Source organism: Streptopelia decaocto, assembly GCF_964273445.1.
Source record: "Streptopelia decaocto genome assembly, chromosome: 6".
Taxonomy (NCBI): domain Eukaryota; kingdom Metazoa; phylum Chordata; class Aves; order Columbiformes; family Columbidae; genus Streptopelia; species Streptopelia decaocto.
In genome coordinates this window covers 38,390,381-38,678,738 of record NC_138660.1, presented here as the reverse complement: position 1 = coordinate 38,678,738, position 288,358 = coordinate 38,390,381, and the positions used below count along the sequence as shown (strand labels likewise).

The 288,358-nt window shown below is 38.1% G+C and overlaps 1 protein-coding gene across 1 annotated transcript; it reads right to left on the bottom strand.

The window, feature by feature from the left end:
- Nucleotides 1–85,326: 85,326 nt before the first annotated feature.
- On the bottom strand, nt 85,327–234,850 carry ZNF804A (zinc finger protein 804A; the record flags this gene model as incomplete). Its single annotated transcript, XM_082055673.1, has 4 exons — nt 234,411–234,850; nt 124,905–125,048; nt 91,010–91,140; nt 85,327–88,612 (listed from the first exon to the last, which is right to left on the bottom strand). Exons 1-4 carry the CDS (start codon nt 234,519–234,521, stop codon nt 85,327–85,329), a joined length of 3,672 nt encoding a protein of 1,223 aa, XP_081911799.1. The 5' UTR covers nt 234,522–234,850.
- Between the last annotated feature and the right edge of the window lie 53,508 nt (nt 234,851–288,358).

Below are 288,358 nucleotides of genomic sequence, written 5' to 3'. Positions count from 1 at the left end.
AAAGAATGCATTACTCAAATAATTAAAATAACAGCCCAAAACCATTTTTTCATGCAAATTTATTACCCCACACAGACCTTCATGATTAACAGAGACAAGAGCTCATGTCAGCAAAATACTACTTGTCCAAAAGACCAAAGAGGTGCTTTTTACTTGCAGAGTACACTTTTAACATCTCTCTCTAAAAATCCCTTGAGATAATTAGTGGAGAAATAGCCATGGTTCACTTGCACTTAATATTCCTTTCATTTTTTTTAGTCCTCTCCTATTGTTTCAAACTTATTTTTATCTGTAAGTGGAAAACTGAGCAGTAATTAGGTTTCTCTATTTATAAAAGTTTGAAAGTCATACTGGTGGAAGCATTTAGGTGCTACAATGATTCTGTACAGTCTTTTTTTGCAATCTGGGAAGAATTAAGGATATGATACAGTGTATTAATTATGTGATTGCTTCTTGAGGGGATGGAATTTTAATTCCTTTAAAAAGCAGCAGACTTCTCTTATTGAAAGATGCTGCAACGATCTCCTTGGGCCAGATGAACTCTCCCTGCAGTATCAGAAAGGCTTGAGTACAAGCCTGGGTTGCCTGTAGATCTTTCTGACATGCTCGATGTCAGAGAGGTTGTTTGGGGAAGCTGCTTGTTTGCTTTCTTTTCCAAGGTAAGCAGTGGGTAAATCCTTTCATGGGGTATGTGTATACATGTGCACATACATGTATATATAAATGCACATATAGGTTTGTCTACAGGGAGTGATAGGAATATAAACCAGTTTATAGATGCATTGACATCTTCAGCAGGCTGTTAATATAAAATGATTTTTGAAGCGTAGCAACATCAATTTTAGTAAGATAGGAGCTGGTATCCTACTTTGACCAGATACAGCTTTGTAACATATGGGAAGAACAGACATTTGTAGATACCAGTCTTCATCTGTAGCTAAATAAATGTTAACCCAAATACAAAACTTGAATACATTACACAGCATGAAGAAAGAGAAATAAGTATGTTTTATTGTTAATGTGAGTAGCATAAACAGAGCTAGAGGCAATATATGTCCTAGCTGCTTAGTCGAAAATTAGAACTGTAGCCCCGCTAAGGCCATTAACCTAACCAGTTAGCTATTGTCTTACATTTAATACATAATATGTTTGAGATTATAACCTTAGACTGAGTGGTGGCACAGGTATAGGTACAGGTATACGACCATTTTGTTCAGCTGATTGTACTGCTAAGCCTTTCCTCTGTGTTCTTAGCCTTTTTTTTTGCTTGCTTTTATTCCTATTTATACCTCAAAGGCCTACTAAAGATGTTATTTTCAGCAATATTTATCTTTTCTTACTGTTTAATTCTTCTAAATATTTATAGATGGCTGTATTCTCACTCAGTAGGCATTTGGCTAATCTATAGAAATTTATCTCCTTTTGTAATTTATTCCCTCCAGCCCCTTGCCCAGTTACACATAACTTAATGCAAATTAAACATGCTTCAAACCTTATCCATCAGCAAACCAAGAACAACAATTCATCTTATTAAAGTGTGGTGGCTTAAGCCAAAAGAATGGAAACCTGAGGTTTTCAAGAGGAATCAGGAGAGGATTTGGCAAAGCAGAACAGTCGCCCATTCCTGCACTGATCAGCCAGAGCTCACTGCTGCTCGTTTGCCCACATTTGAGTTCTGTTTGAGGCCTGACCACTAAATTGAACACAGGTCACACAGATGGACTGTCCTGTGGTGACCGGTAGCATGTTAAGCATAAGATGCCCCTGACCCCACAAAACAGTAGATCAGGGGCCCCAAAAACCCTGTGTGGAAGCAAATGTATAACACAGAGATGCATTCAATGACCGTTGCTTATGTGAATAATCTTAGAGAGCCGATGGTGCGCTTGGGGGAAACCTGGAAGCTTTCTAATGATTGAGAGCCTTTAGATTTAAACAAAACAAAACTCATTGCAATGTGAATACAAGTACAGAATTCAAAAGCTTTCTGGAATATTTTATTTATACTCTATTTTGTTTCTTTATCATCAGCAACAGCAAAAATAACTGTGAAAGGTATTTGAGCTTTATGAAATATTTTGTTGTTTGTTTGTGTGTTGTTTTTTCATTTGATCGTTTGGTTGGGATTGTTTCGGGTTTGGTTTTTTTGTTTTGTGTTTTTTTTTTACGTGGAAAGCTTTGACATATACACGTGGATTTTAAAAGCCCGAACGTTTTCTCATTTAAACAGATTTCCTGAAGGGAGGAAAAGAATAATTCACTGGTTTTTGCTTGCAAATATCCCGTGCAGGAGGATATACATAACAGAATGATTCATGCTTAATTATTAATACGTAGTGGCTATCAAGCTTACTTCTTGAGATTATCCCTTCTTAGAGTATTTGGGCTTGCTTTGAGTCGGTATCAGTTAACTATGCTATAAGTAAAAGAAAAGTTAAGCTGCTTCTTGATATTTAGCAGCAATGGAGTAATGTCAATGGTGTAGAAATAACATCTGTGTGCAAAATCCCTGAAATCAACAGGAATATTCCAGAAAGCTTTTGTGGCTTTGGATCAAACCTGTATAAGTTCGTGAGAAAATTTGCATTCACATCCATTTGCCCATGCAGATGTCTGTTCTGTATTCAGAATAAACAATTGCACACATCAGCAACTGTTTTCACTTGCAAATACGAATACTGTACATATGGATTTTATAGGAGCTTTATGGAAATAGTCCCTTTAATAACATAGCCAGTAGCACCTCCTGTTTCAGTGGTGTCATTCTAGAATGATCGTTGCTGCCACAGTTGCCCAACAGTTGTGAAATCTTATTTCTGAAATTGCATGTTTGTAGGTTACCTTAAGTCAGCTTTGGAATGGAGCAAGACAAAGAAATAGTGGTTCAGTGATGAACACAATGTATGAGGTTAAAATCTTAATGTTTTGTTAGGTTTAATAACTCTTGGGTTTAGCCATCTGAAAAGGGTCACTTAGTCACTCTCAAGTCAACCAAATACATAAGGTGTCCCCAGAAAGACTTTATTGACAGTGGTCTAAGACAGGCCCATAAGACATCTGGTGGGTCATAATTCCTTTCAGAGCTATTTATCCTCCTCTAATTATCTAGAGGACCCAAGGGACATAAATGCTGCCTTTCATCTGGGGATGAACCTAATAATATTAATTTCCTCTGATGTACTTATTTGTATAAAATGTTTTTCTAAGGTCAGCTGGAATAGACCGAGTAAGAAGGAGCTCAAGAGAGACCTTACTTTGGCGTGGCCTTTTGTGATCTTTCGTTGCGATATAGGAAGCTGAGCCTTGCAAAGTTTATAATTGTACTTTTTTTTGGCATTGTCACTTGAAAACAAATTTTGCCTTTTAGACATGGCAATAGAGAAATCGTACACCGCTGGGAGATCATCAGAAAGAGACAGCCATTCTCTTGAATGAGCCTTCTCACCGTATCCCCCCGTCAATCCGGGGAATTTGCAATTTGCTGCTGGCCGGTGCCAGGGAGCAGCTCGGACGCCTTTGTGCACCTGGGTCACTGATTGGGCCGGGCGAGCAGGGAATCGCTGCCGCTCTGAGGCTCTGGCACCAGCGTGCCCAGACCAAGCGCTCTTGTTGCTTGCGCTAGTGGCTGGAGGCCAAGTGACAACTGAGCCCCTGTTGTTTATAAATATGTTTAGCTTAGATTCAAATCCATAAATATAAAATAGTGGTTTTTTCTATATCAGCTCGCAGCTGCCACGGTTGAAATCCCCGATCAGCATGCAGAGGTTATATTTTAGTTTGTCTGTGTAACGCCTTCTATCCACAAATCAGAACAAAGAGGGGCTTTATTTATCATTTACTCTCTCTGCTTGCTGGAAGCACAGAGACTGCACTGCATTTGTCACAGAGGCTGACAGAAAGCACACAGATCTAGGTATTCCTTGTTGCAGGCAGACGTGTGCTGCTTGACAGCACCTGAGAAAAATCTCCAGGCTGCTCCAATTTTTCATACTAGCCGTGTTCAGCGTTCAGTGGCACAATTGCAGCAATTTGGTTTTGTTATGCAGAATACACAAGGATGTTTAATTTCATAACGCTTGGAATGCCTGATTATTTATATGTAACTGTCGCAGAAACACCCCTAAAGCCAATTTTAGATGGACAATGAGTTCCAAAACAGATTTTATTCTAGCCAGAAAAGTGTAGCCAATAAACTGACGAGGGACAGGGTTTATGCAATTATTTAGCACTCTGACAACATAAAATACAGATTCGGATATCAGTTGAGGAGACTATTGGGGTAAAACAACATAATAATAATGAGGATCCACAACGTGCATGCATTCACAATAAACAAAACCAGAGGCCTCTCACTCAAGGGTACCCAGAAGAAATAATCACTTGCCTGGGTTAGGCGAGGGCTCACTCCAGGATATATCCAGCAAACAACCGCTCACCACAGGAGGAGGTGAGGCGCTCTCAGTCCCGCAAAGTCTCCTTAAACATTTTCCCAGTCTAAGGGGAGGGCTCCAGGTCACAGACCTGATGGTCCGAGCAGACCACTCCAAGGGGGCCTTTGGCGGGGACCCTGTTTTACAGCCTGGTCAGATCTGGCTGTGGGCATTACAACGTAGTCCAGAAGCTCCTCAGCTTCTCTAGGCATCTCCTTTGTTGAGGACCCTGTCAATTGACCAAGGGTCCCACTCCTCCTGCCCCCCAGCCATAGGTAGGTGAAGTCACCGTGCCCTGGGGTGGGGGAGGATGTGACTGTCAGCACTTTGGCCCACTCTAGATATGGATGTTGGGACAGGTAACAGGTACAGTGGGGCACAAAAGGTGCTAAAAGAGCCATCAACTGCCCTGTTGAAGGCTCCAGATCTCAGGGGGATGTACAACTGCCACAGTAACATCTTGAGGACTGACTGGAAACCTTTTTATTCACCAGGTCTAGCCTAAAATTTATGGAAAACTAGTAGGTGTTCTTCAGTGCAAAAGCAACCTGAGCAATTACGTTGTTTCTTTTATACAAGGGGCTCTCAAATGACATATGTTATGCAGTCTTTTATCTCACCAGTCTTCTCTGATAATAGAGGGTGTTAAGGGGGGAGAGGTGGGGAATCTCTGCTGCCCTCCATTATCACTTTCTGCAGTGGGTCCTGCTGTTATTTTTAGTTTTGAAAAAATTGGCAGCTGTTGGTAGAAAGTTACTTGGTTTTCTCATTCTGTTATATCTGCCTATACCTGTCACTTCCTGAAAAGTTGAAAGTTGGTTAAAAAAGCACCAGGGAGACCAGATGTAGAAATTACCACAGATGTGAACACTGAGCATCAGATCGCTTCAGATGGAGGGTTTGGTTTGACACTGGTTGAGAATGAGTAGGCATTGCTAGGCTCGTGTTCTTATGGTGTTTAGTAAATGCTGTGTTAATCTTCTAATCTTCGGGTAATTTTTATTTTTCAGCTTCTTTTTGCTGATGATAGTAATCATAAGAATACTGTAAGTGTTTAGGTCAGATTTCCTTTAATTCTAAACACACTCAGAACTCAGATAAACTTTCCACAGGTCAGTTGCGTACTCAATTCAAATAAATGGATTATCACCTTATTGCAGTCTTCTGTCTCTCTAATACTTTTTCATTCTCAAATCTATCAATAAGTAAGTCTGAAATACATGTCACTGTTGTCTTACTCTGAAAATACTTTGCAAGACCACCTATAGTTCTCGTCTCTCTTTGCTAGAGATGTTGATAATGGAAGCACTGAAGGGTACAATATTTAAGAATGCAAAAACACTTTAGCAATTCCATTGTGACATTAATTCAAAATTGCCAGTAGCTCAATGGATATGGGGATAAGAGGGACCTTGATCTCCAAGATACATCTCTGTGTAAGGCTAGGAGTGATGCTCTGAGCTTTTCTAGACTGATTGTAATAACATGCTGAACGCTTCCTAATAGAAATTTGACCAAACTATTTTTTTTTTCCTCCCCTAGAAAATGCTCTCTGATTGTATCTGCAAACGTCCTGTACCAGATGGGAAGCCCACAACAAGAAGTGAAGAGCCATTTTCCTGCATACCCTGTACATTATCTGCCTCTTGAGCGGAACTGAAAAGAATAGGTAAGGAACTCCAGCAATGAAAACTGCAAAACAAACTTTGGAAATAGTTACTCTTGTTAGTGGTTCCCACTGATGTAGGAAATCACATTAAGGACTGTCAGAAACATCAGTGTCAAGGAAAAAACCTTGCCATTCTTCTTCTACATTTCATTCCATCCTGTAAAGTTCAGGTGAGGCTTTTTTCCCTTCTTTTTTCCCTTCAGTTTTCTACACCATTCTGAGCATTTCAGCTTGTGATCATTTTTCCCGCTTGTGTATTCTTCTGTGTATGCTTTAAAGAAAAAAGATGACGCCTGATTGAAAGCGTAAGCCTGTTATTAATTACAATACCATATGAACTCAGGGTTTATTTAAGGATGTTCTCTATTAAATTTGAGAATGTTGATGTTTTTTTTTAATACCATTTGAACAGCTTAGTTCAAGTAGTGTGCAGGATTGCCATATGTATTCAGTTTGTTTTCAGTATGAATTGATACTTATTTTAAGGTAAAAGTTTTTGGATTGATTTCTGTTGTCTCAAGTAGTAGCTGATGGCAATATTATAGGAGTGCCTATATATAGTGACATTAAATTTTCAGGTGTTTCACTGTGTCCCTTTCTGACTTTATGAAATACTGCAGTATCTATTACTTTTATGTGATACGTTAAACTTGGCAAAAGAAATAATATCAAAGTGTTGTTTTTTTCATATATGTGCTAGTTTTTAAAACCATAAGCTTTTAAAAATCTATTGGAAAAAAATCTTTGAAATCCCTGTGCATTCAGAGGTGATGTTTTAATATACAGTACAAATTCTGTTGCTCAGTTTTGCATCCAAACCCCAGAGATAAGTAGGAATTAGATATTCGTACATGAAAAATAGTTTTACCTATGTTTGTTGTCATCGTTGACAGCTCGGATTGGTATTTTAATTTTAGACACTCTATTTCAGTCTTTGGAAAAATGAAAAACACAGAGCAAGCCCACATTTGTAATTCTGTTTCTTTAGCTTTTAGGGATTGTTTTCCTTTGTCTTCTAGGCTGCTTACACCTTATTAAAACTTAAGGCAGTGGTAGTGTCTAATATCATACAGTAATGTAGAAACGTAAAGTTACAGAATTTTTTGGAGTCTTTGTCTTGCAGTCTACGAATTATTGTCACGTAGCAGCATTATTTCCTTTTGAAGTTACTCGTTTTTCCTTAAAAATATTAAGAAACATCAATTTTGAAAGTATAATAAAGAGAAATTATTATAGGTTAGAAGTTTAGATACTCATAAATACAGTCAAGTGTTCTGTAAGAACTCTAGACTTACCACTTAATTCTGGAGACATGAAATTATTCAGTGCAGGTCAACGGTGTTTAACAGTATCACTGAGGTAGATTCACACAATAATTTAGAGGATGATCACTAATGAAAATTCCAACACAAAAAGTCATCATTAGTTGTTTGTGGGTAAGATACACATTCATTTTTTTTATTAGTTCAAATATGGTGATGATCTTTAAGTGTAGCAATGGTCAGGGTAGTTGTTTGTTGCTAAAGAAAGACTCCCTACATTCTTAATGGATAATTTGTATATAGTGTGGTGTTTGTATCCAGTCAAAGATCATTGCTTTCCTGAGCCTAAAAACTGTGTAAGTGTGCAGCAAAAGGATAACACCTGTGGCAAAGAGTTTACAGTTTAAATATCTGAGCAGAAATGCAGTACGTTTGCTGCTGTATAAACACAAGATGACACAAAGATCATGCAGTGGCTTTTAGTATTTATATATTATTATATAGCATTATAGCATTTTAATAGGTCTTCTCAACGTGTATATTGTGAAATCACCAAGCTTTCCTTTTGAGGTGAATCTCTGCAATGTAAAACTTTTAGGTCCATCTGCTGTTTGACTTTGTTTGCTTACAATTCTTGTTTAAAACTCAAAGGCAGAAGCACAATAGGGGATCTTAAAAGGAAATATTTGGGGTGTAATACTGTTTAAAATATTTATTAGTGATTTGGGAAAATCCTCTGTGCATGGGAAATTTTCAACTGATGCTATAAAACAGAAGTCGAGGCTGTGTCTGTTTATAAACAGAGAACCAAATGCCTTTCAAGTGGTATAACAAAAGTAATATTAACTTAAATTAACTGAGTATGATACTAATATCACAAGATGTTTTTTAGAAAGTCATGTCCTCAGGCACTGCTAACAAGAACTTCTGTAGGTCATCACATGGATGTGAAAGAAGATCAGGAAGAGCTACTGCAATCAGTCACCTTTATTGGTTTTCTGTTTATGGAAGGGACAGTGTATGTGTCGAGAAGTGGAAAAGATCTGGAAACTTTTCTAGGCTTGTTTAGATTAGCCAAATGTAAGGTGAGTAGCTACAGGAATATCTTACAATTACATCAGTGTAGAAAATATCAAGATTATTTTTGTTTAAAATACTGGTACAGAATTGAATGGATATAGATTGACTTTGAATAAATTTAAACTTCGTATAAGGAAAACGTTTTTGACTACTCAAAGAGTAAATGACATTGGTAATGCCTTCAGATCTATACTGCATTGGTGGTTTTTTGTTGTATACTGTGGCTTCATTTCCAGTGCTTTGTTTATTATATTTCAAGCCTGGTCTAGATAACAGTATTGAGGCTAGAGCGTTATACTTGGCAAACCACACATTGTTGCATGTATCGTGTGCTGCTTTGTGGCATCTTTGGGCGCAGAAAGTAATGTCTACATCTGTATGTGGCCTTGTAAGGACTCCAGGACAAGGACATCTGAAAAAAGGTCAGTGGCAGCAACTCCAGGAGATGGTCTGGATTCCTCCACTGAGAACAGCAAAGGAAAGGAAGAACAATAGCAGTTTTGTTTTTTTCAGATGTGTACTAGCTTTTAAAATGGTAAGCTTTAAAAAAAAAAAAAAAAGAAATCTCTTTTATCAAGAAACGTAGTAGAAAAACACTTTTAATATCTGTGTGTTTGGAGGTGATGTTTTAATATAACTACAGTTTCAGTAGCTGCCCTGTGTCATGATAAATTTTTTTGCTGGCCTGAATGTTCCTTTTTTCTTACAGCTTTTTTTCTTTTTTTTTTTAGAAGAACTAGTAGCACAGAGGCAGGCAGTCTCGCAGTGGACTTTAGTTACACTTGAAAAACACGTGCCAAGTTCCGTACAGGCAAAACAGAAGAAACGAAGATTACCTTCAGCTGCCCGTAAGTACTTGTGCTTTGCTATGTTCTATCTCTGGAGAGTCTGTATAAAGCAACATACATACATTCAATTTGTACAAATCCAGACGTTTCTCCCAAATGTATGGATACATTTATGTGGTAGCATCTAGATGCTTTTTAGTTAGCAGCTTTTCATTTTGTCGTTAGCTCTGACAGACATTTCTAGCAATTTGACTGTGATTATGTCCGCCATGTGTACATTTATCAGGTGGCCCATTTTTTTTTTAGTGAAACAGAAAGATTTAAAAGCATTCTAAGAGTCAGTGGCTTACTTGAAATGCTTTGAGTATATTGGTTTCACAAGAGTCCAACCAATCTGTTGATTGTGGATGAATCGCCCTTCAAAAGCGACAGCACTGCTTGCCAGGACAGAATGCAGCAGCGATGCGGCTCGTGCTCCTGATCTACCTTCCAAGGAGCTCGCTGTAAAGAGAAATCTGAAGAAGCTGTCTGGCCTGTGAAAACACCTCAGGGGATCTTGTTCTTCTGTGAAGGAGCGTGATTGATGTACTTCATAGGATGAACATACTGGACATGGTATGTGTTGTCTGATTTGTCAGTAAATCTTCAGATGTTGAGCTGCTGTAGGGTCAGACTGTGAGCCCCAGTTATATCAGAGTTATCATAAAGGCCTTCAGGCAATTTTATTTTCAGGGAACTGTTTGTTAGAAATTATACTGTATGATTCATCACAGGGAATACAAATACCACAATTACACAATTATCTGGTCATTTTAAAATTGGAGGCATTATACCAATAAGATGCATTTAATCAGGCATGGAAATAGGAACCCTCGTAGGCTTGTGCCTACATTAGCAGCACCAGCTGTAGTGCGTGCTGTGTTTTATGATGGGGTCACATTTCTCCGGTCAGAAAAAGACTAGGATTGCCCATGAATTGTCGTTCTGAAATAAATGCTTAAATGGTGCATAAAGACCAATCATCCACCAAAGTTGAACTTTATACTTCATTTCTGCAAACGTGTCTGTCTCATTATTCATACCCAGAGATAGGTTTAATTTAAACATTGAACTTGAAAAAAAATGCAGGATTTGGCTTCCATGTCTTACAGATGCCAAAGAATGCAGTAGCTTATGATCTTACTGGATTTTTTTTTTTTTCCTCCCATCATTTTACGTGTGTTGACGTGTTTTGTGAAGTGAAGTGTCTCCCACCTCAGTTTCCTCTAATAAATGAGATGATACCTTATAAAAGATACCACTGTCCTTCTCAGAAAGTTAATGCAAATCGTTCTGTGTGGCTCCTCTATTCCAGGTAATGATTGCTTTAGAAGTCAGGTTGGCTGCAGGTACGCACCAGATGACACGCACTGCATTATGCACTGGCAATATACACAGCAACGTGGCAATACAATGAGCCAGAATCAAACTCCACCATGCTATCGTTTGGACTAATCAATGCATATGTAAGTACTGAACCTAATTACAGCTTTGGTGCAGGAACTGGAAATGTCAGTGATGAATTGACAGAGAGAGAGGAAGAGAGCAAGTGAGGAAGAGAGAAAGAGAAAGAGGAGTGAATATGACTGCAAGACTACTTGCATGTAAAGATCAGTTCAATACACACACCACCTTTAACGGAATCCTTACATCATTTTACTTTGACTTTATTTGCATCATCGTATAATTAACTTCTATACATTAATATTTACATAATTTCAATATTCCCAGCATTTGTATTATATTAAGATACATTCAAATACATTACATATTCATATGGTTTCAATTTAAATGCATTGCAAATTCATACTATTTAAATATCCTACTCATAATTCATAGTTGTAACTTTTTATAATGCTTTTAGTGTTATGTTTGCTTACATATTGTATTTATTACATAATAAATTATATATACTTATATCTTTTATATATATTCCATATATATTACTTATATACAAATATAGATATGTAAATATAAATTATAGTATATATTTATAAATATATAGACATATTGTTATGTAAATTATAAAAGTATATATAAACTACCTATCTTAAGTGATAATAAATATATAATTATATAGATGTTAACAAATTATCGTTACATAATTAAAAATCATATACATTAACTACATAATATTAAATAAATTACATAAATTATTACATTAATTAAAATATTATTATTTTCTGATACATATTTAAATATTATTTAAATAATAAACTTATTTGATGAAATAGCCGACAATTCTTTCACAATGGCTCATAATCCATATGTGGGTTTTAGCACTACTGTCAGGGTGATAGAGTATTTAGTTGTGTCTTGGCATGTGAGGCTCTAGTGCATCGCAGAGGAAGCACAGACTTAGTTCTTCACGTGCAGTGTCCTACAACATTCTTTTAGGATTTGACATAGTTCCTTTCAAGACTGTAGGGTGTACAAATGGTGCTGCATTGCGTTTTACATTATCATAATGCAATCCACAACTCTAATTATCAGTGTTCCCCAAGTTCACAGTATTGTGCTTACTGCCTCACTGCCAGCTTTCTTGAGTGCCCACTCTGGTTTCCTTCACTGGTTTCATAATCTCAGCTTCCAGGTCATGCAGCTGACATGCTGTGGTGCCTTTTCCATCTCCTCTGGTGCCATCATCTTTGCTCCCTGAAGGAAGGATTGAAACAAACAAAGAAGAAAGAGAAAAGCCTCCTACTCACATCACCATAACTGAATAAAAATTAAACAGGTGAGATTATTTTTTCTTACAGACATACTCTCAGCATGAAAATATGTTTATGCCCTTTGCTCCTAATAGACACAGTTGCTCAGTTGCACCAAGACACTTCACCACCTAAAGTCAACAAGTACCAGTGCCTGGTACGTACTTAAACTTTCTATGAGGCTGCGAACAAAGACATGTACATCTTTAAATATTCATATTTAACCTATTAAGTTGTTCAAAAAAACATGGCAAAGTACATACCAAATTATTACTGGATAAAATTTACAGTATTCTGTTACTATCTCTGGACTTCATCTGAGCATAAGTCTACACTTATAAAATAGTATTGCATAAGTTACTTTTTCATGTTTGAGAAGTACTTTGATACTATAGTGATGAGTGCTGCAGAGCAGGGGAAGCACGAGATCGTTAACAGCTCTGCCTTCAGAGAAAATTTCAATAGTGTACAGGAAATGAAGCCTGGAATCACTCAGGGAGCACCCTTCCATGCTTATGTACGAAGAAGGGACTAAATTAAGAATACAGAGAATCATAATTGTGCTTTTTCCAACCTCAATAATCTGTCATTTTTAACAGTATTTGGTTATGTTTTCCTCTATGTAAAGATACACACCTGTATTTTCTATATAGTTTATGTCACAATTCCAGTTAATAAAGCATATATTTTTCAAATTCAACACGGTACTTTATGGGTTGTGTCTCTCTGATTTGCGGTACTTTGAGGTTGATAGTTTCATTAATTGCTCTGGATGTTAACGGTCATTTAATCGTATGCTGTGTAATCCAGCAAGCGCTATTTTGTAAAGGTTAATTAAGCCTTTAGGCAATTACGATCTTTACAAAATTCCCCGACCTTTGTATAATAGCTTGTTCCTCTCAAAATTGCTATTGACAGTAAGTGTTTCACCAAGGGAGGAAAAAAACCCTCTGCCTTTGTAACTGTTGAGAGCAGAGATGGGGGCAGACAGCAGAAGAGACTGAAGTAAAAGGCATCATTAAGCTTTTCACAATATATAAGCAGAAAGAGCTATCATTACTTCTTTAAAACTGTCATTTTGAACATATTAAATCCATTTGGAAAATAACAACAATATACAATAATAATATATTCATTTCAAACTTTGCTAAATGGAAGCTGGATAGCATTGATAGCTGCGTAGCAATCTATTTTTTTCTAGTCCAAAGTTCTTGATGTTTGCATTTCTATTCTGCAATACGATCATAAAATTTATTTACTGCTGCAGCTTCCTGAGTGGTGTTACAGGTGTATGGGACCTCTGTGAAAATATTGTCACAAAATACACTACTAGTTAAAGGAGAGAGTAGTGACTATGGTTTGGTTGCTTAACAGACACTGCTATGAAATGGCTCTTCTTCAGTTAAGAAAATGCCTTTGTGGTGTAATTATCTCCTACCTCACTGGTGTTTCCCAGCTCTGTCAGTCTGCCAGAAAACCGGTTTCCTGTAAAAGCACTTGGAGACCTTTTCATTCTAAACAGCCTTGGGAGCAGCTCAAGTTGGAGTTGGAAGACACTGTATGACAGGAATTCCACTTGGTTAAGGTTTTTTTAGTTTACAGCTGCAAACGAGAAAGAAGAGCGTAAAACAGCCTGCCAAAAAGTTCCTAGTAAAAATTCTTCATTAGAATATACTGATTTGACAAAACTATTCAAACACAGGCTATTGAGAAACACGTTATTCCCTCCATTTCCCCCGCCATGCTACTTGGGACAGCAAATGTTTCAAAAATTGGTGATTCTACGCCAGAAAGCAGTGTAACACACAGAAGTTTCTGTGAAAAGGGAAGCCTGAGTCCATCACCCTGTGACACGTGGTGAGGCCGCACAGCTCTGGCTGCCTGGGGAGCTGGATGTCCAACAGCTTCATACCTTGTGAGCAAGCAACCTGGATTTTCATATCCTTATCTCTGTTTGCAAGGCAGAGAAGCTCCGAGTTGGAAACGTGACCTCTCTGGACACTCGTCAGCTGGTCAGACACCATGAAAAGGATTTCAGATCCTAAAGCCTTCAGCTCTGTGCTGATTGCAGAGTTATTTCTGGGGAGATTAGTGTGTGAGCTGCAAGAAACAAGAGACTCTCACCCTCTGTAATTTAGGGTTCTGCTCACTGCAGAACAATGTTAAGATTTCTTAAAGAGAATTGCGACTTAAACCAGTTTGGTGGGGGGTTCACTGTTATTTACTGCATGGGGGAAATATGCCCAGCCAAACACTGCTTACCTTCTCTCCAGGAGCCTGTACCCATTCACAAAGCAAACTTTCAGGTGTCTTCCCTCCCTGATAGCCGTTTGCTCTGGCGTCTATGTTTAAAGCTCCAGCGGCAAACTTTCAGGAGAGGCCTGATAACCGTATGCAGAGCATACTCTCAGGAAGCAAAATTCTCGGGAAAAAAAAATGAAATTTTAATGGAGTGGAGTAGAGTAGCAGGAGGTCTGGCTCAAGCTGGGTACCTGTGCAGAGGTTCAGCCCAAGCATAGGAAATCATGGGCTCATCCAGGCTGTTGTATTTAAAGTGGTTGACTTGTAGTCAATTGCATACAGTAGGAAGAGTATGCATGAGACTCCCTGCGCCCACAAGTTACTGGTGTTTAGTGTCTGTTCTGCTTACCTGTGAGTCTCCTGAAAGGAGTTCTTGGCCTGGCTGCGGCTCAGGCCCTTCCCTCCTCTGGAGCCTGGACCAAACCGCTGCTGGTTTGGCTGGGGGACGTCGAGTGCATCCGCCATACCCTCTATGCTTTATACCTGGAGCAAACATTTTCAAATGACGTCACTATTTTTTTATTATTAAAAAAGACAACTTGTGAATTTTTCCAATAAAACTTATTTCATACACATGGTGAAATATAACCTTAGAAGCTGAAAACATGCAGTTTAATTTCACCATGCAGCTTTTTTGGTAAGATTTTTTTTTCTTCAGGAAAAAAGGTAACCTCAGGTTGAAGAGACATTTCATAAATATGTACGGCTGAAAACCTTAAAGCCTTACACCTTTAAAAGTATTATTTTTGCCTGACACACTAATCTGCCTCTGGAGAGCTAATCCTGATCTTGGCATGGTCACACATGCATAAGCCGTTAGTTTTTTTTTCTTGAGGAGCACAAGTGAGGAGTGGCAGCTTCACTTTAACGGGAGAGCCCAGAGTACAGAAGAAACCGGATTCAGAGCTCTGCAGTAAAGATAAGACGACATCCGCTACTGCTCTGTCTTCTTTTTCTGACTTACTGAAAAGTGGCCCTACCTGTGCACTTTTTAAACCACTCTCTCAAAAGATTTCTTGCTGTATTTTGCATTTCTCACGTACCCATGATAATAAAGGCTTGGCTGCAGTGAACAGGACACGGTACCTTCACTTGCCATTTCACAATCGCCAAGAAGCTGTCAATGTGGAGCTCACCTTGCTTCAGTGCCCGGTGCCTCTGAAAGAATGGAGATTCCTCAGCTGAGAACTGTTTAATGTAGTATTTATTTGGTAGAAAAAGATCTGAAGTCTGTTTCTCCTTAAAACTTAATTCCACTATGAAAAACAAAATCCACTTTCAGAATGGCTAGGAAATTGTAGCTTTTATAGCCTGCTACTCCACAGAATTTTCATCTGTTTGCCTTGTGTCTTCTGTTACGCTGATTTGTTTTAATCATTACATAATAACTGATATTTTCTTTGGAGCAGGTGATATTTTTCTTCTCTCTGGGAGACAAGTTTGTGAAGGGAGTCAATATCTGTTATTAAAGAAACTGACAAAAGTAGGACCAAAAAAGCTTTCAGGCATACAAGCTGGCAGCAGGAACATTTTTCTTGCATGTGCTTTTATAGAGAAAGCCTAAAACTTGAATAGAACCTCAGGAAAGTACTATAAAAATCGATAGAACTATAAACTGTGCATGATTCAAATAACATCTTATATCTAGACTGCCACTCAAGAGTCTCCTTAGACTATGGATCCTTTTAAGGCAAAGAAACCTACTTGGCACCGATCACCACTTCATGATAACAAGAAATTTACTGCAAGACAGTATCTTATAATGACATTAGTAAAACAATAACATTTTTCATCTAACTAACGGAGCAGAAATGTTCAGAGACCTCACAATTTTATTAATGTATGAGTGCACATGTATGTTACAATTTAGAAGAAGTGTTTTAAGGTAGTTTGTGATACTTTACTAGCTTTACTGGATGCCAAAAGTTAAAAAAAAACCCTGGTGATATGCAGACTAGTGCCACAGAAAGCTAAGCAATCATACCAAACAGTTAATTGATTGTTAAAGAGGATGAAAGAGTGCTACATCTAAGTTAAAGGAGTATTTTTCTTATTGTTGTATAGGACTTTAGCAGATTAAGATATGGTACATAAAAGGCCAAGTTACCTCCTCTAAAAAAAAAAGAGTCAAAGCGCTCTCAAATAAACCAATAATGTAACATAAAAATCCCAATGAATTGCAAGATGATGTACTCGAATAGCAACTAAAGCAAGAGTTGTGTTCAGGTTACTGCCAATCCAGAGGCTGCACCTGTGAGAATAGAGGCCATAATTGAGCAGGCAGCAGAACAGGTGAAAGAGTGAGGGGGTCAAAAGAAATATTGCATAGCCATAAGCCAAATAAGAAGATTGCAGTTTTTTGCAGCACTGTGTTAAAAATGCCATCGCCACTTCTCTCTAATGCTTCTGTACTCGCAAATGTCAACATCAAAACCAGACCACTCAAGTGTCTGACTGTGATCTCTGACTTTCCGTGCTCCTTCCGTTTCAAAGCCCTGTGGATTTTGGTTTGTTTGATCCAGTCACAGAGCAAGCAAATGGAAGCATCGAAGATTTTGGCTTATCTCAGAAAGTAAGAACAAGCAAAAAGAAAAATGATTGATAAATTAATAGCTAATATAAAGGAGAGTATGATAAAGATGTATATGATTTGAAGATTTTAGGGCTTACTTGTTGTTGCAAAACTTACAGATCACCACCTGCCATGACTAACACTATCATCTTAATAATCCATTGCTAGAACTATCACATCATCATTATTGAACAAACTATAAATATCCATTTGTAACAAGTGCTGTTGATTTGTACCTGCACGGAGAGTTCATTGTCCAAAGGACTGTATTAAAGTTTGCAAAGCAGTGCTGCCTCTTTATTGCCATCGATCAAAGACGAAAAGGGAGAGCTGTAGAAAAGAAATAGTTTGAATAAAGAGACCTACACAAATGGCAAAACCAGATTTTTTTTTTTTTTTTTCCCGAGAGAGTATTACAGATAAACTGAAGGAACAGGAGAAATACACAGTTTATAATACTACACTTCAAGTTTATCTCATGCTGTGTTGCTCTCAGTCTCTGTCACCACCTTTTCCCTTAGCCTTCCACTTTCTTCTGCCTAAAAATAATTTCAAAGTGAATGCTATAGCAGAAGACTTTTTCCTCCTCCCTACAGCTATTACAGTTGTTCTGGCCCATGTTAACACAAACTGTGAAAGCCAAGTTCACCAGTTAATGCTAAGTATTAACAGCACTTTCATATCTGAGTTTTAATTTTTTTCCTTTTATGTGGGACATTGGCTTGATCCCATGAAATGACGTGGCTAAATGACAAATGACTGATCGCTTCTTTACCACTTTACCTTGAGCTACAAGTAATAAAAGCAATTTATGGACCCGGAGAATTCCTAGGATAAATCTGATACTTTTACAAAGTACCACACATAGTTTCTCAAGAGACAGCTTTTTTTTTTTTTCTGATATAGCACTAGCATTTATGCTTACCTTTATGAAACAGTCAAATGGTCTTACCTGTTACCTATGTGACGTTTGCAGTACAAGGAGCTCCAAGTTGGTAGCAACTCTCAAGAGTTTAGTCATCCCATTCATTCCTATTTTAAAGTCTTAATGGAGTTGGTCTTTTTGTTTATTATAGTTTATCTAATGTCAAATACTAACATTAAAACTTTCTAAATGAGGTTCATATGCTTGACACTTATACTTGCGCATCTGAAGAGTGATCCAAGCTTCTGCCGTGCTGAAAGAAGATGCTTCAGTCCTTCTCTGTAAGCCCCGGTGAATTAATTGCTCTTTCTGCTGTCCCTGCTATTTTTCAGGTGCATGTATTATAGCAAGCCTCCTTCCAGTATGCTGGTCCTGTTACTAATACTAAAGTCTGCTTCCAGAAAATCAGTTCCATGGGGAATTTTGGTAAAAGATCTTGTACTCCATGTTTCTGTGGTGATTTATTCTCCAAGACTGATCAGATTTTGTATCAATTCTCAGGGCATCACAAATGCTTTCTGAATTTTTGGATAACCTTGAAAAGGCTGTTTTCTTTCATCATTAGTAGCAATACTCTTATGCCACCAGAGCCATGCATTTTTCCTGGGCGCCTAAATGTACATTATGCTTTGTCCGCTTTACAGAGAAACATGAGAAACAAGAAAGCAATGGCTACACTTAGTGGATGAGGAACCTAAGTTCACTGGAATCCAAAGAAATGTATTTATTAAACTTGGTAGGATGCAGATCACACCCAGACTGATCAATGGAGTAAGTGTGATCACACTAGAAATATTTGCTAAAGATAAAATCTGAAATCAAATTTCTAGAATGCTAGTCTGTTACTTAGCACAACTTCTATTTAACAGTCACATGAAGTCTGATCGCACCAGTTTGCCTCCCCAGTTCATAAGAATTAGGAAATAAGTGGACAGGAAGGGTCACCTCTCCAGGCGCAGTCAGAGGTATAAGAAAACTGTGGCATAAAAACCAACCAATGTAACAAGATCTGAATAGGCTGCAAACTACTGTGTATAACTTCTGTTATACTGTATCAAATCCCAGGATCAACAGGGAAAAGACAAAAAAAAAAAAAAAAAATCGTCAACACTGAAATAGTTCAATAATACTGAAAGGGTAAGTGGAACGTGGTTATTTTTGTCTTACAAAAGCACTATAGCTGAAAATGATAACTACAATAATGCCAAGAACAGGAGTAACTCTCACAGAGGTGATTGTGGCAATCTCTCCCAATTACAGGTCAGCTATTCCGTTCAGCCCATCTCCACAGAAGATTAAAACCGAAGGCTGGAAGGTAGAAGTAAGAAATCAGACTTCAAATCTCAAAAGTGCATCGCTAACCACCAGTCATACCAGCCTGACTTTGGAAACAGACTTTGACATATTACTTGAAAAATCTGAGTCTCCTACAGCACAAAGGGAGGTTCTTTTAATGCTTTGTTTCAAGCGGATATGTACGAGCTTTAGATCTGGGGTCCAAAATTGCTTGTTTGTTTGTTTAGAAATATAATTTGATCACAAAAAATAATGAGAGATGTTTGAACTGAACACAGCCATAGAGCAGCCCCTGGGCAGAGAAATAGTTTCTGTAGCACTATATAATTTGCTCACCAAAAAACCACCATCCACAGCAGTTAGCATAGCACTTTAAAACTGCCATTACATCAGTCATACCTGAAGAACCAGTTCTTTACCTGAAGGACACTGTGTAGCTTCATTCAAGATCTCGTTCCATTTATGGCATTTTACAATCAGTTGTGGCCTCTGAACAGTTCAAACCTGTAAGGCAAAAGTACAGACCAGCCAGTCAGACACAGATTTCACACTCCTAAAATGACCACAGAGAGCTACATGCTCCTGGACCTGTGTATTACCAGTTCTGATAGCGATTAACAGTGATGGCACGTACAGAATCTCCTTGCTGAGCTAAAGCTGGAGGGGCTGTTTGAATACCTTCCCCCAGCTCCCCACCACTTGCCTAAACGTGCGCTTCCTCTGGAACCCAAGAGGAAAGGGAAGAGGGAAGGAGGATTTTCTTGTAAAACAAACCTGTTGGCAAGATGGGGAACAAGATGATTGCGAGCATCATCTTTGCTGTAAATCAGTCCCACTTTTGGAGCCTCTCATGAGAACAGCCGTAAAAGTAAATTCAGGAAAAAAAAAAAAGTATCACAATATGCCTGTCTAGATTAATTTCAGTTGAAACAGACATATTACATTTAGAAATAACTCCAGCTTCTTAAATAGTAATATAATTCACTACAACTTTTCTGGTATGTGTTTGTACACTTCAGGAGTCTCATTTCACTTTAGGTTTTACTGAACAGAAGGTATTTTAGTTAGACTTTATTTAACCAGTACTTTAATAACACACACTATTTTTCTACAGAATACAAATCCTTTTTTGTGACCACACAATCTGTCTTCACTCCCATCCTCCAAAATCCCACTCAGTGCCTCAGGAGAAAATTCATATGGGATTACGGAGCTGTGTGGAGATGCCACCCTGGCTGCTGTCACAGGAACGGCAGCAGTACAGTCCCATCCATGGGGCTCTTCCCTAGCAGTGGCTGTCCATGCTGTCCAGCTCGTACTGTGGTTCTGTCCTATGGCAACTACTGCGCACATCAAGGGATGTCCTGAGTTGGTAAAGGCTGGCAGAACACCTGTCTTTGGAATGCAAGTGATAGCTTCTGCTATTAGAGAGTCACAAAAGGAATCATGGCCATTTAAATGCACCAAGTGAGTTTTAACTGCAGAATTTTTTTCCCTTACTATTTGGATGGACATAAATATTCCAACCACCGCAAATGCACTAGGTTTGACTTTAGCTCTATTTCCAGAGTGATGAACAATGTTGTATAAATAAGTCCTCCAAATGCTGGAAGAGAGAACACCACAAAGGCACTACCCCACACACAAATTAGAGACATTTCAAGACAGCATTCACAGCTCCTAGTTCCCTTGTAGTGAATCAGCAAAGATAAAGCAGAGTAAACAGATAGACTGAAAGCAAAGTGCTCTTCCAGCTCCCTTTCAAGACAATATTGCCTGGCTGAATCTCTCTTGCCATGCTAGATTTCCACCACAGATCAGTACTTTGTCATTTTGTCATCATTTGAAACATTGTCATTTTAAAGTATACCATAGTCACAAAGAAAGTACCTGATACGTCCAAATGATGAAACACCAACTCCTGCCAGAAACAGTAAAGTGGCAACGCTTATTTTCTGCATCATTTCTGTATTACAGAAGACTTACTTGTAGCTGAAAAATGTCATGTTAGCAGCCCAGAAACATTTGCAATCTTTAAATCCTCCCTTTTCCCGCTCCCCTCCCTGTGCTCTCTCTTGCTCAACCAGGTTTAAAATCTGATGGGAGCGGAAACTGCTGGAAGTTTTATTCTCTGTATTTTTTTCCAGAATTTCTTCCAAGTCATTTGTGACTATTTAGCACATACCTCAAAGAATTATGTAGTGCACCAGCTGCAAAAGCAGTACAGATTATACAGGCTGTGAAAACAAACAGGTGTTTGTCTCATCATCCCACTGAACATTTGAGGGATGTCTGGAACAACAGCAGCCCATCATCTGTGGGGAAAAAAATACACCTCGTTGCAGACAGACTTGGCACCAGTGGCACTTTAAAGTGAGCAACAGGGAACGTGTGCTCTAAGCATAAAACGAGAGCATGATTTTATCCCAGAGCATAAGATCAAATAAGCATGCTATTGGGTGACAGAAAACAATCAAATAAAAACAAACATGAATATTCAAATGTTTGTGAGCATAAGTACAAATGGAAGCGAAACACTTGGTAGTGCCAAAGGATTGTGTAGGTACTAATGCAGGATTTTGTTTCACCCGGGAGGCTTTTTTTTTTCAGTTGTCTGAACTTGCTAGCTTAATGGTTGGACTCGATCTTAAAAGTCTTTTCCAACCTAAATGATTCTATGCACCGAAGTTATTTCAACTGGTTCTTAAAAATGTTGGTAAAAGGCTTTTATTTGTTTACTACGCACTTACAAACCACCCAACACCAAATAACTAGAGATCTGCTATGTGCATTGCAGGAGGTTATTTTTTGCAAATTCCTAAATGTTTACATTTTTAAAAAACTTTGTGAGGTCTGTGAAAAATTTTAAGCATTTGTATGACATTACATATATATATATATATATATATATATATATGCAGTTTGGTTCCAAAAGACATCAAACAAGACCTAGTTTAAAAGCATATGCTCAACTTACACTTCCCTCACAAGGTTGCTACTTAGCTCTTAAAAATATATTTTCTGCCTTAAAAAAAAAAAATTCTCCTTTGTTAACAGGAACATCCCTCTAGTTATTCAAAGGTGAACATGGCATTTCCCCACTTACCAGCTTAACAAGGTGACAGGCTGGTTACAGACAACACTGAGACCACAGAGGCCTCATCTGTCAGGTCACAGTCTGTCCTTAGAGAGAATAAAACTGTGCAGGAGGTTCCTGACTGAATTCAGATTTCAGGCCATCATCTCTGGATTATAGTATAATAAATTCCTCAGCAAAAGGGAAAAGTAGTGCCAAACCAGGGCTGTAATACTCTGCAAGTAGTTTTGCGGCTGGATAGTTTTCTGCGGTAATTTTTGAGAAGTATTGCTACAATGGACATTTGAATATTAGTGAGTGTTCCTTTGTTTTGCTTTTATGTCCCCACCAATCACAGTGATACAGAATAGCCCCTTTAATGGAAAACTACGAAGGGTTTTGTACTCATCAACGTTGTTTTATTTGATTTAGCAGACCCAGAACTAAAGCTATTTGATAAAGACCTCTGTTTTATCACACGCTTTGGAATAGCTTGTATGCAGTCAGCACAGATAGTGTTTTTAGAAAACACTAAAGCAAGCTATAGAGCAAACCTGTGCTTTGATTTCTGGGTGACATGAAGCCACCAAAGAGACCATCAAGAAAAACATTCTGTATTTCTGAAGAGAACTCATGATGTGAAGCAAGTATTTTGCTTTTTAACAACCATTGCTAGGTAGCAACAGCAGAATTTCTCATTTCCCAGGCTGCAAAGAGGCTTTTTTGACATCTGCTATTTGTTGAATTCAACTCACAAAAGTATCTCCTTTAAGAGATACTAGATCAGGACACTAAACCTTTTTTACTCAGCATTACTCTCATCATGGTTTTCACTACAGTTACCAAGAGGTCGAAAATGTGGACGTCAAAGCAGGAGTTACCATTTCAGTATCAAGAGTGTTAAGACATGCATTGATATTAGTTTTTGCCATCCCTCATACATAGCAGAAAGAATGAATACTGCAACAGGTCCAGAAAGAAAATTCCAAGGCTGATTAAGCAGCGGTAAAGCATCACAGAAGCATGTACAGTATTATATATTTAAGGCTCATGTGAATTGCATTTTTAGTGTTGTTTATCTACCTTTCTCACTTATCATCTTTGCTTTAGTTTATGTATCAGAGATCTGCATTCTGAAACACTTGGTCTGGATTGCTAATTTGTACTATTAATAGTTACTTTTAAGAAAAAAAGTGATAAGCATAGTGAAATTTAAGTTTCAAATTCTAATTCAGTGCTTGCCACACAGTCCATTAACATTTGCAAACCTGACAAGGTACTTCCACTTCCACAGAACACTAAGGATTGATTTAAAACTCTGCTGACTGAGCAGCTAGTGCTCAAATCCATTCCAGAGATAGAACTGGCATGTTAGATTTAGTATCTTCAGATAAAAACACAGAGTAAATGGTTTTATTGTTGGTATAACCATCACACTACTGACATTTTTATTACAACCTTACGTACTTAGCTGAGGAGAAGAACTGACAGAGGAAGAGGATAATTGAATTCTTGCTTATGACCAAGTAGTCTTGGTTTTAAAGCATTAATATATCTCTACTAAAAAAAAAAAAAAACCAAAAAAAAAACCCAACAAAAAAAAACCCACACAACCAACCACTCTAAAACAGAAGTGTCCTCAGTTTTTGTAATGCCTTTGGAACCAGAACATCACAGATATTAAAAAGCTATAAATACGAAGACATTTTAAAAGCCTCAGAAGTAACCAGGGATACCAGTTTAGAGCACTTAGGGTTGGACAGTCATTGCTGGAGGGTCAGCACAGCAGTACAAACTGCTCTTCCCACCCGCTTCTTAAACTGCATGGCAAGTCCTTTCTTGCTATAAATTGTCAGTAGGTGTTTACCAGCCATTAACTTAAAAGTGGCTATAATTTCTCAGCGTGTAATTAGCGGTGGTGACTAAACCTGAGCAGGCGTCATCCTGTCAGCTGTCTCAGATCACGGATGCAAGGCACCTTTCCCTCTCTCCCAGTCATGACAATTCATTAGTTCTGCTGCTGGAGAGCAGCTGTACCATTTGAGATTTAATTTATTCGGATTCCCTCAAAATTATTGCTGAAACGTGGGAAGATAAGTGATTTGATGAGGCTATGTATTTACTGTCAGATAACATTATAGGTTGGATGTGTGGCCAGAAGTGATAGAAGATTATGTGTCATGAGAAATATTGCCCTTTTTAAGGTAAAAGATGAAGTTAGATGAGGCAGAAGACAAAATGCTTTAACACGTCAATTATGTCTCATATTGTAATTCATAAAACACGCCTAAAAAGTAAACTGTGAAGAACATTAAAATTTTACCTGTCCCTGTTCATGTATTTAAAAAAAATCTGATTTAGTCAAACAAAGCTGTTCAAAGGATAAGAACATATAAAATGCTCTGCTTGTTTCATAAGTAGAGTGGAACAAGTAAAATCCAAATAGACTTAAATGCCAAGCTAAAACCAATGAATCAAGAATTTAGGGATTTAGCTTGTGCTCTGAGAAAAACATCAATATGTATCTTCTGAACAGACCTGGTACAAACCTGAAATACTTAGAAAACTCAACCATGTAACTTGTGTCTGTTTTTTTAACCCCAGTGACAACACCCACTCCTGTATATGGCACCATAAAGCCATCTCAGGGCGGAAGAGCAGACTGTGGGGTACTAAGCAGCTCAGTCCCCTGAATTTTCATTTTCTTATTTCATTTTTATAATATACGAGAAGACTGGCCACATTGAGCTAGACCCAAAGTCCAGCTTTTAATTTCAGTAACTGCATGTCTGGGTTCTGTTCTGTTTCTTTTACAATATATACATTCAGACTTCCTTCTGGCCCCCAGGACAGACTGTAACTGAGGATGATACTCAATTCCTTATAATGATAAATTTTCCTACGGATGTGACTTAGTCTTCCACCCATCTTCAGCATTCAAATATATACAGATACTGAGTACGCTGATATTTTTCCAGCAATGAAATGTCATAAACATTGACAACCTCTTCATGGTCTTAAATCCAGCATTCTGTAGCCTGACTTCTGGAGTTTAATTTGCTGTCCCAGTGCACAGTAATTTCTGGTTATCTATGTCTTAGTCTTAAGCGCATCTCAAGATGAAATTTTGGCAGGTTGTCATGTTTGTTAAGAACAGGTGCTCTGACTTTTCTTGTGGTTGTTTTTTTTTCTATCTGCTCTTTAAAACTGGGCACTCCTTGTGAATGTATAATCTCTGGCCATCTGAATATGTAGATCTTTTTATCCCGATTTTTATATATACATGCACAGACATTAATTTTAATCAGGTAAAGCTAAGATGAAATACCAATAAAAGCACAGTTGTTAGGCATGACATTTCATTTATGGATAGAGCTGAGAAGATTAATGTCTGAGCCAGCAGCCTGTCCATTACTACCTTCAGCTCCTGGGGAATGAAACGTCATGTATGACAACTGGTTCCTCACTGCTCATGAGAAATTCTTGCTGCCATTTCATTCTATCGCCCTCTATTTATCTATACAATAGCATTAATTAAACCATGAAATCCAGATAATTTTAAAGAAGAAATTCTGCATGATCCCTTTTCAGGGTACATTTGTATGTGTGCATTTGCATATTTGCTTTACATTAATATTTTAAATGTCTTTAATGTGTAACTTACAGGAAGGAAGGTTAGCTCCTCAGGACTCCGCTTATTGAAAAACTTCAAAGCAAATGAATGTACCTGTAACCTGGATTCAACTAAAAAACTGAACTAATTCATTCCCTTTGAGTACTTTATGTGGCAAGGCGTGTTTTTATGTTTGGTTCACAAACAACTAGACGCATTTACTGCTGGAGTTTTTCCTTCGTATTATGGTAAGCTACCTTTGGCTGGATACACCGGATTTATCAACAGAAACAGTAAGGTGGTACTTCTCGTTAGTTCACCTGGCCCAGTTAATAAGAACAGAAGGGAGAAGCAAATACTAACAGAGTCAGAACAAAGTGAAGATTAAGTAACTGAAAATACTGAATGGATAGCTTTGATAATATATGCTTTTATAAATAAGGCAGAGAATTTATACATTGTCTAAAAAGAGTTTAGAATAACAGTAACAGCTTCGATTGGAATCTATCATGATTAAAATACCTCCTTTTGTGGCAGCTCTCTTCTTTTGAAACCCATTCTGGAAACTGAGTTAGGATGGATCTGGCCAGAGAGCCCACTGGTTCCAGTTAAAAACAAGTGCAGCAATGACATCATTCCTTCTCCCTCCAGGTAGGCCCCACAATTTCAGCACAGTATTATCTCCATAACACAGTGATGTTATTCCATTCCACCCTGCCTCCAAACAGCCAAACTGCTCTATGTTCAATCAAAGTAGTTATTAAAAAATAGTTTTTTACATGGTCTTTTTGAAAGTTCAGTGCTGCAAAACATGACGTTCTGAACATGCAGCCAATGAACACTGAGCCATCGTGGTTTGTCTGCAATTTTGGATGTCAACAGTAACAAGAAGATTACCCATGTGACAGAGAAAGCTTTCATGAAAAAACAAAAAAACCCCAATCTAACCTAGTAGACTGGTTAGAGAACAACTCTATTGCTCTCCCCACCTCCAAGCACCTAAAAATAAACATATTTGGGCAGTGTAGGGAGAGAAGCAGAAGAATTAGAGGAAACAAAAGAGAAGGGAGAATATGGGTGAAAGTAAAGGTGAATTTATTTGCAGACATCAATGCCAGAATGATTCTTCTACTACTGAGTTGCGAACTGATTCTAAGTGTCTCAGGTCACTTTTTATTTTCAAATCTCTCTGTTCACACTGTTAAATTAATTTCTTGCTATTAGTATAAAATGAGTAAATATACTTTTTAGAGAAAAAAAAAAGTATATATATACACACACATATATATATATGAAGTACAACACCTAGAAAGGAAGAAAAATCCATTTTAATGCCTGTTTAAACAGGACAATGTCTTTCCATTTTACCTCAGCTGAGTATTTAACTGATTAAAAAAATGCATTGCTTTAACTTACCTGGCACATAGGGATATTCCTAAGAAGAATATTTATTTGCACAACAGATTAGAAGGAAAACAAAACCTAGGCAAGTTTGTTTGGGACAAAAGTAGAATATAGACATGAAGTAAAATTATTACATGATACCTGAGATACATGATACCAGAGGTGCTGGGTGTTTTGAATCATTGTCCAGGACTGCATCCCTTATTTGTAGCTATTGTCCAACCAACAGTGACAAAATCCAGCTTGTTCAAAATATATATACTCATTTGCACTATACAGCAATAGGAAAAATATCATCCCTGCCTTTATCAAATGTTATTTCTAGCAATGTTTTGTATATTTTACCTGAATAGATCACCAAACACTTTCCTGCTGTCTAGCATGCATTAATATCATAAGACAACTTGACATTTTTTAGGTTTTTCAGAATGGGGAGCTTCACATGAGACTGGCTAGACTTTGGAAAGTGTTATTATAGACAATCACTGCAGAATGATTTGTTTACAGTGAGAATGGGCTTTGATCTTTCCTCTTTCAGGAGATGCAGTGGCTTCTACCACCAGGTATTTTAGCACACAGTTTTTTTTCCACTCAAGCACATTCTTCCTGCAATGCCGCAATGGAAGACACTTGGCAGACACTTCACATTTGCTTCATTTCTTGTTACTGGAATTGTCTTTGGTAACAAAAGAGAAACTCAATGCCAATTTTTCCACTAGGAGTATTTGTTAACTCCTTGGACTTCATGTTCTATGGATTTGGAAAATTCAGGGTAAAGTGTCTGTCTGACATACAGGCATTTCACCATAAAAATCTCATCATTTGCAATTCTTGTCACCTTGAGCAAATAATGAGGTGGTTGTGCTGAAATGGTATGTGGTATGTATTTTGGTGTGTATAGAAGTCAACACATATAACATCTCCCTGGAGAATTAAAGAGAGAAGGAAAATGATAACTCTAGGGAAAAGCTATTAACACAGGGAAATCATAAAACAGCATGTTGAAGAAACTTTTCATTTTATTTTTTTTTTAAATAAATTGATGCACTACTTGAATTAAAGAGAGCAAGAAGTCTCTGCTTCCCCCCTCACGTCTGCACATCAGAATGAGAATTTGCAGAGGTGGGGTGACTGTGCTGGCAGCCTTCCGGTCACAAACGTCAGCACGTACATTCACCATTAAGTTTTCTACTTTTCAGTTAATGTGGCAAAAGCACATGACACAGTGACTCTCTTTAATATCCAGTTTTACTGTATAGGGAACACTGTAGAGACAGACCAACGCATTTACAAAAATAAGTCAGACTACCAACAACATGTGACATATCAGATTTTTTTTTTCCTTTTAAAGAAATACCTGGAAATTAAATGCAAAAAGTCAGCTAAATAAGGTAAATAAAGGTGGGGTTTTTTTAGTATTTTTTGTTAGAGCTATCATTGAAGGTTGAAGGTTCCTTCCTATAGTTGTAGCACTGCAGCAGTATTTCCAGCTTTTTGCTTCTCCTACTGAAATGCCAAGCCTCAAGAGGGCACATGCAAGTGAAGCAGCTCTGCTTCTCCTCCTGAACAGCAGTGAAAGAGAGACCAGTAGTACGCAAGACAGCTCTTTGCAAAATTGCATGGTTAATGCAATTCCTCTTCCTATCCCCTTGCTCCAAATAACTTTTTCTAACAGCATAATTATCTGTACTTAATATATATGTTCACTGTATGATGACTGTGAATACCACTATTCTGCCAAATACTACACAAACATATAGCTGAGCTTTAAGGATTACGGGGGGTAGGGGGAAATAGACACATGCAACAAGATTCTCTCTGGTTGCCCCATTATTAGTATTTTTTGGCCAGGCAGGCTGTGTATGTAGCAGTTCCCCATGAAGTTCCAAGTCCAGGACTGTCTCAATGCCCAAGCCCCCAGCAAGAAAACAGTCAGGATGATAGAAAGGGGGGCAAAACCAAGCTCCTGTGACTCTGAGCTACGTCTTCCCATAAGAGAGATGGATGAGCACAGTCACAGCCTAGATAAACCATCCCACCTCCAGCCAGATGACTGGTGTGCACCTAATTCCAAGACATTTCTGGTCCCACTATTCCAATGGCATCAATCTTAGCATTCCTGCTGCTGCTCAGCCAGCACTTCTTCATAGAAGTATCACCCACCTCACCAGCCTAACAGCTGGTGCTGAGCCCACTGCCATCGCTGCTGATATTATCTACTGCTATACTTCAACACTGGAAACTTAAAGCCTATTAAGAGTCCTCAGGAATTTGTACTGTTTGTGAAGAAATATATTTAAAAAAAAAAAAAATAATCAAAGCACATGTCACTGATCCCCACAACAATACACTTTTACCTATGCCCATCCACTAGACCAGGGGTGTGAAACTCACTTTCACCGGGGCCCACATCAGCCTCGCAGTTGCCTTCAAAGGGACAAATGTAATTTTAGGACTAAAATTACATTTATACAGTCCTGTTTTAAAAGGTCTATATAAACTAAATCAAATAGATTTAAGTCTTGCATTTTTGAATGCTACATTTGGGTTTAATTAGCAAAAGCAAATATTTGTAATAATCTACTAGATGTGAAACTGGTTTTGAGAGCAATAGGAAAGTAAAAGGCTTTCAGAATAGAATCAGAAATGGTGTGTGGCTTCTTTCCACTCTATGGGAACACAATAGCACTAGTTTCACCAGTTTCAGTAACACTAGTGGAAACTCAGTAGTTTCCACTCAATAACTGCAATTACATATTAACTAAAAGGGGATAAAACATTCTGATACTCTTATGCAGCCTTTAGCTTTTTTGATACTTCTCTCCTTTCTCACCCTCCAAACTGTTACACATGAACACCTCTTCTCACCAGAAATACCACAGAAATTACAGCATACTACTCCTCCACACTTTGCTTGAGCAACTTGAAATATTCCTGTTAGCAAAAGCAGAAGAGGGAAATGCTGGCATCATGTAATAATGCAATATAAAGCTAGTAAAATTATAAATACCTTCCATAAAACCAAACAGAACAAAGATATTTTAAAAACTATGCTCTGCTCTCTTCTGCAAGGTGCTTTTGTTCTGTGTACAGAGAAATCCCAAAAGGTGTTTTCTCTAACCATAACTTCATTGTAATAACTAGACAGTTAGTGTGGTGCTGTGAGAAGAGTCACTATGCTAGTGTTTTTAAAGAAATCTGGAAGTTATAAAACTGTCAACTTACTGTTTCTCAAAACCATTGCATCAAGACACCCTCACCAAAAACAAACCCACAATTTCTTAGTATTTTTTGGGGTACCCGCTTCCCAGTTGCACAGGACAACCTGCTTGCAAATCTGAGACACTGTTTGTATCACCCTGCAAATGTCTCCTCTCTCTTTCCCAAGCCTGCAATGAGTCACCATTCCAGTTTTATCCCTGACCCAAGGTAAGATGCTTTTAAACTTACCTAACTACGAACATTATTATTTCTAAAGCTTCTTTCATGAAATGGGATTTTTTTTGTTGTTAATCAGGCCATCAGGTCTCAGAAGATGCAAGTGTCACTCTCATTCCTGCTGTACGTTTTCTGAGAAATTGTAGGGAAATTATTTGTGTTTGTGCTTTTGTTCTTTATTCATTAAAGTGAGATAATAGCACTTCCTTTCTCTGACCTTTTGCGCATTTCCTCTGAAGTCTGTTGCAAGTTATACAGTGCACATACTGTCTCTTATTATGTGTAAATTCAGTAGCTATTGAAACCTTTCTTTCAGTTGGGACCTCAAACAACAACTGCAGAAGTGATGATAACCTACAGACGGTTCATGTGGAAAAAATATGTATTTTTAAATACAACATGCTTCAGCTGTGAATTTTTAAGATAAATGACAGTATAAAACAGGTATTTGAATTTGGTGCTTTGCAATGCCACATCATCTTGCAGGCACCCAGGATTAAATTTGGAAATCTCCCAGAATATAACATTATTTCTAGCAACCGAAGTGGCATTGATTAACTCATGCATTCTGCTTAAGTCCTTAAAATTTTTATAGGCTAGGCACATTATTTTTAAGATATAATCTTGAAGGAAGGGACTTTTAATGTATGAATAGCACCAGTCCTCTAAAACAAAGCTCATAGACAACAAATATTTAACATGTGACCTACAATTATATCAGGGTTGATTTGCTAGGAAAGAAAAAAAAAGAAAATGAAGAAGCCCACAGGCAGGAGTATCCTCGACTTAATCCAGAGGCATTAAAAAAAACCAAAACAAACATAAATCATAGGACATATTAGAAATGAAAGCAAAGACTCTTCTGAGAGATGCACAGGACCATTTCAGAGAAAAGGTGATTTTCAAGGATAGGCTGTTAGAGCTAATTTCCTGATTTCTTCCCTCACCAAGTATTTGAGTGCAAATGTTAAGTACTAGCATTTCCTAGGATCAGCTGGAGTATTCTCTCAATAGACGGATTTTAACCAGGGAACAACATTTAATATACATCAAGGAATAAACAAGAGTGGTGGTAAACCCTAGATTAACCCCTTGTCTTTAAGCACTTAGATTTACTCTACTTTAGACCTAGTGTTGTTATACAGAAGGCCACTGGAAAGCTACATGCCCATGAGCATGAACTCTGACAGATTAAATGTTCTTTAGCATTGTCTTGTACTACTGAAGAAATAAAGACAGTCTGTTAGGGAACAGACTGTCTTAGCTTATTGAATAAAAGTGATGTGGTCATAACTTCACCAGTAAGCAGACTAGGAGAAGTCACTGTTTCTGAAGGCAGTCCTTTGCTGCCTTACACTGATAAGCTAAATAAGGAAAACCATTTTTTCCCCTCTCCTCATAAAACAGACTCATCATTTCCTTTTTCTTTGTTGTTCTTGCTTTCACCTTTGCCTGGATTCAGTCTCTTTAGACAAGAAAGGCATTTCAGAAGCATCCATAGTAGTCTGCAGTGTTCTGCTAGTATAGTGCAAAAACAGCTGCGGTAAACTGATTTTAATATTATCACGTTTTTATTGTTTAATAAGGTAAGTGATTATTTCTTCTGGATACCCATGAACAAGAGGCCTCTTGTGAGTGGATGCACGCACAATGTGGATCCTCATTATTCTTATGTTGTCATACCCCAATAATCTCCTCAACTGATATCCGAACCTGTATTTTATGTTGTCAGAGTGCTAAATAATTGTATAAACCCTGTTCCTAGCTTTTGCTAAATGTGAATCCCAGCTTCTAAAGGTTCCACTACCCAGTGCCTTTACTGTAGTTTTCAACAAACCATTGTACCTTTCAATTTTCCCAGAGGCTGGTGCATGATATAGAATATGATATACCCACTCAATACCATGTTTTTTGGCCCAATTGTCTATAATACTGTTTTTGAAATGAGTACCGTTGTCTGACTCAATTCTTTCTGGCATGCCATGTCACCAAAGGACTGTCTTTTCAAGGCCCAAGATAGTATTTCGAGCTGTAGCATGGGGTACAGCGTATGTTTCCAACCATCCGGTGGTTGCTTCCACCATTGTAAGTACATAGTGCTTACCTTGACGCATTTGTGGAAGTATAATCAATCTGTCAAGCCTCTCCATACTTGAACCATCGCCCACCATACCATACAGGCTTTAACCGTTTAGCTTGTTTGATTTTGGCGCAAGTTTCACTTTCATTAATAACCTGTGAAATAGTGTCCATAGTTAAGTCCACCCCTCGATCGCGAGCCCATTTATATGTTGCATCTCTGCCTTGATGCCCTGAAGCATCATGGGCCCACCGAGCTAGGAAAAGTTCACCTTTATGTTGCCAGTCCAAGTCCACCTCACCCTCTTCAATCTTAGCAGCTTGATCAGCTTGCTGGTTGTTCAGATGTTCCTTGGTGGCTCAACTTTTAGGCACATGAGCATCTACATGACGAACTTTTACAGGCAGGCTCTCTAGCTGAGCAGCCATGTCTTGCCACAGTGTGGCAGCCCAAATGGGTTTACTCCTGCATTGCCAGCCCCACAAGGCATTTGCTACCATCCATGAGTCAGTACAGAGACAAAGTATTGGCCGCTTTTTTTGTTCAGCAATGTCCAAAGCCAGCTGGATGGCTTTCACTTCTGCAAATTGACTAGATTCACCTTCTGTAACTTGTTGTTGCATTTAATTTCAGCCATAATTTCTTCCCTGTAAAATCACTATAACTAATAATGTATATTTCTAAAAAAAAAAAAACCCTGTAAGTAATAATATACTATGTATACTTAAATACATATATGTATATGTGTATATGTATGCGTGTGTATTTATATGTGTAAAATTTGACTTGACACTCAAACAACAGTCCTCAACATCTTTCCGTTGGCTTACAGATTTGAAACAGAACCCTGAGAAACTGTAACAGCCAATGACAATTCCAACTGCAAATGTAGTGTTTGTCGGAACACCCTTGAGGAAGTATAGGAAGTTTCCATTAATTCCCACAGAGGGTACACAGCCAATTTAGCTGATTCACAAGTGTGTCTGTAGAAAGAAGGCTTCAGGCAACCTGGGTTGCAGCAGTGCATCCTTCTTCATGAATATTAAATTGTTTCAGGTAGATGTTTAGATTTCACTGGACTATGAGGAAGTTTTTGTGATTCACTGTGAGACATAAGAAATCCATTTGTAAAGCTAAAATGGTATCAGATGACAATCTTATTTGTAATGATGGCTGTAGTATCATGTCAACATTAAGTAACTAATTTCTCACTCTATTTCCCTCTGAAATTTTTTGAGATTTAACTGATAACTCCCTAGCTGTAATTTTCAGCTTCACTGGACTGTTATGGATGTTCCATTTAAAAAAGAAAAAAAAGGAAGCGTAAACTGAAGTCTTTCTACTGCAGCTGAATCGTGCGACTGATTACATTCAAACCTTACGAGCAGTCCTCAAATGGTGATCTATCATCTTTGTTGGATAAAGCAACATTAAAAAGCCACCATCATGAGCAGAAAGAATCTGTGTATATGTATATTAATATATGTTTGTATATATTTACATTTTATGTTATACTGCTGTGTCTGCATAATTTGCATTTTAGATATTCATCCTTTGAATCACATTCTTGGGTGAATGTAATTAAGAACTTAGAATCTGGGAGGAGAAATAACATCTAGTCTTACCTGCTGGAACTGCTTTGTAATCTTACGTAGATGTTTCTTTTTCTGTCCACTTTTCTTAAAAGCTTAGAACAAGCTTAAGTTTGAGATCATTCAAAGTAGGTAGCTACAAAGATCCAAGCTACATCATAAATCACTGTTGATTATTGGTTTTTATATCCCAACCAGTAAATTGAGTTTAGTTACTTGTGAGCAGGATACTGTTAGAACCAACTCACACCAAATTGCTCATTTAAAAAATACCATTGCAAATTGATAAGGCTAAGGTTAGAAGAAACAAAATTGTTCTGCAGTGGCAATTAACATGTTTTTGTACTAAAAACTAACTTTTATCTACCTGTATTAATGTTATTTGGCTTTTGTATAAGACTGTTCAAATATCACCTTAGAAATATACTTAGGAAGTATTTCTATGATTATCAGAATAATTTTTAAAGTTATAATTTTAAACACTTGTAACAAAGCCATACTAATTCCATTAGCTGTATCCCATATTTCTCCAACATCAGCTATTTGTGCCTCTGTTAATTAAATGAATAAACTGTTCAGTTCTGAGGCCCTTTTCATTACATAGGATTCATTACATTACAGTTTTTAGATGAATGAAACAGCAGCAGAAAGGAAGGGAATTCTACATATCCTTGCTTATGGTGTACTGTAGAGATTTAGATATTGTGCAACTATCCAAAGCTTCAGCCAATATTTTTTTCTAAGCAGAAATACCTCCAAGTACTAATATACCAAATTAATCTACCATTGTTTAAAACAATTACTGTTGCTTTTTAGCCCAAGAAAAAACAATGGATGAAACAAAAGCAGTGTAACAGTACAGGATATAATAGAATAATAGTGACAGAATGAGAGGTTTGCAGAAAGGTGAGGAATATTTAGCTAAGATACAGAAAAGATTACACATAGACATATATTAATTCCTCTGTGGAACTGTAATAACTTCCAATGTGTAGTTTGGCATTTTTTCCCCTACGAAGTTATATGTTGCTTTTCAAGGTCAGATAGCTGTATTTCTTAAAATACTATTAAAAAATGCCTATATGGTTTATAGCTAACTGGTTCTGGAAAATTAGCAACATTTTAAGCATACCTGGCATGTTCCGCTTACTCTCAGCAGAAGGCCTACTACATTTTACATTCCTTCAACATTATAAGTTAATTACTGTGGAAACTCTACATACACAGGCTGCATTTGTTAATAAATATAAATCTAAATGTCTAATGTAAATTACTGATATGCTATATTATCTCAGCTTTCCTGTAGAGGTCCTCAGAAAAATTAGTTTAGTTTTGACAGTCAAACTTCCAGGTTTTTATATCATAGCTCTCAGTTGGACACAATCAGGCATATATATGTTAAGCTTTAAACAAATTTTCCTTAAGCAAATATAATCTCTTTGAAACCAACCCATGCATGTCCATATTTTGATGGCTATATGTTAAATTGCAATTATGTTGCCCATTTTCTTGCAGTGAAAAGGCTAAAGATGTTCACCATTAAAATATCCGAATTTACAAAATAACTTATTCTTTAAGCAAACCTATTAATATACCTCTCAGAACTAACCCACTTTGTCGCACACCCTCCACTACCAGTCACACACTTGTTCGAAAACCACATACGTTTAAATCTCACTAACGTCTAGGTACGATACGCTGCAGCAAAGTCAGAGTTAGATGCACAGCGGTTGATGTACGTACCACAGCATGGCAATATACGTACATTTATATATGCACACCACAATGATGGTGCATGCATATGAGCTTTGAGATACTACACACTTTCCTGCCAGTTGCCTGTACTAAGAATTTCATATTCCTAAAGACACCAGGTCCATCATCCTGAAAATTGAGGTCTTAGATGCCCAACATACACATTCCAGTTATTTTTATTTTTTTAAACAGTAGTTTCAAGTAATTACAGCATCTATCTAAGCAGTTCACATCCCAGATTAAGTTAGCTAAACATATCTGTCAAAGATATTTATGTGCCATCAGTAGTACCCAGTCATTATAATACCTAGCCATTATAGAGAAACAATTACTAGAAAGAATCTAAATCACTATTAGAGCAATCTCAAAGTACAATGTTGTAATTACAATTTGAATCTCAAATACAGAATACAGGGAGTTATATGGCTCTTTGGGACAACTTTTGCTAGTCTTAATGCCTTCAATTTTTGTGGGTTTTTTATTAGAAAATAGTGTTTTCCGATATTTCTTTACCACATTGACACGCTGCAAATGCATTTCTACAGGCTTAATATACAATGCTATGAATATATTTTCACTTATATCTACATATTTACACTTATCTACATATCTACACTTTTATCTACATATTTAAAGAGGAAAGCCCTGGATATAATCACATGAAAGTTATTTCTAAGCTGGCACCTTTTTGCATTTTATCTGTGCATTCCACTGGAGCCAAAAATCAGCAGAGAAATAAACCATCAACACTTTTTGACTACATCTTCAGGCTCTGTCAGTTTGCTTGAAATATATTAGATCATCCTTATTGACAAGAAATAGTCTATCAAAAGACCTGTTAACCCTCCTGTCATGTTTCCCTTCCCTCCATTTGGTACAGCTAAGCTTAATTTTGTCTGCACTTTTCCAAAAACCCTCACATATAAACTTAATTGTTGACACACTGAAGGCTACTCAGAACTGTGGATCATTACTTTGATATAACAAAACAAATATTAAGTACACCAATCTTTGTTGTCTTCTAGAAATATTATATTTTAACTGGTGTTTTATAGTATAAATATCATTGATTCAAATGAGAGATTAACTACTGGTGCACAGATAACAAGGGTTTGATGAAATACCGAGAAATACCCTCTTTATGCCCTGCTCTCCAGGCTGCAGGTTTTAATTTGCTAAAGATAAAATCGATCCTTCTCTGGCTGTCTGGGTAAGAAGCCCTGTGGAAATGTTCTTTATACCAGGTCAGGCTGATGGGGGCAGAGGGACGAGTTATCCTCCAGCAACCAAACAACTAGAGCAGATATTCTACTAGAGTAGAAGAAGGGGTTTGGGGACTTCCCTGTTTTACCACTAACCTTTGGTTTTGGTGGGCTGAATGTTAGTTAAATTAAAGAGAGTTTTGATGTAGGCTCTTAGCCAAGATGATTTTTAACTCTAGCTCTTAAAACAGATTGGTGTCCTTTCCTCTCAAATTAAAATTTGTATGAAATAAAAGTACTTGTGGCCAGGAAAAGTTAATATCTGGCTATAACAAAGAATGCTGCTGTAAAACAAAAAAACAAACAAAAAACAAACCAAACAAACAACAAAAAAAGAAGTGTATTTTTCAGCGCATTATTGATAATCTGTTATTTCCTGACTGTTATACAGAAGTACCAAATACAATGGCTACTTTGACGATTAAAACATTTCTTCAGAATCTCAACCTTGCACAGGAGTATTTATTTGGGAAAAGTGACTGGTAATCCTCATGACAGGTTTATTATTCACATTTCAATCTTCTCACAGCAACATACCAGCCTTCCTAATTAACAAACGAGCAAGCAATTCAATTTCTCCAGTTTAAAACACAGATGTTACCAAGATCTGTTGGGAAACTTCCAAGCATGCTTTGTTCTGCCAGTTTTCCTAAGTTCTTTCCCTAATTTTAAAGGCGTTCCAGTTTTCTCATTGTTTGGTGGGTTTTTTATTGTTTGGTTGGTTTTTTGTTCCTGTTGTTTTGTTGTTTTTTTTTTACGCACGATCAATTGACTGTTCTCTGACCAGCTATATTTACATTTATTTCTTTCATTCTCTTCAAAGAAACTAAAAAAACCCAACAGGTTTGGCTTTTTTTCTACCCATGTATGAACGGATATTCTTTATTTCTGATATATCTGATTTGTCATGAATTAAACTCTGGGGATACTTCCTGACGCTTCCCTCCCATCATTCACCTTACCATACAGTTAATACTGAAGAACATTCTAGCAGTTTCCAAAATTCATTAGAATCAGCTCTAGTATCTTCTAATGACAATACTGCTAATGCTGCTTATTATTCCAGCTATTCTCTTTGAAACAAATTCCACACACAGATGTGGTGAAGGAAACAATAACTTAGTTTTCATTAACATCAAGTGCAGCACATACATTCCTGCACACTCTCAGTAACCCACTCAGAGCTTCAATAGGGAGTTAGTAACTGTGTAATCTATAGCTGTTGAATCCGGTATCCGATCTTTTACAAGTGTTCTGTAGTCAAACCATACCTGCAGCATGTCTAAGAGATTCAACACAGACTGTTCATGCTTTGCATAGTCAAAATGTGTGCACATTAAGTCCAAATCATCCAACACACAGTGCAGCAGGCGCAGGCTCAATTTCTGATTTATTTGACATTCGCTGTACATTACACATCAAGGTATTTTTGATCGACAACTAATCAATCCTTGCAGCAGTTAAGTCACTTAGGGTCAGTATCCTTCAGATTTGTATAATTTCTATTAGAAAATACTTTATGGAGCAACAGTGGGAAATACTACATCATTTAGTATTTATGGGTTTATCTCCAAAAACCTTGCAATAAAATAAAATTATCTCTTTCAGAAAATCTGGCTACTGGAGAGAGATTTTTAGTGTAATTTACAAGAAAGTTGCACATTTCTGAAAATCTTGTCCTAGCAATTAAATTGTTAAAGATGCAAGCAGGGAAGTCACAAGAGGAATTTTGTAGCAAAAGCTAAGCATATAAATAATAAACATTTTGGCAGCTACAGAACATTAAAAAAGGAAAAAAAATCCCACACAACTTCTGAGGCTGGCTTGTCCCCTTCCTTTCATTAACAAGGGTGAAAAATATGCTACCTAATTGGAGAATTGTGTGATACATGACAGCCTCACGGCATGTGTTGGAATGAATGTGAGCAAGATAGTCTGGGCTCGTTGGAAGGACAATTGACAAGGCTGCACACATAAGTAACTGATACACACTGACCACAAATAAAGCATGGTATATAAAGTATATTAGTTTCCTTGTAGCTGTACTAGCAGTTGTCACTTTGTGTGGATTTGGAAAGACAATCAGGAAGTGTATGTCAGACACAAATGGCACTTTTGAAATTGAAGCAGTAATAAACTTTGGTATTTGTCACTGTCTTATTCATAAGCACGCAAGACAGATCAATTCTTATAAGTCTACCAAGCTACGAGTTGGGAACAATTAGTTTTCTGATGTTATTATTATGTAATATTATTATGTAATATACCCTAGTACCACTGTACAATTAAATATCAACCTAGCCCAGAAAACCTTAAGCAGTACATTAAAGCACAAGAGGCTTTGAAGTATATTTTCTCACACGGAACAGTATTTCTCAATTCCAAATTTTTTTCTATTCTCAATGATCCTATGGCACACTACTTTCACCCATTTTTTCACAGAAACTCTAGAAATAACAATTTTTCCAGCAATATAGTGAAGATATAATATATGCAAAGTCTTGTGAGACCTTATGTAATTTGAGAAACTATATAAAGGAAAAAAAAAATGTATCCTAGAAAAGTCTGATTTTACATTTGCTTATTAAAAAAAACCAAACACAACACTTTACAGCTATTTAGTACATCTATTATATTTATGGCACTTGAAGTTAATGTTCCAAAAAATACATTTGTACTTTCCCCTGAAAGTGGTTAGTATTGTTCCTGACATTTGCTATGAGAAAAATTAATTTTAAAACATCAGAAAGCTATTGAAGTTCTTATTTAAACATCCAGTCTAAGATATTTGGACTTTGATAAAAAGACATATGAATCTTACCCCAGTTCCCAGAAGCTAGACAAGGAGGACTATAGGTTGATGAAGGAAGTTTCAGTCACTTAAATGCAGAGTTATGGAATCTCTGAAGGAAGAAGAGAGGCTGTCTTCAAGAGGATACAAGCCTGTCTACATGGGTGCAATGGATCCTGAGATCTAGCCATTATGACCTTAACTTGTGCATTTCTAGTTTATGGTACACATACATAAACAGTTGTTCTTCTGGACTGAACAACACCTGTGATTGTCACATTTCCTGTTATTTTCTCTTTCCATCAATATCCTAACAGTAGAGAACAATTTTCCTTAAAGATCAGTTCAGTTGAAACATGTTTCCTTCACTTGAAAGACTATATTTCTTATTTTTTCTATTATTTAGCAGGCATATCCCTTCAAATATTTTTTCCTAATATTCCAGTTTAATGCCTTGCAATGTTCAGTATATTTTCTTCCATTTACTACATGATGTGCATCATTTCCATAGGACTACAATAATTCAGGAGGAGCAAAAAAAACCCCACACAACCCCAAAAACCCAAGCATAACCTTAAACAAACCCCCTTAAAGCCCTTCAGAAATACCCTGAATTTTGTACTATATGCAATAAACTTTACCTGGTATTAAGGAATGTCAATAAAGCAGGACAAATTAAAAACAAAATGGAAAATGGTAGTTTAAAACTTAAAGGCAGACAATTCTAATGCTTTGAGCTTCAAATAAGCTGTTTACATTTCTTGACCCTACAACCCTTGGTCTTCCACATACCAAAGTGCCTTATTGAAGCTGTTTCATTTATCATTCCTGTGTCCACATGTCTGACCTTATTCCCAACAGTCAGACACAAAACAGCAATCCTTGCCCCCTCTAAAATCATTAGAGGTTTGAGTTTAATTATTGCTTGAATAGCTTATCAAGTGTCAAAGACTTCATTACTGTGGAGCACAGGCACTGAGGAGACAACAAGCTACAGTCATATTACCAAGCCCAGTCCCAACTACTTGTTGTGAAAGACTGAACTACAAGCCTTGACAACTTCAGCTTGACATGAAATCTGTGTAACAGCCAAGTTTGTCATTCATTGAACATCTTTCACAGAATAAAAGGACTGTGATTGTCTTGGTTGTTCCAGAGGCCTGAGAAACCATGGCTGTTTGTACTTGCTTCTACTATTATGAGTTTGAGAAGTGTATGTGGAATACTCTTTACCTCTAAGTTAATCCCTTCCAGAAACCAATGCTTCAATCCTTTCCACGCTCTGCCAGAAGTTTAGTTTAGCAAGTCTAGACATAGCCTATACCATTTTTGAGCAGGAATGGTTCTGTGCCAGCCTTGGGACAGCAAAATGCCAGTTTGCTAATAGCTGAAAAGCCTTAAGCTGAATCAATATAATTTATTCAGACCAGTATAATTTATTCATTACTCAGGAATATGTGATTTTGTGAGTTTGCAAGCCAAAGGAACCCAGGGACGCAATACATATTCAATTGCTGCCCTTCCTTGTCTTTTGTGTTGCACGAGAGCAAGCCTATCTAAACTACTTGAGGGCACCTCTTAGTGCTTGTGAATAGGTTGATAGGAGAGCATGAATGTGTAGATGCAATTTGCTTAGAAAGTTAAATCAAAAACATCTTCCATGCAGTCTCTAGGAGAATTCTGTTGTCTTAATCATGGCATATAGAACAGACCACTAGAGAACTACTTGCCACTCCCACCTTTCCCAAACCCCACCAGCTTACAACTTTTCCCTTATGTGTTTTAACCTCTTCCTGACTGGTGACAGAGCGGATGCTGGTAAGCATGCATCTATCTATACAGAAGTTACAATGGCAATAAATATGGGCCATAGGTCTTTAACTATACTCAAAGTCTCCAAGACCTGGTATAAAGTAAGCCATACCCCTTAACCTTATAAGCCAAGGTTTTAGAAACAAAGTGCCAACACCAGACCTATGGGTTTAGTATCAAAATACATAAAACACTTTGCAGCCCTCAGTTATCCTCAGTACATCATGATTGCACATACCTGCACAGGTGATGTATTTTTTTTCTTCTACTGTACCTACATTTAATCTCTTTCACTAAAAATCTGTATAAGGAGATCACCTCGGGAACTACATCCACTGGCTACCCAATACTTCATTGCAAAGAAAGTTGAAGTTAACACTAGTCGTCTATAGAAATTTTAGTAATGTTCTTAAACATCCCTGCAGATTTAACCAGTTTTATTGCATTTCTGGACAGAACTGCTTTGTCATATTAGTGACAGTTTGGGGAATAAACCTGGATGCAAGTTTAAATTTCATTTGGTTCTTTAAACACTAGTTGTAAATATAGATGTCATTACATTTTACATCATGGCATAACAGGTAGATAAAATATATTTAAAAAGCTATGTCTCAAAACCACAACAGAGTAACCAAAGGAACATCAATAAAGCTCCTCAGAAGTAGATTTTTTCCATGTGGGATCTTTGTACCAACTTTGTTTATACAGCAAAACATTCAAGCACACTAATGCAAGCTAAACAACCAGGTAGGACAGTGGCTCTTTCTCTGAGGGAAAGCCAGCCTGGTTAGAAAGGAACTTTCTTCACAGGGCACAACAGTTACCTGTGATTTGAAGTGTAAACAGCCTTCAGCAGAAATAAGTAAGCATTTACCAGCTTTCAAGATTAACACAATTTCTGTATCTGCATTTTAGAGTTTATTTGCATGTGTGCATGTTCCTAGAATCCTATTGCTAGCCCTCTTTCTGAGCACCCCTTTGCCCCTGAATAACAGTTGAGGTGTACCTGTGGAGACCAAAATATTCATTCTCTTGTACAGGTGGCTGTAAGGCAACACCTCACTGCAAGAAGCGTTACTGCTGTCCTGCCACCTCCTAGAGCATCCAGAACTAACAACGAGCATCTAACACCATCCTGACACTCAGAGTTTTACAATAAACACAAGTCATCATCTGGAAAATTTATGCGCAGTTTAGTTTCCAAGCAAAAAGCCACACAGTATTTGATAGCACAGTCTGTGCATTTAAAAGCTTTCACTGAAGACTCTGCTCCTCCTTAAGAAAAACCACACATGTCCTACTCATTCAGAAATACAAGAATTGCAGCCTCCCAACATTTCATACTCAAACAGCACTCTGAAGAAAAAGCTCATATACTTTCCTACTGAATCAGATTCATTTCAGTGGGTGGGAATTGAACCTGCATATGCAAGGCTTAAAAGTGCTTCAGGAGGGAAAACATTGTGTAACATATCAGATCTTTTGATTTTTCCTATACAAACACAAATTATTTTGAAACACTAAGCCATTAAACCCCTTCCACAGTAATACATTACTTAACCACACTTCATTTGAATTCACTACAGGATTCCAAATAATTCATATTTCACCTAAGAAAGTGAGCTGTATTACAGAACTTACTGAATTGCCACCAACCATTATCAAGTAAACATCCTGAATTCCAAGTGGAGGTTTAAAGTCTAATCACTTTGGTAGAGGCAACACATGTTTGTCTTGGTTAGTGCTCAGGAAAACCACAGTATATTAGGTCACCCCATTGCTCTGTTCTTAAAAATAGAGGCACTAACCTCACAGTTGGAGCTCCTGATCCAGGCGAGAAGCATGGTGATGACGACAGCAACGAGACCCATCAAAAGTCCAGTGATCCTCAGCAAAGGCAGGGTTACAAGCCAGACCCAAAGTCAGTCCAGAAAATCCAAACAATAAGTCTAGAACAGGAATGGAAACAGATATACCTAAAACAATGCAGTCTAAGTCTGAGCCTTCAGGCTGAAGCATGAAGGAGCTCCTGGGCTCACGGGCAGCAGGTGTGGGTTGAGGACCAGGTGAAGCTGATCAGGGCAATAACTGCCTAGTGCTGCCCTAAGGGCAGGCAACAAATCACTCCTGATTTTGTCTGACTCCCTTTTGAACCTGCTGATTCTTTCCCCCTTCAGCCCCTGAATTTGTTCAGCGTAAAAAGGCCTGTGCAGGGCTGGACAGACTACTGGTCTTGCCATATGTAGTTCTTTTCAAGGTGAGTTTGCTTTTCATAGCTCTGTGTGTTGTTTGCATTTGCTCTGTGCCAATTTAAGTACAGAAGTAAATGCACAAGCACATACTGGGCTCATACTCCACTTGCACCTACACATAACTGCTTCTTAAATTGCCACTAATGTACAATGTCACCCTCCTACTGCATGCAGGGCAATCATCTGCAGCAATAATGCACAGGCAAGACTTTTGCACCATGTTTATGACTACAGCTCTGTTATTCATGTCCTTGAAAGCAAAAATTGATGAAAAATACTAGAGCAAACATATTTCAATTCAGAATCCAGAGTGAGACCTGAATTTCACACCCACTCTCTAGAAAGTAACTTGTGTATCTAGGCAAACTGATGTCCCAAAATAGCTTGGAAGTTCACTTTTTGAAACTCAATTACAACACTACTGTAGCATCTAATAAAAAGAGGTGTAGTAAAATACTCAGCTGTAGAAACCAGAGGGATAAAATACAATTATATTGCATGCAGTGAAACAAATAACTTTAACGTTTTGACTAACACAAAAGATCATATTTCTGTCACACATCTGGGAATTATTATTAAAGAAAGGATCTAATATACACATGTACATTCCCCTACAGAAAAATAAAAATTACCATAAAAAGAATTAAGCCATTATATTCCTTCTGCTCCACCTCAAATGTGTCTAAACAGGAAAAAACTAAATTTGTTCTTTGCCTTAAAAAATAATGAAGAGAGAAAGCAAGTTTTTACTCTGTTGAAAGAAAATAAGCTTTTACAAGGTTTCCTTTTAAGCAGACAGTATTTCAGAAGAGAGAAGGTGTATCACTTCCTTTTGTTGTTATACATGAATATATTCTGCAGCCTATCAAACATCTAAAGCACAAGCTAGATTTCTTAAAACCCTACAAGGTTTACTGATTTTGAAAATTCTTACAGATATTTTTTTCTGAAGAGATGAAATTGTGAAAACATGCATCAGAGAAAATAGATCAGCCAGTTTTCCAAATGAAACAGTCATAAGCCATGTGAGTGAAAGGATGAAATAGTATCAAACTTCACTATGGCAATGTTGAAATTCCCATGGTCTTTAAACACGGAGAAATTGGAGACACCTTCCAGACCACACAGTTTGGCCTACCACATGTGAAGAATGGAAAATACCTCTAACAAAAATAGCCAAATCATATTATTGGTATTTTAAATTTGTGATGCATGTTTTTCAGTGTACATTTAGTTCCAGAATTATGTAATTTAAATATTCAGCTTTAATAACATGTCTGCACCTGCCTCAGTGAACTTCAGATCACATCTTCTGCTTACTAGGGAAGTCTAACAAGTGCTCTCTGTTCATTGACCGAAGGGTTTCCTTTGAGTGTGCGCATGACAGTGTGAGACAGATATCAATTAAATCAGATATGATTCTTGCCAAGCATTGACATAAGTTAGTGATAAAACTGACTTTAATTCCCTTAAAACTATATAAAGGATGCAATCCAATCGTTTTAGTGAATCATTTTTATCTTCCCTGAAGAAAATATTATATTATCAAACATGTTATGCATTTATGTGATGACTTGATGCTTTTTAGAATGGACTCTATTCATCAGTAACATCTAACTTCCAAGGGTTTTATATCCTATTGCACATACTGTAAGTACTGAAAACATTTCTAAAAGCTGCCTGTGTGCTGTACATCAAGCTACAGTCATGACTACTTAAATTGTTTTATTAAGCTGTCATGTTTTAACCGAAGCTAGCAATACAACCACAATAGCCACTCACTCTTGCCCTCCCCCCCACAATAGGGGAGAGAATCGAAAGGGAAGGGAGAAACTTGGATTGAGATAAACACAGTTTAATAAAATAACAAATTACTAATACACCACTAGTAAATATATAAATATGTAAATATATATATATAATAGAAATAGAATATAAAATCAAATATATGCTCAATGCAATTCCTCATGAACTCTGTCCACAACGAGCAGCCAGTCCCAGGAAGCAGCACCCTGGTCCTGAACAGCTGATTGTGAAGAGAGAAAAAAGTAAAAAGAGCAGAAAGGCCCAGAGTCCTCTGCAAAATGGCAAACGGCTGAACTAAATGTCCCAAACCTAACCTCCCCAGCTCCAACAAAAAGAGCGAATAAAGAACGCTTGAGAGAGACTGGAAGATCCCAAATCTCCTTAAATGTGCAGCATGACACTAATGGGATGGAATACTCTTTTGGTCAGCCTTCCTGGCTGCCTCACACCTGTGGGCAGAGCACTCAGAATGTCCTTGGCTCTCAGACCAGAGCAATTAAAAACATTGACTCTGTGCTGGGGTGTTATCTGCTTGTTCTCAAACTAAATCCAAATAATGTCTGTGCTAGCTATGAAAAAGAAAGGTTTCTAACTGCACGAGGAAAATTAACTCATTTTCAGTCAAACCAGCACATAAGCACACCACATACGTTAATTAAAAAACAAACAAACTGAAAAAAAGAGCTGCCAAATCAAATGTTTCTATATTTATGTGTTTTCCTGTGTGCACCCTTTGCACATTTGTGTATAGAAAATGTATGTCTGAAAACGTTGCCTGTGTCATTTTTGGCCATAGCATGGCACATTGGCAATCAGTATGGTCTGCTACATGCTTCATTCACTTATATATGGTGTCTTTGCATATTCCAAAGAAAAGTGCTACAGCAAAGATTCCTGTAACTAATCAGTGTTACCAAGACAGTGTGAGAGGCAAAACCACAAACCTCAACTCTTGCTTCGTTGTACATTGTCCTTAAGACATCAGACTAAAGCACTTACCTTGTGTTGGTTCTGAAGCAGCTATAACACTTGGGATGATATTTCTGTCATCTGTTCATCAGTTAAGACAAACTAGCTGATTTTAAAAGTGCTCCTGCTCTATTTCCATAGAAACAGCAAACAATACATTTGATTCATTGCTGAAATTTTTGAGGGAGTACGTGGGTAAATCACGACTTCAGAAGTGCGAATGAACAGTTTTAGGAAGACAGTCCAATAGCATTTTGGGTTATGCTTATTATGATATTTTATCACTAAAGCTGTGTAAGGAAGGCTTTTTGTTTTTTTTTTTCAACTATTGAATTAAAAATAGACTTGCTTGAGAGGAGAAAGAGTTGAACTAGTGCGGCTTTCTTTACTCTGATGAAATAATACAAATTTTGTTCAGTTCAATCAGTGAGATGTTTAGCAAAGCTTCTAGCTCTCAGGCTCATGGAAGAAAAGCGGTGAAGGGCAGAAAGTGGATTTTAACCTTGCATTGAGCTCTACTTCCCCACTAGACTGTACATCCCTGCGAATGGGTATCCTGCTTTGTTCACATCACATAAAAAGTCACAGAGGACAAGGGACTGAGACCAACTTTCCAGTACAATACCCAGTGCAATTCAAATGGCTTCTCTGATAACTTGCTCCATACCTTTCAGAGGGACTGAGGTGAGGCTAACTGGCTGGTAGCTCTCCAGATTCTCCTTCCTTCCCTTTTTGAAGGCAGATGTTATATTTGGGGTTTTTAGTCTTTGTGAAGTACCTGCAGTTGCCACAACCTTTCCAACACCGGAGAGCAGCTTTGCTGTGATGTTTCTGTCCTGCATCACCTTCAGATGCACCCCATCTCATCTCCTGGGCTTATATAGGTGCAACTTACTGAAAGAGTAACAGTAGTGAATGATGTTGCCAATTCTGGATATTTTATAATGGGAAGCACATAAAGTGATTCTCACTGTCTGGAAACAGGTTGTCTTCTCAAACACAACCAGCTACTGGAACTTTTCCAACAGGCGCAGAAATGGAATAGCATCTTTTTTTTTTTCTTTTTTTTTTTTTTTTTTTTTGTTATTAGTTAAATTGCAGCACTTAAAAAGTCTCATGATTTGGAAGAAATTTTTAAGGATGAAACCAAAAAAATTAAATAAACATGCACTTTGATGCAACATGCTGGGCATTATAGATTGCCAAGCTTTACCATATCCCACACAGATATTACCACCCACTGTGGTAATTTCTGGTTATGGAATCTCATTTCTGAGGTTCTGAATCATCAGGTAAATATGAGTCAGAAAAATATTGCTGTTTTAATAGACACAATCCACAAGAGGGTGGGGAGCAGAGGAGGAAACCTTTTATTGTTACAAGTAACATCATTCTTCATAACTACCGAGATTTATTTGGGAAAAAAAAAAAAAAAAAAAGAAAATAGTTTTCTTTACTGAGTGAATTTATCAGCAATTTGTGTGTAGCTATGGCAACTTTCACAAAGTATGAAGAGGAAAAATGGATAAAGCAGAAAAATAAATTTGCTGGGAGATTTGGAACAAATAAAACTGAAATTTTCCAAAATCAAATACATTTGCATTTAAAAATGATCCCTCTCAACAGGAAATTAATGCTCTCCCAACGTCCTGGTTTTTAGCCTACAGTCTGTTTTTATAACTGGAAACCTGTCAAAGAAAAGTCAGTCTATTTTCTACAGCAAGAGAGAAAGAAGAGCTTCAATAAGATTTTTCAGTGCTTACAAAACCAGGCTTTAGCTGCAGATTTAATCCTATAATCACACACAGGATGCAGACAGAAAATGTTACAGTGTTTACTTGTCGTTGAACTGACTGAGAAAAGTGTTACTGTTAGGCACCTGCCTTATCTTAAGAAGCATTAAATCTACTAGATGTGATGAAATCTATTCCAAAGTCTTTATCAAACACTGTGAAAATCAGCAAGATTAGTAACATGGCAATGTCACCATTTCTCTAGTCAAGGGTAAAAGGTTCTTGGAAATGGGATAAGCAGAGAATATTTACTTCAATGAGTAACCTCAGAAAACTTTGACACATTCTGCTGGACAAGCCTGGAATGAAGATGCTGTTCCTACAGCACAATTATTTTGAATACACTATCTAAAACTTTGCATGGCTTTCAGCGCGCTTTGGCCGGAGTCCCAGATGGTGCAGTCATTCGCAGGGCTTATGCTTTGAAACTACTGCCCTAAAGAGGAGCTCAGTCTCACACCATGGTGGGTGCCAGCTAAGGGAGGAGGGAACACCTGCTCACCTGCTGACACATAGAGTGGGGACAGGGTGCGCTCCTCCAGCACGGGTAGCTGATGGGAGTGGAAAGAGGTGAAAGTCATCTTGTCACCAGCACAGACACATGAGTGGCACTCAGTCACTATGGAGAACTTGATGGGTTCTTCATGTGCATCATTATGTGTTGTAGCTGAGTCAGAGATACTTGGCGGTCCAACCTCCCCACCACCACCACTCAGTGTTCTCTCATGTTCCAGCATCATGCAGTGTGCTCCACAGAGATTGCTATTTTCTGCAGCTCATTATTCCCCATTTCCATGCTATACCAGCATAGCCGCTTCTAGGTATAGGTAGTTTGTTTGGGAGTTTGTGTTGGAAACCTACTATGTCTTTTATAACTCCGAAGCAATTTAAGCCAAAACATACATCAAAAAAGCCCAGCTTTTTGTCTTCCTGTTTGGGAGGCAGTGGTGGCATTATACAGTCACCAACATGTTCACGTTAGAAGTCAGGGATCTAGCAAAAGAGGAAAATTCTGAAAGCACATAAGGTAGATGTGTTTAAAAACAAAAACAACAACAAAAAAAAAAACACCACAAGCTAACAGAGATAAAAATAGTTACATGTAAGATGTAACTAGGTTTGTCAGGGGAAAAGGTAAGGTAACAGACCTTTGACAGAAAGACTTAATGTGATTTTTTTTTAAATAAGGAAGGATTGAGCAGGAACAGTATGTAAAATAGAACTCATCTGTAGTTTAAAAAAAACCAAACAAAAATAAAGGCACTTCAAAAATGAAACACTGCTTTTTGACAAAGAGAAAATTCATGTCCAATGTTACTATGTGTCAGACTAGGGGCCTTTTAAAAGCATATTGCATCTGTCTTGCAATGAGCGTATGTCTTCAGAAATCTGTAATGTTAGACATTAACCTTAAAAGCCTAGGCTTTTTAGTGGATACTTCATATTTTCATTCCTTCCAGCCATTGTGTGCTTGTGGAAAATGAGCCAGAAGAATTAAATAAAATTTCCCTTCTTAATAGCAGCTCGAGCAGTAATTATTTCATTAAACAGAGCCCTCCAGGGCTGCTGAAAACACGATGCTGGTTTCAGTTTGAAAAGGCACGGCTGTTTCTCCCCTGCCGGCCCCACTGCGATGGGGGCACTGTACCCCTCTGCTCCTCACAGATCACTCCCGAGAGCAACGCGCCGCGTTGTGCTGTGTGGGATTGATAGCGAAGCAGGCAGCGCAGCCCCCTGCGAAGCGAGAGCTGAGCTGTCATCATGGCTCATTGCCAAGCAGTCTAGTAATGGATAGTGCATCTCCGGCATCTCCCAGTATGGCACAGCGCATCAGCGTGCCTTAGATCTGCACTTCACAGGGCTTCAGAGGAATGGAGTTGTGAAGCAGATTGGTAAACTTCTTTTAAACTAATCACAGAGTCTGGCTGTAATCTAATAGCACCCACGAGTAACCTTGCTGGATAATATTCTATGCTGTGGAATGCAAATGGAGTTGGTATCAAATAGCAAGGCCAGATGAGGAGATTTATCAATATCTTTCAAGAGACAGAGATATTGTCTGTGTTCACAGAGCACCATTTGTAGCATGCAGTCTTCATAGAAGATGTAGGAAACACACTGTTTTGAATCTGTGGGGATTTAATACTACATAAAATCATTCCTCAACTGACTTCAATAGTAATAGCAGTGATGCAATGATTGCACTTCTGGCTAAAAGTGATACCTGCACTTTTGCTTCTTTTAGGTATAACATTACTGGACTTTTTTTTTTTTTTTTTTTTTTAAAAGCTCTTAAGAAAAACTGAAGAAGTGAATCAAGTTAAAAATCAGTATATTGAAAATCTAATGAAATTATAATCACAATTTTTTTTTTCTAAAGTGGAATAATTTTGATGTTAAATGTAGAACAAAAACATAAGTAAAATCCACAGCATACGAATAAAATTCCTTACAGCTGCATTGCCTTCTAGCTGTGCAGATCTCTCCACTTCTGTGCCACTGTTGATATTTTTTTTTTAAAGACTGCTGCATCCATATCCAATATTCATGTAATTAGGTCTTTTGACTGACTTCTCCTATCCTGGAATTGAATGAACAATTTTATGTCATAAATTCCAGCTGATTCTGTGGGTGGTGAAAAAGCAACGATTTTTTTCCTATTCATCTAGAAAGCTCAGGAGATGACTCTCCTAAAGATATTTGGATTGTCCAATGTTGTATTTTGAGTTCGAGGTACCCACTGCACTACATCTTGGCAGGTACAAGGTCCCCCAAAAGCTGTTTTATTTGCCTCTGTTCCTTTACTTTGACATGTGAGTAGCAACAAATGTCAGCAAACTGAGGATGTTTGTGATGCTATTGCAGTCATGCCGAATGAGGGCTCCTAATAAAAAATACAGCGCATGTTGAGACATACAGTCTGCTCTTTTCAAGCTATTGCTTCTTGGCACCCATGAAGTCCTAGTGAACTACTCCAACCAACCCAGGAACAGGAATGAGCCATCCAAACAGATGGCTGCAACTGCAGGCAGCCAAGAGACCACATTTTCTTTTTTTTTTTTTCATGACATGTAAGTGTTGACAGCATTTCTAGACATAAATCCAAATGGCTGTCAGTTCTGAGCTTCTTGTCTAAAGGGGATATGTCAGCGTTAATCTACCTCTGAGACAGATTACCCTTCACAATAGAAAATCTTCCCCTTATTTATAATTGGTTTACTCTTAACACTGGCAGATCTCTCCTTTCCTGAGCTCTTATGTAGTGGGGTTTTGGATGCCTCTAGCTACAGTTCACCTCTGAGGTAGGTGGATCTCAAGAATGAAACACTAATTTGTATCTGATTTGGGGCTTTGATGTTTTGCCTAATACATAGGGCTAATCACTAGCTAGTATACAGGCAGGGGTATTAAAAAAGTTTTTTGGCTTTATGCATGTTTACACACAAAATAAAATACAGACACATATACTTCTTCTGTGATTACAATGAATCATTTCACATTTGGTGTACCACTGTTACATACCATCAATGTTGTGTAAGGTACTTACGATGAGGAAGATTCTTCATTCTCAACCAGGTCACAATAGCATTGATACACTGTTTTTTCAAAGATGATGCTGATATGTATAATAGGAGCACATGACCTGTTCAAGATTTAGTGATGAACTGTCAACATCAGCAAAGTAAGGCTTAAGGCATAGCCAGTCTACATAGAACATGTGGAAGCTTTCCAACAACACTTAATTAAATAGAGTGGTGAACCAAGTTTTAAAAAGCTGATTTCAGCTAAATCCACATACCGATAGCTGCTCTGGCATTGCCCAATACAAATAAAAGTATTAAGAAAATTAAAGAATGCATGGAGGGAATGGTAGAGGACTATTCCTAGTCTACCTCAATACACAAATACAGTTGGAGGGTGTTTGCAATAAATCAGGGACAGAATGTTTCCATCAGCTTTACTTTGCACTTACCTTCTCTATTAGCTCACATCAGACTTTAAATAGCCTTTGTTCATGCATTACGTCCTGTGGTACAGTAAATTGCCACAGCCTTCAGCATCTCAGACCTCAGATGAACCCTTGACAAGGCATGGTCATTCCAGAGAAACAGTTCAGCATTAATTAGAGAAATGTGCATTAAAACTCTCAGTACAGTTAGTTCCATCAGATGAAATGAGCTTTCTTTGGATCGCAGGCCAATGGCAGCCCACAACAAAGCATGTTATAAAGCTATCTTAAGATCGATTAAATGAAGATAAAAATCTATACATTGCATGCTGATTTTCTTTTCAACAAAGGACAGGTTGATTTGAGAAGGCCTAAAATGCTTTTATCCCTGTTCCCCATGTGGCTTCCTTCATCCACAGAAATACTTGAATATTGTTACAGAGACAGAAGGGCAAAGCCTTCTAAAAATTCATGTTGCGTTTCTTCCTCAGCTCCGTTCCCTGTTAGTGAAGCCTTTCGAACCTCTTGGGGATGACTAAAGGCTGAGATACTTTAGCTTGAGGTACTATGAAGCATGGAGATGGTGCTTTGGTGTCTTCCTTCATTCCCAGGTAAGCTCATGCACACACAAATAATTCATGTACCTTCCTCTACTCAGGACTGAAGTTATCCCTCTGTTCATTTGCCATATTATCACAGTACTTAAAAAGCTTTATGAGTGTATTTACAGAAAAGACAATCATTAATAAGAGGCCTCCTGGGTTCTCCTTTGGAAAACACTTCTGTTGAGAACCCAGCAGATGTTTTGGCCTGTCTGAAGGACAAGGACTACATGGATTCATTTCCTCATCTCCAGGAGCCCACCTAAGAGCTGTGCTTCTGGCAGAAAAAGCCTTCACCTGCCCAGAGGCACCACATTTTGAAGTGCCATATTGGTTTCATAAGCTTGCCATGGACGATTATATTTTCTCCTGTGGGTCCTGGAAGCTAAGCGCATGGTCTGCAAATTCAACATGAAAAAAGAAGTATCTCACATAGGTTATCAGCAGCTGCACGTGAGGTACTCATTTGAAATTCTCCCATAATTGTAAAGGGCCCCTTGAGAAGAACAAATAAGCCCTGCCACGTTTCCTAATCTTGCTACACTAGTTACAAAGAGAAATGTTCACTCCTAATGATGACACAAAAGCTGCTGTAAGCTTTTCTCCTGCAACGCTGCTGCTTATATCAGCTATTATTCAGTTATTCCATCCAACAGCGGAGAATCATTTTTGTGCTTTTCATTCTTCCTCCCAGAGGGCAACAGATGTAATAACTTATTCCCTGTCTGGCACATTAAGGCTTGAAAAATTAATGCAGTGCTGCTGAGATTTCCACCAAAGCTTGGAATTTCAGTGAAAAAAATATTAAGTAATAAAAAGCTTATTTTAAGTTTGTTAATGTACTTGTCTGTTTTAATAGCTTCCTGAGGTTTCCACAAAATAAGAATTCCAGTGACTAATCTTTTAATTTGCTTCTAAACTATTACTCTGCGGTCTCATTGAGACCTCTCTCATTTCACAATTATGATATACCAACTAAAATTTAAACACTATTATCAGCTGTATTATATTAAAAAATAATCAATTAAGAATATCAAATGAATGTAGATATGCTAACTTTCAATGTTTTATCAGGCCTCTCACAAAAAGTCCCTGGTCACATCCCCCGACAACTTAATCAGTCACATATTGCTCAGTACAGGTAGCTTATACTTTATAACCAGGCATATCTATTCCTTCAAAAATGTTGTCCAGTTACAAAGCTTTTGCAAAATAGCATAGTTAAAACCAAATTTCACCTGTGTTTTATTGCTTTTTGCTCAAACTGGCCCTTTGGAAGCAGTGTGAAAAGCAAAAATGGCACTTACTCCATGAAGCTCACCTGAGGTTTTGATAACCATGACACAAGGCTTGCAGCATAAAATCAGAGCCCATCTACTTGAAGATTTCATCACAGAATGTCCAGGGGATGTTGCAAAGAAAAATGCCTCACATAATCCTTTGGAGAAGTACAGGAAATGGACTTACGTAAGTAAATGCGTTTCCCTCTAAATTAGCACTATCTAATCATTCATATCATACACCTTCAACAGGCTACATTTGCAAATAACAAACAGACCAGTATGAGGTAATTACAGAGAAAGAAAAAGGCAAAGAGTAGTAGAGTATTAGTTTAAGAAGGCTGAGAATGAAATCAGAGCCGTGAACTACTTCTCCCCCAAAACTAATGCAAGTTTTTTTCCTGCCCTCTCCCAGATCTTCACAGTAAAAGAGATGAAAGAAAACCTTGATTTAGACTTTATCTGTGCAGAAGTCAGAATTTTTACCCAGAGTGGAAAGCCTCAAATTAAATATACAGGTTCAAAATCTATTAACAGTTACAGGAAGAGAAAGTCCCCGGCATTTTCCCTAGCACAGTAGAGCATTTGCTAATGCTATTACTTCATGTTTTCTAAGTCTGCAAGCATGGGAACTGGCATTAACTACACATCATATCAGGCTGTCCTTTCACTCCTACATCCAGCCACTTAGCTCCCTTTACCTCCTTGGATAGAAATCCTCACGTAATTTCTGCTTTGTCCTCCAGGTTGCTGGCTAGTGTTAAAGAGCGCGAATTCATATTTCCAGTCCCTGACAACACATGTTCCTTTATTCCACAGAGAGGGATCTCTGTTTCCTTAAAAGCTTTGCTGATTCAGGCTTCCTCATCTCGGCAGATTTCAGTTCCGAGTTTGATCTATCAGCATCAAAGCCATCCTTTTGTTCAGGCCATGCCTCAGCGATCAGACAATAAGCAGCAGTAAAGTTGCAAAAGAGGCTAGTGGTTCCCCAGGAGACCAAAGGCAATTAATAACATGTTTTTCTGCAAGGAGCAGAGCTAATGAAGCCTGATTTCCTACACATCTGAGCTATTCATCTTCTACCCTGTCTCTAAATTTTTAACTCAGTTACGACTGTAAACTGAGCTCCTCTGCCTCATGTCCTGCCTGTCTCACCTGCTGATCCCCCCTTCACCCAATTCTTCCTGTGGCAAACAGTCCTCTTTGACAGACATCCACTTTCCTCTTGTTCCTACCAGAACCTCCACACAGTCCCCAGCTTCCCCTGTGCACATTTATTCAGTTCATCACCTGCAAGACGACACACACTGTGGCTAGTCCAGAGCTGCATGGGTACTCAGGGGCCAGCAAACTGCTGCCAGGCAGAATGAGTAATGTTTGCACCTTCAGCAAAAGGTGCATTGAAGCATATGCCAAACTAGCAATTTTAATGAAAACCATAGGCACTTCACAGCTACGAGACCTCAGTTCAGCCAGAGTTGCCAAGTTTGGCTAAAATAGGCAAATAAATGCAGGAATTATCAGGAAGCATTACACAAGCGAGACAGAAGGAGCAAGAAGAAACAATGTGAGGCATATAATTTCTGCAAAGGGTCTAAAATATACATCCTTATTTTCCATAATCTTCTCAGGCATGCCACATTTACTAAACAGGACTATGGCTATCCTGTTAATTTCTGCTTTTTGTGATCAACTAAAAATGAGTAAATAGATATTGCCATTCTGATCAGATCATTTCCACCTTTGTATTTAGTCCTCTAAGTATAAGAATTATGGAATTGCATCTTTCTCTGAGGGGAGAAAACTTCCAGCATGCTCACCATGTAAGACCTTTTGTTCACACCATTTAGGAGATCTCCTTAGACCCTAATTATTTAACTTATATTATTCTTTTAACTTGCTATTAAAAAGATGATAATGCCTTAGATTTAAACTAGCTGATTCCAGGACCTGCAGATCGCTCTGTTTCTTGAAGATGAATGGAAATACCATTAAAGGGAAAACAGTTTGTTTATTTCAAACTGTGAACTAGTTCTAAACTGAGGGGCAGAAAAAAGATACATCAAATGGCTTCACTAATAAGGAATTCAACAGTAACTTGGACAAAGAATCAAAAGAAAAACAAGGTGACAGAAGAAAAGAAAGCAAATATTAAATCATTATTTAGTTTATCTCAGTCATATCCTAAATTGACCTCAATCTAGTGCAAAATTGCACTACATTAGTCATTGACTGGTAGCTCTTGTATTAGTAGAAAGTAAATGCCTGAGAAGAGAGAGATTATTTAATTTTCAAGACAGAGAGTTCCTGCAAATGAATTTGTTAAACATCTGCAAAGCGAAGGAGAAATATTTCACAGCAGCAGTGATGGAAAAGCTCTGACTGAGGATTTACAAACCATGTGTGAAACTATTTCAGACAGTTCTTAATCACTAGCTTAAAAATCAGCAGGCTCTCTGAATGTCACTGGTATCAAGGTGAATGTCACACATACTGCAAAGGATTTTTTTTTAATTGGCAGTGCTTACAGTGGATATGAGAGATTTTGCAAGCTATCAGAAAGGTGCAGAAAATGTAGAAGTAATAGAGTGCCAATGTTGCACTCATTGCAGATGTACCTTTCACAAAGCATTTATTGAAACACTGGAAGATCTGCAGAACATTTTGCTTTAACTGAAGGGAGGGAAAAAAAATATATACTTTCAGAGTCAACCCTCTCCAAATGTGAAGAAAACAAGTCTGCAAAAATGGAGAGGGAAGAGATGACAAAAAGATGAAAAGGAAAAAGGAGATAAAAGCAATTTACAGTGTTCTAAGACAACACAGTGGAGCTGTGTGTGACAGACTCCAAGCAACCTCCTTGCTCAGGCAGGTCCGCCCAGAGCAGATCTCACAGGATCGCGTCCAGGCGAGGTTTGAACATCTCCAGCGACCAGCATGAGGAGTTTCTGTTACAAGGAGTTGCCATTACAACAAGTTGCCGTTACTCCATGTTTAAATCTCCCGCCATTGCCCTGGCAACGCCCAAGGCCCACAACGCCCCCCAACACAATGCCTCCTTCTGACTAAGAATCTCAGCACCCAAACGTTTCCATAAACCTAAATCAAGCATGGCCACTTCTGTGCAACACCAGAATATCCCTTAAAACACTCCCGGACCTGGTTTGCTCTGGTTAACCCCCCACGGAGCACAGCGGGTTACAGAGACCCAGCTCGGTTCCTACATCCAACAGCGCTCAGGACCAGCCACTGGAATGAATACCTGTTCAACACAGACTGGCTTTGAAATGAAACCAACGCTGGTTGCTTTTGAAATGGCACCAGCTTGTTTCAAGGACTTCTTACCAAAAATAATAATAATTAAAAACAAAACAAAACCCCCAAAACAACAAACAAACGAGAAAATATTAACTGCCATTTCAGTTGTTAGGATAAGGCGACTGCAGTTTTCACCTTCTTTTCCTCTCTGGAATACATAAACCACAAAATCTTTAATAACGTCTGTTTTCACAATGCAAAACACAAAAATGTTGCCTCAAATACCAAAACAGATATGATTCCCACTTAACATATTTCAGAGGAGACTAAAAGTCTTTGGAAAGAGTAACTAGTTGTACGACCAATCATTTGCAATGTGCAGAGCATTAGGATATAATTTATGTTTATTAGACTTTGTAGGGTGCAATAAATCATTGTTTTCATTTGTAGAGCATTATTACAGGAGTGATTTAGCTGAAAAAAATCTTCCTCATGGCCTATAGGAGTGAAAGGTTAATGGCATAATGAATTCATATAAAACAAATAGTAGACTTTCACCATCCTTCAGCCAGCAGGTGGTAAATTAGCAGGTAATAAAGTGTGTATGCAATCTGCATTCACAGGCCAATAAATAATATTCAGGGGCTAGTTTTACCTGCTCTGGTTGATGGTGCATTAGTGGGACCATATAGCTCCATAGCATCTAGGAAGAGTACAGAGAGCAAAAGTGAGCTGATTTTGCAATAGCCTTATACCACTGATATATGTCATATATTACCAGAGAGGCATATGTAGAATATTAAAGCAATGCTCATAAATTCCACATTGCACTGTAATAAAGTACTGCTTCTATATGTGGCAAATACACACTCCTGTGGTCCCTTCAGCTTGTGACATTTAGTCTGCTACCCTATTAATATTGGTGGCATTTCATTTTGATAATGGAATAGCTAAGGGGAAAAAACAAAACAAAACAAAACAATTTAATATGCCGCACCACTCCAAAGGCCAAAATAACCCCTGCCTAAAATAATATGCTAGTTCTCACAGTTATGCTAGTTATACATATTATCAATGTATTTCTATGAATGGGCATTGATTTTCCATTCGGTCTACAAGGCTTGTGTAGTGTGTTGATGCTCTCCAGCTACAAGAAATAATGGTACATTGCAAAACAATTAAATCAAAGGGTTGTTTGTTTGTTTGTTTGTTTTCAGCTGTGATTGTATTATTTGATCTAAACACTCTCAGCTTTCCCTTTCCAGTATGGGAGGAGAACAGGCCCACAGTTAATTCCTTGTTGTTGTCATTGATGGTTCTGTACTATACATATCAAGATGCAAGACTTGTGTAAGGGGTATTGCAGTGAATCCCAATGCTGAAACTAATTTAAACAGCATTGTTAGAGTTTGTTTTTCTTCTCTATTTCCCGGGGAAAGAAGCATTTTCTGATAGGTAGCTGGAGGTTTGGGATATTTGAAATCCTTTCACCCTAAAGATAAGAAGACCAGTCAGATGTCTTTGGCTACTAGGATGTTGCTCTCTTTGGCCTGAACAGATCATATGGTGACTTTTGATAACTGCATTCTGAATTCCATGTACCTTCTAACGTAATCAGCCTCAGAGGTTTGTTTATACTGTAAAATGGAACTGCTAAATTAAGCCAAGTGGCATCAACCAAACAAGACCCTGGGTCTCCTCAGGGCCCCAGTGGTCCCAAAATATAATTACTGTTTGCATTTGATATTTTTTCCTGAAAACTACCTGTAGGATGAAGCCTGCACAGCAGGCAAAGTGCTGTTTTTCTAGCAGGTGGAGGTGGCAGAGGAAACTAAGGCTGTTGGGACAGAGCTGGGACGAGTGGAAAGAACCCTCACCACTGCCAGGCTTCCTGAGGGCACCCCAAATCGCTCCCCAGAGTTATTGCAGAGACTGATACCAGACATGAGTCAAAATTACACTATAATTGCAGAGATTCCTCTTAAGCCCATATGTTTATGCTTAATTTTACTAATTTTAGTAACTGATTTTATTACATTCAGGGCAGTTACTTCTGTGTTATTTAAGTTTATAGATATCTCCTGAGAGAGGAAAAATTAATATTTAAGCTCTTACCATTATCTCAAATAGCATTCTCATTTGTAAGCTGATGAAAAGAAACAAAAAAGCAAATAAACCAATCAAAAATAATATAAATCAGGCCCCAAGTATGTTATTTCTAGCTTGCATGAAAACTTTGTGTGAATAAAACTTAGCAAACCCGCAACATTACTATTATCCTACTTATTATGGTACTTGAGTGAGGGTATGAAAAAAAAAATTTCTTGAAGTGACAGCACAACACAAAAGCAAATAATGCCACTATAGTATTATTGATGTCATTAAATTGCTGTTTCAGTGGGCATAATACCTGCCCTGTGCAACAACTATAGGCAGATCAAGGAATACCATGAGTTAGACCACACCTTGTTTGTTTTCTTTTGATTTTAGTTTGATTTTTCCATCACTCCAGCCTCAGTGTAACATTAAGCTTATGCTTACAACAGTTTCAGTAAACAAAATGGCTGTATCCAGAGTATGTGGTACCTGTAAATTGGTGATGCTTTTTGTAAAGCAATATTTACCCAAGGAAGTCAGGAGGAATTGTTATCTTTCACTCTCTGGCCTTATTGTTGAATGGGTGTCTCATTGCTTCCATACCCAGATCAGTGCAGGTGCTGCAATGAATAGTGGCATTAGAAAGAGTATTTATCACTTTCAAATGGACAACATATGACTCAGCATGGGAGTTCAGGGCTTTTATCTGGTGATAAAAAGGGACATTCAGGAGCCCTGCTGGGGCACAGACATGGCAACCAGCTTCACAAAATGCTTTGCTCCTGTTCTGCTTTAAAAGCACATAACTGTTGTGACTGGTGTAAAAACCAGATAAGTAATTGCAGATTGCAGTGTTGCTTCAATTTTGGACAATGACTTTTCTACTAAGGCCATGCAATACATTTTGGGTGGATATTTTTGCATGTATTTTGAAATGGTTATAACAACCTTCCCTCTTGCATTTACCTTATGATTTTTTCACACCTGTTTCATGCAGTTACTAATTTTTCTTGCTATTGAATAGTTTCTACCTGTGTGCAATGTTGGAAAACCATTTTGCAGAAAACAAAAACCCAAAACATTGAACGGAGCACATTCGTTATGGCATCATACAGATATTAAGATCACATTTCTGTTAGTCCATTGGTTGCAATTCTAAGACCCTCCTGCATATTGCTTTTTGAAACTATGCCTGACATCTTAAAATCAATCACAGAGCCTTTCAAACTAGAGCTGAGGCCAGGGAGGCATTTTGATGCTGCTGGCTGGACACCCTGCCCGCAGACACGTGCACCCACTTGGACAAGGCTTCCCGAATGTCTCCCTGCACTCAGCTCCATCTGCTGCGATGGCAAAGTGCCCGCTCGCCCAGGATGGCGCCAGTTTTGCTCAGTGCCAAGCAAAATGAGTTTAGATGGGCAGTTTGCGAGCGGTATCTCTTCTGTAGAAAGTCCCTCCTCTGTGAGGGCACTGACACACAGGTGCCAAATGCCGCTTTATACTTGATTGCATCTGCTGGTATTTCCATGCCAAGAGCAGAGCACCTAAATGGAGATGGTAGCAAAGAGAGGAATCTATTTTTATGCTTGCCAAAAGACTGCCTGTGCTCAAACATAAAGCCATTAGAACAACATAGGATATCAAACTCAGTGTTAAACTAGACCACAACCTCAGAAGAGCCTGTTAAGGCTAATTCACAACTGATGATGGCATCAGGACACAAAAAAACATGAGGGAGAAAAGGTCCAAAACAGTTTTGCACCTGCCTGAAGAGCTATAAAGCACCTGCAACTGTATTACATTTCTGTGTTCTTTGATATGTTTATGGTGGAAGAATTAAAGATGTTTTGTTAAGTTGAAACCAATTCAAATGAAAAGGCGCATAGAAAAAAAAGAAATCAACAGAAGCCTCACTAGAAATTCCTTAATCTGTTCTCCATTTACCTGCTTCATTCTCTTAATGGGCCAACATGTTAAATAGTTGGCTATTCCAGACCTCATAAGCAGAAAAATGTAACTTTGCTTTCCTTATAAGGCACAAGATTACAAATATTTAAAAAATTGTCTTCAAAATACAATAGGTGTTTACTGATATTTTTTTCCTGCAGCTTCCCCCTTGTCTGACCTCACTAACTGATAAGCTTCCAGCAACCATTTTTTCCCCTCAGAGTCTATAAATCATAATGGATTAAAAGTGTTACTTCATTGTAGTTTTTGTACCGCAAAAAGAGGTTTCTGTTGCATTAGGAACTGTGCACACAGGCAGAGAAACAAGTTCTCTAATACAGAGCAAACAGTCCTGCCTAGACAAGGCTCAGAAAGGTGTCCTAGGTGCTACTCATCAGCTCTCTATTCCCACCACCTGAGATGGGTAAAAAGACTAAAACAGAGAAATATGTTGCCTCTAGCTTGCTACTTACTTAAAAGGTTGTAAGTTGAGGAAATTCTACTAGTGTTTGTATAAGAACAATACACAAGCATTTAATTATTACACTCTAGACCAGCTAATCTCTTTGGGATGGTCTGATTGCAATACTCAATAAACTCTTCCCAGTTCTTTCTCTCTCTCCCCTTCTTGTCCATTTCAAGAGGATGGCCATACTGAGTCATGGCAAAGGCTCACTCAGCCCTTGTCTCTCTCCTCTGGCAGGGGGCCCAGGGGACTGTTTCAATAAACAGAGATCAAGATGCTTCCTATAGTGCCCTATTGGTGATCATATATCTAAGTATTTTTTTAGTGGTGGTGGTGTTGTCCTTGTTGTCAAGCTTTTCAGTCTAATTTGTCTTTAGCTAAGGTTTTCACAAATGATTTTTCACAGCAACTCTTTTTTAACTGAGGAAGCATATTATTTTGTTAACACTCCATATTTCAAGAAGAAACCTTAATAACATATCTTATTTTATTCTAGGTGTCTGTAATATATTTAAAATGTTTACATCTTGTCTGAAAAAAGTATTATCCTATTCATAGATTAGGTGGCAAGAATGTACAGAGGTAGCCAGAGCACAGCACTCACAATTTTCTCACCTAAGCTGCTTATAAAAGTTGCGTCTCAAGGAGTAAGACCACATCTCATGATGTTACTGCCAGGACACACCAGGAGCTCCCCAGGCTGAACATCAATAGACCCCCTTGGCAGATGAGGCCATTCAGGTTCATGAGTGTCTCTCCTGGACTACTTCTGGCTGTGCTTTCTGCTCTGCTCATACTGAATGGCATTAGTTGTTCATTCAGGGAAAATGTTTCTGTCATTTACTGAGACTTCTGTAGTTTCATTGTCTCTTTCAAGAATTGTCCCTGGCTTTTTCCTGTGCTGATCCTGCAAATATGTAAACAATTTTTGCATATCCAAGACATTCCCCTGACTCCTAATAAAGTTCTCATTCTTCTTCACTCTGTAATTAGATATTTTTTTACGCTCTCAGCCTCAGATACACCCAACCTGTCTCCAAAACAGCTTTGATCCAGTCCAGTTTTAAAATCTGTTTCTACAACCACATCACATCTGACTCAACTGCTATTCAACTCAATGGGAATATTTAAAAAGATCTTACTGGTTTTACCAAGAACTGAATCAAGCATATGATCTTGTAACTGCTGAAACTCCTGTTGCAAACAGAAAACACATCAGTGCCTGGCAGCCCAGCCATATTTAAGAAACGGTCAAATATTATTTACATTTAAAAAGGTATAGCAGTCCTATTGCTCTCAGAAAGACTTTATCACATACTTAAGTTTGAGGATAAGATGAAATATTTTCCTGAGTCACTTATACATATTACAGCTGCTTCTAATTACAATAATTTGTAAATATGGCTTTTTACTGTGTACTATTTGTTACAAACGTTGGATTGCCAATAGCTACCAGCATTTTTCTGCTTTCAGTATGCTGCTTATTTCATCAGGACAGACTGTGCTGCTGTTTTTATTCTCCAAAACAGCCTGATTTTATAATTCTATTCATTTCACACCTTGCAACACAGAAAATGCAGAGGTAATAGAGGGGAAATCCTTTAGCAATCAGTAAAATGACTGGAACTGAAGTGGTGTGTGTTATTTTCTCAAGCAGCAATAAAGCGCACATGATTTTTTGAGGGAGCTACAAGTCACTGTTTGCTACAGTGACATGCCAGCATATGCTCACGTTATCATTTAATAATATGGAAGACAGCCCTCACCATAGCCATCACAGAGCAAAATACCAGGGAGACAGGTGTTACAGTACAAAGTAATTCAATGCAAAATATGTGTAACACACACTGTTGATGTTAGAAAGAGATTTTATGCAGACATACACAAACGCTCATGAATGTACATACACGTACAAACACACAGTCTTCAGAAGAGTGAAAAAGCACGTGGTGTACTTTTACCTGGAACATGATGGAAAGTTTAGACTCTGAAAAATAATTCCAGTAATGATTTTGTAGAATCTCATCTTTGTGGTTTCATGATGTTTACTTGGTCACAATGTCTACTACCTCAGTATTCACTGGTGGTGACACCAAGAACCACCTGTCATGAATCCTGATACAACCCATCTTCCTCATCTGTGCATGGCAGAGAAGATAAGGAACTAAAGAATGAACAATGCTTGAGTTCTCCAAACTGAATCCAAGATATCCAGAAGAAAATACCAGAAAAAACATCTGAAACGTGCAGTGGGAGAGAGTTCAGGTCTAGGTAAATTCCTGAGTCTTAAACAGCTAGCTGAAAACATACAAGGAAAAAATTCCCCAAGACAGAAAATACAGAGCAAGAAGAGCATCATGATGGAGAAGGCAAAAGCAACCAAGACTTGGAAACTCTACTCCAAAACTGACCTCATTTTAAATTCCTGACCTTATTTTAAATTATTTTGCTGAACTTTTTTTTCAAATAAATTCCTCTTCATGTTGCACCATAAAAAAATATTTCAAAAAATTCCTGGAGAACTTATATAGCTTATAAAAAATCATGTAATTTTCCTATGCAAGCTAACTTTCTCAATGTTTCATTTACTGCTTCAATAAATGCTGAGACTGCAATGGAACAAGAGTTTTTAGAGTAAAATACATGCTAAGGAACTGGTTTACAGTTAGTATAGGAAGTGTCTCAGTAAAATAATATATAAAGAAAGGATGAAGATTAATTGTTTAATAAAGCATAAATGATTAATAAACATTTAATAAATTCAATCATTAAACTAATTATGTTGGCATAAATATTTAATACATGTTTGTTAAGATTTAATAAACATTTATTATTTAAATTTATAGCATTAAATAAATTGATTCCTAAAAGCTCCAAAATGGTCATACAGCAAACACGCAAGAATGCAAAACTTTTGGCAGAAAACCTTGTTATTTTAGCAGTATTTTGTAAATAACCATTATCCCATTTTTTCTGGTAAAGGCTCTTGCTTTAAAAACGTCCAAAAATGTCATATGTAGAGAGAAAAAAAGCATATACTCTAATGACTTTGTGCCTTATTTTTTCAGGGAAGGGCAAACGCCTGTAGGGGCCTTAGGGAAGGCAGGAAACAAATGGCATCTTTCTTTTCATATAATTGTATACCCATGTGCTTTATGTAATCAAAATGAATACTTCAATTTGCTACATATTTAGCTGGAGGAATAGAAGGCATATGGAAAAAAAAAGCCCCAGGGGCAAATGATCTCACTCACCTGGAAAACAATGTGTGTTAATAGAGTAATTTGTTAATTAAAGATTCTAAGATGTCCACCAAAGCCATTTATTTCTGAATTACCACTTCCTAGAGTTAAACAAGATCCTGGGTAAAATGTAATTAGAAACTTTATTTTTTCCTCTGTCTCGGTTGTTTCTGAGTGCAATCAATTTGACAAGTATCCCAAGAGTTACCTCAGCAGCAGATGGTCTACGTACCAGCCCAATCAGCACAGCACACCAAGAACAAAAAAGATAAAACAATTTCACGCCTGCCGCTAGAGCTCTAAGATACAGTGTTGTATTGAATTATCTTCAAATTAAGCTCCTTACTGGCAGTAGAACACAAAACAGGGATGACTGCAGAAGACAAATAAATACTCATTTATAAGACTCCAAGCACAGTGAAATTTGTTTTGGGGGGAATGCTTAAAACATAGGTGGTGTTTTTTCAGCTCACTGAAGCAAATGTGAGAACATGGCCATAAAGATTTATCCAGATGCAGGCTCCTCTGATACCTGGAAATAATTTCCATTTCAACTATGTGGCAGCTCAGCACAAAACTGATAGCCGATTTAAAAAACAAAACAAAACAAAGAACCCAAACAAACCACACCAAACCAAAGAATTACTGTGTTCCTCGTTGAGAACACTAGTAACTGTGTTGTTTGGTCTTGTTTCTTGAAAAGGAACAAATACAAACCACTACCTTGCACTTGCAGCAGTAATACCAAACAATTGCATAAGTAACCTACAGATGTGTGTTATTCAGGAAAGTCCTAATTTCCAAGGCTTTCCAGAGGGCTTTATAGGCTGCTCTGGCAGGAACAGGGAAGAATTGTTCTGGTAGGAAGCAGCCCATTTGGCTCTGACTCAGGTTGCTGCTGTTGGCTGTGCTCCCCAGTTTAGCCCCCTGCGTGGTACTTGGTTCTTCGTCCTCCCTGATGGATGAACGAAACTTGTACTGCAGAGTGCCTGGGGGTGATTTCCAAAAGTCCACTTCCAGGGGTAAAATGGAATAGATTATTTCAGTCAGAAGGGACCTATGACAAACATCTAGTGCAACTGCAATGTTGTAGGAAGAAGGAGCTAATAGGCTGCTAAGACAGTGGGGAACGGCATATTGCATGGTACGGTTACTCCTATCCTTAATGGAGGAATTTGGCCAAAAATCTTGGAAGACAATGTTTGAATTATAAGTAATTACAGCAGAGCTTCCTTTTGGCAAGTTGCTAAGAGACGAATTTAAGATTTCAAAAGCTCCATTGTCTGGTCCCCAGGAAAAAAAGGAAAATGTATACCAAAGAAAACACACTATGTGTATTGTAATTAGTCTTAGGGATTTCTCAGACAAATGCATCAACGACAAGCTATTCTTATTTATGGACTCAAAAATGGTGTAAATATTGTTTATCATGTGTACTCTCTTACAGCAGGTGTTGGTCAGTGGTTCTTCACCAGTTTGTTTACAAGGGATTGTTCCTTTAATTAATTAAAGGTTGTTCCTTTAATTAAACTCACAAATTAAATGTTATCAAATTTTACAGTTGTTTTTAAGAACAAAATATTATCTTTGCATTAATATGCTCTTTACTATATATTTATAAAAGCATATTTGTCTTTAGTGATTAAATCATATAAATACACATTTTTAAACAGAAAAACCTAATCTGCCATTTTAAATTTTTGAATCAAATGCCTGTCATGCATCAGTCAGAGAATGTACTATGAACGTGAATCTTCATCAGCACTAATCCACTGAAAAAACATTTTGCTGTAGTAAGCATTTAAAAGCAGAGTAATGGAAGTTGACCTGTAAATAACAACAGGAAGGTTAGTACTCTAGATGCAGCATGTAAGACTTTATAGTCCAGGAAGACATGTGCTATATAATGCTGTTCTGTATGCCAGATAATCAGTATTTCTGAACAAAAATGACAAAAGCCTCAGCGTTTTGGTAGCAAAATGCTTAATATATGGGGTTGATAGTTCATATTCCTTCTGCTACTGATACAGAGGCTTTATCTTTCTGTGTTGGCCATTGTGTCTGAAAGCTCAGCAATTCTGATATTCCCCCTCTCTTTCTGTAGAGCAGCTACCTTTACTTTTGTCATTTGGCCTGTTCAGCCATGGGGAACTTTTAATACTGGTTCACTTTGTAGCCCTGAAAAGTGTGGGTTTTTTGCAGAGGAGAGCTTTATTTTTCCTAAACTTCCTGGATATTTTATCATACCTTTCTTGACTTCAAAGAAAAAAATCCACAATACACATCCAAGCCTCATTTTTCTACACCAGCAGTCAGATACGGAAGTGATTCAAGAATTCACCAAACCCACCAGCTTCTCTATATCAAAACTGCCAAAGTTATTCTCTTTCTTTTCTTGCACTCTGCCAAGGTGGCTGCCCTAATGCCCATTTTGCTTCTGACCTAGGCTAAACAGAAACTCTTCACCTGTCAATCCCACCACCTCTTTTAACTAGGACAATTTTTCTTAAGCCTGCTGTGGCCAGAGAGAATATATTTAGTGCATAACTGACACATCAAAATAACATGCTGAAGGTTTCAGAGTTTCTTTCCAGAAGGCAGACCAATATGCAAAGAGGAAATATTTTATTTTAATATCTTTCTCTGAATCTTCACAAGGCATTGTCAGCTCATTAAATGCTACAAAATAAATAATTAGGAAATGTGCTTCTGAAAGGTTTTGTGAGTCTGTTTATGTATATGTCCCTGTCCCAAGCAAAGACTTGTCTAAAACAGTGATAAAATATATTTTGTCCATTTCTGGGGTTCTTAGAGAAGACTAGAGATATTGATTATATATTGATGAGGTGAGAACACAAATTCACTATTTTTATTGCTCAGCAAAGACCTTGTGGAAGTCCTTGCATTTCAGTTTTTGTTTTGGGAATAAACCCACCATCTGCTGCATTATTTCCTCCCTACAATTGCCAGCTCATGACAAAGTAAATTAATTATTTAGTTTGTATCACCATCAGTGTCTCCCCCTGATACAGATTGCAACCCTCCCTGTCCACAAAGTAGTGAAGAGTTTGCTATAACATGGAGCTGACCAAAAGCTCTGCTGTTATGGGAAGAATAAAAGATTGGAGAAGTGTTCTCATGCTTATAGAAATATTCTGTCACTTTGTCAGAACAGGAACAAAGGGCAAACTGCTCTAGGAAACAGAGGAGGGCAGAGTTAATGGATTTTCTAGTAATCTGCACATTTCCTTGATAAGGAGTTGCAGGGCCCATTGCTGCAGAGATCTACAGAGAATCCCATCGCATGCTGCCAGCTCAGCAACCTCTGTCTTAGATATTTGTGTCGCAAAGTAATATTTGCAAGTTCAGGCAAAAGTCTAAATGTATTAATTTTGCACCAAAATGAAAAGGCTGAATACAATTACCTCTTCTAGAAAACTGATGCATGTGCAAACTAAAATAAAAAAGGAGAATACATTACTGGGCTAAAACGAATCGGTTAATTCCAATTTCTTTTTCTAAGCTGTTTATCAGAGGGAAGTGCACCTAACATTAAATACATTTTCTTTTGTTTCTATGTAGAAATATTTTTAAAGGCAAATCTGACTGAAAACCACAGAGCTTACTCCACAAACGTAGTCTGTGAACAGTACTTTGGAACATATTTTAAGGCTACAAACAAACTCTATGTGGCTGCTGGCAGAGCAGTCAGTAAATCAATAGCTGGCAAATCAATAATATAATCTAATGGGACTACGAGAACAACTCAAAACTTGAGATGTTGAACCAAAGTCCAGAATGGATCTGCCACTGTAACTGAACTGCATCTTAAATTACTTGGAGGAATGAAAGAGTTCTGAAAACCTTTGACCCATTCTATTTGAGGGAAAACAACTTAACTGTAAAATAATCAATAAAAGTAATAATTTCCTCAACCTCTACAAGTGAAAAGGTTTCACTTAATGTAGTGAATAAATACGTGGCATAATTGCGGGTTGTTAAAAACAAATCAACTCTGGATGAAATCTACAGAGATTAGAAAATGTTATTCTCAAAAATAAATGTAAAGCATTGTAAGAAAAGGGTAAATAAAAATATGATCTACTCCAACACTGCACACAAGGAAGGTTGCTTAAAGTTATTGGTAACTATCCAAAAAATGAAAATTCTCACATTTTATGTCTTAGATATAGACACCTGTAATTCTTTTGCTTCACAGTGCCACAAATCTTTTTTATATCAGTGATAAAAGGTGAGAGAAAATACAATTAGAGTTGGATAAAACCTTTTTTAATTTGGAAAATAGTCTAGGATTTGAATGACACCCACCAAAGTGTGACAGGGCCTAACAGAGATGCTGACTTATCTCTGTTCCAAGCATGAGACTAAGCTGTCCCTTGTAATCCCACTTCTGTTTGGGCTGATTTTTAGCAGTGTGCCCCTAATGCAATCACTTGGATGTAACACTCTTCCATGCAAATCGGTGGATTGGCCACAGCTTTGCCTGACTCTTGGAAATCTCTAAGGATGAATGCTCCACCACCTCTCTGAAGAACCTCTTCTATTGTCCTCTGAATGAAAAGATAAATAAATAAACAGAGCTTCAAGCTTCAATAGAAGTTTTCATTGAAACTCTGTCAAAATGTTCAGACTTCATTCTCAACATTTATGGTCAATTAAAAATATATAGATTTAAATATTTTTAAAATAAATTATTTTAAATAAAAATGGACTTCATTACAGCTTTACTAAGTAAAATATGTTTTTTTAAAAAACATAACATTTCAAAAATCAAGTTAACCTTCCTCTTTAAATGATATCATTCTGCACTGCTGAGCAATGATTGTTTACATTCTTGAGTAATGGTTTCACATCACTCCAAAGATAAAGGCAACACCAGGGAAATCTAGTTTTTCTCACATGTTTTGGAATGTTTGTGTTGAAAAACACTTACTGATTCACTGGTATTCATCTTCTGATACTTAATTATAAGAAATATATACTATTTACAAATGTTTCTAATATATTCCAAAATCCACCTGACCTATTTTATCAATGACAAATTTTAACAGTTTAAACTAAACCACCACTAGCTATCTAGTACATTACAATTCACATTCTAATATATATAATGACCTGGCTTTTCAAAGAGATTTTTCTCTAAAGTCTTAACAGCAAGTTACTCCATTCAAATAATGTAGAAGATGGGACACAAATGTAACTGCACAGAATCAGTCATCCTATTTAGTTCTATTTTTCTTCATAATTGGAAAAGAAAATGTTACTCTAGTATGAATGCTATAACATTAGGAAACAAGTCAGGCATATATATGCAATTTGCTTTATAGGTATTTCATGTATGTATTCTTTTGAGGTAGTTGTGCTGCTTTTAGCTGAAAGTTTTAATAATTTGGGGATTTAAAAATGATGATGTTTTGATTGAAATAGTTGTAAAAAATGTGTATCTAAACACAAATCCATACACATATTTTATCTCATTTAGCATTCCATTATCACCACATAAGTCAAGTAGTAGGTAAAGCCCTATCACACAGGTCACCAGATATCTAGGAGGAAGTGTCAGTAATTTGCTTTACAGTCCTGATTGATACGTAAAATAAAAGCCGTTTACTACAGATGCCCATCACTGCTTGTTCAGGCACCAAATCCACGAGCAGCCTCACTAAGTTTGTGACACAATTCATGAAGGAAAGTGCTGCTTATAGAAAACAGAATTATTACACTGTAACCCTAAATAGCTAGGAGGAAACACATGAAATGTTACATAAAATGTTCTTTACTCATACGTGAAGTGTACTTACCTAAACGCGCTCGGTACAGAGCTTTGTTAGACTTCAGCCTTGCACAAGTCTTTGGCACCTAGTGAATACAATTTCTGGGCATTATTTCAACTGGGAGTTTTATTATGTTACCGGTATTGTGTCTGTATTATGAAATTCCCAATGTGAAGCTGAATTTTAGGGAAGTCACTTAAATGAAGTTATGCTCCTGGCTACATGCTCTTTAATGGGATGGGATTTTGCCTTATGAGCTGCCATGATTGACTGTTGTTTTCCTGGTGGCTTCCCCATTGTAGGTGTGAAGGAATTGCACACAGTAAAGGGGGGAAGAAAAAAATAAACCTCTGAAAGTTCAAACAACAAGCAAGACATGAACAGCATGTTACTGTAGTACATGAAACCAAAATTTGGGCAAGGATCAGAAAGGATCTAGACAAAAAAATTGCAACTAAGAAAGGAGAGAAAGGAGACTAGCCACTCAGTTCCTAGATGGAATGGCATTCCACAGCGAGGATGCGGCCACCTACCCTGCTTTTTTTTTATCAGTACTCATTCATTAGTTAAGAGAACATGCACTTGAAACGTTTTTTGTAGATACCCCCATCTTTTATATCTGGAGCTCACAATTGCAACTGTGAATGTCTGAATAATAGGCAGTGTGCATAACTAACAGGGGTAGGATCTACCCTCTGGTAAGGCATGTTGCCAGCTAGCGGGTTCTCTGTAACTGAAAACCATTGATTAAAGTGTTCAAAATGAAAATGTTCACTTATAGTGTAGTCTCTTTGCAGACCAGAATTAAATTCATAGCAGATGTGATTATGATCACTCTTCTAACGCTCAAAAACAATTAAGGTTGCTGCAAGGGAAAACATTAATCATGACAGAGCAGAACTGATGGAGAATAGAAGGCAATTGGCATGAAAAGCCTGCTCAGATCTCATCAGCTATGCAGTGTGCACAAGCTGACAAGCTGTATGGATCCTGTAAGAGCAGGTTGTAGCAGAAAGACAATTATGCGTGTCACCTCTGAGCTATGCATTTACATACGGCTAGAAAATACTTGTCTTTTCTCAAGGTAAAGAGGGGTTTATAACTTTTCTGGATAAAGCTTTTGTTTCCAAATATCTGCCTTTTAAATATTGCACAAGAAAGTAATTTAGTAGTGACATCAAAAGCTACTTAGTTAACCTAAAATATTCTATGTTCTGTTTAGAAGCTTCCTACCACTTACCACTATGGTAACTGCGTGTACTCCATCTGTCCCATCACACAGCACCCACCTGAGACAGCAAGATAAAGTGAAATTAGGTATCATGTAACTAAACATACTTTCCCATTCTTTCAATATGACCTGATACAAATGCATTTACAGTTTTTGTTTTAAATATGAAAGAAATTCCTACACAAGAATAACCTATTGCTTATATGTAGAAAATTACTGGTCATCCCACTCACTGTAAAAAGAAAGACTTCTTCAAACATGTGCAATTAGTTTCTAGTTTTGTACAGACCACACGACAATTTGAGAAAAAACACACACAAAAAAAAGGTTGTGTGACATACAAAAAATGAGTGATTGATTTTTTTGGTAAGATCGTATAGTTCGATATATAATACATTGCCTGTTTAGCAGCAAAATCCAACACAGTATCTCTGAAAATCTGCTGTCAGCCTGTCCTTTCCTACACTGTACCTACAGAAGCAGACTAAAATGAGTTAACAGTTACTGAGATCCATCTCCTACTGATTCAAGGATCCATAAGCTTACTCATAAAATCCAGTTTCATTTAAAAAAAGACAACAACAGATTATTGTGTTCTTAGAACTACTGGCTTGTCACATGACATTGGGTTTACTGCAGCTTTGGTCTATTCTTACTAAATAGAATTTGGGATGAATGGACAACTCATTGTATTTTCCAATTTCTACTAAGCAAGCCCAGACATAATTCAAGAACTGGATTTTGCATGTTTGTTTTCTCATTAAAATATACATATCTATCACATGTGCCTAGGGATCTATTGTTGTTTGATTTTGTTATTTTCTGCGGGTTGTTTTCCCACATCAGTTTTTCTTGCTCCATTTAGAAAAAAACCTGACCTGACTGTAAGATAAGGTCAGATATCCATCTATGCAAAAGAGAGTTATTTACAGGTAGTGAGAGTAGAACAGGCTCTTACATAAAAAACAACCTAACATTAAAAATGGTCTTAAATGTCTTCAGACTACATATTAGGTCAAAATCAAGCACTTCCTATTATAAGTGCATAGCCAAAATGATGGTTGAATCACTTACAGACTAACTGAAACACTAAAGAAATATATGGACCTGAATAATTTCCTCAAGTCCCGTGAAATGAGGAGCGCTTTCTCAGATGCATCATTTCCCTTCTATGCATTTTATTATTCAAGCTGAGCAGAGACAAAGACCCAGGTTGTGAAAAATTGATTTGAAGTTGGACAAGTGGCAGTGGTGTACATTGTCATTCCAAACCTCCACAGTGTTTATGGAGCTTGGCCAGCACTTACAGTCTTGTTAGAATCTGGGACCAAACGGAGCTGCTGCAGAATGCCACCCTGTTGCTTCAATTACAAGGACTATCCTCTCTATTTCTTTCAGAAATTACTTCAATTTGTGTAAAAAATACACTAAAGATTTATATATATATTTTTTTTTTCTGAAATAATTTCTGGAATAGAATCAATTTGTTGTTATAGTATTAAAAATATTGTATCTTTTTCTTTTCCTTGCTGGAAAATGTAAGAAAGTCATTAGTTAATGAAATGTATTTCATCTACTGATCAACTATGTTAGAAAGTAAGTGTATTCACTATAATAGAAGGTAATTGCAATTGTTCCAGTCTGCTAAAGGAAGCAGAGAGAAATTATTTCTGTCCTAAATCACACAGCATGTTTGTGACCGAGATAAAAATCGAATCTATGGCCCTTCGTTTCTATCTTCAAGTACATTCTGCTCATCAAAATATCAGGATCACAATATTCAGGATCCTGCACATGTTCCATTGTGAATATCCAGGGCTGTCTGACAGCAACAGAAATTCCTTCCTAACCGCCAAATGTACAGCAAACCTCAGATGTATGCCAATGGGAAGAAGGAAAGTGGTTTTGGTTTTGTTTTCTTTTTTTCTTTCTCCCTCTGCATTCTGCAATGCAAAATTAATCACCAGAAAGAAAGGTAAGGTTTTAGTCTTCCTTTTTGACAGCTCAGGTAGCAACAGCTTTAAAACACACTAATCTGACAGGAAGTGTCACAAGACACAGAGCTGATATGAAACAAGATTTGTATTTAAGCCCTCAAGTGTTGTTTGTTTCTTCTTTTTCTCCCTGAAAAAATATCTCTCGGGATAAACCGTCATTCTCTTATTGCATAACAGAACAAGCATATTAAAATTTCTGCATGACTTGAAAGAAAAAAATGTTATTGAATATGAAATTAGTTCATTTTAACAAAGAGCAAGAAAAAGCCAGCTCTCAAAATTTTCCCTGCTTTCAAAGAGAGAATGCATGTGCAAATTATTGCATAGACTTTAAAATAAAACCAATAGATCCATGTGTTTAAAACTACCAAACTCATTTACTATAAGCAAAATTTGGTATGGTGAGATTTCCCAGGAAAATAATTGGATGAGATCCTATTTATGGTTGCTACTATACAAATACTAGCACACAAATACTGGGATGCATATACAAATGCTTAGTATGCTAAAACTCCAAGGAAGTGGTCAAGCCCGTGAGGCATGATTTTCTCTTTGTGGAAAGAGAAACTTCAAAACAGTTCTTATACAGACTCAGAAAGAGCATCCAGAACTGTTTAATGGCTTCAGAAATTCCCACCAGACCCACAAAGCTGTCAAACGCAGGCCCAGCTCTCAAGTTTGCCAAGAACATCGTAAATTCATAATCCAGACCTTGGCCTGAGATTTCTGAGCTAAATCTTCATAGAACCAGAAACTTACTGACATAGACTAGTTCAAGCTACAAATATATATTCAGAGCAGCTCAAGCAGCTACATATGTTGTAGGTGAGCACATGTGAATTTGCGATTTCAAGTCAAACCAGCACCTACTTAGTACTACTTTAACAGAATATTGAAAAGCAAAAGGCCCCTATCATAGTATTGTGTAGTTGTTATCACATAATAAGAGAGTCGCACATCACTTACTGGAATCTTTAATTCAGTTGTAGAGGTAGGATGCATATGATACCTCTGTGAAAGAAAAATGAGCAATAATTTAATAGAACAGGCAAAAACTATTTGAAGTTGAATTATCACAAAGCAAACACAAATATCTCTATGAAAAATAATTAGTCTGACACAACGCTAAACCAAAATGGTTTGTGTGTATTGTAGGTACATGAAACTATAGGAAAAATGGAACACATGTAAACCAAAAGCATCTTGGCTCACCTGGTACTTTGATATGTTTGTTTCTGATGACCAGAAGCAACCTGTTGCAGACGAGCACTCACTGGGAGAACATCAGTAGGACACAGAATTACCCAGCTGAGTGAGCTGAGGGACACTTCACTTGCTGGGGTTTGCAAAACAATATTTCAGTCACTATTGAGTCGTCCGTTATTATCCATTTCTAAGCAGGAAAGAAATACCATCTTATATTTTATTCAAAAACATATGAAAATCAGTTGCCTACATTAGCTGAGGCTCGGAGGGTGCAGACAACTTGCACCATCTCTCTGCAAACCTGCTGGAGGCCCCTTTTCACTATGCCTCACCATTTTTCCCACCTCTGCCATGCACCACTGCTCCTTCCTTGCCCTGGTTCTCCGCAGCAGGGCTGATGCTCTGCAGATCCTTTCCTCAGTTCTCAAACCTCAGAAGCCACACTCCATCCTGTCCTGTCACCTAAACCTGCTAAGTCACCCAGCACCTAACCGAGCAATCCCAAACTCCTTTCAATCTATCACCCAGACTCGAACATTTACCACCACAAAGCTGGATTTTGCCTCCCTATAAATATAGGCCAGAATAGTAACAGTAAAGCTCAACCAAACCGCTTACCTGCACTAGGGCCAGCCTCAAAGGCTATTAAGAACTCCTGATAATGTGAGTTCTTGGCATTATGGCTTTGGGATAAAAATATGGATTTATTTGCACATTATTTGAATATTTTTTATTTCCACTGTTATTAAACTGTAACAAATTTATTTGTTGATGGAAGTGTGCACTGCATGTCTGGTACTGTTTTATAATAGCTGGATTTACATCCAGACTCTGATTTCTATCCTAGACGTCATTAAACAATTTATTTTCTGTGATAGGGGAATGTGCTCTTGGGCAAGAGCTCTCCATTAATATGAATTATTAATATTATGTATATAAACACATTATGGATTTAAAAGATGAAAAGAAAGCTTGCCAGTTATTCCATGGGGCTTTCTCCACCTATGAAGCCACTGAATTCCAGAGGGCTGTCTGCTGAGCGGTCACAGAAACAGAATCCCTGATGACCACTAGAATTTTGCTTTCCTGTTGCTAAAATTATATCAAATGTTTCAGAAAAAACTATCTGGTTGGCAATATCTGCTTAACCCTCCACTACTTCTTCCTGCTATAAGGTAATGTTATAAACTGTCTGATAGTTCCCCAAATAACCACGCTCCCTGGAAAGGGGTCTAAGCACTGTCATCAAAATGCATATAGTTTTATTTTAAAACATATTCCAAGAAGGCTATTTTTGTAACTGCAGCATTTGAGAAAATTGTGTCATTTTTAGATGTTCCTGCTGACGCATCTGCTTGTGATGTGTCAAATCGCATCTATCAACTATGTTAAACTTCATAACCCTGCGTGATAATGAAAAACGGTGGGAAGAAGCAGCTTTGATACTGTACATCACACTGTGACACAGCAGCAGAAAAAGTCTAAAACATTTAAATCTCAAAATCTCTAAGCCATACAGCTGCAGTGGTCTGCAGTCATGTTTCTGTACAAGTTTGCTCCCTGTGAAAAACACTCTATTAGGTGTTTGCTCCTTAAACCTTTCCAGGTAATTAGTCCCTGTGGTACTGCAGGATCCACATAGGCTAATGCCACACAACGCTGCGTCAGGACATCCCATCGTCTGGTATCCAGAAGTTAAAAAGTAAAGGTCTTCCTGAGGAGATGTGAATACCAGGAGGCAGGGGAGTTTCTAGGGATTAATTACCACTACTCTCTGCAGGCTTGGGTAGAGTTTATCAAAGCTCTCTTCAAAAACCCTTGCAGCAGTGTCCCCTCCCAGCTGGCCTCCCTTCTATCTCTTGGCCTTGCCATCCAGCTCAATTAATATTGCCAGGTTCGGTCCCACCCCCGCTTTTTTTCTCTCTCTCCAAAAGTACCTGCATGTTTTTCCGTAAAAACACTTTCTATTGTCCTTCAAGGCATTCTTCAGAGCAGCAATTACTGCTGCCCCCCTGCATACCACTCTGTGTCTCATACAGCACCACCTCTCAATAACCTGCTGCCCAGAATACAGTCACATTTCCAGTACTGGACTGGTGACTGATGGGACTGGTTTACATAGATATTGTGTATCTAAGGATATTTTATATTGCATGTAAAGTATTATTAGTATTAGTATTATTGCCTTTACTGCTCATTATCAGTTTCTTACCTGCAAGAATTCCCTCATGATAGCTTTGTGATTGACATCCTTTATCTCATCCCAACACTTAGCTTCTATTTATTCTACTTTTTACAACCTGAATAGTGTTTTGCCTTTTTTATGAATCAATAATGCATTTATCACCCACATCGTTTAGTGGGAAATAAACCACAAAATACCTGGCACCCTAGATTAGGCTTACTTTTATAGCTCCAAGCCAGACCTAGGCCCACCACATGAACAGAGTCCTGATCGACCTCTGCCATGGGCAGGCAATTGTGCCTTCATCCAAAGGACCCAAGGAAACACAGTCTGAGATCTGAGTCCTTCTGCTAACTAAACATGAACCCAGCAGACAGCTGGTGGGCATGCACAGAAGCAACCCATCTGCATGCTACGGGCTGTACCTGCTCCCCTGTACTGCTGCTGGCTCAGTGACCTTGTACCTCCCCATGCAGAAACCAGACTACCAGCAACAGAACAAAAGGAAGGTCCTCCACCCTCTTCTACCAAAATATCTAGTCAAATGGGCATAAAATGATATTTGTGTTTAGGAGTGAAGCATAATTGACTCCTTCTCTACCCAATCACTGGCCAATTTCTTAGGAGAGTCCTCACTGCCGAAACTCTGCAATGCAGAGAACACAGTGCATCCAGGGCTGATGGGCATCTAACGAGACAGTAAGGCATCTCCATTTTTTAAATGGCTTGTTCACTAAAACCACTTTGCCCTAATGTTTCTACTCACGTGTTTGTTTCAAATTATTTGTATTTCATTCCGAAGTAGATAAGGACTGAAAAATGAATGTCTGGTGATTTTGACACTCCTTCCACTTACAACAATACCTTTGCTGGGAAGAACGTGGTTAATCCTCCTCCATGTTCCTCTATGCCCAGTGGTGGGTCACCTGGTGATGCTAGAAGACATTCCTTTTTAGTTCTTCTGGAGAGTGACAAATTAACAGAAGGCGTGAAGAACACAGTGCAGCTGCACCCAGCGACAGAGAGAGCAATGTACTTACTTTGCACGCTAAAGGTTCATTCTAGTGAATAATTTCTCCAGAGAGAAAAGTGACTTTATTAAGAGCAAATTGTATGCAAATCTTCTCTCACTATCCTGTCTTTTTTTGACAATGATGGATTGACAACCCAGCAAGCAAAAGGCATGCTAAGGAAAACAGCACTATTAATTTAAGTGGTAAAAAGATACAAAATGCAGTCAGGCAATAAAAAGCAGGTGAAATAACTTGAAGCAAGTTTCTGCCACCCTAGAGAGAAAAAGATGGGTTTATTATACAATAATAATTTTTTTCCCTTATTCTGTGTCAATATTTCTCTCTCCAATGGTTTCTTCTCTTCTGCTACAGACATTTCAGACAAGCTATTCTTAATACTACTTAATTACAAGTGCAAAATTACATCTAGAAAAAAAAAATCCTGTCCCAGTAACCTGGTATGTACATGCCAACATACACATGCACACCTGAGTATGTAGGTATATGGATAAATGCTAAAATGCAAAGAAACTTCTTTTTCCAATTACAATTCCACAAGTAAAAAATATTATTTAGACATTGACAGATTCAGATTCAGGCATTATTAACATGAAAGAAGACACTGGATTTTCCTGTCATTTTTGCCAACACTACAGTGACATAAAAGCCATATATAATAGTTTGTTACAGACAAGGAGGTTTCGGGTCAAATTACCTAAATTGTTAAATCCAAATTACATTGCAAGAAAAAGTTTAGACCTGAACTGGGCTTCACTTTCTCTATATTCACAGTAGTGCAAACATGGTAATTTAAATGTATCTTTCTTAGATTACAATATAAATACAAAATAAATTACAATATAAAAGGAGGATTCTGCTGTCTTGAAGTAGAACTTTCTGAGTTTTAGCCTAATTCTCCCTCCATATTTCACCAGCCTAACCAAGTATATGACTGATCTAGAAATGCAAGATATCTCTTTATAGCATGTACAATTTTAAATGTGCAATACTTACTTGCTGTTTCTCATCCTCGAGAAAGGTACACAGGTACTATCTACAGTTCATTTTTTAAAAAAAATCCACTTTCAAAAGTACTTTCCTGTTTGCTGTTTTTCTTCAGGAAAAAAAATAAAGAAAATAATTTATCTTTAAAAATCATATTCATTGCAAACAAACACCACTGCTGATTTAACAGTAGCCTTCTTTAATTCACATAAACAATACTATAGCCATAATGGATTCACATTTGAAGTTTACTTAATTATGTTTTTTTCTCTAGATGTACTTGCACATTTCCACCTTATCCCAGCAAAAATAAAGATCACAGATACATTATTTTACCTAAATATTGTAATGCATGTAGTCCTACTTACTAAAACTTCTAAATGAACCTGTACAGGTAGAAAACTCAATGTTTTCATTAACTTTTTTTCTTTGGTATCAGAATAGAAGGTGCATGTATGTGTTTGTTTCAAAACACTGATGATACATAACAGAAATTTAAAGATATACCTTTACAGTCATTAATTACACAAATATCCTCACAACAAAAGAGGTAAAAGGCTGATTTAAAATGGATTAACTTTACTGGATTGTGCTCCTTATTGTACCTTATAAAATTATTATTCAACTGAAAACTGCAAGTATTAGAAAGTTTTAATAAATAAAGAGCCCTAATGCCCCGGGTCAAAATAAATCCTCAGTAGTATTAATATTAATGGCAAAGCTTCCTCAGACTTCATTGGTTTCAAAATTTCACCACCAGGTCAAATTTCAGACTCAAGGTAGAAATTCTCCCAACTTTTTATAAAATCCATAAAATAAAACAGAAGCTTCAAGCAAAATAAGATGTCTTATAATTCTTGAAGTTGATACACTAATTTTTCAGCTAAAAGTAATAAAAAAGCCTGATTGTATTCATAAATATATAAATTTCAATAAACTCTGATAATCTTACAAACAGAAAAAGAGAAAACTTCATAGTGTTCCTGAAGTAAAGGGGAGAAGAAAGGATGTAAAATAACATACAAAACCATGCCTGTTGCAAACATTAAATCTAAGTGATCTATAAAATAACACACCCATTTAGATAGTAAGCCATATTAATTTAAAATATCAAATTATCTTTATACAGTAAAAACATCTTTACTTTTGATAGAGTTAATATAGCTTTGTAAAATTTTACAAGTAGACACATTGCATAAATATTTGTACTGCTATATATATACAAGTCTTTAGGCCATGTACAGTAATGGATATCAGAAAATGAATGTATGGACTTTAGAATGTGTAGACTATGAGCACCACAGTAAAATACTGAGTAAATAAAAATTTACCACCTTAGTTACAAACAAATAACTGTCTTCGAAATACATTCACATGGTCATAATGCATTGCCTTAATCTGGGAAAGTTAATAAAAACCTTAACAATGCAACAGGAGCAATTTTTGGTTGGTACAAATAAATGAAATTCCACCAAAGTCAGAAGTTGTACATTGATTTACACCAATTAGGAGTCTGGCCAAATAAACTGAAAGCTGTATTTTAAAGGCAGCATATCAAGTAAATATTGTCCTAATCCAAAAAATGTATTTTGAGAAAAATACCCAACTATAGAAAATTAACTCGACAGAAAAGTTATAGCCATGTTGTATATTGCGTAAGTATATTATCATGTACAGTAATATATTAAAGATAAATGGATGTACCAGAAGTCTTCAAAAGCTTAGTGTGAATACCATATCCAAGTGAGTTTTTAAGAGAGTAAAAGTTTATTAACTAAAAAAAAGTTAAAACTGCAAGTAAAGATGTCTTTTCTTCACAATGTTTCCATTGTTGTTTCATTACACCAAACGATAGAAACATTCTGACTTAATAATATTCCATAAAAGCTGCTTCTTTTACCAATGTTTATGATCAGCAGTTTCTACCCATCGCTCACTCTTGTAGAACTGGAAATCTGATGTTTTCTCCCCAGCTTGCATAGCTTCTGGTTTGTGAAGGAAACCAAATAAACAATTTGATTTTTTGCTTGTATTAGTAGCAGTAAAAAACTCCTACATACTTACAGACAAGATAAGAGAGTCTGATTACTCCAAACTGCCCATAACAATGAGAGATAATTATGTTCCTTAATGCCCGAAAGCTCCTCTAGACCATTACTCTATAGTTCACATTACCTGAGAAATGGTACTTCTTCAAGAAAGTCATAGTCTGGACAGACTGCAGCTTTCCAAGGACCAAAAAAAAGACACTCTTCTCATCTCAGCGGAACAGATTAACTTCAAGCATTTCTCTGTGGAGCTGTTCTTAGAAATCACCTAATAAAATCTATAACCTCATTTAGGTTTAGGTCTAAAGATTAAATTCTTGCAATTGAAGTTTATCACTTCTACTGTTTAGACTGGGAAGACAGCCCAATAATTATAAAAACTGGCAAAACGGCCAGGAACACAGGCACACTAGATATGTGTACATTTGAAATTTCAAAAGTAAATTTATTAATTTTAAAAATTTGGTGGAATTTACCTAGAATGACAAAAATTCTATTACTTAGCGTTTTCAATATTTTTTATTTATAGACTACCAAGTTAATGAATAAAAATACACATTTAATCTAAAATACCAGATAAAAGATAAAAAAAGAAGAATTACCCTTACACAGCTTATTCAAAGTTACATATTTAAGAATAAAGCAGAAACTCAAAAGAGTAGTTTATTCGGTCATTTAATTTAGCGTGTTCAATTTAAAACTAACTTGTGATTTATTTTTATATTGGTTTTGCTTTTACATATGAAGTCACACATACAAACAGTTCTAGCACTAAAGGCAATGTATTAGAAAATTATTACATGTGATGGCTATCAGTATTTTAAGTAGTTTATACACTATCAAAAAGCAATTACAGTAGATAAGAAAAAATTGTGCAATGTCTTAAAACTGTTTAACAACTTAAAATAGAAAAAAACCATAATTTAAATTGTAAGAAAAAAGGTAACGTGCAAAGCTGTTTGGACATGTTTTTGAAAAATGTCGACTTCTAAGTTAATAGATGGGATTTTTCAATGAACATTGCAATTGAAAACCTGAGATTGGCAATTTTAAATCTTCTGCCAGATTAGAATGTATGGATATGATCCCATGCAATCATAATTGTTCTACGTGGTTTATTTTTTCAAGCATACTGTTCTATAATCAGGTGGATTTTGCCTTTGATAAGACATCAGAACCCTGGTGACCATCTACACTGACTAGCACAAAAATACCAAAGCCAGCACAAGTCAGCTGAGATAGGAGATGAAGGAGCTACCACCCACCTTGCACCTTCAAATAGAGATTTCCACGCTTAGAGCTCGCTTGGCACCTGCGTATTACAGGAGGTAGTGGAGACATACAGACTATGCTCTTGAAATAAAGGAGTATAAAGTCACTTATATGCTGCATTTTTCAGGTACCAGATAAACTGAAATGGGCATTCACCTGAAATAACAACTAGAGAAAAAATGCCTTATTTACGGCATTAGAGGGACAGATGCTCAGCAACATCCCACTCTGTGCCACAGCCTCAGGCAGGGGCTCTCCAGAACCTGACTGCTCATCTGCTCCTTCTTATTGACTTTTTGCTTATTAATGTAGTTTAGCCCTTTGTAACTGCATGACACAGAAAACTCACATCCCTGGAGCAGCTGACACTGTAATCATAATGGCAAGATGCTCTTTGCTATAGTTTTAATGTAATATTATAGTAAAACTTGCAATATTGATATAGGTAAGTTCTAACGCTATAGATGCAGAAAATAATACCCAGATATATATGTTTTAAGATATAGTATTAGTCCTCAAATGGATAATGTCTTTAACTATTAATATGCAACGTATATTAATAATATTCCAAAATTACTATTCTTTCAGTTCAACTGTATATGTTTTTATTATACTATATAAAAATATGGAAAGAAGTAATCAATTGGAGAGCTAGCACCTACCTTTAATTATGGAGGGCCTACCTCTAGCACTAACAGTCATGCTGCAAATCCTTAGCTTCACTCACATGATTACATATCATTTTAACTCAAAGAGATGGCTCTGTCTCAGAACCACTTCTGGATTTATTCCAGACCATCGCAGGCGTGGGCGTGATCTGTCTCATACTACAGCAAACGGGAAGATTTCCCGGGCTGAAGCTGGGTGAGGTTCGACAGCAAGAAAAAGGTTGCAGAGGTAGGGAGAATTCTCTGAAATACAATTAGAAATAGTGGCAATATATTAGCATTACTTAAATTTCTATTCTATGTTATTCTATTTATTTACCAAAATGCTGCAGGAAAGCAGGGGGTGAAGTGAGGTAAGAATTTGAATAAAACCCTGGTGGGTTCCCCACGTGAAGCTGTTCCTGACCTCCCTTTCATGTCTATGTGCTCTTGCTTTCGTCATGTATTGCACAGGCAACGATGTCCTTCACCCCGGCAGACCTGTCCCCCACCTATTCACTACAACCAATACCTCCTTCAAGTCAAACTGCTGTTGATATCTTCCTTTTCCACCCTCCCCCCGCCCCAATCGCTGATGTTATTTTTGTTACATTGTCTTCTTGTGGTTTAGTATAGAAGGGATTAGCTCCAAAAGTCAGCAGTTTGCGCACATACTCTTAAGTAGGTAAAATTTGTCACAATGACATCAAACTGCTAACAGAAACAGATCTGTTACCCTTTCTCTCTTGCTCAGTGTGACAGCTGCCCTCAAGGTATTAGCCTCTCAGCCTCCCTGATAAATCACTGACGCGTAGGAAACCTGATTATCCCAACATAGCAGGGGTTGAGGATGCTATTCAGCTGCAGAAGAACAGGGAAGAACAACATCCATGAGGCTTAGAATGAAAGATTTTTTATATACTTAAGTAGTTAACAAAAATTTATTGCAAGAGATAGTTTGTCACTAGATTTACAGTTTCAGATAACATAGTACAAAACATAGTGCATCGGCTTTGTCTAAACATTAAATAGGTGCAAATACACAAAGATAAAAAAGAAAAAAGTGAATACTTTACAACATAAGTTATAGAACTATAAATATATTTTATATACATTATACATATTCTAAGACATGATTTTCACTTATATATAGAGTTCATATAAGTATCAGGCTATTCAGTGCTTTAGTTATGGTATAGGTCTGAACTTTACATGAATGCTTGCATCATTATACATACAGTAAATGCTTCCCAAGAAACAAGGGATTTTAACCAGTTTATCTCACAGAACTGCTTTGCAAAGCTGAGGGGACTGTAGAAACAGCAGGACCAGTTAGCTGAAGGCTCCTTCGCCCTCCCCGAGAACCCATCCTAAAAGAGGGGCTGCAGGGGGATGACAGCTGGGTGGGGGGACAGCAAGGATGGGAAGACAGTGTGTGGCAGCGGGGGAAACGCCAGCTGGGTCGGGTGCAGGACAGAGGGCGGCAGCAGTGGCAAATGTGGTGGGGCAACGAAAGCCACGTGGCCCCCTGGGCAAAGCCTTGGTCCTACTGGTAGATGAGGTAAAGGTGCTCTGGAAAGAGCCGGGACCTGCGAGAGGAACTGCTGGTGCGGCTGGAGAACCTTCAACGTACTGGCGGTGGCGGCGTTCTGCTGAAGGATGGTGTGGTGGATGGTGGTGACAGAGGTAGAACACAGTGGCGGCTGCAAGGGTAAGGGCTGCAGCGGGGAATTCGGGGGCTGGATCGTCAGGGGAGGGAAGGTGAACTTCACTTTGTTGGCCAGCATGTGTTGTGGTATGATCTGCTGATATGCCTCAGATGGGAGATCCTTGAATTTTTCGTGGTTGTCTGGAGGGAATATCAATGCCTGATCGGGTAGGGTGAAGGGGGCTATTAACTGCTCCGTAGTTAAAAAGGTATGACTGTTTACATGTGCTTCTTTGAATGGCAAGGGTGGTGGGCTGCTGAATATGGCAGGATTACACTGTACCCATTCACTGGTCACCTCATTGATTTTCTCATGTGGTAGAGACTCGGCCAATTCATAATGGCAAAGATAAGATTTAGGAGGAGCTTGTTCCAAATGTCTGTTAGGGAGAGGAACTTTGTAATGAGCTTGGTTTTCAAGACCGTTGACATTTTCTTTTTTCTTTTCATCTTGCAGAACGTCCTGTGTGCTGGCAGGTGCTGGAGCACCGTGCTCAGGAACAGAAGTAGAAGAACCTGTGATGACATCGGAAAATGTGCTCAGAGAGCTTTCCAATGCTTTGCGTGCCATCAGTTTGCCGTTTTCCACCACGTCTGAACTATCAGTTTCTAGAGATGCCTTGCTCTCCTCCTGCTGCATTGTTTCATCCATACCTTTTGCACGATCAGCGTTAGGATCCACTCTAGTTTCCTCTAGGCTTCCTTGAGTCAAGAAGTCCCCCAAAATATTTAAAACAGAATTTGCAGAATTTTCTTTGGAAGGTTTGGTCTCACTTCTTGCATTCCTGTCAAGCAACACATGATGGATTCTAGTTCTCCTTCTCCTGCGTTTCCCTCTTGACTTGTGATGTGCATGTAAAGTATGCACTTGCCTTAGATACTCCTCTGCTGCTGTCTGTCCATACGAGCTTTCATCTGATGAAGAGGAATAGGTATGCTGTCTCCGCTTGCGGTGGGATTTTTCATGTTCCTCTGTCAGAACGTTGTAACCTCTCTTTATGGACTGGTTTTGACTCAGACTCTTCTCTTCACTGCAGTGTCCTAAACATTTATGCTCAGGGCTACAGCTTGACCTCCTGACTTTCCAGCTACAAGACGTTTTAGGGCACCTTAAGAGGGGCCTCCTGGAGGTTGGAGCCAGCTGCTGAGACTGTCTCCGAGAGCTGGCTTTGCTCTTTCTGTGCGATTGCTTACAACCATGGTGTTGGCTGCTATTTTTTGCACTCCAAATGTCACACCAGCCTCTGTCCCCATGTACATGGTCTGATGCAGACATGACTCTCTTATGACCATTTTCGATGCCGAGTTTTTGATATGACTGCTGTATCTCATCTGTAGTGAGCCGGATATTCCCCACATCATGTCTGCACCTCTCTAGGTTATTCTGGAGGTTCTGATATTTATTTTCGTCTCTGTAACTGATTTCTTCTTCAGTCACTGAGGACATCTCAATTTCTGCCACTGTTGTGTTCCCACAGTGATGATGATGACAATGACATAATTTTCTTCTCCTTTTCCGTTTTCTACTTTTGTGAAGCCATTTTTCATGGTTTTCTTTGATCCAGACTTTGTTATATTTCTCATCTGTCACAGTGTTTTGTTCTAAGTGATTTTTAGATATGTGATACTTCTCTATTTTTCTAATCCTGAATGACTCATCCAAGGACACTTCATTTTGATTTTTTGCAAGATCACAATTTCTGATGAGGGAAACATCGCTTATAAGGGGTATTGTATAGTTGCACACATTTTTATTCATTTCTGTTTCATGATCACCACACTCTGAACTAGGCTTACTTGTAAAATCTGAGACTATGCTATGGTTGGATTCAGTTTTACGGTGCAAATGAGGTATGTTTGGCTGATTCTTGGGCTTCTCTTGGCTGTCACTCATTCTTGATGACTTGAAATCAAAATATAAAGGGTTACAGCTATAAGAAATTGATGGGTCTGTACTTGTGTAAATTAACATTTCTGATGGCCACTGAAGAATATTTGATCCATGTTTGCTAAGAACAGGAAAAAAGGGTTCACAAGGTCTCTTGCGCGTGTCTGGTTTACTTTGCGGGGCACTGGTATTAGCTTCTTCAGATGGCGATGGAACTAATGCATCTGACCCAAGCTTTTTTATTTCAGGTTCAGTTGTGGATGAGTCACTGCTCCCATCTTTATCATTTTCCTCCACAACATCCTGCAGAGATAAACAATCCTCCACAACCTCCTGCACAAGATCCCCGTTCGCCTGCAGCTCGTAACCGCTGCAGTCCAGGGGCAGGACCTGAGCACTGCCCAGAACCGCAGGCAGTGTCTGGTCCGGCAAGTCTGCGGCACCTACATCAATAACACAACCATCCACGTCCGAGGACACCAGTTGCTTTGAATGGGACACAGGAGGAGCTAATACAGGACTCTCTAGCACCTTTTCTTCACTGCCCAGGTCTTCTGACTCCTGAGCTTCAGGAGCTTCTGCTGTGTCTATGCATTTTTCCATCAGTGGGTCAAAACAGTTATGTTTCTCCTCAGGGCACAGGACTATTTCTGCTGCTGAATGAGACTGAAGGTTACATGCTCCTGGAACAAACCTACTTCTTCTGCTAAATCCATGCTCCATAGAGGTTTCGTCATTATATTCATAGAAAACAGCAGCCGAAGACTCCAGTTTGACTACGGCTTTCTTAGGAAAAGCAAAAGAGAACCCAACTCTATGCCCATGAGCTCCTTGAACCTGATCTCCACATTTGTTAGCGTCAGATTTATCACTACATGCATGTCCAGCAGTGGAAGAAATGACAGAAGTTACATCTTTACAATTCTGCGCATCATGCACTAACGTACAGCTGAAATCCTGTTTGTTGGCAGAATCTATGGCAGCGCTTTGTGGGATATCATTGCAATGATCTCGCACAGTCACTGTAGTGGATTTAAACATAGGGCCACTTCCAGGAGCACTAGGAAGGAAAGCAAAACTCGGAGTCAGTACCTTTCAGAGAACAGCAGACATAACGTTTGGTGTTACACTGGTATCTGAGAGATTTGTTTTAAGGAAAGAGGAAGAATCTGTGGATACATAGATTTAGAATATTAAAAAATGTCATATTTTATAATAAGATGAGGTAACTAGTACAAAAAAAAAAAAAGATTAGTGAATACTGTGGCCCCACTTCCTTCATGTGAACTTGTCAGCTGAAGGGCTAATGTTCCTAACAAGATAGTTCACTTTTCTTAAACATACTGGCTGGCCTAATAAGAGACTGTGTATCTCCCTAGAAATCTTGTTTATCCTCCCAATAGATCATCGTGGTTACAACACTATTACAAATAGCAGAGGTTTTACATTCCTTTGTGCTATATAATATAGTAAAACAGAGAGCACCTCACAGGCCACTTCCCTCTCAGTCATCACCTCAATGACTGCTGCTCTGCCCACGGGCAATCACCCAGCAGCTCCCATCCTATTTGTGTTCACAGACCAAACCGCCGCAATCTCAGCAATTTCTTTCATGGAAAAATAATATTGGGGAGAGTATTTCAGCTGACAGTAGTGCAGCAAATGATTCATGCCTCTTGAGAAAAAGTTTATCACTGTCTACTTCTGTTCTTCATTTCATGTCCTCTTCCCATCTGTTCTATTTCACTTAATAGGAAGCAAAGAGAAGAGCAAAACTGTTTAAGCTGCAGATTTTCCAGGATCCACAGGAACTGCTCAGCACTAGGAGTAACAGACCCATGGTAAAACAATTTTTTTGTTTGTTTTAACCAAATTATTCTGTGTTACAGCGCTGAACAATACTAGATGATAGGTCATTGGGAAAACTTGCAAATGTCGTTTAGGACCCCCAGATGTGCTGAGATAAAGAACGATGAACTTAATCTAATGGGTTTAGAAATTAAGGCAGAGGTTTTATGAGAAAGGAATTCCTCAAGAGAATTCCTGCCTTATCCAGTTCTTCATAAATGTAAAAAATATATTAAAATTCCCCACACAAATCCTCTCTTTAACAGAGTAAAATGGTGACTTCTACAAAACCAATCTAGAAAATACCAGTTTAAAAAATCCTGTGTGTCTGTCTGTGCCACACCTCTAAGCATCCAAAGTGGTAGTAAACAGGAATTCTTAAATAGAGAATTAAAGCTCAGAGATAAATTCTCCTTTAGGAACTAGAAGAAGGATATTAAACCAACAACAACAACAAAAAACAACAATCAGACAGACAAAACAGAAACAACAGAAGCCCACAAAATCTGTGATCACTAGCATGGAAAAAGGGAAACAATAAGCTCCTCTTTCTCCTGAAATATGATACATCCAGATTTTGCAGTATGTTTATGGGGAATAATACCAAATACCCTCAAGTATTAAATGTGGACAGTTAACTGACAGATGAGAAAGAGTCTCTACATGAGTTATCATAAAAAGATACAAAAATTAAAATGAGGTGTCATGTTGCTCATGTCAAACAGACTTCCCCACATTCACATCCCATCCACCTGCTTAGACAGACTTTGTCTCAGCATGCTGCCCACCATCCAAACTATGGAGAAAGGGACTACCACTGAACAAGAGCTACAACTTGGCTGGATTTCTCTGGAAGATCATCTGGTGAGACGAAGTCTGGATAAAAACAAAACATTTGTGTTTGAGCATCTACTTCTTTGCTTTTTCCCCCTGAGATTCCACTGTGAAAAGCTGGTATATATATATTTTCAGTGGCTTGTCAGTGTTACAACTGTGTCATATTTAAGTGAGAATACAGTTATAACTAGCAAGCTCAATATTAACTTCAACAATATGCCTAGATGTGATACTAAAATGTATGACTAGCAAGGAGTCACTTTTGCAGAGGGAGGTAAACACTCTGTTGAGCTGGCGAAAAGGACCACTTACCTTTTAATATTAAAAAAACAGTTATTGAAATCTAGAACTAGATTTCTGGATGCTTTCCCAGGCGAGCAGTTTGAAAACTAAATTGCAGAGATCTGTTACATCCTAGAAAGACAGACTGTGTTCCTCACCTCATCAATGAAGTAGTGTCAGCCTGCAAATGCATGACCTACTTCACTCAGCTTTCAACCAGTGTGCCTGCTTTTATGAAATATATATGAAACACATCTTTTTAAAACTAAAAATACATGTCATTTTAGCTCCACTGAAAAAGCAACGTTAAACATTCATTTCTGCACACAGTGTGAATCAAATTACTGTACGCGTACTGCTTCAAAATGCCATAAAAACATTTGTGGGGCTCCAGCCAAGGGACTCCAACAGCCCCAGGTCCCACAGCACCAGCTAATAATGGAGGGATTATTTTAAAGCAATTTTAAAGTTTCAGCAGCTAGGCACTTACCACGTTGTCTCTTTCCTTAGCTCGGCTAGCTTGTGCAAACGTTGAAGGGCTTTTTCCTGTTTCCTTTCATCTTTTCGTGACTTAGATGCTACATTTCGAGCAAATTCCCTCTGTTTCAGTTCTTTCAGTCTCTGCAAGACATAGTCATACAACACACACAAAAAACCCAGGGATGATAAACATTTATCATGGCAGTTACTTTCTGGTAAGCACTCATGGCATGAATTATTTTTCAGCCTAACCAAAGTGACCTATTCAATACACTCATACATTTCAAGTGAACAACTGAAATACACAGAGAAGTTTGAAACAGGCTGGCTAGGTTAGAGATAACCTAGAAAATTTTACAGTAGCTTTTGTGATTAATGTAGACCAGCCTCAGTAGGATGAGGAAATGTTCATCCAAAATTTTGCTCATGACTCCCCTCCGAAAACCTTCCCCACAGTCTGATTGCTCTCTGAAATCATAATAAAAAATAATGAGACCACTTCAGGTATTTTTCTGCACAGCTGCTCTGTAGCCTGTTGACCCCCCAGTCAGTATGAGCCTTGAGTTTTTCTACCCAAGATGCTGGGCATAGCATTTGCCACTGCTGAACTCCAGTAAGTCCCTGCTAGCCCTTTTCTCCAGCCTACCAAGGTCCCCCTGGACCTGCCCTGCCACGTTATCAGTGTGGTATCACCTGCAAAGCTCCTGAGAGTGCACCGTCCTGCCAACCAGGTCATTTCCGAAGATGTTAAAGGGTCCTGACCCAGCAGCCATCCGCAAGGGATGTAATGGCCAGCGAAGTCTTTTATTTTGCAATGGGAAGATCTTTTGGGGAAGAGCTTGTTTCCTGTTCTTGCTGGTGTCTCACTGAGCAGTTACACAGACACTGAGGTTCGATCCAGCATCTCATTCAATTTCATCTCCAGCCTGTTTCTTTGGGGGGAAGTTAAAGTGCACAGCTTTGATTCTCCACATGAAAAGGGGATTTTGCTTTCTTTATATCACAAAAGGACAGTGTGCAGAGACTTTCGTAATCCTTCATGTCAGCAAAAGGTATTCCTGCAAGTTCCAAACCTCATCAGTGTACTGCCCAGTTGCTCAGTGTGTCCCCAGTGTGGCTCACAGTCTAGATGACATCAGCCTATGAGATCATAATCTGATGATTCTGGGCAGAACTCAGTAACCTGCCACTGTTCCAGTGTCTGAGAGTTAACAGCTGGCCATGCACAGGGCCCATGTGGGTTTGTAAAAGCAATAATTATAACTTTAAATTGTTTGAGTGGTATTGAGAGCTCTTTCTTTACCGGTAGGCACATGTTGGATACACGTGTAATGGAGTCGGCAGAACTTTATAAGCATTGTTCTCTTGCTCCTTGTCAATTTTGTATTGTGCCCCTTTCTGTGATTTTTTTTTTTTCCTATTCACAGAAAAATATCCCTCATTTAACATCATTCATGTACACACTGAATTTGTCATTGCCATTTTGGGTGATGCTAATGCTACCTTGGCAGTCCATTTTATGATAAGAAACATACATGTATTAACATGCTGAGAAAACAAACACATGCTTGAAGAAAAATGAGCACTACTCTCTTTTCAATTTATGCATTATTTTTCCAATGACTGGATATTCCTTTGAAGACATCCTTGATAGATACAGAGAAATAATTTGAAAGATAATCACTTCTTCTATCATTTATATTTCATAGATAGAGTTATCAAAATTTGTGCTAATACACTATAAGGTTATAAATTCACTCAAAAGTACAACAACTTTTTTCCAAGACAAAAGGCTTGAAATGTGAAGCATCATTTTCATTTAACTTTTCTTAAATCTGTGCATCCATGTTTTCCTAAAGACAGTATGATGCTGACTCTGCGGCCCATCAGCCACTTGTGAAACCCTAAGTATTTCATTTCATAGGTGACTTCTGAGTGATCAGAATATCAGAGAAGAAATTAAGTTTCCCTTCCCCTCCCCATCCTCCAGCCCTTGACATTTAAAGACAGGATTTCTTTCAGTTTTGTAGAGTTCAATAATTCTTCAGTTTTTTTCCCCCTCAAATGTATAAGGAAAGAAGTACACAACAAAGCCAGAGAAGAGAGAAAAAAGGCTGTTTTTTCACAAGGTTAAAAAGGAGAAGCTGAGCTATATACAAATTCATAATCACCCTCCAGCAGCAGCACTTTACTGTAATTACTGGGATGATTATGATTACTGATTTGATTCTGACCAGATTTTGACCCCTTTTCTCTTACTGCTGAAAGCTAGCAGGGCTCCACACCATCAGGAGTGCCGAAGTCAACATGACTCCAACGTTTCAGGGTGCAAGCAGGGTCTCTCACCATGAACAGGGACAATGCTGCTAAAGGAGGTTTTATGTGATCTTGGAGGCACAGAAGATGTGCTTCATGTCTATCATTGCCAACCAAACATCATTCTACTGATCTGAGCCTCTCATCAGCTGGATCAGTCGTTATCTGTGATACTGTGATATCTGTGATACACATACCAGTTCTCGTACAGAAGAACTGCTCACAAATCGTAAGCAATATAATTGTTCTCCCTGATTGCTCCAAGTGGGTGTCAATGTGTAAGACAGAGGAGTCTGGCAGTTTTGTGTGCACAGCCTTTGTGTCAAATTGTCTGCTCTTTCTGGTGACTCCCTCTTTCCAGAGCTCCCCTTCTGTCAGAGTTCCTGCCAAATACATTGACCCTTTCAGTACAGAAAACTTTTCTTAACATAATATGAACCAGTTATATGACATTATTATTTTTTTTTCTGTTTACAATTCATATCTCAGTCTTTTTCACTAAGAGCTTTATCATCTTTAAGGATTATACCTAGGTAACTCCTGAGGACTTTATTCAGCACATAACTATGTATGAGCAGAACTTTTCTCAGTTGTAAACCATAAAATCTGTATCTGGTGCAAGCTGGTTTAAGACCTGATTAGGCAGTTTCCAAAAAAACTATTTCCTATGCATAAAATTCAACTTAATGGGAAAATGTGTGTCCCCATTTTTGGATACTGTAGTTATTTGTCTTTATTTAGCCATCTGATAAACTATCATCACCTGCATTCCCTTATGGTACTTAGTCGTGATAGTGATTGTTGGCACTATGTATTAATAGTATAGCTAGCACTGTATTTATACAGCCCTGTACTTGCATTTTGTTGGTTTTGCTTGTATTATGCAAATGAAAAGGAGTTATTATATGTAAAATGCCATTAGCCCACGCATTCTGAGTATCATGAAGCCCCCAAAAAACCTGTTAAAAGTAAATGACAGGAATAAAGACACAAGTGTACTTTATTCCTAAAAAGCATCTTTTTCTTAAGATTTTAGTATTTCCATGTGGTAGAGCTATTCACCTATGCTAACTTCAGTTGTTAGTTTAATGCCTGTTATGTGTGTTTGCTTCCATGGATCAGTAAGCAAATAATTAGCAGGCAGTCATACAGTTTTTGAATGCGATTCCCTCCTGTATTTTGTTCTCTTTATGAACCAGCTCAAAACATGTTCCTACTAAGCAAGCAGAATTCAGCAAACAGTTCACAATGAATAATTAAATTACATTTCTCCAAGAGAATTAAGCACCTTCATCGTTCTCCTGATACACTGTACTGCCAATAGGACTGTGCAGAGCATGGACCACCAAACTGTCGCAAATGATTTCCTCCAGTCCAGAGCAATGGGAAGCCTGACGCCGGTTCTCCTGCCTTGCGATGGGATCCTGTTTTCACTTGGGCAGAGGCTGGATTATTTTAACAAATCTAACTGTAACACTGGGCCTGAAGCAGAAATATGCCACCTATTTCTAGGTGGCAGGAATCGTACTGCACACCCATTACATCATGCTGAGCCTCATGAGGTACACAAGTCCAGAAGAAAAGGAAGGCTTTACCAGCTCATATATACCTATGCATGGATGAAACTATACACGAGTCCAAAGTCAGGTGTGGCTGCATTTCACTCAGAGGCACACAGCTCAGGTGTCCTCAGGCTTGCTGTGGAAGACTCCCATCAGAAAATAACAAAACAAAACAAAACAATAAAATAAAATAAAATAAAAATCAGATAAATCCTAAGTGGACTTCCAGTGAGACCCCATTTCTGGTTACTTCACCCTTGTCTACATTTCCCCGTTTACCACATTAGACAGTTAATTTCAGCATGCTGCTTTTCAAAAAGTTCATGCAGAGTTTCCTAATTCTTTCATGCATTTTGTAATACAGGAACCACAAGCCCAGATCCTGCTGCAGGAGCCAGGTGCCTGAAAAACACTGTGGGTCAAAGCCTCTCAAAAGCAAAGATGTGTTAGGGCATTAAGTGTACATGTTGCATCACTATCATAAGCCTTCTGTCATCTTGCAAAGTGGTGGTGGTTTTTTTTTTCTTTGCTTTAAACTCAAGATTTAATCACTTGAAACACCACCACTTCAAACTAATGGGTCTTCCAAACATAGAGGAAACATCAATTAATAAATACGCCCAGGACAACTAAAGAATGTAAAGGCTGAGTAGTGAAACACAACGTAGCTGAATATTATAATACCAGGTGATAAAATGAGGGACCTACCTGCCCCAACCTCCCTCTCCCCCCAATCCCAGCCTCAAATAATTTTATACCTCAAAATATATAATTTAATGTTATCAGAACTGACTCTGATGAAAAACAGTGAAACTTTGTTAAAAGTTTAAGAAACTGAAGGGGAAATCACAACAAGCATTGAGACTGATACAGGCTCTCTCTGTAGTGTTGATATCCCACATAAAAACCAGTCGTCCTCCCCAGCACAAAGAAATCATCTAGCAACTGTGTATTCAGAGAAACTCTCATAAACTACCCATGCAAAGCTTATCTCCCTTGTCTAGGAACAACTTTAATAGGGTCAAGAACCAATCGGAACAGTTTCTATAATAGCGGGAGTCAGAAATATGCCTGTCAAGGGATTTCAGGGCAGTACAGTTCAGGTATTATCACGCTAATTTGCTTTTGACTTGAGATTAACAATTAAATTACGTGCAAGTTTATGATGCTGAAAATACGTAGACCATAAATTCATTTTCTGATCAACTGAAGTATAAAACTACAGAATTTAACACCCATGTCATCAAATTTTGCTTCTTTATTGTCTTTTTTATTTTATTTTATCAGGAAAAGTGACCATATTCCCAGCAGTCATTGGATCATAAATTTATGCTATTGTTAGCTTTTAAAAATAACTCATAGCCTTTTATTGCTCTCTATGAAATACCTGAAGCTGCAGCCCAAATAGCATAAGAAGGTTACTGCTACATATATTGAGCACTAAAATAGCAAGTGTTTGTGTTACATCTTGAAACTTTGGTCATAGCCCTTTTTCAAGTTAGTCCCTTCTGAAGCATCAGCTACAGCAGAATCACAGCTAATGTGGGAACCTTTGAGAAAGCAGAGAAGTGATCAGGGAAAGATCCCACTGCATAATTCACTCCTATAGCTTTACATAAAGACAACTGACATACTGTCGTGTCTATACCGGGCATACATAGAAAATGCAGTTGCTGCTTAAGTAGCACAAGGACTGTGAGACTGTAAAGGAAGGTGAAACTCAGTGAAGTACTTGGTGAGGAGTTAAACTGCTGAACTGCTGCCGGCAGAAGAGGGAGGACAAGGAGGCTGCAATGCTGCGGCCACGGGCATTGGTGATGGTTTTGGTGAAGAAACTGCCAGAGTAGGAGACCAAGGCGCAAGTCTGCTCCTCCTCCACCTTCCCACCCAGCAACAGCAGCATCAGGCTGAGACCACGATGACGTGGGATATTCAGTTCTACATGTGCCTCCAAAATCCAGCATGAGCTTCCCCAGCTCCTGTGCTGACTATTCTCCTTTTTCACCCTGAAAGAATCTGAAGTCCATTGCAGCTCCCTCCTGCCCTTCAAAAATTTCCTGATTACCTAAACATGGGCAACATAGGTTGGTAGTTCAGTGCTGTTGTGGAAGTGGCATAAAAGTGGCATTTGGATTTATTTAAAACAAATTAAATATTTATGCTCCCTAAATCTGAATATGATATAAAACATATTTTTAATTGTCAATTAAGTTTTTATTTGGCTTGTATTCAGTTTTGTTTTGTTTTTAAATCTAATTACTGTTTAATACAGGGATTAAATATGAGTATTTCTTAGCACCCGGTGATTATTCTTGAAGCTATTCCCCTTTCTCTGAATACTACATGTTGATATACTCCCTGTTAACTGAGATGCTTTATTACTTCTTTATGTGAATTATGGTATGACAAACAGAGCAACAACATACTCGTTAGATAAACACTTGTTACACCAAACAAGATTAGTATCCTTTTGCAAAGAGGATTGAGCTTAATCAATTATAAATAATGAGTTAATAGATCAGAACTCCTGTAACACCTGTAAACACTCAAATGGGGAATGTAACATGCCATTTAAAGCAGAAAACATTCCTTACTTAGATGTGAAATACACAGTATTTCCTCGTCTTTGGTGGTCTGTGCAGGTGTATATATTTTACTGTTCTGCAACTGGAGACCCCTTGACTTTACGCAGCATGACAGGACAGCATCTCTTGTGCTGTGGTCTGCAATTCTACATACTTTTCATGACCATATATTTCATATTATTAAAAACTAAAAAAAAAATATCCATTTGTAAAGGTTACTAAAAAAAAAATAAAAGCCCCAAGAAAAAACTAATATAAGAACTTGCCCTGTTAGTGCTACAGGCCTTCCTTAGCAGAAGTTAAACAAGGCATGGTATTTCAACACAAAGGAGAAATGTCAGGATTTCTCAATGAAATTAGTAATTCAACCACTCAAATAAGTAGACTAAGGAAGACACTAACAGACACTTTTTTCATGCTGCCAGTATGGAATTAATTGTTATATTATGTTCCTGTAATAGAAGAGAAACGGGGGAATTTTACTAGCAACCTACAACCGCTTGAGGGAGAGTTGCACAGCAGATGGAGTCACTTCTTGCTACTGGTGGGGAAAACTCCCTGCTAGAGTGGTGTGTTACCAAGGGGGCTGTGGCATCTCCAACCCTGCAGAAATTCATGATATGGCTGAAAAGAGCCCTATCTGACTCAGTGATCTCATGTTGGTGACCAGGAAGCCAGTGACTCCTTCCAAACACTGTTATTATGATTTCTGTCTTATGAGCTAGCTCATCTCCTCACTTACCCATGTATAGATGACAGTGGCCACTCACGTTGGCCTTTAATAACACAGATCTCCTGCTGTCTTACGAATAATTTTCCACTTGTAGCAAATTATAACCTGCTTCTAACTCCCTCTGCCTATAGCACTGTGCAAAATTTAGCTGCAAAATTTAAACCTTTTCTTAAAAACTGAGCACTCCACAAATTTGCAACAGAACCACTTTTTATATGATCAGACATGGAGCTCTCCAAATGACAAGGAACATGCACGTTGTGAACAATCCTTTTCCTCTCCTATTTCTACCATGAATTGCAGCCATACTGTCCTGATGGTCTTTTAATATTAGAAGAATTCTAACACAGAGACACATAGATATTAATACATGCAGGATTTAAAAATAGCAAGTCCTCAGAGCTCACAATATTGCTGAATAGGTAGATTCCGTTGAGGTGAAACTATGCTCTTTTTCCAGCACTGTCAAGAGCATCATCCCAGACTGAGGAGAAAGTGGGGATTACTTATGAAGGAAAGGAAGTTTAGGATTGTTTAACCTGCCCATCATGGACCCAAAGGGAGGTGTGTGATAAGAAGATGAGATTCTTCATGATTAAGGAGTTTTTTATTAACCTTAAATGAATTGATTTATTAAATTGAATTGAATGTCCTGAGTTGGAAGGGACCCACAAGGATCATCAAGTCCAACTCCTGTCCCTGCATATGACAACCCCACAGTTCACAACGTGTGTCTGAGGGTGTTGTCCAGTCTCTTCTTGAACACTGATGGGCTTGGGGCCGTGACACCTCCCTGGGGAGCCTGTTCCAGTGCTCCAGCACCCTCTGGGTGAAGAACCTTTTCCTGATATCCAACCTAAACCTCCCCTGGCACATCTTCCTGCCATTCCCTTGGATTCTATTGTTGGTCACCAGAGAGAAGAGCTCAGCATCTGCTGTAGCTGCCATGAGGTCTCAGTCTCCTCCAAGCTGAACAAACCAAGTGACTTCAGCTGCTCCTCATATGGCTTCCCCTCCAAACCCTTCACCAACTTCCCAGCCCTCCTCTGGACACTCTCTAGTAGCTTAATATCTTTTTCTATCCTGTAGCGCCCAGACCTGCACACAGTGCTCCAGGTGAGGCCGCACCAGTGCAGAGCAGAGCAGGACAATCACCTCCCTGCCCGGCTGGCAATGCTGTGCTGGATGCATCCAGGACACAGCTGCCCTCTTGGCTGCCAGGGACACTGTTGGCTCATGTTCAACTTGCTGTCGACCAGAACCCCCAGATCTCTCTCCACAGAACTGCTCTCAAGGATCTCGTTGCCCAGTCTGTATGTACAGCCAGGGTTGCTGTGTCCCAGGATCACCTCAGGGCTCAAAATGGCAGCCAGAAGTGTGGCAGGATCACCTCATGACAAAGACAGATCTTGCCCCAGGTGCAAAATCCGGCACTTGCCCTTGTTAAAAGCAAATGTTCACAAACAACTGTAACTTGCTCGCGAGCACACTTGAGCATCGCGCAGTAGTTTAGTTTGTTGTGTAGCCTGCAAAAAAGAACAGCTGAACCAGATTTAACATTCAGTTCCTAAAAATATATATTAAATATATGTATTACACTATACAACTGAAAATCTTCTTGAATTGAAAAGTCTTCTCTACTTTTGTAATACAAAAACTGAAGTTATTTTATCATGAAACTTAATTAGTTTTTGAGAAAATTTCATACTCATATATGAAGCATCTTTTGTGTAAAGTGTCTCAATTTCAGTTAGATTTTCCTATGTAAGCTCACATGGAAAAATTAAATGAAACTTGAGCTTAAAATGAAAACAAAAACAAAATGAAAACTTAATCCTTTCCAAACTCATGAGGAAAATCAGAATGTTAAATACTTTGCACACTTGCACCTGTAATATACATAAAAGCTAGTTATCTTTGATGAAGTTCTTACTAATTACTCTTGATTAGGTGACTGAAAAAGATATATGCTGGAGCAATAGAAGAAAAAGTAAATCTTTCCTTGCTTTCTATTCTTTATAATGCTTTTCCTTCAGAAATTATCTGCCAGAAGCATTCTTCATTATGTGCTGATTAATGCCCTTCCCAGCACAGCAAACCTCATGTTTCATTTGACATTCTGGCACCCGTGCATCTTCTGCTCCTTTCCAGCATGCCCTGCTGCAGGATTCAGATAGCATTGTGGCTTACAGTTGAAGAAGGCTCCAGGACTTTGACAAATAACAGGTTATGGAGCATAAATTAAGACTTTTGTTGCTTTTGTTTTAAGATAACTATGTTTTCTGAAGTTGACTAAATGGCTGTGGCATTGCCTTTGTGCAATAACATTGTTTTAAGCCTACAGAATTGCTGAGCATTGCATACTGAATATTTCACTATGATAGCTACTAACCACATGTATAACAACAGCCTGATCTTATTGCAAGCTGTAGGATATTTTTTGTTAGCTTCAGCAAAATGAACTGAATATGCCATAAATATTAAGGCCAAGACCAAAGAAAACAGCACAGAAATACAGAATTAGCATCTCACCTATCAAATTAATTTCACCAGATAATGAAAAGAACATAAAGCTGACACACACTGTACATCTGGAGAAGTGGCTACATATGCTAATCTCTAAATTAAAGGTATTTATTTTAATGACTCTAGGCCTAATTCTACTTCTCTTGAAGCCGATGGAGAAACTACCGCTGAGTTCAGGGACATCAGATTCACCATGGGAATTTTCAGCAACACTTAAGAGAGTTTCCCCAGTCACAAAGGTTAAAGACAAGACTGGGGCACATCACTTCTTTAAGGTTCACTTTACACCCACTCCTGCACCATTTAGGATTCTAATTTAAAAAAAAAAAACACATATGTAACATGTTAAATACTGTCAAGAAATGGTTGTTCCTATAGCCGTTGGAGAAAAGGGCAATGCTGTAGGCAAAAGGGCTCAACTCCACTTTCTGGGAAGACAAGGAGGTCACAGGTCCTCTTGGCTGCTCCAGAGGGACAACCCAGCACCGACTGTGTCAGATAACATGTGTCATTCTCTGGTCCAATGGTATTATCTGCCACTGTTCTTTTGCTCCAGCAGTGAAGTTTAACCACCCAGAATACTCTTTCTGAGCATAGCACATCAAATATTTTCAAGTCTGACAGTTCTGCTGCAACCAAAATATTCATTCAGTGAGGCACTGCCTCCTGATATTTCAGTCACTGAGGGCTAAATGTTGATGCCTGCTTTATTCTCTGGCCAGTTATGAGAGCTCCACAACATCCCATCTAAACTCTGTCTGGAAAGCTCCAGCTTGGAAAAGTCCCTGTTTGAGCAGCATTCATCTTCCACAAATCATTTCGTGGGAGCAATGACTTCCTCACCAAGAACTCCTTTCAGAGAAAGGTCATCTCCACACCTCTTTGGAGAGGGAATATTAATTTTTTTTTTAGAATGACTTTCTAGTGGGAGATAAGGCCACAAAATGGATGGCTCCATCAACATACAAGTGTTGGATGGTTCAGCTGTTAAAGCTGTCCTCTGATTATTTTGGAGACTGTTCTGATATTTTCTGCATGAATAACATCCTTGGCAGTTCTGAGATCTTGAAGACTTCGTCCAACAATTCTTCACTCCAGTGCCCTCCAACTGGTATCTGCTGTGATCTACCAGATTTCCACCTTGGTCAAAACAGTTCACTAGGTCTCCAACACTGAAGTTCTGTAGGATCTCTCTGCTATTCCAATTATTCCTTCTCCTTTACTGAAGGAGGACACAATACCCTTTCTACAACACATTATAAGCAGAAATTTTTAGTTTATGTTTTCAGCCTCTTTGGTCACTGACAATTTAGGAGAAATTGCCATGGAGAGTGAAAGGAATCCACCAAATCTTAAATCTTTCCAGTCTCTACAATGTGCACAATGACTGAAAAGAAGGAATTAATATTTAGAGTCAGGTTCTCTAAAGGATATTTTCCATAATCTTTGAAGTATACTCTAGTATCTGTGATGGGCTGAAGGAGATACATGAATTCCCTCAAAGTGAACTCTATTTTAATTCTTTATGTCAGAGCTAAATCACAATCACTTTCTTGTATCAGTTTTGTAGCGGATCACTGAGCCGTTCAAAGCCTCTATTCACAAACTGCTGCTCAACAGCAGGATCTGGTCCTTGCCAGAGATTATAACAGAACCATAATAAGCTTCTTCAAATAATATATAAAATTTGACCAACAAAAATTGATACAAGAATGGGCTTTCTCAAATTTTGACCCATATCTTGCAGCCACGGCTAACTGGCACAGACAAATCCTTAACCGAACCCTTAACACTATTCATACAGCCTCCTCTGAGAAAAACATAAGATTAAAGAAAAAAATTAATATATATGAAGACTGCATCTTGCAAGGGAAGCTGAATTAATATTGTAATTTGACCTACATTTTCATCTTCAACTATGCAAATGAAATGCGTTGTAAATTAACTTTGATAACATACAGCTAACATTACCATGAGTAGTAGATGTTGGTAGTAAATGGTTATGAGACCACATGTCTCTATTTATGTGTGTGTTCTATGGCATTATTGCTTTTGCAGACTGAAATATTAGTAATTGTAGAGCAAGGATGTATGTGTCACCACACTGTGTTAATAAAATATTAAGTTATCAGTAAAGCACAGCTTGGAGGCTGCTGGGGGAAACCAGGACTGGAACACAGACTCCAAAAGGCCAATACAAGGTCATAGCAAAGGCCTTGGATGTGGAAGGAATGGGATGATACCATGGTCCCAGGACTATAAACAACTCACTAATGTTTAATTACTGCTTGCTGAAGGAATGCAACTTTATAATATGCAAAAAATTTGGGCTTAGAGATAAAAAGAAAAATCACCCAGAATACATAAAACACACACTATATAAAGCAAATTTCACTACAATATGCAATTTGTAACCACTGGAGCACATATTTTTGTTAGTAAATACATTAAAATATGATCCCAAACAGACCTCAGAGCGAGGAGAAACCATCAAACTTCACCTCCTTCCTGGTTAAAAGGAAGTAGAAAACACCAGTATCACCACCACACTCCCCCACATGAAAAAACCTCATCATGCCCTTTTCTTCTCAGGAGGACCATACCTCTGAAAAAGGATCAGACACCAGGAAAGCCTACATGTATCTGTGTCATCGACAGGAATGACCTCCTGTAACTGGATAATTTGGACTATAAGCACGAGCAGCACTGTAATTGACCTAAAGATAACTCTTTCAGTAGGCTGCTAGGACTTCAGCTATACTAACAACAAATTCTTGGCTTTGTACATCAGGTGTGTTCGGTTGGTTGTGTGGTCGAGTGGCCCAGCCTGGAGAACTGGCTGAACACAGGACAGAGTTGATGGTCAGCACAGCAGGTCCAGCCTCCTGATTTATGTAACCCAGAAGCAGTTCACAGCAATATTCCCCTGCCTCAATCACACACCAGCCTTTCAGGAGATAATTTGCCCTTGATTAAGAATCATTAGGAAATTAATGAAAACAATAATCAACTAATAATGTAAAGCTTATTACCAAATGGAAACATACCCAAATCTCAGTCCACATTCTTGAAGGCAGAAAGCAGTTCCTAAGGAAAATTGACAATACCCTTTTTAATATTTTCTTTCTGAAAACAACAGCCAGGATAAAAATACATCCACTCTCACAGTATAGGTTCTGATCAACAGGTGAGCATTGCATGAGGAAGACAGCATGAAGCAGTACCTACAGTGCTGAACTCTGAAATCTGAACTGCTATATGGTCAGGCTTTGATGAAAAGAAGAAAAAGGAACCTATAAAATTCTGTCTATCTGACACATTAATAACAGGGGCAATTAACTAGGTGGACCTTCTGTATATCTCAGCAGAAGAGAGATTTAAAATGTCTATACTCATTGTGAAGGTATTTCTGGATAAAATGCTGCCACAGAAAATGGAAAATATGAGCAGAATCTTTATCATCTCAAGGTCAATGTAACTGTTTAAGGAATTTAAAGAAAAAAAAAATGCCTTACTCTCTTTCCCTACAGCAAACCCAAAGAAACAAAACTACTATGCAACTACTGGCAAGAGCTATGCCTCACTTCTCTTAAAAAGACCAGAAAAAATAATCTTATTCTGAGAACTCTCAGCCCTGTAAACAAACTTCTTACCTCAAGCACTACCAAAGCATTGCTACAGCATTCCACAATTAATACCTATTTACAGATTCTCTATTTTTGCATGAGATTTACCCTGTTCAGTTGAAAGAGGTATCTTTTGTTGGTCTTTACCTTGGCAGGGGAACCATCTGGGTGATCACCATATTTTTCTGGTTCTGAGTTGTTTTTATAATTTTGTCAGCTACACAAATCTCTTTCTTTCCAGAAAATCTTACATGCATTTTTAATGAAGAACAGAGGAAAACTTTTCCATAAATTTGGGTTCAAATTTCTTTATCTACTTCTATTCCTATAGAAGTACAGAAGCAAATAATTACATTTCCTTCTATCCCACCAAAAATTTGGCTGTTTTCTCCACAAGTTATCTCCCATGGAAACCTAGATATTTCAGATACTTGTCTTCAGTCTTCACAACTTCTCTAGAAGTAGAGTGGCCTTAAAATGTTACTTCTGCCGTAGGATTTCTACATTACTGCTCCAAGATCTCTTAGCAGTATGCTGTAGTGCCATCTGAGCTGGGATAGAAAAAAATAATCTGTAAGACACTTGTCCTTCCCTGCCTGTCCTTTCCTCTCTCCCCCTCTCTCCTTATTTTTTTTTTTTTTCTTCAAAATTGCCACATAAGTTGCTTAGGGAAATTTAGAACAAAACAACTTCATACAAGCAACACTTTTTTCCGTCGGCAGATCTTGGATATATTGTTGGAATTCTCTTTCTTAATGGAATAAAAGTGACTCATCCTTTATGAAAATATTGAATCCATTCATCAAATTATCACCCCCCCAAACTGTTTCTTGCCTGCTTGTGTAGGATGCAACTACATCAGCACAGAAAGACTCAGAAAGCCTTAGAAAATTTCTCAAGTTCCAACGGTTAGAACACTTCCAAAAAAAAAAAAAAAATCACTTTTAGCTCTAACACAAATAAACACACATCAAAATGTCTTCTATTTACAATAAAAACATGCAATTCAACAGAGAATGGCATTATTGCTATTATGCAGTACATAAGCTGTGAGACCTACTGTTCTTACCGGTGTGCCACAAAACCAGGCTACATCAGCAAATGAATGATGGTACTCCAGGTGGTGAGCACATTTGCAATTGGGGGAAGGCATCGGCCAAACATGCTTCACACAAAGACAATCAGGAGATCCACACACGATCGCTGGCTCTGGCTCAGACTTACTGTACAGCCCCAGTTGTGAAACAAAATAGCCTGTACTTCAAACCCTGCCTGTCAGATCGCATTAGTGTGAAGCAGCTGCCATGGAAAACATTGAACAGTACCAATACTTGATATCGTTTCTGATTTGAGAATATTTAGAAGGAGCTGCAATCTGCATTACATATTTCATGTTGTTTTCTCTTATTGCAGAGGCACAGAGGTGCTTATTAGTGAGGATTAGTTATAGATCAGAAACATCATAGATCATTGCTAACGTAAGGCAGGAGAATGGTTCAGCTTCATCTCTCAAAACATTTATGAATGATGTGACAGACAAACACAGAACTTCCTTCAGTACCATTTTTGATTTTGCCATCCTGCAAAGGCAGCGCCAGAGCTTGCTTTGTGCACCAAGACACACATGTGGACTTGGTAGGACCTTCCCGAATTTTGAGGAATCAGGTCCCCAGAGAAGCTGCTAGCAGGCAACTAAAGCACTTTCTTGATCACTCTGCCCGAATTAGAGCAATTTGCCTTAAGAGAAATAAGTTGCTAAAAGATCACTGACGATGGAACTAAAGTAATATCTACTTACTTTTAATAAGCTGGTTGTAACAGTTATATGGTGTTTTCTATCCTCATCAAATCTTACTAATGTGTAGTACTTTACAGCACAGGGATAAACTGAGCCTTCCTTGAATTAACATCTTATGCTGGGGTTTTAGCACTTCTGTCTCTAAAAATTAAGAGAGGTAATCAGATCCTAGGTAAAAAAATGCAAATGACCATCTTTGTGGAAGAAAACCAGCTTTTATACTGATAGCCTTTCAAAATGTATGCTAATGATTGCACTGAAAAATGAACACTAAAAACAAAGTATAAGGACTGCTTAAGTAATATTGCATATTTTTAGTACCTCTTTTATTAAAATATCAATATTCTGTAGCTTTAAACTTCAAACTCTGATACACTTGTGTTCAACAGGTGAAAGTCGGTGAAGTGTAAGAACAAAATCACCGAACATATTTGGATACTTAGCTTTCTGTGAGAAATTCAGAGCCTGCTCTGAGATACTGCATACACACAGCTGCACCTAACACAAGCACAAGGTTGGTCTCTTCATCAAACATGTGCACATTTAAGCAATGAAAGTCCACAGCGCTTCATACTAGTGAAACCAGATCTAGTGTTTCCCAAAAGGCAACAAAGAGTCCTTGTACAGGTAGCAGCCTCACACTCTTATAAGCAGATATGTTAGCACAGCTTCACCTTGCTTTCCTCTTTCGACAGATGTTGTGGAACGAATCTCCTGTGCCTACAAAGAGTACACGTCACTTTGATGATGTGAACTCTCACTTCTGCCTGGGGCAGTATCACTAACAATAAATCATTCTGTTTGAAGTTTCTGCTGACCCTCAAGACGCCAGCTGGTGTCCTGTACACAGCACATCTGCAATCTGTGTCCACATTTCTGCTCAATGCCAAGAAAGCGTTGCCTCTCCCTCTTGGGAGGAATTCACAGTGTTACAGAGGAGTTTATCCACCAGCAGCAAATAAATGGCCAATAGGATGTAAAATTAAGGAAAGATTAAGTCATGTTACTTTTCATGTCTATTCACATTTAAATTAGTTGATCCTTCCTCTTGTACAGCTCCTCAACTATTTTTGGTCTTTTATAATGGCACTCCGAATTGGATTTACAATGGAAATATCTTCCATTTTCTCATTCTTAATCCTAAAGATAATGGCATAACATGGGGTGATAATAATATTTTCTAAGAACTGGTCTTTCTAGTCCCTGCTCTTCAGGAAGACAGAGTTGGCAGCTTGGTTTTTCAGGCTCAGCCCAAATGGAACATGAAAATGAACCTCTAATTACTACCAATTTTGATGGTTTTGCCTTTCACTGTTGAAGATCCTGAACATAATAAAACTGTTAATTACACCATCTTAACAGAGGCTATTATACTTCAGAATGAACAACCTGAAGAGGAACAGTTTATTGGCCTCTCCCAGCTACTGTGCATTCTCCACATTATTGTAACTTCACCACCTTGCAGGTCAGGGGGAGAAAAACACAGATTCCAGGGCACATCAGAGTAGCCATCAGAAAAACAAAACAAAACACCACACCAAACCAAAACACATCAGACTCTCCCAAATAATATTCTGCTACCGCACTTCCAGCAAGCAGAAGCAAAAGCATTGCCTTTAACTTGCATTCCCCCTCAATGTGATCTGATTAGTGCTGAGGTAATTGCACTGTTCATCTGCTGAAATGTAACCCAAATGCAGAAACTGGTGACTCAAGTACTCAAATATAGAGAGTAGTATTTTTCTTTACCCAAAAGCTATGTCTCTGACAGCTATGAGTTCTACAGTGTAACATTTGCTTCTTATTCTTTTCCAGGTGCTGGTGTTGAGGAGTACAGTCATACCATGCTGTTCATCAGTGAAACACAACCCCTCTCTGCCTGACAGTGGACACCGACTACACCCAAGGGTGAGGATGGGAGGAGAAGAAGCTGAAGCTGCAGGGAGTATTAATGTAACAAAATCTAATTACCTGCCTGGATTTTGGCCAGTGCATGGCTGGAGTTACCACACTGTCTCCTAAGGAAGTAGTCCTGGAACTGCAATTATCGGGGTGGTCAAGGTCTTGGTTTTATATCTTGAAGGCAGCAACTCTGGCAACACAATTATATTGCTCCAATACCAACTCAAAGAAAAAAATGTCACCCGTTGAAGCACCATCAAGTCCTCTAGCACATAAATGTTAATTAGTGCTCTTTTTTTAGAAATTACGAGATGCTCTAGTCCTGCACAGTGTGAGATTTGATGAGATGAGAGCACTGGGTGGTAGAGCTAATAAATCAGTTTACTGTACAACCTCATTTCTTTAATGAAGAGCAAATACCTGAGACTTGGTAAAGCAAGTGCCCCAGGCGTACACTTGCAAACTGAAATGCTGGATTTAATTTTTTTGCATTCTTTCTGTGACCTACTACTAGTCATTAGAGAACGCTCTCCTGTCAGGGGGCAACGCTAAGCATAAACTTTGATGTCAGAATTAAAAAACAGAGAAGAGATGAGTGGCCAGGCCATTATGGGAGAATAACCAGTAGAAGTACCGTTTTCATAAGGGAAGAACTTTTAAAAGCGGACAAGAGCTGTCAAGGTGTCACGCCAGGAGAAGAGCCAGCACAATTAACATATACTAGGCTTCAATCTACTGGGAGGGAAAACGCAGGATTTATTTTGGACAATTACAATTTAATAAATGGAAGTGTCAGTTCCTCTGCAGAGCACCCATTAAAGCGTACTAAAGGCCAACACCTTTTATAGTTTCTGTTATGGTAGGCAACACACTGCCATTATTTTATATTTCAAGCAATTTTATTGTCAATGGCAGCAGTTACAAATGTAAAATAAAATATTTTCCTTAGCAGCACACCAGCCAGTTTACTTAGGAGCTCCCAGAAGCGACTAATATTTTAGATTTTCATTATGAATACTGTGTATTCTATTTTATTTTATTTTTGGTTTTCCAAAGCACACAGATATGAATAAGTGCTTGACGTGAAGTGCTCAGGTGGGCACACCATACCACTTGACATCCCTGCCCTGGGGGGTGAAAGGCACCTATTTGGGGTCCCTGTTGCTGCAGAGCCGAGCAGATTCCCGCATGCCTGCAGTCACTTCCCACGGGAACGTTAGCTCTCCCTTCAATAACACAAGGGCAGACAGGGCATCGCTCCCTCCCTGACCTCACTGGCTGCCCTGATTTCCCTCACTTCAACTCCCCACTTAATTCAGACCTTGCACAGCCTGCAGGGCCATTAACTTGTTTGTGTGAAGCTTACAGAAGCTCAGAAACGTCCTTCTGCTTTTTTTTTCCTTTCACTTCAAGAAAAAAAACCCAAACCTCAGAACAATGAAGAGCTGGCCTGGCTTCACCTGCAGAATCACTTGCCCTCTGCAGTGGACAAAGAAAAGATATGTACACTGCTTGAACCCTGTTATCCTCAGTTGCCTACTTAACAATGAATTACAGATCAAATATCTCCAATTCAGCCAGTAACTCAAGGGACTTGCAAAGGAGTCAAACCTCCCTGTGCATACCCACAAAGGAAGGCACAGAAGCCCCTTTGTAGTGCTGAGTCTCCACTGTACAACGAGCAGGTAGAGAAGCTGCACTAAAATGAGGGCACAAATCTTTATTCCCTTTAAGGGAATAAAAAGCTTCCAAACATAGCACTTTTTAATGCACAATGTTTTCTCCTCACTATTGCTTAATGAAAATGAAACGACATTATTTTTGCCTTGCTGATCTTCCTGTAAACAAAGGCAGAGAGATGAGTCATTAGCTATTCCAGCTTCCATTTGTTCATAGCCAGGCAGGTATGCAGAGCCAAAGCAAGACACCCAAACAGTGCTCAAAAAGAAAACTCGCTACCCACAGAGCCATTTGGAAAAGAGTAGCTCTTATTTAAGATGTCATCTACCATTATTTAAGTAAAGTCACCCCTCACTTCATCATCATAAGTGTGGCTATTCAACACCTACCATTTTATGGCTGCCCATCTCCCACCATTGTAAATCTTATTGATCTGCTGTTATGAGAGCTCTCCTTGGACAGCCACTACTACTCATTTTTTTCGAGTTAAGAAAAAAAGAAAAAGAATCCTAAAATAGCCTTGCGTATGGCATATGCCTTGCAGAAATTTTGGCATGGGGTGGATGGACATCTGTTTCAGTCCTGACCTATTTCTAAACATCTGAACACAAAAATCTCCTTGCAAATTTTCCCTGTAGAGTTTGTTTGGTTGGTTGGTTTTTAGCTGTTAATACTGCAGCGATTTTGCCTGCCCCTCAGAAACCTTCTTTGCTCTTTGAGATCTGAGTTGAACTCAATTATTAATATATTGGGTCTGGCCATTTGAAGATGCTGGCTAAGGAGTAACTCAGACTAGAGTTTCCACTGTGCGAAGCAAACACCAAGTGCTCAATGCCTTTCTAGGCAAAGCAGATGTGAGACAGGTTAGAAGTCAAACATGTTCTTATTTGGTGAGCACATCACGCTCACAGTTAGACTATAATAATTTATCTTAGACGGAATTTTTAATATATTTCTCATTAGATAATACATAACTTTTAACCAACTTTATATAGTAGGCTGATGCCAAGAAAATAGATTAATTGGAGTATTCCTTAGAAATGCAAATCACGTAACTATGAGCAGAAATGAGGGAAGAAGATGAAGTAACCCACATCAGTAGCATGTGTTGTGCTCACATCCAAACAAAGGAAAAAAGAAAGATTCATCAAGCAGGAAAAGAGTCTTGAGATGACACAGAAGAAAAGTCTCCTGCTGGGACAGAGAAGTGGGACTGCAAAGAGAGATGAGACAGGAGAGGTGGCAGCATCATCTGTCTTGCAAAACAGAAGAAAAATAGAACCATTCATGTTAGCTTAATGCTTGCTTAGCAAAAGAATGAGAACAACTAAGGATGAGTTTGATAAGCATAATTTTAATGCTTCATTAACTTATTTTTTAAATATTTTTTCACATTTATGAGTTCATTTTCAAATCAATATAGCCTTCCATTTTTTATCATACCTAGTGACAGCATGTCCCATACCACAAGGCAAAGACTATTGATAACTGTAACTATCCTGAACCAAGTGCCCTGCTCCTACAATGCTCACTGTAACCCATGTGCCTTCATGAAATCCCCCTTGGCCAGGGGTACAGCTGCTTTTCTCGCAGCCAGGAGAAGGACAACACGAACAGTAGAGGAGGAAGATGCACAGAGGTGAGGAGGAGAAGACCTCATCCTCAAGGGAATCTAAGATATCTATCCCTAACCTCTGGTCCTGCTGTAACCCTTCTCTTCCATGCTGTCACTGTGAGCCTCTTGCTTTGTTTCGAGGTCTCATTGCAAACCATTTGTAGGCAGATACCTCTCTCTGTAGTTACAAACCATGTAACACCATGAGATCCTATACCAGATGTGAATGTCCAGATGCCAGTGCAAGCAAGCATTTAATAGCTATACAAAAATATTTTAAAAGGTGGTTAAAAAGAAATAATAAAAAATCAGAATTCAAGAATGGTGAGGTGTTGTGTTTTGTTGTTTTTTTTATTTTTTTTAATGTGAAAGGGAGATCGACTGGTGGAGTAACACCCTGACGTGCCAGTCGGAAAGGTCACAGGGAGGTACCTCCCAAAAGGAGATGGACCTCCTGCCCTCTCGGACAGAGGCAGAAGTCCTGAGACGGCCCCACCCTTGTTGCTCTCGGGCAGAGGTAGGGGACCGAAAGGACGACAAGGGTTGGAAGCGTATTCCGGTTCGGCGTCGCGGGCAGCCCCCCTCCCTGCCTGCTTTGCCTCCCCAGGTGCCCCTCCGTAATAGGTTTGAGGCCCTGGATCTTGAAGAAGAGGTAGGTGAGGAGGTGGTGCCAAGCCTACAAGCCAACAAGCCTACAAGATCACGTAGGAAGAGGCAGTCGACCTCACAACTTAAGACTGCCTCTGATAAGAAAGAAAGAAGGGTGATTGTAATAGGAAACTCCCTTCTGAAAGGAACAGAGGGCCCAATATGCAGAGTTGACCCTCATCTTAGGGAAGTTTGTAGTCTCCCTGGAGCCCGGATCAAGGACATCGCTAGAGAGCTCCCCAAACTGGTGCACCCGACGGACTACTACCCGCTGCTGGTCTTCCAGACAGATGGGGAGGAAGCTGCTTCCCGTAGTCTGAGGGGGATGAAGAATGATTTCAAGGTCTTGGGAAGGATGGTGAAAGACTCAGGGGCTCAAGTGATCTTCTCTTCACTCCTTCCATCTTCAAGTGATGATGTGGGATGGAATAGGAAAATTCACTCTCTAAATGGTTGGCTCCAAGACTGGTGCTACAGGCAGGGCTTTGGATTTTTTGATAATGGTTGGTTTTATAAGACACCAGTCCGGACACTGTCACGTGGGAAAGGTTTATCTCGTAGGGGCAAAAGGATGCTGGGGCAGGAATTAGCTGGGCTCATTTGGAGAGCTTTAAACTAGGCTCGAAGGGGGATGGGGTTGTAGCTGGGCTTGTCCCAGTGGGGCTGCAATCTAAAACTGATGAGGACCGGGTGGCCTCCTATGCCCCTAGGGAGAAACTGGTGTGCTCTGCTCGCTCCCTGAAATGCCTGTATACCAATGCGCGCAGCATGGGGAATAAGCAGGAGGAGCTAGAATCCTATGTTCGGTCGGGAGATTATGATCTGGTGGCAATTACAGAAACATGGTGGGACAGTTCACATGACTGGAATGTGGTCATGGATGGCTATGCCCTTTTCAGGAAAGACAGGCCAGCCAGGCGTGGTGGTGGAGTTGCTCTCTATGTGAGACAGCAACTACAATGTACTAAATTCTGCCCAGGAGCGGATGACGAGCGAGTTGAGAGTGTATGGATCAGGATCAAGGGGCAGGCTGGCAGGGCTGACACTGTTGTGGGCGTCTGTTACAGGCCGCCAGATCAGGCTGAGGAAGTTGATGAGGCCTTCTATGGGCAGCTGAGAGTGGCCTCACAGTCACAGGCCATGGTTGTTGTGGGTGATTTTAACTTCCCTGATGTTTGCTGGAAGGACCATTCAGCCAGCCAGCCACAGTCCAGGAGGTTCCTCCAGTGCATTGATGATAACTTCCTCATGCAGATGGTGGAGGAGCCGACTAGGAGAGGTGCACTGCTGGATCTCATCCTCACTAACAAGGAGGGTCTGGTCGAAGCAGTAAAGGTTGAGGGCTGCCTGGGTTGCAGTGACCACGAGATGGTGGAGTTCAGCATCTCATGTGGCAGGAACAGAATAGCAAGTAGAATTGCAACCCTGGACTTCAGCAGGGCTAACTTTGGCCTTTTCAAGCAATTGCTGGGGGAAATCCCATGGGCAAGACTGCTTGAAGGAAAAGGGGCCCAAGATAGCTGGGTGGCATTCAGAGATTGCTTCTTCCACGCTCAGGATCAGAGCATCCCCACACGTAGGAAGTCAAGGAAGGGAGCCAGGAGGCCTGCGTGGTTGGATAGGGAGCTGTTGGGTATGCTCAAGCAGAAGAGGAGAGTTTACAGGTCATGGAAGCAGGGGCTGGCCACTTGGGAGGAATATAAGGCTGCTGTTAGAGGATATAGGAAGGCAGCTAGGATAGCCAAGGCCTCCTTAGAATTACAGCTGGCGAGAGGGGTCAAGGACAGCAAAAAGAACTTTTTCAAATACATAGCAGATAAAACTAACACCAGAGGCAATGTAGGCCCACTGATGAATGGGGTGGGTGCCCTGGTGGCAGAAGATACAGAGAAGGCAGAATTACTGAATGCCTTCTTTGTCTCTGTCTACTCTGCCGGAGGCTGTCCTGGGGAGCCCTGTACCCCTGAGACCCCGGATGAAGCCAGGTCAATGGAGGAGTTTGCTTTAGTCGATGAGGACTGGGTTAGGGAGCAATTAAATAGTCTGGACATTCATAAATCCATGGGTCCAGATGGGATGCATCCGCGGGTGCTGAGGGAGCTGGCTGAAGTCATTGCTGGACCGCTCTCCATCATCTTTGCCAAGTCTTGGGAAACGGGAGAGGTGCCCGAGGATTGGAGGAAAGCAAATGTCACTCCAGTCTTCAAAAAGGGCAAGAAGGAGGACCCGGGTAATTATAGACCGGTCAGCCTCACCTCTGTCCCTGGGAAAGTAATGGAACAGCTTGTCCTTGGTGCCATCTCAAGGCATATCAAGGATAAGAGGGTTATTAGGGGCAGTCAGCATGGCTTTACCAAGGGTAGGTCATGCTTGACCAACCTCATAGCCTTTTATGAGAATGTAACAAGGTGGATGGATGGTGGCAGAGCGGTGGATGTTGTCTACCTTGACTTCAGTAAAGCCTTTGACACAGTCTCCCACAGCATCCTCACAGCTAAGTTGAGGAGGTGTGGTCTAGACAATAGAGTAGTGAGGTGGGTTGCAAACTGGCTTAGGGAGAGAAGCCAGAGAGTGGTAGTCAATGGTGCGGAGTCTAGTTGGAGGCCAGTATCTAGTGGAGTGCCCCAAGGGTCAGTGCTGGGGCCAATATTATTCAATATATTCATTAACGACTTGGACGAGGGAATTGAGTGTACTATCAGCAAGTTTGCTGATGACACCAAGCTAGGAGGAGTGGCTGACACGCCGGAGGGCTGTGCTGCCATCCAGCGGGACCTGGACAGGCTGGAGAGCTGGGCAGGGAATAACCTGATGAAATTTAACAAGGACAAGTGTAGAGTCCTGCATCTGGGCAGGAACAACCCCAGGTTCCAGTATAGGTTGGGAGATTACATATTAGAGAGCAGTGTAGGGGAAAGGGACCTGGGGGTCCTGGTGGACAACAGGATGACCATGAGCCAGCACTGTGCCCTTGTGGCCAGGAAGGCCAATGGCATCCTGGGGTGTATTAGAAGGGGGGTGGTTAGTAGATCGAGAGAGGTCCTCCTTCCCCTCTACTCTGCCCTGGTGAGACCACATCTGGAATATTGTGTCCAGTTCTGGGCCCCTCAGTTCAAGAAGGACAGGGAACTGCTGGAGAGGGTCCAGCGTAGGGCAACGAAGATGATTAAGGGAGTGGAGCACCTCCCTTATGAAGAAAGGCTGAGGGAGCTGGGTCTCTTTAGTTTGGAGAAGAGGAGACTAAGGGGGGACCTTATTAATGTTTATAAATATATAAAGGGTGAGTGCCATGAGGATGGAGCCAGACTCTTCTCAGTGGCAAACAATGATAAGACAAGGGGTAATGGGATCAAGCTGGAACACAAGAGGTTCCACTTAAATTTGAGAAGAAACTTCTTCTCAGTGAGGGTGACAGAGCACTGGAACAGGCTGCCCAGGGAGGTTGTGGAGTCTCCTTCTCTGGAGACGTTCAAAACCCGCCTGGACATGTTCCTGTGCGACCTCACCTAGGTGTTCCTGCTCCAGCAGGGGGATTGGACTAGATGATCTTTTGAGGTCCCTTCCAATCCCAAACATACTGTGATACTGTGATACTGTGATTTTATTTTCTCGAATTTCACTGCTAGAAAAGGGAAGGTGGGCTACAAGTGCAGAGCTACTTTTTTGTGTTCCCTCTTGGTACCATTAGGTGTACCAAGACTGCATGTTAAGACAACAGCAGGAAGTTATATCAGAGAAGGTGGGCATTTAAAAGTAGTACCATTAATCATGAACGAACTTGAATAAATATTATTTGGTATTTATATTACAGTACACCATGGGTCTGTTGTCAGTCCTAATTTTTAAAAAAAAGACGCTGTTGGAACAGACAATTCAAGGAAAAAGAAAGATGCCTGCAAGATGGATGCACAGACACATAGGCTGCTTTTATTTATATTGTATTCTGTACACTGATTATATTAAAAAATTAAAATAAATCATTCAACCGGAAGATTTTAATATTTTCAATCTTTTGTTGTTGAACCACTACTCTTCTGCCACACATGGAGACTTTGAGACTTTGTAAGAAACTGAAAGATCCTTTACAGTATAATAATTCAGTTTGTCACAAGGATGTTTGTCATGAACACTCACAGGTGGAAGTACAGTGAGAAACTCTAAGGCACTACTGCAATAACAGCACATGGTTTCCTTGAGATGAAGGAAAACGCTCAGCTGAATCCAAAATACAAACAGGACTGTAGGCAGGGGCACACTCCCAGCTTTCCTGTCCACTGACTTGAAACCTTAAATGAGGGCTACTGTCTGTCTGCCAATAAAGTCCAAAACAGGCCATGCTCCTGCTTGCCTAATCTGTCCCTACAAATGTTCACAGAGCTCTTTTTAAGTCTTTATTTCATTCATTTGCAGTGGGAGGGTAGGGAAAGATTACATTAGGGGGTCACTCAGACCTTTACTGGACAGCTGCGGTTGTAGCCCTAATAAAAAACCAAAAAAATAAATAAAATAACTCACAACAAACAAAACCCACAAACCCCAAAACAAACAAAACCCAGAACAAAAACAAACAAAAAAAGGCAAACCAAAAGATAAGCCAACCAGCTAAGCACTGCAGCTCAAACCCAAGAAGTCAAACACAAGCACAGAAGAGGCTCTGCAGCTAAATTGTTCAAAGACTGCATTGACTGCACATGGGAAATAGAAGAAAAACACAAGTTTGTATTTTAGATTTTGCTGAAGGCTCCTAGAGTGGTTTAGGAACTTGAAGACATTTCTGCATAAGCTGCTACTGAACCGCAATTAGAATATGCAGAACAACAAGAGGTATAGTTTCTAGTGCAGCATTGGTCTGCCTACAGAAACTGCAGGACTAGTTGTCTGCTCAAGGCACACAGCTGTTCCTTAGATGTCCCGTAAGTTAACCCTGGCTCTGCAGAGGTCCCGATGTCCTCCTGCATGCAGCGTGCAGAGTGAGCAGAGGTCTTCACTTAAGGGGAACTATCACTTCCTTACAGTTCCTTTGTCTCTTCACATCTCTTCACAATACACTGGCCCAGGTTGCCCAGAGAGGTGGTGGATGCTCCATCCCTGGAGACGTCCCAGGGCAGGCTGGACGGGGCTCTGAGCAACCTGATCTGGGTGAAGATGTCCCGGCTCATGGCAGCAGTTGGACTATATGACCTTTGAAGGTCCCTTCTAACTCAAACTATTCTATGGTTCTGTGAAAAGGCAACACTGATTGCATTGCTACATTTTTGTCAACAGGTCAGAACCACCATTGAAAAAAGGACAAGCTCTTACTGAAAGGAATGAAGGATTGATTTTGCACGGATCAGCAAAGACTGTGATAATTATCCTAACATTTACTGTGGCTTGTACTGAAAAGGTTGAGCAGTTCTTCCCAATGAAGAATGAACTCTCACATGTAAACCAGCATGCACAAGCTGTAGGGCATAAAATATAATTCTAGCAGAGCTCATAAGGAAAAAAAAATCCCAAATCTTTTTTTTTGGGTAGCAAACAGAAAACTGCAAGTGGCTTCTGCAGTATCAGGCACAGAGTACTAATCATTGACGTGCACCACTTAATTGTTTTAGCAAATTAAATTATGTTAATGTCACAAAAAATTATTCACCTTGAGAGGTCAGAATTTAATATATTGCTAGAAACATATGAGTTTCTCCTTCATTTAAGAGAATTTAAAACTTCACTGTAAATACCATTTTTCTCTGTGATGACTGACAGCTCAAAACCTGTGAGCTCGAAACCTAACAAAATGCTTTTCATATTATTTATTGCTTACACTTAATCTACATTCTACTTGATTACTTTCAGGACAGCAATGGAATTGTATTTGGAATTTATGAAAATTACAGAAAAGGTATTCTGTTGAACTTTGAACTTTGCAGCCATAATACCGTTTAAATTAACTTTGGGAGACTGATTCTGTTAAGAAATGAATGAAAATAAAAAAGAGTATTTTTCTTCCTGATAATTGCTTAAGCTGATCTATAGCCTAATACAGCAAAGTAAATGATAGGTAAACTATCATGTGATCTCCAAGTTTGTATAACACAAGTTTTTAATCATTTCTCGCCATCAAAACACTGTAGGCCAAAATATGAGTTACAATATGTGTGATGCTTCAGGAATTATGTAGTGGAAAGCTATATTATTTCCTATCTTCAAATCCTAATTACTGGTCCATTCTTATCTTAGTGCTGAAGAGAAAAAAAGAATTTTATTTTGCAGCAGTGTTGGCCAAACTGGAGAAACCTGACAGATGCCCATACAGTAAAGCAAAGTTTAAAATTAGCCTCAAGTTCAGCTAATTTACATGCTTTAAAAAGACAAAGCTAAACTGAAATTTAGGCGTACAGTTTTAAATAAAAGAGTGAACCCCACAACAGCAGAAATACACGTCAGTGAGATAAATATGCAGGATGTACAGAGTGAACCATGTTTCTTCTTGTCTTACTCCCTCTTTGTGTTGGTGCTGTATTCCACAGCCTGCTCCCCCCGTGCCCCGGTAAAGTAACTTGCTCAATCTAGATTTAGAAAACATTAATAAATAAGCAATGGGTGGTTGAATTAAATTTGTAATTTTTTTGCATGGAAATAAAACATTAGTGATTTATCAGGTTATCAGACTGATCTGGATATTGAAAAGGTCAGAAAGGAAAAGGCTGCATTAATTCAAAATAGGAAAAAAATTAAAGAATTGAGCATAAATACCAAGCTTATAAACTCAGATGGGTAAGACTATTGCTGTGTTAAAGAACAGGACCTTTGTGGGATCAAAAGTGTCAGTGCATGGGGTTAATATTCTGTTTGCAGGCTATTAGTCGGACAAATAGGGTATATACTCCTCTACTGTAATGATATTTGTTCTAAAAGCACCTTTTCAGAAAAAATAAGTAAATTAGTTAATCAAACGTTATTACAGAACAGGATTTCCCCAACATGGAAAACAGAAAATGTTGTGCAGTATCTTTCCTGTTATAATTACTAAGGCAGGAATGTTGTGATAAGTCTTTTTTGGTAATGAGAAAACAGAGTGTTAGTTGGCCACAAAACTGGATTTTTTCACAACCATAAATCCTCACCATGGCCTTCTTGTCTCTTTTGTCATCTTAAACATCCCTCCTAGCCAGGCTCAGTGCACAGCAAGGTCCAGCAAAATCATAGAACTATAAAATCATTTCAGTTGGAAGAGACCCTCAAGATCATCAAGTCCAACCATAACCTAACCTAAGTCTAGCACTAAACCATGTGCCTAAGAACCTCATCTAAATGCCATTTAAACCCCTTCAGGGATGGTGACTTCAGCACTGCCCTGGGCAGCCTGTTCCAATGCCTGACAACCCTTTCCATGAAGAATTTTTCCTACTATCCAATCTGAACCTTCCCTGGGTCAGCTTGAGGCCATTTCCTCTTGTCCTATCACTTGCTACTCGGCAGAAGAGCCCAACACCCTCCATGCTACAACCTCTTTTCAGGCAGTTGTAGACAGTGAGAAGGTCCCCTGTCAGCCTCCTTTTTTCTCCAGGTTGAACAGCCATGCAATGTGATGCCAGGTGCACGGAGCTGCAATGGGGCTGCTCATGGTTGCAAGAGGATGGGACCCAGCCAAGAGCAGCAGGACTCAGGCTCTGCCTCCTGCCCCCTCTCCAGCACGTCTCATCACACAGAGCCTGGCAAAGCCAGACACACATCATGGAACAAGCGCTGTCTTGCTCCGCATGGGTCCCCCTCACCATTACTCTATCAGGAAACCAACTCCAGCTTATCCACAGGAAGGGCTACACTTAAAACTTGAGAAGCAGAAGTTTTAATATTCCTGTTTTATGAAACATCCCCAAAACTCTGACTATATATCTTGTTAGTTTTGATTATGAAGCAAATCTCCAGAACATTTTTGAAGCTTTTAAGGTTTTATTCTGTACTACAATAAAGCTCTTTATTGACATACTGCTCTAGAAGACAGTACTTTCTTTGAGAACCAGTATTTCTATATTTCCGAGATGTTATACAACACGTTGCCTCTGTCTTAGTCTGATTCAAACAGCTCTAGTGGGACCCAACCTGCAAAAAGCAGGTCTGGAAAAAGCAACATAAAATACTGTTTGCTCTGGGTAAATAGTTAATTTCTTTAACTTCACAATTCTCTGAGTATGTGCCGTATTTCCCTTCAAACTGATATAAACTCTTTGGCCATGCCAGAAACTGCAGACAGCAGGTGAGCAGAATCACCGCGATGCCCGGAGCTGACCTACTCTGCAGGCATCTACCAACCAGAAGCGATGGCATCTTCTCTTTTTCAAGAGGGAATAACTCTACAATGAGCTTTTTTTTTTTAAAAAAAAGGCTCTAATGATGACTACAAGGATTTGCTGCTTTGCTTCAAAGTTGCAGAAACAAACAACTGGTAACATCCAATTATCTTTCCTGGGAATACTGGCATCTCCAACTGTGCTATACTGCTCTTACCTTATACCTTATATTCTTCATAACTCATAGGAGGTACGCCTTTAGTAAAATTATGGTTTTAATATTATTGTCATGCCTAACTCCACCTTTCCACTTCTAAATTCCTCTTTCTTCATCCATATTCCATGAAATATTTATTTAAACGCATAAAGATATTCAGAGTTTGGACTTTGGAATGGCTACATATTGATATTTTTTAACCTGTTTGGCACTGATCTCCTAACAAATCTGCAAAGAAGAAAAACATGTAGAGAGGTGAAAAATGTAGACAGGAGGAATCTGTGTCTCCAGTTAGGAAAGAAGACACCTACTAATTTAGTCTTCCTGCATAACTTGTGTTTTAGTACTTCTACACAGTTTAAAATACATTTTTAGAGCAGGGAGATCATTTTCATACAGGGAGACACACTTTCAGAAATGACCTCTGGTGCTGCGGTGAAAAATTCCTACTTATAATTTACTTAATTGATTGTATTTGCATTTCTAGATGCAAATACATTAGGACTGTTAATTTTATTTTTCATCCCAGCTTTTTTTTGGTTGTTGTTTGATATTTGGAAGAGCACTCCTGGGGGAGGAAACGGCACCAAGCCCAGGTGCGCTGCCCTCACATTAGGTGATTAATCATAAGTTCTGGGATAGAGAGGAAGACTTTCAAATACAGGAATAAAACTAATTCATTCTTGCAACAACAAAAGTCTCTTGAGCAATGACTGATGTGGGGGGCTGAGCTGTGTAATTCAGCCTTCCTCACCAACAAGACAACTCATTGACTCTGAACAGCCACAAGACAAAGGTCATTTGGAGCCTTAGACTTAATGCTCAGCCACATTTACCAAAACTGCAACGTTTCAAAGAACACAAGCAGAATTTTTTCATCCTGCATGAATACAGGACTTCAGACAGTTACTCATGAGCCTCCAAATACTTAAGAAATGCTGCATAAAATCATACAGATATTTTAAAGTCCTGGGGTGGGTCCCAAAAGCTGCATTCTGTGATTTTAGACCATCATCAAATACCAATTCTCTCATTACTATACTAAATGACAGCAGTTCTGCCTTAGTTACATTTATCTATTGATGTCAGAAAAGTTTTGGTTTTAAAGACACTTGCATTTTTTTTCCTTTTTTTGTCTAGGCTTTCAAACCAAACAGAAGAGTTCCTTTCTCTCTGTTACCACTGACTGCTTGCAAGTTGCTTTTCCAGGAGTATTTCATAAAGGCTACAGATATCACTCTCCAAACCATATTGGCAAAGCTAAGAACAAGAAAACACTAATAGAGGCAAGTGAAGATTCTGAGACACCAGTCTCAACTCCTTCAAGTCCTAAGAAAAAAAAAAAAAATCATTTTGCCCTATCACTGTCTGCTCTTTCTGGACTGGTCAGACCTCATACTATCTCAAAGGGGATATTCGGTAGCTACCCTGTTTCCCCAAAAGTAAGACAGGGTCTTACCTTAATTTTTGCTTCAAAAGATGCATTAGGACGTATTTTCAGGAGATGTCTTATTTTTCCATGAACAACAATCTACATTTATTCTTGAACAAAAAAATCAACTTTTGTTAAAATATAGTCACGTCATGACATTCTGTCACATCTGTCCTGCTGCATTCTATTGTCAATTAATTTTACTTTTTTACATGCCTGGACACTATTTAAATTGACTTTTAAAATGGGCTATAACTGGGGTTTAATTTTGGAATAGGACTTATGTTTCAAGCATCCTCAAAAATCCTGAAAAATCATGATAGAGCTTATCTTTGGAGCAGGTCATATTTTCAGGGAAACAGGGTATAAGACACAATATATCAAAATACAACCAAAACCTGACAGTACGAGGCCCTGCGTCCAATGGAGGATAAACCCCACATAATTATAAAATCTCTATTTTAATCCTGTAAATTTTCTGTGGTAGAAACTTCTGAACCAATGGAAAGTAAAAAAGAAAATCTTCTACAATAAAATTGAGGTACAGAAGCTGTTATGACCATTTTCTCTGACAAACCAGCCCATGGGTGAGATGGTGTGATAACAGTGTGCTCAATGAGGATTAAATATGTTTTTTTTCAGAACAGCTGGGATGAACTCGGGTTTAGGCAGCAGTTTAATCCATTTGATCATATAGAAACCATTGCCAGGTTCTGGGATCACTGAAACTGAAGTGGCTGCATTTGCTTACAATGATTCTTGGATTGTGGGAAACATTTTCAAGTGAGCGCTTTCCCTTGCCCATCTATTACAAGCAGGAAGGTGTGATCAAAGGGAGAACATTAGAGAAAAATTAGAAACTGAATCCAAAAACAGATCATCCGTTCCTCTCACTGAACTGCTGGAGAATCTCTGCCATTGAGGAAGGACGTTTTAAGATAAAATCACAACATTCCACAGAGCATTCAACACCTGCCAATGGCTCTAACATGCTTAGTAAAATTAGACTGCTCCATAAAGGCACGTAGTATGAAGTTCCTTGAAATTTCAGCACATCTGAGTGAGCCTGCACAGCAGCATATGCTGCCTGCTCTCTTTTTCACCCAAAATATGGGAAGAGGAATGGTTTGTCTTTATAACGCCAACAGAAACCACCATAAAAATACTCCAGAAGAGTTGAACTTGACATAATGTTTTAATCTCAGGAATCAATAGTCTTATTCGCCAGTGATATCACAGAAAATGATCAGTGTGTCCAAACAAACATCCATAACATTTTTTCTACTGGAAAACTGTAAACTTTCATCTCATTTCCTGCTAGGGAGATCAGATTAATGGATGTCTCACAGAGGAAGAGAATGGTTTTCTGTGTTTCACTGAACACCCACAAAGCCACATGCAAACACTTACACACAAGCTGCGTACACAAAGGAGAGATAGGATCTGCCGTGTTCCATCAGACGCTGGTGCAATGCCCAGCATCTCCTGCCTAAAGCTGCCAGAAAACCAGGACAGCCATGTGAACCACTGGAAGCAAGTCCCTAATTCAGTCTCACACCTGACCTCAGTTTCAAAATCAATTTTTCATCAATTGATGCAGCCTCTGGGTTTTCATTATTTAAAGGTGCTTCAGAGCACATTAAAAAGAAACAAAACAAAACAAAACAACAAAAAACAAAACCAAAGCAAAAACCAAACCAAACCTCAAAAACCTAAATAGAGTTCAAGAGGGGAAGACTCTGCCCATAGTTTATTTTTTCCTGCCTTCCATCCGCAAGGTGCTGCTGGGTGACATAATGCCTGAGGAACCAGTTCCAGCTGTGTTTTAACTAAAAATATTCACAACTTCCACAACTCATAATAAATATCTATGAAGCTACCTGCTAATTTCTTATCTAATGTATCTTTCTCTCCAGTTTCTCATAGATTGCTATTACTGCTGAGGTCCATTTCTCCATAGTTCCCAAAACTAAATGTAATACTCACAAAATGTAAATCTGACAGTGTAAATGATGCTCTAATTAAAAATAACAGTGAGAGAGAGGAAGGTGTTTCAGGGAGAAGTACTGAAGGAAAGAAAAGCAAATAATTGGCTTACATAATAAAGGTATAAAGCACATATAGCAATTCATCTAAGTTCACCCTGAGCAAAACTACAGGACAAGGGGAGATTCAATTAGAACGAAAAGCAATCAATCCAGATCCCCTACCATTTGATTTCACCACATTAAAAAAAAAAAAAAAAAAAAAAAAGATACAGAATAATTACCAGCTAAGTGGACTAAGTAGACATTTCCTGTATGGTTATTACATATCTTTAAATTACCATTACATATCTCTTTGGTGGAGTCAAGGTGCATTGTATTTTCTTTGGAATTATACAGTCCTGACCCCTCCAGAGACCAGGACATTGCACTGGGATGCATTGCCTCACTTACTACGTGGAAGCACTGCTTTTATATTACCAAAGCAGGACACACAACCTGGAAGTGTGGTGATAAAATCCAGTGGTAAAAATGTAAATACCAAAGTTTTAAAGCTTACATATAGGTTATTGCAATCTGAGCAGTAAATTTTCGTTACCACTTCCTTCTTTTTTTTTTTTTTTAAATATATATTCAGTGTGCTTAAGTGAAATTATAGCCCATTTCAGAACTGTATCTGTGCAAAAAAGAAAGTTTACCAAGGAGTATGTCAGGTTTCCTATCTGTTGCAACAAATGCTTCCCAGAAATCTCTTAGGTATACTGCAGTATTTCTTTATGTAGAAAATTAAACTGATAACAAGGAAATCATACATTTACATTTTTCAACATATTTTTCATCATTCCCTGTTCTTCTTCACAACTGTTCACATTCACTTTTCTTGCATCTCAGAATTTTTGACTGTAAAATCCCACGTAAATATTTGTGATTCCCAAGCCCACCTGAAGGATATTTATTTCATTATTCTGCCTGAAATTAAGTTGAAGTAGTGAGCAGATTCCTCTTACCTGTTTGTGAGCATGATCATAAGAGTTAATGTGATTGTCAAACTCCTGGTGTTTATAGTACTGCTTGTCACAGAGTTCACAGTAGAAGTTGGCTTTAAGGTCTTCCAGAGCTTTCGCTATCGTGTTTTTCTTTTCAGCATAATCCTGGAGGGGGGCAGGAAAGAGTAATTTTAGTTTTGCCTTTGATGCTGCAAATGGATTTTGTGCTCTGCACTTAATCATATTTGTAAACATTTACACACCTCCCTAACTAAAAGCCTTCACATATTTGCTGTGTTACACTGCACATATTTACTGTTTCTGCTGTGAGGCTGAAGATTTGCACATTTCAATTTGCTCTACAGTTGCCAGCTCCCCTCAGGGACTCCATCAGAGGCTAGAAGGATTGCCCCCAGGTTCAGTCCAAATACAAATATTTATCATGCTGGAGGCTATTTTGAGTTAATTTTGCTCCAAGACTCACTGCTCTAAAGATCTGCTGGGTAATATACCCAAGGAGAATAAGCACAAAAGTACAAACTATCAGGCTTTTACAAGAATGTGTGCTTACTAGCAAGAAAAGAAAGTAAAAGAAACCCTACTGGGTCCCTCTTGAAGGCATATACACACGAAAACATGAGGAACATTTTCAGAGCTGAGAGGTAACGAGAATCCTCCATGGCTTTGTTATTTGTCAGCCAGCATTAGAAAGACCGATGCACATCTCCGTTTACCATACATTAGCAAAAGCATTACAAACAACCTGGCTTACCATTTATGAGCAAATTACATACAAGTCATAGTTATTAATTTCCTAAATACACTGAAGATAACATGGCCCATTCTGAAACAGCATGGAAATGGTCTGTCATCTCAAATTAGTTTAATAGCAGTGAACATTGAACATATAGAACTTCAGTGCAACGATTCCTGCTTTTGACTAGACTGTCTGGGATAAAATCACACCATGAAATCCCCAAAATGTCAAATATTGTTTAAGAAAACACACTAATTTGATTTGTTTCACAAAATTTAATAACTGTGAGCTCTCGGAACTGACCCAAAACTCCCCTTCTTTCTTTTTCCTTGTTTGGTTAGATTAAGATAAAAGATGATCTCATAATCAGTACACCTAAAACTGAATTAATTTAGGGGAAAATGTCCTTATGTATTAGTAGCTTTCACAGCTTAGGACTCATATATTTCCAATATATTTTGGGAGTTTAAAATGGAAAAAATATTTTTATCAGATTAGAATATTTTCATAACAATGTTATTAAAAAAAGAGAGGAACAACAGTCATGCAAAAAGAATTATATCCACAAAGTACTTATTTAAAATAGTACTTCATATGTAATTCAGCATGATTGGACTGCTAGCAAACACTGTTGATTCATACCCAAACTGAAGTACTCCCTCATCAAAATTTTGCCCATTAAAAGAATTGCAAATGTCACTTTAGAGTGGTGTTTTGAATACTGGCTGACATGTGAAGAATTCACACATTCCTACCACATTTTCAAAATGATGTTTCATAAAACATGTTTTATTTAAAACCAAAGTGACCTAGCATTTTATTTCAAGAAACAGCAGTATTTTACACTTGGAAATACCATTATGCTGTATGGAAACTCTGCACTTAATTTTTGGTATTAACTAGTAAGAAACTACAGGTTTTGAACCACTTCAATTATTACCAAGATGCTGATGGAGTGGAGACACCATGTTGAGACCCTAAGGAGAAACACTCCTGAAACACTTTAAAAGTAATTCTCATACTCTACAAAAGGATGCCAACTAATTTTGCTTTTTTAAAACACAAAAAAATAAAATTCTGGATTTGGGGAAATTATCAGAACTCTGAAATATTATATATCACATCTGCGATGGACAAGAGTGAATGTGATGGCTTCTAAGACAAAACAGTGATTTAAATAATATTTTTTCTTTATGTAAAGATCTCACACCACGGTGTTGCAAAATTTTGCATGACTTACTAATGTAGAACAGCACACTGAATAAAGTTATGTAACTTCACCAGTGTTCCTTTTGACGTAAAGCATAATTTTTGAACAAATATACTTATTACATAGCAGAACCTAACCTGAATGCAATTACATTCCACATGCCCAAAGCATCCTAATGGAGCAGAGACCCCATGGAAGCCCATGAACAACTTTACTGCAAAGCAATAAAATCTCATCATGATCTTCAGGTTTGTACTACTAAATTCTTCCAGCTAGGGTTCTTTATTGGGTAAGGTTAATTTTACTTCACAACATTACATGACAATTTCAAGGCAATGTAGAGAATGTCATCACATCCTCTAAATTAGACACAAATAAGTAGAAGCAATAATAGAGTTTGATCATGCCCAACAGAGAGGAAAAACAGGACTTTTAAATGAGAAGAACCAAATATATTTGACTTTAGGAACATAGGCATGGCTGTATTGGGTCAGGTCAACCTCTGAACCTGTCTAAGATTTTATTCTGTACAAGAGACCCTTAACTAAGGACCATTCTCTTTGCATTGCTTTGCAGATGTGTTCTGCTAGTTCCAGTTGTTGCATATTGGAAAAGGTCATAAACACCCATTTTTTAATTCCCTTTTACTGGGTTATTCACAATTACATCCAGCCCCTACCATCCCGTCTCTCAGGTATTGCTCTCTGAATTACGTAGCTCTAGTTTATTCAGGCATTCCTCACATCAAGGCCACTCACCACTTCTGCTTGTTCTTTTCACAACCTCTAAAAGAAGTACAGCACTATATTAATATTCTCTACTTTCTACCCTATTCCTTTTTGTAGTAAGTCTTAACATATGAATTTTTAAAAATCATGATAGAACACTAAACCAACACTTTTATAGAACTCCTTTATCACCTACATCCTTCGCTGCAGTATAATATTTTGCTGGCAGGAGACATTTCTATCCAACTACTAAATTTCCCCTGACTCCAGAAACCTCACACTTCTTCAGTGGCAGCAACAGCCATTAACAAACCTCACAGCTGAGATACCAGCTTTGGGATCCAAGCGTAGGCAATAGCATTAACTATTAATTGTGGGCAGTGAAGTATCTATCTCCAACAGGAATACATTTGCAGAAAAAATTTCTAAGGCAGTAGTAGCATAAGTGTTTATTTTTACAAAAATTTGCATTGTGTTGCACCACAAACAACCACGAAACATTAAAAACATGTAGTTTCTTCACATTAGCTCCTAAGACAACCAGATGAGACTTATTAATTTTATTTTATTTTGTTAGGAAAGATATTGAATCACTTATCCAAACATCTTTCTCTCCTAGTCCTTTCTAAGACTTCAGCTTATTGTACTGCACAGATACACACAGAATAAACCCTTAATCAAGCCCTTAATGGAGGGTGTTCAGGAGATTCCCTGCAGCCACGGGACTCCCAGGCTGTGTCAGGACTGAGAAGTTGCTGTTGCTGGTTGGCATCGGGAGCCGAGGAAAATCTGATGTCAAGGATGGATGGATGGGGAGGGGGAACAGGAGAAACGAGGCTGCTGCTTCTCTTCCTGCTGGGCCATGTCCATTGATTTTGCAAGGAGTACTGCCTGGGAAGAGGAGGCTTTTGCAAGCTCTGTGGATTTTGATGAGGGATAACTGCCCAAAAACTGACAGTAAAAAAATTTACACTCTCTGGACATTGACAGTGTTGGCCAACGGATTGCAGATAGGAGTGACCTGGAACCTTCTTGAGAAGAATATTCCTGGAGTAAATTGGCAGCCAAAAAGCTTACTTAAAATGGTTAAATATGACCAAGCTTAGCCTCAATTTAATCAAGATTTGCAAGCCATCCTGGAAGTGTGAAAAGAACTTTGAATTATGACTCAGTTTGGTAATGAAACTCAGAACCGAGTGTCACTTAGTTTCATTAGTTTTTTTCCTGAAAGGCTTATTATCTGAAAGCCAACAGCTATAATTCACTGTAGCTATTTTTCATAATTTATTTGAAAGATCTCTAATAAGCAATTGCATCTATCGGCTGGCTTTATTTTTCTAAACCCTTCTTCTCCGTCCTCCCAAGCCTTAAGCCTGAGCGAATGCTACATCAAAAGTCTGATAAATTGAATTAAGAGGGGGCTTCATCCACAAAGGAGCTACGTGTAACTTACCCAGAGAGGACTTTCTGCTCACGTGATAAGAGAGAAAAAGAAGGAAAGCTACAGAAACACTAAACACTTCACATTGATAACTTTGGAGAGCTGAATGGATGCCTCGGCCTAGTGAATATTTTTATGGAGTGCACTTCAGCCTCACACTTCTACTGTCTGCAGAAAGGTCAACTAGAGAAAAAAGCAAGAGTGTGAACTCATAATACATGATCTACTCTATGGTGATCGCCAGTGTGAATATTCTTACTTTACAGTAAATGTGAGCTCCTTTTATTGCAGGAAGCTATTCTGCATTTACTGTAGATTTAAAAGGGTCAGGCCTGCAGTCACTGCAAAGTAAAACATCTTACAGAAATAAATCCCTTCTTCAGGATAATTTACTGGTATAGTCATCCCAGAGAGGATTAAACTGCTCTGGTCTGATCCTCTGGATTAGACCATATTAGACTGGGCAGATGTTCCAGGGTAACTTTGTTTCATAAAAAATATTTAAAGCATTTTTTTATGTCCCAGTAACTAGGGGGAAAAAAAGAAAAAAAAAAAAAAAAAAGGAAATTCTGAATATAGGAAAAAACATCAAGCTAATACCCTTGATTCAGCAAAACTACTCTGTATAGTAGCTGTATTTATGTGAAAGAATCTGCCAAAAAACACGCTGTTACCAAAATAAAAAATCAGCTAGTGCTTAAGAATACACTCATATATAGTAAATTAATTGCATTACCTGTGGACACAATGGATTCCTTAATTTCTGGTATATTTACTAGGTATTACAAACACAGCACAAAGAAGCAGATTTTGCTGAATAAAATGTTCAATTTGCTAACATCTCTCCTCTGCTATCAATCTTGGTATGACTTGGTAGATTTAATTCCTTTAGTATCTTCGCGTATCACACTATTACTCATGACAGCAGTCTGTACATCATCCACTGATGCACTTGAAGGAATAAATAAAAAATAGAATATGTTAACAATATTAATGTTGTCTAGTACCAAACCCTATTATTTATAAGGTTCTTGTCCTTATCAAGGCATTCAGACCAAAGCAAAAGGCAATTAGATGCATTAATCAAATTGCTCATGGATCTTTACAAATTCATTTCCAAGCATTGTATAGTGAGCTTCAGATTTATACCAAGTTTACAAGGAGACTGGCTGGGAAAATAAATACCAAGAATCTTGTCAGCTCTTTTTGATTACCTCACCTGAAACTTTCCCATTAGCTGGGAGATGTGATGAGACCTAAAACTCACATGGTCATGAGCACCAGATACTATTTCCTTGATTTCTTGCTCCTTTCTGACATCCTCCTTTCAGCAAAGGAGTTTCCACCAGCAATGACCCCACAGTTTCACTGTCCTGGATGAGGATGGGCCCAAGGAAGAAGCAGTATCCTGAAGACCCCTACGTTAATCAAACATCAAGGGTTGAAAATCTCCCACCTTCCCTTTACTTTCTTTTTGAGATCACCTGCAGGCAACCAGTTCCAACCAAAACACTCATTACATACAACAGAGCTAATCAGTACTGTGCTATGTGTGTACTTGAAAACGCTATTGAAAGACATGCAAATAATTATAAAACTGCTTTCTCGGCTTCCTAATAAACACACAGACAGTATTTCACATTTAGATAAACACCCTAGCATTAGGATAAATGACACAGTGAAATTAGAAGGAAATAGCAAAATTTATTCCAATTAGTGTTGTTTGCTTCCTAATGCCATCTTCAATTTTGAAACACCAAATTTGTTAACCATGTCCCTAATTAATGCCAACAGTTGAATTCCACAACCCCTACACTAAAAGGAGTGAGACAGATGTGAACAGGGACCGAGCTGGACTTGGTGGAGAGCAAAGCAACGAAGAACAGCATCATGCAACATTAAGACTGAATTAACTTGAAAGGAAGCTTATGATGAGACAGCAATTTGTTATCAGATTTGCCTGTCTCATTAACTTACTTAAAGCACTTATACTGTATAATTACTTTTAACTGTGACTCATAAAATCACTTGATTGTGGGGTTTTTTGCCATTAAAACTAACTCTTGTGCATAGACCCATTTATTTATTCCAGTGCTTTAAAACCAACTTCCAGGCAGAGCATACACTTAGAAGGTGAGAGCACTGGCCACAGATCTTTGCTTGGATACTTGTATTAAGAAGTAACTCTTCATCAGTGCTGATGAGAAAGAATGTGTCTAGTTATAATGGAGAAGAATTTATCTACTCCATCTCTACCACTAGTCTTTTGAAGTCCAAACAAGGCGTAACTGAAGAAGGCTTTGCTGTAGAAAAGGAAGAAGGTTTAACTCTAGATAACATCAGCTTCACTGAATGTTCATCACTGTTTAATGATAAGCAAGGGACGAAGGAGCCTGGCATTAATCTTCTTTACTCCTCTACATTAAATAGTCCAGTCACGCACTTTAATTAGAGCATAATTTTTATTTAAAAACATCCTGGGGTTGATTTTTGGCATTTAATTTCCTTATAGCAGGCATGCAGACATCTAAAGATTTTCATAGCTACTTAATGTAATTTCACTGACAGGTAAGTGTCTAATGTAATTACGTTCTTTGGGAAAATCAGGTTTTTCTGTTTAATCCTTCCAGTGACACACTAAATGAACTGTCTTTTAACCCTGCCGAACTTGCAGCCCTGCAGATGGACTGAAAAACCCCTCTTGAGCACAAAAACCGTGCACTGGAACAGATGTCAGTGGTTGTGCCCAGCAGCCCTCAACCCGAGGGGGTACAACCATGCCTGCTGTAAGGTGTTTCAGGACCCAAGGAAGGGTGAGAGGAGTTGGTTATTTATTTCACCTCAAGATACCTGGCTGCCAATTGACCAGCTGCTATTAATTTGTAAACGTTAAAGAAAAATTGCCAGTAAAGTTGCCCAAGGCATCAGAAAAACAGAAACTGGACCACATTTTATAAATATATTTGATTTTGAGCATGTGATTGATCTGTGGGACTGACACACAAAGTCTGCATACCTGTACTTTCAAGATCAGAATTCTTGGTGATTACTGAGTTTAGTTTTCCCAGCTTTGGCTGCTGTGCTTGACTAATAATTCTTTTTCTGCAGGATTTTTATTGACAATGTCTATATTGATTTTTTGTTAAGTTTTCGACTCCCTTTTTTTTTAAAAAAAAAAAAAAGCAACAGGAATATAATAATCTTGGAATTGATATAAGGATGTTTTTGTCCCATTTTGTTCCTCTCAAGAACACAACTTCTCCATGACTAGTTAAAATTGCACTCAGTTCTACTTTCTAACAAATCTGAAACTTTGTTATTTAAATGTAAAACAATGTCCCAAAAATGTGAGCATTATATTTGCCCTGTTGAGGAAGTTTCAAAATGTATTTTGAATTTAATAGGTCCATTGCATTTTCACAGCCCATGTGTTTGTTAGAAGCAGTTACTTACTTACTGAAGTAAATGCTCGGGAAATCCCCACAACTGGGTCAGTGATTTTTCTTAACAGACTCTTTTACGGATTCCTTTTTACTATGGCTTTCCAGACCATTAAACCTTTTCATGCAAATTTACTATCTTTTTATAGCTTCAGGGACCCAACAGGACTAACCTTACATTATGTGCTTCGAAGTGATATGCCACCGGCACTTAAATCCCCAGCCATTGAAAAAGAGACCTTAGACCTGGGCCAGGTCTGAAACGCTCCCAGGCAGGTTCCCATGCCTACCCAGCAAGTCCTGGACACAGGAAACAATTCCAGCTGCAAAACAGAGGATATTCTATTCTGATATATAGCTGATGGGCCATATCAGCTTATCCTGCTAGACAGAAGTAACTCCTACACAGACGTGGTTATTAAATGGAACATATCTCGTAGGGCTGGACCAATGGACCAATTTTAGTTAAAAAAAATCACCACCACAACAATAACAAACCCCCAAGCACACTAGGAATTACTCTCCTGAGTTTCCTCAGTTATCTGATTCTGAATATGTGTGATATTATGATCTGCATTATGGTGCAATATGATGCAGTAAATATTTTCCTAAAATTAACCCTCAGTGTTACCACAATCAGAAAAAGACTTCATCTGAACACCAGAAAAAAAAATGATGAAAAATAAAAAAGCATAATTTCTTTTGGAATCTTTACATCATGCAAATAAATCTTTTTACCCAGAAGCCCAGAGAAGAACCTTGTCCTAATGGAAAATAGAATTAAGTTTAAATTTGTTATAGAGAAAACTCCTTGAAAAAAATCCCTCTAAAAATTTTTTATATTTTTGGTTAGATTCAAAATACTCTTCACAAGAAGTAATTGAGGGTGATGAAGACGCTCGGTCTAAGTGAAGACTGTCACACTACCTAGACAAAGATAAATGAGACTGTAAGAACAGGGCTTTGCAAACACACAAACAGGTTTTGACGATCCTGTTCCTTCATTTCTGAGATTGTTTTGCGAGCTGACGAAGTATGAGAAGAGCCTTGCAGGAGCCCTGATTTACCTTGGCAGATCTATGCTAACCAAGTTATGAGTGACCTTATTGCAGTATTAGAACCAGACACAGCATCTCTGAGATGAGATGGGCCTGGTCTTTGTTCTCTCTGAAAAGATGATTTAAAATGTTGCAAACTTCTGAATGACCCTGGGTTAAACAAAAACAAAACAAAACAAAACAAAGGAGATTGGAGTAAGCAGAGCTGCTGCTGAATCAGCAGTCTATATACTAAATCCAGTAATTGATGACCCACAGCGAATATCTTTTTTTCCAATGACTTCTAATGATTTTTTCTCTTTACTTGTGTAAGAAACAATTGGCAGATGGAGCATTTATGATGCTGTGACCTGCAGAGAATGACATGTTGTCATGCTGTCAGGTAAAGAAATGGGGTTTTAAATACACTTTCAATACACACTCAGAAAAGCTCATGGCCAGACTAGAGACCAAGAAACAACTGCAGATCAATGGACTATTTCTGCCAATCTGTCAGACACTGCAGTGTCATCAGAGAGGGAGATGCTGAACCACAAAACCCATGTGAGCAGCGCTAACACACTCATCTTGACTTTTCCTAATAACAGGGACCTTGCAAAAACCATCAGGTTCAATTTGAAACTCCAGCAGGAAAAGCATTCCACGTATGTCCTGTGCTCTGTCTGATAAATGTGTACTTCTACGTTTCCAAAAGCCAATGGATCCAAAGATATTTATTTAGTCTTCACAAAGTAGTTGCTATAGGATTGTGAACTGCCCATGAGTTACAGGAGCAGCATGACCTTGAGGCTCAAGAATTCTCCAATACAACTAGGAAAAAAAAAAAGATTGGAAGAGAGAAATAATGGCACAACACGCTAGGTAGAAACATACATTGAGGAGCCGCCAGAAGGCATTCTGTAAAAGAAATAGATTTCTTGCCTACAAGTGCTGGTTTGGTTTTTTTTTTCAACTCTTTTTTTTTTTTTTTTCAACTCTTTTAAGCCCTAAGGCATGCCTGCCCAGCCAAGAGTTTTCCCTTTTTAGTTGAAAGGAACTCCAGCTGCCTTGAAGAAACAAGCTGCAGATAAATGCCCCGTGCCACAGAAACTGCTGGATACACAACAGGCTTTTCCAGCAGGAACCATGAGTGAAACGTAGGCAAAATTAGCATTCCTGAGCCCGCTAATTGTTTTTGTTAAAAAGCAACAGTATCTGCAATATTGCTGACATAGGAGTCAAATTAACAGGGTTCCAGCTTATCTACAGTTAATAGTAAACCAACGTAATTTATTATTGCTATTTATAAAAAAATCCTAAAGCTGACATTCAGGATACAGAGCTTAGCAAGGCCTACTTAAAAAACTGATCTTGAAGTATCAGTGAGCAGACAAAAAGATAAATATATTCCCAAACCTTAAAGATCTTGGACTTTGTTCTTTAACAAAACAGCTCAGCCAGCAACTGCAGCAGTGGGCTGATTGCTTCTGTACCTGTGTTTTAAGTGTGGATCCTCTAACATTTATGAATAACATGCTTATGCTGTGGTCTTTTCCTCTTCCACTAGATCCTCCATCATTGTAAAACACACAAAACTTTGAGACTATTGCTTCTCTATTAAGTTAGACTGAAATGTGTTTTCCATTTCATATATGCACATATGTACATTAACATGTACACCTATTGAGCACAGCACCATAAATCTAGTTTTGGAAACCAGACTTAAGATATGCTACCTAATAGCTAAAGCGATCTACTGTCTTGCTGAATTTCCTGCAGTAATATAAAATGGATTTGGGAAACAATCAGCCCAGGCTCAATTTTACAAAGAAAAATCCCCAAAGGGTATGACCCATAAAAACCAGGGAAATGAGGTAAAATCAGTGTTAGAAAAAAAAACAGTCAGCACAGTGGAAAGCCTCAGGCTGAAGTCTAAACTCAAGGTGGTTTTAATCCTGACCTCACCAGAGAGAAGTGTTAGGGCTGTCAGAGCACAAAAGTGGTGAGAGCTGGAGGTGGTCACGATGATGCCAGTCCCCCTAGTGCTCTGTGCCCCACCAATATTCAGCCCCTTTCACAGTGGAGGCACAGACAGACCTTTTGGATCAATATTCCTGTGGGATTTTAAAATCCATTAATACAGCACAGGTTTATCACATAGAAATGTCTTGTTTCTTGAAATTGTGCTAACAGTCACAAGGAATTTTCCTATTTATTATTACATATTTATTATATTTATTTGGGGCATCCAGTGAAAAAATAATTATTTATCCAAACTGAATTCCATCATAAGGTACAATAATTCAAGATGATTAAGTTAGATTGAAGTTTTTCAACCATTCCAGACAAGCAATTTATTTCTTCCAAGTGGGGTGGAATGGGACTCAGCAGAGTATGCTCAAGTTGAAGTTTTGTGTTGAGATGCTGCCAGGAGGTGTCAAATGAAGACAAAGCACTTGGGGTTTTCCTTCCAACCTCATCCACAGCAATGCAGATGAAGCTTATATATATGAGTATTTGTAATGGCTTACTTAATTTTAAGCATTGTTTCATCAATGCTTTTGGTGCATTTTTATTCCTTTGCATGTCATAAATTTTACAAGCCAAAGCTTAAAATTATATATTTAAGTATACACATCTGTATACACATTCATGTGTATAAAATAAAGCAGAAGGTAACTTCATTTATCATCATTAACCTTGCTTTTATAAACAGTTTTATCTACAGGGTCACACTAAATCAAGTAATGACGATGTCCCTGGGTACAATAAGACTGCACTGATAGCAAAGGAGCTCGGTCAGCTCTCGTAATATGAATCAGCAATTGTTCTGTGATATCTTTAATTTGTTACAAGCTAAATCCTCTTTAAGAGTGCCTGCTGGAATCCGAAAGGTCAGACAGGAAAGTGGCATAAAATCAATACTGACAGCTTCTGTCACCCTCCACAATCTATATAGCTCTTGCTAAGCTAAATTGCTTCTTTCTAATCTTTCCTATATTTTGCTGCTTCAGTCTTGCTTATGTAACATTAAAAGAAAAAAAATACTTTCCTGAAGAGAAAGTTGTTACTTTTTAGCACTAAAAATCAGAACATTGAGGTTTGTGCAGATGCTGCCGAGATCAAACTTGCGTTTTTATATGGAGACTATTCAACACCATGTCAAAAAAACTGCACTCCTTTATCAGCTAGAACTCTTTTGAGGTGGGTTAGCCCAAAATTTGAAAGACAGATTAATACCAGTTTGGTCCATTTGACTTTCTTGTAGATCTTTTAAAAGTACAGTTCCTCTGTTTACATGCTTACAAAGGTTAATACCAAAATGCAGTGAAGTAGAAATGCCAGAAGGCTTTAGATCAAGCCTCCTTGCCTACTGTACTTTTAATTGTGAATAAATACCAACACTAATAATCAATACATGCAACGTGAAGGAAAATATTAATTTTTCAAGAAATGGATTTTAATATGACACAAATAAAAGGTCATTCTAACCTAAATCACATTAAAAGTTAAATAAATGAAGCATCCCTTTAAGTTCGATATGAGAATTTCACAGGTGCTGCAGCTGTTAGCAATCTTCTCTTATTAAAAAAAAAAAATTGCCTTAAAAACAATAATGCAAGAAAAATACAGATTTTAGCAGACAAGGAATGACAATTTTTTGTCCTTGAAAAGAAAGGGGAAAATACATAGGAAGGAATCAGTGCTCAGCAGTATCCTGGTGTAATTTAGAGTCTTTCCTTGAGAATGTGAGACATGCCTGTTGGTTATATTATTTTTTTCTGCATCCTCAATTTGTGTCAAGCCCCCTGTTGACCAAATGTTTTTCCAACAGGAATGGAAGGTGAAGTTCCTAACAGATGTAAAGCACACATAGCCCTGTAACACAGCATGACATGGGTAGCTTATGTATTTTCCCTGGCTGGCTTCCTTTAGGAGTTATCAAGCAATCAAAAGCATCAGAAGACTCATTAGGAGAATTACCTATATGAGACTGACCAGATCTGACACTTCAAGAGGTTAGCATTGATGGTATATGTACACTTAGATTCTCTACATACAGACCACTTCCATTTTGGAAATATCCAACCAAAGGAGGTGGATCTAAAATTATTGCTGTAAATAACAGCTCCTGGAAGAGTGGTAGGAAGAAGTAAAAGTTATTAATTCTTTCTGTTTCTTAAGCCCAAGTGTTTAACTTGTGCTTTAAATGGCAATTCAGCCACTAAACGTAAGGCTTTTAATGTTGACCTTGCATGCTTAATTTTAAAGGCAATGAGAATAGAGCAATTTAATAGAAATTCATTGACCTTTTAAAAAGCTTTCCTACACCATATTCTCTCATAAACTGGTAAAATATTTACTAGCATGAAGCTTTTGCTTTTTCCATTAACAAATACTTTTTCCCCTGCCTACTTGATTCTAGTCATAATGTTCTTCTTTTTTATGCAACTAAATGTCACACAAATAATTATGAAACACAGCATTTCAAAATTGCATTTAAAAGCAATAGAGTCACAAAGAGAAGTAGTAGGCAAAATAGTTCAACAGTACGTAAGTGAAAATGCAACTTAAATGGCTGTTTGCATAGTCTCAGAGCTCCCTGGCTCTGGCATTGCTGCTTCAGATTTTATTCTGGGCACCTGAGCCCTTCAGAAGGATGGACAGAGAGAATCTGACTCCCAATAGATGTCATCCCACACCCAAGTAAGCAACCCCAAACAGCCCACCCACTATCATTCATGGCCTAACCCTTAATGAAATTTTATCTAATCACTTACAAACAATTAGGTCACCACTTATGAGAAGAAGTCATAAGTAGTCACACTAATGGGATTAACAGAAGTTTCTACTGGTGGCAGGGAGCCAAATAAGCCATGCTGGGAGAAGATTCCAGCAGGAAGAAAGGACTGGGTTCATTCCCCAGGTCTACAGCTGGTGCCTACACCTACTGACCTTCATAAAATCTTTTTTTTCTGCCTTCTTTTTTTCCTCAGTATCTTTCGAAATAATGAAACACAAGTTATAGCATACATACCCAACACATTCTCCAATTTTAGACTGCAGGACCCTCAGACTAACGTTCTTGAAGAAAGACTTAAATAATATTTACCATCCAAGAAAAGATGGCACTTTCTTCCTCAGTTCATACATATATATGAATATATATATATATATACACATAATTTTTTTTTTGGTACCTCTGGTTTTTAATTTCAGTGGTTCTCAGTTTTCCCACACTCTCAGTCAAACAGGTTGAGTTTTGGTGAAGAACTTTTAAACAGAGGAACACAGCACACACGTGGCATTTATTAGTGCCAGAAGAGACCTTACAACTTCCCTGCATACCTTGCTTACATTAACAGCCCTTGCATATATTAACATATAGCACACTAGCTCTACCACTGCACAGGAGGACTAGAAGGCAAAGCCACCCTCTTGTACTTATTTTTTCCAGCACAAAGGGAGTAGCTCTTAATCTAAAGCTGAATGTATTGACTTTAGGTGAACAGAAAGGTGACATCAGTATCATCAGCGGGCAAGATCAATGGGAAGGCGAATAAGACAAACATTCCCATCTAAATGCAAGAGGATAACTTTAAAACCACTGTAAAATCAGATAATACTGGTTTGATTGAACAGCACAGAGGAAAAACCATGATGTGTTGGGCTAACACTTAACTTCATTAACCAATTTTAAACTGCGCTTTTCAGATTTGATTATCAACACAACTATTTGGAAACACAGGCCATCACAAAAAGAGGTACAGAAGATCTCTCCAGCACTATGTAATTAAAAGCAAACATGGATCACTTGACTGTTGAAGCCAGAACCCCCATCAAATACAACTTTATTGAACTATAAATTCAATTTCAAATTTGCTTATTATTTTAAGATTAAAGCATGCTGTATTACACACATGGAGCTACATACTCTGAATGCAAGTGGAAAGTATTCATTACAAAAGCAGTCACGCTTCAGTGACAGTAATTATCATCTCGCACTTGTTAAATGCCACACAAAATGAGACTTGCTTCAGATGATTTTATTTCAACCAACCTGACCTGAATCAAGCTAATGAAGTACCGCAAAAGTCACACTTACACAATAGCCAACACCAGCAATTGATTACTGTATGGTCTAACAATGGCTTTTAGTACAAAAACATCAGAGTGAATACAAAGAACATCTTTGATTTCTTCCTTATTTTAAAAAGAAATTGTCCATGCTTACATTCATCATGGAAAAGCAGTTTTATAGATTTCATTTCAACTGAGGTAGCTTAGTGTAATTTTAAAGACGGTTTAAGATTGGACTTACTCCAGGCTTATAATATTGAATTAAATATATTAATACATTGATTTTTAAGTGATATCCCTTGAGATGAAATTTCTTTATTTAAAATGTACTAATATGAACACACAATCTCTAACACTACCTAGAAAAAGGGTTTGAGCCTGAGCATATATAAGGGCAATTAAACTAGCATTCATCAAGCCTCCTCTATTCATGCCAAAGCAATGGTTCTCAATAGGTCCTTTTCATCTGATTTAGCTATTTATGTTACAGGCTGCAAAAAGCTTTTTCCAAAAACAAGGGAGGAGATTTTGAGGATTATCATGCTCGAGACATTTTTTCTGACACATTTTCTGTCAAAGTTTTAAAAGAGCTCCAAGCATCCCTTAAAAAATGACAAGAGAAACCACCACTATGAAAGGCTGATCAGCTGCTGAAACCCACCTGCAAAACAGCATTTACCTTCCAACTAATTAAAGCACAAAAATGAGCTGTCTTCAAGGGCTTCTACGTCAGGTTGCTTTTTTGCAATGCAAACCAACTTAATGCTGGATGTGCCCTGACAATCTTCATTCCCTTGTTTCACACACGTTTCTAAAGCCACTGAAGGTCCTTTTTCCTTGCAATGAATATTCAGGTAAGAAGGGGGAACTAAGGGGTGATGCTCTCGGCCACAACATGTTTCAATTGCTTAGCAGAGTGCTGTTTTTTGTTCAGTTTGAATAGCAAAGAAAAACTCCTCAGCAGAACAGAACAAACTGTCTGAGGGGAATAAAAGTGATGATGAACTACAGATTCTGTCAACATGTCTTTTAGGATATTATAACAGATTTGCTCAAAATTGATAAAATCCTTAATACTTGAAAACCCCCCCGCAAACTCACTAACCTCTGTATGAGAAGGATTTGTTGGATTGCCAAACTTTTACAATGTTTCCATTTTCTTCTCAGCTCTATGTGTAGCAAATTCTATTTAGGAGTTGATATAAACATTTACGTTGAGGGGGAAATTCTTCCTGAATGGTACAATCTAAACTAAAGAATCACATCTCAGGTGAAACTTGTTCTTTGAAAGTAAAGACAGACATTATTCCCATTTTCAAGTACAATTTGTGGCTTCTTAGTCTACATATGAAGGAAATATCTGGAGAAAAACATTCAGTTTCTAAAAGACTGTCCAGCCCTAACAGACAAACAGCATTTTGACCAATAACACTCCACTGCAACATGATGCTCACAAAACCGGCAAGCAGGTCAAAACTCTTACATGAATTTAGCTTTCTGAAGGCAACCTTAAGACTCAATTCACAGTCCATTCTGTTGCTTAAGATGTGATATTACATATATGGGAAAATAGCTGCAGTTTTGGGAGAGTTAAGATTACACACAAACATAGCATCAGGCTATAATCAGTCAAAAGCAACAACTGATTTTGTTTCAGTAGACTTCTGTGTAAGCTCCCACAGGATCGTGGAACCCTCTCAATAGTCTTCTTTAAAAGATGTGGTTGTGTTAAAATGCTCGTATTTTTCTGACATATTTCTGAAAGAGCATTTTATGTTTCCATAAAACTACTGGATGCTTCTATTACTAGATAACCAATATTTCTTTCATAAAACTTGTTAAATTAACAACGTTCTAAAACAGTAAATTCCATCAAGAATTGGCAGAGCTTTGCAATCCATGCCTCCATAGCTCTCCCTGGTTTGGAAGTTTAGATTAATAATAATTTGGCTGAAAACTTGACTATTGTCCATTTCTTTTTTTCCTCTGTTCCCCTGACACCACATATGTTTTTTATACCTTAGCTTCAAGGAAACCAGGAGATTGAATATTAGAGCACAACACAGCTAGAAATTGGGACAGCAAGCAATTCCAATCTGATCATGCTGATGTCCCACTCCATTTGATGTGTTTGACCTTGATAAGAAAGAAGCCGACAGGCCACTCTCCTTAACAAAGGCACTGGTGAAATAAGGAGAACTCACCTGATCCAAAATGTGTCAGTGGTGGAGAAGAAGTTGATGCACATCACCAGCCTGGGGCTGCTTGCCTCCGACAGCTACACTTGTGTTTCAAAAACTCCTACTCACCTCTGGTCATTCATTCGACATTCATATTTCTAACCAAAGCTTAAGAGAGACTGAGCAAGCATCTTGAAAGCTAAATCTAAATGAATAATTTACTATAAGAACACTTCTTGCTCCAAAGTAAACAAGTTTTTAGATGCTTCATGACTATCACATTACAGCTAATACATGGTCAGACTCCAGAATGTAAAATTAACTGGCACAAGGAAATGGAAAATTTGTTATCCCTTTTCTTTCTCCCTTCCCCATTACAAAGAGTAAAGGCAACAGGATCCCACACTCAAACACATTGTCCTTGCTGAGAACCAGAACAGCACTGAAAAGTCAACAAGCCTTTCCAAACGTAACTAGATTCCTATAAACAAGACCTAGAAAAGCACCAAGGAACCCAGGGACAGATATCCCTCACATGCCCACCCACCAATGCACCTGTCTTATTGTTTTCCAAACTATCAACTCAAAAGGCAATTTGAGCTTCTCAATAACCTCTAAATTCATATTAGCAAACACTCCACAGTAACAAATCTCTCCCTATATCTTTTATTGGTACTGCTGCACCATCTATTGTTTCCTGAGCAACTTCCAACTCCCAGATTTAGCCATCCTCTTCAATTTTGCCTTTATTTCACAGAAACAAGAGGGTAATTTCTGGCTTTAACAGTTTACGTGATTTCTTAGGTCCCAGCTCATAAATGTCTACTGAATGTATCTGTCGACATGAATTTAACATCAGAAATTGCACCCTGAAAGTATGACACAACAGATAAGGGTGGAATCAGCACTGTGATAATGAATCAATATCATGCTCCTAGCCACGATATTAAAATACATTTAATTTATTCCCCAAAAACATCAGTCGATCAGCATATTTTCGTGTCTTTTCTGAACGACTAATAAAAATGTAATTTAAATGTATAGCATGCCTTCAAAACCTCAAATTTCTCTTCACTTCCAGAAAAAGAGGATGGGCAAAATTTTTCAGTTACTCGCTTCTGTATAATTATAATCTTCATATGATTTTTGCATTAGAATGGTGTTTTGTATCAGCTGAGAGATAAAGGGAAAATTTTATCTCTGGCAGCTACTCACGGAAGCTGTGAATCAGCTTTCTTAAATGGATGTCATATGGCCAACGTTAAAATTCATTGTGGGCTATCTCTGCAATTTTGTAAGAAAAGTCTGCTATGTCAGTCACTTTAAGAACAACAATAATTTACATATATATTGATATAACGTCACAAGGCCAGTAAGGTCCATCTGCTGAACAAATACACAGAAAAGGACAGTTTGCCTTGAAAAGAGAGATCTAAACAAACCACAGAACTTCCAGTGAAAAAGTGACATGAACCTTCAGATACACAGTGTTGTAATAGTGAAGTAACCAAACAGAAGTTTGTCAAGAAATAAAATACACAATAAACTTATATGCAATTTCTAACCAAGTTTTAAAAAACCTAGATAAAAACCTAATTCTTGAAGAGCTCTGCTGTGACATATTATTAGCAGTTTTTTAATGACATCTCTTTCTTTTTCAAGAGATCAGAGAAGTTCTGAGGCATCTGGAGGTGGCCCCAACTATGGGGTTATTAGAGCTCTTCTTACATCATTGCTTAGAACAACATACAGCTGTTCTTACATCAGGGAGTAAAAGGGGAGTATTTTATATCAGAAATGCTATGCTGATCCTGTGGCCAGCAGTTGCCACTGCCTCCTGCCTTTAATCAAATGTTTTTAAAATAGGTTGTGGGATTGTTGCCTAGTTCTGGGATGATTAAGTGTTTTATACTCTGTTTTTTTATCATGGTCCACCAACACTTCCTAGAGCCAAAATACACAACCAAACTAGACTTTGTCCTGTGAGGTGTCCTCAAAGGTCACAAATTTGGTATTTGAGCCAAAGTGGTTTAATCCTCAGAAAAACACCAATCACAGATTCCATCTTTGACTCTGTAGAAAACCGGCCTTTGGAGAAAACTAAGGAACCTGGAAACCCTCTCTTTGTCCAATTTAGATTATCTACAAGCAGACATAAACGGTAATTATTATATTAGAGCTTTGTCATTGCAATACAGGAGTTTGGGCAACACAGACTGAGTCTGACAGCCCCTTAATACAAAGAGAAAATTGCGAATGCATTTGTCATACGCATCGGCAAAGAAAAAACCCCCCAACCCAGCCAGGAGTTCTACAATACATTTGGGTAGGAAGGACCACATTCAGTCTGCCAAAAAAAAGCAGCTAAAAAAGCGCTTAAGAAAGCAGGAAAGCTCCCAGCCCTCCACCACAGGATGCATGTTATTGGATCAAGTACACTTTCTGTCTAGGGCTTTGGATTTTGACACCATGTGCAAAGTATCTTCATGAAGATGTTTTTAAAATATCTTCACAAAAGAAAGTGAAAAAGTCTTTCACTCTGAAAGTGTGAAGAACCTAAATTCTATAGCTAATAGCTATCATAAAGCTAATACTCATCACAATGTCCACTCTGCCTATTTCTACCTAATAGTCCTTCTGAAACACCCAAAAGCAGGTTGCAACTGGAGGTTTTGAGATAAGCTTTCCCACCCAGCCATCTGAGACCATCCTGGCCCTGCAGATCCTGCATGCACAGAAAGAAGCAGTAATCCTTTCCCTGCCACATTCCATTTGGAGGAAGCTGGACAACAAGCCCCGAGTATTTAAAATGCAAAGACGTGCCTGTGCTTCCCTAAACATTTGTAAGAGAACAGTCAATGAATGGTAAAAAAGGTACGATCAGAATAGAGGCTATATGAAAAAAATAAAAACAAAAAATAGGTATGTATGTCTGGACAAGGACACATAGAATCATAGAATCATTTCAGTTGGATGAGACCCTCAGAATCATCGAGTCCAACCATAACCTAACTCTAGCACTAAACCGTGTCCCTAAGAACCTTATCTCAATGCCTTCTGTCACTGAAATGACTACAAGCTTAAGGCTTGAATGTTGTGGTTTTGTTAGGAAGGATTAAGGAAGAATAAAAGCCAATGTCATTTAGTGAGCAAATGTATCAGCCTGGTATTGGGGCTTGACATTTTGAGTGAGGGGTTTTCCTCCTCCTCCCCAAAGATCTTATTTATTTTGGATAAGAACATGAATTTTCTGAATGTAAACATTTGCTTGAATTAATTATGGTAGCATATCACAGTAGGGAGAGTATCCAGAATCATTTTTTTGGATGAGTGGGTATATTAATAATTTCTATCCATATGTGTTAACTGGTTTTAAATAGAGACACCCAAAATTAAATGATAGCTTCATAGAAGGTTGAAATTCTTCTGTGCAAAAAGGGATGTGTGTTGGTACAACAAATTTGCTTGTGGGAGAAGTACAATTAATAATTACAACAACTCTGCTATAAAATGTTACGGGAAAAATATCTGCTTCAGTGCTGTGGAGGAGTGCAAATGCAGTCTCATTAGTTACTATTTGGTGAAGTCACTACATCCTAAATGAAGGGTACCCTTCACAGGTTCTGCATCAACAGCCTTATGTTATGGCCTATGCAGGACAAGAAAAAAAAATAAACAAAAAACAAACACGACCCATTTTTTCAACAGAGATAAATAATACAACAAAATAAAGTAATTACAACCTTATGGTATTGGGAGAAATTATGTTTTTTCTTTGTTCTTCACTTTTTTATGGGGACAACGCATAATTTGGGGTAAATTTACTACTTAGCTGAGGGTTTGAGGTTTTTGGTGTTGGTTTGTGTGGGTTTTTGTTTGTTTTTGGTTGGTTTTTTTTTTTTTCTCTGAATGGATATTTTGGAAATTGTCCCTTCATTGGCTACTTCATGTAGTTACTGTATCAATGCTCTAAGTTACTGTTTTATCCTAGAATCACATTTCGGCCTTTTCATGGATAAGTCTCTAATATGATAACCAAGAGTCAAGCTGGTCCTTGTACAAATCTAAATCTGAAGTAAATTCAGCTGAGTTTCTAAAGCTTTGCTCCAATGGGAAATCACATTTTGACACCTGACCCTAAGTATTTTAAACACTGGCTTTGGCTATACCAGTTCATTTTTATCTGATTCCCAAAAGAAAAGCAGCACAAATAACATGATTAGAGCTATGAAGTCATGTCAATATGCATTGTGCTGCATTATTGGAAAACATCAATAAAACCATTTCTAAACAACTTAGACAGACAGGCAGCTGCATTTCTAACAACAAATTCTATTTTCAAACACTAAGGTCTTATTGAAGAACATACACTTAATTTACTCCACAGTCAAATGGCCTTTTAGGGTACCTTGAAAACACACCGTTCTCTCCACTCCCACCTCCCCTTCTGCCTTTCTTTCACTCACTGCAAAATATTGAGCAATTAAGCAGGTTGCTATATTCAGTGTATCTAAACTTTACAGGTTGATAGCATAATGATTTTAATAACTACTTTAAATGTAACACAGTGACAAGTTGACACCTGAGGTTTGCATGCTGCAATTTGATTTTTCCAGAATTCTTTTGTTATGCCTCAGGAATAGTAACATGATTAGGAATAATTTCTTGACAGTGTTTCTTATTTTTAACTTATATTCCTCACCCCGCCCTCCCTTTTTTTTTTTTTTCCTCCATTATCAACATTACAAATCTACTAAGTACAGACTCTCTGGTAGGTATCAAAACTTGACTCAGCTACAAATACTCTTGCTTTATCAAAAAGAATGCATTAACATTACTAGAGACATACAAATCATCAGGTAGTCATATTCTCTGGGAAAATATGACAAGTAATATAGGTTCAGGTTAACGGTACTACAGTATTTCACCACTATAGTATCACTAAGGACCTCAAAAAGCACTTGCAGATCATGAGTCTGCCTCCATTCAAAACAGCCAGGACCCAGACCTGAGAAGGAAAGGAATCATTGCGTAAATACTATTTTATATATTCTTTTTCATTTGGTTATTTTATATGGTACTTTTACCAGTTTTTGTGCATTTTGATACACCTTTGTATTTCAAAACCAGCTCATAAAATTCTGTACATGTACTGAAAACAACTAATTGAAAGTGTAGTCTTCAGAGAATTGGTATTTAGCACATTTCTGTAATCCACAGAGAAGTTTACAAAGAGTGCTTCACTACTGCATTTGAGATAAGACTGAATGGACACGATAAATTCCACATCTTAAGAGTGCATGATAAAACAGGGACTCACTAAATATTCCCACCTTTATGCAAACTTTACGTATCCATCTTTGACATTTCCCTGCCTCTGAATAGTATTTTAAAAGGTCTTAAATCCCACACTCTTTACATTGGCCAACCCAGACATGAATAATTTTCTTTGCTCAAGTCAAGTCAAAGGAAGTTGAGTACTTTGGAGTCACTGAGCACCATTTAATGAAATGTCTGGTTTGCTATGATTTTTATATTATTAATACATTTACAATTAGAAATATTCATCTGTTCATCTACTTTTCCAATATAGATAAACCCTCATTGAATTTACAATGCCAAACTTCCTCACATACAAGATCAGAATAATTTCAAAATTGTATAATAAAAAATGTAGCAAATCCTTGAAGGAATACAAATGATACTCATTGAAAGCATCTTTCCATCACCTTGATTTTCATCATCCTTAATGAACGTAAAAATGTAGCTGAGCAATCCGTGGTGATGTATAAGAAGTAGTTTACAAAAAAACATTTTAACTCCAGAGTATGTATCAGTGTTTTTCTGTATCCAGCCTTGAAAATATTACGTCTCTGGTAATGCCAGAAGTTATCTGGAAGATACAGAAAAGTGATGAAAAGTACTTGGAAAGTACTTCTGTGCCATTTTCGTGTTCTAATGATGATTAACCAGGGCTCTTTTAAATGCAGTATGCAATCTGAGAAATCAGTCAAACCCACATTCATTCAAATTACACCAGGAAAAGCACAGTCTCCAAAAAGTAGCATTTGCTAGTTGCATATGATGAAACAGTCCTCTAGTTTAAATTATCTGCTTTCTCATATATTTTTTACATTTTCAAATATTCTTAATGGTATTTCATTGCTGTACTGAAAATAATCAGGCAGGCATGAATTATTGCCTTTTTAACATGTTGTAATTGACAGCTATGGAAAACACTGAAATGGTTCACAGCTGTGAGAGAAACTTGTTACTTTTTATACATGATAGGATTCAGTCACCTAAGCCTAAAGATAAGTTGGTATCCTTGATTCTCTAGAGTGCTGGTGACATGACAGGACCTACAATACACCTGCACTTGGCTGGAGCAGTAGCTGCTGGCCAGACAAAATATTACAGAGCGCTGAATACGACATTAGATTTTATATTTATAGACAGTTAAATCCAGCCGTATTTGTAATTTTCACTTTTGAAGTCAGTTAAAAATATTTTTGGCCCCACACCAAGTTCTTCACCTACTAAGGCTAATTTGTCTCAAAAAACCAACAGTCGCACAATGTCCTGAACCCCCTTGCAGCTAGGGATATTCTCTTTTAATAGACTGCTGAGTCTAGATGAATTTTTCCTGAGACTAGAAAATGTCAGGCCTTGCCAGGGAAAAGGTTTAATACCTTTGAAAATTTTGCTTGAACATGCTATACACTAACCATTTATAATAATAATAATATTACCCACATACAGCAAATATTTGCAGGTGAACCGTCCAGAGATTTTCTGACTTGTATTATATTTATCTTCAGTTATAAATGCAACAATAAACACTTCCAATAACATATTTTTTTACAGGTGAAGTCTCAAGTGTAAACTCACACCCTATGTTTTTATCTCAGAACTGCGAATCTTGGCAGTCAGATGAATTTAGAGTTTTTGCAGTGGTGTTTGCTTAAAAATGCATATGTTCTTATGTTTAAAACAAGAGTTAGGCAACTCTTAAATTGCTCAATGATTTTGCTCTGCAAAGACTTGACTGACTGACACAAACTTCCCTGTTCCTCAGAAGCAGATGTACATCCTAATTCTATGGAAGGATACCCTCTTTCCACCTATCTTTCTACACTCCAACACACGAGAGTCAAGTAATATCCACATTTCAAACACCCATTTTTTGGTCTCAATGGCAATCTTCAAGTACCTCCTATTCAGCCAATTCCAGGCTATAAAATTATCAGATGAAATAAAAGTTTCTGTTCACATAAGCAACTCAGCTAAACACTTAACACTGATTTCTCATCTACTGTATAAGTGCAGTATAATTGCTATTTATATAATTGCATAATTGTTATTTCAAAAGGTTACAAAAACGAATATATTTTGCTTAGCATGGTGGGTAGTGTGCAGTTCATCTTCTCTCAGCTATGGACAAACACATTCAGCATATCTGGTTGCCAGTGCAGAAAAAATGACTCTCTATAAGTAAAAGAAATCACCATACTGAGGAAAGAAATCACTACAAGTAAAAGGTCCACCAATTAATTTTCGTCCATCAATAAAACCTCATTTATCTGAGTGCAGTGCAGGCTCTAAGTCACAGAAGCTTGAGCTTCAGCTGCCTGGAGACTACATACCTAAATATACATACATACATATATATATATATATATATAAAATAAATATATATATAAAAAGCTTGCACACTTTTCATACGTATTTATTTTCCTCTATGTTTTGATGAGTCTCCAAACCACACCACAGTGTCCAGCTCCAGCACAGCATGATGGAAAGCCTTTTGTTTGTACTACATTAGCATGGACCAGTAAAGAAGTAGGAAAACACTGAACATTGCAACATTCCTTGTTCTGCTGTCACATCTTTAATTTCAAGGACTTAGAATTATGCAGGAAATTAAAAAAAAAAAAAAAATCATCACCAAAGACTGGGCCCTTCCCCCAAGCCTGGATTACTTAAATTATGCAAGGGAGGAAATTGTGTTTGCTTTGCTGTGGAAAGCTGATTAATTTGTTAAGAATTCAGGCCTTAAAACACAACCTCACAAAGAAACTGTATGGATAAAAAGAAGAGTACTACCACAGTTTATTAAATTCTTTAATTATAATGTTATGCCAAGCAACTAATCATATTAGTAATTTTTAAATAAAGACACTGTATCGAGATGACAATTTCAAATGATGACTCTTTTAAGGTAAGAGTTACATCAAGGGTTTAACTAAACTTGGAAGGAAAATCCCGAGGATTTTATTTAGCCAGATTACACTGCATTTAAGCTTCCCAGCAAAAACTTTTTGATGTAACAACTTCCGCCTTCCAGCCTGCAACACATTTTCATTAGATGCTTTCTTTTAAAGAAAACATCGATATCCCCATAACAAACATGAAGGAGTCGTTCAATGTCCAACTCTTGTCCAAAATTATATTTCACTGAATCACACCTGGATTTATTACTGGATCCTAGTATCACTTACAAACACAAAAAAGTATGCAAATTGAAACTAATAGAAACAAAATATGATTCAGGATAGACATTAAAATTGGATTTAAGTTCTAAAGGCAGCCTGACAATTACATTTTCTACTCAGAAAAACTTTCTGTGAGGTAGCACAAGCAGATGCTATTTTAGCAAAAAAAAAGTGCCATAGATTTCTTCCATATATGAGGAGCTAATGATGGTGTTCCCTTCCTTTTACTGGCTACAATGGACCACTTCACCTATGCTATAATACGCTGTCTGCGCAGACACAAATCCAACATGTTCAGCTCCTAAGCACTAGGATAACACATAAAATGGCAAGTGTAGCATCAGCCAAATAAAATCTAAATGCCAGGAAATCGCAGAGAGAAAATACATCATTTGTCACAGGTTACTCTCCTTAAATTTTTTTACTAGAATCACATATATATTTATATATATATGCAGATTTTACATGAGGCATTTGCACACAAGAGTAACCTAAGTTGACAGTTATGCTTTAAATTGTTTAGGCAATCTGTAGGAGGAAAAGACAATACACAGAACAAATGCAGCCTCATATTTCATAATGTCTTTGAAATTGTAGTTATCTCACACAACAAAAGTTTCTTTAACTCCATTCTATCACCTGATCAGTCTCACAAATTGACCTGGCTTCTCTGCTTTTCTTCCTAACAATACTAATATAGAGAAACTTCAGAAACTTCCCTGAGCCAAGTTAATACCTGGGGAATTAGTATATTTAATATGAACAGTTCAGTGAGTTTAGTAAGTCTCTAGATAATTGCCTTCAGCAGTGCTTCTAACTCTTCTCTTCTGAATCTCAAACATTAAGCGTGTAATTCGTATTTTGATTCCTGAAACAGTACATTCGTTTATTCCCACAGTTTCTAGACACACATTCACAATCACTGTACTCTCTTGAAACAGATCCCAAAATTATAATACTGGGTTTATCTTTTTTTGAAAATACATTAAAATGGAGAGAAGACAAAGGTTGTATCTGCAAACTTTGAGAACTGCATTTTTAATATATCGGAATACTTTATCCACTTTACAAACACCTGCAGTATCCTTTGTTGTATGCTGCACTTACACATACTAAACCTCATCATTTAGCATGATGATAATTTATTGCTGATTATAACCGTCGCTAAATCAACTTAGAACTTTATATTGTTTTGACAGAAGCAGATGCCTCTCTTTGCATGAACATCTCAACACCTTTGATGTATTTGTTTTTTAAAATACTTTTGAAACACTTTTCTGAAAAAAACTGTAGACTATTTTAATCCATACTGGTTTTTAGTGTATCTCCCTATTTGGCTGGCAGATTTTTGGTAAATGAATCCCAGAAAAAAATATCACTGATTACATTCAGGCTTGCGCCTTAGAAATACTTAACTTTGATCAGATGAACACAGTACTACAATTACACAAACCTAGGAATTTTTAAACTGTCTTGCTACTTGTTTGGACCTGCATTCCCAGATTCTGCTTCATAAACGAGATGCAATATGTGTGCAACTTCTATATCTCAATAATCTATATTGGCACTGAGAAACACTGACCAAAAACTGCGAAGTTACATGCAAGTATCCAATTTTTCTTGGTTGTAATTGCAAATTCTGTGGGTTTTATACACTTTCTGAAAAACTTCTCTTTATCTCTGAAATATAATTAATTAAAGGAAAGAAGAATAACCACATCAAGATGGAACAAAGACATCTGTAGTTTAATATCTTGTCATCAATACTAACACCAATACTAAATACTAATCTTTTCAAGCATGTCATGAAAGATGTTGGAAAAATAACCATTTCCTAACAAAATTTATTTATCTTCCTACCTCCTTTTGCCTTTTTTTTCTTTTTTTTTTCTTGGTAAATTTATTTAAAGAATGAGGGATTTTTACTCCCTTCCATTTTTAGATTTCATTTCCTGTAACTGCAGATCTAAAGAAAGAGATGCTCTGATTTTTCTTTAATCATGCTCTTGGCCTCAGTGGTATTCTGTCATACTGAATTATCCATTACTTCAAGTGCCTTCTCTCTCATTTTTACATGTCATGTCCTGCAGTTTCAATGACTGTTAGTTCATTGCTGGTTCTGAACAATTTTAAAACAGCCTTAAGTGCCGTAAATTGGGGGGTGGTGTGGAGTGGGAGCCCTCATTATTTATGGGGAAGAGAGCAGCCTCTTTCATCCCTTCTGCCTTTAATAAAAAACACACAAAAGTCTTTTTACACCTTCCCACCTAAAATTACCTTCAGACTTTTCTCACTTTGCACACCTTTTTTTATGGACTAAAAAACCGTTTGTGAAAGCCTTCTAGAGAAAACAGGAGTAAATATATACTTAATATATCTATAAAAATGAGTAATGGTAACAAACAGAACAAACTAAAGGAAGTTGATACTGGAGTTAGTACAGAAGTTCCTGCAGTACCGTAAATTTTAAATTAACAGAATTTTAAAATCTAGTGTTCTTCTGTTCATCTTAAGCAAAGAATTACCATGTTTTCAATAAAAGTAAAACCTTTTTGCGTTTCCTTTGCTTATATGTTTTCGAAAAGAAATTAGTGAAGTTATAAAAATGTTTTCAACATCATGAACCTCCACAAGAATATCTAGATATTTTCCACCCATGGCTTGTGTACACATGTGTGTATATACACCATATTGTCTGAGAATAAGATACTGACTGGTAATCAATCTGCCCTGGATGCATTTTATCATGTAATTTTTATTTACTTAGATGTATAAAACTGCATGTCAGTAGATTAGTGTAAATTAAAAAAAGAAAAAAAATCTAAAAGACGCATAAAATCAATTATTAAAAATTAATTATTCAAGCAACTGCAATGTGCTCTATAAGCTCTATTTACAGCTCATTAAGACCTGAACAAACTTCAAAAATTCTTCTTGTGTTTTCCATTTTTGCACAAAGCATTAATAAAACCTGATTGAGATCACAATGAGAAATTAACTGTCCAAGGGGGTTTTAAGTGATTTTTCTAATGAAGAACACCACCAATGGAGAACTGCTGGATCAGCCACACAAACCTGTGGGAAAAAATATGTATGAAAATTTCTTGAAATATCATTCAGCAAGCTCTTCATCAGTCATGGCTGTTGGAAATTTGGAAGTTTTGTTTCTATTCTCTGCTTTCTCCACAAGATATGAATTCTCCTAAGAAAATGTTTCCAGGAACCTCTAGCAAACAAAAAAGTCTAAAAGAAAAAACCTCTGATTTACTTTTAATTAATCAGTCCTTAGGGAGCAAACCCAACAATTTACATAAGAAACTGAGAAAATTGCAGTAGAACTTGATAAAAAGGGTTGTTAACCACAAACTGTTATCTTTTAGCCTTTGTACATTTTTTTTTTCCTGATAGCAGAGGCTGCAGGAAGAAAATGACTTTACCATGCTGTTAAAAAAATAAAATTACAAAGTTCCGATTTCTGGGAAGGATGATGCACTACTTGGCCATGTTGGGTGCTGTGCACGCACATTAACCGGCATAACCAAAGAAATCAACCAAAGGACACAGTTGGTCAAAAAAGCAAAGAGAAACATAGGACAAAAAAAGAATAAAAGGATTACTTTGTTGTCACCTACCATCCTAATACCCTCTTCAATCTTCACCCTTCTCATTCTTAGCTATCTGCACCCTTCTCTCTACCTGTAATCTTGATATCAGACAACATTCAAGCACACTGCTTACAGCTCACCATCTGACCCAGGCTGGGTTCTACCACTAATTAATCATCATTTTTAGAAGAATACTGGGATGTCTCATGCTCTAGGGAGACAGCGCTGTGTAGTAAGTAAGAACGGTCTCTAGTTCATTAGAAAATAAACCATTATCTGTTTTCAAGTTATGTCATTCTCCATTGTAAGAGTTAAAAAAAAAAAAAAAATATTATGCTGTTAACCATAAAGCTCTGAACTTACTCATTTTCATTCTAAACTGCAAAATAACCACCTAGGTTTTTACAGATTTTCATCAATACTTTGTACCAAGTCAGTGCCCTAAAGAACTTCATTACATCAGGCAATTTTGTAATGTCATAAAAATGATACCAAGCTAATTTGACAAGGTCTGTTTTCCATAAACCCATGCTGATTAGCAATAATTATATTATCCTTGTTTAATTCTTTATTAATTGAGTCCTTTAGAAACCATTCCATTATTTTGCCTGAGATCAATGTCAGGCTGACAGACTTATAATTATCTGGGTCGTCCAATTTAGCCTTTTATTGGCACAACATTAGATTTCTTCCCATCATCTGGAACTTCCCCAATATTCTATGACTTACTAAAAATCAACAGTAATGACTCAGAGAATGACTCAAGCACATTTTTCAGAACTCTCAGAGACTTGTAATTCAAATCTGTTGACTGCAAAATGTCCAGCATTACTATCCGTTATTAAGCATCCTTACTTAGACTTGTAATTAAATTATGCCATGCTCTTCTACCTTTCTTTTCCAAATACAAAACATCAATACTTGCCCAGAATTTTTGATATTTCTGTATCAACATTTGAAGTTCTTCTACTTTTCACTTCTATGTTGTTACTTTAAAACTTTCGATTTTCATTAATAATTAAAAAATCACTCTTTAAGGTTATTTTGTTATTTTACTATAGAATATTCTAGTACACTTGAAAAAGAATCTCTTACAATGTTGATTCCACCTCACTGTTGATTTATTTGGGGATATATTTATACACACGCATATGTGTGTATATATAAATACAGACATGCACATTCCTCAGTAGCTTTCTACGGTTTCTAGATTCTGATTTATAATAATTAACATCAGCTTCCCCCTAAGTTTTGGGGCATTTATTTATTTCAGCCACTCTCCCTTGTCCTCATTGAGTTCTCTTTTTAACCACAAGTGTCACAATTATCCTCAAAAGCTGGTCTCTTCAGTGTGCCAAGTAGACCTATATACACAAACAGATTTTCCTAAGTCATTCTTGCAGCTTAGAATTTAGCTAACTCATGTTCTTTTATATTTTGGTTAATTAATCCCTTTGGTGCCTAAGTCATCACTAATTTTGTCTTTGTGAAGATGAGGCATAATAAAGCATTTTCTCAAAATCAGATTTTGCAGAAGGAAATTAATCATCTACCTTTATATACGTTAGATATATATGTTTTTACAGAAGTTCAAACTGTGCTTTGGAAAGCAGTGTGATTCCAGTAACATCATACAAATTGAAGTCGTCCACAACAGTGTTTTTTTTCCTACACAGTACAGGAGGCTTTTAAGGAGCTGGCCATATTGCTCTCTGCTGGTGGTCTACTGCACAGGGTGAATTAGATCCCCATTTTGCAAATTATATATTAGAAAGTGGAGCTGTGAGTTATTCAAGAGAATTACTTCATAAATTATTATGAACACAGAAAAATTCCACATATTTGAGCCACCACTTCTCCTCTTCTTCCCTCTCAGTGCTATTTGAATATGTTTTCAGCCTTTCAATCATTTGAATTTTCCCATTAAGGCTATATTATTAGTAACCTGTTCAAATTTATTATAAATGAGCTATTTCATGGTTTTTTATTTATTGCAGGCTCTTAACATTTGCAGAAAGACAGATAATTCCTTTTTTTCATCTCCTTTGATGTATTGATTAGTGTGGTTTTCCAGTATTTTTTTGTGCTAAATTAATGTTTTTTTCTTCTTTTTCGTGTGCTCTTTTCACTACACCCTTGGCCACTTTCTCCCTTCTAAAAGACAGTCTCCTCTTTCAATATCATACAGTAAACCTCCTTTCCCCAGGGACCAGTGCTACAACACACCTCAAATCCCATACTTTAAAATCCTGTCCTGGGTTACCGTTCATGTCAAGAATCTCTCCTGACCCATAAGACAAAAGGTCACTTGGCAGCTTTGCCCTTTTTTCCAGTTCTATTGTAGATTTGCTTAAGTGGGTAATTCACCAACATGGTAAGAGAGAGAACAATCTTGGTATCCTAAAAGCCCAGGGAACACAGAAGCCTAGGAAAGGATCAGTTATGAGTTGCGAATGTGACTAATCAAGCAAGACAGATGAGGACAAACCAGATAAACAGGTCACTAAAAGAGTTCATTAAAAATTTCAACAACAGAGTGTAGAGAAGGACCAGCTGATGTCTTGTAAGAGGTGCAAGAACGGTGGTACAAGTGAAAAAACCTAAAGATCAGTTATTCCTATGTGAAGCAGTTAATGGATATGAAATATAAGTGGAAATTGAAGTTTGATGGAAAAAAAGAGTGGAAAGTGGAAGGCCATCGTCTGGGCAAGGAGAAAGATTAAATAAATTCACAATGAACATTAATTAAAGTTTGTCTGTGCCTGCATTAGCAAATCATGTGGTGCAAGAGGAGCAGATTTCAGGAGGCATTGCTTTGTATTAAACACAGTCTTCTCCCACCACTCAAGGCTGCATGGTCCATTGGAGGAGACTAGGAGGCACCCAAGGGGATGTCACTAGAAAACCACTCCGTAATATGAATGAATTCACGTCAAGTGGAGACGACCTAGAGACCAACTTCCAGACTGCACCCCCAATCCATATGAAAATGCCTGGTCACACTGATCAAGCTAAAGGCTTGATACGCCCTGTGGTACATTGCCAAAATATTCCAAACTTGCTCTGGTCAGACATGTTTAACACCATGACAACAATTGCTTAAATCAAGTTGTACTTCATAGATTTAAGTTGCAAGAAGCCTTTGAAAAGAATAATTTGCATTCAAAGAGATGCTGACATTTTCAGTCCGCTACCAAGTCTTCTGTTTTGACAGTGAATTCAAGTGAATGATTAGTATTTGTAAGCAAGATACAAATTCCACAAAAAAGTTACAGTGCCAGAAAATGCATCAGTTGTACAACACAAATTAAGATGGATAAATCCACAACATCTCCTATTATATAATGGTCCTAACAAGTACCTTACATGCTTCCCTATACTACCTTCCTCACCAACAGAGAAATACCCTACGGTATTTCTTTTTCAAAGAGTGCTCCTTTAAGACTGGAAAAATATACATTGACTGGGGAAGAAAGAGCTTCATTTTTATTTAATATCTTTACAAAATAAAGTTTGCAATGTATGCTGAGATCAACACATGTAGACAGTTCCTCCTGAATTTCAGATGCTTTTACAGCATTGTCTGTTAAACAATATCGTTGCTTATTAAGAAGCTCTACTGAATACTGTTGCTCACACTAGCAATTCCTGCTAAGATTTTGCAGTTCTCACCAATTGCATTGATTTAAATGCTGCATCTTTTCATGGAACATTGCACTTTGTGGTGGATGGATGTCCTAAGTGGACAGCAGGATGACCATGAGCCAGCACTGTGCCCTTGTGGCCAGGAAGGCCAATGGCATCCTGGGGTGTATTAGAAGGGGGGTGGTTAGTAGGTCAAGAGAGGTTCTCCTGCCCCTCTACTCTGCCCTGGTGAGACCACATCTGGAATATTGTGACCAGTTCTGGGCCCCTCAGTTCCAGAAGGACAGGGAACTGCTGGAGAGAGTCCAGTGCAGGGCAACAAAGATGATCAAGGGAGTGGAGCATCTCCCTCATGAGGAAAGGCTGAGGGAGCTGGGGCTCTTTAGTTTGGAGAAGAGGAGACTGAGGGGTGACTTCATTAATGTTTACAGATATATAAAGGGTGAGTGCCATGAGGATGGAGCCAGGCTCTTCTCAGTGACAACCAATGATAGGGCAAGGGGTAATGGGATCAAACTGGAACACAAGAGGTTCCACTTAAATTTGAGAAGAAACTTCTTCTCAGTGAGGGTGACAGAGCACTGGAACAGGCTGCCCAGGGAGGTTGTGGAGTCTCCTACTCTGGAGACATTCAAAACCCACCTGGACACCTTCCTGTGTAACCTCATCTGGGTGTTCCTGCTCCGGCAGGGGGATTGGACTAGATGATCTTTTGAGGTCCCTTCCAATCCCAAACATTCTGTGATTCTGTGACTCTGTGACAAGCCTCATATTTTCCCTGGATAGAAAAAGAATAATGCATACACATGAATTAATCTATTTTGATACTAATTTGATGCCTGGTAGAAAAAATAGATTTGGACATTCGCATATGGGCACTACGCTTCTCTCTTGTTATCAGTGTAGCTACTTCAAGGTTTTTTCAGGTATTCAAAAGTGCAGGGTAAGCATTTTGATACCACAAAATTCCATGTCATATGATGATAACAAGGGCACAGGCTCGGAAAAAAAACAACGCTATCTCGTTAGACCACAGATAACCAAAGATAAACCAATTTGCATGCTCCAGAGATAAACTATGACATGCTGTAAATTATCGCAGAACAAATCATGATGTTACCAAGCAATTTTAAATTTAGAATGTAGCCAGCATAATTTATTTTGATAAAACCTAAGGCAGGAAAACTGTATTATAAAAAAGAGTACTCCTGGGAATTTGGGGAGTTTATTATTAACATATAGAGAGAGTTAGCCTTCAAGGTACTGCAAAAATGCTTTTTCTTCCTGTATTGCTTTTTTTGAATGCTAGCTAAGGGTGTGCTTTGCTTTTTGATAGCCATTTTCTGAAATGGATCTTCAAAACAACGAAAAAAGTCACCCTATTTCTGGATGGCAGATCCTACATACACTGAGATGAAAAAAAACCCACTAATTCATACATAGGTAAGACTTTTGTTACAGACATTGCATAAATGCACTTGTTTTTCCCCTGTAAATAAAAAAGTCATGAGATTAAACCATTATTTAACTGCAGAAATAGTCTATTCAGCCCCCTGGGATATACAGATCTCAATTGTTTCTTTCTGTTCTATATTCAATACATTTTGGGCATACATTAAATTCTGCTGTTTTCACCTACAAATTATTATTTACTGTGAATCTTTTGTCTTTTCAGCTGTGAAATATTTTTATATCTTTATTCCCTGCTATTTAGAAGGTCACACATATGCCATGTTCACTTCCACTTTAAACCTGCCACTGTTCCTCATGTAAACAATATCTTATTCAGCAGAAGGAGAATCAGAACTACCTTAACAGTTTTCCTGGATAAAAATGTACATTACTACATGCATTACACAACATGGAACAAGGCCTTAAGATGCATAAATCCTGTATGTCTATGCTGTAGTCATTTCAACATTAATCAGGGAGTAACTGTTTTAAAAACATTAATGATGCGGATAGGATGAATGAGGAGCGGTTACTCATTATTCTAACACAGAAACTGGTAATCAATTAAATACATTTGCATTAGACCAGCTTAAGAGCAAAAAAAACTACCCCCAAACAAACCAGGTGGCTCACCAAACAAGGTGTAGCTAAACCATGAACCTCCTGCTACAGGATGCTGTGGATGTAAAAAGTTATAGAGGACAGATTAGAAAAATTAGTACAAAAGAAATCTGCTAAGGTTTAAAATTTGGTATGAACTGTGCCTGGCTTTGGGAAGCTACCGAGCAGAAAAGGATTAGAGGTTGGAGTTCAGAAACTGTATTTGGCTGCTGCTACAGACGGAATATTGAGCTCTGGCATGACCCAGAGTGCTCTTCCCAGGCTTTTTGGTGTTTATCCACTTTATAAAGCACTTCAGAAAGCTTAAATCATAACGTATTTACAAAGTACTATTACTCTCCATAAATAATGAATACCAGCACATCACGGAGTTTTTTCTGATGATGTGTCTAAGATATATCTTGCTCAAAAAGATGAGCTGCAACAAACCTGAAGAGCTCTCCTTCTTTTCTGATACCAGTATAGCACACATCACCTGGGACTTAGAAAGAAATACAGGGCAGTAACTGACCTCCTAAAACACACAAAATTCTCCTCACTTTGACCCAGAGACATGGGCCTTTATAAGCTTTCCCAAACATAACTGACAACTTGCAACACTGGCCAAAAGAAACCAAACAATTTCTCGTTTATTTGGACTTTTGGAACAAACTGTTACAATTAATAAATTAATAAAATCTGAACTTCAGCTTAATGCCAAGCTGAGAGTGATCATTCAAAGCCAGAATGTGCACTTGAACATTCACAGAATCACACTGTGTCATGTACCACATATAACGTGCTCTGCTTTGAATAAAAATGATTTAACATTAGGGTTGCCTTTAAAAAAATATATATATTTTAAAAGTCAAAGCCAAAAACTAATTCATTTTAAAATACAAATAGTGGCAAAACTGTACTTTCTCACACTACGAAAAAGAAAATTATTTTTGATTCTTAAGTGTACTTCATTCTTGTAATGATTTTACAAAATTATTTTTATCGAAGCTGTTTCTTCCACATAGGCAGCGAAACTTCACCTCACATATATACCTTTATAGAGTGCTGCTATTTAAACCTCTCCCCCTCCACTGCTCACATGCAAAAACTCTAATGGGATTTAGTTAATACACTTGCATGTACTTGCTATGTGGTCTGATTGAATACAGGTCAGTGTGGAAATGAAGAGTGACAGTCACCAGGGAAGATAACAAACCTCACAAGATACCCATTTCCAGGAAATCTACCTTGCCCCTCACTGTTAGAGGCTTGACAGCCTGCAAATATTGACTTGTTTCTTTGTATCACGCACGTTACTTTTTACATCATTTTTATATTTGGCAAAGTTTCTATTGCAGTCACTCAAAATCTCCAAATTTCTCCAGATTAATGCTGCCCAATTAGGAAGAAAGTTTCTACATGACTGTTTAAATCCAAAACCAAACAAGTTTCTTACCCTTCCCATTTCTGAGCCTTCTGTTTCAGTTAACGAAAAAATTAGTATCAGAGGTCTGAATTCATCCCTTTTTAACACAGACAGCTAAAATGGGAGTGCTGCAGTGTCAACTGAAAGCACATGAGCTAAAATCATCTCCCCTTTTTAGATGGCCGAAGTTAATTCAGATAAATCTAACCCACTGTTTGCACAGCCCTATATTCATAACACTACGCTGTTTGGGTTTTGTTAGATTTTTTTTTTTTTCCTTCAGATAGATTTTTGACTTAACTTTGGCTAATTTTGTTTATTACTGAAAAGCAAACAGAACTAAGTTACACTTCTAAATGCAAAGGAAAATCTGATTTAAAGACTAATAAATCATAAATAATCTCAGCTCTACTTCTGAACTCAAATGATTTTGGATTTATTTTGAATGACACAAAATACTGACATTAATAAGCATAAATAACCTATTATGATCTTACAAAATGCAGCTTCATGGCTTCTGCAGGAGATACAGTTGGATTTGACTCAACACTTGCTATATTGCCTCCTCTTTTCCTAAATAATGTGGTGACTAGTGCTCCAATTCCTTTTTCAATCAGATTTGTGACAGTCCCTGCTAGGCACCAAAATGGCAGCTCCCACTGAAACTAAGCAAAATACATGAGGGGATAAAACTAGAACTGGCATAACACTGCAAAGACAAGAAAATACCATCTAAAATTAGATTTTGTAAAATCCAAAGTTTAAAAGCTTTTAGCATTTGCTTTCTATTATTGCATGTCTGCCAGTTTTGGAGAAGGTAAGGCAAAATTTGATGCAACATCTTTTGATTCTCCATTGGCCCATACAGATATCCATCATGAACTAAATTCCCTGTAATGGAACCTTTTCCTTTCTAACTCTCGAGCACAAACCCTTCAGCTCAGTGACACTCCTGCCCAGGTTTTCTGTCCTTTTTTTTTTTCACCCTCTTTAACAGCGATACCCTTTAAGGTAGCCTGAGTGCTTCCAGCTTCTTTGAGAAAGTGATTTTTTCAAAGCATTGGCCTCATGGGTACTAACATTATCTTACATTCCCTAACCCTAAAGAGTTACTCATAGTTTTCTCACATTAAATACTTTTTGTTCTTGTGTTGGCTGGCAGAACGTCTGAAAAACACCCCACCAGCTCAGTCTCGCCGAAGTCTGGGATGTAAATTGGCAATCAGGGTGAAGAAAGGAAGATGCTCAGCAGGGAATGCTCTTCACAAAGTCCTTCAGCTCCTATCGTCTTCTCAAGAGCAGGCGGTGAACATCCAAAACATCCGACCGCCGCCTTCCAACCTGCCCTCAGCCACAGCAGCACAACAGCACAGGGACAAGGCCATGCTCAAGGTCTTTGTTATCCACAGGAATGCAGGATTTGGCCTCGAGTGAGGATGTAGCTCCTTCAGACTTCTTTTTTTTTTTTTTTTAAGTGAAGGGCAAAATAAGGCACCTTCTTGAAATTTGAGATTGTTTGAAGTGGATTGACATTTTTCAATTGAAGACTGTTGTTAGTTTCACAGCAGGCCTAATTTTTAAATTTAATGTTCTAGCGCATATAAAAAGGAAAGCATCCTAGGGGGATAATAACTTTTAGCAATCAATTGATTGCATATAGCTGCTGTTTTTGCAGGTACAAGCTCTTTAAGGAGGCTGTAAAATACAAAAATCATAGCCTTCAGATGTACAGATTATCTGAGTTCGCAAGAAAACACTAACGTCAGGACTATTTTCTGGTATGTTTTAGATTTTTTTCTTTCATAATAAACATGTCAGAGTAGACAAAGCAGTAAATGGTCATCAGATCAGAGGGCATCACCTATTTTATACTATTACTCCATGGGTTTTGTTGGGGTTTATAGTTCCGTTTTGGTTTGGGTTTTGTTTGTTTGGGGTTTTTTTTGTCTCTGTAGCCATTTCTGAAGAAAACTTATTTGTAATTTAACTCAGGGAAAAAAAGTAAAGTTAACCTAGACTATTTTAACTATATAGCTCTACACAGTCAGCTGTAATCATTTAATATCCTATTAATACTACAGCAGTGAACATATCCTTGCACCAACACTTTTTTCCGTTTCCATTAAGTCCCTCACTTTTGCCTTCTTTTTCTTAAACATATGTTTATGTTATACACACAGAGTGGTACACAGAGGGCAAGATACTATTAAAAGTTAACAGCAGTATATAATACACATCTGTATCACATTTTTCATATAAAATACAGCCTACCAGGTGGAAAAGGGATTCCTGAACCTCATCTTCAGGTTTGTTTTTACATTAAATAAATATCATTTAGAATAGTAAAAAGAAATCAAATGGTCAAAGACACTAACACTAACACTACCATGTAGTTGTGAAATATATGTTGTTATATGCAATGCATGAAATTTGGCCATTAGAAAAAAAAAAAAAAAAAGAAAATAAACTGTCTCCTAAATCCAGATCTATTGCATTCACACAATTTTAGCACTGGTGAAAGCTCAAGTTTCCACATATACATAGATGATGATGCAATCCCCAGATCTTTGGCAAAAATTTGGGATTTAGTACTTCTTTCGGGCACTTTTAGATTCAAATAAGAATCAGTAAGCACTAATCAAAACCAAGAGATACACATATATAGAAGTCACCTGTGATGGATCTAAATCAAAGCCTGCCCCAGTGTCCTGCGTCGGAAAAATGGGGAAACACGGGTACCTGCTGTAAGCCACAGATATTGTGAGAGGTGACGCTGTAGCAATGTGGTTACTCTCATTTCTGAAAACTGACTTTCAGCATCATTTCATATTTGTAAACTAGTTATTGCAAAGCATATTAGCCTGAAAGCTTAATTTTAAATTTGTATTTACACACACAGTGGCTTATGCAACATAGACAATATACCATCTTGGGAGTGGTTGAATTCACACGATTTAGAAGCACACCGTAAATATGAGATTTGCAAGTTTATAAGAAGATTCATAAAGCTTTAATGTCAGACCAGTTTTTTCCTCTTTCCTTCCTAATGTTTCCAATATTTCTGTCACAACTAGAATGAATAGGTACGTTCTCACTTAGCTCTACCTGCTGCTCTTAGGCAGGCATATAAATAAAAAAATAAGTAACACTATAGTTCCACCTGAACTGAACTCAATAAGAAGTCTTAAAGTTATTCTAAGCAGTACCCCTGACATGAGACTGCCAGCAAGAATTCAAGATCAAAACAATACATGTATAGGAAATCTCAGCCCAGACTCTAATCACTATCAATCAGGGAGATAACTCTATGCTATTAAAAATATATTGCATCTTTTTATTCAATTACTTCATCACAAATACATGACATAAGAGATGAACGTGCATTTAAAACCTCAAGGTTCTGGACTGTTTGAGCTTAGTAAGTATGAAATAATCAGTTGCAGATGCTCTCACTTAACATTCAGAAAGATCCCATGGGACAGCAAGATTTAATTTTATGGTCATCTGCCATTTTAATGATGTCCTTGTTATAATGCAGAACGTCTCTGTCTTACTTGCCTGGTTATACAAAACATACTAAACTAAATTGGGAACACATTTAGCTGCACTATTTCTACCTTGCATCATTAACAAGTAATATACGTCCTGGGAATACGAATTACAATTTTTGTTTGTTTGTTTGTTTTTAAGGAAAAAAAACCATAAGCCTTTGCTATTTAGGCAACATTTAAGTCTGTCAGTGTCACTTTTTTTTTTTTTTTGCTTCCAAACTTGAATTTCATGCAACCCAAACCATCTTATATATCTGCAATTTCTATCTTTCTGGTGCATTTCTTTCTATTTAGGATGTGATATAATACAGAAATGTTCAGACAGTGCATGTATTTTGGCTGGAAGAGCATAAGCTATTTCATTTTCAGTGAGCACATTTACAATGAAGGTGATCTTTTCACCTACCATTACCTACAACGAAACCTGTGGATATTAAGTAGCTCTAAAAGAAACCATAAAAGAAGAATTATAATCCATTTGCACAGCATGTTACAGGTCAGTTTCTCTACAGTCCCTATATATAAAAATCCCAACGTCTGCTGAAGATTGTAATGTAACCAAAGAGAATGAGCCAAAAAAGATGCCTCCTAAGGGTCAGTCATACATTCATGGACTGTCTTCTGTTCCCTTGCAAAAGCAAACATAAGATAATATGAAATTTTTATTGTAACATGTAACAGACCAAGGCTATAGACAAAAAGACTTTGATGAAAAGTGAAAAACTGTCATACAAATGAATGTATATTTTGTTAAGACCTAAATACTACTTGCCATACAATAATACTCAATTTGAAACTAAATAGTGGTAGCTCCTCATATTTTTGTCCAGGAAGAAATTAACACAGGGAAGGAGAAGAGAATTTATGTGTATAAAATGTCCATTTACTTCAATTTCCAAAAGTCCATCTGGAATTACTGTTCCAGATGGAATCAATGCAAAGACCAAAACTGTTTATCACCTGAAGCACCATCATTAATATATCTAATTATTATATTTAAAATTTATATAATTTTATATAAATATTTATATTTTTATATATGTATAATTTTTTAATATAAATTTCTATAATTTTAAATGTGTATCATTGTAAGTACCTTGTATTCTTTTTGTTTTGCTTAACTCTCCAAAAAGAAGTTATTCCTATGAAGATTAAAACTCTTTCCTTAACAGATCTTCGGCAGATAAGAAAGAAATAACCAACAATTACAAAAAACTAAAAGTGAATTCTTAATTGTCTGCTTCTTCTACATTAGAGATTGACCTTTAGGATTCAGAGCAGAAAGATATTACAGAGCAGTTAGAAGATCATAAGTAGAAGAGTGTCCATGTTCTCCAACTACTTAGCAGGTTTTAGGAGCACAATGCCACCTACAAATACTCAAGTGCATTACAGTACACAAAAATTTATTGCAGTGGATACTATTATATCTGGTATCATTACATCCCTTTTCCACAGACTAAAAAAGAGAGATTAAAAGAGACATACTCAGGTTCATGGACCAAGCCATCAGGGACAGCACAGTACTCAAGGCCCGATCCTGAGGTCCCTGTGGCAAAGGAACAACTTAAGCAAATATCTCCTTGCAATGCCTCCTCTTCCACCAAGATAAAGGTGTTGTAGCTATTAACACTTCACAGATGTGTCCACATTACTTTGTAGAGCCTCTTAAGATAAACCATGACATAGTGCCTCCCAAGTCCAAACTAGCAATACAAGCGGAACTTAACTTGCTCATATCTAGATTATAACAGAAAATCTCATATCACAAATGGTACAACTCACCACAAGAAACTGTCTTAAATCAACATCAGTTCAGACAAGCAGCAGCAATATCATCCAGATGTGAATCTGGGACAAAAGCAAAGGCAGAGAGGCAAGTGCTCAGTCCTCACTGGCAGCCTAGGCTTGCATGCTCCCCTCCTCGCTTCCACTGAACTTCAGCACTAATCATAGAATCATTTTGGTTGGAAGAGACCCTAAGGATCATCGAGTCCAACCATAACCTAACTCTAGCACTAAACCATGTCCCTAAGAACCTCATCTATACTCCTTTTAAACACCTCCAGCTACGGTGACTTCACAATTTTCCTGGGCAGCCTGTTCCAATGCCTGACAATCCTTTCCGTGAATAACCTTTTCCTCATATCCAATCTAAACTTTCCCCTAGCACAACTTGAGGCCATTTCCTCTAGTCCTATCACTTGCTGCTTGGCAGAAGAGACCAACACCCTCCATGCTACAACCTCCTTTCAGGTAGTTGCAGACAGCGATAAGATCTCCCCTCAGCCTCCTTTTCTCCAGGCTGAACACCCCAGTTCCCTCAGCCCCTCCCATCAGACTTGTGCTCCAGACTCCTCACCAGCTTCGTCACCTGCTCTGCACTCTCTCTAGTACTTCAATGTCCTTCTTACGATGAGGGGCCCAAAACTGAACACAGTATTCAAGGTGGGACCTCACAAGTGGTGAGTACAGTGGTACGATCACTTCTCTAGTCCTGCTGGCCACACTATTCCTGATACAAACCAGGATGCTGTTGGCCTTTTTGGCCACCTGGGCACACTGCTGGCTCATGTTCAGCCAGCTGGTCAATCCACAATCCCAGATCCCTTTCTGCCAGGCAGCTTTCCAGCCACTCCTACCCCAGCCTGTAATGCTACCTGGGGTCATTGTGACCCAAGTGCAGGACCCAGCACTTGGCCTTGTTAAACCTCATACAGTCGTCCTCAGCCCAACGATCCAGCCAGTCCAGATCCCTCTGTATGGCCATCCTACCCTCCAGCAGATCAACACTCCCACCCAATTTGGTGTCATCTGCAAACTTACTAAGGGTGCACTCAATCCCTTCATCCAGATCACTGATAAAGAGATTAAACAGAAGTGGCCCCAATACTGAGCCCTGGGGAACACCACTTGTGACCCTCTGCCAACTGGATTTGGCTCCATTCACCACAACTCTTTGGGCCTGGCCATCCAGCCAGTTCTTATCCATCACAGAGTACACCCATCCAGGCCATGAGCTGCAGCTTCTCCAGGAGAATGCTGTGGGATACGGTGTCAAAAGTTTTACCGAAGTCAATGTACACAGCACCCACAGCCTTTCCCTCATCTACTAGTTGGGTCATCTCGGGTCACCTTGGGTCACTCATAGAAGGAAATCAGGTTGGTCAAACAGGACCTGCCTTTCATACTTTTCTACTGGAATAAAAATTTAATTTATCCGCTCCTAGGTAGTAAGACTTTAAACCTGTCTTTCTAACTAACATTTCAATTCCATCCACATTATGGAATCCTGATCAGCTTTACATCAGCAGCTTCAAACAAATTCACTTCTTGTAAAAAGTGGTAGCAAGTATTATTTACTCTACTACAGCATGTTGTTGCTCCTGAGTTCTCTTTTCACTAGACCTGATGGCAGGCACAACAGAGAATATTTCAACATTGCCATCTGTCTCCTTGGCACTTCATACCAAGTGAGTCGCTGTCACTTTGATGGTAAATTAGGATTTCCCACTAGATATATTAAGCCAGAGGCTGCTGACAGGTTGCCCTACCTCCCTCAATGCCTTCTTCCCTTAAATCTCTTGTTGATACGGAACAGTCTGAGCACTTTAAGAAAAAGCTTCTATGTGACACGTTTTAAATTGCTGATATCATCAATAAAGGAATAATATATGGTCTGAAAAAATCCTTTTATAAAAGACTTTTAAAGTATCATTAAATTTATGACAATACTTCTACTATGTCTTATGCATTCTCACAAGAGACGTTCACAAGAAGGTTAAGGGTAATGTTTGCGAGGGAGAAGATGGATGTGGTGATTGGAAATACCAGCTTGCAGGGAAGTTAGAAACAGGGAAGGGAGGATCAGCCCACAACTGCTGCTAAACCAGCAATACCGTGTTTCATCATGTTCTCCTAAATCTAGCTCCCTTCCAAGATAAATCGTTAGGAAAGTTACAGTCCCAGTTCCTCAACACTGATTACGTTCTTGCCCAAGACAATCTAATTCCTTATTTCAGCTTCAATTTTTGTAGTCTAAGATGTATGACTCTACTTGACAGCTGAGCTCAGAGGAGACCTGCAGACCTTCCACAGTGCTGCAGGAAAGGGATAAGTAGGTACCTCAGGGAACCAGACAACGTTGACGACACATTTTTGTTGTTGTTGCTGCGAGGTGAGAAATAGAAGATCATCCTGAAGGTCTATCCAGTTTAATTCAAATAAAAATATACTTCTCAATAATTTTGGGAAAAAAAAAACAAACAAAACAACCAACACATATGTCCAAACACCAAAAGCCAGGCTTTTCAGGTCAAATATGTTACTGAAAATAATAAGACCATTTCAACTCCAAACAAAATACAGTGTAAGATTCCAAGTTACTTCAGGGGGATGTAGATTATGTTTAGGGGAAGCAATCAGGAAACTATTTTTAAAAAATAAATAAACCATTCAGAACAAGCAGACAAACCAGCACATTGGAAGGACAGGGACACGCTCTCCAGCGAAGTCTCCCAAAACAGCAGTGCTAGACCTTGCAGAGCAAAATGACAGAATCCACATGCTGAACTTTGTCCATGCACAAGTGAACTACAAATAATGTTTATTACGCAATACTAAGATACCTGAAGAGAAAACACAATGCAACACCACTGTCTAGTCTGATGCTGAGATAAATGCAAGGTAAGGAGCAAACCAACACTGTTACCGAAGGTTTCTGCTCCTGACAAAACACTTAAATGAAAATGTCATAGTCTTTGACTGAAATACTATTTTTAGTCTTTCAACATATTTTCACAACTATCTTCTATTTCTTATACTGAAAGACTCAGGAATATGAAAGTATAATAGATCTGTTTATGAATATGCAAAATGACACAAACATACCTTAGCATCACATTATTTAACTGATCCTGAATGGAGAATTTAGAGCACTTATGAATTTCAGAACACTTAAAAAAACAAAAATTACAATTTTTTCATCTGATTTCTACTTGATACAGAGGACACTCTGACCAGGTAAAAGCACTCTGTAGTTGTAGCAGGCAGGTAAATGACTCTAGGTACATAAGTAAAAAAACCCAAATAAACGAACAAAACACAAAAACTGCAATACAGCCTTGTCTGGGCTGAGAGGAAGGGAGGGAAGCTCTGTCCTGGCACCTAAAGAAGTGTATTAATGTTTGCCCTTATTTCCTTAGGGCATAAGGTCCTCTTTGGCCACTTACCTAGATGACAGAGCATCCTTTATGCTTTCACCTTGGAATAAACTCTTCTCAGATTTAAAAAAAAAAAAAAAAACAACAAAAAAGGTTACAGGGCTCAATTTTTGGGGGTTATATTCCAAGTTTCTACCACCAAATTTGATAAACGCGCTACCTCTGAAGATTAATTGTTTGGCACTAGGGAGGGGTTAAGAAATTAATTATCATAAACTATTATCACTATACCATAAGTATCAGGAGGTCTAAGTCATTAACTTGCCTAATTAAACTTAGAGAAGCAGTGCTTGTTAAAGGCAAATGCAAAATATGTTGAACTTTCTGATAGATGTATTCCAACCTTCATCAGGTCTAAACTCTGGACACTAATTCCTGCCCACCTGCTATCATCCTGCTTAGTGCACCATGTTATCTACCAACACCTCTGCCAGGAGACACATGAGCCCAGAAACATATTAAGCTCTTCCATGTCATGGGCTAAAACTGCACTGGAAAATACCGGTAAAATGCCTGCATCATCTTTTACAAGATTTGCTTCATTCTGGTTTACAGCATTCATAAACATGAAGTGTTCCTCATAAGAACTTTTCAAGACTCAAAGTTTTTCTAGTAAGTTGGGTCAAAATTGCATTTAAATCTGAACGAAAGCAATTTAAAATTTAGAAATCTTGGGTTTGCCTTCCAATAAGTTGGATTTCAGTTAGTCTCTAACACTCAAAACAAAGCAAGAAAATGCTGAGGTGCTAAAGGAGCCAGGAAACAATTCTAAAAGGAAGAGAGAAAAAAATAAAGAGAAGAAAGTTCTCCACGATCCTGTAATGCAATGAAAAGAAAGTGAAAACAATGTTTATTATAATTCCTCATTAAAAATGTTATTTTCCTCTTTCAATGACAATAAGACATTTTAATATATAATTGAAGTTAAATAACAGTGATGTTTGAATCAGCATGATTTCAATAGTTTGTAATGACTTCAGATTGAATGAATATGATTATTTTCATCTTCACTGCTTTTCAGGTTTTGAAATGTGCATGCATTTTCCAGTTTTCACTGTGTCTTTATCCTCCACAACTGGCAAAAGTACTTCATCATTATTAAATGTTATGTGTTTATACACACGAATGAAAAAAAATCCAAGTTTCTATTAATATAAGGTAGATGAAAATAGCTAAGAAACCCCCTTTTCAGCTAAAAATCAGGGATTCGCAATAACATAGGGCACTAGGTATCCCAGATGTTTAAGAATGTCAATGTGACTGCTGGTTCATTGTTTTAAAGTTGCTTAAATCAGTATTGGAAACCTCAACATGACTCAGTGTTCTAGGAGCAAATTAATATATTTTTAATTTCTCAATATTTATTGATGAATCAAAAAAGCATCCACGACAACCTGTTTACCATATGCAGTAGGAGTCATGTTAATCTGTCACTCAGTGATTAGAGCTACTCCATGGATACATTTTGGTAAGTCCATTTCCTCAACTGGACACTTCCATCTTAAAAAATCAATGCCATTAATATTCATGTCCCTGAATATGAATTAATATTATCACTTCCTTTCCCTCCACTTACAAACATCATGTGTCCTACACTTATTCTGTCTCAATCAAGAACTCTGAGAATCGAGAACTCTAACAATTCACTAACTCAATGGAGAACTCTAACAATCCACTAATACATTGCATGCACAAATATACAAAAGAAACAATAGTATTTTACTGCGTGATCACTTTTTCCAGACTGAATTCTTACCATGATGCCTTCATACGCTTGCCATTCTCAACCAGTATTGCTATTCACAGACACTAATATTTGTATTCTTCTTGAAACATTATTTTAAGAAAAGATCTTAACAAAATTGCGATGGTCTCTTATTCTCATTCCTCATTTCATCAAACAAAACCACTTTCTATTTTCCTGTTGCCAGCTGCATGCATCATGCCCATCAGCAGCCAAGATGTGACACAGGGAAGCATTTACCATAGCAAATGTGAACTACACCAAAATCACTAACGTTCAGATAATATTTATAATTATCTTGCGATTGCTCTGGGCATATTTTAGTGTCCAAAGAATTCCTTCCTCCATCTGCTGCTGCTTATCCTTCTTGAGCAGCAGCAGCATTACTGCATTTACTCTACATTGATGCCCCTCTTATTCACCCTTGCTGTCCTCTGACAGCATTAACATCCCTCGATTGGGATTAAATTGTATTGCCCTATGACATGAGAAAAGAAAAACTGTGACAACAAGCATAAGAAATAGTGAGTATTTGTGGTTGAAAACCATCTAGCAAATCTCATTTTTTTTCTGCTCTAAATGGAAGGTTAAGAATATTTATTTTCTAAAAAGAAACTAATCTCGGAACAAAACAGATGCTCCCCAAGTTTTGATTCAGATACAGTATCATAAAGTATGTGCAGAAATTAGTTGGATTATTTAACAGACTCTGTGGAGCAATCTCCAGGCCAGGTTCTCTCAAACTGCATCACAACAAAACCATGACACTTATTGCTGCATCCCCCCCTTGTAACCAGGATGAAGACTAAGACTGAATAAGGGCAAAATTTCCACATGGAAGCCAACCTAGTAAGACTGGGAAGCAAAATCTCATTGGGTAAAAAAAATAATCTTAAAAAAAACCCCTAACAAACAAAAAACCCCACTTGACTTTTCCTGACTAACAATAATGTTAACTCATTTAATAAGGTTCTGACATTTGCTTTCAGAACCACTGGGGACCTGGAAATAAAGTTTAGTATCTAGCCTGCAGTCAGACCTATTATTACAAAAACCAGAGCCTGTTTCTATATGTCATAGCGGAGTTTTTATATTCAGAGGCTCTCGGTAATCTGTTTTCTCCAGCGTGCTGTTCAATATATGTGACATCCTAGCAAAATCTTTTCTAAACCTCAGTAGAACATAGCAGATATGTCTTCAGATAAGATACAATTATACCTCACAGAAAACAGGAGCAGGCAAATGCCTCTAAGCTACATAATCGCATCAAGAAACAGGACAAAGGTGGAAAAGGGGATCTGCTACTTTCACTGATTAGAAATAGAAATATTTAGGATGCAAAGACTTATATCAAGTTACTTTCTTGGACTGAAACCAACTTGTTTAATGAGGTCCTTTCAAGCCCCAGGTGGCATAAAGAGTAGGATTTAATTTAAATAAAGGTAAATGTTGCACATTTTGCCAGGCTTCTTCCTGACCATAACCACTGGAATTGGGGCAGAAAGCTACACTTTTTCTTACTTAAGCAGAAATTAAAGTGTAGGCTGAACCACAGGGTTCAGAAATATTAACTTGGCAGAATTTGTGAAGATCCACTTTAAAAATAATATTTCTCTCTTATTTTATCTACTTCACATATTGTTCCCCAAATATTTTTCTGTTGTGCATTCCATTTAGAATAAATCCTGATAATGTATTTTTTTTTAATTTTTTGCATAACAAACACTGTGCCTCTACTGCTTTCGCCCTTGTCATGCAATTATAGGAATAAAGGTTGATTGCTGGATTTTTATTCTCCAAATATATTGGAACATTAGCTACCTGGTGAACTAAATGCCCGTGTAGTGGTTGGATTTTATAGATCACAGTACAGTTACAATTAGAAGCACATGTGGAAAAAGTCACTGATCACCATCAGATAGCATCATTAGCATTCTAAACTGCTTGCAACAAATTAAAAATGCAGAAATTTTTAAAGACCTCATATAAAGAGCAAAAGACAACATCAGGGTAAGCCTCCTCTCAGTTTCCATCAGCAGTTTCCATCTGACCTGCAGCCACCAAAGTCTGCTCTGAAGCCCGAAGCTGCTGAGCTCCAGGTGACTCAATGCCCAAACTCAGCACCTCTGCTTGGAGGGTTTGCAGCTGAGAGGCAGCACCACCGCAGCACCCCTGCAGCTGCACCGCTTTGGGGACCTGATCTAGAGTTCCAACATTTAAACGCTTCAACGTTTAAAACTTCCTGTGGATATACCAAGTCCAGACACTGTTTGTCAGTTTGGCACGTGTTCCCATAAAGTTGGAACTATTCCTCATATTAAATCTGTATTTATACCATATAATATGTTTGGATTATGGAAAGGTTGAATATACTTGGGCAATTTCTGGTAATAACTTTTAAATAGCTACAAAAGTACATAAAGAAGTATGACAAATGAATATTCTCCAGTTGTCAGATTTAACATGCAGCTACTCACATTCTAGGACAAATTTTGCCCTCAATTAAATCCATGACCTTGCTGATGCCAAAGCAGAACATCCCTCACTCACACCATAAAGATTGGTGAGACATCTTGCACATGAACAATTTTCTTCTCTTCCCACCACCATCCATGAGGTGTTGGTTGGGCCTTTCAACCCAAGACCAACACTTCTCATGTTTTTGTAGAAGTCAAGAATAGTGGACAGTGCCGGTTCAGTTCAACGTTTGCAAACATGACAGATTTTTTTTCCCCAAAAGAAATTCTAAGTTTATTCAACTAATTATGTGCTGTGCCCAGAAACTATTAATACATACAAATGTGGATACATTTGCCTTGAGTGAGTTTTGGTGTTAGACAATTCTTTCTCATAATATATACTACTTATATAATGAAAAATACATTATTCCATAAAAAAGTACTTTCTGCGTAACACCTAAATGCGTTAGAAAGGTTAATATGGCATTTTATAATGCACAGGCTGATGACAGAAAGTAAAAATGCTATTCTGAAAAGCAGAAATGTCAACACATCTCTAAAGACATAAAATGACAAAATTAAATGTTACCAACTGCTGAGTCTGAAGAAAGGCTTCTTGAAGTTAAAGGACGAAATTAAAAAAAGGCACAAATCATATTTTAAAAGCTTAGTAATCTACTTAATTATAGAAAGCTTTTTACACAACTAAGCTTCCAGAAATACTGTTCATTTCCTTTTTACTGCAATAATTTCAAAGGGTGCATAAACAGAGGGTCCACAAACACTGATCATCAATCACTCATCAAGTTCTTGTAGCGATTAGTATCTGACCTTCCATACCTTTGGCGAATTACAAATCATTAAATGGAACCTCATTTTTGGAAGGACATTTTGTAAAATGAATCATGACTGTACATTTAATTTCATAAATAGGGATATGTGTGCATATATGTAGACACACACTTCTTCATGTCCACACTGTGTCACACTATGTATAAACACATATTTTTATAGAGACTATACATCAACATCGCTACGAGTATATATCTGCAGACCAACAGGTTTGCAAACATACTACCAGATATTAAATTACATCCATCAAGCTTGCCTGATGCAATCCTCAAAGCTTCAGGAGGAGGACAGGGAAGGTGGAAAAGAAAGGGAAGAGAGAGTTACAGTTTCCCTTATGTACTAGGATGCAGAAATGGAAAATAGTTGTTTCAAGTAACCACTTCAAAAAAATTAAACATCACCAACTGTAATTAGTCCAAGCAAAAGTAGCAGTTAAATATAAAATGGGATTTGTTAATATTTTGGATTTCCCCAGTCCGGATTACAAATCTACCCCATTAGGAGCGTTTTGCAAAGCTGAGAAGTCTCAAAGGAAAGTCAGTTCTACGCTTCATCAAGAGCAATAACTGGCAGTTGCAATAACACTGTTATCCTTACCACACCACTGATTTCTCAATCACCAGCATCAACTCTCGAGCTCCTCAGGTTTTTCACTTGATGCTTTTAAACTAACTTGTCCAAAGGCTGACATCTGTACACAACAGCGTAGCCCAAGGTGTAAGGCTGCGAGGAAATGCAAAACGGTGGCTTATATTCCCAAATATTCAGACAGAACCCCACTGAGAGGAGAAGCACATTCGCTATCTCTCAGCAAAAGCTGTAGTAAACCTTTGGTACTGGCTCAGCACCGGAGCTTCCAGTCATCAAACTAGCCCTGGGAAAATGTCAGGAGCTGAGCTCCATATGGGTGCCCGAGAGGCAGGAGAGCGGTAACAAGCAGCCTGGGTTTACAAAGGGAATTCTAATGCTGCAGAGTCTTGAAGCCCTGGGCTACTTTCTGATGCCAACTCTGAATCACAGTTGCCCAAGAAAAGTTATGCTTTGGTTAATTTTCTTAATCATACAGATATTGTTTTCTTCAAACAGGATTCATCTAAGGTAGTCAGCGGCGCTTATCAAGCCCACTTTGCAATTTTTGGTTTTTGAGAAAGTAGGATGAAACAGGAAAATATGAGCAGTTTCAATTCTTTCCATGCGGTTCCTATACAAAGTACAAAATAAGTTCCTTTGCACTATAATTATGACACTATAATTACTATATTCTTAGCAGACATTCAGGAAATGTGGAAGCCAATTTGGCACTCTTCCTTTAGGACTTTGAGTTAATCAAACAAAAAATCTCAGCCAAAGGGAACAGCCCAGTGAATAAAGCTCATCTACCTCTCCCTGGAAGCGCTCGACTAAAAATTCATACTCACTTGCTCATTTGAAAGCTCTCATAATGAGCATGGATATGTTTATCACACCGTGACAGAAATGAAGGCAGAAAGGAGGTGAAAAGAGAGAGACAAATGATGAAGGAAACGTCTCCACCTGTATTACCAGTCATTACAATGGAAAATTATAGCAAAACATTTGAAAGACAAATCCATCCTAAGATATTTAATCCAATTTGTCATTATGTTGGACATCAGAGAAAATTTCATTTCTGCAAGACAAATACAGTACGTGATAGTATTTTTAGAGGCAGACAGAATCAATTTGAAGGGATAAAGATGTGTACAAACACAGATGTCTGTGCAAGTGCCAGCATAGGAAAGGTATTTTAATCGCCTCTCTTTCCTATCAACAGCCATGATGCTGAACAGCTCCAGAGAGTAACAATTTTCTTTCTCCTTCTAGAAAAGCACTATGAGATGGCCCACTAAAGCACTGACAGACTTTTAAAACAACTTTTTTAAAAAAGATTTTTTGCTGTTTTATGTTTCTTCTATCAGCAGTTGCTGGGTCAGACTCTGGGAGAGGGATGCTGGCAGGATTTCAGGCTAATTGTTATTTCCATAGACAATGTTCACATCTGGTTAATATTTTTAACTTAGATTTTTCATGACAACAGTTTTTTCTTCCTATAAAAGCAACTTCCAAGTGTTGAACTCACACAGCCCATAAGGAAATTGCAAAGGATTGCGAAGTAAGACCAGGAGCCATTCAATACTGCTGGTCTAGTCCCTTCACATAACATGAAGACAGGAGGGACCATACATACACAGCCACATTTCTATGAAGACAATAATGAAAACTTGCCTCAAAATTCTCTAATGAACCAGAGATATTGTACACAGATGTAAATGCATGCTGCGAAGACTAACGCTTTCCTATTTAGAGGTACAGTCAGACAACTACTAGCTTTAACAAAAATTTCCCTTCTAAGTCAATAAATTTAGGGGAAAAGGATCCAGAAGTGTATTACTAACAATACAAAAAGTTTCAAGAGAAACATTTCCAAATATGGCAGAAGAAGGAAAAATTAGTTCTTTCTGGGGAAAACCAAGCAACCAAACAAAAAACAAACAAAACAAAAAAACGCAACCCAAACCACCACAAATGTGAAGCAGCTCTCAGGTCACAGACATGCTTCCTGGAAGGCTCAGTGGATAAATGGATTTAGTTTACTAAAAATGTGAGTGCACGTATGATTCTGTCATTACTTAACAACCTACTGCTATTACGGCTAGCATAACTCTTGGAGACTTTCGTATTATGTGGATGAATTTCTCTTAAAAAAATCTCTGAACTGTTCACAAGTACATGCATAGGTTTATAAAACAAAGTTAAGACAAAAGTTGTAAATAATACTTCAGCCACCACTATTTTCTGTAGAGAAGATGCATCCCACTTCTTCACAGTCTTTTTGTTCACAGAGATTTTTACTTAGGTCAGAGGAAATACTTTTGGAAGAGATCATAGCTTCAGTGTCTGAATCTGTACATTAACAGAACCTGCACGACCTTCAACGGATTAAAGCTCTACGGTCTGTTGAATGTCAAAGTGACTCATGTTGCTTCCATGATGTTGAGATGCCCACAAATTCATTCTTACTGCAAACTCCAATAATCTCTAAGCAGCCAGAATAATCCAAATAACTATTCAATCTTTTCCAGTATTTAGATGCTGCTTTATGGTCTTCAGCACCTGCACCATCTCTCCATTTACTGGACACATCCCTGTTAAGCTCCAATCAATTCTGCAAAAATTATGCTTTCTGTCCCTATGTACCAGCTATGAGCAACTCCAGCCACAGGCAAATCCCTGTTTAACATATTAACACCAAGTTGGGGAATTCCAGCACAGCCATGACAGTTCCTAAGAACAGGACGATGGTCATTCTCCATCTTCCAACATGCCATGACAGCTGGGGAAAGCACAGACTGAATATATTAAAGCCCAAATCAACATCTATTTTCCAAGACTCTTGCAAGCTTTCCAGCTCCTGCAAAGTCGAGAGATGTTCCACATCTACTCAGCAAAGTGGTAGATAGGCAACTGCAACAAAATTATTGCTATTATAATTGACAGAAAATAAAAGCTATACTTTCCTTCCTGCCAAAGATCTCTTGTAATAAAACAACAGACTCTGCCCTATAAATTCATCTTTCATTGGGTTTTTTCCTAGCTCTGTGCTATGGCAGCTGGTTTGCTTAGAGCAATGAGCTGTTGAACATGTTTTTAATAAGTCAGCCTAGTAGAGCAGTTTTGAATGGCTTCACAGTGCACAGATGTCTAAATCGTCTGTAGAGCAATATAAATACTAAGTGGTAAAAGCAGGGACTTATGATTCTGTTGAGTCCACAAGTGACAAATATACATTTTCTCAGCATAGCTATCAGCTTTTAATTACTGTTTTAATTAGTCCTAAATAAAATTGCACATTTGTAGAGCATTAGGAATTATTTTAGACAAATTACAGGTTAATGAGAATAAAGCCTCCACCTGAACTCAGAGCTAAACTGAATGCACAATGAGATATGTAATCCCTAGCTAGTGGTGAATATGGAGAATTTGTGCTACAGAAAGTTTCCTAAACTATCTACTCAGACTTCTACTGATCCCAAGAGAATAATCCATGAAGTTGTAACCCTACGGTACCAGGTAAGCTCAGGAATTCCACATGCTTCAGGACACCTCTCCAAGAGTCCTACTAGTAAGAGAATAAGATCTAAGGAGGCTCTTGAATAAAAAGACGACTTTATGGCTGCTGGGGCAGCAGGTCCCTGCAGTATAAAGCTCTGGTGATGCCCAGGGGTGCTGCAGAACTGACTGAACCATTATTCAGGTCTCAGAAAAGAAAGATGCTTGGGGAGCACTGCGGGACCAGTGTGGCCTCATCAGCCCCCAAAGCAAAGGCTCTTAGCCACTCTGCCAGGCAGCACTTGTGCAGGTTTGCTGGCACAGAAACGCAGCAAATCTCAGTCAAAAGCGGTTCCTGAAAGTAACTGGAGATGCTGCAACTGGCATGGATGCTCTCACAACACAATAGCATACCAAAATTGTTTTTAAACTATAAAAAGATTTAAAAGAATCAATGAAAATCCAATAAAGAAAAATGCTTTGTTTTCAGAAGCCAAGAAAATATGCATGACTTAGAAATCAATGAAGTATTTATTCATTAAAGTGAGATTTCTTTTATAGCAAAGTACTTAAAAAATAAATATGAAGCTTAACTAACAAAACACACATCAAAATATAGCAAACTAAATCTTTAGATTAATCAATTACATCTCCATAATATTTTACAGTTTAATAAACGTTAACAAAAACCAACTTGTTTCCAACAACTGGGCAGGTTTATGGCACTTACTAACCAGTACAAGCAATGCCATTTGAATAATTTAATAAAATAAGAAAATGTTATCAAGCCATGCTAAGTATCATATAGTACACATATAGATTACTTACTAGCTCGTCACATCTTCTAACTGCAAGAAGAATCAACTCCGCAAAGCCTTTCCATCTTTCTTTGTTCTCTTAGCTTCATCAAACTTAGCTTCATCATTCCTAAAGCATTTTTACACACGAGCTGTGCAAGCAATCCTCATTTATTTACATCAGCTGGCTCCAGAGAACTCCAAGATCTCTCCAAGCTGTGGTACCCCCCAGCCATTCACTATGATATGCTTTGATAAATGCATTTTTATTTCCTAAAACTTGAGTCTACCTTTATCTCCACTGGTCCAGTATATTGGGCTGTTCTTGCTTTCTGTTGATGGCAGGGAAGAGAGCACTGGTATGTTCTAACATATAGTCCCAATAAAGTCAATGGGAAAATCCTTATGACTTGCCATGAGGGAAGACCTCAAGATCCTGATGGTCACCAAGCTGCCCAGCAGCCAGCAACATGCCCTGAGGGCAAAGGTGGCCAGCAGCATCCTGGGCTAGCAGATCGAGGGATGATTGTAAGAGCTCCCTGCCAACCGCAACCATCCTGTGATTCACTTTCAGGACTGATCAGCTTCCAAAAGAACCATTTTTTTAAAAAGCTCAGTGCCCAAGCTGTGAACTCCAAAATGAATTCATTTATTTCAACTAATGGTAAAGCAATTGAAATCAAAACCTAGTACATCAGCTGCTGTAAGAGGAAAACTCAGTTCTGGTTTACAGTCTATGATACGAGGATGTTAAGTGAGTACAACTGACAGCTTCACCTCATGAACTTCAGGTGACAGATTATGAAAACAGAGAAGACAAAAATATTAATCAGAAAAGGTGACAGAAAAAAAAAAAAGATTGAATTTTTAAAATAGTATTGAATTCTTTGATTAGAAGATAAATCCTTGCCTTCCTAGATTTGAAGGAAGAATTAAAACTGAAGGGGGTTATTTGTTTTGCAACTGTGAGTTCCTCAAGAAAAATTTTCACAAAATATAAAAAAATACTCCTACGTTATACAACCAACTTAGAACAAATTCCAAGTGCAACAAAACAATTTCAAAGGTTTACAAAAGCCACAGTAATACAACCTACTGCATTCTTGAAATACCCTTCCTTCTATTGTGTCTAAGAATTTCAATATCAACTGTGTTGATCAAGTATAGACCACAATACAACTCTGCTAAAAGCTTAAAATAACTCTAACCTCAAAGTAGTTAATGTATGTTAAAAGTACCAAATGTAACAATCAAGGTTGGAATCAGAAATTTTCTTTAAAGTAGGTTTTATATCAAATGATGAAATTAAATAAACTCAGTCAAGACATTTATTTATTTACTTTCCTCAGGATGCTAAATCTTACTACCAGCTCCTAAGGGAGCTTGGAATTGAAGAAAGGGGAGATGAAGGAATAAACCCATGGTTGAAAGAATAATACCAGAAAGAGAGAAACAGCTTATATTTCCTGTACCTAATGAAAACTCAAATAGAAAATAAACATAACTTCACAGCAGCACAGACTTATTGATCAAACCAAAATACTGTTGAGCTGGGTTAAAGGACTGTCTCAGAAATGTGCTAGTATGGCACAGAAGCTCATAAAACTTCCAAGCAAAAGACAAATAAATCCCTTTTTAAGAGAAGATGGTCTTAGGGAAATAATGGGCTTACTAAATCACAGCCCTTGGATTTGGCTCACACTGACGTCTTTAGCTCCAAAGATATCTAAAATTCAAATACCATGAGGAATTATGTCCTGTGTAATATTTTTCCCTTTCTCGGAAAAGATTTAGTAAGCATGACTTGGAAGATGCTCAGAACTTAAATATTATTAGTAAATTTGACATTTATCAAACTTTATCAACCAATCCTCCAATAGCTAAAAGATCACTAAAAGTTTAATCACCATCCTTAGCCATTACAGCTCACCTAAACCCCATTCATATTTTATTCTAAGCTGTAAAAACATTCAGAAGTATCCAGAAGCATCTGGATTTCAGACTTGTTACAGAAATGGAACCAAACCCACAGGGGTTCTCCACTGCACTAGAAATGGACATTCTATGTGCATTATAAGGGGGGGAAAGAATTTTGAATACACTGCTTACAGCAATTTACCTCTATAAATGAACTCACAAAGTAACATGAAGTATATTAGAAAAAGAATCTCATAGATGTTTCCAAGCCTAGCTCCTAAATCATCCTTGCGGATTGCCATGGATACCAGGTCCAGAAATGCAACACAGATGAAGAGAAGGAATTCTCAAAGAATGAAAGAATCTTTAGTCTGTTGTCAAATCCAGCCTAATCTTTAGAAAAGCAGACGTGCAGACAAGGCGATACCACATTCATTTTTGTTCTGGCTTATCACTAACTTTCAAAGCACACTGTCTAGCAGTTCCACATTATAAATAATTCAGGGAAAGCCAAGTTTCAAAACCCTTGTGTTTTGAGTTCAAAATAGTTGGGTTCAAAAATAGGTTTGCTTTTTAATACTGATGAGTCCTTACACAGAAACAGCCCGCCACCGATATACTCACATTTCTGCTGGCAAAACCCAACATGTAGCATCCCTAGGTATGCTCTGCATATACAGAGAGTTTTACAGAAGCACTTTGAAATGTGTCCAATTCAATAAAATCTGAAGAGTTTTAATTGTACTTTCAGCTTTGAACTATAATTAAGTTTCTCCTTAAAATTTTTCCACAGGTATTTTAATGTTATGAAGTGATATAAATCTATCAATATCATAATCTATTTTAAATTTCTATTGAAATCTGTTCCACAATAGGAATTGCAATGGAGAACACCCAAACCTTCAAAACACTATAACCCCTAAAAACTACTACAGGTGTTGCAATAATACTTGTAATTTTGCTTTTGAAGCATGTAGATGAGCAAGAAACATTTTGGTAATTGTTTCTGGACAACAGGAACAAAGTCATCCAAGCTAAAAATCATGTCTGGCATTTTCATGCAGAAAGACTAACATCAAATGCCACTGTATGGGAACCTAACACAGAAAATAGAAAAATACTTCCTTATTCCCATAGACCCTTGTAGTATATTCTACAGAATAGCAATAAACAAGACATATAAGAATTTTATCTTTTAACTAATGCTTTCTTTGCAGACTTCACATAACTTTTTCATTGTTAACCAGTATATATATATATGTTAATAGATATAAGAATTATTATTTTTGAATCTTTGCATGACACCCAAGAGCAAGACACACTTCCTGTTTCACTGTTGCTTTTTGGTGTTTGTGGCAGCTGCCCTGACCAGAGACAGAGAGATTTGGTCCGGGGGATGCAGTCACAAGGCACCGCCAGAAACGGTTGAGCCCAAATGAAGTCCTGTCCAGATCAACTCCTCCTGGTGGCCAGGAAACCCTCAACAAGAAAAGACGGGGTGTTTCAAAAAGCTGGACCCAATTTTGAATCACAATTTCTCTGCAACCACAAACTATCAACCATCGTCTAGATGTTGTCCATACAACTGGTGGAGGGGATGCAGAGCATTCATAAAAAGGTTACTTGATAACTCGTTAAACCATTTGTAAATTTTTTGTGTGACACATTGTTTCCATTGGGAAACACCCTCTAGTCTAACCTTATTAGTGGAAGTTGTCTATCACAACATGAAGTGTTCAGCCTTTAAAAATAAGAAAGTAGGTAAACACTTAGCAGGCAGAATTTAGGTAAGCTTTACTTTTAAAATATTGTCAATAAATTTGATAAACTTTGTTGCATTTGAGTGAACCAGACATAAGAAGTCTGAATCATCTCCTCTATCAGCCCAATGCTGGGGTTTTCTCAGCCCTCAAATTTCATTTCAAGCTATAAAGAGATCTGAAAAACTTAAGTAGAAGAAATATTTCAATTACATGCAACTAAAATAGTGATAACAAAAGTCCACTTATTTTTCAGGGCTTGGATTATATATTTATCACTACCCATAGTTTATATTTCTACAAGCATTCAGTGTGCTACTCAAAACATGTAATTATATACCAGAACTATAATTTGCAGATGTCCTTACTTCATTGAGCACAAAGAAATTAATTGCCCTTTTCTAAAGAGGATAAAAACTTCACATATAGGCCTTTTAGCAACTCTCAGAATGTTAATAATCTTACCAATATAATACAATATTATGCAAAATGATACTAGTGGTAAACTTGGCATTTCACACTAATTATTACTCAGAAGACTGCCAGTGCAATGAAGTAGTCTCATATATTCAGCCACAGCCACTGTCTTTCCAAAATAAACTAAAACTACCAAAAATATTCAGAATACAGAACTATCTTTTGTAGTGGGTCTTAGCAATACTGTACCTCCTACAACATAATATGAACTTCAAAAACTGTATTTAAGGAGTGTCTGACTACATAAAATCCTCTGATGGGTGGATTTCGACACCTGAAGCTTTACTTGAAGTGTACCAGAATCCAGGATTCGCACTGTTTTTAAAAAATAAAAATGGTCCTCCTCTGTATTTCAAACTAGCCCGTTACAAGTCATTCGTACAGGCTCATTGTTGAGTGTGATGAAGATACCTGGAAGTTGCGCAGCAGCGTGGACCATCAACACCTCCATTCCAAAGTCATATCTAAAACCACCAGGACGTGACGTGCGCTGACTCTTGGCGCACCTATGCTCCATCAAGTCTCCTGTCCTTCTGGCTATTCCAGGCACTTAGCAATTGGCTCACTTTTGGGTTTGCAAGGTAAAGTGCACGGTTTGCAGTTTCTCTTTGGCTGCAGTGTATCACTTGGAATAGTTCTCCAAGAGGTGACAGACTCAAGCACTCACAGCTTTTTTGCATTGCCCCTGAGTTTTTCTTGCATCGTGAGTCCCTTAAAGAATTCATCTGCTTCCTAGATTCATTGAAGAACCCCGCTGTGGTAGTTCCAGAAGAACTCTGCTGTGGTCATCTCTCCTCTCTTTGTGCAGCCTCCCCTTCTCACCTTAATTTCACTGATATGTTTCATAGTGCCTGACCCTCCAGCCAGCCAAATATCATGGCAAATCACATTACAGCCCTAAACTGGGGCTACAGCAACCTTATTTTATTCCACTTCTATTTCTGAATCACAAAGCAATTTTACCTTTTTACACACTTGATGTTCCTAACTCTTCTGTCATCTTAATTAGCCCATCATACACTAAGAAAATAAAACTAATAAAACTATTTAGTGGGTTTTTTTGTGTGTGGTTTGTTGTTGTTTTACTTATGCTATAGCTAGCTACCGAAAACTATACACAGGTTGTGAGATTTTTAATACATATATCTATATATAAAAGGAAGGCCAACTGACCTCTACATGACAGTGGGACATAACAACAGGTACCAATGGTGACATTTGGGCTTTTGCTACAGGCCAGATTAAAAATACATTGGTTATTTGGCTCATGAGGACTAATTTGGCAGTGGCTAGGGGTTTTTTTTAAGATGCGTCATTTAGCTTTAGTTTATACTCCTGTTCTGAGAAACTAACGCTGACTTTGCACAAACGAGATCAAATGGGAAACACAACGACCAGCCAGCGTTACAGACCCCTTCCCAGCTTCCATTGGTAATGTTTTCCAGGGGGCCCAGGCTCCGTCTCCGGGGACAATTATTCAATCCTTATTCAGTCCTGACAGCATTGCACAACTCTGCTTCTCTGTTATGCGAAAAATTATTCAAGAATTAACAAACTCCACTCGCCTCTGCTCCTCTCGTGCCGGCAGGTATTTTGGTACGTGGTCACATCTGAGGTGTCACAAACTTCTGCTCTCCCTGCTCACATGATGCACCAGGACATGAGGGTCTTTAATCATTACTCTTCCTCCTGGAGGGGACCTGTACCTAAACCCCCTGGTCACAACGTTTCATAAAGAATCACTCAGGCAACTCCTTTGGCTCTTTGGGATCCTGCTCTGAGGAACCCCACTCTGCCTGTTTAAGAAATCAGAGGCTCCAGGACCAGCTCAGGCTGGTCCAACAGGCAAACAGATGAGAAGGCACCAAAAAATGAGTGTCTGTGATTCTGTTTGTGATGCTGGCCACCTTTTCCTTGGGATTTAATCTTTGTGCCTCCATTCCCCTCTGTAAGAGGCAAATTACTTCCATACCTCCCAGCCACACTGTAAAACTGATGTTTTCTAGAGCCCTGCAGCGTCTGGCTATGTGAAAACATACTACATTCCCATTCCCTTACACAGACAAAGTGATTCCTTATTCTGAAATAAGTTACTACTTTCTGTGAGCAGAAGTACCAGGATCTCCTGGCCAGGTTCGCAGCCTGCCAGCACAATTCCTCTCAGGAGGAATCATTATTCATCCCAAGAACGTATTGACTTAAACAGCTCAGACAATTATTTTACCACTTCATACTGTGTAAGGAAATGCTTTCAAATACAGATTTGTGGTGGCAGGAAGGTTGTTAAATGGCCGTTTTCCTTTTTGCCACTTTGCTGGAGTGAGCTGAGACTGCAGATGTAGCATTGCAAAGAAAAAGTCTTATTCAACATTTATTAGTTTTGTATTTTATACTTTCATCCTCACTCTTTTAAAAGCTTTAGCTCTTTTTCTCTGGAAGTGGGTTATAAACACTGTCACTTACACTGAGCTATATGCAAACACTGGAGATTAACCTCACTTTATTCCAGTGACTTGTAGTTTCCAAATAATTTGTTTCCAGTAGCCATGGACAGCAACATAAACACAAATAAGAACAAGATCATTTGAAAGGAGAAAAGTCTTTTGCAAGAAATGAGAGCTGAACATACTAGGGAGAAAAAGTAAAAAAAAAAAAAAAAAAAAAAATTAAAAAAATCAGAGTACAGAACTCCAGTTCAAAACCTCCATTTCCATATAGCAAAACATTTTCTTTCAGAAAAAAATGATTTCCCAAAGAATGAGCCTTGAGCAAGAAATATCCTGTCATTCCTGATATTTAGCCTCTATATCTGTTAATCTAGCTGAATACCATGTATGCAAACCAGCTAGCCAAGTGAAAACCAGCAAAATAGATAACAGGAAAAGCTGACTGCAAACTGCCATTTAGTTCCACCAACATTTTCCATTATTTTTCCATCACTCGCAACTTTGTAAAGGCTGCTCTCAGTATTACCCACACACACACTTTTTCCTTTTAATGCTTAGGACAGAGGAAATTTTATACAAAGCTGCAGGACAAATGGTTTTGAAAGCTGTGTAAAACTATCTTTGCAAACAAAGCTAAGGGGAAATAAGCTATTTTGTCCATATCAAAATAATGATTAGATTTCTTTCATTGGGAAAGCTCTAGTCCCTTTACAGTTTAGGACTGTGATGAAAACTTTACAAGTCATTTACCCTGGTGTTAAGATGCACTTTTTGCCATCCCTTTGGAAGCCCCAGAAAAAAAAAAAACAAAACCAGCCAAACAAAAAACTCACATTTCACATATGTTTCTTCCATGCTCATCAATATCAGCAACGAATTATCTGAAGGTGCCTTTTACAGTGCATACATATAGATGGTAATATCAAGAGAAATATTTTGTTTGAAAAAGAACACTAAAAAGAAAACAAAAATAGCGAGGAAGAATTCAATTAACATGTTAGCTCTTAATTCCCACAACAAAGCGACAAACAACTAAAAAGCTTATTTGAAGAAGGGCTGCTCACAATCACTGCTGTGTCTGAGCAGGGTGCAGGAAGAAGCAGTGTTTATTCAGGAGCATCCTCCAGCACAAGGCCCGCGGGCTTCAGCAAGACATCTGAGCCCAGCACGCAGAGAGGTCTGAGGTTACCTCAGGTACATCGAGTCTGGAGGGGCCTGTCAATACGTCAGGTTTATTTGTCTTATACTTGAAAGCCATGATCTCGCTCAACAGATGGGGCTAACCGGGTAAAAGGATGCTGATAAAAAGGACCCAGGGTTTGTAAGAGAATCTCGTCTGTGATCAGGAAGGCAGCCGGGGATTTTCCTGCACATCCAGAGCTGTGGGAAGAAAGAGGCTTTCGTATTTCTGGATGACAGGAAAAGCTGGGCTGCAAAGCTGATCCTGCTAACCTTCACTGTTGGGTTAATTGAATACAGTTAATCCTCTTGGCACAAAAATAGGAGAGTAAAAAGTTAGTCTTTACAGCTAATGGCTTAATTTGAGTGCATTCTTTTAATGTATCAAGTTTAAAAACTTTAGAGCTAGACTTTGTTTCTATGTCTAGTTATTGCTGTAAAATGTGACCGATTCCCATAATCAAGTTTCTTTAGCCTTTATTTTTCTGAAAACAAAGCACTGAGATGCAGAAGACATCCTAGCAGGCAGAGTTTCAATTACTACTGCAGTAGTAGAGTGCAGTATCTAATGGTTTGTAGCCCTTACTCAGCACTGAGCTGCTGTGCAATCCAGAGATAATATTGACAGTGCTTGAAGAATATCTAAGGGCAACACAGCATCTCTTCTTACAAGATTTATATTCATTAGTTTTAGCGTGCTCTTAATTGGTCGAAGCAGAGGTGATTGTTGGTTGGATTCATCACCAATCTATGTGTAGTTAAACACATCTCTGAGAAATTCAGTAAAGCTGACATTCACTGCCAGCAATGCAGACAGGAGTCAGAAGCTGTGAATTCTCTCAATTTACTGCAAGATACAAAGGGGAGATCAGGTAGTGCTGATAAATCTCAAGGGCTGCTACAAAACCCCAGTCAGATGTCACAAGCTATAAACTCACAGAGAGGGCAACTCAGAATAATTCTTCCTGGGGTGAGCTGCACAGCCGTGAGTTATTGCTGCTGCAGCATCACCTCCCTGCAGAGCCAGGGGGCTGAGCAGATCCTTTGGGCAAGCAGCCATCGGACCACACCGGGGATGAAGCTCTCCAGGTACCCACTGTGAGGCTGCAGCACATTCAGACACATGGTGCTCATCCTAAAGATGCTACAAGGCTCACCAGAGCAAAAGGCAAGATGATTCTCAAACAAAAACGAAGAGCTGAGTTGGTATCTGCAACATCCTGCTGCGAGTGTCTGTGATGAACAGAATAAAATCATTAATTCAGTGCTCTGCAGCAGTTTTTGTAGGATAACAGTTATTCCCCTTCACATTCTCCCTGCCTTTTTAAACCACATTTTCCCATCCAACTTTATTTAGGAAAAGGATGAAATTAATTACATCTGAAGTAATTAGAAATTCAAAATCCTTTAAATCACTTCTGTCAGACACACAGCTTTAGAATATATTAAGATGATGTTTGGTCTAATACGCTCCTCAGAAGCCTGAGAGACTAATTTATTTCAATGGAAGGCACACACGCCTCTGAAAGAAAATATAACCACTAACTCCTTTAATCCCTCCCCATCACAAACGATCTATTTTCTTATTTAACAACTGAATTGTTAAAATGTTGAGTAAGAAAGGTTCCAATGTACTCAGATGCAAGAGATGCAGACTAACAGCCTGTGTACCATAACGTACAGTGTTACAGCCCTGCCTAGAAACTCCTCTGCGCTCTGGCTGAGCCCTGTCCCAACAGAATGAGCTCTTCTCTGGCACAAATGTGGCTACAGATCATTAAATCAATGCGCCAAAAGAAATTTGGTAAAATGTATTAAAAAACAATAGGCTTGAAACATTTAACTGACCATGAGTCTCCTAAACTCTGCTTACAGAAATATTTTCTTTAAATATTTTGTATGTGCTTACTGCTGAAAAAAAGGGTACTTTGCAAAATGGTGTGCTTATTTTTCAATAGTAAGGATTAAATCACTTGACAAAACCAATAGCAAGTATATGGAAAATTTTATACCATGTTTCTAAAGTAAATTCATAATAAATTCCAGCTTCAGTGCCAAATAGCAAGTTGACACATCGAGCAAGTTGAAGTTCTACTTTTGTCCCAAGAAGACATATTGGTAACGCACAGTGCAGTGCTAGCAGAAAGACACTAGTAACACATGGTTTCACAGCAGATCCATCCTCCCTGCATTCTGCCTGCATGGGATGGTTTGGCCTGAGGGCTTTATACAATCAGTGGTCACAATCTGTGACCCCAGCAGATTAAAAATACATCCCAATGATTAAGAGATCATGGTAATCTTCTCTAATATGGTAAGTGCTTTCTGACATAATAGCCTACAGCAAGTAACTTGAATTTTAGCAGATTACCTATATAAATATTAAATAATATGGAAATTGATGTTTCTGTGCAAATACACAGGCTGCAAAACAAACAGGAGTTGGACAGGTCAGAAAGAGCATTTTAGAGAGGAAATGTTGGTATATCAGTAAAGTTATCTGTGGAAAGAACTGTATTATTCCCATAACCAAACACTAGATTTCAAAGTAGTACTCTACATATGCCAAAATGGATCAACCCTCACTAAATATTTATTACACAAGTCACCTACAAAAAGCTGATCATGATTTTTTTCTGGAGCTTTAACATGAAAGACTGGCAAGTGTTTATATATTTTTTTTTTCTTTTTAAGCAATGCAAAATAAAGCAGCCTAAAGATGATGCAAATCTGAAGGTGTGAGAGGACACTTTTAGAAGCCTGAAGATTAAGGGCTTGTTATGTTGCAGAGCAGTTAACACACTTGAACTTAAGCAGGAGATAATTTCTTCCAAATGAGGAAGGGAGGTGGACAGAGGAATCATGATTAATAATTATCCTAATCTTCTTTCACCAGTCCTGCACTGAGGTTTTTAACCAAATGGGATTCAGTAGCAAAGCAGGATAATTTGAGCCTATGTGCAGGGGGTGACGGTAAAGAGGTTTTTGCTACATGGACTCAGACAGGGCTGTCTTGTTAAAGCTCTGAGTCCCTTTCCATATGCAATCTTCATCACCCTGTTAAGAGACTTGCTGGCACCCATCTGCACAGCAGAAATACACCGGGCCCTAAAACCATTTGGCAGAACACTAGAGGATGGTTTTTAAATGTTACATCTAATCCTCAACATCCATCACTAGCTAGACTCTACTAGTAGGTTACCTTGAAAAGGCTCTAAAACTTGGCCTGTTTCAAAAGCATTCAGAAAAAGGGAGGATATTCACTCACAGCAAAAAAGGCGAGACATTTTTTTGGGGACAAGCTTGAGGAGCTCCCTCATGACTTATGAACAAGAGCAGAAGGACATGTGTAGGAAAGGTGGGATGTATAGGGTATATCCTCTTTTGGGACCCTGCATCATACTCCATGCTGAAGGCAGCATACAACAGATTGGGATTAGGGCTATGTGCTTTGCAGCCTGAATTTCCATATTATATATTGTATTATACTATATTGTATTACCATATTTTTAATCCTTCAACACAAACAGCATTTCTGCAGCACTGGAACCACCAGAGCCATCGTCCTGGCAGCAGCCTGAACCAGTAACTTGAGAAATGCTTGCAGTCTGTTTTGTCGGGTTGAGTGGTAAAACAGACACCTTGGCATAGATTGTGATGCAGTTAATGACTCAAACACATCTTATGAAAATGGTAACAACGACCTATGTTGGTATTCAAAAGGAAGAACTAAAAATACCCTGAGGGAAAAGAACTTGTGTGTGTCATGAGCAGCACAATTCTGTGACAAGTAGCAGCAACCCTCTCAGGTACATGTGCTGTAGAAAGACTCTGCCAAAAGCCATACAGGGCTACTGAAAAACAATTTTTCACAGCTGGTCATGACTGGGGGATGGGAGTCAAATTTAAAAAGCCACACTGCATTAAAAGAAAACTGGAAGAAATGAAAAATGAGACGAGTGAAAAAATGGCATGTTTCCAAAAGGTTTTGAGTAACATTTGAAAATAATCCAAATACAAACATTTGACAGAAAAGAGATCCGTTTTCAGAAAATACATCCACGAGGATGATTATTTTGAAAGTTTGATGCCTAAATGCCACTGATAACATCCTTCCCCTTCCCATGGCACAGCTTTGAACAGGACTGACACACAGGCCAGTGACTTTGCTTTACAGCTGTAATGCAGCAGAATCCACTTGTCTTAGGGAAGCAGCAAAGAGGGAACTCAGTAAATGAGTTAGATTACAGTAACAAAGACTTCATTTTCCTATATTTGTGTCATTGGACAGATTAAAAAATATTCAGAAAAAACTTACTCATGACCTTTTTGATGGATTATCTACACTGTAATTTCTACTTTAATACTTACATATAAAAACGCTCATGGGTAAACCAGAAGTCCATATGCAAAGTACAAGAAACTAAAATATCCAGATATCCCAAGCATATGCATAGTTTAAAAAAAACCCACCAGAATCATACCTCTAAGAGTTACACTGCATGCCTTCTTTCTGTGAGCTGCCTTAGTATCATTCCTATTAGCATTCACATCTTGGTTTTTAACATTCACGGAAGTCGACAAGCTTTGCAGATTCTTGGGGCTCTGCACGGTCACCTGCCATGAAAACCAGTTTGCAAATACCTGACATAATTAGTATCTAGAGGGATCTCCACACTTAAATGTGTGAAATCCAGAAGAAATACAAAACCACAACAAGGATAAATAAATACAGAACAGGGTCAAGTCTAAATGTGCTATTTATATGAAGGCTTTCTGATGCTACATAATGGTGGTCTTCCTTCTGTCGCTAAACAGATGTTTTTAACAGAATTATGTTATCATAATAAAACAGGTAATAGTGAATGTGCAGATAGGAAATTAGGGATAGAAATGGTCTGGAAATGCAGATATTCTACCTCTATCATAAAAAGGAAAAGAAGCAACAGATATAAAATACGAAGGTCACTTGTCTAGAAGAGCAGAGAAACTTGAATAACAGAATGATGCCAAAGATTTTTCAAAGATAAGGACTCCTCAGTCAGGTTTTCTTTATCTGCAAAGTTGCACAGAAGGACAGAGACTGCCTTTCTCCCCCCCACTATAAATCAAATAGCAGGATACGTTTACAACACTCAAAAACCCAGTACCTGGCTGGTGACTTGTGCAATATGAATACACCTGGCTGAAAGATAAAAAACCTCCATTGAGAAAACATTTTGGGTTTCAACTCACATGCACACTGCTACATAGATCAGGTCCCAGGAATAAGTTAAAATACACAAGGATGCGCAGAATTTGCCATGGTCTCTGCTAGTAAAAAAACTTGCAGATCACTAACTTGACTAATTTTCTTGTGATTAAGAGAATTCATTAAGATACTGTGCTTGCCAAATTCAGACTCCTAACTAAAAGGATAAGAATCCATCAGAATAAATTTGGACGGAAAGGTCTTTAAAAATAGTGTTGAGTTTATACAAGATGTTTCATTTTTGTTATGTTTTCATTGCACTGAAAACATACCTTAAGAAAAAAATTGAGGCAATTAAAAAATCTGCATCTTTAAAATCTGTTGTGTCAGTGACTTATTTTCAGACTAGTTTTAATAATTTTCATTTTCATAAAATAGATTCATTCACTTTAAATTTTAGAAAACTGTAAGGCATCTTATATGGCAAAACTTCATAAGTTTTCTCAATAAATATACAGACACTTGGCGTTATTGTATTAAATTGTTCTTAACAGTTTACCCTTGGAGAGTGGGTCAAATTCCTCAAGACTACCAAAAGAAATTTTGCATCCTTAAACAAATGAACAGTACCGAGACACCGTCTTGTTACCAAAAAAGGATTTGAGGGGTTTTGTTTCTGTTTGTTTACAAAGCTCATTAATATAATCTACAAACAAGCATGTACTGAAATAAAAAGTCATGAGAACTTAATGTACTATTTTTTTTTAAGTTAAATAGTATAAGAACCAGTGTGATGAAATAAATAGACAAGAGTAAGCTGGACTGTGCGAAAGGGCCCGAGATTTGCAACCCCGACTTTAAGTGAGCTGTGGCACAAAAAGAAGTAAAATAAAACTGGAATTGCACACAAACTGAGATTGTGCTTGGATAAGCTTTTTCATAGTGTTTCATGCCAATACATTAACCCTCACATCATTCCTCAGAGGTGTTCTGTTAATCCCAGTTTGCTAACGAGAAAGTAAAGCACAGAATGATTAAGACCAGCAGCATAAAAACAAAAGAGAAAACACAGGAAAAACAAAAAAACAAAATAATATAACACAAATAAATAAACAACAATGACAAAAAAAAGGCCACTGGTTATTTGAGGACCCAAACACAGATGCTTAAACATTGATTTTCATTTTTTACCCCCTGGAAGTATAATCTTCTTATGGCACTCATGACTACCATATTTTTACATATTTAGTTAGTAAATACAAGCATACTCCTACATAAATGTTTGTTGCCCTTCTTTTTTAATTAAAAAATATGTTTGTTTTTAGGCACAGGCACCACTGCTGCAGTCATTCACACATCGTGCCATCAAAACTCGGATTCTCTCTAACACCAGGTAATTATTGAAACGAAGAGCCCAAGATCCACACTGTACACGAGGAACAAGCTCTATGTGTTTAGTCCCTAGTACTACACTTCCAGTTAACTTGCAAAACTCCTTGCTGAAACTAAGAATTCACCATTAAAAAACAACCAACCAACCAATGAAAATGTCATTGTCAAATATAATTTACACCAAAAGTTTTGGTCTTTCGTAGGACTTCACAGAGAAATCTCGGGAATAACATCTGCAAGCAGTTCACATATAAAGATCGAGATGTTCAAGAGACTGTCTCTGAATTTTTAATTAAATATCCAACTCAGTAACTGTAAGTATCTGCAAGGATTTTCTTTGTGATTTTGCATATTATGAAATGACTTAGAGAAGGTGAAAAGGAAATGACTGTTTAGTTTCTTCCATTATGAAAAATTAATAGGCGTGTAATTAGCAAGCCTGAGGCAGCTGTTTTGAGACCATATGTAAGTACATTGCAGGACTGTTTGTCACAGAACCTTTTGAGGACTACAAGTGGCATAGGTTTAAAAAGAGCTGGAAAATGAAGGGGCTAAGGGGACAGAAAATAAATCAGTTGGGGCTAGTGAACGAAGATCAGTCATGCTCCAAAAGGAAGAGTTAGGTACAGATTACCCATCCAAAGAGAACATTTTGTTGATTCAGAATATCTTCATGACATATAACAAGTACTAAATTCAGCATGTATGCATAGAAACCTATACAGCTACTAAAACAACAGTAGAGAACACTGATCAATCTGAATCATTATTTTTCCCCATGTAAATGCATTCATTCTAAAGCTAATCCAAGCAGAATCCAGCTTGCTGAAAAAACCTCCATCACCTTTCCTATATGCAAAGAGCGCTTAAACATCTGCCTGCAGGAGACAGCACTAGGCACTACGGACTAAACTGACCCAAACAGAAACCCCTGCAGATTGCAGTTCTTCAGACCAAAAGCCTTTTCCCTGTACTCTCTGTACATGTAGCTATTGATGTTCCTCAGTAAAGGAATCCTCCAGGCTGGACCATGTGGGAAAAGGAACAATCTCAAAATTTTGAGTCTTGGGTCTGTTGCTATACCACTAAACCTCCACAGTTTGGTGGTTTGTTGGTTGGCTGTTTTTTTTGTGTATGTGTGGTTGGTGGGTTTTATTTTGTTTTGTTTTTTCTTACATCTACAGAGTTCATTGAGTTAATCTTGTTCTATTTAGGGCAGGTTAGAATCAAAGTCTGAACCCTTGTTGTCTTTTTCCAAGTCTCTTACACACACAGCAATCTGAAGTGTAAAAGCATCCTTATGAATTTAATATTTCATAAAGGCATATATTCTCTGCAATACATATAATTATAGCACTTCACACAGAACTCCCACTAAGACAACAAGGTCACCTCCCCATTGAGGGCTACAAGATGTGAACATCTGTCACTTAAACAAATGTCACTGAGTATATGAACCTGAAGACTTCACTTATGCACATAGAATGGAAAAAAAAAAAAAGTTATATTTTTGGGTTTATGGGGTGGCATCTGTTTCAGTGACAGATGCCTGTGCCACAAGAGTGCTGAACACAATGTTTTATTGAGAGAGTAATCACCTCCAAAAGACTTTACCCAATATGACAAACTAAGTGCTCTTTCTTTTATGATAAGCTCTTTTCATATTTTTAAAATCTCATTTATCAGGGATTGAAGTTACAAAATTTAAAAGACTTCTTGAAGTAAGGCAGCCTAAAGCATTTAGAGACTTCACATTATTTGTGCCTAAGCTTAAATCCTGGTGTTTATACCTCATTATCATGGTTTGACCATAAGACTGCAAACAAGTAATGCAAATTTGTAAAACATTCAGCATAATTTGTATTAGAATTAAATACTGCTTTGGGTATATACAGTTTGGGGATATTTATTTTTATTGCTGAATGCTACATTAATCTACAACTGAATTAATTATTGTTTTGAATTAGCTATTTTTTGATGATTATCTCAAGCAGAACGGAACATCCCCAAACTAGCAGGGAGCCTTTATCTAGAAACAAAATCACACAGATTAAAACTGTGAAAACAAAGCTTTATCATTTAGTAATTAATACTTCTTAGTTTGTTTCACTAGAACTTAAATACATGTTGGGGAGGCTGTTCACTATTGGCAGGATGTTGTAATCCCTGTAAAATACTCTATCAAGGGCTTTTTTCTTAATGAAATTATCTGGAATGCTTGAACAAGGGTCTCAACAATCTGGCTTTTTAACATCTTTGTTATTATATAGTATTTTTCTACAACAGATGTGTAAGTAAATTTTGCATTCTCTTATTGAAACAACTATTTTTTTAAAAAAGCCGCAGCCTGAGAAGAAAGATTGGAAGATTTGGCAAAATACAAGCTAAAGCTCTTGAGGCAAAGTACCTATAGGGTAGTTGAGTCAAATCCAGGTTCTCCCTCAGGAGATGCAGCAGAGCTATTAGTGACTTCTCCATCAGATCAAGTCTTCTGGCAAAAAACAAACTCTCTGTCATCTCTATCATATAATCCAAACCATTATATTTTTTATCCTTTGTATTGATCTAGAATGTCTACAAAAAGAACGAAAGCATTTGATTTTTGAAAATATTTTAGAAAAACATTGAAAAGCGCATTTCTGTCTCCCAATATCCTCTCCAGCCCTCTCTGCTTCTGTGGCTGGGTCTCTCTGGAGAAACGGTGCTGCCATCAGAGAGCTCCATCATCCATCCCTCTTGGCTACACAATCCAGCAAATGGGTTACATGCGAAGGAGCTGCAAGTTGGGATATGTTACTGCAAAACTAGTTTACCCAGATGGATTTTAGCAGTTGGTTTGCAACTTTAAGCAAAACATTTCTATTTTGGAAAAATCAAAATACATAATTCCCACCCTCAAACAGGCTCATCAAAGTTACATTTTTTAAAAACGTCATTCAGAGAAGGGGAAAAAAGTGAAATTTCAAACTACTCCGGTGTCTGGGAGAAAAAAGTAATGCTGACATATATATATATATATATATATATATATATATTTGCCCAACACAATTTATGAATTCACAGCTCTACAACTTCACAGATATCCGATATATTTGCTGTGACTTGTGAACCTTGTCCCCAGGAGCACTGTCTGTTTCTGTGATGGCTACTGGGACCCCCAGGGCCAACACACCCCTTGGTCCTACCTCTGCGGGAAGGTGAAGGGACATCTCTGAACACCAGGATGAGCAAGGAAACCCCTGCTGCCCAGTAGCTCTGCAGTGAGGGAAAGCTTGTTGGAGAAAAATGGCTGATAGGCACAAAAAGATGAGGAATTTGCAAAGAGTTGGGTGAATGGCACCTTCTGCCTGGGTGAGCAACCTGGCCCCTGCAGAAAGCTGTGGCCAGGGGGTGGCAGGGGTGAGGAGTCATCAGTATGTTGTAGAAGTGAAGCCCTCTACTCAGGCTCCACAGGAGAGACTCCTCCATGATGGTATTTTATCCAGAATAAATTTAGTTCCACAACACTAGGAAAATAAATTTAAAGCAAAACTGGTAACAGCTGCCTTTATCTCAGCTCATTTCCATTCAAAATCCCTTCTCGTTGCAGGGGGGGTGCACTAGATGACTTTTGAAGGTCCCTTGAAGCCAAACTATTCTATGATTCTATGATTTTTCAGATGTTTGCAATTTAAGTCTTGTTTTTAAAAGATAAATTTAGCACATTTATTCTTTCTTTGTAAATCATTTTTAAAGCTTTTAAATGAAAATGATTAGAGGGAAAAATGCTTCATGCTTATCAGTACATATTTATGTGTAATCACACAGATTTTTTTTTTGTTGTAGATGCTCAAAATGGGAAAATTAACAGAAGTCATCCTTCAGATTACAGCTATGTCTTCTGGTTGACCAAAAATAGCTATGGAACTTTCTAATTCCTTCTTCAGTTCTATTATAGCATATTTAATGTTTTTTTAAAGATGCATAACTTAACTATGAAAAAGATTATCATTGCAATAAGATGTTTAGCATATACAGCAGGTAGGATTTGTTGGACCGGGTCCTTAAGTCAACAAACAAAAACTGTGTTCCTGTTCCTCTAATCTTTACATCAATGTGCCACAGTTAATTTACTTTCCCAAACATGGAAGACAAAACAAAAGTAAGTAAATAAATAAAGGTGTTTCTCTTCTTTTTTTTTTTCTTTTTACAAATAACTGAAGCCAGGCACAGTCCAGGATTTTTGACAGCTATTAATTGTGTTCAGATCTAAATTTTTTTTAACTTCCCTGGTCAATGATAAATTCACGAGCTGCATCCAGATCTCCTGCATCCAAGTTAAGTCACTAAGCCACAGAAGGCAGACAAAATCCTCACTGAAGCACAAAGCAGCCCCTTAAGTCGCCAAAAGCCCCAAGGGGCTGCTAAAATATCAGCATGTTCTCTCATTTGGGGCTATTACAACACAGTCCCCATATGTATCTGTCACGTTAAAAACTGGTACCAGGAGAATTATATCAGAATAAACTTGACTATATGACTTAAAGAACAAGTATAGCATTTTAATTCAAAGCCGAATAATAAAGCATAAAAGACACAATAAGAAGTTCAGTAGCATCTTATCAGTACATCAGCATTGCAACCATGATAGGTGCTTTTGATCTTGATAAGGCTATCAAAACTTATCAACAAGTAACACTGAAAAAGTATTTTTCTTAATCCCCAACTTTCAATCATCACCTTATAGACTAAACTGACATATGGGTAAAAGGGAATTAATCATATCTGTGTAGCCCTAAAACAATCAGATTATCTTCAAAAAAAAAGTACGTCACTATAAATACTTTACTGTAAAAATGTAGGATTAATTTCAATTAACTTATCTGCTTTACATTTAAATCAGTCCAAACTACTGTGGTTAGAAGAACTATTTTATGTATATAGTTGCTGGAAGTTACTTAAGTAATAATTTTCCCAAAAAAATTGCTCTGCCTTTCTCATTGTTTTCACATTATTTCAAGTTTTCCTCAGTTATGCATGTTTCATATTCTTTCTCAAGTATTGTGACACTAAAGCAACAACTTATACTTCAAAGTATTTAAAATTACTTACATATAAAAATGACTGAAAGCAATCAGCTTATTACTATAAAAAGAAACCTGAATTCAAGCAAACCAAATTAAATTCAATTAAGATCAAACTAATGGGTTTCAAAAAGGTGTATTTCATCTTAATGATTATGTTTTTTTCGTACTGCCTAAATACGTTTCAAACACTGTATGACTTGCTAACACCATACCTCACAAAAATAAATTTAACCGATCAAAATTTCACAACTGAGATTGAAAGAATTTTTCCTAAGATGTCTCAATATGCCCTAAACCAGTCAGTGTTGTGCCAGAGAGCATCCTGCCTGAGCTGCCCACCAGCAGGCTGCATTCCCGCTATGCTGGGTGCTTCGGCACCAAGACCAAGGAGATTGTCCAGGCTGGACCCACTGCACACAAGTGTCAGGTATTTGTCTTCTTCCTCTCACCCTGGGCAACTTTCTCTCTTGGCCAACAACCAAGTTCACAGAATGACACACATCAACTGCCTCACCTTGCAAATACCTTAATGTCATGTTCTTTTCATTAACATTAGAGGGAAATTCATTATTTTTCCCCTTGCAAAGTTTATTTTATATCATTTCTCTGCTTCCTTTCTGTGTGCTGTTCCTCTCCTTTTCTTCCTTGTAAGATACCTCCCTTTTCTGCTTTGGGATGGGAAGTCCATATTGCTTCCAATCTGCTTTGCATATAAAGCTCAGCATGGGGTAAGTCACTACTTGGTATTGGTTTTGCATGTTCAACTCATTGGCATGCTCAACCAAAGTCTTTCCCAACTTACAATAAAAATAGCCTGTCAGGAGCTGTGAGGACTTGCTAATATTAGAAAGATTTCCAATAAATATAAAGCAAAAGCAGACCTACTTCATCCAAGCATGGTACTAAAACTATTTTTCTTTTATCTTTCAGAAGTGATTTTTCTTTAGCCAAAGGGATATTAAAAATAAAAGTGGTAATTTCAAAACTTAGAGGAGTTTTAATGTCCATAAAAAAAAAAAAATATATATATATATATATATATATTAGCCAGATACTTCATTATTAACTTGTTCTCTTTGCATAATCCTTGAAAACTTATAGCTGGAAACAGAAATTGGGATGTGAACTCCATGCTGCTGAGTTTACACAGAGTACCAGGCTCTGAGATTGTTGCATCTTCTACATATTTAGTAAAAACAAACAAACAAAAAAAAACCACAAACAAACAAACAAAAACATTCAAAGGATCCACACAGAGAGTTATAGCCACTTCCATAGTCCAGTGGTCACATTGTTTAATCCTATCAGGAGGACAGCACTGTTTGCAAGAAAAAAGAGCTTAATAAAGAAGTTGGGATAATAACTACAATAAAAATAATTCGCCAAATGAAAACTTCTTGATCTGGCATTTGTGGTTCAAGGAGGGGTTACACAATTTATTCACTTCTGCATCTACTAATAATTCCAAATTAATCTATACCACACAACTGGAAAGACAGATTTAAGTCTGTTCCAGAAAATCTCCCCTTGTACCTGATCAGCCTTATCCAGTTCATCATTTCTCCACTCTTGAGAGGGGGCCGAAGTCATGTAGTGCACCCCGTGGTACCATGTGTTTTAAAGGAAAAATACATTTTAATTCTGTACCCTTGTCATGGTCATCCAAGGAAATCAAGAAAAACATTTCAAAAAGGTGTTTAATGACCTCAATTACTACTATTTTTAAAAATAAATAGTGACTAGAACATAACTTATCAGGTCACTAATTAGAGGCAATGGGAAATATGCATGGGAAGATAATACTATAGCCAATGCTAAAATTGTAAGTGTAAGGAAGAAGAGATTGGGGGGAAAAAACAACTATCAAGAGTCTGGCCAACCACTTGTACAAAACCACTTTGCTTTGTGTATTTAGAGCCACTCGGGTAGAAATAGCTCAGCATCGCTGCAGTGAGAAGCCCAGGAGATGCCATTAATGAGTTCATTGTCAACCAGAGAGCTCCTGGCAGGAACTGAGGCTGAGCCTCCTGGCAGCAGACCTCAGGACCTGCCAGAGGCTGCAGAACTCAGATGAATCAGATCTTCACAGAAATGCTCAAGTGGGGGGGAAAAAAAAAAAAAAAAAAAAAAAAAAAAAAGGAAAGAAAGAAATATCCCACATGCGAAAGCCACCCTGCCCATGTGACCAACCTCGTTAAACTGCATTTTAACAGCCAGTGCCACAGGACATTTTAGTTGTATCATTTAAAACAGCTTTACAGCTTTGAAGAGCGACATCTATTTCCTAAAGATGCAGTCCAGCTCTTCAGTAGAGCTCTTCACCACTAGATCAGCAAACACTATGCAGAAAGTCAATATCCAGCCCTGAGATTAAGAGGTTGGTAATAGGAGGAGACTTGTGGGAGGACAAGACTTGCCTAATACCAAACAAAATCACATGAAAACGATACAAAACAGAGACACGTGGGAAGTTTTTAGAAGTTAAAAAATTGTCTCGGTGACAAAAATAATACCCTCTCTTCCATAATGGAGCACAGTGGTTCTCTTAATTTGCTAGTCTTATAACAGATAGCCTGATATAGAAATTTTTAATTCCAACCCTTCCTACAGTGGAAATTTCCAAACCTAATCAATGCAATTATGTGATTAAGGAAAATACCAAGTTTTCTTGAAAAAAAAAAAACCCTACATTTTTACTACTAGTGCACTTGTGCCACAAACCTTGTCTACTTCCTTGAAAAAGCAAACAAAATAATATAAAGTGTTTCCTTGCTTACTCAGAATCAGAAGAAGCAACCAAAACATGAAAAAAATAAAGCATTGCATTAATGAAGGTATTATTGGCACATATTCAGAGTATGAGGTATGGACTGGTCAAGGAGAATGGACAAGACTAAATTATGTCCACATAAAGCTGGAATTTTAGGTGTTAAGCCTTAAAAAAAAACCCCTATGAGTCTATGTCATGACACAAAATTACAATCATTAGGTGAGTTACCCTACTATAAAATAATTTTCAGATAATCTGTTTAGGTCCTTGAAATTGTCTTTGTAGACAGTCTCCTAGTAAAATATTTTTTGCAATAAAGTAATTTACCAAGAGCCAGATTGCTTTGCTTCTATTAGAGTTTCTCCTTTACCTATTTTATTTTTGCCTTGACAATGTATTTTAAAGGCAGTAAAGCAGAAAGCAGTAAAAGAAGCAATAATGAAGGAAGAGACACACAAAGTGATCCTTAATGGATTGTCAGCTCATGAAGGCAATTCACAGGCTGTGGCAAAATGAGCTCTATGCACAAAAGAAATCAATACTCATTGTAGCATCCTTCCTGCTACATGGCGATTTATCAGCTAAGCAGAACACTGTCACATCTCATCGGGCTCAGAAAACTCGTGCTCTCAGCAGCACTGTTCATTCCCATGGGTCCCACCATAGCTCGATGGGATCCATGGCCAGCATACCCACCTGCTGACTCACAAGAGACCAGGACAAGGTGCTTCTGCAGCCACCAAGACTATGAAGGTGCCTCCATAACATTAGCCCAAGAACCACGCACGACACAAGACATCCTTGGAGGGACGTCTACCACTCTAATTGCTGCAAATATCAGCTGAGTTACCAGATAGGTATTTACACAACTTAATATACCATAACATTCATTATTTAAACTTAAAACTAGGTACATATTCAAACTCCCTGAAGTTTGTGTTATGCAATGTGTTTTGAAGACAGATAGTAAATAAGCAATGTCCAGGAAACATTTTCTTAAAAATTAATAAATAAAAATGAACAAGGAACCACCCACATAAGTATACTTATATTTTTGAATCTCAGCATTTGGAAGTTGTATAGAACAGTAATAATCTAACTTTGGAACAATTAAATACTTCCCAACTCCCAAGTCCTAAAATATGTCCTCACTCATTCGTAAGCCAAATTTGTTAACATGAAAATTTTCACACACAGTTCAAATTCAGTGGCATACAGCCCTGAAAGCCTATTAATGTGGCTGGAATAAATAAGACTACAGAATCAAGCGACACAAAGGTCACAAGCTCACCATTTACCTAATGGAGCGTATTTCTGCATTGCAGATTATCCAAAGTCTTTTAATGAAACATAACAACATTAAATAAGATAACCTCCCCATTAAAAATGAGTTCACGTCAACTCACTGCTGTGAGAAGAATCCTCAGCCTTCTTAACGCACCCATCAGCTTCGACAGGGTGCGACGGCTGCCAGCGATCAGCACGGACACAGACCAGGACTGCGTGGGCAGAAATAGTTACTGGAGAGGTATTTACACAAGTTAATGTAACATAACATAACATAACATAACATTTATTATTTAAACTTAAAACTAGCTGTTCCTAGAGAGCAACGATATTGAACCACCTGCTCTGCCATGGGGCAGAACAGAATGCAATTGGAAGTTCTGGATATGTGCTTTGAGATTGGTTTTTAATTACTCACAAGTCAATCTACGAGCTTTCAACTGATAACTTGAAATCCAGGCAGGAAAACTGCCCCAGGGTGGTGGGTGGGGGGTTAGAGTGTCTATTCCCCCTTCTTCCCCTTCCTCCAGACTGCGTGGCCAATATTTAAGATACCTTTGGCGTGGGTACAGCAGGTACCCTTTCCATTTCACTGCTGGCCAAATGGGAAAAACTAGTAGGAAGGAACAAAGCACAAATGAAATAGAAATGGGAACACACCATTATGCTTCATCAGACTCCTTCATTCACACAAAGCACCCTGGAAACTCATCAGACTTTAAAACATATGGGCAGTAATGACAGGATCAGCCCTTGAAGAACTGCTCAGTTCCCTCAAAAGGTAACATTTACAGTTTCCTCTGGAAAAAAAACCAAACAAACACAACTTAATGGTAATCACTTAAAACCACAGCCATTCCATACTGCCACACACAGCTGTAAAATTCCAGAGTTGAAAGCTCCAATCTTTACTTTAAATATCCATTATAAATAGTATAACAAACCCATACTTCTGATTGTGTATTTTCAGTGGCATAGGGGAAATTCCAGAAAAAATATATATTAAAAAAAAATTCTCAAACTCATCTTCAGAAAGAAAGTCATGAAATTTTTCTTGTTCTTCTTTTTCATGGCAATAACAGTTCTAAGCCCATGAAGCACAACTGAGGAGCAATAGTGAAGCTACAGGTTTTAAAGACTTTCCCCTGAGCAAACAGGCACCTTCAAAATCAGATCAGTTTTTCTTCTGATACTTTGCCTTTGTCTCTCAAGAAAAGGGGAGATTTCTGTCAGAAGATTCAAGAAACTGCTACAATAGAGCAAACGGGGAAAAAAAAAAAAAAACTTGGGAAGATGTGGCCTGCTGTTCCGGTAATCTTGACAATTTCTTTTTCTAGATGTCCCACTAATTGCAATGGAAGTACTCAGCGTAAAATATTAGTTCATGCAGGTAAAAGACTAAAATCTGGGTCTAAACAGTCAACACTTCTCAAATACAAACAAGCTGACCACAGAATTTTCTGTTGAGCTTCTACCAACTAGAGCCACCCGGAGCACCATACGCTAGTTAATGTCAGGAGCCACAGAAATTAAATGGTTTGTGAGAAGCAATGCGAGAGCACGAGAAAGAAAAAGGGCATACAAAATGATATTGCCATTAAAATTAGGAGGAAAAACGCTGGGATAAATATTGTTAATATGGTTATGAGAATTTTTTTCCTTTTTTCTTTTTTTTTTTTTTAAGAAGCTTCATATAAAAATACAGCAGACTTATGCATTTTCCTAAATTATTGATAATCAGTATCAATTCACTATGCACAGAATCCTGGAGGGTTTGTTCAGCAAAATAGTGAAACCTAACGCACAAAAATCTATTTAATCTAGTGAGGAGGTTAAGAATGGACTGACTATCATCATAAAAGTGCTCATATCTGCTGAGCTATGAAAACACCTGGAGAGCCCCAGACACAGAACTGCTAACCTTGTTAAAAGGAAAAAAATAAAAATAACACCATCAGTGGTAATAGACAGCATTTCAAAAATACAGTGAAGATCTCTGACAAAACCTTCAAAAAAATAAAGGAACTTTGCAGAGGAACTTGCTGGAGTTTTGGATTTATTTTGAAGACACTTAAGAGTAATGCAACAAATACAAGGACATCCAATAAGAATATTATTTTAGTGGTTTAAATAGTAGCCTTTGCTTTGGTCTTAGAAACAGCTGGATTTGGGAACAACTCTCTGCACATCTTAAGTTTCTACAGGAGCCTCTAGTTGCAGAGCACTCAATGGGGGTGTGCAACGGGAGCTGGGTAGGCAGCTTCAGCCAGCGCCCAGCTCAATAATGACTGTCTGTAAACATATTCGATGAGGTTGTGTTCATTATTTGGCACTTCCCACCTACTGCTGGTAAATCTCCACACTAACAATTAAAACAATTAATTGGCAGATTAAGGAAACAAAAGACTTTCCCTTCACGACTAAGTAGTTTTAAAAATAACACTAAACCGTCCATGCGCTTCTTCATCCATTTCTCACTAATCTCTACCTCTCCCTCCTTTAAACCACCACATCCTGAAAAATATACATTAACCTCAGACCTTTCACACACAACCCCACTTCCAATATATATAACTCAAAAGAAAAAAAATAATACAGTACACAGACCATTTCTATGCTCTGTTCATCACACAGTCTGTAGGTCACCATTTAAGACTTAAGGCAGGAGAAAATTAAAGATTAAAATGTATAATTCTTTGTATGGGCAGAGATGTTTTTCTGTCTTACTTCTTCCAATCGGAAACAAAATTAAAAGTTACATTTAGCAGGAAATACAAATACTTTGTCCATTGGAGTGTAACTGCAGTTTATTGACAGTCTTTGATTTAAAGCAGTAAGGAAGGTTTCCTCCCAGGATTACTATAACATATTTTTTAAGGACATAACACATACAAAATAAAGCAGGTTGATATGTAGTTAGGCCTATAAAAATACATATATATGTGCAAATAGTTCAGGTACGTGTGGTAAACTATGGAGCTCAATGTTCAAAGTTGAGCAGGAAACCTGTACATATTTAAAAACAGACATACATACCTATACATAGTTTATGTACGTACAAGCCCACACAGAGTACATACAGATGAAGGATAATCAATGGCCAATGTATGTAGCCACTAAACTGAAAAGTCACGCTTAAATTCTCTCCATAATTTCTTCAGGAAGCAAAAAGAAAACAGAAATGGATAACTCATCCCTACTTATTACAAGGTTTTAATCAGTCACTTAAAAGATAATACAATATTTAAACAATTTTTAATAGACAGAAGTAGTTGCATCACCTATTAGTAGTCAATTATGTTACATCCTTTTAGATAAAATACTAACCCTACTGAAGGGAATATTTTAAAAAATTACTTCAGCATAACCATTACTCCATCTTCAATACAGAGTCTGGTAAAAACACTATACATTCTCAATACTTTGAGACCAAAAGCTATTTAATATGCCAGCCTAATACATAGGTTTACTTAGACAAACATACAAGCTGACAGTTCAAAAGAACTTCCACCTTGAAAAAAATCAAGATTTACCACAAATTATTTGGGCCTCTTATTAAGACGTGCAGAGATTAATTAGCTTTTGTATATTGCTACATTTTTTGAATGTTTGCACTGCATTTTTATCAATAATGTTATAGCCAGATGCTTCAGTTCTACCAGGTCAGGCTTTTTACTGGCTCCTAGCCACATACATGACATGCCTGAACAAAAATCAAAACGTTATATAAGTAGGTATGAAATAATCTATTTTCTCAACACAATGGGTCTGAATCAAACAGCATATATACTGGTATTTCTTCTTCTTCAGACACTCCAAGCATACTTAACTTTTTACACATGCATTTTCAGATTTCTATTCATTTTCACTCTTATTTCCTTCCACTGCATGACCAGATCTATCAACTGAGAAATCAGGGATAATTGTGAAGTTTCCAAAAGGAATTATCACAGATTATAATAAAATCATCACCTTAGTGGGCTTTGTCACACAATATTTTAAATTAACTCATTAGTTCTACAGAGGATAACAATGAGTTTAAAATATAAGGACTCAAACCTGAATCGGTCATTAGGTACATAATGAACTCTCTCAATTCACATGTAAATCCCAGGCAGCATGCTCAAGTGCTCACAGAGCCTGGGTGTGCATATTCAAGCCAGAAGGCACATGTTGCAAAATACTTCACCTAAACCTTTCACTCTTCTCATGCAATTATTTAAGTAATTTAAATAATATTATAGAAGTTTTGTATTCAGGCATCTACAACACTGAAGAATTGTTATCTACTGTTGGTTTTTTGGGGGGGGAAACTTCATCTCCTTTGTTCCATTTAAAGTCAGTTCTAAATAGATAAAAGTAATTTATTTATCTCAAATAAATAAACATTTTATCAGGTAGACTACCAGAATGTTAAAACTGTTTAAAAATAATAACAAATAGTATAGGCAGCACACTTGCTAATATCCTGGCCCTTTCTCAGCGAGGTTTGGGAGCTGATGAGGAGCAAGAGGAATGGAAGGAGCCTTTGGACAGCTCTGGAGACTGGAGCACGTTCACCATCTACCAGGTTCCTGCCACATTTGTTCTAAATATTCAGTGGCACAGAAGCTCACAAGTCTCATCAAGAGAAGGATTTTTGCATCCATGAAAGCAAAATGAACCTCAGGGAGGTAAAAATAAATAGAGCCTGTAATGCCTATAAACCCCTTTTAACCAGAGGTTACAGTGAGAAAATCACATTTTTTACATCAGAAATCCAAAGAAAGGTGAAAATGGGGAAATTAAAACATAAGGTATCATCAGTAGATAGGCAAACATGGCCAATTTACTATGTGCATGTTCACAAAATGCTTTTCAAAATGTGCATGAGAACAGTAGAGACAGAGATGCTGACAGGAGCATCACGTTGCTGCTTTAACCTTTTTTCCTCTTCATACACACCAACCCAAGCAGGCAGCAACTGCTACTTGATCCAAATCAGACAACGGAGTTTGTCTCAAAAGAAACCACACAAAGGCAACAAAAATCAAGTGCCGCCGTACCCAAGAATGCCAAATCAGTAACACCGGTGACGTGAGCCTGGAGCTCAGGCAACCTGTGTTGCTAACTGCTGCCCCAGTGTGGTGTGTGTTTTAACAGACACGAGTATCTGGATTACAAAGAAAAATGATCCTGCTTCATACTTTCTCACATTCCTTCATTCTTTTGGGTTTTCCTTTAAATCTCTACAAGAGTAATAGGGAATCGTGTACTTGATGAAGAGTGTTACATGTCAGATTTCCCCTGCACTGAAAAAGAACCATCCAAGCATGCATTTATTTTATTTCCCCATTAAATTGTTCTTTAGTTTTACCTTAGGTTTGCAAAGCCAGATACGCAGCCAGCTTTACATCCCCATCCACCCCCTCAAAGCAAGGACTTGGGAAAAGCTGACTCACACAACAGACTGAAAAAATTAAAAGTAGAAAGTTAAGGGGAACAAACAAATACTGGAGAACATTGGTCTGAGGCAAAGTCCAGAACGCCTTCATCACTCACAGAGATTAAGCTGCATCTCACACGCATAAGGACACCTGAGCCTGTGATAAACTGGGAACTAAGAGCCTGAATCCTACTGTACATGTCCATTTCTACTTTAAATAAGAGACTAAATCAAATATACTAATCCTTAGCAAACTAAATCAAATACACCAAACTACACTATAAAATAATCAGTCTAGTCTGCTCCAAATCATGGTGTCAATAACAACAAAAAAAGTATAGCGGAATTTCAGTTCCTCAGGAACTCAAGTGTGAACCCTGTAACTACATTGCACTAACACCAGCCGCTGAGCTGTCGGGCCTGCCCTCAGGTGCGGTTCCCTCTCCTGGGGAATCATCCCCAAGGCTAAACCTCTGACCAGACCTTTCCCTCCTTCCTCTCTTAAGATGCTGTAACTATATTTAATCCTCAGCCAGGTCCCAGTCAGCTCTTCACTGGCATCTCCACACCCTTCTCCGTAAAACTGACTGGTGTGGCAGTCTCAGACTTTTTAATCCCCCTTTTCAAAAGCCTTAATGAATACCATGTCCCCTTCCTATCTCAATGGAACAATAACAATGACCAAAAAAAATATACAAATGGTTGTAGGTTTTCTTTTAAGTCCCCAACTTGCTGATGACAGTTAACACAGTCAACTCCCTTGATCCGTTTTCACCTACCCTATCTTACACCACTAGGTAATACTACTAGTAATTATTATTTTCCATTACACTTGTCTCTAATCCAACGGTTTCAAAGTACTCGAAGCCTTCATAAGAACTCATCGATAAAACTTGCAAAAATTATTAACATTGAAAGCATATAAGATAGGGACATAACATCAGAATAATTATGGATCTCTAACACAAAAATCTTTCCCACCTCCCAGAAAAACCCACACCTCATCACATTGGGTAGCTGGCCAAAGTACAGATGAATTATAGTGCATGAGAACAAAAGCCCTCAATGACAAAGCTCTGGTTTCCAACCTTCCTCTGTTTCTCAGAAATCAACTCTCTACTTTATTCCCTTGTATACCATGTAGACCAAGGATGGCACTGCAGATCCCATCCAAAGCAAACACCCAAGGTCACATTCACACGTGTTTATGGATGCTGAATCTGCATGATACCAGACTGCTGCTGGAGCTCGGGCCTGGGTCAGGTCAGATACAAAGACATCCGTGAAATGGATTTTATGCTGGATTTGTGCTGTCAGCAGGACCGACAACAGCAGCCCTGGTTTAATGCTAACACAGGCCCTGTGTGATTCAGTGTAAAGTGTACTGGCCAAAGCTACCCTTTCACGTTCGAATAAAGAGTGAGATCTGTGCTACATCCAAACATTTTTCTAAGTTTGGCAGTGAACTCGAAGGAAGGGCACATAAGCTAGAAAGAGAGAACCGTGCCATACTCCTCCCAACAGCAAAACTCTGCATCCTGGTTATTTGCCCAAAGTTAACTAATGCTGAAAGTTAACCTGTCTTCTCCTGCACTGCAAATGTCTATCATCCAGCCCAGTATGTCTAATGTCTATCATCCAGTATTCATCCCCACTGTGCTCCAAAGAAATTGCATTTGACTAGACACATCCACACTCAAATAAAAAGTCTACATATATAGTCCAACCAGAATGGCTAGTGATTCTCTACAGCCTACAAAAATCTTGGTAGGAGGTGCACTGCATCCATATATTAATTATTTAGTAATAAAAGATGTAAATGTAAACCACAAGCATTTCTTTTAAAGTTCTGTGCCACAGATGAGTGGAACTATACTCACATAGCAGGTTTCCTGGAATACTTACTTTAAACTTGCTAAGTACAATTCTAAGATTACCTTACTTTAAAGCCAGTTTCTTTGTAAATTGCCAAATAGGTGTTACAAATGTAAAATATTCACTATTATCTTAACAATAATTAATGATTAAACTTTTCCTTCCTTAGCAGATCTCCATAAAATCATTGTGATTTTATCTATATTTCTCTTATTAAACTAATTCCCAAGGGGATATATGATGTTAAGAGTTACAAAAACACATTTTTGAACAGGAGCAGAGAGATTACCTTCTTGACTAAACTACTGTGCCTGGAAAAGCTCTAGATAAAATACTCTGTCTTCTTATAATTACTGAGGGATCTGGGGGGAGGGAAAAAATAGAAAGTGCTGTAATTTTAAGCTAACTGGTATAAATGCTGCATGCCCTAAACTCCACTAGGAGATTTTGAATTAAAAGCATACACTAATTAAAGCAGAAGGAAAAACCAAACCAATCAACCAACCAAGGTCATAGGAGCAACCTGCAAACAGCAGAACCGGTCAGAACCAAGAGAAAGTCCCCAGCAGAAGTGAAGAGCAGCGCTCACACCCAGACAAGCCAGACAAAGGAAAATTATTCTCCTACCCCTAAAACCACTGAGACCTGTGTTCCCGTAGGACTACAGCTGTGAGCACCTGGGCTGGAGATGTGTCAAGAGTTTGGGACCAAATTGGCAGAGAACAGGAACATTTTCCTTTTCATCTCTAACAAACAGTGAAGCCATAGTTTAGACACAAAGTACAATAATAATTATTTCATCTCAAGCTTTGCAGCTTTTAAAATCATCGTGAAAAATGGCAGATTTCTCCGCATTTGTTTTTCATACTGAACTGCCTGCTTGTGTGTTCTATTGCTCTTCCATGAGGCCAAAAGGACACAAGGACTGAGCAGCCATTCACAGAGCAAGAGGAATCTCTGACTCTTTTGCCATGAACTTGCTGCCTAAACCCCCAGCATCAGGTTGCAGAGCACATACCCAGAGCTTCTGATCAGGTCCTGGCAATTCCCATTCTCTCCAATCAATTCCTGGTATTTAAAAGATACTGGAAATTTGTAAGGGGGAACTGGGGGGAGATCCTGTGCCTTTCATATATCTGTATGTCCTAATCAAAACTTGTGTTCAAGAAGATCAGAGTCCAGCCAATTGGTAGAAAATACAAATATTCAGAATCATCTCAAAGTATTAAAAAAAAAATCTCTCCTAAAATACTTGCATCTTCGAAATGAAATAGAGGACAGCAGGAGAGAAGAGGGCAGCAGGGAAGAGTATTTATTACACATTTTTTCCAAAGTAAGATCATAACAAAATACAAAGCAACAAACTTAATTAGTTCTCCTCTAATTATCTCCTCTACTGCTGCCCCCTTCCCCTTTTTTTTCAAACTGAATATCCAACAGATGTATTCAGGATACAGAGTACAGTTACTTTATTTCAATTAAAAGACTTTTCTAGCTGAATCGCAAGAAACTGCGACACAAAAGTACAAAAAAATACCTGACACTTTTTGGCAAAGAAAACTAGATCAGCTCAAGGTTTCTCCAATGTCAAGCAAGACGGATGCTGCAGCACCCTCCTGCCTTGCCTGGGAGGCATCTGATCCACGCTCCCGCCTGCCTGGCCAGGGCTGATGGCTAATTCGGGGCTTTGGCTCCCCGCTCCTGCACCCAGCTGTGCTGAGCTGCTCTTGTCCTTCTGCTCGTTTTGAGCACGAGCCAGCCAATCTTGCTCGGATGCACCTGGCAGAAGACAGTCCAGTCACAAGCTTTTTCCATCAGAATCTAAAACTAGAAATAGAAAAGAGGAAAAAAAAAAAAAAAAAAAACAAAACCATATCCAGGTTTTCAGAACACCTATATCAGGTGGGAGAAAATAGGGTGAGCAGACACAGTTCCAGCAGAATGTTTTGAAATATACAGCATTACTCATGGCTTTGCACTGGGAATGTGCATTTACACTCCACACAATACTTACTGAAGCCAAAAGGAATCAAGAATTGTTTGGTGGTGGGTTTTGTTGTTGTTGTTTTTTGTTCGTTTGTTTTTTTAAGAATGAGCAGGCCCTGCAATTACAGCTCAGGTGACACTCGCAAAACTCAGCATTTCTGCCCCCTCTCCTTTACCTGCATTATTGGTTCATAAATGACTGTCTCTAGCTATGCCACTATTAAATCTCAAGATCAAAATTTGCATCTTATTCTTTGACCTTACACATCTGTTTAAAAATTAACTTGATCACGCTTCTTTACAAACTGAGCAAACTCCATTATTTTTTTTCCTTGACTTTAACTATACAGATAACATTATTGAGCCAACAGACAACACTAAATGCTGGAGGTAAAATAAGGAAAGTATGTTGGTAAGGATTTTAAAAACATCACTATGTTGTCATATATTTTACTCAAATTTTATTAAGCAATTTCTAGGTGGGCAAAATGCCAGCTGAACAGAAGGACCCAGCGCAGGCAGGTAGCAGCCACCCCATTTAGGACTATTATGTCAAGTTGTTAAGGGGAACTGTCAGTTCAGGTTACACATCAATAACAACAGCAAAATGCATCACTACCAACCTAGTTACCTTGTAATTTAAAATACATACAAGTGAAAATACAAGTGACCTGCCTGTATCTCATTCTATAGGAAAATGGTATCAGTCCAACTCTGTGCAAAATACTTCTATAGCCAAACAATGCCTGGCCACTCACTGTTCCTCTTTGGAAAAGTCAGGAGTATACAGAGATATTAGTCTTCCTCAATTTTAAAAACATAAATCCATAAGTATAATATAATGCGCAAAACCATGAATATTCTAACGATCATTGTAGCCTTTTACACTTATCTCAGCATTTACTCCAGCAATAGTGAGCAATAACGTCCCAAAAGTTCACATAGTACACATTTAATCATCTATTGCAAACATTTGCACATGTTTTACATAATCAGGGAAAAAAGCCTCATACAAACAGTCAACACTATGAGAAAGGAGCTGCAACACTAAACTCAACAGGCATTTTGCCACCAACGTCAATCTGAAACAACAGCAAAGATCACAGAGGTAACAGTCACTCCTCTGGCCACATGAGGATCTCTGCAGAGAAGTCTTGGCTGTGTCCCACCACGGAGGAGTGCCAGGTAACCAGGCACAAGGCAGAGCAAACAAACCTTTCAGACACCCCAAGCTGCCCAACAGAGTCCCCATCCCAGAGAGAAGGAGCAGAACTCTCTCCAATTTTTTCTTTTTGAATGTTCACAGTGAATCAGTTTTATCTCCCATGCTCTTTCAGATGTCTGAATCTAAGTGAGGAGATTAGAGAAGGCTGAACAGGAGCACTCAGTTATCTTGACACAGAGATGTTGGAACATCAGCTGAAGAAATGCAAGGGGGCAGCTCTGCTGCGTTGGTGCCAAGCGACTCCTCCGGGTGTGAAGCACAACACCTGATTTGACTTAATTACTGAACTTTTACAACAAATTCTGTCCAGTGTCAGATGAAAAAGCATTCAACATTTTAACCAGCTTCAAATAACTTCTCCAAATATTGTGCCTTGTTCATACAATCCTAAACTGAAAGAGATGAGGAATTAAACATACGCAGTGCAAGAATGACAAGTTTTACTTTGCGATTCCAGCTCCAAAATGTGAAATAGGAAGGATAAACTACTTAAAGATGCAATCAGTGAGAAAAAAACTGGAGAAGGCAAAGGGAGATAGCAAAGGTATAGTTCCTCATACTGATGCTATTACTCCTAATGAAGCCAGCAAGACACAGCCTGTGGGCAACACGGATGGGCAGACATGGCACTGATTCTACCCTCAAACACTCAGAAAGAGCTTTAACTTTTCTTAGGTCTTGGGCATTTACTTAAAATTTCCACTGATTTTAATGATGAGCAGGCCAACTAATTTCAAAGGACATGTGAGTATCCTGCTCAAGAAAAAGAAAAACCAACAGCAAATATAAATTAACTTAAATGTTATGTGTTTTCATAAACACAGCATCAACCCCTTCCATACTTTCATCTCTCACCTGAAAAAACAAACCTGCTTCTAGTAAATGTTGTTTGGCAGTACATCTACATGAGCAGATGTGTCTGCACTAGTACTTCACTCCCCAAAGCATGTGCCTCTGGACATCCCAACTGGTTTCATTTACTGTGTTTTGATGTACACCACAGAGAAGTCCAGGAGCACACAGGTCAAACTGGAAGATGTCCTCCAGGACTCCTTATCGCACTCCACCTGCTGACAGCCTTGCAGCCCAGTGAAGCGGATCAGAGCCAGCAGGAGGAAAAAGCCCTCAAGTCCATCCATTGCACACACTGGGGTTTTGATGCTCTTGCTCTACAGACCTGCTTCCCTCGTGTCTCCTTACTTGGTAAAACAGACACTGCCAGCCACGTGGGGAAGAAATTTCGTGTGCATCTGTGCAAGAGGGAGTGTTTGCACGCCAGCACATAATACAAAAATTTGAAATATTTTATTTTTGTCTTGCTTTATCCCCTCATATACTGCAAAGGAAACAGTATAATTATTATATTATCTAATTGCACTTTCATATTATAGAGTAAAATGCTAACTCTGGAAGTAGCTCAGTTTACATTATATGTAGACATATGGCCATGTCTACATTATAAAGAAATTGCACCAGAGAATGGATCTCTAGATCGATGCAGTTAGTATAAATAAACATGTACCACAAGCAGATCTGGGACTTGACCTCAAACTAGATTTATTCAAACTCCCTTGGCCCGATACATGTGTTTCAAAGCCATTCAAAGGACAGTCATGGGCTTGGATACTTACTGATGGCTTAACATGTATTTTGGTAAATTCAGGGAGAGGAGTTTCATTTTTCTCCACAAGGAATCTAGTTCAGCTGTCCCAGCACCACTGCACAAATCACACCAACTTGTGGTAATGAGTTATAATGCAGGCACTGACAAAAATAATTTTACAGAACTTAAGCCACCTACAGCTCAAATGGGCAACCCCAGCTTCTTACAAGGTCTTACGCGCCAGCTGCCCTGATTTCTGCCCTTAACCGTAAGCAATGTACGGGAATTCAAATTAGCTTAGTCTAGGAGGAAAGAAAGCTAAGATGAATTGATTTACTCATCATTTTCTCAAGCTAAAAGCCTGCTCAGATAACACAGGGTAGCATTTCCAAACCAAGGTAATAAGATCATTCCTACATCCCCACGATTGACTAAAACAGTCTCCAATCATTGCTACAGGAGGCACGAGCAGCTCTCTGCTGATTCCCACTCACCAGCCTGCACCAGGGATGGCCATGTGGAGACAGAAATTCCAGCTGCATTCAGGCTATTCAACAGGTCAGATATGCATAAACTATCCAAAGGCACGTATATGCAAAACACGAATATGTGATTCAGTCACCACCAAAAGCAAAACACGCAAGATATCTCATTTACAGTGTATTGTATAAGTGGAACAGCAAGACATGACCCTATTTTAAAAGCTGTCACTTACTGACAGCTTGTAATATGTTGTTACAAACACTGAAAATGAGTGAGATGGACACTTCCCTGAAGGAAGAATGAGATGGGAACCAGTGGTATGTCTTAGTCTCAACACATGAGACTAAGCAAGTCTGACGATAAATAAATGTTTCAGAGACTAAAACAAACAGTTTGACAGGAGAGTGTGTGTATGAATTTACCATGGGATTAATTTCATTTACCTCTGAAATGCAAGCAATATTACAGTAAACAGAAAAATCTACCATGTACATTAGAAAACTAAGTATAACAATGAAAACCAACACTCAATTTTAGCAAGCAAAACATACAGTAGGTATCTTTCAAAAAAAATCCTTTTTGTTCATGTGAAGAGAGTCAGGAGTGCTATGTTAAAGTGCTAGAAAGGCTCACGATCCCTGTCTGCCTAGCGATTTGAACATATTAAAATATAATTCTAACATGCTTAACATGGTGTAATGAAGCTAGTTGTCTTCTGATATCTGATGCCTTTGAACAATCAACATATTTCTCTTACAGGCTGTATTTCCAGCTACTAAGTGGATCCAAGAACAAAATAATCACGATAAGTTTTTCCTATCAGTTGAGTGATTGTAAAATTAAAAGATAGTAACTTCATTGCAGAAGAACCTCTCAGCTTTCTCCTGAAAGATGCTGGCCTTTGAATATTTCATAAAGTTGCTTTTTCAGGCTTTGAGTAGCACTAAATATTTTTAAAGATGTTACTTCCCCACTGAACGTCTCGCTAAGTGGCTTTTTTTGAACAAGACGGCTGCTTTCCAGCCATTTAGATTTTCTACACACCCCAAACATCAGCTTGATGCTCACAGCCAGTGAGCAAATGCACACGTATGCACTGGAACCATTCAATTACCTGGCATATGTTTATTTGATTATTGTTGTCATCTGGAGAGACTGTTCTTCTGAGACACGAGTTAGAGAAAAGAGAAGGGAAACTGCTCAAGAAAGCTTCAATGAGGTTTGACAGGAGGAGTCAGGAGTTTCACAATCTTGTTTTAAACATTCATCTGTGCCTTTCAGAAAACATAAAGCTTAAGCAATAGTAAATGTTCAATATACACTTTTTTAGTATCTTCTTGACTTTTTGACTTTAGGTAGCTCACAAGTACAACAGAAGCAGCAATTCCCAACGTAGCCAGAGCAAAGTGACATGCTGCCACAGGTCCTTGAGACCTGCTCAAGAAATGGCCAGAGTGTCACAGACTTCTCTGGAAAGTCCATCTTTCTATCAGCACCAATGATGTCCTCTTCCAGCTACCAGCAGCTTAACCCACCTCAGCATTTTAGCAATGCTATTGAAGCAATCCACGCACTTTGTTACCAGCCAAATCCTCCTCTGCTTCATCACCCCACCACCTATTTCTCCAAAATCACTTTTTCGTTACTTTTTTACATCTTTTTGTCGTGAACAACAGCTCAGGTCTTTATCTTGCAGACCTGAAGGTGAATTCACATCAGATGAAGTGCTCACCACCATAATGAAGGACAGATGAAAATAACAAACTTCAGTTTTGACATTGTCTCCTTGTCCAAGAAAAATCTAAAAATATCATTGCAAGGAAATTTTATGAGAGATCTCGTTATTTTCATGTGATCACACCTTGCTTACTCAAATCTGCCTAAATACAGTCTTCAGTGCACTGTTCATATCAAAAAAAGGAATAGTGACCCTCAAAATACATTATATATATGTATATATGCTTATGTGTGAGCACACACACCCTCATCCTGGTGTCCTAGTTGGGTGTTTGCAAAACAATTAATAGTAATAAACGTGTGTTCCGTTAGAAATACAAAATTCTGAGTTCTGTCTAGTCAGGCTTTTTGAGGATTTTTCTCATTTTTAACTGCTCACAAGAGCAAATGGGGAGTATTACAAGCAGCTAAATACAGTAGCATAAACCAGTTCTACCATTCTCTCATTTGCAATATCTAAATACAAAAATTGCTGTGTTTTTCCAATGAGCTAAATGCCAGCTGCAATGATATCATTAAATCTGTACCAGATCTAACATATTAACAAGCAAACCATTTTAAGCTGTATTAGAGACCTTAATCTTACAACATATTCAAAAATGCTTCTTTACGTCGAACAAAAAAAAAAGGTCAAAACAAAATCTCAGAGCTTGAATTCTCATTTTCTGATTGACCAAATGCCATTAATCTAGTTCTAAAATGGCATCTGGTTTTGAGACAACTTGCAGTGATTTGGGATATGAAATGGAGCAAAGCTTAAAAAATACAAAAAAGAAAGCATGCAGCATTAGGGAGGTATAAGCTCAAAAGAAAAATACACAAAAAAGAGGATGTGAGAAACAAAAGCAAAGCGGGAGCATAGGACAGACATATTAAAAAGGACAGAGGCTATAACAGAGAATTGCATTTAGCATATCATCTCTTTAATTACAAGTAACATAGTTGTAGGCAGGTCACGTCCCTCTAAATGATGGATATAAAATATGGAACAGAGGATTAGGGAAAAGGAAGAAAGAAACATAAAATACTCAAGTTTACTGTTTGTTGTTTTTTTTTTTTAAATGAGTGCTGGGTGATGTTGAAGAAAGTAATCACACTAAATCTGTTTATTTTCTTCAAGTATTTCTCAAATCCAGAGCTCTGTCATGAAAATGATTGCTCACTAGACAACCCTGATATCCCAGGATTTTATTTCATTTTTTTAAGTGTTCAAGCGTGCATATTAACTTATCATATTTGAAAGTTTTATGATGTTTTCCTTCCTTCCTTCCTTTCATTACCAAGCTCCGTAGTGTAACCGGAGGGGAGGAGAGGCAGCCGTGCTCCCCGGCTGGAGGGTCAGTCCCGCTCCCCGGCACAGAGAAGGAGGGGACGAAAGAAAACAGCATGGTGCCCCACAGCAAAATAACATAAAATCACAGCAGGACTTCTCTGTGGTGACGAAGGGTGAAAGAGGACAGATGTAAGAGCTAATCCTGTTACGAAAAAGTTGACAATAACAGAATTTCTGCAGCCTGGCAGTGTACAGCATCACTGGGAAATAGATATTGCAAATGCAGTATCCTGCTTCAGATTAAATAAATGCACATCTTGACGGCTTTCATGTTCTGCTACAAGTAAAAATTAACTTAGCAGCATTAGTGACTAGCACCTGTCTGCTGTGAAGATCAACTTCATTCAATTTCTTCCTGTCATTTTAAAAATTCAGTCTATGAAGAAACAGCGGTAGATGGCAAGTGACAAGAATGCCAATCTAGTCAGGATGGTAAAACTGAGAAAATTAAATTGTACAAGTGTATAAGAATCAACCGTCAAATCTAAGTTTAACACAACACAGGTATTTCCAAATATTTGCAGTGAAAGGAGCAAATTTGATGTTTTCTTCAAAAAAAACTCCCAGTGGATTTGGATCATCCCACTAACCAGAAAAAGCAGGTAAGGACAGTCAGCTAAAGTGGACTGGGAGGTCAAAGAGCCACGACAGAAAATGGACATAGACACCTAGGTGAGGTTTGCACAGAGCAGGACAACAGCAAACTGCTAACCAGGCAAGACAGATTTTCCACAGAGGGAAAAAAAAACCACAACAAAGCAAACAAACGAAAACCCCACAACAAACAAAGAACCCCCACAACACAAACATAAACAGACACAAACCCCACAAGGCAAAGACTAAAAAACAAAGAGGTCAGAAATAAAACTTATGTCCCTGCTTCTTGTTCATTTCTAAAGAATAAATATATATGCACACATATACAAGTTTAAGCAATTAATAGTGCAGAAAGAAATACATCTCATCAGCTTCTGGCAAGGATCACATTATTTTTACAAAACACAAACAAGTCTATCTTACAAGTGTTATAATCAGGGATTTATGGAAGCCCCTTCCTGAGAAGCTGAAAATTATTTCGGATATATCGAGGGCAATGGAGAAGTCATAGTGCAACTAAAGTCTCCAGAAAACTAAAAACTCTACCCATAACCAAATGCTGCATTTCCTGCAAGGAATTTAAAGAGTGGAGGAGGGAACTGGGGAAGTGATAAGAATAGGATGAAGTGAGTGGTCCCAATGATGCTAGTGAGACTATGTATAGAATAAGCATATGTCACTATAAATAAAGACCACACAATCCACTCCAAAGTATCTATACATCAAGGAACCACTCATAACATCCATGGAATTCTTTTAATTTCATTTTTATATGGACTACTGGGAATCATTTGCATAGATTCATGTTGAAACGTTGGAGCGAGTTCAAAGAAAAAAGCCACAGCATAATCAAGACTACAGGAATTGATGTATGAAAAAAGAAGAAAATAGCCAAGCGTGCCAAGCTTGGAAAAAGATGCAAGTAATGAGGATTCTTACAGCTTACAAATATCTGACGGATAACCATCCGTATAACCATCCATCTAACCATCAAGGAGGGACAGCAATTAGTGAGGACAAAATGAGCTTAACTTCAAATAACAGACAGGAAACACAGTTGCAAAATAATATTAGTATCAGGAAATGCTTCCTGAGAGAAAAGTGCAACAACAGTTATTTTAAAGCACAAAGCATCCTATATCAATGTGCGCATTAGATCACCTTACATGGAGTGCAGCGGCAATCTGTACCTCCATGAGTCTAACCATGATCCTGCTAAATGGCTGCGAACACAGGGGTCAACCAAAGAGCCTTTTATTGTTCTTTTTTTTGATGTGAATGATGATGCCTCCTATTCAGAACCAAACTGCACAACAGATTTATATGGAAATATAACTATATCGAGTGCTTATGGCTATTCGTTTAAATGCAAATTTTGGAGTGATTACAGCTAATAAATATGCTATTTCTAAATCCCCGAAGCAATATTACAATTCTGGCAGGCCATATGGTTTCAGTGTATTTATACTGCAAGGAGCTCCCTGGAGCCTCTGTGCCTGTCAGCTGTGACTGAGGAGCTGCGCTGGGGGACACTGCAGGTTTGGAGGGGGGACCTGTGATGGGATTCATGGTGGACCATGTGCCCATCATGTTCAGTCGTGACACCACTGTGCACCGCCCACCCCCACCCAAGCTTCACCACTGTCAAATTTAAAGAAGTGTTTCCTCAATTTAAGTCTTCTTTCCCAACCCCAATACCCAAATCAGTAATCAAAAGTTGGCATTAATTGGTGATGAATTAAATTAAGCAAAGTTCCCCGTGTTGAGACTGTTTTGCCAGCAACAGGAGCAGATGCTGTTCTTGAGGTCAGTATTTAATTTACTAAAATCCCATTCACTTGCTAATAATATTGAGCTCAACCAAGACTGTCTGTGTCATCAGGAAAGTCACAGTTGCTCTAAGAGTCCAACATAAGTAAACAAGAAATGTTACCAAATAATAAACAACGTCACTGACTTCTTGCAACATTGGTCCTATTCTTTAGAGGGATGACAGGAGAACCTCTGAAGAAGTGGGGCACTACATTTTTCTTCTTTATAGGTCAGTGACATATATTCTTTACTTCTTTTCACTCTGTTCCCATGGAGTTATGTCATGAGGCAGCAGAAGTACAGTCACATTAACCCTATTGTAATCCTGCCATTGGGTTGAAAATGTGGCCTATTAGGAATTAATCTTAGAAGTGAAGGTAATAATAATGCTCTCCACTTCACTGATAGCACTGCTTATCCTGCATTTATAGCTCATACGAGAACCCTTGACAGGGGAGAGGGAACCAGGGGAATATGTTAGCTACTGCGAAAATAAGATAGAAGCTAAGTACTTTGTAACCTGTAATTCACCAAAAGCTTTTTCTTAATTTTTTCTGCCGTTAAACACATACTTCAAGAGACAAAAGGTCCATTTTTTTTCCTCTTGGTGCAAACATGTGAGACTCCTTAATGGAGGTAATTGCATTTATGAATGCCTGCTGAAAAGAGAAGAAACAGTAAGGTTTTCACATTTGCAGGGAAACAATCAAAGGAACAATTTTTTGTGCACCTCGCTGATGAAGAGATAAGGAAATAATAGATGAGTCACTTGACATTATGATTCAAAATTCTTAAAATAGAAGAGATGAACACACCGATTTCTGTATGGGTCATATTCATGTAAAGGACGCTTTCTAAGAATCCAATTTGAACCTTCAAGTTTAGTCCTGCTCCTAATTACCTAACTCTCAGAATAAATCATGGTCTCTGAACTGTAATTATACAGATTTGTTGCTGTAATTCAATTTGGCAGGTGTAAAATACAAGTGTAATTTCCTCTACCTCCCTGTAGTCTTCAAAGAGACACTGAACTTGAGCCATTTGATAATTTATTCCATACTGTAGCTTTCACATTTACTATGCATCAAACTTCTGACAGATTTTTGTAGAAGGCAATTAAAGATGGCTCTGGTTACTCTACTAACCGATTTGAAAATAAATCCAACATTCATCTCTGGACTATGACATGGTCAGTGCTACACACTACCTGGCCTGCAACACCCAGAGCACTTCAAAAAACCCTCAAAATTTCTGCTGCCTGTGATGGGGACCAGGGAGAACACACATACAGTTTTCAGGTGCACAGATTTGCTCTGTAGATACTTCTCCAACATTGGTCTTCTGCTCAGTCCCACTCAATTAATTGGAAACTGTCTCTATCAAATAGCCCCCTTGTATGGAAAACAGAGATTCAGCCATTCGTTAAGAGCTTTGGCAATTGCCTTCCCTCAGAATCATAACTAAACCATGAACTACGAGAAATTAGCATGATGCCACACCACTATGTTAAACAATAGGTCTGAATATATAGAATATCTTTTTAAAATATAATATATAAAGATATTTAAAATAATATTATATATTATATAAAATACAATGTATGTAAAACATACAAACTAAGTCAATAAATGTATTAAAAGCAACCAAAATCAACTCAGAAGCACCTAATTTGCTGGAAATACTTGAACTGTGGAAGTGTACACTGTCTATCCCACACTGCAAGAGGTCTGTGGGTTGAAGAAGAGAAGCTCTACGGCTTGTTCCTTATTTTTCCACTTTTTGCAACAATCTGCATCTCCAGGAATGCAGGTGTGCAGCATGCAGTGCCTTTAGAAAATGCTCAGTTTGAGTTTTTCTTGCCTCTGCATAAAGCTGTACTAGTGGCAACAAATCAATTCCTTTATCAGTGGTGGTCCTGAGTACCTTTTAAAAGCCTTTCCAAAATTAAGATTATATACTCCAGCAATTTTTAATATGAAAGAGTGCAATCAATAAAATACTGCTGATAATGCATATGATTTGTGGAGAGTGAGAGCTAAATATGAATTGGTTTTGGACAAGTTCCGAGTCCATCATCTTTCTTAATTGCGAATTGGGTCACTATGAATTGCATGACTCAGCTCCGGAATCCCTAAAAAGAAATCGTAAGTAGATTCCACAGTTGCATTTGATGTATTTGTTACTCAGCAGTGAAACAAGCACTGTATTTCAGACCTCTGACAGACTGGGAGATACCCAGAGGAGTCAGTGCAAACACCACTCCTGCCAGAGATCCATCACCTGGGCCAGGGTGAGCCACCAGCCCCTCGTGGTCCAAAAGGCCATGAGCAGGACACGACAGTGATGTGCCTCACTCCCCGGGGAACCTCGTTACAGAGGATGAAGTTAAAAGCCACTCTCCTACAGATTGATCACAGAATCGTAACATGACCAAGGTTGGAGGGTTGTTCAGTCCTACACCTTGCTTAAAGCACAGCCAAGTAGATAATGCTCTCGGTCAAGTTTTGAGCATTTCCAAGGATGGAGATCCCACAGTCTCTTTGACAATCTCTCCCAGTGCTTGACCACCCTCCAGTTTTCTATTTTTCCTTGTACCTGAGCAGATTTCCCGTGTCCCAGCTTGTGCCCATTGTCTCCTACTGAGCATCTCTGAGAGGAGTCAAAGCCAAAATTCTCTAAGTCTCTCCACTTTCTTAGTGCAAGAACCTGAACACACAAGGCAGACACTGCCACAGCAAACATGCTGACAGCAACAGCCAAACCTTTGTCCCCGAGCTACAGTTATTGTCCTTCTCCAGTTTCATCTTATCATTTATCACTGTAGCTGTTTGCTTTCATTTTGTAACTTTTCTCTGGATGAAAGAATACATACCTAGCTGCAGTTTTCTTTCAAATACAAGGGCACTGGAAAACTCCACTTTTCTTCATTCCTTCTCAGTGATTTCTAAAGCAGCTCCACCCTGGGCACTCTCTCACCACCAGCAGCTGCCAGCACAATGCTACGGCCACCAGGTTTCAGTAGTATTTCTAATTACATTGCCTTGACACTTCGTACCCACAAGCACTCAAAGGTGTTTCATAAAGAAACTCTCAAGTATTTTTGACATCCTGTTAGTATCCAGCTCTCTGTGCAACAGGTCATTTGTATATCACAAGTCCATGAAACTTTGGCAGTGGCCCTTTGAAACTGTTTTAATCTCTTTCTAAATCCTTAATTCTACCTGCCAGTTCACGTACCTTTGCTATTTGCCAAGCAGGTGTCAACTGGATTTTCTGGCTCCTTTGCACAGCAGAGGGACAAGCAAATATTACCTTGATTTTTCTCTCAGAGAGAAAATTTTACTCAAAAGTATATAAAAAATGTGATTATAAAAGAATCAATGCAAAGAACCAGCAAATCCCAAATCTATTCAGCAGTATATTCCACTGCCGATCTGGGAGTATTCTAAAGCATCAACTAACTATATTTTAAGAAGAAGGTATCATAAATAAGCAGCTTAAAATGTGTTTTGCTTTTAATAAAGTCTATAAAAACCCCGGTTGTATTTGTGTGAACAGTTGTTTACTGCTTATGGAAAACAGCATAATGTTCTTTATGTAATTACATCAAGTTTCCAGAGTCTCACTTTTAAGCAAACCTAAACTTTATATCACTTTTTTTTGACAACAAATAATATTTTGTAAAAATACAATACTTTAAAAAAAAACCTGCTGAAGACTATAGTCTAATGTGCTATGCTGCAAGTACATAAGAAGCCCAACAGCTCCGGTATAAAGTTATTTATACCACTTTGTCATTTTTAAAAAATTTAGAAACCAAACCAGGTGATTGCAAAGTCAGTACTTAACATCCAGATAAACATCATCCTGTGCTGTTAAAAGCAGCAGCAAAGATTAGTTTTGCATTAGTGAAAGGAGTAAGTCATTCTTGTTATTTCCTGTCAGTTTCTGTTTCCTCAGTGTTAATATTTGGGGGTATAGAAGCAAGTTATCCAAACATACCAAAAAAATGCTAAGACCAAAAAAAAAATAATAATAATAATTAAAAAAAATACCCATGTGTGGCTCAGGTTGCAAATTGGAAACAGCCCAAGACAGACGTGCCGAAGCGGGGACAGCTAGGCTCAGGCTTCGAGACTGGCAAGGCTTTAGGTGAACATCTCTGTCCCCACTTCCCTCTCTTATGATAAAGCCAACTGTGTCCAATGGAGCCAGACCAAACATCTTAGACAATTAAATATCTTTAAGCAAACTTCTCTAAATAATTATATGTTTAAACAATTACTGGTTTAAAAAAAAAAATCATAAACAGAATAAAGAAAGGCATTTTGTTTAACAGATTTAGGCTCGGCCAGACCCCTGCAAACATCATAACTCTATACTGACTCAAGAGCATCCCCAGGTTTCAAATCGAGACATTTTCTCCAGGTCCATTTGATAAAGCAGTAGCTGATACTCTGTTCTCTAATGGGTATTGTGGTCTCCTGTTAAAAACACTTTCAGCAGAAATTAAATACTTGGAAATTACAGCTATTTAAACAGGCACACTAAAAGAATAATTACATTCTGCCATGTAAACCAAATTGTAAATCTATTTATTTAAAAAAATCTAGAAACTTTATGGATACCTACACAGTGACTTTTTTTTTTTAATATATTACAGTCTTGTAAGTCTCCTATACATTGATTTGTATTTGCTGTGGAAGTACATTATCAATAAGCTGGAAAGGAAGCAGTTTTCCTAGTCTAGAGAACTTATTTCTATAAGGTAAAGAGGCAAATTCTACCAGACATTTTACACCACAAAGTTTTAAAGAAAACAGCCTGACCAAGACTTGACCAATATATAATATGGCTGTATGCTAGCTGTGAGAAATCTAGTTGCTTGGATCTTTGAGTTGAGCTGGGACATATAGGAAGTAGCCTTTGCTATTTGGGGAAAGATTTCCCTCTAAAAATGCCATTTTCACACAAAAATAATTCATTTTGAAGTAATGCAAATCGGCACAGTCAGACAAAAAAACCTGACAAGTCCTAAATCATTTGTATGAACTAAGAATATTACTGGCATACTGAAAAATAGCTTTCAGTTCCTCAAACTAATTCTACGCTTTTTCCAAGACGTTTCAAGATTTTTATATCAAAACCCTGTTCTTTGTCGTACACAATGAGGAGAACAATGCCAGGCAGGAGATCTGGAGATTATTCTCCGGGCCTGATTTGAGAATTTGCTCTTAGAGCAGTGGGGGAAGCAATCACATCTCCTTGCTTACAACGCTACCTGTGTAACCACTTAAAATTCCTTATGGAAAATATTTGGAAATTTACTAACTGAACTAATTTAAAAGAAAAAAAAAAAAATAGGTTCCACAGAAATTCTTGTTCGCACACAACTCAGATGTTCAGAACAAACATCCTCTGCCAAGGGAAACACTAAACCCTCTGCCCAATCTGTACCCCTGCCATGGTTAGTTCTCCCTCAGAGGAAGGCAATCATAAACATATTTTAACAAAATAAATTAATTACACTGAGTTCAAAACTCCAGTTTCCTGATGCCTTCAGGCAGTTTCTTGTCTCTATTGAAAAACAAGGTTAAACATGATAAATATTGTGGCTCCTTGTGAGTAAATGTTGTTTTGTTTGCTTTGGGTTTTTTTTAAAACAACATTAAGTCACAGCTCATCATATAACAGTCTCTCAAGAACACTGGAGGAAAAGCATTGGTTCTCACTCCAAAAATGCGTGGAAAAATAAAAGGGTCTGACTAGTATTTGTTTACAAGAGACTGGCCAGATACGGCTAAATTAGAAAGGCTCACTCCCTCTCCCGTGTTTACATTTGAATCACAAGTGAGCAAACAAAAAAGTCAACTCACTTTTCACCACCACCAGGCAGTGTTAAAGAATCTATGTCATAAATAAGGCCACTATCTTTATTAACTGTATTAAGATATTAAATAGTAGAAAATGTTCTAGATTTTGTGAGATTGTCTTAGTCCATCCCTACATCTCAAGACGCATCTAAATCAGTAGGATTTATTTTTGCAGAGATTAATTTTTCCTGTTGGCATGGCTAAGTGCTATTCAGAAAAAGAAATCTTTTATTTGTCACCAGTTAGTGGCATCCAAGATCTAGTCAAAAGTCCTACTTGAAAACTCACTGTGCTAAACTGAAAGGCTACTTTTGATGGCAGCATCATCTAGATCTGCTCCTCACAGTTAATTAGTTTGTTCAATGGTGAATTCCTACTGATCAGAAGGTCAGAAAATCCAGATGTTCCCACAGCCCACAGGAAAGATGAGACTTTTAGAATTGCAACCTGCATCTTGAGAAAGTTCAATAAAACTAATGAATCAAAAAATACAAGTAGTTTTGAACATACAAAAGCCAACTTGCTGTTTTCCAGTTAGCATATTTGAGCAACGTGTTAATGTTATGTATCCCTGAGCTAGAGATTGCTATGGATATTTGCATCAGAAAATATTCAAAGCAAAGGCTCTCTCTCCTCAGACTTCCTCTTTAAGGCCTTGATCTGAAAAAAAACTAAACAAGTGTACTAATTTAACCATGGTAATAGTCCAATTACATTCAACATAATACTGATGTTTTGAAGCTTACCATGCATTTAATAAGCTTTCACAGTACAAAAGTCTGCCTCAAAAGCAGCTATGAATCAGAAGCTGTCCCAGTTTAAATCTGCTGCACATCATACTCCAGCTCCTACTTTTTCTGGACCTGACAATGCACTCATACAGGCCTGATGGACATAAGAGTGCCATGTCTCACTGCACAAGACCTGGAACACCTCAGAGTTGCTCTGGAAATACACTTAAATGATGATAAACCTCCTGTTCGCTCAACTCACCAAAACGACCCTGTTGACGATGCTCTGCATCAGTACTTCACCCATAGCCTTACAACCAGAGTCACTTGCATTCACACAACTGAAATCTAGAAGTTGAATACAGATACAATTTTACTATTACTTCCATTTTACTGAATTATTTTGTTGTCTTCCAAGTGGTTGGTTTTCAATCATTATTTCAATGAGTTAGGGCTGTTCAGCTTCTCCCATAGAAAAGATGCAAACCTTTTCAAGTTCAAAACTCAGATCACAAGCATGCTGAACTACCAAAGACATCAGCAGATCCGTGGGACGCAAGCAACTGACAAAAGTAATGGGTGATTTCCCTTCTCTCCCTTAACCAACTTTCACTATTTGGCTTGATTTTTTGCAAGTCACAGTGCCATCTTGCTTCTAGTTAAACACTCCTGCTGTTCTAAATCCCCCAGTGATGCAAAGCCTGGCTTTGAATGCAGCCCCCGTACTTCCAAGTCTCTTAAGTTACTCAGATACTTGGTGTTTGTAGTATAGGGACTATATGTAACTCTAGCCTCACAAACTCTAGAACACTAAAGATGGAAAACAAAACATTGCAATGGTTTTATTAAATTCTGCATGTATAAGATACAATTTTAAAATTACCCTCAGCTACTGACAATACACAATACAGCCAATAGAATTGCAGGACTTGTTTTTACTAGTATTTAAAATAAAGCTACAGTAAGTATTGTTTATTTTACATATGTATTAGAAGACTTGAAATCAGCCGCCATTTCCACTTGATCATGCAGAAGTACAACAACAGGAAAGCTGTTTTACAGGTAGTTTACTGCTTTCTTACTGTAGTATGGTATGGACATTTGTAACAGAAATTCTCATATAAATATATTTTTCATGTGCACCACAACATATTTACTTTAGTTTATCTGCAAATACAAAAATATCCTACAAAATGTAAAAGAAGTAAAGACAACAGAAAGCCTGAAAAGCAGATGACATTTTCAGAGGACACTAGTGTATCAACATCTGAACTTCACGGAGTTTTTATAAAAGCAGAACTTAGCCATAGGAGATTTTAAAAGAAGTTATAAGTGTTTATATATTTGTATAAACACACACAGAGGTAAATGAATAAAGGTTCAAAGCAGTTTTGTCCAATAAACATAAGAGGCAAGATAACTGTTGGCACAAATAATTAGATTAATAAAAGATGGTCTAAATGGACATCCAACAGCTTTTCAGAAAGACCTGCACCTCTACTGTATTTTAAAGGTCAATTTGCACTCCCTGGACTCATGGCCAAGCTGACTGGGAGGCATAAAGCTGCCTTGCATGGTAGCCACCTGAGGTTCGTGTGATCTTCCTCTCCATAGAGCTTCCCTCATGGAGTTCAGTTTGATTCCAGTTTGAAATAACCTGCAAATGCCTCCTTGGAGCAAGGGACCACTACTTCAGTTCTACTCCTGAAGTCGTCTGTGTACATATTTATAAGCAAAATATAACCATATATATATATATATATATATATACAGAGTTGCAAGAAGCTACTGTTATACACAATAATAGATGTCTGCCTTTAGTACATTTCAAACTAGGGCCCTTTAACCAATTACTTACCAGGAAACTTTTGATCCTACTCATGTTTCCATCAATATCAACAAGACTGTCTTAAAACTGGGATTACAATGGTAATTTGTATCAACTGAACATCTAAACTTTTCACTGACCTCCTTGGGCAAGTAACAGGACCTTACTCACTCTGATTGCCTACAAAGAAAATGTATTTGTCCAACTGAAAGAAATTAATGAGCCCTAAGTGGCAAATTCTCCATCACCGTGAATCTTGATGAAACAGTCATTTACATGAGTGGAATATGTAAGGGTGAAAAAGCAAATATTCAGTCATCACCCATGTACCAGCTGCTAAGAAGACCAAGTAAAAAGTCAGTTCTCTTGCTGATAAACCAGAAATCACACACCTAACTAAGATAATAGTTTAAAACGGTTTGGTTTATATTCTGAAAGAAACTTTGAGGATTCACCAAATGACCTGTGGTTGTGACTCCAAACAGCTGATTTCTCCCTCCAGAGAGCTATTCTTTCACACAAGTTTCAACATTTTGTGAGATTATGAGCTGCAAGAGAGCAGCCACAGCAAGGAAGATGAATTATAAAGAAAGACTAGTACAATTTGACATCAGTAACGTAAGGCATTACAAAAAAAAAAAAAAAAACAAAAAAACAGTAAGTGCATGAAAACTTCAGGAGATCCATGGCCAAAGGAAGAGTTTGTAGCAAACAAATTTCTATAAACTGCTACTGCTAAAAAAACAGCCTTGGGAAAAACTTCAAAATCACCAAGTGTGAATGGCCAAGCAATCAGGCTTATATTCATTGGTTAAAATACCAAGGCATAAGGAATACTACATAAAAAAGCCAAAAAGGCATCAGAAATCTGCAACATCTTTGTGTATTAGTGATCAACATGGTAAGTTTTTAGTTTCTTGTTCAAAAACCATCTCCCACACAAAGATCAGATAGCAGTCAGTTCACTCGGACAGTATTCCACCAAAATAGCCATGCACCCCTTCCAAAGAGTTGCCATGGAGCACTTCAGAAGTAGATCAGCTATCATTATAAGATTATACCTAGTTGAAGAATATTTCAGGCAGCAGAAACTGCAGTGGAAGAGGATAAAGCCTTATGAAATGGCCCAGGTAGCAGCAATTTCTTTTAAGAAAACTGCTGCATTTTCTGAAGGAATGTGAAGAGTTTGTATACTAAGCCCCTTTCCCATCAATTCATACTTCAGATTTGTTTTCCTGAGAAGGAGCAGAAGATGACAACTGGGTAAGCGGGCCCTACCCACATTCAATAGGTATGTGGTGGGCCTGAGGGAGCACACAGACACAAAGCTGAGCCATCAGCCAGCCAGAACTGTATGTAGATACATGTTCTGTCATTCTTTCCCACCATTTTACTGAAGATTCTTTCACAAACTTTTTTTCCTTATTTTATTTAACTTTTAAAAAGTGTTTTTTTACAGTAGCGTCTTTTCTCAGTTTGCCTAAATCCACCCTTTGGTTTATTCACTCTCACGCCTTTCACATCTCTCCAAGCTCAGGTCATCTCTACAGGTTTTCCCTTCTCATCCCTCGTCCACTTCTACGTCTCAAGTAAGCCCGGCTCAAAGCCCTGCAAACGGTAGGCACTACAGGTAGGCACGACTTCAGGAAAGGCCATGCCTGGGAACCAGATAACAGAAACACCTCTATTCCATCTTTTTCACCAAAAAGTAACTCTCTGATCCTCTCTGCTAAGAAAGACATTTTTGGAAGAAAAAAGCTTTGTGCTTCACGTTCTCTACTAGGTGAGCTGGGGTTTGTAGCTCTTTCTTCCTGTTACCTGCTAGGAGCTTTGAACCAAAACTTTGTTAAGCTTTAAATGACTTTAATTCTGTGTGAAAGAGGATATGAGCAGAAAATGAACATGTAAGGATCATCTGCAAGGAAAAACAGTCAGGGAAAAGTGTTTTGCAGTGGAGATTAGGTCAAAAAAAGATGAGTTGCAGGTGAATACCAGCTCACTCTGGAGTGGGAAAGCAGACAAAAGCTCTTAGGACCTTCCTCCCCCGAAACCTCATGAGCTCCATGTTTGAAGACACACCACACGAAATCATCTTGAAACAAAACAATTTCATCATTTGACTAGGACCCGCACTTTCCTACTTGCTGTGAAATTCTGCTGTAGCATGTATAGTCATCTTTCTCTCTAGATAGAATGTGGTGGCAGAACTCTTGAAGAGAAACAAAGCTTAACAAATATCATAAGTTTTGCACAGGAATAATTCTACACTGTAGAAGCAGCGGCTGTTTTCGGGTTCTCCTTAGTTTACAAGGAAGCAGTGATTTTCAAAAGCTCAGAGCACAGGTGAAGACAGACTGAATGCTCTAGAGCAAAATGGGAAAACACCACATCAGAGCAACCTCAGGTATTTCTGGTTTTTAGATTTACAAATTGCTGTTTCTCCTAGTCTTGTTCTAGCATGGAAGACACCAAGAGCATATTAAAAGGCTACGTTCTTATCAGAACTTCTAAAGACATATTTTACTTTGTATTAATAAAGACTCATCTTTTAAAGTTTAAAAGTTTGTTTACAGTGAAAGTGACCGATCCTCTGAAATGATGTAACATTGGATTTTCCCACAGAAGCTGGCTGAAATGTCCTTCAGCACCTCAAAACTCTTAGTCTGAACTATCCAATCACCCTACATTACAACCCAATGGTATTTTTATCTCCTTTAAATTAAAAATCCCTCAAACATAAATGAAAGTCTTGATGTCTGTTAATTTCATAGTAAAGGACTTCATTTTGCTGTCCACAAAGCCACCATCAAGAACTGTCCCTTTTTAACACAGTGAAAACTTCAACAGTAACACTGCTCACTGCTTGTAACCAAAGCTTTTAAATGCAAGGTTTCCCATGGCAAATCCACAACCAATACTATATTTTTTCCCCTCACATCTATTCTACCTCACTGAAGAGCAGGGCTGAATTAAATTTCTTTCCAGAGTAACAGTGTTTCAAAGCCTACGCATTATGCTTATTGGAATTTTAAGTTAACACCAGTCTTCCCCAACATGTTTTGGCCACTAATGTTTTTACCAGTAGATAAATTAATCAGGAATGTTGAGAACACAAAGCTGGCTTTTTTTTGCCATTGGAAAATAAAAGCAAGAATAAAATACTGTTGAAGTAGAATCAATTAATTGCAAGATAATACAGAGTCCAAAAGTTACATCAGAATATTCTCAGTCCTGCCAAATACATCTCTACTGAAATTGCCCAGTAGAAAGAAGGCGACGTATCATGCAATTATTTAAAGCATACCAAACATTTCTACAGTAGGTCTTGGTTTTGCAACTGTAAAAGTGAAATATCACATGCACATTGCCATCTCATGGATACTACAAATACTTGTTCAAAATTCCAAGAATGTAACCTCTAACAGAAAAATATGCAGAATCCACAGCAAATAAAATTGTGGTGAGATTTACAACATGAAAGCAGGAACTTTACATCTGAAACAGTCCAAAAATCTGCCTCAGATTCTCTCGTAGTAGTTACTATTTTTATGACTTGGCTGAGACTGCCTTTAATCTCTTTATTTAGGAAGAAACTGTAAGCTTGCCAACTCTAGCAAATGTTAAGTACTTTAGTAAATTCCCCATCAATATAGGTCGTGCATTCGAGGGAACAAGAATGTAGCAAGTTCTGCTCAGTCTCCCCCAAAAGGGATTTTGTAATAAGAGTGATGGGAGAAAGTGATAAACAACGTGGCTAAGCCCCTCTTTCAGCTCCATCCTACTCTCCAGACATCTGTCCCTACTTTGTTGTGCTGTGATTGAGATGCTACGTGATGCAGCTCACCCAGCCTGCTGTATCCTACATCCCTTTTATCTGAGCAGGCAGGAGAGCACATGTATTGCCAATACTATTGGATCATAACTCTTCCATTAAAGTTCAGTGATAGTAGCAAAGTGAGTCCAGACAAGTCAGCAAAAACCACAGGAAACCAAACAGATACAAAGATATCAAAGTATGGCACACATATACAGAAACAGTTCTAACAGCCTATGCAGACTTTCCAGAGTCTCTAGCCTCATCGCCTAAACCCATCAATTCTATTCAGATAGAGTTTTGCTTTCAAAAAACTTGGCAACCAAAGAACAAAAATGTGTATTGTTTCTGAAGCTATTTTCGAACAAATGAATCTACCCAAACAGCTTAGACCTCAAGTAAGCAAATTTCGGGTCATTTCTTCACTTTATCAAGCAGCACCTTCAACTGTCCCCAGCACCGGGGGTGATGGGAGGTGCCGGGTGATCCAGCCGGAGCCCTCCTCACCCACCCGCCGTCCCAGCGGAGCAGTGACCGCCTCTCCCCGGGCTGAGGGCGGTGGAGCCCCAGCCCTGCGGCTCCCCGCCGATAAGGGTCTCCGCGCTTTTCCGACACAGCCTCTCTGCGACCAGCCGCCGGCATCAGCAGCACAGAAAGGACACGCAAGCACCGACCCTGCCGCTGCACAGACTGCCCCAAGGAACACGGGGAGAGCCCCCCGGCAAGGAGGGGAGCCCGCTGGGAGGGAGCTGAGGGCACCGCATCCCCGCGGCGGTAAAGGCACCATCGACCGTGCAGAAAACCGGCCAGCACCCCGGCTGCCTGCATCGCTGGCAACGCACACGCAGCGCTTTCCAGCTACCCGGGGACGCTGCTGTAAAGAGGAGGGAAGGAGGGACGGGGGGAAGGCAAAGAGAAGAAGCCATTACCAGAGTTTTGTTCCCGTTCTTGCTGAGGGGGCCTCGGAAAACTCCCTTGATGTTGCGAAAGTGCCCGTTGCTGAGATGCGCGGAGCTGATGACAATGTAGTAGCACTCCATGGGGCCGGGGATGGGGCCAGGGCCGCCTCCCCGCCACCGCCGGGGCGCTCAGGCCGGCCTGGGCTCGGCGGGGAGGGCCGGCGCTGGCGGGGCCCCGCGACATGTGCGGCACCGCCGGCCGGCTGCGGAAGGGGGGGCTGCAGCCCCTCAGGCTCGGCGCGGCGCTGGCTGCCGGGGGAGGAGCGGCGGCACGGCCGCGGCGGAGCCGTCTGAGCTGCCGCCTCTGGCAGGCATAGTGTTATTATAGGGAGCAGCCTTGCCGGTCGGCTGCACTGAGCCAATGGCAGGGAGCCACTGGGCTGATACCGAGAGCTGTCAGAGGAGGACATCTGTCACACGCCGCCTTCACCGCCACCCACAGCCCCCACGCCCCGCTGCCCCCGCCGCGGACGGGCCGACACCCCCCGCCGGGGAGGCGCCGGGACGGGTGGGGCAGCGGCAGGTAAAGGGAGAAAGGATGAAGGGGGGGCAGACCCGTCACCCCAACCGCAGCGAGCACCAGAGCAGGAGGGGTGTGTCCCCCAGAGGGGCTCCCCTTTTCTTTTTTTTCTTTTTTTTGGGGGGACAGTACTGCGGGCGCACGAGTGCGGCTCCTCCAGGATTTGGGGGGGAAGGGAGAGACGCCCGGGGGTGCGCTGCCCCCAGCCCAAAGCTTCTGCCCTTCCTCCCTCCCGTCCTCCGAGCAGCCTCGGAGCCTCGCCACCACACCCTTTCCTTTTTTGTTATATGTATATTTAATGCATAACTCAGCAGACACCTTAAACCCTTCCAGGGCGGAGCAGTCCCCGCGGCCCCCGTTCCCTCGGCCGCGCTCGTTAGTGGGATCGTCAACCGACATCCCCCACCGCCGCTTCCAGCTCTTCTGGCCCGTAACGGCATGATTGGGTGAAATCGGTCATTTCTCAACCCCGCTTAGGGCAGGCTCCATCCCGCCCTTCGCTGGGCTGCTGCAGCCGCCGCAGCTCATCCCCAGTGCATCCCGCCCGCCAAGCTTGAGAAAAATCAGGAGCGTACTGGCAAAACTTCTGGGTCACGGCGTGTTTTCGGCGAGGATGGGAGGAGCAGCGGGGAAACGCTGTGGCTCCATCCCTCCCAGGGTGCCCGCATCCCTCCCGGGGTGCCCGCCGCCGCTTACCGACCCTCCGGCGGTCACTCCCGGCCCGAGGGAGCCGGCTCGGCCCCACCTGCCCGGCAGGGAAAAGAAGCAGCACCGTGGTTTGTTGCAGGCTCTGGCGCTACCTCTGCGATCCTCACCCTCAGCCTTAATGTACAGATAATGTACTCGCTCTGTTACATAAAACCCCTCAGCAAACTATGGATTAAAAACCATTAGGCACATCAGCATGAGGTAACTATAGACATCATACTCTTTCCCCATGATGAGTGTTTCTTTTTGGAGCACACAAATCAGAACTCACTTCCAGAAACAGAATTTGTCACAGTATAAGATGCATTTAACAAAGATGCTCTTGTCCTTTTTTCCCCCCCGCTAAGAGATGTAGGATTTGCAACTTTATCACATAAGACTTAAAACACTCTTAGCTGGCTCATCTTCCAACCTGCTTTACCTTTATTCTGGATTGCAAAAAATCAAGATTTATGGGGTGAAATTCTAGTGCCAAAAGAGGGAGCACCTTAGAAAATAAGCCCAGAACCATGATGTAGCATCTGAAAATGTCTCTTAGTCAGCATTTACTGCTTACTGCTTTACCACCATCCTGGTTTTGGTTTTTTTTTTTTTTTTTTTTGGAGGACAAAATAAACTGCTTCCAGGAAATTTTGGGGGACAAACTTTCCTGGCAGAAATTCCTGTCTTTGCAGTTTGTATTGATGGTGAAGGAAGCCCCAATTTATGAGAGGTGCCTTCCTCTGATAAGCATTTTCTAACATTACTTCCCTTCGTACACAGTGAACAGTAAATTTTGACAGCTGTCACTCATCCTTCAGCATTTTCAGTACTTAGGAAGGAATCATAGAAATGGCAAAAGAGGAAAGTTTTGACAGCTGAGACACAGGTGAGAGATCAGAATTTGCTGCTTCTTGTTACAGCCAAAAAAAGAGGGTGAAATTGTGCACGCACATAATACCACCTTTTCTGCTTATGAATATGTACTTGTACATCCAAAAATAACCAGCAAGTTTATTACAGTGTAAAAATGAAGTTAATTCCGTAAGTATTTCATAAATATTTCATAGATTTTAACAATAAAGGACATTTAAGGCCCAGTTCCAATTTCAGATGGGATCATGGGTGCAATTCTCTTCCAAAAATGTAAGTTTAGGTAGGATAGAGTAATGAAAATATAAAGATTAACAAAAATACAGAAAAAAAAAAAATGCAGTTCCTTTTTGGGAATAAATACATTCTGACTTGGACTAGTACAACAACTTTTTCCACCTTCTAAATGTCAGGACCCTTCTGCCTGGGAGCACAACTCCTCACAGGCAGCCTACTCCACACATCCACCATTTCAAAGAATATTTTTCTCTGAAATATTTGCACTGACCATTTCATTACACATAACTGACCCAATTAATTGCACCTACTACACTCATATATGGGCACTTTCAGAGCCGTACAGCTGCTCTCTGGCCTTTCAGAGATGTGCCAGAACTGCTTGCTGGCTCTTGTTAGAATCCGAGGACCTGGGAAACATCTTATTGTAGCAACAAAGAAATAATCTACTCCCATAGCTCAAGTGTGAAAGGATCAATGTGCTTTGTAACAAATGACAGTGCCTGAACCGACTTTAAAAACTGCTATAGCTTCTGCTAATGAAGATTGTTGTCCTCCTCTATTAAATAAAAACTAAAACTAAAACTAAAAATAAAAGAATACCACAAAATCAAAAAACTACATCTAAAGACCACTTGATTCCTACAAAGCACTCTACAAAGAAATGGCAAGTTGTACTAAGTAGCACATGATAGGCAAAATGTGCATTTTCTACTCCAGCCTTTTTTGGTTGATACTTTGCTATTTCCAGGTTGTGTGTCTTCCTTGAATCCTTCACTGTACTTTTCCTGCCTCGTTCTGTTTCTCTATTGTGATCACACAGACTCAAGATGATTCTTCCTTCCCACTTTCTTTAAATCTTAACAAATTGCTTATTTCATCAGTCCCTACCTCCATGGCTCCTATATACTATCAGTCTTACCTACTTCTGTCTCTGTCCTATTCCCCAGGGTATCTGGATTTTAAACTATGTGTACCGCTATTTCATTAAACTCTCTGACATATAATCAGTGCTGCTGTTTAACTCATTCTCTTATTCTCCCTGATAATTCCTATTTGGAAAAATATTCAAGGAGTTGTTCCTGTATGAAACTGCAAATGTCAACACAAGAAAGAGGCTATAGATTTGAGAGCCTTTCTGGAAAACCTGTGAACTAGAGAGCCAGTGAACAAATTACACTAATTCTCATATATTGTACTGTTTTTCTGCCTGTGACAATACTCAGTATTCTACATTTTAATACTTTCTCATTCAAGAAACAATTCTGGCACATTCAGAAAAAAAATATTCAACAGTATAAACAATCCCCTTTTGTTTAACGACCTTTAAAGCATGGCACAGACTATGTGAATATATCCTGAGAAATAATTCACTCACTGCTGAAACACATCAATCAAGGATCCAAAGAAATACCTGTGCTGTAAGTCACAAGAAACTCAATTCAGCTCCCATAGCAATTCTTATTGAATTCAATAAAACTCAGTTTATCCTAAGAATATCTTCCTGTAAGTAATCTGCTGTCTGAGACACACCTTTTTACTGTCTCCTACACTTTCGGTCTTCTTTTATTGCTTGCTTTTTTTTTTTTCTTGTCACACAGCCTTGGATGATTTTCCAAAATTCAGATATCAGTCATTCTTGCCTTAAATGGAAAGAAAAATGGGAGTATCCTGTGGACCTTTTAAAGGCCATTATAGTGTAGTACACATTAGATGCTATATTACAACTGCATTCACTTATCAGCTATGGAGGTGGAGAAGGTAGCCTAATTCTTCCCCCGCACATCCTTCACCGTGTATGAAGAGCATCAGAGCAGGTTCCCCAGTTCAACACATGACACAAGCAGAGCGCTGGTATCACAAAAGCTCAGGAAAGGCAACAGTGACTCTGAGCCCCAGAACCTGCAGTCAGACCGTGGGCTGTAGCCTGCAGGCCTCAGAAATCACAGGGAGGGGACTGTGAAGGCTTAAACCAATATTTCTGCTTGATACTCAAAATGGCAACAAAGATATATTAACAAAGATATATTAAAACATGCTGGTGTTCTTTTTTTCCCCTTTGCTCCCTTCAGCTCTCCAAAGCATATTGTTTGATACCGCAGCTCCTGCAGAACAGCTCCAGTACGCAGCATTGTGGAGAGAATTACCCCTTCCCTCTTTTCACGTATCCCTAGCATCTCTGTCTATCCCTGAACAAATTCATGTGGGTAAGAGAGGCAAATGCTCTCCTGCCCCTTCTATTCCAAATTACTAATATTACCAATGACTGCTTAAGGATACTATTCAGAAAAAAAAAAAAAAAAAAAAAAAAAAAGAAATAAAATCTATTGTTGCTGAATCAAAGACACTATTCTCCTTATCTTCCCTTCTTAACGTTTATACTGCAGATTTTCCCTAACAGCTCATATACACTTCCCCAAATCCCCGAATCCCTCCTTAAAATGTTGCAAATGACACTCTGAATATGAGGTGACGTCAACAAGTAACTGACGTACCACAGAAGAGTTAAATAGCAGGAGACTTTTACAAAGGCTAGAAAACACCTGAAGGTCCAGCCAAGGTGAAAAAAAAACCCTGCAAAAGCAGCTGTTGCCCACTTCAAACATAAAAAGTACAATTTATACTGCTACGTTAAATGATACAGCACCGTCTTACAAGCAAATCCTCATTCATACACACTTCAAGAGTGGATCTACATGAAAAGCAAATGGAGCCAGTGACTGGTAAATAAATCCTGAGAACAATCTCTGATGGAATTAGGGTTTCCTGACATCCACTCAAACCAAACATCCAAGTCAAAACCAAAGAGAACAAAGGAAAACAAATTAAAATAGGTAACAAAACCTGAATCATATGATCTCACCAATAGCAATACCTCCATTCTTCACAGCTGACTGCTATACAAAATCCACTTTTCACAATTTAGCACAGCAGCACAAGGAACAATCTTCCAGGGACAGCATTGGAAAACTCATTAAAAAAATACATCCCTCCATAAATCAAAAAGGAAATCCAGTAAGACCACAGAATGGGTGCACTTCTGCAGAGTCACCAGCCAAAACTCCCTGAAATCCATCAGACAGGTTACATGGCTAGCACAATATTAAAGCCAACAAGATATTAACTCTGTAAGCAATATCCAAAGAGATTCAAGCAGCCCTGCAGTGTCTTGTACTTTTATGGAAAGAGAGATGACTGCATAATGTGCATAAAGTTGTTTTTTTCACTTAATTTTAACCAGTTAAAACTTGCTCTGCTACAGAATACGAAAGTTCAAAGGTACTTAAGAAATTAAAGGCTTTTAACAAAAAATAAGCAAGGCATAAAGAGAAAACCTGTTAAAAAAAATCCATGAATAAATGGGAAAATGGTACATGTTGAGATCTAGGGCAGCAGATAGGTTATGGCCATTTATCAGAAGCAGATTATTTTCCTTGCTAACATCCACACAGCATTTTTCAGAGTTAAAAGATCTGGAGTCTAAAGTATTGATCAAAAGTCTTCCACGGTTAGTTAGGAAACTTCACCTTCAGTGAGCTTGGGCTCATTTACTGAAGCAGCAGGTATTTCCATAGGAAGGAGTCCTGAAGTTCACCTCAGGACTTGGCATCAGCTCCACTGGGTGGTGGTAAAGAGATCAACAGGTTCAGGAGAACTGATAACAGAAGATCTCGGAACACAACCAGTATTCATTCATCCATTCATTCATGTCTTGATTCCTTCTGTCTCTATATATACATACGTATTTTTGTGTATGTGGACATAACTACCTATGTGTCCATACACAACACTGTGTGTTGTCCATACACAACACTGGAAATTTATATATTAATTAGTAATTAATTAATAATTAGTAATAATTAGTAATTAAAATGGGAACAAAACAGTTTCTAAAGTCTTTCAAAGAATGAAAGAAAAAAAAAATCTTTCTTTTGGAAGGGCTAGCCTCTAAAATTAATCTTATGCACTATTTGCTTCTTTAGTATTCAGTTCAACAACATAATTTTCTCAATGTAAAAGCTGAAGAGAGCTGGGGTGACGCTAATGACGGGTCAAAAAATATCACTGTGTTGTTCCTGAATGAGCCAATATAAATTAAGAGACTATCTGAGGAAAAAAAAAATCCAGTGGTTAATATTTCAAAAATTTCATTGAGTTCAATATATGGCACGCTACTACAGTTTCCTTTTTCAGGTGATCTGTAATAGTCACAGAAAAGAATGGAAATTAAATGAAAAAGGATGTGTTTTTTCCCTAATATTACACATTTCAGTGAGATCTAATTTTTAGAATGAGGATGTTTGGCATCATCTGAAAATCAAACCCCTTTGCAATATTTATAGTAGCAACCTCCCAGTTCAAGACACCATAAATCACATCAGACGTTAATTGGTTCACTTGCACAGGACACTTGTTCTAACAATACCAAAACACAGCAGAATCTTAAGTACACACTGAGGAAGGGCATTTCTAATATTGTATAATATGATGTATTGCCATGTACAACTTAGATCCTACCCCATTATACCACAGCTCATATAAGGAGCAGGTAATAGTTATGTACATTTATAATCAAGAAGTTTGGTTTAAAGCCCCAGCAGCAGTGAGGTCAGTGATCACAATTGGGGCAGCCCCAGTTTTACCCTGTGGACCTCGGCGCACCAAACTGCTCTGCACCAAACTCTCATCTCCCCATTTTATCTGAATAGACTTTTATGGTTAATTTACATGTTTTTTTACAGTACAGCTCAAAATGGCTGTAGAACTCACCCCATGAACATGCATGAGCTGCACGATACATCACAATCATAATTTTAAAAGCCCACAATTTTTATGACTTATGATTTAAATACAGGTAGATACATGAGGTACGGTAATAATCTTGAAGTACTCATTATGGTCTGAGTGGTGCTTAACACTATCAACTTACTGTGTGAAAGGCCCCGTTTACTCATTAGAACAATTATATTTTTTTCCTTAATAACTGACTTACCAACCTGTCTGCTGTAGCTAAAGAATATTACAAATAGGCATGTTAAAAATGCTATCAAAATAATTTAATTCAGCCTTCAAAATACTAATAACTTACGTGCTTAATTAAAGATAGCAATATCAAAATAGCTTTGAGCATATTATAGATTACTTGCCTGAAAAATTTCATTATAGGAAAGTCAGTATTGTTCCAAAAATAGAGAGAATTTCCAGAGCCCAGTGTATAATTTTTAGCATTTTGACAATTAAAAGACGTCTACATAATTCATTTAATTAAGTAAAAACGTACTCATTAGCTCAAGCTATATGAATCATGTTCAGTTTTATCTAAATGTACATTTTCTTCAGTATCTGTAGAACTATGTACACAGAAGACAAGGCAGAATACTATTAATAGCAATATCAAGGCAACTGCCATGGGTAAGCTGAAAATCCGTGCCCAAACAGCAACACGAGCAGTTGTTTTTCATCCAATTTTTGAGTTGCCTTGGAGTTAATATTGCTCTTGCATTGCTGAACCCTGAATTAAGAGTCCTTATCTCCGACACGGAAAGGAGGATATATTGTTACTTTTAATGACTACACATTAATTAAAATAATATGCATTCTGACCTTCTTTATTCACTATCTGAGAGGAAAAATGTTTATGTATTTTCAAGATTTTTCTGCTCTACAGCTATGTTCATGTGGCCCTTCAGACCAACAGTTTCAGGTGGTAAGTACATGGACAAGGCCACCAAAAAGAAACCCTTTTCAGTTTTAAAAGGCCATCTTCCACTTCCTTCTTTGCATAATTGTGACACAGTGTATTCATATATATCTTGTTAGGAGCTTAATCTTCTACTTTCATTATTGCTACGTACAGTCCAATGTCACTTGACACACTTCCATAATGGCATGTTACGTTATCTCCACACAAACCTGAATTTAACGCAGGGTATCTATTAACGATACTACAAACACTCAAAATCATGCATATTTACCTTTACAGAATTTAAACAAAATTTCAACACTGACACCTCCTAAATATAGTAAATTATCCTTAACATTGGTATTCCCATTAGAACCAATGACCTCAATGCATTTGAAATGGAAGAAGAAGAAAAGAAACTATAAAATATTTCAAAAGTCAAAACAAAAATAAAACTCTATTATTCTCTGAGAACGGGTGTGCTGGAAAATGCCTTTACTGTAAAACGAAAACATTAAAACAAAACATGCAGAAGAAAAACAAAAACAAAACAAAAAGCAAACAACAAAACAAAAAACCACAAAAGCCCCCCAACAAAACAAAACAAACAAACCAAAACCAAAACAACGACAGCAGCAAAAAAAATCTGCACTCAGATTCTCATAACTCTAGAAGAAATATGGTATGTTTAAACCTGCTGATCTGAAATTAGTTTGAAAACAAGAACAAAACCCCAACCCTATATCTTTTGAAGCAGATTTTGAGATTTGTATCTTGTATTTATTAAGACTGAGCCTGGTAGACTCTGCCACTGTTAGGATGGTCCTTCACCCTTTACATCAGGGGTGGCAAACTCATTTTCAGTAGCAGCAACATCAGCCTTGTGGTTCCCTTCAAAGAGCCAAATGTAACTTTCTATAAATATAAATGTAGGAGTAGTTACATTTATACAGTCCTAAAATTACCTTTGGCCTTTTGAAGGGAACCGCGAGGCTGATGTGGACCCTGGTGAAAATGAGTTTGACACCCCTGGCTTACATTATCTAAACTTGCCACTTAAATGTTGTCACTGCTACATTTTTGTCGGTTCAAAATCCCCATCAATTATGTGACCTAAAATAATCTTTCAGCTTTTCTCTTTACAAACACTCCTCCCTCCCCATGCTTCTGCTGGTAAAGCTTTATTGCCATTACTTCAATTCTCCAATATAAATTGATTCCTTGAGCTTCCTAGTCATTTTTTAATATCTTCTCTAAATTCTCGCCACTCACTTTCCAGAGCAGAAAACTCGCTTATAAAAGTATACTTATATCCAAATGACCAAAAGTGTAATCTACTTGCAGGCAGATTATATTTAAAGATCATCTCTTAAAGACAGCAATTTGAGTTCTTTGGCTGGATATTCACCTCCATTATGTCCTCCATCTCCATTATGTCCTCCACGTTACTTTCAGAAAGCAAAACATGGAGTAGTTTCGTAATAACACCATAAAGGCTGAAAAGCAGGAGTTGTAACAAAATTCTCACGGAGAGACTTCAAGAATGAAAATAATGTTCAGGGAATGCCACTGCAAAATGAGATCGAATACAAACGTGGGGCACACATTTCTTACATTGCTGTTCCTTGATAGTCTCCTTGGTCTTCCTTGTGTGATGCTTGTCGAGGGTGCCTGGAAAGGGCTGAGGGGACGCTCCAGCCTGTCCCCACACTGTCCTTTCAGGGCTGCTGAACCCCTGTGATCCCTTGCATTGGCACCCGACTCCTCACACCCACCATTTGTTTTCCTTATTGCTTAATTTCCAGCAAAATCAATTCTTTGACTGTAACCGATGGTTCATTTTGCAAAATGTTTTGTTATCATTTCTCATCTGCAGTTTACTCACCCTTCATGTGAGGAACTAATGAGAAAGCTGAGAGAAACCCAAATACTATCTCTATTAATTTATTAGCAGGAAGCCAATTTTTGCACAATATTGCAACCGTGTATTTTGGATTTAACAGCACATTCCTCAAACTGAAGGCTAGCAGCAAAGTAAGTGGATTTTGGACAAAGCACTTTCTGACCTCATGAAAACAGCAGCAGGAAACCCACTCCAGCAGTCAAAATTGGATCATAAAGATGAAAAACCATATATGTTTCTGGTCTTTAAATTGCTACTCTACAGAGTGATAAGAGACATCATATAGAACCTTATCAGGATTTAATTTCCTAACAGAAATGAGAAAGGAATGTGCAAACCCTTTCCTTATGTGATCTAACATTAGATTGCAGTACATGATAAAACTAACTTAACAACAGGCGTATACCTAAGGAAGATAAAATTCCATCTCTTCTTCCTGAAGATGCTTTCTATATACAAACACATTCAAAAATAGCATACTTCTGGTTTGCTGTGCACGACTGTGTTCTCCAGAAAATGGTTTTGGCAAAATCTGCTCACAGTTACTGTATCTTTTAGTGCTTCTGTAATGATACCTTGTAAAATGCTTGTAGTATACCAGATTTATGAATTAAACCTGTCAAAGTATATGTAGTACAAAAATTTCATTGATAAATTTCTTCGTAATTTAAATCTTAACTATAGTCTAACCGTATCATAAAAGCTCTATACTACAAGCCACCACCACTATATGAAATATCTCTATTTTGTATGTATTTGTATTTTGCACATGAATCATTTCTTTGTCATTCTGCATCTGCTCACTGACTCCTGTATCTTAAATTACATTCAAAAAATCACTCCTATTTCATTACATTCCTAATCTCTACCAGGTTCTTTCTAGATCAACTTGGATTTTGAAGGGGTTCACTGTGACCAATACTGTCCTTTCCATCAAGAAAATTAGTAAATTCTATCACAAATCTTATACCTTTCATATTGCCATATGTTTACTGCAGGGACAATACAAAAAGCATTTACAAAGGATGCAGGCATGTTCAGTATCTCTGTGTGGCCTCTGGGAAGAGCAGAGACAAGTAGCAAGTGGAGAATTTGGGAGTACCTCCTCTGCTGTGCAACGGGCAGCACTTTAGGATGGGCGGCTGTAGGAAAAGATGGCTCCCTCCCTCAGCTTCATCTCTTTCTCTGCTCTGCAGTTTGACCTCCTAGTGTTTCTAATCTAATTCCAAGATCAAAATCTGAAATAGTTGTTATAACAGTCAAAACGGGATTATTTACTACTCTAACTATAATGTAACACGTGCTCTTCTCATTTTACAGCACTACTAGTACCATTAAGAGGAATAGTTTTCTATGGTCATCTTATATTATTGTTAGGTAATTAAAAAGGGCTAATTATTAATAAAATGCAGTAACATATGTATTCCTGAACACTCTAACACTGTCTCTACCCTATCTTGTTCTAACAACAACAAAAAAATCATCACAAAAAGCATTTATAGTATATACTCATCACATCACTTCCTAAAAATGTCTTAGTGAAGGTAGCGTGTGGTGGTTTGGTGTTTTTTTTCCCCTCCACATCTATCGGATGACGAAGCAGACAGGATTTCCCACATTTATCTACAGTATGTCTTCTGTGTCAGTCTGTTATGTGACTCTGCGAAGCATAGTATATACCTTGGGTGTGTGCCAAGTCTGCTTGGGAATCCAGACTTTCAAACAGCTCTTTCTGCCACAACCAAAATCATCCGACCTCACAAACATACACAGCAGACTATACTGTTAAACACATTTTGGCATGAAAAAGCGTCAGCTAAGAAAGTTTCAGCAAAGCCTGACCTTTCCTTGGACATACTTCAAGACTTACCATAACATTATATTCCAATAATAGAAACTCTCCCAATGAATAAGCTAATATTTAAATTTTACAGATATCACCCTAAGGAAAATTTTTAGCTAAACATTAATAACATGATTGCCTAATGGGCATAAGCAAAATGTTCAGAAAGGGGAGTATTTGGATAAACCAGCCATGATTAATTTTTTAATTTAATTTTTTTCTCCAATAAAACATGCTTCTGGAGATCATACTTAGTGAACATACTCGTGGTTCCAGGCCCACACAGTATTTTAATTCCATAAGGTGCGTGGGAGGCATTTTTAAATCCACATAATTTTGTGGGGTTTTTTTTTACATGTTAAATTATTGTCATCAGATGGAAGGGAAATTAAACATTCTGAATATGTTAAAAGCCTCGGTCTTCTTGACTCCTATTACCAACTGCTAACTACTGCTAAAACTCATCCATTTTTGGAACACGAACAACCTTGATAACATCAGATGAAGACAAAATAAAAATAGAGCTTTGGCAAAGCCTGTGAATTGAATTCCGGTATTTCAGAACACCGTGTAAAGCCCTTGATTGCCTTTGCAAATGTATCTCTCTACATTAATATTGCAGCTAACTCATTTCCTAACTTTCCTAAGAGTGGCCAGAACTCTGGTCATGCCAGAAAAGGGAAGTACTAAATAAAATCCAGACTATGTAAATAGCTGTGATTTGGGGTTTTTTTGGTTGTTGGTTTTCTGTTTTTTGGTTTTTTGGTTTTGTTTTTTCTCCCCCCCCCCCCCCCCCCAGTAATAACCAGGAAGACAGTAAGATGACAGAAAAGGTTTTGTGAAAATTATTCCTAAGCAACCTTCTAACTAGTTTTCCTGGTTTTTTTTGGCACGTTATATATATGCATCAAGTTTCCTCCTCTCTCCTTTTTCTGAGGACGGTAAGAGCAATCTTCATCACCTTAATATTTGGCTTTTAAGATGACTGGACTTAAACCACTTCCTATATGCTATGTTTTCTTTCTTTCTTTTTCTTTTATGTGAATATAAAGTCCTTATTTTGACATATAGTTTTACATACAGCATTTGGATTTTATCACTGTTCAGACACGCAGTAAAATAAAGATGGTTAACGAGCAGCAAGCTCAGGTTTTGCTGTCTGGGTCATGTTTACAGGACATGATCACGCATCTGATGCATGGAGAAGAGGTCCCTGGAGCGCAGCCTTACACAGCCAGGGAAATTCTGGGCTGTTGAATAGGACGGGGCTGTCTTGACCCTACATGTCTCCACAGGACGTGTTGATACATACAAAGTGGCACCCATGTTTTTCACAATCCCTCCAGCGGTATTCAGAGCAAACGTGTTCTGCACAGACCTTCAGGAGGACGATGTGACTCCCATCACCTTCACGTCACAGAGCGCACAGCTGAAAAACTCCACAAATACGGCTGGCTGAGCACAAAAACCTTCACTCCAAGTGCTCCAGCTCCTGTCCTCCATGCCGACACCTCCCTGTCTGCAGCGCACTGATAAAGGCTCTGCCAGACCTCAAGCTCATGCTCCCGTGAGGCAATGTCACAGGTGTGATGTCACAAGAAGGCAGATTATTACATATGCAATATATGCATGACCACTTCCCCCTGCCTTTTACAGATTGAGAGTTGCCTGAGGTCAGGCAAACAAACTGGGAAAGCTGCAGGGTGTGATTGTGTTTCCTGACCATGGTGGGTGGTGGGACAAGTGCTGTCCCTGGGAGGAGTTGTGCTGGGACAGCACTGTGGGCTCCAGCCAGCGAGCAGCGCTGCCAGATACACCACAACCATCTCCACCAAGGACGTTTGTCCTGCGCCCCAAGGTCCAGCTGAAAAGCCACTGCACAGACGACTGTCCTGCCCTCAGGTCCCAGCTGGCTCTCCTGTGACAGCCATGGCCTGACAACACACAGACGATGGTCTCAGCCCACCACAGCTCCTCAGCTGAGTTCTTGTATATCAACATGTTAAAAACAGCGATCAGGAACATTACTGACAACAATGGGGAGAGGCAGATGTAGATTTATATGTAGAGAAGAGTGATTTATGCTGATGTAGGTACAATAAAAAACATTCTGATACATCTTATGCAAAATCCTTTACTAGCCAAAATCCTACCAGGTCTAGTAAAGCAGGTACATGGTGTCAGCAGCAGGTCCATCGCTCAGACATGGTGCTTCACAGGGCAAAGCTGTAGCCCTGATCCGCAACTAAGGTGGAAAGACACAAAGCAAAATTCTGCTTTCTGCTGCTGTGGAAAATGAGGCAGAGATCCAAAGAGGCATTTGTTAGCCCTTTCTCCCTCCTCTTGGATTATTTTTACTGATTTATCCTCTCTCCATGGGGTATGGATGTACTAAAGCCTTTCTGCTGATGAAGGGATCTGTGCAACTGCAAGCACAGTCAGTGCAGGACAAAGAACCACAGCAGTGAGGCTCCATATGGAGAACGTATAGGATGGGGTACTGGTGCATGCATACAGCAGATCAGTTGTGACAATGTGCCATGCTACAGGGGACCAAGCATGGACACTAACTGGGAAAGGCACTTGGCCTCAGCCCCCAGGAGCTCAGATCAAATGATATGCAAGAGCCCCAGAAGCTAAAAAAAGGTGAGAGCAAGGGACCGTTTTAACAATCAAAAATGCATCTGAATTCAAATCAGACATAACACAGGCTCTTGACCGGCAGAACAGTTTTGTTTTTCCTGCCTTTAAATTTCTATATCACGTTAATTTTACAGTGCTGAATCTTGTACCTTGAGAGGAGTCCCTTAGAGAATAGCTGTTCAGTCTTGCTGTAAGTCAGGAAAAATACTAACATAGAAATCAGATTCCTACCTCAATTTACATATTTCTATAAACATAATCCTTGCATGATCAATGTCATTAAGGGCACTTTACTAATAGCTTTTATTTGATAGAGCTTCAAGGTAAGAAAAGATAACAGATACCTTTAGAAAGCATGGAATGCTTTAAACAATAAGAAGCAAAGACTCTGGATTAATTCAATTTCAGATTAAAAAAAAAGTCCCAAATGTCAGGTGATCTCACTGCAGTCATAAATATCTGGAATTTGTGTAATTATTTAATGCTTTCCTCTGTTTGTAAGCCTCTTACAACAGAAGCACATTCTCCAGTGATCACTGGATTACTGTGTACCTAAGGAAATTAAGTTACAGTTAAATTATGGTAAATATATTTCATCCATCCTAGGACTGGGTAGGTGAAATTGCTTAAGTTCAAATGGAAGCTAAATTAATAATAATAATAATGAAGTAATTTAACCCCTAACATATATAGCAAGGTCATTACACAGCTTTGTAGGAACACACCCTTGCGATCAGTATAGAAAACACAGTATATAGAGCGCATGTTTATTTTTATTACGGACTTCAAATCCATTTTCAAATCCTAACATTGAACAATCATCTTCCATTCAATAACCACGTATTCTCTTAGTTTCTAAATCTATTATTTGAAGAACTTAAAAAAAAATAAGCAATATGAAGTATTGATTGATATCCACCTATATCCTGTATTACCACAGAAAGCATAAGGTACAACTAAGCAACAGAAAAGATCTTTCCACTGGAACTGGGTAAACAGAGGGTGCTTTGGCTACAGCCATAATTTTGATGTCGTTCCCAGATGGGGATGGTGGGGTTTTTGTTTGTTTCATTGTTCGTTTTGTGGTTTTGTTCATTTTTTAATTCTATGAGGACTAACAGGAACTAAATTTTTCATATTTCTTTTAAAGATCTACAACATTTTGAGTATTACACTAGGAATAGTTTTGCTGTTGCTGATTTTGCCTTTACTATGTTGCAATTTAACAATCCATAAACATGTTGAGGCTATACTTCTGGAAAGGGCTCCCACACCCTTAAATGGACATCCCTGAGTGGCCCTAATGAAGTCAATGAGACCACCAATCTACACCAGTCAAGATAAGTAAGTCTTAAAACCTCAAAGAGGAGTTTGCTGAAACCAAGATACATAAATGCAAATCTATTGGTAATGAACAGGATCAGAATGGCTGTGCTGACTGCTTTAAAAACAAGATTAAATCAGACTTTGTCTAAGAACAAGGGTATCTGCTTAATTGACAGATTATGGCACATCAGAAAGCAATTAAATCAAACTCCTTCGAGTTTATTTTTGTTTAAACTGCAGTCAGTACCAGCCATTAACCAATAACAGTATTTAAATAGCAAGCAAGCAGCATCACTGTTGTGTAAGAAAAATGACCCAGCAAAGATTAGGAAGCACACTGTAGTGAGAAGACAACTGAGCATGGGCATCAGTTCTGTAGGGTTTCTGTCCTGCCTGCTGCCCACAACAACATGCACAAACCCATCCACTCTATTTTCAGAAATGAGATATCTGCCAACAATATCTCAGTGGCTTTAAACTTCACCAAAGAATTTAGCTTAATTATTACAGCATTCCTCCTCCTTAGCATGGAGAGCTGGACATAAGCCTTGCCAAGCACTAACCTTATGCCAAAGGACTCAATTGTAGGTCAGTACCAGGGTGTCCAGCACCCTTGTTTGTCTCTAACAAGGCAGGTTAGATGTGAAAAGCCCCATTCAAGTAGCTGAAATGCTTGAAAGCACTGCTATATCTATTCCATCTCCTTCCAGTTCAGATATTCTTTTAGGCCATGGACAAAAACACGTTGTTTCTTATGGTCTGCTCTGGAACCCTACAAGTCTGTAAAACGCCTCTCACTTAAGCACACTGCCACACGTTTTTTGCGTCCTCCTGCTCTTGGAGTTAATTGGGACTACAGCACATGTTTCTAGAATGGAGCTGCCATTATCCAGCTGAGATAAATGTATATATATGTAGATATACACATAGATATACTTAACACATACACCTGATAGCTATATATAGATCTCTATTGCAGAACTTTCACCCCCAGGGAATGCATAAAATACTAATGTTTTTATAGTGTATCATTGGATTGTAGTGTATAATTTCATAAAGTATATTATGATTGTCATACTAAAAAGTTATTGACAAGGCATATAAAAAGCATAGTCACTTGCTTTTATGGAAGAGCTCTCATTTCATACCACACAACAGATCCAAAATAATAGATGGACCCCTACAAATGAAGGCAGAGAAAGAGCAAAGCACTTTTGATCAGCATGGAGATAAGCTGCTGCTCAAGGAACTCCCTTCTCATGCTGGTAATTTCCCCTGCCATATTCCCCATGATTGATTTTCACAAGTAGGAGTAAAATGAAATCACACAAGCTGTGACATGGTCCGAAAAATAAATCTTTGAACTCAACCAGTAAAATGAGCCAAACAGCAATATCATCAAGACCATGATACAGCTTAGGTCATCTTACCAAAGAGCAGGATAATCTACTCAGGAGCAACACTCTTAAAGAAAAACATTTACTGTTGGTGAAATGTGTTTTTAATGGCAAATAGTGCCAGGCTGGGTGTGCTGGTACAGCCTCAGTGACATAAGTTAATGTTGTATCAACTTAAACCCCACAAGGTTCTGGAACAATATTTCTGGGTGATGGAGGAATCGTCTGTATAATACTACTGAAATCAAGTGAACAGAAAAAGGAAAAGGAAAGGCAAATAGGTTACAAACACATATGAAAAGGAAGTTTACTGGGCAAAATTCACTATTTTCCCTCCATCACTTCTTTCCAGTTCATTGTTCACATCTTGCTTAGGGCTATCCTATACACACTGTAAATGGCCTTGGTCTTTTACACCTTCTGAATAAGCCATTTCTCACTGTCACTTCACTGTTTTTGAGTTATTTTTATTGAGTCTTCTTAGTTATCACAAGGCTATTTTCCATACAAAATTAAACTGACTGACCAGTCAATACGTAGAAGTAGCGGAACAACTCTACGTGTGAAGAGCAAGGTATCGTTCTGACTTCTTCTGTGGTCCAAGCTTCCTTCTTACTCAACAGTGATAGCTTGCAGTGCTCTCCCGTGGGGTACCCATGAGCAGGCAACCCCCCGAAGATCATCCACTGATGTTTAAGTATACAAAGTTTGTTAACTGTAAATAGCTAGACTTAATGGAGTATGCATGGACAATATCCCTGTAGACATCTAAACATGACACTTCATTCGCAGTTCTCAGTGTTATTGTAATATTTGTCATTGCAATTACGGAGTTATAAATGTATTTACAAACAAACATGCTCCAACTGATCATGTTTGCAATATATGATGCTACTGGGGTAACACAACATATAAAGAAAGCTGAAAATTTAAACCAATCTGCCACACACCTAAAAAGTCATATAATGCTAAGGCAGAAATAGACGTACAACTTCTCCCCCACCCCCATTTCAATTATGTCCTGTTAATGTCATTCCTTTCTCTATTCCTTCTAACATACAAACCTATTTCTCCAACTCATAGCATCTGTATTTTCATCCCTTGCTGGTCCATGCATTGCAAAAGAGATCACAAATTGCACACACCAAGTTTGCATCATGATGCTTATATGCAAGAGGCATTTAGGAGGAGAACAAAGATAGCTGAAGAGGTGAATGTGCAGTCTTTGTCCCAATTTCATACACTCTAGATGAAATTACTACACAGTAGAGAAACTGCTGAAAACACTATCTGCTGAAAAGGATGAGAAACAAGGGGTGGTTAAATGGTTTTTGTTTGCTGCATATCCAGGTGAACACTTCAAAAAAAAAAAGGCAACTGTAAAAGCCAAACCCATACAATTTTTCCAGGCAATTCGTTCTCAAATATGCCTTCATTCTTTTCCAGTAATTTCACAGAAAAAACCATGTGCAGCCAGAATGAATAATCAAAAGTTAGAAATATGGTATGGAGCCAGATGAGACTTTTTTTTTAAGAATTAGTGCCCCATAAAGGAGCTGCAGAAGCACTCCAAGCAATCAAGTCTCCAGCTTCTGACTTGGAAGCCTACAACTCAAATCTTTCTCCTCCTTTCAATATAAAAGAAACTAGGGAAAATGTGGAGATCTTTTAGTGACAGACTTCTAACCCTTCTCTTGAGCAGGAAAATCTGAATTACTCTGAAACACCATGTAAGATGTGTGACATACAGAAAGAAACCCCCAGGGCAGGTTGGTTGGACTAGGTGATCCTTAAAGGTGCCTTCCAACCCAAACCATTCCATGATTCTACAAAGCTGCTGTGTAAGTTCTCTACAGGAAGCCCTTCTGTATCGTTCTCAGGATCAGCTGGTGAATTTGGATCAGCATATGCATTTTTTTGTCTCCCCTAACAAGACAGAGTCAGGATTGACAGGCTCAGCCTAAACTCATCCACTCTTAGTGCCCCAGGCCACAGAGCAACTAAGCTATTAGCTGACTGACAGACAGTCGCATTTCTGTGAAACCCACATTTCTCCTTGAGGGATTATGTATTTCGATACAGTTACCCTTTGTCTCTATCTTTATTTTCTCCCCCTGATCAGGTCTGTCTTTGCTAAATCAGGCATCCTTTCTTTGACTTTCCATTGAGTAATATTCAGCAATAACATACAAAGCGAGGCTTATGAAGCGATCGCTTTGACCATCCTATCTCTAACATCAGAAGTTATAACAATTTCCTTTTCCTATTCCCTTTCTTCTCACTATAGAAGTCCAAATTTACATTCTTTACAAAGAGATATTCTCCTACAGAATTATCCAGGAAGAAAAAAATTCTGTGGAGTTTCCTTCTTGCTGGCAGCCGCTCCACCACCTGAGACTTGCTACGGCCAAACTTCTGCAAGATCTGGTCTCTCCTGCTATCACAGATACCCTACAGTATACAGGGGGGATCCCTTTATTTTTTCAGTCTTTACTTGTCCAGAGTAGGCTTCAAGTAACAACACATACTGTGCAACTACAGTACCTGAATGTCATGTTTGCTCAGTGCAGTGCTCCAATATCATCCAGTAGCACTGCCCTGCTGCAAAGCACTTCAAGATTAAGCCCAAATACAAAATACGGGATTTTTTTAGTAATGATTAACAGCTCTTGTTTCTTATTTGCAACAAAGGTGCATGTACTGTATTTCACATTGTACATAACAGTTTTTTCTTCTGCTCAGTGAATGTATCGTAAGAAATCACCTGCAAACCTTTACAGCCAGCAGATTTAAGTGTGCTTTTTCTCAGATTGAGCTGTATCTGCATGCCATGAAAGTACAACCTGTTCCCCTTTGGTCTCTCACAAATTTTGAAAATTAAGTGGTATCAGCTGCTTTGGAACAAATAACACCAGCATTCATTTTTCCTCAGACAAATATAACTTGTACTCTGCTAATAATGTTTTCTCTCTTTTTTGATCCTTTTGTCTCCTCTCAAATGTGATATGGATAATGTAGGAGGGAAGAAGTATCCATCACCACTTACCAGTAGTAAGGAGCTAAGGGGAAGAGGATAAGTGATTGAAGGTATGACAAAACAAGCCATACTTAAGTTAAAGAAAAAAATATAATTAACCACCTGACCAGGACAGGTGGCAGCCAGTGCTTGGCATCACACTCTGCAGCTGTGAGCACATCCCGAGAACAACAGTGGAAGAATGAATCAGCTGGTTTAGAGTTACAGTGTATCTTGGCCATTAGCAGAATAAAACTACAGGACAAAGTGCTGATTGTGTTCCTCCTTTTTCTGCTTTTCTGCTAAGCTTACAAAGGTTTGCCTGTTAACTCCCATTCTTTTAAATCCTGGCAGACATGGGGTTTCCTAGGATATAATTATCAAAACACAGTTTAAAAAAAAAAAAAGGTTTTCTTATTCTTCAACACAGTATTTATAGTGGACTTTATAGTTCAGGGAAGAGGGAAAATAATAATAGATCTGTGGCAGGAAGGACAGCATTCAAATATCAGAGTTCTCATAAGTGGTGTTTTATTTTCCTTACTAAGGATGATATAAAGTTGTACTACAGGTATTCAAAGGACCTTGAAGAAAGTGGGAGCAAAGTATTTTTTCTCTCTCTCTTAAATACAAAAGAGGATCAGTGTGGGTTACAGCATGGCTACTGTTCTCTCAGTTCCAACTCTGAATTGGAAAGCACTAGAATACCCATTTATTTCCCCTCCAGCTACACCACCTGGGAGCTGGAGATATGATACACACTGCAGCCTCTCCTTGTCTTCTTCCAGGCATGACTGAAGCCGGATGACAACCCTCAGAGCAACCAGAGGCCAGGCAGACCTGTAGGGAGGTTTAGAGAGAAGAAACAGGCTTGGTGGCGAGGGGGAATTAGGCATTAAGCTCTGCTGGCTCCGAGTCTATCGTTAGGATGACTCATGCTGAGGAAGAACTGTGGTTTCTGGTGACTCACATGATGGCTAGTTTGAAGCTTAAGCTCTGTGTTCAATCCTTAGCCTGCAATCCCTTAAATAATCTTTTAATATGAAGTTTAGTTCATATACAAGGCCAGCAGAGCTCCCTTTGCTAAAATTAATCAGAAATGGATTGTGAAAAGCCATTCACATTAATCACCGTGAACAACAAAGAGAAAACATACTTCTTGCAGTGGTGTGGGTCTTTTTGGGATTTGGTTTTGGTTTTTTTTTTCATTTTATCTTTCTAAAGCATATCAGAAGGCCTGCTAATCAAAGTCATCACAATTCAGTCAGAACAAGCAAAAGCTTTTTGGAAATCTTCATAAACACACAGCATCCCTGCATCAGTGGAGATAACAAATATCCCAATTTAGGCTCAGTCGGAAAACAACCCTTCACGCAACAGCTCCCCTTGCCCCCCACCCCAGCCCTGCCCCCCTTACGTCTTGCAACACAGTCAGATGGCTTCAAAAATGTGTGGAATATGACATTTTAATTATAGATCACCTCCAGATAGAACGTGAGATGCCTCCCTGAAGAATAAGGAGGAACAATTAAAAAAAAAGATGGAGTGGTTTCTAATTTTCTGTCTCCTCAGATGGCAAGGTGAGAAACAGGAACCAAGAGCAGACTGAACAACAGGCCAATTAAAGTCATTCTTCTGGCCAGGGCAGCACTGGTGCTCAGCCAAAATCTTACACTCCTGGCATCTCCCTTGTGTCCCATGGTCCCCTCCATCCAAGGAAAAACATCTCCCACATCCTTGCTGAGCCAACTTGGTCCTCCAGACGACATGTGTGGATATCAAGTCTGGCATTTGCTTCAGCACCTTGGAGAACTCCAAATCACCCTCCACCATGACCAATGAAAAGTTTTTGGTCCAAAGGAGTTGGCTCAAAATATGCAAGCTGCAGCTGATCCCAGAACAATCCCTAGTGCATTAGTAGAGATGGCAAGATTCTGGAGCTTTCTGGGGCCACTGCTGCTCTTAGATATAACAGCTGCCCATCACAGAGGCTGTTAGACCACATCAGATCAAAAGTTTGATCTTCACAGTAGATCTTTGCTGTCCACTTTTAGTTACATTGGCATAATCTTATTATTTCAATCCATACATTTTTTTGATATTACCAGTAAATGGTTTCCTCCTTTGTACAATACAGTTATTTTAATTCTTGTTCTGAATTGCTCCCAATCAGTCAGCTTAATTCCATCAATAACAACCTAATAAACAATCTTAAATCTTGCAGTAATGAATACCACTGGCAGCTTACTCTGGAGTAGCCTTTAATTAAAGCAATTTAGCCTCAGAACTGGTCACAGCCAAACGATAGCCTGCACCTCTGAGGTTTTACGCTTGAAATCCTGGAGCTCAAGCCTTCAGATCCAGCCATGTAAGCAGAAATAAATTGTATTTGTAGATTGAAGTGGGAAACTGCTCCCAAAGGTTTGTGCATGCCACTTTGCTCCAGATTGCAGCAAAAGCCAGAGAACATTAAGGACTACAGCCAGTTTTTGGGGCTGCCCTGGGGGAGATAACAGTATTGGTGGTTTTGCTTTCAAGCAGCAGTGTTGGACCCTTGGCTGCCTGTGTCCCTTCTCTCCATCCTAACAGATATTCCCTGCAGCAGAGAGGCTTTTTCTCCACATACTCATATGACAATAAAGAGTTTGTTAATATATGACTTGCTAAACATTCCTGAAAGATTTCTTTAGGCCTCAGCAGCAAAAATGTTCAACTTTTTTTTATATACAGAGTTTGTTTTAAACTAATTATTTTTTTTAAGTGAGGTTTGAGGATCAGAAAAGAAAATAATTCTCGAGCACTGATGGCAGTATAAGAAATAGTACAAGGAAACAAAATGTGTCTGTTCCCTGACTGTTTCCTGGATTTTACCTGTTCTTCAAAAGGGATGGTGCTTTGAAGCAGGTCTGATCTCAAACAAGCTCAAGAATTAAACATTCCCCTTTTTATCTACCATTTCTCAAGAGTTGTCCATCTAACAGACAATGTCACAGTTTATAATCGTTCTCTTTTAAGGTCCAAGATTTTTTGCTCCCTCATCTTCAAAGTGATTAACTTATCTTTTCATATTACCGATTTTAAAGATCCTTAACTAATACTACACTGCAAAAGAAGAGGGCAGATTGCAATGGTGGTCTGGGCAGCCTTCAGCAGCCTAAACAACTGACTGCTCTAAGACAACTCAAATGCTGCCAGCACAAATGCTCTGCAAGTCTGGGAGAAGACAGATGCTGCCATTTTATTAATATCTTCTAGAAGTGAGGCTTGTCATTAAATCCAGGAAGAAAAACAAGGACTGGTACAATGTCAAAAATTAAAAGACAAGAAGTATTATGGGGAAAGCAATTTACAATGAAAGTAGAGCTGTTGTAAAGTCACAAGCTAAGGTAAAACTACAGTTAGACCTAAGACAATGTAGAGAAAAACTTTAATGTTTTCCTCAAAGACGCACATACCACAATTTTTCTTAACTGATGCCACATTTAACCAATGACAAGTGATTACACTGTAAAATATTTAATCAATTAACTTATTTGAAACATTTCCTAGCCAGAGAAAAGCAATGCAGAGCTGTAACAACAGCTATCACATTTTTAAACTGATAAATTGAATTTAAAACTGTAGACATTTAAATTTCATAGTATAAGACAAGAACAGAAACTTTAACATCCAGATACTTCTGCCACCAAAGGATAGTGCTGAATTTTTCAAAGCAATATTCCCATGGCAACTTTGTTGCCATCAACAATGAATATGAAACAATGGCACACAAATGTGTAAGATAGGAGTGAGAAAGAGAGTATCTAAATGTTTGCAGTTTTTTAATTCACAGAATGTCAGAGGATAATAGATGTACCCCTACAGCGAAGAAAACGCATGCTGTGCAACAGGAACCCCTTTGCATCCATTCACATACCCTGGAAAAGGTTACTCGGAGGTTATAGGATAATCACTTCTATTAGATTTCTAAGTTCGAGAAGAGAGCCATCTATCTGGAATTGTCTGGGAAGAGGGTAATCTCACATGACACTAGCGTACGGGCTAGACAATGCATCTCCAATTTTAGGATGCTAAATTACTTGGACCTCTTGCCCTCTTGTTATTCGCACTGACAGTCCTGCCTGTGCCTACAGACTTTAAAATGAAAAAACAATATAAAAAAATCACTTGATGTATTACTCAACTTCTTCATGTATATGGTTTATGGATCTATAAAACTTGCAAGAACATTTTCAGAAATATTAGAAAATAATTAGAATTATATTATTTAAAAAAAAGGATTTTCAGAATTTTTCTTTGGGTCTAAGATTTCAATTTCTTCCAGTTTTCCAGTCTGAGACATTACCAAGCAGCCAGCAACTTTCTTCTGTTTTAGTAAAAGTCTTTTGATCTTCTGCCTGATAATCAAATTAACTTTCTCTTTCCGACATTACTATAAATCCATTTCCCTAGAGACTCAAATATAATTACCTCATGCTGTAAACTTGAGACATTTCGGCAACAAAATCATTAAGTCAATTAATTGTCTGGGGATAGATGCGTGTACCTACTTCAAAAAATTTAGTACTTTAGCAAATGTACATGTAGGAAAGATAACAACTTGCAGCATTTATTCCCTGTCTTTTGGTATCTGCTTATGTCTCTACATACAACAGATCATTTTTTTGGTTCAGTGAAAGCAGTTTTTTATGTTTATTATTAAAGAACAATAACAAGCCAATAGTAGATTAAATTCAGCTGTTTGAAGAAGCCTGTTAGAAAATGAGAATCCTCTCTGAAATTTTGGCATGATTTACATATTGTGTGGGAACAACCTCCCACAAATCCCTGGTTAAAGCAACAAACGCACACATGATGCAGTAAAAAAGTGGCAGCAACCATACAGTATAAACTGTGCCCAAATTATGCCTATTTTCTCCTTGAGTGGAGGGAAAGTGGAGAAATGAATGAAGAAAATTTCTATTTGATGTGCTTCGTTGTGGAGAGGAACTCCCATGAACGTAGATAACCAAGGTTCCTGCTCTGATACCACAGAAATTAAATGAGACTTAGGCTTCTTCTGATCCCTGCAAACTTGCCATCAATGGAGCTCCACCAGTGTCCAAGACCACCAGGTATCTGCCATTATCTTTTCACACAAGGAAAAAACAAGTTAAAGGAACTTCCACATCAACTTATTAATCACTTCATAAGGATATGTTCAACCTGGCTTTGAATCTCTTTACAGTCACAAGCTAATTAAAAAGAGCCGAGCACTTAATTCTCAGCCACAGTTTCCAGATTTTAGGATACTAGTCAAGATCTACAGGGTTATGAATCACAGTTATTTTCAACAGCTTTCAAACTTCTGGCATATTTGGGCTGTTTCATTACCGCGTACCATTCTTTAGCAAGTCACCACAAAGATCTAGGTGGTTTCAGTCATTGTCAGGGACCACTTCTAGAGCATCCTGGCCTTCCCACCCAAACAAACTCAGCAGCTCTGTACACTGCTAACACAGCATCGGGTTTTCAGGATCCCACCAGTGATGGCCACGCAGGGCATGGTCCAGAGGCTTAGTGACACCAGAGGTGGCACTCCTGGGCATTTGCAAAGCTATTCTTCAAGCAAGCACTCAGCCATGCCTGGAGTGTTAACCAGTGTGAACAAACAGCCCCCAAGGCTTTCAGGGTTTTGGCCATTCCATCATGTTCTCAACAGCCAACACTGAGGTTTACATCAGCAACTACTAGAAGATGACACTCACGTCCACCTTAGTGGCTTTACTGTTCACTTACAATTTGTTTCCTCTGAAAAGAACCCAACACATAGTAGTGAAGAAATTTAAACAGAAATAGTAAGAAAGGCACAAAGAACATTTTAGGTCAAAATATACCTTACATATATACAGTTTGAAGTTTATATATATATAAGTAACATGCATATATGTGTATACATATATATATACATAATGCCTATATATAAGACATATTATACACTTTTTTTTTTTTTTGGCTGGCTTTGAAGAAAAGGGGAAGGAAAAGGAATTGGAAGATGGTTCTTCCTTTAGTAAGTGAGCCTTTCCAATAATCTTTACTCTTCCCTGTAATACTTAAATGCCACCAAGCACAATGTACTCCTTTAGAAGTAAGGAAGGTGTAATTACAGGAACAAAAGAAAAAAGACTCAGGGAACAGTTTTCTTCTGACCCTTACACGCAGCTAAATACCATGCTATGGGCCTTTACTCCCCGACGGTGTAAATGAAAGGGTTTTATGATGAATGATATTTAGATGTTTTTCCCCCCACTATGAAATCTTCGATTCTAGGTGGCACCACAGAGTTTGGAGTAAGATATTATCCCATGGTACGCTTCTGGATCATCACTTGATCCTCAGATGATGACACAGGCAGGCTGGACCCCAGAACACCCCCAGGCAGTGGTACCCCTGTTCTTACACTGCCCCAAACATCCTCAACCTCTCGTTACTGAGGAGAACTCTCCATCTCCATTCCAATTTGCTATGGAACTGTGATACCCATTTCTCAAGTAATTTCAAGTGAGTTCTCCAAGAGGCAGCTGAAGCCAAGGACAGACACTGTAGTTTACTCAACATTATCATGATAAAAATCAAACAGTGGACGAAGTCCACAGACACAGAAGACCCCCAGTACAGTGCAGCCTCACACATGGTGGCCTGAAAAATGCAGCCAAACCCAAGGCCCACTGCTGCTCAAGAGAAGCAGCCTGGAGAGCAGAGCACTTTTTTCAGCATCTGTCCCTTCTGAGGGGGACAGGTTTGGGTTTGTTTTGTTTTGTTTTCACTTAAGTATTTCCCTATCTTTCACTTCAGAAAGTAGGTTGCATGCTCAGGACAGACTACCATGAGTTACAGCCACTGTGGCTAAAGCCACTTTAGAACCAGCAAGACTGCTGAGCTGTGGTTGATTTGCCAGGCATCTCTGGTACAGGACTCAGCACTTCTCAGTTTCGTCCTCTCTCAGATACAGGGGTGGAAAAAATCTAGCATCAACCTCTACTGATACAAATGAAACCACACTTGTAATAATACGTATTATCCTTCTCACTAGTTCCTGCATATCCTCCTTTTCTCCTGGACAAAAAGAAATTATATTTGAGTTCTTTTCTCATAGCTTACTCAGTGTTTTGAATCCTGATAGAGTGTATTCATTATGCACCATTGTTATGGTGATAATGGGAGTAGCTACAACAGTGTGCAGCTTACCTCTGATGGTTTTATATTAATGCACTGGTCAGAGACATTGTATAGTCAAGAAAGGAAGTTATTCCTTATTGTGGAATATTCCATTCAATAACTTAATGCAACTTCATTCTCTTGATGAAAATCTGGCCGAATTGGTTTTACTCTAAAAATACCCCAAACGGTGATGATCCATTTACAAAGATATTTATTCCACACTCGCCAAAATATTAAGCAGCCTTTATTTGTTCACCTCTCTGCTCTCCACAGAGTTAAGTATTATCACATTTCCATATCAGAAAGCTCTAGTTTCTAGTATCCCAGCATCTTATGAAATTCAAATTTTATTGCAAATGCCAGGAAAAGTTCCATATTTATATATAACATTGCACTCCATTGAGAATGTAATTATTTTGGATTTTAAAATATGATATGGGCAGATTATTGCTTTACGATCCAGCTCCTCCCGAAGTTGATAACAGTCCTTCACACTCCCTAGATTACTCCTCACTCTTCCTTACTGACAAGCCAGCTCTGCACACTTTGCAACTTCTCCAGCTGTTTCTGTAGCTATCGGCACATCACCCAGTATTACACTTCCACCATGGGAAGCAATTGGTTTTTGAGCAGTTTTATCTGTGAGGGTATTTGCTAGAAATACTCTGCCTCTGCTAACAAACAGAGTCAACTTTTATCAGAGAACGGACTACAGAAGGGTTGCAGCAACATAAGATATATTTAATCTTTTTCTGTAGTCACATGCCCACATTCTTTTTCCTACACATCCATACAAAAATCACTGAGAGGGATTTTTTGTCAATATTTTTCCTTTTTTGTTTCCCATGATTTCCACAAAGCACTATACCTCATGTGTGTCTCCACAATCTTTCATCATCAGGAATTTAGAAGGAAAACGTGAACAGAACCAGAAAAATATTTTTGGAGGCAACAATTGCAATTTTGTGTACCAGATGAAGCTAACAGAGAGACAGCAGTTTTCACATTTTCCAGAAGGACAGAATTTGTAATGTTTTTCAGCATTCTACTATAATTAAAATGCTTGCTTTGCTGCACCCAAATGCACCCAACAGTTTCTGATACCAACAGAAGAGGGTGTCTATCCTCTGTGCTTAGTAACTTCAGCAAAACAGTGAGAGATCATCTCAATTACCTTGTTTCTTTCTGATATAGTTTCATTGAAAAATAAAAGTTTAAAGGTGGAAAGTAATAGACACCATATAAGCAGAGATCTTGCCTGTTGTTGCATTGTGTAACTTCTTTTTTTTTAATGCAAGACTTACATGGGTCAAATTAGTATTAAAATATCCTATTTGTAATGATGATTTTGCTAATAACTTCCAAGATTACTTTAATCACTTTGACATCTTCTATATTAGACTTCAGACTTCTTGCATTTATATATTTATCTGTTTGTGCACTTAGGCAGACCTTCTTATTAAGGAGACAGCTTCAGTTTGACTTCTACATTGCTACTTAAAGAAAAGCACCTTTAACATTTAGATTATCTACATTGTAAAATAAAAATTCAAGTTACTGTCGCAAAATCTAATGGAATCTCATTTTTTAAATTCACTGAAAAACTAAGGTCATACCACATAGCCAATAAAGGTTTAAAGTAGGAACATTAAAAGAAATAAACCAGAATGAAAACGGGCAATAAAACATCCTGAGCAGAAACACGGATTTTCTTTTTTTTTTTTTTTTTTTTTTTAAATCAGAAGATATAGGTGACAATAGGGCACACGTGAATGGTGCTCAGCATGGGGATAACTCCAGGGACTTTGTAACTGGCTTCAGCAGAAGGAAATTACAGTATTGTTGAACGGAGGAAAAAACCTCAATACGTAAGAGCTGCCTTTATTTTCCAACTTCCCTTTGGGGTAGGAAGAGTAAGTGAAGAAAATTACATAGATAAGGAAAATGGAAAACAAGGAAAAAGACTGCCTTCCTACTAGGTCCCTTCCAAATGGCTCAGTCAAGGACTAGAAGTGCTGATTTTGTACTCCAAGACAAAGCAACACCCATCAGTGCTGGTGAAGGCATAAAATACTGAGCTTATATCCACCTGCTCTGCTCCATGCATTAGGACCACCCTAAGCACTGTACCCCTGGAACGTCACTTCTGCCACAGCCTGAAAGATCACCAGCTACTGTCCCACACCTGCTGGTCTGAGCCCACAATCCCCAGACCCCACAAGGTCAGAAAATTGTGTGTTGCATTGTTACCCTTGTTTTAATAACCGTGAGGAGGGCACAGGGTTCTCCCCAGGTAGTTCTCCAATTCCAAGCTGTCAGTTCTCTGCCAGCACTTACAGCAGAAAGGAGTATCGTGTAGCTTGTAAATGATGAAAGATTGCCTAATTCTTCCTTAGTATGCTCGCATACATCTGCAGAATGCAATATATGGGTGACAAGTGACAAAGAATCAAAATGCTTTAAAGTAATAGTTCATCCTGCAGGAAACAGAGCTTCAGCTGCCTGTCTTGGGGGCTAAAGGAATATGCTCCAGAGTAAGAAAATAAACTAGAATTATCAACATCTTGGCATGATAGAGGAAAAAAAAAATAAAGAAAAAAAAAAAAAAGAATAAGGGATATTTAACAGAAATAATGGTTTCAGTCTTTCCGTAAAAGCAACAATAATATTACCACGTATCTTTCCCAAATAGCTACAGTTCTTCCTTTACAAAGACACATAAGGGCTCATTAAATTTTAAACATATTTTATTAATGAGTAATTCCACTGAACGATTTGATAATATCTACTTCTTCCCATGCTTTCAAAGGAAGAACTATCAAGCTATTTTGCAAAGCAACTTCAGCCAACATACTTTCAAGGGTTTCTTAACGTGTCATGTCAGGCAATAAATATCTTTTTTTATCTCCACTAAGTCAGAAAATCAGCCAAGTACTTCAAGGAGACTGTTTGATATTTGCAAACTTTCAAAAATAAATGACAACACATAAATTTTACCTAAATGGAAGAACAAGGCTACGCAGATAGAACAGATTGTTTTTAAAGATGTAACACTAAAAAATGCCAAACTTCTATTTTCTGGAAAAAATAAAGCTAAGTTCCTAATTATCTTGGTTCATTTTTAGATGGAAAGTATTTTATCTAATGTAGTGGACTGTAAACAAATATAATGAGTGGAATTTTTCAGATGATAATATCCCTTTTGCTATTCACAAAATAACTTGGAGACATTAACAAATCAAGAACACAAACAAGAAAAATCTTACAGTAGCTGGAGTATGCCTGTATCATGTAACAGCAAAAATGATGGAGTGTTATATTTTTCACACAGCTGCACAGTCTTGTACAATAATGAATTCTTTAGATACTCTGATTAATGCATGAATATAGCTGAGGAATTGACCAAAATAATTTAAAAGGGATAGGGGAGGGGAAGGGAGTAGAGTATTCATTCAAGCTTAAATTTCTCCTGAGCCATATTTACTTCCCACATAAATTTTTTTTGGGTCACATTATAATCAGCCCTCAAAAAACATACATTAATTTTGAATGAAAGAAGGCTGATGAATTTGAAATATTATGTTTAACAATAATAAGTGAACAATCTAAACTACTAAACCAGTGCATCTAGGGAAGGACAAGGCTAAACTTGTAAACCAACTTCAATACATTCCTCCTTTTATCTCCATCATGATTTCATGTTACACTTCTGGCTTCAGCAGAAGTTAAGAGTTGTTATTGGTTTCTCTATAATAGCTGAGCTGAAGTGTAAATTTAAAGCTGGACCACTGTTTCTTCAGCTCTCCAGTGATGACCCATATCTCTTTATCATCATCCCCAGAGAAAAGCCTTTCAAATGCACCATACTTGAAAACAATGTGGCCTTGGCTCCATTGTTTGGTTGCAGTGCATCACTGGCTGCCTAATTTCATTACTATGCATCACCAAATACAGTAATAGCATTTTTTGAAAACACATTTCATAATTTATAATTAAATGACTTTGCAAAATTAAAAAAAAAAAAAAAAATCCAAAGCTCACCTTTTGACTTCCTTGTTTTTGTAGTACTCAACATTTTTTTTACTTTTAAACCATGTGGCCTGCAGATAAATTATAAGCTTGGACTGATCAGAGCAGCCTAGTCTTATTCAGATTATGTCAAGAGTAGTCTGAAAAACTGTACACTTTTTCATTAAAAAGTTTGCATGCTTGTTAAAGAAATTAGTAGGACTAATTAAAATCAATATTTTACTGATCCTTCCCCACAGGCATCTTATTCTTATTCAAGCATTCACATCTCATTGTCAACACTGTTTTTCTGCTACAGTTACAGGCTGCATTGGATGGATTTGCACTGATCCCTTGGATAAATTCATGGCTGCTTTCCACTAACAGAAGTAACACATGTCTTTGTCAGACAGACATACAACAAAAACGAAGTACTGACAAGAATTTAAATAGCTACACTTCATCTTTAAATACTTCTGTTTATTAAAAAGTGATGCAGAGTACACTGAACACCAAGCCAATAAAATCCACATGTGTTCTTATGAGTCTGAGACCAGGAAACACACAACCACATGTCCAGGTTTCATCTGGTATAGAGTCAATTTTCTTCGTAGTAGCTGCTATAGTTGGGGTTTGATTTAGTATGAGAATAATGTTGATAAGAGAATGATGTTCTGGTTGGTGCCAAGCAGTGCTTACACCAAACCAAGGACTTTTCAGCTCCTCATATTGACAACCAGTGGTAAGACAAGGGGTAATGGGTTCAGACTGGAACACAAGAGGTTCCACTTAAATTTGAGAAGAAAACTTCTTCTCAGTGAGGGTGACAGACACTGGAACAGGCTGCCCAGGGGGGTTGTGGGGTCTCCTCCTCTGGAGATATTCAAAACCCGCCTGGACACATTCCTATGTAACCTCATCTGGGTGTTCCTGCTCTGGCACGGGGTTTGGACTAGATGATCTTTTGAGGTCCCTTCCAATCCCAAACATTCTGTGATTCTGTGATATTGCCCTGCTAGCCACAGGGGCTGGAGGTGCACAAGAAGCTGGGAAGGGACACAGCCAGGATAGCTGACCCCAACTTACCAGAGGGATCTTCTAGACCATATGACATCGTGCTCAGTACAGAAACTAGTGGGAAGGTTTGCCTAGGGGGCCACTGCTCAGGAACTAGCTAGGCATCGCACACTTTAAATATAACTAAGGCTTGGGATGTTATATTAAAAGGAAAGAAGCTCATTAACTAGCTATCTTTGTTTACAAAGGCAACCAGACTTGGGAATTCAACTTGTGGAAGAAGTAAACTTGAAGGTCCTCTCTGGAGTTCCCAACTCATATCTTCTAAAAATAGCTTAGTTTATAGTATGGGAAGATGTTTCAGACAGAAGTGAATTAATAGCTATGTCAAGAACAAAATAAGGCATAAATAAGAAACAGCTAGTAATAGAAAACATTAGTCACCAGAACTGAAATGCAAGTCACATAAGTCATGCCTTGCAGGGTTAACAGCCAAATGCAGAGACTCACACTGAGCCAGATGGTATAAAGAAATAATAAAAAAAAAAATAAATAAAAAGGATAGAGCGAGGGTCTTCAGCTGAATAATTCTCTAAGACAAGATATCAAAGAAAGACAAAACTTTTCCTACCTATTAGGCATAGGATAAATCATGTCAGGAAAATAAAACAAGTAATTTGCTTCAGATTTCAAAAGCATCAAGATGATGATCTCAGGAAAAAAAAAGCAGGTGAAATAATGGAAATGCAGGATGACTAGAAAAGGCCATTGTAACAACTGAAGGATGAAAAAAACACAGCGCATGATAAATCCAAGAATTCAGGTATAAAATTACTGATCCATTAGCAATTTTTTTAAACAAATTATCAAAATCATGGATAGTTTTATGTGTAGACACTAAAAAGGTAAGCATTTACATTTAGGTGGGAAGAGGGATAGGAGCGGCATCTGGACCATTTGCATGGCTGTTTAACTGATGGCTTCAGTATGTCAGAACAGCTTCTCATTTCTCTCTCATATCAAGGAGAACTTAACTGATAAATGCTGTACCAAGTACTGTGTGTTTATATTATGACTTTCACTGGGTACTAATATCACAAAATAATTTTACATTGTCAGTTGAGATTTTATTTTGCATAAGCCAATTAAACTGAAATATAAAAGGCAAACTGGCAGAAGTTGATGTTGGTACGTTAAAAGTACTGCACTGGCAAACATTTATGGCTGTACTCAAACTATTGATCAACTTTAGGAAGAAAGTCAGGTACCAAGTTATCAAGTCAGGCTCTTCTGTAAACTGCAAGTAAACCTCGGGCATAATATTGGGGGGTTTTTTGTTGTTGTTTTTTTGGAACTTTTATATATTTTATTTTAGATAGGGTGTAAAGCACCAGGCAAAAACAGGTGTTTCAGGTATTAAAGCAGGGCATGTATTTTTATGCCATAGCTTGCTTGCTTTATTTTCCAATTTGAGCAAAGTAAAAGAAATGTGGCTGCTGGTGCTCACAGTGCTGCTGCCCTCCACCATCCCAAATGAAATGCACTTAAATAACAGAAGGAATGCATATTCACATAAAATTTTACAGGTATAAACTATTTTTGACTCAGAGACAGATGATCCAGTGGCAGATAAACAGTGATTTTTCCAGTCACATCAAGAAAACAGTTTTAGTAGCTGTTATACATTTAAGTATTCTATATAAGCTTCTGTAAAAGATTTGAAGGTACTGTAGATTTGAAATTTCAATGTGGATGGTTAACAAAAGCAGCCATGGGCTTTTGTTTTGTCTTGAACATAAATTGTCACCTAAAGTTCATGAAAAATATGAGAGATCTGCACACTGATATTCAACTGCTGTACTCCATAGCTACTTTTTTCTTAGTGGAATGAAAATACATACACTCATGTGGATTTTCTACTAAAATATGAGATATTGACTACTCTATACTTTTAATCTACAAAATTAAATAGTTTAAAGGTATAAAAAAATTACCCTGAGTTAAACAAAAATACCAAATTAAGACTCTCTGGGGTTGCACTTCTCAAGTAAGCTTTCCCTCCCCCAAGCCTGAATAAGTAGTGGTGACAGTTTTGCTACAGTGGCATTCGTAACTAGCTCCAGGCACTAAGTTTTTTGATCACTGCAGCTGATGTGATAGATTTAACCTGAGATACGATAAGTTAAAACAAACAGGGTGTGACAGAGCTGACAAAACATGCATCTGGGGAAAAAAACCTAAGATCATGATAAAAAAAAAAAAAAAGGATTTATCCAATATGAATCTTCAAAGAGAAGTGTGTTTAAAAAAACCCAAACAGACAAATAAAAAAAAACCCACAAAAAAAAAAAAACCACAAAACAACAAAACAAACCAACAACAAACAAACAAACAAAACACCAAACACCAAAACCATGTTTTGATAGATTATAGCTTTACCGGCTAAACTAATTTACTGGTATTGAAATGGTTTCAATATTTATAGATTAGATTTAGCTATGACTTGTACTCTTTGAATCCAGCATTCCTACCAATGTTTCCTCTGTACAGAATATAACTAGAAGTGAAAAATAAATTAGCAAATACTTCCAATTGCTCACAAAAGCCTATAACAGATAAGGCCTTAACTCAGCTTCCTCCCAAATCAGCAAAATGCAACTAGGAAAAATTGTGGTGCTTTGTTCATTTTTAACATTATATCAATAAGGCTGACATAATAAAGTTTTCCATTGCATCAATAAGTGCAGGCAAGGGAGTTGCCAAAGAATCCAGTTATGCGGCCCTACAAGTTACAAATGAACCTGCACTTGGCAAAGCAAGAAGCAGGACACTGGTATGTTGGTACAATAGTTCGTTTGGGATTTTCCTAAGCACTGTGCTGCCAGTTTCTGAATTTTATCTGTCTTAAAAACTTGCATTTCACCGAGCTTCCCTTAAGCTTAGCCTTTGTATAGATGGCAGGAATCTCCATCAAAAGGATCACAGGTCAGAAATAACTCACTGTCATTTCCAGGTTAAGAGTCTTATCATTAGAATTACTTGGGAAGTTCTTTTTAGTGAGATTATCATTATTATAACTTTGGAGCATGAGGGGCTTTGGTGGAAAAGCTGTTTCTAAAAGTATAATCTCTTTAAAAAAAACATTAATGTGGGACAATGTATACAGCAGCATGGACAAATCAGGACCAGACAATGCTTTTCTACTTGATTTGTATTTTCCTAACTCAAGGTGTTGTGTTACTGGGACTGATAACTCAAAGATCATATATATTTTGAAAAATGTGTATTCATGAGGCATAAGATCTAAGCTGAAAAAAAAAAGTAAATAAATCTATGAAAATAATATTCAGAGGTATACAGTTACAATCATGGATACTTCTAGTTAGCCACATTGTTGATTAAATAAAGCTGTGCAAGATCAGTTATGAAATATGCTACAGATGAACAGTTTAAAATTTAATCAGATTAGTATTTCTAATACTGTATGCCAACAACTTGTGCCCATAGTCCCTTCCATGATACTACTGTCACTGTCATAATGCCACTTGATTTATATATAAAGCAGCAGTTGAAAGACAGACACATTAGAGATGCAACTCTTTCTAATAAGAATTTTAAGAGAAATGGATGTTTTTTCGAATGCATTGTAACATTTCTTGAAGATCTTTTATAGCTTAAGTCTTAGAGCTACAATACAAATGGCAGATTCTTTAGTTAACTTGCTTCATCTGTTAGAGTAAAGGAAGCAATAAAAACAGCAGGAACATGGATAAACCCACTATCTTTCAATATTTGTTTGAATTTATCTGACATCACCTCTTTAATATCGGATTAAGGTTGGCCTTATGACCATTTAAGATATGAGAGAAAAAGAACTTCCCGTCATGCAGCCCCAGGGGGGTCTCCAGAGCCACATCTGCAGCTCACAAGGAAGCTCAGGCTGGAGAGGGATTTGGCCTTAGCTGGAGTGAAAGGGGAGAAAACTGCTGGAGGGTAAATTCCTGCAAAAGGACACAAAGAATCCTTTTACTTCTCAAATGCTGACACAGGGCATTCACCTACCATTCAGACTTTGGATCTTACTTAAGAAAGATAAATCTACGTTTCAAGAACGGGATCCAAGAGCACTGGAATTAATTCCCAAGCCACGTGCCTCCTTTGCAAACCCTCTGATCCATACCCCATACAACAGTAGGGTTTAATACCAACACAAGTACCCAGTAACTACAACAGGCTCCACACTGGAAGGGAGTGTTTCCTTCCAGCCAGATTCAAGTGAAAACAAGCACTTCTGGCCAACGGCACACCTGAGCACTCACAGGTAATGCACAGTGTCCATATGCTGCACTACAAAGAGAGCAGATGTACTCCTTGAGCTGGAAGCTCCAAGGACTTTTTCCAGATTTGCCAGATGTTCTTCCCAGTCTAACTTAGTGGCACCCAAACAAATGAATTGTAGGACTGCATTCACGTTAATCACACACTTGCCAATACAAAAGACATTGAAAATTTTAAAAAATTACAGAAATATTACATTCTTCTTACTTTTCAATGACTCATCTTCCTCCCTACCCTTAACCACCTACAGAGGTCTGCAGTATAACTCCCACATTGCACATGGAAATATTACTACCACGTGTAGCTTCAGCAGAGAGAAGATTTACGTTTTGTTTTGGCTGAAGGTACTAATCTGCTTCAGTGGCAACAAACAGGCTGCTCAGGCCTGAGCCACAGGATAACAAAACAATCCTTGTGAAAAGTGCTGGTTGCAAATGAAAGGGGAAAAAAACATTAATTATCCAATTAATAACCTCAAACAACTCTGGCAAATGAGATTTGTGCATATGTTGTGGTATGTAAGTGAAGAACAGCTTCCAGCATTGCTGGTACTTATATCTCTGAATACCATGGAGCATCTGCCAGGACAAGAGCAGAGCTACAAGAGACACATCTCTCTTCATGGCTTGACTGTTTGTCACAAGTCATCTATAAAATAAGGTGACCTAGAAGAATGAAGCCAGAGAGGGCATTTAGATATCCCTGATATTGACAGATGAAGATAAAAACGTTATTAAAATGACCTAACAAATATTTAACACACCGCCAGCCACTTTGATGATGTCCTCAGCTGACACTGCTCCTACCTGCCCTTCAGATCCCACTTCCACCAGAAGCACTTGACTCCAGTGTTACAATTTGCTCATATTCACTCCTAACTCAAAAGGCATAAAAATAAAACCTTCAAGGAAAAAAAAAAAAAAAAAAATACAGCAGAACGGAAAATTTAAAATAATGAGATTTACACCTATAGTCATGGTAATTTTCTTCCCGCCCCCAAGGCAAACTATGTTTCTAGCTTCTTTTCCCTTTTACCAACTAAAGGGTTAGTTCACCGGTATCACACCACTTTCATTTAACATGCCTTTAAAAGTAACTCATTTCCCCCCACTGATGCTACATGCTTTCACTATACAATCATATATCTGTATTTCAACTTTGAGAGAGGTAAAGCTGTTTGTTCCCTAAAGCCACCATATGGCCTTGGTAGTGTAAACACTCCCAGTCGCATCTGCCTCCACATAGGTTGCTACCCTAGATTAAAAAGAGTATGTTCAGTTTTCTAGTTCTGGGTATTCGTTTCATTCATTCATGCTGGCGAATGCCAAAATTTGTATTTCCTCATGCAGGATGCTGTTACAGTATCTGTACATACGGATGGATGTTTCAACACCCATCCCTTCCAGTTCGGATTTTCATCCCCAGACCTCAAAGCACCCACCAGGAACATCATCACTGACCTTTTGTCCCTGTTCTATCCTCCAAAACAGCTGTCACCTAGGCAGGAACGTGACCCATTCAACAGTTTAAAGGCTGAGCTAGAAACATGACATCCATTTGTGAGATGGATGCTTTGCCCACATTTCAACAGAGAAAAGAGAGCAGGAGATTTTCCAGGTGTCTCTTTCATGACTGCATATGGATTCAGTGTGGATCTGGCAGATAAATCTGGTAGAAGTGGCTCTGGACTCACAATCCCATCCAACAGCACAGACCTTTTCACCTCGGCAGAGAAATTTCATGAAGGCAGCATATTATAGAAACATGGGTGTTATTAAAAGTAAGTGGATTTGTCTGAGAGTAAGCACATATTTCATGACAACACAGCACTATTTAAAGAACATCTTTCTCTTTACTCTCTATCAGAAGAAAGGTATTATTTGTTCTATAATGTAGCTCAAAATACCTCTTTAAAATCCATAAGATACCATGGAAGCTGACATGTTCACAATGAATAGCTTCTCCTCCAGATTAATTTCTGGTTTATTCTCTAACTGGAACACACAACAATAAGCTTTATACAAAAGTGAGTTAAAAGAAGATCCTTAGAAAATGAGGATTGTTGTCTTGCACAGCTCTAAAAGAATTGCAAGCCTGCTTTCTAAATATGGACAGGTGGGATATAAAAAAAAAAAAAAAAAAAAAAAAAAAAAAAAAAAAAAAAACACACACATACAGACACACAAAAAAAACACAAAACCAACCAAACACAAAACACAACCAACCAACAACAAAAACAAACAAACAAAACACGTGTGTCCCCCCCCCAAAAAAACCACCACCACCACCACCAACCCCAACTGTGATGTATCAGAAACATTTATGAAGGATAAATACTATATATAGTTAAATAGGCAAGTGACATCACTCTTTTTCAAACCAAAATAACAGAAGTAATTATGTCAGGTTTTGGACTTACATTCATGCTCTTGATTATTTTTTTAATGAAGGCTGATTTCAAGTCATATTCAGTTAAACATTTTAAAACATAATAATAGAACGGGCACATCACACATTATAAACTGTGTTTAAGAAAAAAGTTTATCCCCCTTGAAAGGGCCATATTTTAATAATGGGAACAGACAGATCATGCTCTTAATTCACAGTGAATTTTTGCCATTAAGTGTCATAAGCCTCCTGAAACAGTATAAGGAGAAAGGCTGACACCAATATTAGAGAGCTTCCTACACAATATAATACCATTTTATTTACCTGTGTTGCCAAATCCCAAGAAGACAGACTTCAGGCCAATTTTAGAAACTCAGTTGTGTTGGTGTGCGAAGCAACTATTTTTAAAGATTTTTTTATTTTTATGATCAAGTGCTCATTATTTTTATTAATCTTGTTTTTAATAACATTATCAATCTATATCAAGGCTTGTAATTACTGCATCAATAAGATATTCTAAATCATTACTAATGATTTTAAAGGGCTAATGAAGTCTCTAACAAGCTGCATGGATGAAGAGAAACTCCCTGAAAAATCCTTCTCTGAAAAGGTCATCCTTATCAACACCTCTTCTATATACTTAAAACTGATTGTGGCATTCAGCAAGTTTCATTTTTCATTTAAATTATTCAACACCTGTAGGAAACCATTCTGAAAGCTTTTTGCACAGCATGAGATGAAACATAAGTGGTATATAGATGAATATTTGAAATGGCAAAGTTACTAGGCATCTGAACATCCAGCCAAAATCAGTGCCAAAAAGAAAAACAGCTGGCAAAACTCAAGGAAAAGTCAAGAAAAGCAGGCTTAGTTAGAAGACAAATAGACTTCAAGAAATCTATCAGCTGTAGTATTTTCAAGGGCACTTCATGCTGATAAATCACTTACTTTATAGATTTTTGTCCTGTTCGCTGCTTATTTTATGCTTATGCATAAAAACCTTTTGGATACTGACCTCCTCCAAGCAACCTGCCTGCCTTGGTCCTGCGCTAATTATTGCTGCTGTACTTATTCACCTCTAGGAATGAGGTAACACATCCATAAAAGTTTCACAGTTAACTCAGCAGCCCATGTGTTGGTGCAAGCCGAGGTTTGATCGAATATTCAATATTCACTAGAGGATGGTTGTGCCAGCAGAGGATAAACACCTCAGAAAAGTAATATTCCCTATCTTCCTAATGGGGAATTTCACTCAAAACAGAAGTTTCCTTAAGAAGTAAGAGGTACGGTTCATATAACTGAAGTAAAATAGAAATACTCCTGAAACAGAATACGTACACATACTATTGTTAACAAATATGAACCCAAAGACGGTGTTAGATATCTACTATAATAAAACAAAATAAAATTGCTTTTCATCGTGAAAATGATAATCTGAATAAATGAGATCCTTTTGGCAAGAAAAAAAGAAACAGTATAATAATCAATAGTTCAATTTCCTTTATATAAGATTTTTAACTAAAGTAATACTACTAAAAAAATCAAGCTTGAAGTAAACATCACCACAAGTGACAAGTATATACAAACACAAAATCAAACTATGTGCCAGCTTATGCTGTGTTATCCGAACAAGGGCGGGAGAGGAAATGATACACCTAGACATAGTAAATCTTTAAATCTCACTAAGCAAGCACGAGAGATTTCTACAGCATTTTAATCTTGTTGTCATATTTGCATTGACTTACTTTTTGAGTTTCTACGAGAAAATGCAGAGATAAAAGATCAACTGGTGGTCTTGTGCAAATCACTCTAGTGCAGATAAGTGAGGATTATCAGACTTACATTTGGCTTTGCAGGAAATAAATACATGAAACTTTAAAAAATACACTTGTTAGCCTGTAAGAGGTAGGACTATAAATATTCTAGCCACACTTCTAAGGAGTTACCTGATAAAAGTACACCACAATAAAATGCAATACACTATAACAAAATTAGTTTCAGGTTATAACTGTCTAAAAAAAACACCCCCAAAAAAAAACGCAAAACAAAGCCACCACACCAACAAAAACACACAACACCACTAACCCACATCTGATTTTAGATCCTAAACAATCATAAACTACTCCTACATTTATACAGTCCTAAAATTACATTTGGCCCTCAGAAGGCAACTGTGAGGCTGATGTGGCCCCCAGTGAAAATGAATTTGACACACCTGTCCTAAACTACTGTAGGTATTCTAGCTTAAAAATTTGGGGGGGGGGGACAGGGAGGAAGGTCATTTTACTCAAATGAATAGTAAATTTTCCAAATAAATAAATATGCTGCTTTTGTTCTTATCAGTTGACCTCTCTAAAACATTCTTATATTCCTTAATACAAGTTTACGCATTAAAAGTTGAAAGATTATTGAATGATTTAACCTTCCAGAAGTAACAAAATAAAGTCACTTTTTCAATTAAATATAGAACTTGATAATTTAAAATTATTTAATTTTAATATCAGCTACTAGCTGGCATTCTGTCACAATGTCATTTTCTTTTCTCATTTTGTTTATAATAATTTTTATGCTACTTATATTATTAGTAAATAATTAACTGGAACAAAAATAGGCAAACCAGCAAATTTTGAAGTGGAAAATTAGAGATTATGTTACTTTACTTATTGTAAGAAATGCAGTCCAGAAGTAATTCTGCATCGCACTCTCTTTTTAAACAAAGTTACAAATAGTAATTGTAAATAGAAATTATTTTTTAAAGGATGAAAGCCACACATTGTGAAAAAGGTAAATATTTGAATTCACTTAGATAACTGAATAAACTTGTCAGGTTTTAGCCCATAGATCAAAAATTAATTTTGTATTCAAGTTTCAGCTGTGGAAAATAACAAAGATTTTTTTTTTTTCTTCATTTTTAAATTGATCTTACAGTCTTTAATTTAAAAGACTGTTTTTAAAAGGTGGTGCTGTTTGTTGAATGTGTACATTGAATTTTCATGCATTAACACACATAAGTACTTCTGTATTTCGGCTCTGGCAGGGACTGGAGCTATGGGAGGCAAAATATTCTGGAGAAGGACAGCTTGAAGTATTAATGGCACAACCTGAAGCAGAAGATACTGAGAAGCTCTTTGGGAGTCCCATCTTTGTAAGATTTCTTATAAAATTTTGGAGACTTAAGACTAGCAAAGACCTCAAAAATTTTGTCATCATCTTGGCTTCTTTTAGACTTCAGTAAGGCCTTTGACACCGTATGCTACAGCATTCTCCTGGAGAAGCTGCATCTCATGGCCTGGATGGGTGTACTCTGCGATGGAAAAAGAACTGCAGGAAAAAAAAAAAAATAGATGGAATAAAACTGAAATCTATATATTGCTACCATATGGCCAGAAAGCTAATGAGCATCACTACAAGGAAAAGAAAGGGAGGTTAGCAAAACAGCTGAAACAGGGAAAGTATTCATTAATCATCTTTTCTCCATGACAGGAATACTTTATTATTAAAATACTTACACTCACACAGAGGCTTTTAGAAAATTATTGTCTTTGAGCAAAGAATTGCCCCGTCCTCTAAGGTATAACTGAGAGGACAACATCAATGATCAAAACTTTAAAGCAATTTGTGGTCAGGTGAGACTCTACAGTAAGAGGAGACTGAGGATGCTAACACAGCTAGCTTGCAATTCCCATGCTTTATGGGAGTTTATTGATTCACTACAAGCTAAGGCATAATTTTACATCACATCACATATTGGCCCTATTTGGAAGAAGATGTAATCAGCAGAGGGAGTATTTGGAAGCGGGTGCTTCATTCGAATGCTTTTTGAAATATCAGCACAACATGACCACTCAAAGAGCAGCAGCGCGCTTGCTCTGGAGTTACTTAAGGTGTGCAAACAACAACTTCAACAGGCTAGTCCCTTCTGAGTCAGTAATAAAAATAAGCTGCCGTTCTACACAATCATTATGGTAGTATCCAAACATCTTGTTATAAATAAGATGAAAGGAGATTTTAGATTAGTTATTTCTCAAGGCCATTGAACCTGAAATGATCCATTGTTCTTAAAAGGAGCCCCAAAGGTATCTTATCTTCTTCAGTATTCTTTGACAAGTCAGGACAATGAGTCTGCAAGGCACAGAGCAGCATTATGCTGAACAATCAGAGCCCTGCTGGGTGAGCAGAGCAGAGCTTTGCTGAGAGAGAAGAAAGCCCAGCCTACCACCACAGCCTTCTGAGGGACACCCCAGTCACAGGATGGCACAATTTGGTGTCAACAAAGGACTTAGAAATTGCTCTTTGGCCTCCAGCTCCAGCCAGCAGGTACAATAAGATGGAGGATGCCAGTGGCTCAAACGATGCTATTTTCTTTTCCTTTGTTAAACTATCAAATGCCAATTGTAATCTATCAACTAGTGTTATTTTAGAATGATCTTTCTCTGACATTTTCAGTGAAAGATAGGACTGAGTTTGCAGTTACTTCAGATTGTTATGATTGTAAAATACCATTTTAAGCTAATCTTTCCTTTGACATGTTTATGAAAAGGTAGGCTGCTTATATTCCTTCCCTCCTCTCAATGCCACCCTCAAAGAATCAAGAAAGGCAAAGGCATGAACTGCAAGCACAACATTAGCTTCCATCATTTAAAATGAAGAAATATATGGAAATTCAGAATTTCCAAATCCTTTTAAACGTTCTCCTATTTCTCCATTGAGACAGAACTGTCTGTTAGGTGTATTGACACAAATCCTGTATAGGTATAACATGGAAGTCCCGTGCTGTTATTTCATAAAATTTTAAACACCAGATTATATACTGCAGGAAAAAATGCTTTTACGAATGGTTTCCTGTATATAAAAGCAATTAGTGGATAACATTAATTGCATTACCTGATTCCATAACAAAGAACTTGATCTCACTCCTTTAAATACCTCTGCACGAAGTACCTTCCTATACATAACTGCATGCAAGAATTAAGAGTCATTCCAGGAGTTTAATATTTGCACCTCTAGCCTTTTTGGGGAGTGTGCTACAGCTATTACTTTATTCATTATTTCCTATTTTTTTCTGAAGTAACGATATTGACATTTGCATATTACAATGTTTAAATATTAAAACCCACTTTCCATACATAATTGGACAAGTTAGATGACACATGCAAACTGAAGTTATTGAGAATAAAAAATACGCCAACCTCAGAAACGTCTGTTTTGTTCACTGAATGAAACAGAGTCCTCTGGGATGAAGCATAAATGGACAGTTCAGGGTACAGAACTGAGATCCTAACAATAATGTTAAATACTTAGATCTGAAAAAGCAGTGATCTTCTTCAAAGTGCTTTCTGGAATGTAAATGTATAGTTTTTCTGCTTTCTTTTACTAAAAATATTTCCTATTATTATTCTTACAATATAATAATGACAGAGAGCATAATATTCTCAGTGGAAAAAAATGTTTCAGTTTTTAAGGTGTTTGAATCTGAATTTTCTCAAACAAAGTGCTTTAATATCAAACATCTCAAGATAATGAATAATGAAGAAATTCTACCTCTTTCTTTTATTCTGTCCTAATATAACCACTGAAATTAAGCATTTCATGTATCCTCTGGAAAACTACTAAAAGGTATCACAAGCTGCTGTTACTATTTTACTGTTGGTACACTAAAATAGAAGAGGATAAAGCTTATGCCACATGGCTCGAGATGTATTTATTTAGGAAACATTTACTGCCATATCTAACAGAGCTATTCACATCATCACAGGTATCTCACTTAAGAAGCATCTAGTACTTGGTTAAACCCATGCTCTGGCAGTGGCCACAGTGCTGACTACAGCGTTCACCCAAATAAATCCAAGACTACCATTGGCGTTCACATCTTGAACAGTATTTTGGGAGACAAGGCTGAAGATCACAATGACTTACAAGTTTAATATTTCCATTATTTGAGGAAAAAAAAAAAATAATCTCAGTAAGCCTGAAAGCTATGTAACTTGATGTCCTCAAAACCATTCCACCCAGTGGAATAAAACCACATTAACAAGAGAAATATACCAAAGCTTCCACCTTTCTTCGAGGAGTGTTTTCTATTAGATGAGCCACAAAACAGATACTTTCTTGCTTGCTCTTTCATTAGCCTCACAGAATTTGCATTCCTGGGAGTACATACATTCAGCAAGAAGGACAGAGGGCATTTCCATCAAATGCTGCTCTACAGCCTGCGAGTCAAAGAAATATCACCCGAAATAACAGTTGCAGAGTCACACACTCAGGCTACCAAGAAACCAGTACCCAAGCAAGCCAGGCTTTGCACAAGATATCCACCATCGAGCCAGGGCACAAAATGCAGCTGTTAACCACCATCACTGGGCAGAGAGGTTCTGAATGCTGACGGGATGCATGTTTTATTCAGGTATTTTTGTTAGCTTTTCAGTCATCAGATGAGAACATTGTTCATGTCAGTAATACTACACCAAGTACAGGTTTGCATTCAGAGACAAGCAGCTCAAGTGAGTTATAGCTCAGGCAAGAAGAGTTAAACCATCTTTACCTTCTATCTAGTCAGTGAACCAACCACCTCACCCCAAATTAGAGTCACAGTCAACACATGAATCAAGGAGTCTGAGCTTTGCAAGAACAGACATGACTCACCTTCTCTGAATTATTCAAGTGAGCCTCACAACTTCCAGGTAGCTTCAGCAGTAGATAAGATGGGCACCATCATCAAGTTCCTCCTGTCTTATGTGAAAGGTAACACAAGAAGTCCCATCCCTGCAAAAAGAAGGTGGTTGTTTTGTTTTTCTTCCCTTTAACTAGCTAAAAAATAAATCAGCAATTTACTTCCAGCTAGAGAACCAGCTCCATGCATGCTTACATCATCTCTCTAGCAGATACCACCAGCACAACAGCAGCCAGCATAACCACATCACAAATACAAGTGGAAGATGAGGGCTAAGATCCAAAGCAGCAGAGAAGAAACTTTAATTCCCAAGCAGCACTGAAATAGTATCTTAGTACTCAATCATGGAGAAGCCTGTGCTGTTGCCAGGGTAAATGAGAATTGTTGCAAGGTGGCTCCAATCTACATCAAGTGCCGGTGACCTCCAGAGATTGGTGTAATCATTGAAAAAAGGTGGGTAAGGGTATGAGCAGCCACACAAAGCTTGCTTTAGGGGCTTCTCATCACATCAAGATTTTGTGACTTTAAGGCATGTCTGCTTAGCTGTCTCACTAGATTTTTGATAGTTTTATGGTAAGATCACACAGAAGCTATTCACAATTATGAGATTAATTGGGGCATTTTAAAGCTATTATTAGGATTGAGATGTTTTGTACAAAGCTGTGTGTTGTAAATACAGATATACCTGCATCATATTCACATTAAGAAATTTAACCTTAAGTAGAAGATGGTATTTTCATACTGGTGAGCAACAAATACACAAATCCTCTGTATTTTAGCAGGGGCAGCTGATTCCATGCCAGTATCACAATTCTGCGACTCCCCTCCCACCTATTTTAGCACTGCCATTTACTTCAGGGCTGAAAACAGACTGAATAGCCATTTTCAGTGAAACTACAGTCAAAGGCATGGTAACATCAGCATAGCAAAGCTGCTCTCTGAAAACATTATGCAATCCCTATTCTTATTCATTCATTATTTTTGCAGATCAGCTTCTGGGGACATACTCACACAATATTGTAAAATTCAGGGAGGGGATTTTTGAAAATTATTTTCTTCACAGGTTTTCTGTCTCTACAAGATGTACATATTTCCTATGTCATTGCCCAATAATGCAAACAGTCAAATAGAGTTGTCTTCTTCTGGGGAAAAGGAAGGCAGATGGATTTTTGGGGGCAACTATAGGGACCACACCAACAGCTTCTGAAAAGCTAAAGTTCCTTCATAGCATGCAATTTCTAGTCTAGAAAATATGCTTAAGGAACATGTAGCACCTAGCATCTGAATTCTGCTTTGGAAAAATGATATTGAAAAGAAATTAACAAATCACATCTTACTGGTATTTTTGTTGTAGTTAACTATATATAAAGCTTTTCCTTAAAAACAAACAAACAGAAAAACCCAACCAAACAAAAACCCTCACAAAAATGACAAACAAAAAACCCCATTACACAAAAAAACCCCACAACAACACAAAAACCCCACACACATTTTAGACAAAAGAAATAAAACTCATATAATAAAACTCATCTATGGTAAAACTGTGGTTTACTTTTATTGGCATTTACAGAGTCTCAAGATCTATAATGCCTCTTTCTTCAGTAGACAGATTCTGCTCACCTAAACCAGGTAAATCAGACCCTCAGCACAACTGGGAGAGCCTGCTGAATGTGGACAGCAGGATATTCATCTTATAAGCCAAAATGGAGCTGATTATATTTATTTCTTAAGTCATCAAACACGTCAGTATAAATGTATCTAAGTAGTTACTTGGGTTTCTTGACCAAACCTTTTTAAAAGCTTTCTATTCTCCACAGAGAATTCTGGCATGCCTCCTCCCCTTCTCTCCCTGGCTCCCAAGTGGAGCATTTCAGTGTGGGAACAAGGCTGTGGTGTCTAATGAGAGCTGCAAGTTTAGTTTCAGCTTGCTTGAAAAATAAGTCCTAATATTTCAAAATACTGAAATTAGACCATCACTAACAAAATGTCAAGAAGAGCAAAAAAATTAAGCTACATTCTTCTGAAAATTGTCAAGACCAGGATAAAAGTACATATTGATTGAAAAAATTATTTCACTAAGCTCAGTAAAGAAGCCTGCATTGTCCTTATCTACAGTGTATAGAAGACTTGCCCATTTCATGTAATACCAGGCAATTATTAAGGTCTCTCGTGCTTGTGTTAGGAAAAATACAGGCAACAAAGTAATGGAAACTCAACATTATATTTCTGCAAGAATGGCTAGAATAATTCAGATTTAAATTTCTTCAGGAGTTAAAATATATATTTGATCTGACTAAAAGCTCAAAGTTAATGTTCAGATAAGTAAGTTCAATGGTAGTTTTAGCTTTCTACTACCATGTGTGTGAAAAAACTGGTTTTCTATATTTTTAGTTTTGAGGATACAGGCACAAACAAAGGTGACATTTAATTTTCCACAAGACTTTAAAATTACATCTCATTACAAGTACCACCGAAATTTATTTAGAGTTGATACTATGTGACTGTGCTTAGGATAGAAAATTTGCCCGAGGAAGATGCAGGAAGTGGAATTTCTAGGTTGTGTGGAAATGGACAAAACAGAGCTGGAAAAAATCCCTATCGCTTCAGATTTACACCTTTATTTCTGTATCAAATTAGTACAGATAAGCACCCACACTTCTGAAGCAGTAGCTTTTTTGGAACTGCTTTACCCTCTGAAAATTTCTTCATAACTTTTCCTCTATTAAATATAGTAAACCAGAAATATATTTCTTGCCAGCAGTTCTCTAGTTCTGAAGGTAAAAGCAAAGGCTGCATACAACATGGTCAATATTTAAAAAGCTGTTAAGATCCTATACACTATCTTTATAAGAATGCAGTGTTGATAGAAAGGCCTAATTTTTCAAAGCCTTCCCCCTGGCCCCCTTCCCCGGTACAACAGATATCATCAAAATGAGGTGCCATAGAATAATTTCATGACTTAAAGTAAGCAGATTCAAAGATAAACATCAAAGGTGGGGACACTTCCCAAAATGCTGTACTGATTTAAAAAAACAAAACCAAACAAAAAACAAAACAAAACAGGAGAATAGGAAATCAAAGGAAATGAAAAGGTGGGAGAACAGAACATTGCAAGATGCTGAAAAGCAACAAAAAGTGGCAAACTATGCAAATTCTATTTGCTGCAACTTCATGTCATGGTACAGTTTACATTTAATCCTCTGAAAGACCCAAGTTAAAGCCCAGTAAAGTGAGGTCAATCTGTATCTCAATTTCTACTGCAAACCATCATATAAGAGCACATGGTATTGGGAAGCTGTTTATCATTAAAACAGTGAGCACCAGGATAAACAAAATAGGCATATATTTCCTATTAAACTCTATTAAATTTTAAAGAGACAACCATTAGTGTAGGAAATCCTTGAGCCATGACTTGCTGTAGGCCAGATTATGGAGGTACCTCTGACAGAACAGCACTGCTTGTCTCAAGTTCGTATCTTTCCTCTAGCATCCATCCATTACTGGAGAGTGCTAAAAACAGGATATGGAGCTAAATGGATCTTTAGTCTGACATGATACAACTTATCTCATGGTCCCAGTATGTACATGGTAAATATCACAAAGAGAAAGTGCGTGCAAGAAAGTCAGAAGAACAGAATAATATTCAAAAAATCCCATCTTCTGTTTTTTTAGATTTTTTTATCGTAAGCGAACATGATAGAATAGTAGCTCAGTGTAATAGAAAGACATGATAATTGTTGTGTAGTTCTGTGTTATTTGGAGAACCTACAGCCTTTAGTATAAAGACTGAAATTTTCCTCCTGAAGTAATAGAACAGCATCTGCTTATTTTACAACTACAAAAGATTTGACTAAGGTTTTGCTAAGCATGGAGATGTGAGCTTGTAGCCAGCAAGGAAAGTAAACTTACCCTTCTGCACAGCACCTGGAGAGACCAGTCCTCAGACATGCATTTCACTCTGATGTTTATCAGTTATTTCTCTTCACTGTTAGAAATGTTCGCTTCAGAGTGTGGGTGAGCTATTTCATCTCTCTGGTGGAAATACCATTTCATACCTAAAAGGAACATCAGAAACATGAATCATAGAATCACTGAGTGAAAGGGACCTTTAAAGCTCATCCAGTTCAACCCCTGCCATGAGCCAGGACATCTTCACCCAGCTCAGGTTGCTCAGAGCCCCATCCAGCCTGGCCTGGGATGTCTCCAGGGATGGGGCATCCACCACCTCTGGGAAATCTGGACCTGGGTCTCACCACCCTCATTTTAAAATATTTCTTCCTCATGTCTAGCTTTAATCTTCCCTCCTTTAGTTTAAAACCATCACAATAGGTCCTGCTAATGTCTCCCCAGAGCCTGCTCTTCTACAGGCTAAACAACACCAACTCTCTCAGCCTGTCCTCACAGCAGAGCTGTTTCAGTCCTTGGATCACTTTTGTGGTCTTCTCTGGACTCGCTCCAACAGGTCCATGTGTTCCCTGTACTGAGGGCTCCAGAGCTGGATGCAGTACTCCAGGTCCTACACAAAATGTGGGTAAGGCCAAAGGTGATGAGCACAGCTCAGGGAGCACAAACCGGTCTAGATTAGCAAAGTGAGATACTTCCACTCTCCAGCCATGATAGAATTTAAGTTCTAACGTGAGGTAAACTCCTGACACTTACTGTATTACATTCTTTTTCCCTTAAATAATGATCTTTTGACCGATTATTTTCGTTCTTTTATTCCCCAGCCCTTTATTTAAACATATATGCTCCCCCTGATGGGAAAACACTATTGAGCTGTGAATCAATGGCAGGCAGTAGAAGCAGTGAACTAAATAAACAGGAAAAATATGCACCTTAATGGGGTAATGTTCTAAATTTTACAGTGTCTTCATGACCAGCACAATCCAATGAAAATGTAAAAGAAATAGGTAAAAAAAACCTGCTAAAAGAACCTTGTCTGCGGCTTCAAGTTTACTTTAAAAAAAAGAAATAATTTTCCTTATTATAAATTTGAGAGACAACCAAGTAGGTAGAAATATTCTACAGAAATTTGCTTTATTAAATGCAGGAAACTGGAGAATTAACAGTATTCTGCACTTCACAGTTGCAACTACTGACTTGCTCAGAAGGACTGTGAGAATGAACCACTTACAAGAGATGGTCACGTTGCTTTGACCCAGCAAGTCATTAAAGCAAACCTATTCCTGTCTTCAGACACTTGATCAATCTCATTGAATGCTTACTATACAAGCTTAATGCTAAGATGGACAACGATACTCATCTTTCATGTATACCTACTTTTTACTATACCAGAGGTAGTTTTAAGCTCCTTATGCTAGAGCTGGTCCACATCAAAAATACATTAAACTATTTTTACGTTTAGTGTCTTCATTTAACTATTGCTCTGACTATTGAGTTTCTAATGAGTGAAATAACAATAAGGTTTGGCCATCAGGTACCAGCCCCTAGAATCTGAAGTACCAAAATCCACTCAGAGAGGCATTTCTATTTTTCAGCATCCTTGCTCTGATCTTCAGTTATGAAACAATATTCACTGAAAAGAAACTGATATTTTCTGTTGTTATTGTACTAGCAGGTATTGTAATCCAGGTGAGAGGATCACATTTTACTCTAAAACCCCTTGAACTTTATTAGTGCTTCAGGGAGCTTGAAAGCCAGATGGGATTTAAAAAAAAAAAAAAAAAAAGTCAATAAGGTAGACTAGTACATATTTTTCTGGCTTTCTGAAGCAACAGGGGAAATAATATCAATCAGATTGAAAGATTAATTTTGAATTAAATGCTTACAGGCAAACAGACACAATAATTGCATTTAAAAATACAGTGCTTGATTTTAAAAGGGACATAGAATCTTGTAATCAAAACAATTTCTAGATATTTTAAGTTACATTATTTTAATTAACCCATTCAAAAAGGAGTTTGCAAATAACTAAGGCAATAATTAGATGGTGCAATTTAATCAGCATTTCATTTGATGTTAAAAAAAGTAAATGAAGGCTTAAAATAAGATTCTTAGGCATTTATTGATCAATAAGCCATGTGAATTATGATTGAAGATTTTCACTGGAACATAGCAAAGGAACTATCTGCTGTATTTTGTTATGCTAAATTTAGGGATCTTCATATGGCTTCTATGTTAAGTAGCTAAACCACTTTCACTAATGTATTTTTATACATATGTATACACAAATATCTATATGAAATATCTCTTGATCCTGCCAGCAGTTCAAAATGGGTTATATAAATACATATATATATGAGAATCTATAGCCCATTTTGAACTGCTGGCAGGATCAAGAGTCATTTTTTTAACAAAATAATGCTTTCTACCTAGGAAATTTAAATTTCTTACTAGGCAATTCTATGAACACCATGCACGCTGTTTCAAATATTTGCTTTTCAGGGAAACTCAAGCACAACATATGCATATAATTCTTTTAAGGAGAGTAATTATATCTAGTTGGTGCTAAATGTTTCTAGTTGGTACTGATGTTTCCAGGACCACAACCACCCTACTGCTTGGAAAAAATACCCATCCTATTAGTTCAGCCATTCACCCATCCTAAGTCCATACAACACATGGCTTTCCTGGGCTATCTGAAGAGAATATAGAAATTTCCTGTGGCTACAATCCAAACTCAAATGACACTCTTTTTTTTTTTTACCCCTAAAACCCTATTTCCAAGTAGAATTACAAATTGTTTTACAGGATTCTTTTTGTTTTACCACAGCCTGGTTGATACTAACAACCCATTAATGATCCCCTGCTTTAAAAGACTTAACCTCCTAGGAGCTCTTGACTGTACTTGTGGAACAAAGATTTTGGAAGCAGCAGCATTTTTTCCATGAATTACTTAATTTTTAAAGTCAAAACCAAACCACTCTGTTATTATTTTAAAGCCACATCAATAAAGAGAAAGATGTTGCTAAGGTTAGGTTAATTTAAGACCACATATAAAACCAGGAATTTTTAAAGGCTTTTTCAAGCTTATCCAATGCATTTTGTTTTTAACTAAGCTAGCCAAGTTCTTAATACTCAGAAATATACATTAAATCACAGCTTTATTTAATATCTCTATCCATATTAATCTAATACTCCATGCTTCTACTTGGCTGCAACAGCTTTTTAGAGCTCTTACAAACTGTTTTAATATGCGTCTAGTATCTCAGTTTTAGATATTTCTGTGATATGCACTAAATATTTCTGTTAAGAAATGCAAGGAACAGTTCACAGGGTAGTGCATAGAAGTCCAGGTTTTAATTTGGAATTCTGAAGAACATATTCGTTAAAGTTCTTTGGACTTTTAAAAGGGCAGGTGTGGCCTTTTGAGTCTATCTGAGTCTCAAAGTATAACAAGCACAAAGATGTATCATCTAGGTAATATTAGAATGGAAAAATTTTGTGCAAAACTCATTATTTCTACTACATTCACAATTTAATCTGCATTTTACTTTCATTCAAGCTAGAAGAAAGCAAATGTAAAAGGCATGTTGAAAGAATGGCAAAAAATGTTTTTGATTTTATGTGTATTGGGGGAATGATAGCACCCAGTTTGAAAAATACGTACAAATATATGTGTATGTATAAACATGGTAAAAGATGTTCTTACTTGCAAAAGTAGTGATTTATAAAGGATCACACTCTATCAACTTCTACATAAAAATCCAGAAATGCAGGATCACTTCTTGTTCCTTTCTATAACTTTTGGACATTAATTGCTTTATTTTTTTTTTATTGGTCTCGTTAGATAGTCTACTATATGCATGCAAAATAGCAGAAATTTGCATACAAATAAAAGCTGTGTAGTCATATTTTGTTCTAATTTCCCATACATGTCCCTAAGCAGCCTAGGATATATAAATTAAAGTCTCATTTAGCTAACAATCTTTGATGGGTACGTATAATAATATAACATTCCCAGGATTTAATTAAGCAAGTTCAGAACATGGAAATTAGAAGTAAGGAGCCACGAGAGAAGGATAAATTTAAAGAATTGCCCTCCATTTTAAGCTTTTATGATTTTATTACCTTTACTAAGAATGAGGGGAAAATGCAAACAGAGAAGATAAAAATTTACTGTTTAACTCATTTTTTTCTTTCCAAGACAGAGAAAAAAGCCTTTGCTCTTAGTGTCCCATCCTTTGTAGTACTTTTGGAAATACCATG